This window comes from Tachysurus vachellii, chromosome 13 (assembly GCF_030014155.1).
Source record: "Tachysurus vachellii isolate PV-2020 chromosome 13, HZAU_Pvac_v1, whole genome shotgun sequence".
Lineage (NCBI taxonomy): Eukaryota > Metazoa > Chordata > Actinopteri > Siluriformes > Bagridae > Tachysurus > Tachysurus vachellii.
Window position 1 is genome coordinate 8,073,576 of NC_083472.1, and position 288,358 is coordinate 8,361,933.

Sequence of the window (288,358 nt, forward strand, 5' to 3'; positions counted from 1 at the left end):
GTTTATTTTTGCAATTTTTGTATTTTCTTTTTCTTTTTATTTCTACTGAATTGAAAACATTTCTTTTATCAGAACATGTTTGACAACAACCAAGCACCAGCCTATTATGTGTAAGACTTAAGCAGGTTGTGTGCCTTGAGCGCACACAGTAATGAGTTAGCAACACAAACAGGCTGTATTTTAGTGTGATTAGCTCTTTTACGCCAATATGCCAAAGCAAACAAAAAATGTGTCCTGAGCCTCTCCCTCTGTAGCAGATAATCCATGATATCCTTGTTAATCTGATTATGTTACATTCAGGGCAAATACTGTGCAGCTGCGATGTACAATCAGGATGTTCTAAACGACTGGAGTTGTAGCTTTATCCATTCCATATATTTATACTACAGCTATATATATTATTTATCCATTACCCTAGATTTCTAGAAGGATCTTCTGTTCGTTATTACTTTGTTTAATTCTCATGTAAACAATATAGAAAGTATTGTTAAAGGTTTATGACCAACGTGAGTGTTCACACAATATACAATGTTGTTTTAACATGCTTTTAATTGTTATGACCTTTATTTTACGCAAAATAAACTTGATTAAAGGACACTTGTCTCCAGGATTTCTTGTATTTAGATAGCTCTGTGTTAAATCTGTACAATAAATGTATCTAAATAGTACTGTATGTTGCTACTATAGCAGTCATTGTTGTAATGTAACGGAGTACAAATACTTCGTTACTGTACTTAAGTAGAAATTTCAGGTATCTGTACTTTACTTCGCTTAAATTTGTCAACTTTCACTTTTACTCCACTACATTTCCTAGATAAAATGTATACTTTTACTCCGTTATATTGCCACTAAGCATCTTCGTTACTCGTTACTACAAAATAAAATCAGAAGAAATGTGTGCGACTGCAATAAGGGAGGTTTGGCGAATCACTGCTCCTAGATTGCATTACGCAGCTCCACACGCTCTACGGAGAAGCAAAGGCACGCGCAGTCAGATCTATAACGTTAATCGTAGGAAAGCTGTAAATACAGCAACCAAAAGCAGTGAAATTTTACTGTTCTTATTACCAGAGTTGATACAAACAAAATATTAATGCAAACAATCCATTCAATACTAAATAAAAATAACATTTATTGATTTGGTCTTTGTCTTGTGATTTTTTTTTTTATTAATGACTGCATTCATTGGACACACTGTAGAGAATGCACACATACATGAACTGATTTGATTCAAGACTGGCATCATTACATCATGCGTAAAATTTTGGTGTCCACTTTTGCCATTTAAATAATACCATAACTTTTGGCTTACTATGTAGTCATTCACTCATTCATCTTCTACCGCTTTTCCGAACTACCTCGGGTCACGGGGAGCCTGTGCCTATCTCAGGCGTCATCGGGCATCAAGTCAGGATACACCCTGGACGGAGTGCCAACCCATCGCAGGGCACACACACACTCTCATTCACTCACGCAATCACACACTATGGACAATTTTCCAGAGATGCCAATCAACCTACCATGCATGTCTTTGGACAGGGGGAGGAAACCAGAGTACCCGGAGGAAACCCCCTTTCTATACAACACTGGTCATGGCACGAGTCTGTTACAACACTGCAACACGAGTCTATACAACACTGGTCACTGACGAGTCTGTTCTATATCCCCCGGTCTTCCTTAGTGCAGAAACCCTGGAGTTTCCACTTGAGCAGAGCGCTTTTGCCAAAGCATTAAACACAAAACAATTAAAAGTTAAAATACACTACACTACCTACATTTTGTATCTGTCTTCACATGGGATGAACAAAATACTTTAATGGAAGGTTTATGATGTCCGACGCAAGAAAAATTACGACTTCTTTATTTAAGAATATAATCAAGATTTATCAAACTTTTGTATGCATGTTGTGTGGTTGTGCTTGAACTTAATTTACACGCTTATTACAACTATTTTATTTGTCATGACAGAAACATGTGAAATTGTGCAGATATCAAAATTGGCCAGGCTGAAGTACAAAGCCTGCATTAATTATTCCTATAGCCTATAATTGCTACAGGGGTGTCAAATATTTTGTGGGCCGTGTTATTAGATGTTGTTTTGTATATTTTGATGAAAATGGCCAAGCTATCCTCCGCAACCTAAGAGGATCTTGTTAAACTGGTTAAATCTGGTCAGCCGACATTGCTTGTGTGCTGGATTTGAACTGTCGCACGATCCGGGAGAATTACTGCAAAGCACCGTGAGACTGGTACTGAGCAGAACGGAAAGCAATGGGGCCGACTAAGAAAGACTAGCAAGTGTTTTGAAAGGTCCTGTACTGTATAAGTCGTCCAGTGGTCAGGAACCTCCAATTACATCTTGCACTGCAAGGCGACAGCTACAAGTGGTCACAGGCTCTTCCTCAAGGTCAACACTTCAGTCTGATGGCTTATCTATATTTACATGCACACAGAGACTTATTTCACTAACTATGTTGTGTAGCATGAAAAGGTCACAGCAGATAAACAACCTTGCAACCAATTATACTCTTGTTTATTCGTATTATTGTATGTGTCTGTACGTATTGTATGTTCAAACATGTATTGTTATGTGTCTGTTATTGACTCGACACTAACAGGAGCTGCAGTCCAGAATTGATATGGAGAGCTATACAATGACAATAAAGGCTTTCTAAATCAGCTCAATGCCTTAATGTGCATCACCCTAATCTTACCACCAGAGAGAAGCATTGTCACAGTTAGAAAAATGTTCTCTCGTTGCAACCACGTTTTCTCACTAACTGAACTAATCATACTTGGGGTAATTTTTTGTATGAGAATTGTCAAAATATGCAGCAATTTTATGATCTTGTTGACAGGTAATTCCTTTTGGAAACCCAGATAGAACAAGTGTGTGTCATCTTGATGTTTGGCTGCAGTTGAGCTGCCACGTTAGCTGGGCTTCATAATGCCATTAACTTGTCAGACCAGATTGTCTCCTGTCAAGGAAAAGACAAATGTATTCTGCCTCATTTGCAAGGCTGAGACACTGGATGTGTCCAAAAAGTTCAATGTCTCAATGGCTTTAGCAGGAGTTAGCTGACATAAGCATCCTCCTCTTGTCTCCATCCTTCAGACATTAAATTGGGTATGCAAATAATGCATTCAGTTTTTCTTTAAGAATATCAAGATCTTGCAGAAGAGTGTTCCTGGGTTTAACCTGTAAAACTTAGAAATAGATAGTCAGGGATTAAACTACAGAATATGTTTCTACTTCTTTTGTAACTTTGTGACCATGTTTCCTACCAGTCAAAACTGAAAACACTTGAAAACAGATTAAAACACTTGCAGTGTACTTTCAAGTTCAAATCTCAAACTCTTTTTATTTGCACTCAGGTACCACTTTAAGTCTAAAATAACCAGTCAACCACAGTATAGATTTATTTTACTTTAACACATAATACAACATTTTAAATATTAGATCTTAGTACTAAAATGTTATTGAAACCATAGTGCTTATTTCTATTATTATTATTATTATTATTATTATTATTATTATTATTATTATTATTATTATTGTGGAACTTTCCATATTAGCCTCAAGGTAACATTATTTACTTGATAATAAAGATATTACTGTTACTGAGGTTTAAACCCATTCAATTCAAGTAACCAGTCAAGCAGGCAAATAGAAATATATATGTATATTTAAGTAAGTACTGGATAGCAGATGGGGGCACGGTGACTTAGTGGTTAGCACGTTCGCCTCACACCACCAGGGTTGGGGGTTCGATTCCCGCCTCCGCCTTGTGTGTGTAGAGTTTGCATGTTCTCCCCCGGGTACTCCGGTTTCCTCCCCCGGTCCAAAGACATGCATGGTAGGTTGATTGGCATCTCTGGAAAATTGTGCGTGAGTGAATGGGAGTGTGTGTGTGTGTGCCCTGCGATGGGTTGGCACTCCGTCCAGGGTGTATCCTGCCTTGATGCCTGATGACGCCTGAGATAGGCACAGGCTCCCCGTGACCCGAGGTAGTTCGGATAAGCGGTAGAAAATGAATGAGTGAGTGAGTGAGTGAGTGAGTGGATAGCAGATTTTTGATCTTAGTAATAATTAATAATTAAACCAATATATCCCAATAATCCCACTGGCCCAAACAAAGAAACAGAGGGAACAAACTGTTGGGAATACAGAGGAACCTAAAGAATTAAAAGGTCCAAGGTACTCCATCCATCCATCCATCTATCTGTGTCTGTCTGTTTATCAGTATTTATTTTAACTTTAATTTTTCCTTGGTGAAACATTGTTTTTTTTTTTCCATATAAAACAGAACAAACATGAAAACAGCATGAGTGCAGAGTCAGAAAAAGGCAATTTGCCAGAGTCCTCATCAACCCCCCTTGTTGACTGAAGCTTTTTAATTGTAATTGTATAATTTTATAATTAACTATTTAATGGCTTAACTAATGACCGGTCATCGTTGTTAGCATCCATAAAAACCCACTCTCCGTTGTGAGTGAGAGCACTCATGAGTGTATTCTCTTCTGCAGCACAATTCATTCTTATGTAAACTCCTCATTGCTTCCAATCAGTGTTCTGAAGGAAAGAGGAGACAAGATCCCGTCCATTTTCTGAGTGGCTCTGAGGCACAGTGTGCATGTGGCCTGAAAATAATATGTTGTCTTGCTGTTTTATGCACACTGGCTTTGCTTTTCATTCAGGTCAGGTGTTCTGGTTGCATGTTTATTGCTATGTTTTAGCTTTGTTTTGCTGGTTGTGCTGCAGAAGCAGGCTGTTGAGATAAAGGCTAGTTGTTGGCATCTCAATTTGTCTTCTGCCACAGAGTTACACTGCACCTCATAATCAACACTGTGCCATTGAACTGCATCTCGGCAAAGAAATAAATATGATTCTTCAGTAAAAGGCAAATGTAAAATTTGTTAAAATTTTTTCACTCAAGGTCTTTTTTCCTGGCCAACAACAGAAATAAATTTAGCTGTACAAAACCGTTATGCATTGCTTGATTTCTTATCACTAATTAGCTTTATCTTATTGTTCCTCCACCATCTTCTAGTAACAGCAAATGGCTTCTTAATTCACCTTGTTTGTGCCCTACAAGAGCCCAAAAGGTACATGCAGCCTATCTAGTGTCCGAGGGTGGGTGGGTACAAATGGAGAGTACTTTCTCCCTGTGCTTAACTCATCTCTTTTAAAGCACACACAAACACACACACACACACACACTCACACAAGGATGAAACATGCAAACAGTCGTTGTGTTCAGTGATTTTTGTGGTTGTTTCTTACATAGGAAAGCTCATGCTGGTTCATGTCTTACACTGTAGCTATGAGTACTGTCACATTCATGCCTTTCAGGTCATTTGTTACCTCCATCTGCTTTGCCTGGCTAACACAGAGACATTTCCACTCCCCCTGTAGGATACAGTAGATATGCCATACGTAGTCCCAAATAAGACAGTTACCTTGGCTCCAATGTTACTAGATTTAAAAGCTGTGTTAGAGAAAGAAAACCAATCCAAGACCACCAGAGTACCTTTTCTTTAATGAACCTCCAGTTACTTTGAATGAAAGCAAAATGAAAATCATCGAATTATGAAGAAAATCGAAGAAAATGTTAGTGCATGAGGATATCAAGAAGGTCAATTAGTGTCCTTGGGCCATATAAATTTAAACATTAGTATATAGAAAATTTCAGTTAAGTGACAGAGAACCAAAAGCCAAAAGAAAAGAACAGAACAGAACAGAACAAAAGAAGAAATAGTTTTTGTGTTAAGCAAAACTCACTACATCACACGGTTTTAGTTTTAACCAATAACCAACCAATTTTAACCATTAGTTTTACACATAAAATGGCTTAAGTGTTTTTACTTGTCTCAGTTACCGAAATAACCAAATATACAATATCCAAATTACTTAAAACACAAATGTTACAGGCCTGATTCGGTGCTTGGGGCCGTTGTTTCACTTACACAAGAGCAAAAATAAAAACAGGGTGATACCTTAAACCACGTTTAGGTTATCCAAAGAATTATCCTAATATTATATAAAATATAATATAAAAGCTAATATTATTAGCGATTGGCAATATCCTTCGAAGCAGCCGAACAGCATCAGTCCAACAGAAGGACACAGAGTTACAACTGATCTTACATTTTAAGCATTTATTAATTGTAATTTTTTTAACTCATGAACGTACCATTTTAACTCACAATAGAAAATATATCTTAACCTTGTTCACTTATTGTCTATTTTATTTATTTATTTATTACAACTAACTTATGCATTTTTAATTAGGCTACACCTGCTTTAAGCACACCTGATCCTGCCGACGAGCTAATATGAAATCCATCATATTGTAGTCAGATGTGTTTAGAGAAAGGCAAACTCCTTAATCCTAAAAGGAAAGTAAATACTTACAGAAACAATTTGTAAAATTGGAATTTCGCAAGCAGTAGAACTTCTTTTTTTACCTTGAACTGTATCTGTGTGCTGTATGAACACGTCTCACAGCTAACACCCCACCCCCACCTTCCACCTCTCTCTCTCTCTCTCTCTCTCTCTCTCTCTCTCTCTCTCTCTCTCTCTCTGTGTGTGTCTGTGTGTGTGTGTGTTCAACAGCTCCCACAGGTCTCAAAGGCCCAGTGGTTCCTCCAGATGGCATGTAGACCAGACTGTAACAGCTGTAGAGGAGTGAATGATGGGGATAAACTTTGAAAATTTTAACATGCTTCACTGAAGAGAGACAGAAGGGAATAGAAAAAGTATATGGAAAGGAAGTGCTTTTGTTGCATTTTACCTAAGACATTATAAAATATATAAAATATAAAAAAAAGTCTTGCCTAAGAAAAAATAAAGCTGAGTAAAAGTGAGTGGATTTGAGAGAATGATTTTTCATCCCAGAGTGGAGTTAGAATGACTTTACATTTGAAAAGCAGCAAGAGATTACAAACAAAGAAAAAAGAACTTATTTGAGAAAAGTGTTTTATTTCAGATTCCTCTTATTTCCGATGTTATATGATCTTATAGGATTAAAAAATTCAGTCAACTGTGATGTGATGTCTTTTATCGTGAGCAGATATTTGTGTATTTAAAGTTTCCTCCATTATGATTACTGCTTCTCACACCATTTGTGTTGTATGTAGTAGTGACAGATTTATGATAGTATTGATGATACAGCTGTTAAGCACATCACATATCTTCCAGGAAAATCTAGCCATGCTTGATATGACCAGTGAGTAAGGGGGACTCAATGTTTTAGCCATCCTCAGCTGTGGGAATATGTTATTGCCTCATGCTTCAGAATAAGCAGTTTGTTTTCGCCTTGTCATTGAGCATTTTTCTGGCACTTGTGGAATATAAGGACCACCAATATACTTGTCCTAAAGTACAAAATGTTAAAAGTAAAATGTTTAATAATGTACATTTGAATATACAAAACTAATATAGTTATAAAGGTCAAAAATCGAGAAGTTCCATATAATTTCAGCTCCTTGTTTAATGACAGTTCTGTAAAGATCAGCTGTATTTTTCAATATGAGATGACAACGTACATTATTGGACCTATGGGAAAATCAAAAGGTGAGAGGCATTTAGTGTGTGAGTCACAGATATTAGTCTTCCCGCTCACAAAACCATATATTGCTTAGAATATTGGGTGAGTCACCGCACACTGCTTTTGGCCTCCTGGTATCCAATAGGCTGATGGTGCTGTGGTGCAGAGCAGCGGTATTTAGTCTTATGCAGTGGCTCACTGGTTCATCAATGTCACTTCCTTGGAGATGAATCAGCCACCTCAACAGGTGGTCGGGGCAGTTGGAGTGAAATCAAGGCTTTAAAGGTGCCAAAAAGCAGGCAACCATCTCTGGCTTTGATCCACAAATAACTGTGAAGCATTCTCTCTGCCTTACAGCTTCAAGGGGAAGAGAAAATAATAGGATGACAAATTTCACATTTCATTCCCACCAATAATTGTGTTTTGATCCAGAGAGGTGAAGCGTGATCTATCAAAGTGACCTCAGCACAACACAGTGATTTGTTGTGTACAGTCTATCTGGGTATGCTCATCTTTTTCCTATGAATGACTTTGCCCAGGCATTTTTACAGTGAGGACTGATCGAGAAACCTGCATCAATTAACTGCAAGGTATAAACAATTTCATAGAAGCTCCAAAGCTCTTGCAATTATGCTATAATCAGTTTGCATAGGTATAAATGAATAGTTTATATCAATTCTTTATTATAGTGTGGCAGTAGCTATTCGTATTGTACTAATCAGTTATTCAAAATAATGTAGTTTTTAATGTAGCTACTGTTCTAATGCTAATGTAACGAGCTACTGTTCATTTATGTAAAAAATGACCTTATTGTTTCTAGAGGCCCTGTTTATTTTTACATTTTTATAATTATTAACATTTTATTATTTTAATTATTTGAATCAAACAATCTGCAATGTAGAAACTGTTTTATAACATTTTAATAGTTTCAAGTTCAATATTTCTACAGTGTTTAGTGGTGTCTCTTGCATGAAAGAGCATCTCTCTTTGCTATGAAGCACTGGTAGGCTTCATAGCAAATTATCATCCCGGGCCATATTTATCAATGTGTATAAGCATGAAAGATTAAAAAAAAAATCAAATACACATTTGTTTGACAGAAATTAATATACTGTCCACATGCAAACCTTTAAGCACTGATTACCTAATGTCAGGTGTGCTCACAGTAGTAGTACAATATTTTGTGTTCCTTATCTTCCCTGTCTTCCTGTTATGAAGAAGCATGACATTTTTGTATTTATGCTATTTAACTTGATAACAAGGATCAACTAGAAATCACAAGCATTGTTGACAAACATTATTATTCATACAGCAAGCCCCCAAACACTGTAGTGTCATTAGCTAGCTTGATGTTTCAGGAAACAAACCAAACAAATAGTGGAGTACTGTATCTGTTGTTTTACAGTTCATTTTAATTGTTTTTACTGAGTCGTTTAAAATTGAAGCTGCAGAACAAAATGAAAATATCACAACTGATTTTCCTCAGATTTGCCAAAGTAGCTTCAGTGTGGCTAGCTCGTTTCTCCTAGCAAATTTATAGTGTAGCAGGCTATGTGATAAAAATTCAACATTTTCTGTAGCTAAGCTATTTTAAATCATGCGTAGCTTGTAGATTGACAAGATACAACTGCAAGGTTCATGCCAAACTAATCTTTATATAAGTTGCTAGCTATACTAAAAGCTTTTTTAGTAGCTTGTAGCATATCTAGCTACTTTATTAGCAGGGTAGTGTGGCCGTACCATAGCACTGGCCATATCCTTTGGACAAGGATTTAACTGCATCTCTCTGATGGCCTTTCATATTGTACAGACTTGTATCATATCATGCTGTATCCATTCACACCATAAGGTCTTGCACTGCTACAGATCATAATATAGTCCTCTCTAGGGGGCTTCAGCTAAATTGGTGTTAGACAGAGTCCTTCTCCACAGGACTGAAAAAATTATTTCAAGAGCACTAAAACAAGCTATTACCTGAGCTGCAGCAGGGGGGAAGGAGGTTGTCACGGATGATGTATTGATAAAACTCTTTAGTGAACACTCTATAAAATATAATTGTATATTTTTACGAAGTGTTTTTATTAAACAGGATTTTATGTCAGATGTTTAGGGACAATCCTTAATTCCACTGCTTTTTCTGGCTCTGAGATGTTGATCGAGGTTTCAAGCCCTAGCACCACCAAGCTGCCACTGTTGGGCCCTTGAGCAAGGCCCTTAATGCTCACCATTTAATCCAGTACAAAATGGATATTTCAAAATGTTAGTTAATCGCAAGATCTCAGATCATTACATATTTACCTACTTAATGCTCACAATAAAGATCATCCAAGTTTACTGTGGATTTAAAGCATTTAAAAGCAATTAAAGCATTTTAATACATTGTTAAATATGCTCACAATAAAAACTGATTAAATATACTACAGTAAAACAATCAGGTCTCACTTGGCACCAACTCAGAATATACTAATCCAGCATGCTTTGTTCTGCCTAACTGGTCCAGTGTTAAATGCATTGCATCATTTGAAACTTTTTTGTTTTATTCTTGTAGGTCTGCAATAACAGCAGGATCATTGTTAGTTGGTCTATAAATAAGCTACATGACGCATCTTGAAAAACCACCAGTGCATCCTGATATAGCAAAATCTAATGGCTTTAGTGCATCATAACCATCCACATGCCACAGATAGTTTTGCCCCATGGAGTTATTTATGTTGAACAAATCTACTCTGTGTCTTAAGTTCATGCAGCAACACCTTAATGTCATCACATTATACACACAACTTTTCTGCTGAAGAGCTAACCACATTGGTCCATCTCCTGGTCCATCCAGTTCTGCTCTTATAGCATTCCTTACATATGGGATAGTTTTGTCTTAGAATCATACCTGCATTCCTCAAGTGTGTTTTTAGAGCAAACAAATCTTTATGCCATGATATGCTATCAGCATATCTAATATCACGGCATATGAATGTTCTTCCTTTTAAATAAAGGTAATTGTTATTTTCTTAGATTTAATGTAAATGCAGAACTCCACACATGCACAAGAAATAATATTATACACAATACTTCTTCCTATATAATTTAAGTGACGGATGTATCGTTCACAAACTATACCTACCTTTTCCGGTTTGTCTGAAACATCATTGTGTTTTCTGAATTCTTATTTTGTTTTTGGATTTTTTATTCTGTTGTGTTTTATAATTTGTTGTTTTGTTTTCTGATTTGTTATTTTAATTCCGAATTTGTTATTTTGTTTTGCGTTTCTCGGCCTCCGAACACTGTGTCTACACTGAGTTATTAATTTATATAATACAAAATTATTAACAAAAGCTTTAGTGACTGTAGCACTTACAGAACTCTTTTATGTACAGGATCCCGATATCCAACAGAATTATGCACTGGGGCCTTTGATAAATACTACAGTAAATTTTGAATTATTATTAGTAAAATGACTAAGGTTACGTTATCGTGAATACCTACTTCTAGCAAATATCATGACCTGATTTGTAAATTATTAAGACCATGACATGATTTAACATATATTTTCCATACATGGTTTTAATTATATCTGTTTTATTTTAGTCCAGCCGAGCAACAGTTTTCCTGTGGAAACTACTTTTGTGTGCAGGCTCAATGGTGTGTATATGAGTACAGTAAAAATACATTACTTGTTTCACAATTGTTTTCGCAATCCCTGTCATAGGCCAACCATGACAAAAATGTATCAGAGTGAAATTAAATTGATGCTACTAAACATTTTTTTTTTACTAAAATTTAAGTAATGGTTTTATGGTATTATGGTAACTCCCATGTATTGTTCCTGGATGAGGTTTGTGGATTCTATTGGTACTTCTTGCAGGAACTTCATTTGTGTGGCTTCACTTAACAAAATGACGTAATTTTATAGAATAGGAATAATGGCCTCACCATACTTCATGCTGAGACAACATTTGGCTGGCTTTCACAAACAAAATGGAGTGATTGTGGAGCAGACAGACATTGTGCGAAGGCTTTGCCTGCTGTGATGTGCACGTAGCAGCTAGGCAAATTCCACTGATGAATATGCTAAGTGACAAAGCCTGTATTTCGAGTATTCATAAGTGAGACAAATCTGCAGAAAGTATGTGAGAGTGTAAGCTTGGGAAGGGCTTCTCACAATCATTGCAAACATCATTTACCAGGACACACCAAGGCTGTTTACAGTATGTGTTTTCTTGCACGTTCACAAAATCTGACTGGCTGTGTGGCAGTAAAAGAGAAGTAGCCATGTTGTGTTTAGCCATTCAAGTGCTTGTTTTACAAAAGGGAGGATATCTAATTCACTATAACCATAATCATGTACTGTAAACATGTATACAACCACTAGAAAAACGGCATCTATGTCAGAATAGCATCCTGTCAGTTCAATGACTGATTACCAAATAGATCTAATAACTCCTTCAGCACTGTCAATTTTATTGCATTATTAATTTTTTATTTTTTTTCTTATAATGTATTGTATGTTTCTAAGTTGTATGTGATTTCCATGTAGGCAAACAGCCTGAAAAGAGCAGGTAATGAGCTTAGAAGTCCAGATATTCACGTTAAATTAGAAGCTAACCATGCATGTAGTCTGGCCTTCACTGCAGCTGAAAGTCAAATTAGAAAATAAGTGTGAGAGCTGTAGTAGGAATCATTCAGAAGAAAGAGGGTATGGGAGAGGGTGTTATTACATGTTACATGTTATTACTAGTACATGGATCTGGGCATGGTCTGGAATCATGAGTCTAGCATAAGAATGAGCTTGAATGAGCATGTAATCATATTGCTCTGACGTATTGCTCTTCAAATTTACTGCACAAAAAATAAAGCCTTTGCTCTTATTGGCCATTGTGAAACATTTCCCCCCCCACCAAGCTGTTCTATTCATTTTTATTCCTCGGCTATGTAATAGCATGTTAAAAATGAAATGATAACCATTAGAATTTGTCTCTTGCAGTTTTTCACCAGGACTATTTCTGCTATGAAATAAAACGTCAGGGTTTGTGAAACTGACAAGGGCATTTGATCATGCGGGAGTAAATTGTGTCTGCTAACTAGAGCTGTAATGGAAAAGGGGCAAAAAAACCAACATTTTTTGATCATCTCATGCACTTACTAAAAGCTCTTACCATTTCTTTGCAGACCTTAACTTTTGGCACTCTGTGTAAACTGCCTGCATTTGGCCATTATGTGTCTAGATAAAAGTGAAATGAAAAGTAAGGACTAATTAACTGCCTTCTTTATGCAGACTCATTAGGGCAGGTCAGCAGATACTCAAGGGAGAAATCACTGTCCATTAGTGCTTTCTCTCTTTTCCTCTTCTTCTACTGTTCCATGTAAGTCTCAGCATCATGACCATAGGATATGTTTTGTGAGATGAAATCTACAGTCTACACAACCGTAGATGAAAGACTTAAAAGGATCTATCTACAGTTTGTAGACCTGAGAACTGGTACTGTATCTTTTATGTGGAAAGCTGGACATATTTTTAAGTCCATATATGGAATTGAGAGCAATTCAGTGTGGGCATGTTGGTATGTTTATAAGTAACTACTGCATGTGGAAATCCTCAAGTAGGAATCTTCAAGCAGGATGTCTTTCTAACTCTATGGATTTTCACAGATCTTGTTAGCCATCTAGCCAATCTGAACTGACCTGATCTCGGGTTTTCTAAGAGGAATTTTTGGTTATATCCATAAGTGGTTGTATTCTTCACTGCTAAGTCTGCTGCACTAGCTAACATAAATTAACCTTACAGGAAATCTGACAGAATATCAATCAGAGATTTTAGTCATTTCCGCAGGTAATGTTAACCAGCTAGTTAATCTGAGTCAACTTGACGGGATTTCTGTGGGGACTTTTCCGTAATAGTTGTTATAAATGAAATGTCAAGGATGATTATTATGAGTTATTATTAATAAATATTTAGTCACTGCTACTGTTGGCCAGTAAATTAGTCTCCTAATGGAATACGAGGTGGCTAAAAACTATCCTTTTAGGAACAATTATAAAATCTATACTTACTAAAAAGCTCAGAAGCATCTGTGAAACATGCAGTGTTTGAGTCTCTATTACTGCCATGTTTAGCTTTTATTGCCTGGGTATCTAACAATCAATCTCAGATCCACATGGGAAAGCAACTCTTTCTGAAAGGTTGTTAGATTGGTTGGTCTCTGAAAGTGATCTACGCCAAAGTGCTTTATCCTCTGTAGTCAGCATCTCTGAAAGGCAACAGGGTTCAAAGGGAAATTTATATTTATTCCTTTTGAAATATCGGGATGTCCCTCCTTTGCAAAATTGCAAAAAGGCAATATAAAAACTTAACTGAACGGTTGCAGTATCATCATTAACTTCCTTGCAAACTGGGATATGCAAAGACAAGAATTTCTTTGTCTTTTAAGATACAGTACATGTGACAAATAAAACTTCTTTAGTGATTGTTTAACCTTCTTTTTTACCATCCTCTTGAGCATGAGGAACCTGTTCCTCACTTATAATAAGGACTGAAGAACAGTGAACGGTTGTTTTAACTCTGTCCAATCATAATATGAAGGAACCGCATCAGTGGAATGCTTTTGTAAGCGTGTTGCATTCTAAAGTTGTGACAGCTTTAATTTGACTGAAGGTTGCACACCACCAAGTATTACTGCTTATCAATATGGCATGCCTATAGCCAAATGCAGCTTCTATCCTAGCCTTGAAAATGTTTCTCATATGCAATAATAATGACAGCTTGGCGCTCCTGAGTGGCACGGCTTCGCCTTGAATCTTTGCCCGTGGCAATTTGCTGTGAATGCAGTAAGTAGGTATAACATCATTTTGTTTCTCCTTGTGTGTACTTTCAAACTTGACATCCAAATCCACCTATAATTCCTTAACCATTCATGTCCTCTGCTTGATCTTCACTATTGTCAGCTTCTGCACCATCCTGCACTTTCATTACTTCAAATGGTAACGTCTGTCATTAAAAGATACGTGCTGCTGCTGTCACAGCTCTTTTTTTTATAGTTCATATATAATGTTCTTATATAACTTATAACTCATAAATAAAATGTGTTGAAACAGCTTTTTACAGTGACAGGAGGAGACTGTAACTACTTGTAAAAATGGGAAAGTACTGCACTATTGAGAGTTTTAAAAGTCTTTGATGGACTATAAGGAACTTGAGATTGTGGCTTTACATACTATGTAAGGATACAGAGGTATAAAATATAGATTAATCATTGCATTATACTTAATTTTTTAGCTAACACAGAAAACTTTTTTGTCTTTAATGTGAATACTATGAAAGATATTTTTATTTCAGATGAGACTGTTGCGGTATAAATACTTGATTCTGACTTAGTCTTTGCAGGATGGTTTGGCTCTAAAAGGAGTGAGTCATGTATCATAACACACAGACGATGGCACTTATTCACCAAGTTACATAGAAAAGTGGGATGGCATATTAGGTGGGTGCAAAAAGAAAAACTCATCTTGTAATATATGGCTATATATGGCAAGTAATAGGGTTTAGTATCTTCATCAGCTTATTGCTCTATCTATATTCACACTTTTGGTGAAATGATATCCTCACATGGGACACTCTCTTACCACTGCTATGCTGATGACACTCAACTTATCAGATACCACAGGTTCTGCTGGGTTCTCAGCATGTCTGGCAGACATACAGTATCGTCATGGATCACGGCTTATCAGCTGGAACTTAATCACAGCAAAACTGAATTGCTGTTCATCCCACGTGATTCATCCCCAAGTCAGGATCTCGCAATCTCCCTGAACAACTCTCTGATCTCTCCATTCAGCTACTGCTCGCAACCTTGGGGTTATCATGGACAATCAGCTGTCCTTTTCCTTACACATTGCTACATTAATATGCACATGTCTGCTTGTTCAGTCTCGAGACTGGACTACTGCTTCTCTCTAAGCAGGTCTACCTCTTAGCGTAATACAACCTCTGCATATGATCCAGAATGCAGCTGCATGACTTGTTTTCAACTTCCAAATGTCTCCTACACCACCACATGGCTTCCGGGAGCTGCATGATTTTGGTTTAAAACTATTTAAAACTCAACTATAAACCGTTAAAGGACATTTTTTACCTCTACATTATTTACTGTCCAGTGTCACCCAACTGAGGATGACACCCCACTGAGCCTGGTTCCTCTTAAGGTTTCTTACTCATATCATCTCAGGGAGTTTTTTGCATCAGGCTTGCTCATTGTTAGAGATAAATATTAATTGAATTTCATTTTATTTAAACACTAAAAGACATCAGGGGTAGATTGATTCATTTGTTTGTGTTTAATCAATTTTTTCAATGTTGTGATGTGAAATTTGACTCGTGGAATCGTGACTCACGTCTGTACATAAAATCGCAGCTGCAGTGAAATATGAAACAAGCTTTATCTGACTTCCTCGACTTCTATAATAAATAAAGAACTAGCTATAAAAAGTTCATTTGAATTCCTGGAGGAGAAGATGGAAAAGATTTCAGATTTGTACCTGATTACAGCCTTAAAAGAACAGAGCACGCTGTCTTTATTTGCAGCAACCTTGGCCAAAAGCACCTATAACTTAGTGACTTTTTTCCACATCCATTTACTTCTTTTTTATTATTATTTCCCCCTGTATCTTAATAGCCAGCTGATTGCTTTTCATTTATTTGCTGAGCGCCCAGCTACCCTGCGGAGGAAACTCATTTCGGCCGCCTGTATCCGGGATCTTGTCCTTTCGGTCATGACCCAAAGCTCATGACCATAGGTGAGGGTAGGAACGTAGATCGACTGGTAAATAGAGTTTCTTCACCACAACAAACCGGTACAGTATATTGACCGCATCACTGCAGAAGATACACCGATCCGCCCGTCGATCTCCGGCTCCATCCTTCCCTCACTCGTGAACAAGACCCCAAGATACTTAAACTCATCCACTTGAGGCAGGAGCTCTCCACCAACCTGAAGGGGGCAAGCCACTCTTTTCCGGTTGAGAACCATGGCCTCGGACTTGGAGGTGCTGATTCTCATCCCCGCCGCTTCACACTCGGCTGCAAACCGTCCCAGTGCACGCTGAAGGTCCTGATTTGAGGAAGCCAACAGGATAACATCATCTGCAAAAAGCAGAGGCGAAATCCTGTGGTCCCCAAACCGGACTGCCTCCGGCCCCTGACTGCGCCTAGAAATCCTGTCCATATACTGTAGATAATGAACAGGACCGGTGACAAAGGGCAGCAATGCCGGAGTCCAACAAGCACCGGGAACAAGTTTGACTTACTGCCGGAAATGCGAACCAAACTCCTGCTCCGGTCATATAGGGACCGGACAGCTCTTAGCAGAGGGCCCCGGACCCCATACTCCAAGAGCACCCCCCACAAGTCACCATGAGGGACACAGTCGAATGCCTTCTCCAGATCCACAAAGCACATGTGGACTGGTTGGGCAAACTCCCATGAACCCTCCAGCAACCTGGCGAGGGTATAGAGATGGTCCAGTGTTCCACGACCGGGACGAAACCCGCATTGTTCCGAGGTTCGACTATCGGCGATAATTCTCCTCTCCAGTACCCTGGCATAGACTTTTCTTCTTTTTATATATATATATATTTTTAGAAAGGAAGATAACATAGAGATATAATAATGAATGAGGAACTTGTTAACTGACAAACATGTTATTGAAGATTATTAAATAAATTTACACATTTATGGTATTTGGCAGATTCCCTTATCCAGAGCGACTTATGTAGACGGTTAAGGGCCATGCTCAAGGGCCCAGTAGTGGCAGCTTAGTAGTAATGGGATTTAAGCTCGTAGCTTGTTGAACAGTCGTCCAATGCCCACTCAGCTACCACTTCCCGTCACGGTTGTAAGCTGGACTAGCTTTAAAAGTGACAAATGTCATAAAGATAGTAGTTCTTACTACAGTTTAGTGAATCAGATGCAGCTTTCTTCATATATCATTCCATGCTCTTAGTTGCTGTAGAAATGTAATGAATTAGAAAGCACTTAGAAATCTCATGTTGCAATTACAATAGACATATTCTGTGTTTTTTTTCTTTAAAATTATTAATAGTTTATAAATCCAAAACATTCAATGCATGGATTATATCACCAGTAGGCAGGAATAAGCCAGAACACTAGCTTCGAAAATACTTTCCTTTTTTCCCCAGTTTTTTTAAAATAATAATAATAATAATAATAATAATAATAATAATAATAATAATAATAATAAATACTGAAATTATATTAAAACACTCTGCATAGTGTCCAAGCTAATGGATAGCTAACCATGCTAATTGTTTTTAAAGTGAAAAATAAGACATAAATCATCTCCAAATCATTTGAGAGCACTATTGTAATTTAACATTAAACATTACCCTGATTTGCAAATGCAGTATTAAAGACTAAAATACAATCAAGGAGAAAATGGGTCTAGTATGGACCAAGATCAGGTGACAGGGATCTTGGGATTAAGACTGACTTTGAGAACTAGAACCCAGGCTTACAATGCTATGCATTAAAAACTACGCATGTGTAATTTCCTGCCTCTCATGGTTTTATTTACTGTGTTTATCTAGCCAGGTACTGTATGTATGCTGGTGCACATTTATACTTGAACAGATTTTTTTGTGACACTGACTAGCAACGACTCTCATATTCTGCATTGTGAATTAAATGTGATCCTGCATAGAAATTCATTCTTAAGGGAAAAAAAAGAGCACATCATCAAACCACTGCAATGCTTTTACTTTAACGTCCTCATTTGTAGCAGCCTGAGACTTTATGTGTGCTGGTCTACAATTTACGAGTGCATCACTCTTTGTTTCAAGCGGTTGTGAGCTATCACTTCAATGTGTCACTTTGTCATTGGCGAAGAAGAATTGGCTCTGCGTCATGTCATTTTGGGCAATGATAGGTTGGCATGGTTTCCGTGACAACCAGAACTTCAGACGGTATAAGAGGAACAAAAAAACCTTGCTGGAGAGAGAAGTGGAAGTAAAGAAAGAGCTAAAATCGGTTCACAGGTGCTCAGCAGGAATGATCAAGCATTCTTCTTCCTGATGGCCTTTACCGTATGTGTGGGTATCAAAATATCTCAGCTCTCAATCACAGATCCTTAGCCATGCATAGCTTATGGTATTATCCTGATATGAGTACAGACTATGTACTTCACATGTGGTTTTGGCATTTAATTAGTTTTGGCATTTACTTGGATGAATCACAGGCATGGCTAATAACTGTTGATATTTGGCTCCTCCAGAAATGTGGTACTGCCATGCAATCAGAGCCCTATTGTGGTGTGTGAAGAGCACAGCATTCAAACCAGAAAACATATTAATTCAGTTCAAAAAAGCCCACTGGGTCCCTGGCTCAAGAATACCAAGCGTGCATCCTGACACTCACACACCGATAGAAGGGCTTTATGGCGGCTAAATTTATCAGCGCTCTCTAAATTAATCAGAAGAACCTCAGCAGGTTTGATATTTACCACACAAACAAAATGACAATGTTAACTAAATTTTATACAAAGCCTAAAAAGCAGTAGATCCAGAACAGGATCCTGCATTTTGCAGATTTGAAGTGCTCATGTTTTGGACCATAAATAAATAAATAAATACATTCTAATTAACATTTTAATGAACAATCACCCATAAATCGAATCAACTCCTTTTCAAGGTGACCACTCGGTAACTAGGAACAATAGCATACTCACGTTATCAGTGGCATGTGCTCAGGCATCATGATTATGATGCTGAAATGTAGCTGATTAAGGAAGCAAAAGTGATGGAGAAAACCATGATGCTAAAAAAACAAAGGGGCATTGGTTCTGTTTCGGAAACCCTGTTGGTCTTTCACCCAACATTCAACATGTTTTTTTTATGATCAGCAGAGCAAATCACGACTTTGGGAGAAGAATGAGATTTAGGATGAATGTGTTGTGGAGTAATTTGTATACTGTAATAAGGAAGCTAAAAAAGTCTTTTTTTGTGTTTGTGTATTTGTGTTGTGTCATTCAAAGTACTTTTCTAAGACTCGTGCCTTTTTGTTAGTCAAGCAGTTGTTTTCTGTGCCTCAGTGATGGCCCGCAAATATGCTCCAAGATGTTGAACTGACTTATTCATGAAGTTTGTCTCAACATAAAACTAGGCAACTATCATCAAGTCCTTCACCAGTTCAGGCACATCTAATCCTTGTTTTTAGTTTTTCTCATTTTAAAAAAATGTGCAGACCAGACCAGATTTTACATAATACAGTAGAAAAAGCAGTCCCAAACACTCACATATCACAAGAATAGGAAATAGGCCATTTTCATGCAGTAGAAAAACATCACTGAGCTGCTTTCACATTCAGAGTTTTCCTGTTGCTGAATTTGTCCGAGTCTCTACTTTTGAAATAAGTATACAAATACACCATTACATAATCATCTATCTTGTCCCAGCTTGCTAAATTAAGCTAACTACACTATAGGTCAGTAGAGTGGATTATTGCTGTGAGCCAGATACCTCAAATGTATCAAGACACAGTTGTGACAGGACAAGACACGGTTTCCCTACAGAACAAGAGGTAATAAATGTTATCATCAGGTACAGCTGTCTGCCAGCAAAGATGGGTGACAAGTTAAAGGAAAAAATGCTGTCTCTGTTATGATGTAGAGTGTATGGTTTGGGTCCAAGCATCACTGAAATCAGTGCAAGCTTATCCTGACTGATCATCTTCATCCTGTTATGAAACATCTCTATACTGATGGGAGTTGTTTCCTCCAAGGTGATCCCACCCCTTTGCACAGTGCACAGGGCATGAGGGCTCCCTGAATAGAATAAAGAGTATCAGAATCATGTAAATTATATGTTTATGGCTTAATGTCACCAAATCTCAACCAAATGAACAGCGTTCTCTATCATTCTGATCAAACCACCAGCTGAAGGAGTCTTTTGGAAGAGTAGCGTTCTTCTCCAAGTGCACTTCCAGATACTGGTAGAATTTGTTAAAGCTGTTGTAGTGGCTAAGCACCTTGCTTTTTTTTCTCCATCCATTTAATTTGTCATCCATGTCCTCTAGAAATACTGGATAAGAAAAATGATACATGAACTATAGGATCTATGCGGCTGTTTTTTTTTAGAACCAGAATATAGATAACGTCAATCTTATTGTCAACCTGCCTAGCATGTATTCATATGAACCCCATATTTCATTAGAGACATGTCCTTGGTAAATGTTTCTACCCTGCTGCAAATCAGCACATACTTGCCCTTTTTATTAAAGTTGTGTAAAGCAAGCACAGATTTGAGCATACAGTATGCAGTATGTAACTAATCTGCATCTTATTCATGAAGTTCTACTCATATTACCCTCACATATAGAACATCAAATTTTCATGAAACACACCCTAATTTATGCAGGTGACATGATAAAGCCTGTAAAGGTATAGCATTCATCACAGTCAGTGGAAGATCCAAGGAAAGAAGCAAATAGGGTGAAAAATATATTCCTTTTGTCTGTTTCAAACCATGATCATTTAGAAAACTGAACCACTTTCCATCCTCACCTGCAGTAATGAAAGTCAACCCTATTTGTAGCTTATATATACACGGGTCTTTGAACAGCCCAGGGTATGTGAAGTCCAAGATGCAGGTCAGTGCTTTTTGGTGTCTCTTTTATACAAAATGCTCCTAAAATAATGGACTAATCGGGAGATGAAGCTTCACGCCTGCGCCTCTGATTCATATTTGCAAATGATGTAGTTGACAATAAACTGCATTACGTATATTTGAAGATGTGGTTCCCGGAAAACACAATTCTGATTATTAACATTGTTAGTTACTTTTATTATTACATAAACTACAGGGGCAGTTATGGCTCAAGCGGTTAAGGTTGAACACCAGTGCTGCCAAGCTGTACCACTTTCAAGCTGTTGGGTCCTTGAGCAAGGCCCTTAACCCTCACTGCTCCAGCAGCGCTATATCATGTATGACCCAAAACTCCAAAAGTACGGATATGCAAAGAAATAATTTCACTGTGCTGTAATGTATATGTGACAAAATAAAGGCTTCTATTCTAATATAATTCCGTGGTGGTCAGGCAGCAGGATCCAACACTGTCTCCACCGTGGCCTGGGTTCGGTTCTTGAAAAGGAACCAACCCAGCCTCTGAGAGGTTAACTGTCAGTACCGGTCTCAAGCCCGGATAAAATGGGATGTTGCATCAGGAAGGGCATCTGGTGTAACCTGTGCCAAAACTAAAATATGCGGATCGGCTGATCTGCTGTGGTGACCCTGAACAGTGAGCAGCCGAAGAACAACATAACTTATATATTTAGCATACTTGCTAGAATTCTGCATGAAATTTTATTTGATCATTGTTCATTATACAATCTGCATACTACTTTGTTATCGAGCTTCTTTTTTGTATTGTTGCAGAAATGGACTGAGAATGGTTTCCTAATTAATCTCCTAATCGATACTCAATTTTCGTTGCACTGTTTCATTGCATACGGTTTTCTTACTGTTAGACAATGTCCATTTAATCCTATCACCTACATACGACTGACAACTGGAAATAGACATTAATCTCTTTTGCTCACAACCTATTGATTTAGTCTGGAATCTCTGGAGACTGTGAAAGGAGAAGTCAGAACATTCCCACTGATTGAAAACACACCATAGTTTAAATTTAAACATTCATTCAAATGCTGTGCACTCCATGTTCCCGTATTCTATACTGCCATGGCAGATCGATTTATCTTAATCAAACTAATGATTATGTTGCATAAATCATCCCCCAGAGACACATACCCTTTAACTAACCTTACTAATTACCCATATTAGCAACCGGCTAAAGTATTGATATCCCTCTGAGGCACATATTGGATTTAATTCACTGGTAAAAAAGCCCCAGAGTCACAAGAGCCAGAAATAGAATGATATTACATCGACCTAGTTGTCAATCCCTTGAAGTGAAAAGCATTCGTCTGAGATATTAGGAGGACTGTGCACCATGGCAAACATCCGTTTAATAAAGCTGATGAAAATGTTGTTAGAAATGTTCCTGAAATAAAATGCCCAAGTTATGTTCAGTGAAAGAAAGAAAAAAAGACACAAATTAAACCTATTTTCTTCTTCTTCTTGTTCTATTTTTTTTTGTTGTTGTTCTTCTTCTTCTTGTTCTTCTTCTTCACATTCAGGTTTCCTTAACCCATTAATTAACCATGTGCTTTGACAGCATAGTAACTACAATGAATCTGTTTTCTTAAAGTTGATAAGGAATATTAGCACCTGCGTTAAGCAATGTTCATATCTATATAAACCAAAACTACTATGTTTACTACTGTATGTACTACAGTTTCTATCTATTATGTATAATTCAGAGTTTGAGTTAAGAAATAACTAGTATTATTTCTAACTGGACTTTTAAATAAGGTTAATGATGTAGAAATTAAGGAGAAACAAAGGAGAAATTAAGTCCAATCAATATAATATTGATGATCTGATTGATGACAATATAAATTATGATCATTCAAAAAAAAAACTGAATCATATTAAAAGGAAGCAATTTAACGGCATGGAAATCTTTTTCACAACTACGTGTATGATCAGGTATGTTCATCTCTGTGCAGTGGTACATAAAGCTAAAAGTAAAGCATTTACTTACGTTAAACATCCGCAGTAAATTAAATTTATCTTGTTCAACTTGCCCATTTAGATTAGGTTAATAATACAGTCTAATACAGTTCAATCAGTATTATTGAGAAACATGATACACTCAAAATAAGTACCTCTGTTCCTGAATGTGAATGAATTTTGGTATAGGATTTCCCTACATTTAAATTGCATTCCTTTTGCATTTTCTAATATTGACTGGACTTATGTTCTATTGACAGTATCAGCCTAAATTAAATTGGTGGGTTAAACAAGACTTAATATACTGGGGTCATTATCTTGAGTAAACAGACTTAATGTTAGCTTAATGTAGTAGTACCACTACAGTTTTTTCTTCAGTTTTTTGGTTAATTGTTATTTATTAATATTGACTGGGCTTTATTTATATTGACAGCATTACCCTTATTTGGATAGATGGGCTGAACAATATTTGCTAGTGTTGGTATATTTCATGCATCTTAGCAGAATTTCATTTATTGGGGTTTGTTTAACTTAAGTAAATCGATTTGTGACACTTCATGAACCCACACTTTTCTTAAACTCATTTTTAAAAATGTACAGTGTATTTTAAAAAATCTTTATATATATTAATTAAATTATATATATATATATATATATATATATATATATATATATATATATATATATATATATATATATATATATATAATTTAATTAATATTTTTTAAAGCACTTGATATGAGAAATTGTTTGCCTAGTGTCTTTCTTCAGCATTGCCAGCTGAACAAAATTTGAAGGCTATTCTCAAGCCAAAATGTTTGCTAGTGAGAAATGCTTAAAATACATGTTTAGTGTAGTTCGGTCATATGACTTGGTCTGATGAGGCCTACTTGAGATCACAAAAATAGCAGGGTCAGTATTCTCAATTGTTATATTTTTAAATCACTTTTTTTTTTTTTTTAAATAATTTTAAACTTAAGTCAATGTGAAAATTATTCAAATAAATTTGAACTACAAGGACTGTACAGTATATATATATATATATACACACACACACACTGTGTGCTTGTGTCTATTTAATACACAAGTATTTCAATGAGACAGCTCATCAGTGTGCCACAAGTTTATTCCTTTTTTACTAAAATGTATAGCAGTAATGTTTTTAAAATACAGAGTATCAAACAGATTCAGAAACTTCATTCAAACTGTTGAAGACAAACTGAGAGCTTAAGTCTGTTTGGTGCAGTTCCAAAATAGAATCAGTTTATTTTCTGTTTACAACAATAATGATATACAAATCATTTAACCGCTCATCCTTGAGATATTGTGCCAACAAAAATCAGTTGCATTGACTTTGAAAACATGAATATGAACATAAAAATATAAACAATTTATGGAATCAGTTTAGATTAAATGGTTGATAATATATTTAAAAACACACAAATATAGAATAGTTCTTTTCTGCCATCTTGCAGTGCATCTTTCTATTAACCAGCTTACACTTTTACAATTCATATGTCATGCATGAATAACACAGTGACAGCAAATTCCAGTTTTTCAGATTTCAGAGCTTGTACTTGTCATTGATGATTTCTTTCCATCTAGCAACACCATATTCTCCTGAAGCGCTTTAAAGTAGTGACTTTCACACTGTTCACACTGCAAATGCCACACTATAGAGCACTTTCATCACTTCAGTCTCCTCCAGGATGACTCCAGTGTCCTCTGGGTCATCTGTGGGAAGTGAACCGTCATGATTTTTAACATTCATGGAACTTTTCTGTTTCCTCTGACTAAAGAACAGAGTGTAAATAATATACCTTAATAAAAATATTTATGTGTAAATAATATACCTTAACACCCTTTATCACAGTGCTGAATTTGTTACAAAAGCAAGTAAAACAATGCAAATGTTAAATTATTAACCAGTTCAGAAGAAAAATAAAATGCATTTTAAAAGCTTGTAAGGTGGGAAAGTGATTACATCAAAAAGCTTTAAACAAGGAATGGATTGAGACTGACTGTGAAAAGCTTCAAAGTCACAAAGAAAAAGAGAAAGGAAAGCAGGATGACTGCATAGATGGTTGAATGATTGCATAGAGGGATGTTTATCTGGACAGAGGAAAACAACATATGGAAGGCAGGAAGGAAGGAAGGAAGGAAGGAAGGAAGGAAGGAAGGAAGGAAGGAAGGGAATTAAATAATATTGAAAAGAATAAGACAAAGAAGGGGGCATAGAGAAATATAGGGTGTACAGGAACAGAGAAGGGAAGGGAGGAAAACAAAGTATAGACAGACAGACAGACAGACAGACAGACAGACAGATAGATAGATAGATAGATAGATAGATAGATAGATAGATAGATAGATAGATAGATAGATAGATAGATAGCATAAGATGCATGAAAATGCGCATATTCTTAAATGTGTGTGAAAAAAGCAGTAGGTCTAAGTTCATCCCCATAAGGCTTAATTATACTAGGGACAATTAATCCCTGGCAGAGTGATATGAGAATAATACAACCTGAAGTGATCTTCAATCAACTATAGCATGGGATTCATAGTGGGACTTCAAAAACCGACTCTGAACAAAAGCTTGTGTGACCATAATAATCATTCAGAAAGACATCTGTATATACACTCGTATCTCCTCACCATCAAACCTGTAACTACATCAATAATATGAGAATGGAAATGATGTGATCATGTCAGTTCTTATCCTTGATTTATATCTAGAACAAAGCAGGTTCACGTTGACACCAGAGATGCTAAAGTACATTGCATACTTTACATTACTGCCACGCTGCAATAATGTTATCCTTTATGGAGATATTTGAGGTGTTCATCATTTTCTCTTACAATTCCTTTACTAGTTTGTCTGGATCTCTATGGAAGCTCTTTCTCATGGCATAAATACTAACAAGAGCAAATCGTACAGAATACAGTACAGTATGTATTCGTCTGGTTCTTATTGGTTTGTTTTCCTGTTATATATATGTTATATATATATATATTTGGTTGAAATACTCAGCCCTCATACATGTAATTAACAGTTTCATTACTTGTAAACTGATTGCTAATGTGACTGAAGTAATCCTTCTCTGTAGGCAAGTTGCTGCAAGGGTGCAAATAACAACAGAAGTCTGACAAATCCAGCAGCTTCTGAGAGCTTTGCTGACAGCATGGACTCTACTTAAATGAATATGTAAGGCTTAAAAGTACACGGGCCACTTAGGTACCCACATGGACAGCGCTGATTGTGCCATTAATGATGGTGCTGTAGTGTAGTTTAAAGTGCTTCAGCAGTTCATGCCTACTAGACACTAGTATTTCACACTTATTCCACTTCTACATCTGACATAGACACACAGATACTATTTCAGCCAGCTTATGCTAAACCTTTTGAGACAGATTTTTATACAGCATAAATTCTCTTCTCAATGTTAGTTAAAAAAAAACCCTACTTTACTTGTATAATAATGAAATACTAATAAACATGATGTAACACGATATTTTAGCATATTTTAGCTCTACAAGTGAGGTAACTAGCATTAACAAGCAACTCAGAGCAAAATGAGATTATACTACTGTGCCATTGAATTCTCAAATCTGAATTCGAGAAGAAGGCGTGCATTACTTTCATGTTACAGCAGGGCTTGGACAGTAGTTCTGGATATAACGTGAACGATAGCTAATATTAATGCACTCGCTCAAAAACGTTATTGTTTCTATAGTAACAGCTCAGACACAAGGACTAACACGGACTAATAAACAGATATTTAAAATATTTTGTTTATCAAAGTACAAGGTCTATGTATTGATGTTATGATGTTTTAAGCAGGCATTTACTGTATTGTTAACATTTATGAAAGGCATCTCAGTTGCAAGTGTTTGGGAAGAGTCAGTTTCTCAAACACACAAAAGTTTTCAGGACAGTTAAGTTATGGTTTCTCAGTGCATTGAAAGGCTGCAAATGTATTTATTTATTTATTGAGAGAGGCTAGAGAGGGAGTGACTGTTTTCTGCAGTAATAATGTAGATTAAGAACAGGAACTAACTTCCTTCTCAGATGTTCCACAACATTAAGTTTAACTATAAACCATTAAATGTGTGGCATGTCATTCATTCATAAACATTGGCAATGCACTTCAAACACTTCAGACCGTGCTGTTAATAAGAAAATAATGTAGTCAGGGTTAAATAGCTTAGCTTAGCTCCTATTAGTATGGTAGCTTGCTAAGGAAACATGCAGTATACACACATACTCAATTAAAGCCTAGTACTTTAAAGTACTCTAACGTGTACATTTTAAAATGTTTCTTTTCATCCATTCTCAAATTGTGTTTTCAATTTTACGTGTTAGCGTGACCTAGGTCATAGGAACGGTCTCATTTGTGACCTACAAATAAAGAATTTGAACACCTGAAAAAGTAATATACTCAACTGGGATTTGTGACATTAAGAGGGATTTCATACTGTGACATTTTTAAAACAACTGTCCAGGAAGTGTGACATTTCTCTGACACAATCCAGCCATGTTAATTTTGCATAACTGATTAGCTGATTGGGTGACTGGTATATTTTCATCACAACTTTTGAGTGACTTGTAAAAATGTATGAATTCATTTGTTTTGGACTTGATTTGTTGTTGTTGTTTTTTTTTTTTATCATGCACAAGGGCTAGCACTTCATTTTGTAATGTAATTTTGTATTCATTTAAGTAGGTGTGCTGTGGGTAGTGTTGCTGCCTCTCTGGTGTGATTCTGATTTGTGCGCATGTTGTTCCCAGGTCCGAGATCTACAGTTTACTCTTACACCTCAAAATTATGCTGGTAAGTAGTTTGGGTCTACATGTGAATATGTGTGTGCATGAGGTTTTGTGATGGAATAGGGTTCAATCCAAGGTCTACACCTCATACCTAGTATTCTTGGAATATACTCTGAATTCACTATGACACTGAGCAGAATAAAGAATTTACTGAAGATGAATGAATGAATAATGTATGTAGACTTATTCATAGATTAAATAAACATTAGTCACTGCAGATGCATTTCATTAACATTTAAACAATTTCATTTATTTAAACACACAACCTGTGCTCTAGTTGGTTATCTGATAATTGGTTGGTTATCTGATAAGAGAACCTTAAATTGTTGAAACTTCTTCACTTGCAAGTGACTTCCTGTCATAATTCCAAAGTTATTGTGTGTATAAGGGCAGTCCACAGAGATCGATTACTTGATCTCTGTGTGTCATGTGATGATTTCTGGGAAAGTGTGAGATATCTCTTCCCCTCATAAAAATGATCCCAAAAGGGATGTATACATGGATGGGTTCACTTGATGAATGCAAATTTGGAAAGCGAGCCTATTGTGGAGTGTTGACATCTGTCAACACTTGATATGAGAACTTGTTTGCCTAGTGTCTTTTTTCAGCATTGCCAGCTGAGGAAAATTTGTAGGCTATTCTCAAGCCAAAATGTTTGCTAGTGAAAAATGCTTAAAATACGTGTTTAGTGTAGTTCAGTCATATGACTTTTTTCTGATGAGGCCTACTTGAGTTCACAAAAATAGCAGGGTCAGTATTCTCAAGCATGAATAATGCATTCATCAACCCTACCTATATACCCTCTCAATAGGTAAAAGCATATGATTTCTAAGAGGTCATGGAATCGCTGCATTCTCATTTCATTGCTCTTCCCAGCTGGGTATTGTGTGCCATTACGGAAAACAGAGTGTGAAAGTTTAATCATGCCAAGCAGTACAAAGTAAGATCAGAAAAACTAAGAGTCATAGGCCTCTTAATGGCATGATCCCACAAGCATCAAGGAGTGTAAACTGCATCATGATGTGAGCCTCTGAGGTGTAACTCATAACCCACAGGCATGTCTGTGTGACCTCTGTTTCCTGTGGAGCTTGGAGACCTTTTAATAGGACACTGACCACTGTTAGAGCAGCAGCTGTCATCATGCCCATACTATCTCATGTCTTTATATATATATATATATATATATATATATATATATATATATATATATATATATATATATATATATATATATATAGTCTCAAATTTGTGCTGATATTTTTCAGCCCATTTTACAATCATCATATCACAATCATCAGCAGTGACTAGAAGGCATTTGCACAAATACCGTTGCAGTTACAATGACTGTAATGAGTGTAATTGATTATTTACTAACTAAAAATCCCTTTGGAGAATAAAGTAAAAGGAGATAAAAACATATGGTCCTATAAGAAAAATAGAAATTAAACAAAAGGACTGAGCACAGAACTATAAAAAGGCATGAACTAATTAGGCGTTAAACCTCCCATCTAATATCGCTCCCAGGCATCACTATTGCTTACTCGCCCATCTCCTTGTCCTTGCCATAAACATCTGTACATTATTTTAATTGCACACCTGCAGCACCCTGATGCCTATGAGCCTTTTTTCATTTTTTACCGTGTGTGTTATCTTTCACTGCATCATTTGCATCTCATTATAATGCTCATCTTTGTGCTTCCGTTACTAACTTCTGATTTCCTCCTAGCCCGGTCCAAAAGCCTGCTGCTTAATGTCCAGATACGCAGGAGTAAAACAAAAACTGCTCTTTCAAGCCTTCGCTATGCTATAACTATTTTGCCCCTGATTTGAGCGTTTATGCTGCGTGTTTGCCAACTGCTCATGTCTGACACTTGACCTCACATCATAATTAACTAAACTTACTCTGCTTAAATGAAATGTGATTAGCTGTTCCAAGTATGGCTCTATTAATATCTATTAAAATTAGCTCCCACTCTGTTGTCTCATTAGCTCCATTTACTCTATTAGCAGTAATTATTGGTAACATTTCCAGCATCCTATGGACTCTGAAACTCACTGAATGTGTGCCATTGAAAGCCTTTTTAAAGCCTTTTTGTTTGAGGTTTAGCTTCTTTCAGTTTTTTTTAAATCATCTGCCTTAGGGAGTCTTTCATTGCACAGCAGTAGGAAAGGCACAGGGTTCAAAATCTCCAGTTGTGTGACATTTACTTTAGCTAATAACACCAATTCTGATTTGAAGTTCATAGGCATTGATCAGGTCTCCCATAGTCATAATAGCAATAATACTGAACCAACTACATGTACACTGTAGTTTGAAGCTCACTGGATTGTCTTTATGAAGTCATTACAACCGCGTTTGTTCTGGTGGGGGACTCCGCTCCGCTTACGGTTTCCCGTGAGGGTCACCGCCTCACTTACTGCCTGTGGATGATGTCACAGCCAAGTTTTGTTTTGTTTTTCTTGGTGCCCTGCGGCATCGCCCCACAACTGTCACTCACTTCCTGGTTTCCCGTGGAGGACGCCGCCCCACTTCCTGTCCACGGGGGGTGTTGCATGCCTGTATGTTTTTGCCCTTGGGATATTTTTGTTTATTTTTTGCCTGTGGTGGAGTACTTTTCCCACCCCCCTTCTGGTTTTCTGGACGTGGGTCTGGCCGCGGTGTGTCGGGGGTTGTGCTCGGCCCTTCTGCTCGGCTGTGGACGTCGCTCGGCCCTTTTGCTCCGCTGTGGACATCGCTAGGTCCTCCAGATCGGCTGTGGACATCGCTCGACCCTCCTGCTTGGCTGTGGATGTTGCTCGGCCCTTCAGCTCGGCTGTGGATGTCGCTTGGTCCTACAGATCAGCTGTGGACGTTGTTCGACCCTTCTGCTCGGCTGTGGACATCGCTCGGCCCTTCTGATTGGCTGTGGACGTCGCTCGGCCCTTCTGCTCAGCTGTGGACATTGCTCGGCCCTTCTGCTCGGTTGTGGACGTCGCTTTGCCCTTCTGCTCGTTTGTGGACATTGCTCTGCCCTCTCTGGCTGCACTGCCGTGTGCCTTGCTCCCCCACCTGCCTCGACATGTGCCTTGCTTCCCCCCACCTGCCTCGCCGTGTGCCTTGCTCCCCCCCAACTGCCTCGCCGTGTGCCAAAGCAGCACGGAATCCTTGTCGTTCTATGTCGTCTGGTCATATCATGTTTTGTCGAGTCCTTGTCCCTGTTTCATGTTTTTTACTTAATAAACTAAGTTTATTTTACGCTATCCTGCATTTGGGTCTGTTTTTATCCCCGTGTCATTGACAGTCAATCTCAAAACTTGAGATTTCTCATGTAGTGTCTGTAATTACTGGCTATTCTGCATTGGAAGTAACAAGCTCCTCTTTTTACCCAGATTCTCTGAGCATTGTTTGCTGATCTATCACATTAGGTCATGTACAGCCTGAGAAGAAATGTTAAGCACTGTGAGACATGCAGCTGACAACAACCTACAGACAGGTATGGCTGTCTGAGTGCTTTCTATTTATGTCTTAAACCCTAAAATGCACAACCAAGTATGTTAGGTTATGTAATATACAAGCCATGTAACCTGCCTCTGAAGCCTGCAATGGAGCCTCCAGGAACATGAGGGGAATTTATTCTACTTATAGTTTTACTGTGATAAAACAGATCACTTTGTACAAACTCTGTTCATATTCCGACAATCCTAAAGTAACCTTCTGTGTAAAAAAAAAAAAGAAAGTGTATAGGGAACTGTACAGGATGGTTCTTAGGACTCTGGTCCTTAGGTCTGTCCCATGATGTAATTTCATGTGGGTGGTTCCTGGAAATGAAAGAAACAAGAATAAGAAAGAAATGCTGGGATTCTTGTCCAATTTTCCAGTTCATCGTCCTCCAAAGCTATGATGAATGTCACATCAGTCCAATATGGCTGGTGGTGACTGGTGGATGTAAGACCTAACACATTGCTCACTCTTCCAACAGCTATTGTAGGAGAGTCTCATCATAACCAATCAACAAAAATGAGACTTGCGTAGACTCCTGCCATCAGCAGCCATCAGCAGCTCAGCAATAATAATGCAATCAGAGATAGTCACTAGTATGGCACAGTAGGATGAATTCAAGTGTTGAATGACAGACATTTGCATAGTGACAAGTGACTGTGCAACTTGATTATTTTGCTTTACATACTAGTGCTAGTGGTTTGTATGGAGTCTGGGCAGAAGCTTTACTGTCTTTGCTGGCTGAAGTCACAGTTCTTACATGTTCTCTTCATCTGGTATCGGATTTAGCTCACACAAAACCATGCTTCTTCTCTGTGTTTAAAAGATAACATGAGTGAATGAGCTTGTATTTGCAGCATGGGTAAAAGTCTGTGGGACCTTAAAATTTGGAAATATTCTTGATTGAACTAATCCTTGTATTGAATTTGGAAAAAGTGGCTCATCTAAACGGCTCAGAGAGTTGTAAAAGGTGGTCATATTTGTGGAGGCAGACAAGATACTGTGATATTGTTAAGAAACGGTATAAAGAAATATTGAGGACTGCCAGTAATCCACCAGTTTATGTGGTTATGACAGAGCTTGGCTCAAACAGCTGCGTAAATTCCCAGTGTATAGGACTTGTGAAACAATGCTGGATAGTACGACATCATTAAATGGCATAACAGTAAACCATAAATTAACACCATAAACTTATCCCACAATTCTGTCTAACATTTTCCTGTAGTATGTATCCGTCATACAGAGATTGGGGTTGGAGCAGAGGTGCATCACAAGTTACAAAAAAAATCATATCTAATATACATGGGAAATTTAGTCAGACTTAATGACCTGTGAAGCATGACTGCATTATGTCCCTATGCACCATCTTAACCAGTCCACCAGAGTTTCTCTCCAGCATTCATGCAGTCCCCAATGATGCCTATGTATAACCTTTCCCACTGAGTTGCTTATTTTAATCTTTAAACTTTTTGCTCAAGGTCTGCCTTTTCCTTGCTTTGCTTAAATGAAAAATGTTTGTGTGTAGAAAACACTACCAGGTTAGTTAAATATCGAGTGTAATTCAAAAGAGCTTTGTGATCTACAACACAGTAAAATGTTCGAACAAATAGCTATGTTTGCAAAAATAAACAGAAGGTCAGGATCAAGAAGCTTGCAGTAAGCAGGGCTGGTATTACTGGAAGAACATGATGCATGATGCATGAACTTGTTTGCTTCCTGATTTCCTCAGATTCAAGTCATTAACTTCCAAATATGCAGTGAAGCATCACTAAATGCTCTGAGTGCACCCGAAAATTCTGTTTTCTAGCACAGCAACCACAAAGAGCGACTCGATTTTAAAGCTCACTTGCTGAATATCTATTACACAGCAATGCACTGTGGCAGGAGTTTCAAATCTCAGTCCATACGCATGGAATCTGATTAAATCTTGTGTAATTATTTGAGCATTATATGGTGTAATTATCCTGAACCCCAGTATGTTAAATGAAATGAAATAACTGAATGTATGCTAAACTCAGCAGTATTCCATTTCTCTGTGGACTAAAGTCTAAAACCTCCAACTACAGTGTCCTTTAGCAGGTGTACAAACTCCTCGCTGTAAAAATTATAATGGTACAATAAATCATAGCCTTCCCATCCTGTTCTGAAGTATCCTGTGTTTTCTGATTAATATACTGTCAGGCTTCTACACCATTGCATCCTGATTTACTACTAAAAAATTAAGAAACTATTGTGTACACAATATCTATAACAAGAAAATAGCAAAACAAAGGCATGCTGTAGTTCATGGCCAATCATAAACAATTTATGATGCCTAGATCTAATGTGAGAGCTTGAGGTAATGGAAAGTGAGTTTCTTAGTGCCTCATGCTGCATACAGTGCGAGCTTTATTCACTCAATATATAAAGCTTTTGCCTGGATAATTCAAAAAGTCCCAAAAGCCAGTCCCAAAACTTATGGATAAATGACCTACTTTTTTAGGTGTTTAGTGTTATTATTGTCTATATTATATTAAGCCAACCAGAGTAATAGAGGTCTATTTAGACAAATATTCATACTCTCAGGACAGATGTTGCTTCCCTTGTTAATAAAATGACAGTTGTGGTGTGATCCATCTGCTATTTTTCATCTCATCATCTGTGTGTTTTACAGTTGAATTAGTTACAGCAGTGTTTTCTGATATGTAAGTGATGCTATTAGCACTTTATAAGCTGTAGTAGGGATGAATATAAATATATATTTCGGGTTGAATAGATAATGTGTCTGTAATCTCAAGTCATACAAAGTACGATAGAAATCGATAGTGCACATTTTGTATGGTTTGTTTCTTTGCCAAAGTTTCACAGTATTGAGACTTTGAGACTAGAAATGTGCTGTTAGCTAATTTGGATAATTTGATGCGGGCACGGATAAACACATGGAACAAAGTAAGTGCACATGCATAACCATGTAGCCATGCATTTTCAGGATCTGTAGTACAGTAATTGCCTGGTTATGGTTATGGTGGTTTAAATTAAGCTACCAGTTTGTTTCTATTTGGGGAAATAGAACTAAGTGAATTCATTTATTGCAGGATTTCAACTATTGTAGGATTTTGACAGGACTTTAAAAACATTGATATCTTCCCCTACGGAGAACAATTATGAACTAAAATGATGTAGCTGAGTTTGAGGAAATGCTAGAGACAGAATTTACAGACAATGCTGACAGTGCTAACATTTCTTTCTCTGGATTTTTCTAGTATTTTCAGAGTTTCTAGGGACATCATTAGGATTAGAATAATGAATATATAGTTTAAAATTGACAAATAAATAAATAAATAAATAAATAAATAAATAAATAAATAAATAAATAAATAAATAAGACTTTAGGCCACAGCTGCTCTTTGCTCATTCTATCTTTATGTGAGCTGAGACTCCAAGCTCATCTTCAGTTCTACTACTGAGCTAATTAATCTTCATAACTACACTGTAGCACTAAATTAAAACAGAAAAATCCTTTTCATGTGCACATCCTGCAAGAAAGTCCCCTGAGATTAGATTAATATACTTCAATCTTTACACACCAGTTCAAAATTCAAACACATTCAGTTTTAGATTTGCAGGTATAATATACCTTTCGGACACTTCCTAAACGTAACGTATTTAATGCTAGTATTAAAATGAGTTGATATGATTAATAATAAGATGAAATACGTCCCTATGTGTGTACCTGAGAATTACCCAATAACCCCTGTCTGATGTGCATCTTTTTTCACTTCATTGCCTCTGCCCACTTTTGGTGCTTATAAACCAAAGGAAAATCAAAGACATTTTCTGTGAAGCTGCATTTTATTGCGTTATGCTCTCAAATTACACATGGGAATTCAAGTACATACACATCAATAGTATGAGATGAGATAAAATGTGAATCATTACACATGGGTAAAAATTACATAAAATAAATTAAACCACATGCCCAACATGTGAAACTAAATCACTCATGGGGAAAAGGGAGGGGAATCACATGTCAAAATAAATGAATTGTGTTTAAAATAATCACATCAAAACAAATGAATCTTGTAGAAAGAAATCAAACGTAAAAAAAAAAAAAAAAAAAAAAATCAATCAGGTAAAAATAGCATGTGAAACTAAAACACAAAAATGTTACTGCATTTTTAAATGTTTACTGCATGTGTAAATTTCACATCCTGTGACTATTCATGTGTGAAGATTCATGACATTTTTGTAAGGGAATCAATGCGGTGTGATTGATTGGAAGCAACAAAAGTACTTTCTTTGTAACATCAGGCCCAGGTAAAAGCTGCTTTTTACTAATCACAAGCTTCAAACTGTGTTTTTGTGAGATTATGGAATCCTCATCTGTAGTCCTTTTAGAGGTCACCCATCACCTTGACTCCACTCTGTTGTTGTATTTCTCATCCCATGTCAATTCACATTAATGCAGTCAGTAGCTTTGTAGGCAATTCTGGTTCAGCAGCAAACTTCAAAGAGCTCATTTGCACTGTCAGAGAGACCCAATGATCCCTGTGCTCCTTGCTGGATTTGTTAACTGTTTTGAAGTCTGGTCATAGGATTCCAACAAATCAGTCAAATGATAAAACAGTGAAAAACACACTCTAAAACACAGAGTCACACCAACCATGGTATAATTGAGAAGTTATTCACTTTTTAACCTCATGCAGCAGTTCATTTAGTACTGTTCAGGCCAAATTAACCAGAGCTATTCATTTTACAAAAAATATATGTAAAATATTTTACACACTCTCACAAGTCTCTTTATCTCAATCCCAAACAATATAGATATGTATGATTAAAGTTTGCAATTAATAGATCACATTTAACAATGAAATTGTTTGTCATTTTTGTGATAAAGTTAGAATTTGTATAAAACAATATACTATAATTAAGACATTTGGGCATAAATCTAGAAAAAAGTTTAAATGGAACAAAGTTTCAATTAATCTTTATTATTTTGAACTGATTTATCAAATACAGGTGAAAAACAACAAAAGAAGCAAAAGAACAAAAGAATATTGCAGTCACTGGCTATTAAAAAAAAAAGAAAGCCACAAGCTTTATTATACTTTAGTCAAGATGTGCTGCCCTGATCTTCACCCTAAAACAATCCAGACTACAAAAGTGAATAAATAAACCTCGTCCTGATACGCCTTAGGCATGCCGTTAACATGCCAATATGCTGCACGTGGCTGTGCCAAGTAATTAGTGTGTAACTGTCCCTAACACAGTGTGTGGCAGGCCTAAATTTAGATACCACATCAGCTATTCTGTTCCCATTACACTGCACTAAGTGTTTTTTGAAAAGCAGCCAAAAATCCAGTTGTAACAAGAGGCACATGTTGTCTCATTTACGTTTAAGTTGCACTAGTTTACGTAAAACTCTACTCTACTTCTACCACAAAGATCATCACATGTTTGATATGGGAAACACTGGTAGCATTGCTTCTATAGCCATGCATCTCTGAAAAGATACAGTAATACAGGGTGGTCAGATCTTGTTTATATATAAGGATAGATGAGAGTGTGTGCCAGAGGTAAAAAGTAATGAAATAACAGTACTTGTTTACATGGTTCACTGTAATGTTTTTTGTTTTGTTTTGTTTTTGTTTTTGGGTAATTAAATTATAGCCATTTTTCTTATTTAAAATTACATTTGTGCATATTTTTAATAAGTCTTATTATATCAAATAAAATGCTACATTTATTTGTTAAGTGCACACATTTTATTTTATTTGAATTCCATTTAGTAGGCTTTTTTTTTTTTTCTTTTGCTTTAGCCAAATGCTTCAGTCAGCAGAATTAATGTCTGAGACATTGGAGACAGATAAGGTATCTTCAATAATGATCTGCAAATAATGTGAGCCAAAAACCTATGGAGATATTAACTGCTAACAGCTCAAAATCCAACCCACTCAAATATGGTCAAGTAAGCCATTAGTTGACTGAGTGAGCTAGATTAGTTAGCCAGATTTTTTATTATTACCATTTAGAGTTTGAAAGTTGTGTATTTAACTTGTGTTAAATAAACAAAAGTGCTCCTAATGCTAAGGATGTAGCTGGAAACTTGAATTCATTAGCATGAGCTAGCTAGCTAATGAACATAGCCAACTAGCATTATCCTTTCTTATAATGTTGATTTAAATTTAACGTTCTTAACTTATACAACATTTTTGTGCCAAGTAATTACTTAAGTAGTTTCTCACTCTTGTTTCAGTGAGCAATTCTTTATATTTTACTATTCTTTTTTTTTTTTTTTTTTTTACTAAAGTAAATTATTACTAGAGAGATCAGATAAAATATGACTTGAACGTAGGCCCATCTAGCAATTTCTTCCTCAACTTAAATAATGCACATTGTATATATAGCCAGTCATACTGGGCTGCAGGAGAAGCTTTTAGTTGAGACCCTTGACATTTAGGCTTGGCTAGTAGTACCGGCACAGTATGTAATGGACTGAGGAGAACAGAGCCACCTTTCCACAGAAATCTTTGAAATGTCAGAGGCATAGTGATGGATCTGTGGGTGTCTCTCCTGTGGCTCTTGTGAGTGGCAGAGATCACCTTGGAGTCAAGCAGGTGCACATACCTACTGCTGTGAAGGATTCTCCTATTATCATGTCTTATGTTTGCTCACTTGAGTGTTTCGAGCTGATGGCTCTTAAGATCACTCTGGACTCCTGTAACAGTTTCTTTGAGAGGTTGCATTTGACAAACGCAGTCGAATTTGCTCTTTTCACATTAGTAACAATAAAGGAGCTTGACGTTTTTAGATGCACATAACCCAACATCAGTGACATTTGGCTGAATGTACTAAGAATAGACATTCCTCTTGGGCCTGCATTACATTAGATGGGCACTTTTTTTTGCCTGGAGCTGTAGATGCTTTCTGCTTTTGTCAGGAAATACATTTCTTGTCATACATTTTTAAACTTCTTCCTACCACTACCTGTTCAAAACTTAGATCTTTTAGTTTCTGGCCACATATAAAGAACATCTTTAGATGTGGCACATCTTACTGGAGAATAATTAGTTCATTCATTCATTCATTCATTCATTCATTCAATCAATAATTCATTTATTCATCTTCAGTATGCTCTTTATTCTGGTCAGGACTGGGCTAGAAACACCAAGTACAGGCTAGGGACCTGTTTACACCTACAGTAGGGAAAAGTTAACATAGCCAGTACAATTCCATGCATGTTTCCTAAACTATATCAGAGGAAACCCACAAGAAGAAAATGCAAAGAGTCTCTACACAAACAGTAACCCAAGCTCTGGACCCTGGAGCCACTGTTTTGTTTTTTTTTTAAAGAAAATGTGGAAGAGGCCAAATTTTCCTTGTCAGCCCACTTGAAATAACAACCAAATGGCGAGTAGGAGAGATGGATGAAGAGCAGTGTGAGAAAAGTGTGAAGAATGAATGTATCCACACCTGTGCAGTTGGCATCATTGTTCTGTTTTGCACTTGTTTGGCAAAAATCTGTCAAATTAGAGAGAATTATAACTTATGGCATTTAATTTGTCTGTGTCCACCTACAACAAACAGATGGAATTTCAATGGCAGATAAATGAGAGAGGTCCTGGACTGTAATGATATATAGGGATAATCATTATTCTCCAGGATTTAACAACATCCTGGTTAATCAAGTCCAAAATGAGAATCTGGTGTTTTAATAAATTGTGAAGTTCCAGTGAGGATATCCTGCAATTCCTGCACAATAATTGCCCTTATAATAATATTAGTCCAACAGAAGGAAAAGAATGAGACAAAGTAGAACATATAAGAGAAGCTTTGTAACAGTATGGGGAGTGGTTAAAAAATGTTAGATTTGCACATACCAAAAATATCCACAGGGAGTGAAAGAGAAGGTTTTGTAAATTTGCACTAATGGCTAGTTTGTTTGACCCATTATAAAACATAATTTACATTCCCATCAGTGGTTAACTGTCGACTGCTTCTCCCATTGTGGTTTGGTGCATTAGGGCTAAGTGTTGGTGAGCATAACGCATTAAATGGAAATCACTGATAAAACAGCCGTGGGGTTCCTACCAGAAATCCAGTCCATCATGTGGAATGAATGCCAGTTTACATTACCAGCTGAGACACTGTGCGGTTTACAGACCCCCGACTCACTCACATGCACCCAGATCAATTATTCAATGGTGTTTACATTTTGCCTGACTGGAATTTAATTCCTTTCCTGCCATTTGCACTTGACCAGTTCAAACAAATAAGCTTCAGCGTGTCTTTAGTCATCACTGCAGTTTGCTCCCATTTTCCACATGGCTGCTGTCAGATGACCTGCAGGAGGTCTGAGTTATCAGTGAGCTCTTTGTATCTCCCCTTACAATTTGAGTCAAGGAGGTCTGATCATTCCTGTCAGCCAGTTTATTCAAACAAAGACAAACTCCATTTCCTACTTCTGCTTACAACAGGATCAGTGACCTTCACCAAAGAGATTCTCACAGCCACTTTCAGTGATTGCTAGTTATGATATTATGTGGTAGGGCATTTCTTGTCAGTAGCTTGTTAATGAAACTATTAGGGTTGGGGAATGTGTTGCATCACAAGGTCTTATCGATGATACAATAAGAAAGTAAAGCAAACACACACACACGCACACACACTAAATATTCAAGTATGTAATACTGGATTCATGCCATGTTTCCTCTGATTACCAAACATGTTAACCAGAGAATTTGAAGTACTTTCATTCAAACCAAAAACACTTGGATTTTGTAAATAAAAGGATGAGAGAGTAAATAATCCAGCTTGTACAAGTTCATTACCCTGTGGCTGCATTTTACATGCATCTTCTCAGTCACTGCTGATGACGTTATAAATGTGTCAGTTACATGGACTGCAAAATATCAGACCAAATGGGGATCAAATCTAAAGAACATTTATAGTCAGGAGAGAAATCAGCTTCAGATGAATTCTGTGTATTTTTTCAATGAACATAACACTTTAAAACAGCAAATAATCAAAAACATTACACTCATGTCTTTTCTTTTCTACACCAGATGCCCCATTATATAATCTGCTTAGTGCTCGTAATATTAAATATCTACAATATATGTATATTCAGATTTAGACAAGATGTGAGCTTTGTTTACTCACCTTTAGTGTGTTTTCAGTATAAAGAATAGAAATGAAACTCTGTGTTGCATGCATGGGATTCCAGTCCCAATGTATAACTCTTATCTCAAACAGATGCCCTGTGAACTTTCTAACAAGCTTTTATTGAAGAAAAAACTTCATATTTCTCTCTGTATTTGTATTTCATTTGGAATGCGTTATCTATTCAATAAGAACGTATTTGCATTCATTTAATCTTACTATGTGGAGTGCTTTGGGATGGAGGTACATCAAAGTTAAAGTCTCTTTCTTGCTTTTTCTAGGGAGTAAAATACTCTGTATGAATTTAAATGTGAATTGTAGAGATAAAAATGAAAGAACAAATGAGTATTGCTCTTGCACTTGCTCTTGTCACTGGAATCGGTGCTCGACACCTTAAATCTCCTTTACCAGTGTCTCAGTGACTCTCTGGCAAGCTTCCACAGGAGACAAAGCATACATAAGGATCTGAAACAGGTTCACCAAACTATGTCAGCAGGATGTGTGAGCTAAAGTCACTTTACTGGTTGTACTGGTTGAGTAAATTAAATACCTCAGTGAATATATACAGTATAACGCCAGTGTAAGAAATACACTAAAAATATAACAAATGTGCTAACAGATACTTGAAAATAAGAGTGTAAGACAATGGTGTATTGGCTCAAGTGTTGCTGGATTCATATAAATGACAAAATAATGAATAGAGAATTAAGTGTTATTCAGACGGGAAATGATTTCTGCTATAAATGCAAAACTTTCCATACATGTTGCATACATAATTTTACGTATTGTTTTTTATTGTGGACATGAATGGCTGTACATGTCTGTGCATGTCTGGGTATGTTTGTACAGTAGGCTTTACCTATGCTTACAGGAAGTAAATAATTACATAAAACATCTAGCAGCTTCGATTCTCCGATGAAGCATTTTAAATGTTGTCTATCATTTAATCCACTGGCGGTAAATTCGACTTGATTCTGGTTTGATTTCCAGCACATGACCTACCTTTATACTGTGGAAAGATGTAGTATTTATCAACATGTTAACTTGGATGGTATATACAATATTATATTATATTATATTATATTATATTATATTATATTATATTATATTATATTATATTATATTATATTATATTATATTATATTATATTATATTTTTAGAAACTAAAAATATTACTAGGAATAATGGATTTGAATGGGATTAATTTATGTTGCAATCTTATTATTATTATTATTATTATTATTATCAAATAAAAAGGGGCTAGTGTTATTTTTATTTTTATAATAGTGTTATTTTTTATTTTTATTTATTTATTTATTAACTATGCTTAGATGAGTAGTAGATGTATGTTTTTTCCCTGCTGAAGATTATATTATGGCTTTCAGAGTTTCGTACAGTGGAAACGTAAAGTTTAACTGTTTATCTGCTGTTAAGAAAGAGCAATCATTTCTTTGACACCTATTAAAGTGTTTATTCTTTCCTGTCATGCCAAGCCTATTTTCTCACAACACAACAAAGCGTGGCTGTAATGATAAAATAGACCATTTTATGGTACTTTGCACTGCTGTACTTTGATCGTCTATCATTTGATATGAATCTGCCACCTCTAAATAAGGAGCTGGTTGCTTTCGAAAAATACAATTTTCTGTTCAGCGGTATGCTATATTAGCAAGTGTTTACAAAATGCACAACTTTACCAAAATAATTAAGTCAAATTTGTCAGACTATTTTTACCATCGTGGTGATTTTCTGCTCTGTCACAGGAATCCGTTGTGACCATGAAGTGCTTCCCTGTAAATCTCCTTACCAGACGGTGCTCACTGTTGTTTATCAGTGCTCACTACAGATGAATGGCAATCAATTAACTCAGCAGAGAAAGGCACTTTGTCCCCCAGATCATCTTACAGATAAGCATTTGTGGTGGCTTTTCTGACCAAACCTCTTACATTGACAAGAGCACACTGCTACGTTTCAAGCCCTGGAACCTTAACCAACTTTTGTTCCTTTTAAGTAAGATAATGTCTACAAATGCTATGAGGGATTTTCAGCCTGAAATTCACAGCAGATTAAATAAAGGCCAAGCATTTTATAAGCTCCTACTAGTAGCAGTTTTTATTCATTAAAGTCAATACAAATATTGTATTTGCCATGTTAATTACATAATATCAGATAAAATTAAAAAAAAAAAAATGACAGCCTGAGCCATATAAAATAATATGCACATCCGCATTATCCAAAATGTCTTTGCTAATAAAATTAGTATACTGGAGTACAGTCTTCATGAACAGCTGGTGTTTTTACAGATCCATGTCTTTCCTGTGATTCAAAATGTAATTAAGTTTCAGTGTCAGCGCCAATTAAGCTAGGGAATACAATAATCTTTCTTTTAGACATTTGGCTGACATTGAAAGCATAAAAAACTGTAATGGCAGGTCTTTATGATTGCTGGTGGGAAAATAAAGCTCATTGTGGGAATTTAATGATCTCTCTTTTAGGCATTTAGCTGACATAAACACATAAAAAAATGTAATGGCAGGTCAATGGGATAGCTAAAAAAATTGGTCATTGTTAGATCTTCAAGAAGAACAATGACCTATCAACATTCATTATAACGAGTGCCACTACTAGACAGCTCTTTGTCTCTCACTGAACCACTTTTTTTTCTGGTACAATTTTCTTTTCTTTCAGTTGAGCAGTTTTTTGAGGAATATCAAAGACAAACCAGGAGCAATTCAGCACTGCATGAATTCTCTGAGAAGTCAACTTTATTGGGCTCGGATCACTTTTTATTTTAAAAGTTTACCTCATAATGCACTGTCTTGTTTACACATAACACAGTACACAGCTGCAGGGAGCATGTAAAGTAGTGGGTAATATTTTATGCCTTTTTTTTCCAAATAAAGCCTTACCAGATACAGTCTAACTGAAATAGATCAAGCTGAATCAAACATGTCAACATTTGCTTCAATTGACCAGGAAATTGAACTGCTGATGTTGGGATATGTAAATTAATTCTCCTTGCATATCATACACTATACTGTAGATATGTTCCCTTCATGTATAAACCCTTACAGTCTAGTATTACGTAAAGATAGATTGAAAGCATTCATTCCAGTGCAGGAATATAAAATGTTATTCACATAAAATTGACTTTTAATGAACTTTAATTTAAAAGCTACATCAGCATTTAAGTAGGGATTCATTTAAATAATAATATTATAGAGTAAATATTAAATATTAACTTTTTCTTATCAAGATGTGCTTAAAGATGTTATTAAACTCACCTGCATGTAGTTCCTGCCTCTGAGATTTTTTATTAATAGAGGTGTCTGGGGTGAGTTTTTCCACCTTTAAGGCAAGCTCTTGCCTTTAGATCAGAGAGCAGACCTAATGCAGATCTAATATTGCTCCTTCCTCAAGCCAGTGTCCCTCTAGAGTTTCGGCTTTAGGTAATCTTAAGGTCAATATGGCTTGTAAATGAGACCTGTCTATGTTTTCGGCAGCTGTAGTAACCTCACCACTCAAACTACTTCTGCCCAGCTGTCTGAGTAACATGAAAGCATTTGATTGACATACTAATTATACTGCACTGTATAGTTACAAAAAATAATAATAAACAAGCTATCTAGCAATTCTCCTATCAGTCATAGTGCACTAGCTCATGGTTGTTAAATAGGGGCTATAATGCTTTCCTCTGAATGTGTTCAGCTGCCCTGTGACTTTGCATGTGCAGCAGTTCAAAACCATGTAGCAGCTGGATTTATTGTCTAGTTGCTAGTTCTGAGTGTCCCCACTTCATTATTCTCATAACAACTAGCCATGCAAACAGATGTAAATCATGTAATGTCCATCGCTGCTGAAGAGTCTCACTTCCGGAATGGAGAAATCTTTCATTCAGATTGTACAAATTATTCTCCTATTATGTTAAAGAAAAACAGATTAACACACAGAAGGAAAAAACTTTGTTTTAGGAGCACGAGGCATCAGTTAGTGTCTATTATTTTTGTAACGCTACTGTTAATGTATGCATAATATACTGCAATTATGTGACTTTACATCAATACAATGTGATTTCAGGTATAATTTTTACCTTTTATAAACATCATTAGACTGCAGAGGATTGTGGTATATTATTTATAGACCTTATATATTAATATTAAACATTTTTAAATTCTCATTTTTAGGTTAGAAAAGGTCATGATTATTTTTTTTAAAAGGTCTTTATTTATGAAATCCAATATTTTCCACGCAGTTGCTGTGACTCATCCTGCCTACTTAACAGTCAACTGCAATAAAGAGTTAGAAACAGTTGGTCTGGCAGCTGGCTGGATTCTCTGCGTAACATATTTCGAGAACTGCTTCGACTGGGATCTACCATTAATCCCATCGTCTTTATTTAATTCCACTGGCAAAGATTTGTTTTCCAATATCTGATCCTTACAAACAGTTATCTGTGTACAAATACAGATGAGAAAAGAACTAAAAGGGATTTACTTAAATACCTGATTTTATTTAAGGGTAATAAATACAAGCAATGCTGTTTCCATGGCGTCCATTGAACGAAATGTAGCGTGTCTCTCATTACCCTGATGCAACATTGCTATTCTGGTAGACATTATGTAAATAATGATATCTTTTTTTTAATTACAGATAAACTCCTCTCTTACCAGTGACATGTATGGTATTTCCTCTTCCATATCTGTGCTGAAAAGGACTGTACCGTGCACACCGTGAAATAAATCTTCTACATTTGTCAAATACTGCTCTGTGAGTCTACTGGGAGTCTAACCATCTACTAGGCAAGTGTTGTACAAGCGGAGAAATCAATTAAGATCCAGCAGCTGGAGAAAAAATACTAACTGCATGTGGGTGGGCTTGAAGATGCATGCGTGTTTTGTTTTGTTGACAGACATCAGTTTTCCATGTTTTCCTTTTGATGCCGATCAGCTTGATCGAAAAAGAGGCAGGATTCAGCTGGGCTTTGTGTCAGTAGGGTGCAGCTTAAAGGACAAAATGCTAGACTAAAGCATAGCTATGAAGTTCAGAAAAAAAGAATGATCAAAGCCCAACACTGGCAGACAGCAAACATTCAAGGACACGTGATATCACAGAGTCTTTGAGTGTGACATCTGTGTACAGTGGTGGAAATTGAGCTTTTGCACCTTCTTTAAACAAAAAGCCTTGTGTGTATTTCATATGTACTTTTATGTCGTCTATAAAAGAGAAATCCAGCAGTATTGGTTGATATATTTTTGATCAACTGTCTTAGGAATACTTGGAGTCTGCTTTAAAAACTGTGGCAATTAATTGCAACAAGCTACAGTCATGACACTCACTCTGTACTGTACATGCACGATAGCATCCGCTACCCTGCTACAAAAGAATAATAACTTAGTCAAAGCCCTGCGGCCGGTTGCACCAACCGATCCTAAGCTCTATTGTCACCTTGTGTAAAAGTAAATGAATGTGTATTTTCATAACCTACTAAAGTGGGGCACGGTGGATTAGTGGTTAGCAAGTTTGCCTCACACCTCCAGGGTTGGGGGTTCGATTCCTGCCTCCACCTTGTGTGTGTGGAGTTTGCATGTTCTCCCCGTGCCTCGGGGGTTTCCTCCAGGTACTCCGGTTTCCTCCCCCGGTCCAAAGACATGCCTGGTAGGTTGATTGGCATCTCTGGTAAATTGTCCGTAGTGTGTGATTGCGTGAGTGAATGAGAGTGTGTGTGTGCCCTGCGATGGGTTGGCACTCCGTCCAGGGTGTATCCTGCCTTGATGCCAGATGACTCCTGAGACGCCGAGGTAGTTCGGATAAGCAGTAGAAAATGAATGAATGAATGAATAACCTACTAAAAAATGGAAAAATTGTATCCCAACATTTGCTATGAAAAAAACAAACTTGTTTTTTTTGTATAAAGTGAACAATGCTGCCAAGCACAGAATAAAATTTCAACAATTATGGATGAATGCATGTACTTAAGAATGCATGTATTAAAAACTGCATTACACTAAAGGAAGGCCTTATGTACATTTGAAGCTGATAAAACTGCAGAATAAAGCATGCAGATCTAATTTCTCTGGATCTAGTCTAAGATCCACCACTCAGCATTCTGGCAGCTAAATAGTAAGAGATGTGGATAATAAAGATAGGAAACAGAGTGAAACCTCATCCTACAGCAGCAGCACTTCTCACAGCCTGCTTTTCTGCACTCCAAACTACTCTCCCAATCCTGTGACCTCTCCTTTTCTCCCCAGGGATTCACTAACTCTACTCAGCCCTGATAAATCACAGGTCCCTCTGATTGTATTTATCAAGTGATTTGAGCTCCCTAACATCCCATACAGACCGTGACCGATTTTAGTTTCATGATCCTAGAGCAGGTTCCACTCAGTACTGATGTCTTTAATTCAGAGCTTCAAAAGATAATGTGTTCTGGCGAATTAATATTGTAAAACAAACATAAAGATGTAGATCATTTCATTAAGATGAATGTGTTAGAGGAATGGCTCTGCTCATATGAGGCACAGTAACGGGATGGACATGGGTTCTGAAAATAAACCAATTTAGTCCACTTCTTAAAGCAATATGATACAACGAGATAAAATAAGTTTGTCAATGAAAATGCATTAGGTTTGCCTGAAAGAATATCTAACCTACAGTCCATTTGTCCAGAAGAGCATCTCCATCACATAGCACATTGCATGAGCAAAGCTGTGTTTTTCTCACTGACATTTCCGAGAAGACCTAAAGAGCTCATTAATGACATTAATTAAACACATTGCTTTCCAACATAGAAGCATGCCAAATCATGAAAGATGCATGACTAACCTTATTTGACATCTCACCCACCCACAAGCCATAAGCGCATACACAAGGATGGCTATTTTCCAAAACGAGGCAATATTCTCTGTGGAATGTCAGGAGAGTGTCTCAAGGGTGATCATTTTCAAGTCTGCTGTCATGTCAGTGGGCAGATTGGGAGGGAGATTTTACAGGGACAATGAAGGTGGCCTTACGAATATGAAGCAGGCTACATCAGTTCAGCAGTTCAGACTGTCAATAGACGCAAGGGTAGGCGGGGACTGAGACATTGTTTCAGTGAAGAGCAGCAAACAGGCTAATCAAAAACTTCAGCTAATCAAAAAACTTTATCACTCACAACATCAGCTTAACTGTCAGGCATTCGATGGAGTGTAATGTTCCTGGAAATCCTCCATGTCTCTTGTTTTGCAAGGTTTCCAAGCTGTTGTTGGAGAAAACACCTTCCAGTTTACACATGGCCAGAGACAGGGGAATGGAGCTCATGTTACATTTTGCAAACTGCAACATGACTGCTCATGGACAGTTTTACTATCACCAGCACTGTACTCCACTTCTGGGTATACACAATTCAAGAGCAACTTGTGGTATGAAATGTTAAAAATAGAGGACATTATGAAACATCTTGTTAGATCTCAGAGCAACAGTACATGTACACACTACCCTGTTGTCAGAATTCACAATGTTGTAGTGAAGACAGTGTATCCAATATCATGATGACTAGAAACAGGGTGGCAGAAGCCAGCACCACAGTCATTTCACGTTCTGCAAAGATACCAAGTGATTGGCAATGACTTGCCTGGTAGTTGTCATAGACAGGTTCTAAGTGTCAGAGAGCAGTCAGTGTGCATGAGACAAGAGAAACACATAAAATGATATTCACAAAAGCAGAATGTTAAGTTGCCTTTCGACAGTGCTCAGCTGAAGAGCATACCGTTGTCCTGAGGAAGCAAAATATTTAAGTGAAAGCGCTGATGTTTCAGTGTCTTAATGGACCATTTAGACTATAATTGCTACTACAACATCAGCCATAGAGCATACTTATGCCTTGCTTATTAAAGAATGTGTTTTTCTAACCAATGGAAATAGTCTGGCTGGGCAGTAGGTGCACTCTGGAGCCTAAAGTTCTATTGCTTTGAATATTAAATGTTTACTGCCATAAACCTGGGTGTATAGGATCAAGATTTCAAGAGTAATATCAGTTTTATTTACAGTTACAAGTTACAGTTAGTATATGATCATAAAATGCTTATAGGTAATGTCTTCCTTTCTTTGTCTTCTGTCATGTATGTCATAAGCAAAAGAGAACAAAACATGTTCCATGTTCCATTCAGGTGAAAACTTTAAGCAACAGGAAAGGAAAGTGTTTCACCACTTACAGCAGCTTTCCCACTTCTCTTTTTACTTACACTAGTTACATGCTCAATGTTCACTCTGTTTCCAAGATGAAGTATATTTGTACTGAAAGGCAGGGAACTGTTGAAACTATGAAAAAACACATCATTTACGTAGGTCTATTGTCGAACTGAAGAAGAAAACAGTGGCTGAGCAACAGAAGAAGATGTAATAAGATCTGTGTGTAGTAAAGCTGTAAAATCTCTCAGGATCTAATTTCAAGTTTAGAACAAAACTGTAAGACCAAAAAAGAAGACACGTGAATAAATGTATATATAAATATATATTTGTGGGGATGTGGCAACCTAGTGGTTAAAGTGTTGGACTACTGGTTGGAAGGTCATGAGTTTTAATCCCAGGTTCACCAAGCTGTCACTGTTGGGCCTCTGATCAAGGCCCTTAACCCTCAATTGCTCAGTTGTATAAATTGAAAGAAATTGTGTCACTCTGGATAACTGTGTCTGCTAAATACCTGAAATGTAAATATATATAGATAGATGTATGTCATAAATATTTTCTTTAGATAGATAGATCTTGTGTGTGTGGAGTTTGCATGTTCTCCCCGTGCCTCGGGGGTTTCCTCCGGGTACTCCGGTTTCCTCCCCCGGTCCAAAGACATGCATGGTAGGTTGATTGGCATCTCTGGAAAATTGTCCCTAGTGTGTGATTGCGTGAGTGAATGAGAGTGTGTGTGTGTGTGTCCTGCGATGGGTTGGCACTCCGTCCAGGGTGTATCCTGCCTTGATGCCCGATGACGCCTGAAATAGGCACAGGCTCCCCGTGACCCGAGGTAGTTCGGATAAGCGGTAGAAGATGAATGAATGAATGAATGAATGAATGAATAGATAGATAGATAGATAGATGTATATCATATATATATAGATAGATGTATATCATATATATATATATATATATATATATATATATATATATATATATATATATATATACACATATATATATATAAAGAAATATTTGTGTACAGGAGTATGTTCCATTCTAGTTTTTTTTTTTTTTCAGTTGCTGTTGTTTTGTATTAATGTCCTTCTCCACATCTGACTGCCATTCAGGCAGCAAAACAAACGAAGTTGTAAGTGAAGTGAAAGCGGACGCACATCAAACAGCCAATAGTTTGCTCAGACTGAAAGGCGTGATATAATTTGCCACATGCGTAAAAAAAGAGGATGCGTGTCTGCGGGATATAGTGGCACGACGTGTGGCCAGAGTAGATCACGAAGAGGAGGGGACTCGACAGACCAGTTTACATTCTCACCGTGGAAACGGGCGAGCGCGCGCCTCCAACGTTCAGCCAGTGTGCAACGCGCGGTCTCTCGCGCAAGCCAAGAGCCGCTCACTTCTCTCAGTTTCACTCCCTAAACGCCGTCTCCTGACTGGAAAGCTCTGGAAAGACTGGAAAGCTCTTGGTGGAAAACTATTCTTTTTTTGTTTTTTTTTATTATTATTATTATTTTTTTCTTTTTGTTTGTATGTGAACGTACTCTTGTATTTAACGCGCCTGACACAGCTCGAGTTATCAGCAAAACGAGAACTTGTCCATTTCCGTGTGTACTAACGCACGCAGATGCGAGGATGCGCTTTCCCACTTGAGGGTTTAGAACCGTGCCATGGTTTTGACCCGGGGTTTCCTCATGGAAATGGTAAGTCATTTATTTCACTAATTCGTACATCTTTTTTTTGTGTTAGTTTCCTAAATTGAGAGACAGAATCACTGTATAAACTGCAGCTTTTGGATTCTTTTTTTTTTTTCGGTAATTCCGGTGTCCATTACGCACAGAAATCCCTCCACATCACTACACCGTGATGATTTATTATTATTGTAATTTTTATTACTGCATGTTATGGTATAAAATATCCCAGAACACCATAGCATCAAAACGTGTGATTATTATTTATTTATTTATTTATTTAATTTTGTAATACTATTTGTGGATAGTTGACGTCATTCATGAGCTCAGGAACTAATTCAAGAAGTGGAGAACTTATTATAGATGAGAGATATTGAGTATTGTGACTGACACGCCGCATTGTGCGTGTTTTAATGCCACGTTAAATCTCCTCACTTCTAATCCACAAAGAATATCTGGATACACATCATGATTTTATCTGAATAAGTTGGAAATGATCCCTGAGGCTTCTAAAAAAGGTCAGCAGGCTATTTCTTGACAGATTCCCCCAACACTACCCTTTTTAAAGGTTGGCTCTGGGAGTTAATCATAATATATAAACGGTGTTTTCTTAAAGTTCTTCTTTACAATGTATTTTTTGTGAGTATATATTCATTTTGAACATAGTACTGATGGCATGAGATTGAATGCATTGACACAGCATTATGTAATCTACATTAGTTTTATGGAAAGCACAGTCTATCTCAGGGCAATTGACCTTGCTCAAAGGTTCAAGTGCCACTGAAACTGTCTTAAATAAAATCACCTGCTCAAACATGCACTTCGAGCTTATACACTAGTGAAGAAGAAACAACGGTGGAATGTAAATGAATTTGCTGAATGTTTCCACGTTCAGTATGTTTTAGTCTTTATTTTGTCATGTATAAGGGAACCTTCACACCCAAGGTATTGCAATTGTGCATTTAAAGCCCATGTTTATTTTATGTTTGGATCGCAAGTGCAGAGCCTACAGGGGTTTTCATGCAGAAGCTGTTCTCACAGAGTCGCATGCGTGTGCTGATATAAAAGGGCTCACAGCAGGAGAAGTTTATCACAGACACACAGGACTGCCAGGTCAGTTTGTGCATATGCAATAGAGAACACATTGTTCAATAAAGTGTCAGGCATGGGGCAAAGCATGTTTGCTGATGGATGGCACAGCACAGACTGCCTGTCAGTGGATCAATGTATACCCACTCTCACGTCGCATTAAGGCCTAGAGTCAGTCTCACCTAAAAGACAAAGGTGAAACATGAGAGCCAGCAAAAAAAAGTGTGTGCTTCAGATACATGCAGTAGTGTCTTGACTATTTGCCGTCAGTGTAGTTGTTGTTTAAGTGTGTGGAAGAAGATTCCTGTCCATTTTGCTTGCCGACATTTGACTTATTTATTATATGTTCAATTTACACAACTTTCACACTGATGTCTGACTGATACACCTATACAACATATGGCATTATTAATAGTACATGACAGATGACTTGTCAGTACTTTAAACTTCCTTCTTGGAAATCTGTATCTGTATTCACAGAAAACTTTTTATTAAGTATTAACTTACTGATCACTAGAGTATCGATTTTAACATCCTTCAGTAAAATACTGACGGCCGGTGGGAGGAATCGCTCAGATCCCACTCACTAATGTCTTTTGGATGTGCACATACTTGCAAAACATAATGCTGAAATGTCCCAATGTACCTGCCTCTCAGTATCTTCACACTATCTAGAATTCACTGCGAAAGAAAAGTTGATGGAGCGTGAAGACAAGAGAGATTTGAGACTAGGCAGAACATAAAGGAGCACACAGCCAAGTCTACGAGGATTTGGATGTTGAAATAATTAACGTTCTTTTAGCTGTCTCGTACAGTAAATTGAATCATTTCAGTGTTCGGCTTTAATGTGATCATGTTTACAGTGAATTGTTTTAAAGGTTTAGGAATTACACCACAACAGATAAAGCCCCAAGCCAATCCCCCCCCCCCCCTCTTAAGGGAGCAAACGTAATTGGACAAAGGCAGCTATCTTTTCAGAGGTTGGTTGATCGCCATGGCAACTTAAATTGAAGTTCACCAAACTAAATGCTCATAAAATGCACCTCCTGTCCATTCAGAGCCATAAGAATTATGATTTTCCAAAGGATCCTGTGGAGCTTGCTGTTTTTAAACGTAAAAGTCACAGTCAAGGTTTCAGGAACAGACTGGTAGGGATTTTCACTGTCTATATACATTTATACATTTATACATTTTTATTGATTAGCAGGTTTCTGAATTAACAGAATATTGGCCATTAATCTGCATTAGAGGACAGAATAGCAATGGTTAATTCATTACTCATATTCTCAGAGAGTCTAAACTATATAACTTTGTAAAGCCTGAATGCCGTAATGTAAGATTTTTTTACTCTAAAGTTATTTCTTAAAATATTAATTTCCATTCTGCATTGTAAATTCATTTAATGGGCATCTTGGAGACCAAAGGTACACCTGCAAAAAGTGCCTAATATCCAAAGTCACTGTCTATACCTCAAAGTCCATTTAAGCAACTTGTGTCAGAATAAAAATGACCCGTCAGCTTCAGTTCTTTAAGCCTCTTAAGTGTAGACCTAGCAAAAGCACGAGTTACAACAGCTCTGCAAAGCATAACCACAATAATGAGGAAGAGACCGACTTGGTACTTTCTTTTACCATGAAACAATCAGAGGCCATGGCTGTGAAACAGGTCAAAGAATAACAATTCTTTCTTACAGAATGAATTTATATTACAATTCAAACAGTGGACACAATCTTTATTTGGCAAATTTTTTTTGCTTATTGATTAAAAAACAAGAAAGCCGGTTTTAGCCTAATGAAGTGTTTACCAATGCCGTGATATGAGTCACTAGTCAGCGTGTGAATGTATTATTAAATGAAGAAAGCTATCATTCTGAAGCCACAAGTTTGTTTGTATTTCCTAACTTGCTTTGTGGTACAGTACTGTTGCCTTAAAGTAGAGACTTTTGTTTCCTTCCTTCCTTCCTTCCTTCCTTCCTTCCTTCCTTCCTCTAATTAATTAATCCTGCTTCTACACTCTTGCTTTTATGTAAATAAATAAATTACTTGCAAATGTTTTGTAATGGATTGAGTCAGAACTAAATATAAAGAAATAAGCAATTATATTACCACGATCAAACAGCTACTCAATAGAAATATGTAAGTGATTAAAGCCCAACTTTCTCCAGACTCAGTAAACACAGAGCAGAGCAGGAAGCCACACCTTATACACTCCCATGATATTAATCTGTACTGCAAAACTGCTGTGATGGGGTAGTGGAAAGTTGGCAAAACATTATTAGCTGCTGATGCCGTATCGTTTAACATACTTGCTGAGTTATATTGCAATCCATGGCTAATTCCACAATCATTGTCATACCTTCATATCAAGGGAAATATCTTTTTCAATGCAAACTGTCAGTTTTCCAACACTTAAATCTGATGTGAATTGCTGATAGCATTCATTTTAGGATTATCTGTAATTCCTTCCTAAGGGTGGTGTGGGTTTAGGAGCCGGTTTGAGTTCTAAAATGCATTGGGGATTATTCTGAGACTGGATAATACACCAATTTTCAAGGCTTTATCCTAAACCAGGCAGTTAGGAGCTACTGTATGTATAACCTAGTTCTTATACTGTAAGTATATTACCTGGATTTCATCAGACTTGCTCTTATAAATGACTTCTGCTACAGGCATCTCAAATTAACACTGGGCTTGGTAAGATCGCTCAGAGATATAGCGCACCATCCTCCTGGTATAAATTATACAGTATTGAGTCTGGGAAATTACTGAGAACTAATTAATGATGTAGTAGGTTTTATTTGTTAAAGTCTTTAGTAATGGCAGTTGAATGATGTTTCATTACCTTTTGAAAGAATTAGTGTCTAATCAATTATAAGTCATATACATTTCGATTAAATTTCAATAAACATACATTATACGAATAAACATTCTTAAGGCCATTTGTTTTATTTTATGTTATTTCAGTTCATTTTATTTAAACGAGTCACACATGGCTCAGTTACTAAATTTGTGGTCCCATGTGTACATAAAGATTATCCATGATGTTTCTTTCCATTAAAAAAAAATAGTTGTCTAAACAATGCTGAAGCAATAGGATTAAGGGCTAATGGATTTGACTCAACTTTAAGGATTCAAATGGACCTTTAATGTGTGTGTGTGTGTGTGTGTGTCTGTGTGTGTGTCTGTGTGTGGGTGGCACTTGTTCAGCTTCACTTGTCTAAAAATGGCCACTGAACCCAGACACCAACATCATGATGAATACAGTTTGTACCATCACCTCTGCCTCCTCATTTGAGCTAGGTAAATTGCATTGTAGGAAGGAAGTCAATTTATTGCGTCCAAGCATATGGGCTGATACCATGCAGTACACCATGCTGCTGGCTGTTATTGTAATTACAATAAGGTGGGTATTAAGGTCAGGATACTGCCACATCAAATCATATTATTTTAGCTCATTTCTCCAAGAGCTTTTTAAATCTATGATTTATCTTCTGTCATCACAATAACAGCTCTACATTAAAAAAAAATAAAATAAAATAAAAAATAAAAATTAACTCAGATTTAAGAGAACATATTTTCTTATAGTGTCTTATCAAAACATAATTGCACTTTTTATACTAAACTTAATTTAAACCAGTTTCTAATTTAAATTTTAAATTATGTAGTGTGAGCTTGATCAACATTGTATTAACCTAAATCAATTACATTAATAGAAATCTCATGAGGACATGGGACGTGGGACCTACAACTATAATAACTATAGTATTTAATTAACACAGCTCAAACATATACAGTAGAATAGCACAGTTTTAATGTGGATGTTGCCAAACATCAGCCGCTTGGGTTGAACCCACCACTCAGGTAGGAGCATGGGGTTCGATTTTATTCACGGCTTAACAAATACATGATCAAACCATGTTGGATGTATGCAAAACAAATTGTCTTAATGTAACTCAGTCCAATCACATGGAACAGATGTATGCATTTGAGTTGCGTAAATTTAATGAGCCTTCTTTTTGTGTGGGTTCAATCCTGACACTTTTGCATGTTTAACATGTGTCCATGTCGGTTTCCTAAGGAGTTCCCTGGTTTTCTACCACATCCCAAAACATCCCAGTAGATGGAGTGACTAGCCTAAAGTGCCCCTAGGTGTTATTGGCATCCCACCCTGGGTCTAGCCTGCTTCATGCCCAGTGACCCTGATTAGGATAAAGTGCTCACTGAAGTTGAATTAATGAATATTGTCAACTGTATAACATATTTGTGTAACGTTATTGTGAAGAAAATATTTCTTTTACCTATAGAACTTACACTTACAAAGAATAAGTGGGAATAAGTACAAAGAACAAAGTAAGTTTTTGTAGAACTTACAAAAAAATACACACACACACTTTTTATTTTAGATTAAAAAACAAATAAAAAACACATTTAGTCATTCACTAATGTAACTTGCTACATAAGAGTTGATTCCAAGTATAACTGGAGTCTCTTACCAACTTCAAGTATGTTTAAATGACAAACCTTTCTGAATTTATATGACATTTTTTGGAGATGAGAAACAGCTTTCTAGTAATAAAGCATAAGTCTAGCAGTATGTTGTGCACAGTTAATCATCAGCCAACATAAACAGCGCCGTCCATATTTGAAATATTCTTTTTATTTTGACGGGATGAACTATACTACTATAACAGAGGAATATTAAAAAAGCACTCTAAAAGGTTTTTGGCACATAAACGCATCAGAGAGGGTTACTTTGGAGGTGTGAACCACGGATATCACAGCCTATTCCCCTCTCATTAGTGTCGTCATGGCCCAGCTGTATTATAGTGCATCTGGGAGAAGATCAGAGTGTGTCTGTGGAGCAGAGAAAGTGCTGCTATTAGGCCAGTGCTACTGTTCATTTTAGTCCATCTCAATGAGTCTAGGTGTTCTTGGCAGAAAACATTACACAATATCTGAGCAGTCTGGTTGGCATTTTTTCCTGGATGCAAACAGAACAAACCCAAATGCAAAATTAAGGTATTTTTATTATTGTAAACAATCACCTCACCACAGAAGAGAAATAATTACCTGAAATTGTAAAATTGCCTGCAGATCTTATTGTTATTGTCTACAGAAAGTGTGAGTGTGTGTGAGTGTAAAGAAAGAATACTGCTGCAGAATGAATGAAGCACCGTCATAATGGAAAAAAAGGCACAATTTATTAAGGCTGGCTTCCTCTGTGATGGTATGAAGTTCATTATGGTATGAAGTTCAGTAAGCTCCAAAGTTACTGTGTGTAAAAGAGTAAGGATGTGTGAGAGCGTGTTTGTGTGTGTGTGTGTGTGTTTGTGTGTGTGTGTGTGTGCGTGTGTGTGTGCGAGTGTGTGTGTAAAAGACATCTGTTTAACTAAAAGAACGTATACAACATAAGCCAAGGCATTGCCGTCAGTACTGTAGTACCTCCACTCTTTTAACTATAACTTAGTTCTTTAAAAGAATCTATCGGAGCTTGTCTCCTGAATGTTTTTTAAGCAATATAGTGCACTTGTCTAACATTTTGTATGTCCACCGACAAAAGAATTAACAGTGCTCAATAGGCCGTATTTGAATGGCATATTGTGCTGTATGTAGATGATGGATTCAGAATTCTCAAAACACTTAGATAAACTATTCATTCATTCATTAATTCATTTTCTACCGCTTATCCGAACTACCTCGGGTCACGGGGAGCCTGTGCCTATCTCAGGTGTCATCGGGCATCAAGGCAGGATACACCCTGGACGGAGTGCCAACCCATTGCAGGGCACACACACTCTCATTCAGTCACGCAATCACACACTACAGACAAGGGGGAAACCGGAGTACCCGGAGGAAACCCCAGAGGAGGAAACCCCCAAGGCACGGGGAGAACATGCAAACTCCACACACACAAGGCGGAGGCAGGAATCGAACCCCCAACCCTGGGGGTGTGAGGCGAACGTGCTAACCACTAAGCCACCGTGCACCGTGCCCCCCAACTCATCATTCAGCTCTTATTTAATTGGGATTAAATCATCATTCATTGGGAATAAATCATCATTCAGCTCTTATGGGATGCAGCGTGGTTTTACAGTGTTGTACAGGATTTTCCTGCCTTCAGACTAATACTTATTTTCGAACACATCAGGGTAAAATTGTTAAATTCATTCAGTTAACAGCAAATGTTGGATTAAATCTACACATAATGGAAAATCAATGTAAACAAACATGCTAAATCAATACATTGGGAGTGTGATATTGATTTCACCTTGAGTTGTTTGCTTTAAGTTAAGCGTGAGAAATTGTCTCCAGGTGCTTGGTAAAACACTCTATTATTTCTTCCCTTTGAAAACAAGTGCCTCAGTTTAAAACTGCGCTCTCCAAAAATTCTATTTATTTAGTTTTGCTTATAGCAGAAATCAAAAAACAGTATCGTAAAGTGAGCTGTCCAGTCCTATCGTGTAGCTAGACAACAGGAGCTTGCTGTTCTGCCTCCTGATATGAGTGCCTACAAGATGAAAAAACACACTCCTGGTGCTGTCAGCTTTCCCTGTGGACAGAAAACAAGCCCAGGAACAGAGTATTTGTACTCTCCAGGGCCTGAATAATACTCAAGGGACCTTGCCACTGATTTATACCACTCTCCTCTCCAAATCTTGTCTGGGGAACGATACAGTTTATGCGTCCTGGAATGTTAAAATGTTCTTTAGTTTACAGTCTAGATTGATTGGTGCTGGCCAATGTAAATGTAAATGAGGGAGACACGTTAAATGATTGGGTAAATGGTCTCTTGAGTTTGACTGATACAGAGCAGGGTATCTGGCTTTTGCCCAATAATTCATCTGACTTCTGCCCAATAATTTATAAATACATTCGATAAATAAAGTTAAAAGCATCCTTCATTTCATCAGCTGTGCAAGCAGTGTGTTTTTTTACTCTTGTGCTTTTCAAAACTAATAGTCCGCAATAGATGACAAGTCAAAACAGTTATACCACCGACATTAATACTGACATTTATTCAGAGATCAGCCAGCATAAAAACATTAGATCAGAGATCAGCCAGCCTAAACCCCCCCAATTTGGTCACCTGCAAATTCCCACCCACCAGACAGCTTTCTCCAATCACACTATAGCTACCTACCAGGGAGGGTGAAGGCTACCACATGCTTCCTCTGACATGTTAAGCAAGCCAACCACATCTTTTTCAAATTGCTGCTCATGCTGCATCACATGGCAGTATAACACACTCAGAGGAATGCCCTATCTGCCTTTATTGGCATAAATGAACTCGCGGACCCCATAATTGCCTAATGTTGCTGTGCAGAGAGCACATCCAGTTTTGCTCATGACCTCAAAACCATAGATGGCCATAGACAAAAAGGCAAACATTTGTTGCTACACCTGGGAGTAATTTCAACATTGTTGAACTGATATCTTAACAAGTCTAGCATAATAATATAAGTAGGTACTTCCAGTATGTTTTCAGACCATCAGTAAAACCAAAAACAGTATTTCTGCATTTTAGGCTCCTAAAAAACAATTCATATACTTTTTCTAATACCTACAAGTTACTTTTAAACAGCCCATATATGCTTAATACAGAAATTCTTGCAGAAAGACACACAGTTAATAAGCTAATCTAATACAGGGGATGTGGTAGCTCAGTGATTAAGGTGTTGGACTAATGATTGGAAGGTCATGCATTCAAATCCCAGGGCCACCAAGCTGCCCATCCTGGGCCCCTTGGCAAGGCCCTTAATCCTCAGTTGCTTAGCTGTATAAATGAGATAAATGTAAGTTATGCATAAAGGCGCCTGCTAAATGCCACAAGTGCAATTCAACTGCAGTTGCTGAAAAAGTAAACAGCCACAACAAATCTGTGTATTTATTTTTAAACTCCTTACATAATCCTTTCCAAGGAATGAGCATTTTTTTTCTGATCTACCCCAGGCTAAAAGTCCTCACACCTCACCACTGGCATGTCTATGCCAGGCCTCAAATGCCCATGCCCATAAACCTAATGCTTTAATAACCCAGCCATTTCTTCAATTCCCTTATTTTCTTCCAGATTATTAAACATAGTTGCAGCTACATTAGCAAAGTATTTACTACTAAATAAGTTATGGTATAAATGGCTTCACATTTAAAGCATTTTCCATTATACTCACCAAAAACTGGGTAATGCTTATACAGCCAGAAAAAATAGCAGACCTAGAGGGTAATTAGGAGCCTCCACAACACAGAAACAGCATATTTATTCATGCCAAAAACGCATTACACTCCACAGAGGTTGATATAATTGATCCTTCCTGGGCCAATACGATGAGCATCTAAGGCATGAATCTTCAAATGTTTGGGACTCATTGTGAACTGGATGTCCGGACACTTAACAATTGTCATGGCTATCAGGTTCTTCTCTGCTCAGGGGTCTATAAGAGTGGACAGTAGTACAGGATGTTTGCTGCTTGCATTCAACTTCTGTTTTGCTGCTGAGCTTGTAATTTAACTGTACTTGACCCTAAGCATACAAAAAGTTTTTATATTTCGAAGTCAGCTATTCTTTTATTCATCCTGAAACTCCTGAATATTTTTCATCTGTGTTACCTCAATAGAATGTAATGAGTTGCAACTGAAAATCTCTAGAAAATTATTCAGAAATTGGCCCCAAATCTCATGCTGACAGTGGGAGTCCCTTTCCCATCCTGTGCACCTAATTGAAAAAAATCAGATTAATTAACTTTTATTTGTTTTCAGTTCAGGGGCAGAAGGTAGTGTTGCCACTTTATAGCTCCCAATAGCCATTAAGTGGGTTAGCTAAGATTAATTGCCTGTAGGTGTGAGTGAGTGTATGAATGTGTGTGCTTGGTGGCTTGTGATAAACAGACATCAAGGCTGTAATCTCACCTCATGCCCATGCATGATTTTCTTTGATATTTTAATCCTTCAATACATATTTCTGCATATTTCTGGATCCTATATACACGTATTTAGGTTCCAGTAAATAGACTGTAGAATAGCCTACTGTAGTACTTTTCTGCAATTTGTACTGCACTGGGCAATTTTTTTTTTTCATATTTTATTTCATAAATATTTGATATTTAGACTTCAGCTGGTGAAACAAAAAGGAACAATAGAAACATGACGACAAAAAAGGCAGAAAAATGAAATTAATTTTTTATTTTACTCAGGCCTCAAAATGATCTCTTATTTATGTTTTTCTTTAAATGTGAAGGTTCAAAACTATAAATAAGGTTCTTGTCGTGCGTTTCTCTTTGTTCATGCATGAGGGCACAAATTACAAAAAGCTTAGGGGCACAAATCATAAAAATGTCACTGCTGTGACTATACATAGTGCAATCAATAAAATGTTTCATTGCTTATTTTAATCTCAGTGCTTTCTATTCATTGTAATTACAACCTGTGAAGCACTTTGTAAACTTGTTTTTTATGAAGTGCAAAATAAATGAAATTATTGTAATATTATCAAGTTCCATAGATACTCGTTAATTTCATTTTCTAATTACTAATAACACCAAATCTGATTTGAGACTTAACAGCTGCATACCTACATTTCCTACTGCGAGCACTTGACTGTCCATCCTCACTATTGTTTGCTTCTTCCTACTGTCATTAAACAAAAATGCACCAACTCTGTTACTCTAAGCTTTTGAGCTAGAGCCATCCAAAGAAAAGATTCAACCGCTCTTCCATCTCTTACTCCTTTGATCAGTTCATCCTTTCTCCCATAGAAACCCATAGATTTAATTACCATGTAAGCTACATCCAGCAGGTTTCTTCTATCCACCTTGTGAATAGTTTTACCTGGATCACATGACTGAATTTTGTTGATTGTGCCTTGAAAAATATTATACCTTATTTGTAATGAGTTTTGGATTATCAGGTGTGGGTTTGTTCACAGATACTGGAAAGTTGAAAATTGGGAAAACATCACCTGGGCTTTTTCTAAATACAGTTCCTGTGAGCCTCACTGTAGCCTCAGATTCCAGTTCATTATGCTGTCGTAGTCCATACGCCTCCAGGTTTGACATGCTGATGCTTTTCTGCTCAATACAGTTATAAAGAGTGGTTATTTGAATTACTTTAGCTTTCCTGTCAGCTTGAACCAGTTTGGCCATTCTCCCCTGACCTCTCTCATCAGCAAGGTGTTTCCATCTGCAATGGAGGTTTTTCTCACAATTCTGTGTAAACTTTAGAGACTGTTGAGAATGGAAAGCCCTGAAAATCTGTTGTTTTCAAAACATTGAAACCAACCCATCTGCCACCATCCACCATGCTATGGTCAAAGTCAACAATATGATATTTCTTCACCATTCTGGTGTTTGATGTGAATATTAATTGAAGATAAAAGAGCAGTATGCGATAACCTGGCTGATAGATAAGATTACAACATCTCCCTATTTCCATTCTTTTACTCCAAATACCATATATACTACACCACAGATGAGTTACAGGTACAATGAGCCCTCAGGCTTTAACACCACAAAGGCTAACTGTGCTCCAACAGCAATCCTCGTAAATCACTAAAGACCTCTCCTTTGTGGCAGTCTGAATTCCTCTGCTTTGCAAAATCCAAAAGCTCTCCAACTGACACTTAGTCTAAGACTGCATGAAACCCAGACAGCAAACTGTGAACTATTTACTCTGTGGATAGGCCAGTAAGAAATCACCATAATTTACCCTGGCGTGGTGGTATAAGCATTTTATTGCTCTATTAAATGGCCATTTGTCCTCTTCAGTAGCTCATACCACATCAGGTAAAAAAAAACAAACTGGCATAATTGCACTATGCACACAGATTTCCACAAAATTTTGTTTACCATCCTGACTGATATCTATTTAGTTCAGTAGGACGCTCAATCTATAAAGAAGGAAATGATCTTTAACAGTGATTTAATTTGGCTTATTAACTGTTTAGATTGTGTTAATAGCTTGATCCACATACAAATGCTAATTTAAAACCCATATTTTATCTGCAAAGACAAACTTACTGTTTCTAGTAAAGTAATATTAGTAGTACCTAAATAAATAATAAATAAATAAATAAATAAATGAATAAATAAGTGTACCTTCTAACTAGGGCTGGACAATATAATGATAAAACATGACAAAATACTGAGATATCCTGGGTATTGTGATATATTTTTACTTTCTTATATATTGTATGCTTTTTTATTAACACCAAAATGAATGGAGAATGGAGCTGATTTTATTTTCATTTTACTGCATCTTTAATTTTTTTTATGTTTCTTTGCAGATTTCCCCCCTGTACCCCTTAGTTTTAATAGATGTTAATGAACATAAATATTGGGATTGTTACATGATGGTAGTGAACGGTATAGAATAATGTACTAAGGATGTACTAACTATACAGTATGAATATTAAACTAAGAACAATTACTGTATAGACATATTGTATGTTTTTTTCCACTCATACTGTTATTGACTTAGTTTTTAGGATCAGGACATTTTTATTTCAACAGTTCAGTTTACACAGAGAGACTCTGGGTGACATTAAATGAGGGGAGCAGTGGAAATGTTGGTATCAACTTGTGCTGAGGCAAGCTTTTGAAAATGGACACCAAAACAACCTTAATTGAATAAACCAGGGCTAACTGTGCTGTGAACCTCTGCTCTGGTGTTTTAAATCGAGTTTGTTCTGGAATCAGGGTGCGGGATCAATGCTTTTTCTCACTTCCCACACACTGAACTGCTCAGATATCAAGGGCCCTACTGGTAATGTTCAGTGTTATGGTTAATATATATATATATATATATATATATATATATATATATATATATATATATATATATATATATAAAATTGCATAACAGTATATATTGCTTTGTGTTCAGTGACATTCATCGTACGAGTTTGATGTGAACTAAAATGACAAGTTAATGACTTGATACCCAGTAGTTTTATGCAAAAATCAATGTAGTATTTATCAACTGTGGAAGGAAAAGTAGTATAAGTACTTACACTGACTGAAACTGTTTCCACTGCCCTAAGCATGAGTCTTAAAACCATGTTCAGATATTTTCAATTCATTATGTACTGTCTACCAATTATCTTGGTCAAAGTTGCACAAGATAAAGTTTTATGTACGTAACAGGAAGAAAATCCAGATATAGCGGCGTATAATTCAATACACTGGTAGCTAATAAGCGCGATTCAAACAAATGATTAAAATTTCAAATTTGGAATATTACTCACGTCAAAACACGTTAGGACATGAGGCCAAAAGTGTAGCTTAATGTAACAAGTTCCCCTACATGAGAGTCCTGTTTTCTCTGTAACATGCGCCACCATATACAGCATACTCATACATTATATTGTGACGTGACGTAGTGATGAAGCCACTGCGTGCTGTATAACACAGTCCAGTTAATCAACAAAGAAATTCTTTGCCAACGTTATTTATTATTGAATTTAATCAGTGTTGTCAATGAGGTTTTTTTTTTGCTTAGTAGCCCTGATTGAGTGCCTTATGAAGCTTAATAATTTTCTTGAAGAATTTTGTATTTCTGAATCATAAGCAGTGCAACACAAGGTGCATTATTTTGCATTGGTTTACAACTATATAGTTGTTTTTTTTAATTGCTACAAACAGTTAAAATAATGAATAAATGTATAAATGTTCACAAATAATAAGCCTCTGACTTGAAAAAGATTATTTAACAGGAAATAGATTCCTTTTTAACAGGAAATAGATCTCCAAAGTATAACTATATAACCTTTTATGCATGTCAGTCAGTATGTTCCATCATTATTCATGTCTGACATGATTCTCAGTATTATTGGAGATGTAAATTAGTCTGAAGCTGTTCTTATCTTGATTTGTGTGCCTAGAGAAGGAAATTGTGTTATCTGGAACAATTAATGTGTAAAGAAACAGATTTATTATGGACTAATATAATTTACTTTTTTAATATTCAGACCCTCGAATCCTCAAGGGTACATTTTTCACTTCATTAACAGTAAAACATTTGAATTCCTCAGAAATACAGATAATTTCAATAGTACTTTATGGCATATGTTACACTTTGACACACAGTTAACAACAGAATATAAGTTTAACTGAATAGCAATATAAAATAAAGCTAAAGGTTTGCTGTAAGTGATTCTTGCTTGTCCAAGAGCATGTGTGTCAGCTTTCTGGTGACTGAGCTAATAGAGAGTGCACTGACAAAAAAACAAGTAATATTTTTTTCTATTTCAGGATGCCTCTCGGTAGGCTTCTGACAGCAGGGACAGAGTCCTTTTCATTTACAACACGTTGAAGTGCAGAGCTTTCAAGATAACACACCTTTGTCAAAGATTAATAATTCATCAGGCCAAGAGGGCCCAAGAGAACTCCCTGTTGTGTTGTTTATTTCTCTCCTTGTTGTTATGTGCATATGATTGAGGCTCTGTTCAGTCAGGGAGTCAGTATTTGATTAGTCCGTTGGCTGAAGTGGTGCGAGTGATCAAAAGAGGTTACCCAATGGATAGTAATGCAGGATGAAACACATTTGATTGCGTGAGTCTTTGGACTCTGCTCCAAGCCGTACATACCACAATAGGCTGTAAAATCTATCAGCTGTAAAATAACATTAATGTGAATTATGGCATTTTTATAGCATGAGATACACTAACTGAGTGAGGAAGGGAGTAAACTTTGGCACATGAAAGGGTGTGTACTGTAGAAGACGACTGACCTGGAGAGAATTACAGGTGGACGCTGTTAATTTGTTGAGCCCACTTAGTCTGATGGTTTGTGGTTTACAGTTCACTCCTACGATCACAGGCTGATCAGGAAGCGTGAAAGCTGAGTGCCAGAGCAGCTCAGTGCGAGATACATACCTGTGTCTATAGGGAACAGTTTGCATTTCCTTTTGCATCATGGTGTTAGTTTCTGCCCATGAGAGGCAAACTTATGAGTAATGTTAAAAGATATGTGCAAAATCTTTGTGAAAAAATTCCCATTTTCTGTTTCGGATGTTTTTTGATTTTTTTTTCTTCAATGAACTAAACCAAGGGACAAGCACCGCTATAATTATAATATATCTAACAATATTTTATTTATTTATAATCCTTTTTCACTAAAACAATTCATTTACTTATTCAATGTATGATGTTGTGATTTATATTGCACTATTCTAACAAGTATAAAAGATGGACTGTTGCACTGAAAATTTGGCCATAAACGTACTTCTTTCAGGTGCTCTATAATCAGATGAATCATTATATTTTTTTGTTTTTTTCCTGATAGATGTTTGATGTACTGCAGTGTATTTCAAGTGCTTTTTTATACTTAATGCTATTTTTTTCCCTTGTCCTTTATTTTCTGCCACTGGCAAAGGTCAGTTCTGTATTATATAACCATATGCTGAAGCACCATACTGTATTCTTGGATCCATGTAGCCTTTTATTTTAAATCTGCACAATGCATTATGTTTCAGCACAGTAAGCAAACACTATTTTATTTAGGAGTTATTTGGGTGATGATTAACATTGCTTTGTTGTCTATTGGGTATCTAATATGTGACATTAATTCCATAAGCCAAATCTTTTGCTAATTGAGGATATTAGTTCCTTGTTATGGTTTGTGCCTCAGAACTTGTGAGCTGGCCTATAGCAGTGTAATCCTTGATGCCTTCTTGAGTGAAACATGTTTCATGATCTGCAATATTAATGGAGTGGTAAATTAGTGTGGCACACTCAGCAGCCCTCATCTTCATACCAGATGGAGTGGAGCGAAACACGCCATTCACAAGCACAGGCTCTCTCTAAATATCACCCAGCCAATGGTAAGCAAGCACTAAGATCATTATTAAAGCCAACATTTGCATTTAAATGAAATGTAAAGTGCACTGGGGTGATGGGAAATTTTGTAATGTATGGTATGTGAAAGAATACATTTTATAAAAACAAATGATTTGAGGGTTGAGTTCCACTCAGCTCCCGGAGCACAGCGGAGCATGAAACTCATCCGTGTCTCGTGCACGTTCAACAACTTTACTTTAACAAGCAGTCTGCACTCTTAATTCAATCTGTCTCCTGGATACTACTGACTCAAAAAGTCTTGCTTATTGAAAGGGATTTTTTTGCTCTGATCTCAGGTTTAAGTGCTTGGCTGCTGACCTTTCGCCTTAAGGACCTCAAAGTGAAATATAAGGTGATGGAGGGTTTCAGAAATGAAACAGAATTTCTCTTTCTCTCGTTTTATTCATAAAGTAGATCAGTTACCTGTGTATGAACAAAACATAAAAACAATTGTGCAAACACACACACACGCACACACACACGCACATCTCAGAATGGATGTTTGCAGTCAATAAAATCATGTTGCTGCTTAGTTTGTTCGCTTTTAAGTACATGATAAAAGTGCATGATTTAAGCCTTAAATGCACCCTTTCTTTCTCCAACACCAAGGCAGAAAATGGGCTATGAACCAAACACTAAGTGAAACTTCTGATCTCATAAAAGTCATGGTCCCTCAGAAAGCATAGTAGAAAGAATAGTTGGTGTTATGGTGTGTTGTTTTTTTAATCTTTTAGGATTTCCTGACTCTCATTATGTCATTAAATCGGCAGCAATTATTAGACAAATTGCGAATGTGTTGTTTTGGTTTTTTTTATAATTTTTTATAAACTTACTTTCATACTTCCAGTATTCTTAAAAGGTCATTCCAGATACCTTGCCAATACTAAACAGGGAAGGACTAAATCAGTTTTGCTTAGTTCTGCTCAATCCTTTAGGACTCAGGTACTGACATTTGTGTTTTTGCTGCTCACCTCTTTTCAAGTCCTACCTCACACAAGACTTTCCGATGATTAGTCTCAAATGTCTTTTGAGCAAAGAAAATTTCAAATTCTTACGGTTAGGCTTAACAATTATAACAATTATATCATCCCTACATGATATCACATTGTCACGATATTCAGTGATGTTTATGCAGATTATATTGTTTTACCAGTCAGCCTTAAAGCACTATACTGTACATACTGTAGGGGCTCCTCAGTTTTTCTCCACGATTTGCAGCAGCTCTTGACTGCACACCTAGTAAAATTATTACTCCCTCCTCTAATATCTTTAAACCTGAAATGGTAAAGAAGCTTGTTTATCACTGTCTTCTTGAAATGGAACACCTCTTGCAGGTAGAACTCTTGAATCACACAAGCTTACTCACATTAATTCAAGACCAGGTTTGGGAAGCACTTTTCTACGTCACATAGTGACACTGTGGACGTTGTCGGTAGCTAATGTTATTTTGTCTACATACACTATTAAAAGTGTCTGGCCATCTGGAGAAGTCAACACTGTCTGAAGCTCCCTACTGGTGGGCTCTAGCAGAGATTCTCTCCCCTGACTGAGTAGAGGATGATGAGCATCCCGCTGGGGTAACCATGCAGGAAACGCTCTCTCTCTCTCTCTCTCTCTCTCTCTCTCTCTCTCTCTCTCTCTCTCTCTCTCTCTCACTCACTCTCACTCTCTCTCTCTCTCTCTCTCTCTCTCTCTCTCTCTCTCTCTCTCTCTCTCTCTCTCTCTCTCTCTCTCTCTCTCTCTCTCTCTCTCTCTCTCTCTCTCTCTCTCTCTCTCCTTCTTCCTGTCTGTAATGTGAGGGGGTGGAGGGAGGACAGGAGGCAGGGGGTAATTGAGCTTTTGCTATTTGCTTTTCTCCCCATGTGGATCTCCGTGTTTCAGTGATGACCAGTACATTTATTGCACTTGCAAATCTCCTGGCTGCAAATGTAACAAGAACGCCTTGAGGCACTTGGTATGAGAAGTTGCAGTGTTCTTTTTGCTAATGTGAATCAGGCAGGACCCCTGCTAAGTGCATACCTCTGGGCTTGGGTATGAAACCTGATATGCATTTTAAAAATAGCAGGCTGCCAGTTGATTCCACTCCATTGATTTAAAGGATCAATTTCAACACATTACATAATGGATCTTGGTTGATGGAAGTTCCTTTCCCATTTAGTACAGTTATTAAGCTCATGCATATGTTTTGAATTAGCTTCTGGCATTTTTGTAGCACAGTTTATTCTGAACTTTGTCCTACAGATAATTTCAAACTTTACACCCAATTCTTATCCCCTGCAAAATAATTTACACCTATGTTTTATATAAACACTCTTTTTTATTTATTTACGTCTCTTACGTTGCTGCTTTAATACTAGCCATTAGCCTTTTCCAAGTATTAGTCATTCTCTTTTCTTTTTAATGTGACATTCATTTTTCACAGGCATAAGAAAAATATTATTCTTACATACACCCACAGTTCAGTTCATTTAATCAATGCACCATTTCTAAAATATAATTATTTCCTTATTCAGAGGTGATAATGCATATACAGTAAGCGTTCCTTTATGTGAGTTAATTAGGATTAATTTAACAGCAAATTACAGTCTATAGTTTCTCAGAAGCTGCCTCTTTGTTGCTGTATGTCTGTCGTCTGTATCGGTATTAGATTAACGTCCATGACTCCTTACTTTACAGAGACGCTGTTCTTCTATGGGTACATGAATCTGAGTTCCAGCGGCCAGATGCCTGTGATGGAGGAAGTCGATACGAATGAGAGGTTAGAAACCTATTACTATTACTGTGTGTTTTAATATGTATGCTGTACCTCTGACACATGTAGAAATGATTCTGATTCATACGCTTTAAAGTTAATTTGGTCATGTTCATTATTAATGGTGCATGATTGTGCATTTTTAATGCTGGCCCCTCACCTTGGTGACCTGCTTTGTTAAAGGAGAAAAGAATCGATCCACTTCCTCTGTTATGGATGTAATAGAGTGATTTTGAGCACTGGCTCATTTTCCAGCAGAGGAAACGTGGCCTTCCTCTCCTGGCATCATCTTTCGCACCTGCTCTATCTGATTACTGCTCACCCAAATGAACCATAAGGATACTGTGACAATGTTCATGCTTCATTGAACTTGAAGTTATAAATAGCAGCAAACAGGCACAGAAGTGACCTTTACTGTTTACTAAACTTGAACTAACGTGTAAGCATTTCTATAATGTTAGGCTGCAGCTGGCAGTGTCATTGTGGTCTTGGAACATTGTTGCAGGTGTTCTAGCTAATTTGTGTGAAATAAACCCATGCAATCCAAAAACCGAAGCAAAACAAGGCGTTCATTCAGGTCTCTCAATGTGTGAGTCCCTCCTTGGTTGCACAGTGAGGTTGAATAGTTCAGGCAGCTGTCTGGTTCCGTGTGAATGGTTATTCCAGTGTGTCTAAAAAAGCTGTCAAAATCCCCATTGATAAAACACAGGAAGCCTGGGTTCACATCATGATTATCATCTCAGACTGCTCCTCCGAGTGCTGCGCTCAGTCTTGGATTATGCCTTTTTTCCTTTTCTTTACATTTCCATTTACATTGCTGAGCGTGGCCCATAGCGTCACTGCCTGATATCACACTAAGCCACATTTTCTACCGTTTGTTATACGTTATGCTTATCGGAAGAGATTTGTTTTGTTGTCTCTCAAGAATGAAATTTAAAACAGTATTCATTGAGTTGTAGAAAAAAACAGACAGCTTAGGTGTACTTTGGGACAAATAGCAAACAGCTTATATGCAGTTTGGGGCAATGATGGTTTTAGCAGCATAGTTATAGTCATTTAATTAGATATTCAATTGTGATCCATGTCAAGGGAATACCAGCAGAATATGAATCTCTTCATTCAGATCCTTCTCTTATACATGCTGAAATAAATCATGTAGCCTAGCTTCGTCTTGAGGCTGGTGGTGAAACCAGTGCAGTGGATGAAATCTGAACTGTTGTTGGTCAGTGCAATGTCAATAAAGGGGGAAGTGGTCAAAGCTGTGTTTTTCAGCTGTAATATGTGCTATTACTGACATTTTAGGGCTTAAGGATTGTCGAAACTAGTGATAGACCTTGTTCTTACATTCACTATGTGTCAGTAATAATTTTAATTAAATTAACTGGCTGATTATGTGTTTATATTTTTGTGTCTCAATCAATCGTAGGAATATCTGAATGATTATCTGTCTGGCCCTATTAGTGAAAATGTTTTTAATACAAAAACTGTGACTTTGAATTAAAAATTCTGAAGACTGAAGACAAGGTTAAGGTTAGATTTAGATGTAGCATAGCATTAATTAGATGCATTAATAATCATGTCAGCGGAAGGTCCTCACAAGGATGTTTAGAAAAATGTGTGTGTGTCTGTGTGTGCTGTGAGTGTAAAAATGATGCAAAAACATGAATGTGTTCCAGACAGTACAGCTCACAGTATGTCCTGGCACAGGACATGTTGTAGAAATTGGGTAATTGGGGAATCATCTCAGGTAGCTACATGGGCTTAAAAATCTGTTCTAAAATAACCCTCAGTGTGATGTGCTGAAGACAAAAGACTAGAGACAGTAGGAAAAAAATTACTGACAACTTTGTAATACATTATTTCTGGGTCTGTTCTGTTAATATAGAATTGATAATAAAAAATAAGTATGGACTCATAATTGTATTCATTTACATTACAGCCGGATCGTTTCTCAGTGCCGTTCTGTTGTAGAATTCAAAAGCTGTGGCACAATATGCTTTATCTCTTTCTAGTGATGAAGAAGACATATACAGTAATAATCCTTTGAGATGAGAATTACTTAATAGAAAATACATGTTTGGACTTAACAGCTCATCTGTGGAAAGGTTGGAGAATCAGTATCTAAAGACTATTTTAAGTTCTGTCCTATCTCTTTGTCAAAAGCACATACAGCAGCGTTATCATACCTGAATGATAAGACTTAAAGATAAAGTTTACTCTGTTTTAATAGATTAATGCATTATAATATTGACATGCATTTCCTGTGCTATCACATGCTACTGCTGCTTAGCGCTTAAAATAAACACTATAAGTATAATGTATAGGGAAGATATATGGTATGGAATTGGTGTATGGTAGAGAAGATAAGGGTAATTGAGTGCTATACACACACACACACAAACACAGAGTATCTGTGGATTAATTACATGCCACGTGCCCTTACATATACACACTCCTTTACACTGAATTACTTGAATTTCAAAACAAATGTAAACATTTTTTCATCAAGGCTAAAGTTTTCAGGAAGCCGAGCATAAGTGATGTAAGCAGCATGCTAATGATATACTCGAATCCTGCAAAACAGTCAGCCATTTAGAATCTTTTAAACATGCATTTAAATCCATGCCAGACTTCCATTGAAGCCCTGGCGAGATTTTAGCATTAAAGACCTGTTTATTTCCTGGGATAGAAACGTGCCTGTAAATTCTACACGTGCAGACAACCTGATCATCCCCAGGTGTATGTTATTATCATATTTCCAAATTAATTGCAATCTGTGTACCGGGATCAGGCAAAAGCATGGAGGATAATTGTCAGGAAATGGATTTATGATTGTTCGAGTTGTATGAAGTCAGTTGATGGACATTTTGTTTCCTTGAGGCAGCCGAGTGTTCATATGCAAATGAAACTGGAGATTATGGAGCGCCTCGGATGTGTGGGAACAAGTCAAAGTATTTCCTTGCTTTTCAGAATGTGAACTCCATTTCCTTTCTATTCTTTCTTCTGCCTGACTTATTTTCCTTATTTATTCTCTGAAAATGTGGCATGTACAGCAAATAGCTCACTGCCGTTTGGAAGAAACTAATGTCTTTCCGATATACGCACAGCCTGATTTATACATATAGTTATCAGAGCTAAACACTGCACATGTTGATTGAGTGGAAAGCTATAGAGACAGGTGGCAAATTAAAGGAAAATATAGTGGCTCTGTTATGCTGTGGAGGAAATTTTTCTCTCATGCCTTGGGTCCATGTTTGGTCTTAGAGGGAAGCGTCACTGCAACTCAAAGTTCTTCTGACCTAAAGAACTTTTAGGGTAACCCCATCAAATCTACAGGGCATGATGGCTGCATGCTCTAATAAAAATGGAAATAATATGCTATAATCAGGGCTCTCAAGTTTTGAAGACAGGCAAGCATGACATCTCCAAACAACCATCCACCCCCCATGCCCCCTGCCCCCCAAAACAAATTAAATCAAAAAAAAAAAAAAAAAAAAAATTGATTGATGATGAGGACACTGTCCCGTCCAGAAACAAGCTGTTTCGTGTTGAGGTTTTGTTCAAACCGACTATCGAAAATACCCTCTCTAATGAATATATATTTTTTTTCATTGGTTGTTGCCTGGGGGCACGGTGGCTTAGTGGTTAGCACGTTCGCCTCACACCTCCAGGGTTGGGGGTTCGATTCCTGCCTCCGCCATGTGTGTATGGAGTTTGCATGTTCTCCCTGTGCCTTGGGGGTTTCCTCTGGGTACTCCGGTTTCCTCCCCGGTCCAAGGACATGCCTGGTAGGTTGATTGGCATCTCTGGAAAATTGTTTGTAGTGTGTGATTGCGTGAGTGAATGAGAGTGTGTGTGTGTGTGCCCTGCGATGGGTTGGCACTCCGTCCAGGGTGTATCCTGCCTTGATACCCGATGACGCCTGAGATAGTTATGACAGTTAGATAGGATGACGCCCAAGGTAGTTCAGATAAGCGGTAGAAAATGAGTGAGAGTGGTTGTTGCCTTAAATCTTACCCATATACAATAGTGCTATTTTCTGATTAGTAGTAGCCTCTTTTTTTTGACTGGCTGATAAGTGTCAGTTCGACTAAGAACTCCAGGGGAGACGCGCTTGATTCCTGCCCGGTTCCATAGAGACAGCGGTTCGGACTAATACCTTTTGGGCGCTGTGGCATATTAAATATATGATAAATAGTCAAAATGTTGTGTATACGATGTGTGGCGGGAGAGCGTGACAAAAGACCCAAATGCGTGATTGTCACTCTCAATGCGTGACACTTGACAGCCCTGACTATAATCATATGCTATGCTCCCCAGACCTTAACCAAATTTGAGAGATTTTGGGGCAACATTTAGATGGCAGTCATCACCATCATCAGAACATAAACTGAGGGGAAATTTTTAAGCCAGAGACCTTTCAAATCTGTGCCTAGGCACAGTGAAGTTGGTTTGGAAGGTGGTGATGGCCCAGCAGTTTTTCATTTAATACACCCTATCAACATGATCTTTTATGCCTGAACTGTTCCCCTAAAACACCAAAAATATCAACCTGATTAGGTACAACTGTAATTCACCCTTTTATAATATCAGAACTGTTACAGATTTGAGAGTTAGAGCACTAAATTATATAGAAAACTGTCAACCCAGTGTTGAGTTTTCTTTTAGTATATGTGTCTTCTGTTTAGTAATTTAGTTTCACCTGGGCTTTCAGGTGTGTTTTTACATGAAGTCTCTTACTTTTGCATAATATTTGAATATTTTACACCATGGGTTCTCAAATGTCTTATAGCCATGGTCCACTTTACTGGTGTTATAAATTCCATGGACAGTGCACATGATTTTAAACACGTACAGTAATACCTTACCTCTGACAGAACACAATAGGTCTGAGTTGACATTTAAAGTCCTACATATTTTTAAACTATGCATGTTTTAAGTACTATCATTCAATTCAACTGACAAACATGTTGATATTTATGGGAACTTAAATAATAACCAAAAATGGACTTATTATAATATTTCATCATTCTCTGCACCGTCTGAGCATCTAGCGCTGCTCGGTTGGATCCACCACTTCTCAGAGTTCAAGTCTTTTTGCATCAAGGCTCATATCTATGCAGGCACTCAGGTGATGGAATGAACTTTCCTGGCTGTACAACCAGCTGAATCACTAGTTATCTTGAAGTCTAAACACCATCTCTTCACCCAGCATTTGAATTATTATTTTGAATTAGTGCCGTGTTTTCTTTTCATACTCTTTGGCCCAACAGGCTTTTAAGACTGATGGTATTCTTAGTCCCTGACATAGTGAACTAGCACTGAACAACACATCTCCACATGACCATTTCATTGATGACATGGTTGATCAAAATTATATATGTATAGTTTGTTCTACACTTATCAGCCCACTTGTCAAAAAGGACACATGAATAAACGGGTATAAGGATAAATTATTCATGTCATTTGGAATCGCAAATAAAACCCTTTGCTCCCTAATCAACACATTTGTTCTTCTTGTGTAGGCAGTTAACAGAGAAAAACATGATACATGACCTCATTTTAATGTTGAGATTGCAACCAGGCAGACAATATAATGATTTCTGTGCAATTAAGGTCAAGATTTCTCTCACCTTTCTAAGAGTCTAAGAGTGTATTATTATTCTTATTATTCTTATCTCTAGTTTCTGTATGACAATCTCATACTCAGTTTATTAGGCAGAACTTTTACTACAGTTTTAATTATCTGACATCATGTTACAGGCAAACATGTTACAGGCATTACTCTAAATAAAAGTTTGAATGACAAGCATCAGCAGCTCTGAGACTTGCTTTGGCCAATAACAGAAATCTTACAGCTTCTTAAATTTCATGTAATATGTTTCTTATGTTTTATATGAATATTTAACATGCTGCTCATACTGAGTAACTTTGAACATTAGCGCTCATTGTTCTAATAATATACAACAATAAATATATAATTATATATGAATAAAATATGTAGAAGAAAGGCAAATTCAGTTCTTTAAAATCTTTAGCACATGTATTGTGAATTAGATACACTGAACACTTATCCTTTAAAATCAACACACACTTTTGACAATTATTTATCAATACAAACTCTCGTTCTGTTTAACCTGACCTCTAAATTATTTATATTTTATACATGTTGAAGATTTTTGTTGTTATTTTTAACACTGTTATTCACAAATCACGGAGCTCTCTTTGTGCGGAATATCCTCTGTACACTTTTAGCATCTAGCCTGTTGCTTTTGCAGCGACTCTAATGTGATTGGCATAAAGGCCACTAAATGATTAAAATGAGAAATTTGTTTTCAGCCTACTGCACAGAGCCGAGCTGCTTCGTGCCCCATCAACAATGGATCTGGTGTACTAGCTGACCCGAGGGCAGCTCACTTAAAGCTTTGATTAAGCTGCTGTGTGCCGATAACACCATCAGCTCAAGAAAACACGAGGGGTCAAAGGTTGTAGCTGTCACACCTACATGGCTGTGTCTGCCACGCAATGAGTTTGTTGTTCCCACCACAGAGACAAAAAATTGGAAAGGTCACCAGGTCAGATACAGTAGGCAGCATCACATCACAGACGAACATCAGGCATGAAAAAAGTCCAACTACACAGTGACAGGAGCTGCAACCAATCAGGAGGTGGAAAGAGTTTGTGAACAAATGTGGCCTAATAATTTAGTTAAAAGGAAGATGGATACAGGTGCGGAGTATGTGGTAGCCTAGTGGTTAAAGTGCTGGACTACCAATCAGAAGGTTGTGAGTTCGATTCCCATGTCCACCAGGCTGCCATTGCTGGGCCCCTGAAAACGACCCTTAACCCTCAAATGCTCAGTTGTATAAAATGAGATAAAAATGTAAGTCACTCTGGATAAGGGCGTCTGCTAAATGCTGGTAATGTAAATGAGTAGTTTTATCCTTTTTCTCGCTGAACAGGTTAGGCATTTATTTGTCATCCAATTTGGTGTGAAAGAAAAATGGTAGTCAGCCCGCTTATCTTTGGTTATAACACACAAGAGTGAACTGTCCAGGGTGGTCTCTCTCCCTCTTGAGTATATTCATTGCTTTGCATATTAGCTGCCATGCTATTTTGGCATGTTTGACATGCTGGCCAATAAAAAAAATATAGAATAGATTAAAAATGATCATCTCGATGATATTCACTTCTCATTTGCATAAAGTTGAAAAGCTTTTGCACCATTCACAGGTTACATCCCATACTGCATACCGCCATACTAAATACTTTATCAGTATGATTTGAACATAGTGATTTTAAACATGTTGGTTTGAAATCTCTCTGAAAATCTTGATTCGGCACTTGTAAGAATAATAAATCGCATTTATTCTTTAATAAACAAACATTTTTCTACCGACAGCTTTAATGTTTTAATTGGGCTTTTTAGCTCTAAACTCAGCATAATATGAAAATAGTAATTTACTCTAACAGATTAAATTTATGATGAATTGCTGTATACTTTCTCAAGATTTATCATGGTATATATAAGGAGAGAATGGTGTTGAGTTGAGAGCAGATTTTTCATTATTCGTCAGATGTGTGCCAACATACCTTAAACATATTTAAGGTTTCCATTTGTGGCAAAATTCTCTTATCAGGTCAATTTATCAAATCCAGCCATTTATACGGTTACAAAAATCTGATCAGTGTTTTTGCGGTTTTTATAAGAATAATGCAAAATAGCGGTGTCTTCATTGGACCATTAAATGTCAGTCAGATCATTAAAGCTGTTTCTAATCAGACATTAGTGAGTGCCATGCTATTGATTGCTGTCAAATAAGTCCTTATCATCTCTATGTTACCACAGCAACGGCATGGCGAAGAGAGTTGCTCTCATCAGCTTCCTGTCACTGGTCATGCTTATGAGCGTCCTGGGAAACCTACTGGTCATGGTGGCCGTCTGCAAGGACCGGCAGCTCAGGTCAGAGTCCCTCATCTTATACCTTCTCTTTCTCCATCTTGCTCTTTCTCACTCGTCTATTAACCTTAACAGAAATGCATAATTTTATCTATATACTGTACGTTGTTTTGTTCTACCAGAATCACTGCATATGAATAGAAAGTATTCATTTGAATGGAATTAAATTTGATCTGATTCGGTCCAGAATAAAATGTTTTATTCATGTCAGTGTTTGTATCGGCTAATTACTTCTTCGTGACGATGAGTTTGGATCTGCAACAACTTCCTCCCCCTCAGCAGTCATTAAGTTTTGACTGTACAGATCTAAATATTTTTAAAAACATACATTTACCTTTCCATTATTTAAAAAAAAATGCACTCAAAGAGCTTTTTTGAAAGTATCTCCATCCAAATGAAAACGTCAAAACAATTTGAAAATGCTCACATGAGCATGTCAGCTCAGTGATAGCATGTCATAAACTGTTCTGTCAAACACGACGAGCGTGCATATCGAGTGTTAGACAAGGTGAACTACTGCTTAAGGTTACCCTTGAATACAAAGTCAACAAGATTCTTGCCCAAAATCTTCACTTGCTGAAGGATAATTTGTCCCGTTAGAGCAGTGGATTCAAGAGCAGTACAATGTATATTAAATTCAGTGTTATAACAAAGTAAAAAATAAACTGCAAACATTAGCAAAAAAAGAAATCATAGATCACAAACTAACAAATGGTCAGCAGTCATGATAAACAGACATTCATCGCACATTCATAACAAACACACACACACAGTAAGTATGCAGAGGTTGACTTATATTTTCTCGTCCACACAGAAAACGTTACGATACTGGTTTTAAAGCTTTGTGTTCTATGAAAAGGAGAAAAATGACCTTTTCAGCAACATAAAAAAAAAATCACTGTTCATGTTCACAGTCATAACTTACGGCATCAATTGCTCTAAAGTCTCAAAGCAACTTTACAGAAGTAAAGAAACATAGAATACATTTTTTTAGAGTTCAAAATGAAGTTTCTATTTATCTCTCTTTACATGTATCCCTATTTACTCGAGCTCTGTTTTTTTTTAAAGTCACATGACCAGCAGCTCTTTACTTTATTATTGTTAGACAGATTAAAAATGCTTCTGGGATTCAGGATGCTTCATGGAGTGTCCACTAGACCTAAGAGGGCTTTGTGAGCTTTTACAGTGACAATTCTTTGCTCCTAAGAAAACGTCTGCTTGACTGTACTCATAACAGGGTTAGATTTATTTTGATCACATAATCAACAGCTAAAGCCTTTGCTTTGTGTAAACTCTAGAGACTGTTGTAAATCCCAGGAGATAAGCAGTTTCTGAAATACTCAAATCAGCACATCTGGTACTGACATCAATGCCACATGTAAAAATAACAGATTACACTTTTCTCCATTCTGAAATTTGATTACATGCATTAACTGAATCTCTAGACATGTGACCACATGATTGGCTGATTGCATTATTGTGGATAGTTGGAACTAATGAAATGGAAAACAAACTTCAGAAAATTATAGGTGAAAATCCTACATACTCTTCCTTCCTGGCTCAGGTGTGCTCAGAAATGAAACACAAACACACACAAATGCAAATGATCCATAATGTAGCTGCACGGCTGGCCTACAAAGCCAAAAACAGACCAGCTCCCTCTTACCTCAAAGCCCTCATCACTCCTCACACTGCACCCCACACCCACCGATCTACCAGCACTGCTTGACTGGTTCCACCATCTCTCAGGGTAAGAGGCAAGTATACTACAAGACTCTTCTGTTCTGGCACCAAGGTGGTGGAATGAACTTCCCCTAGGGGTCCGGACAGCTGAGTCATTGGCTAATTTCAAACGGCGGTTCAAGACCTACTTATTCAATAAACACTTCAACTAGCACTTCTTTCCCTATTTTTTGCATTTATAAAAAATATCAATAAATAAATAAATAAATAAAAACAACTTCGAAACTTTTTCATTGTAACTTTGAACAATGTTTTAAACTCATTGTATCTTAAGTATGTAACCTAGTGAACCAGCATTAATATATCCAATGATAGAGATTTAAGCACTTATGTACAGTACGTCGCTCTGGATAAGGGCGTCTGCCAAATGCTGTAAATGTAAATGTATATGTAAATGTAAATGAAACTAAAAGTGACTGGATACGTGTGTAATGAGATGACTTTCTGTGACCAGTGATTGGATATCCACAAGCAAGGTATATACATTACAGTGGATGTAAAACGTTGTACAGACTAATATAAATTAAATTAATATCTTTTCCCATGTTTGATGAATTGATGTTAAAAGAAAATATTTTAAAATAATGTAAGGAACAAATATAATAATAATAATAATAATAATAATAATAATAATAATAATAATATAAACTCAATAAATTTAATATAAGTAATAATAAATAATAAAATTATTTTATAACAGGGAATGTGACTGAGCTCAGAATTAACCAATCAGAATTCCAACTTGTGCAAATGATTAATCCAAAATAGAGATCTCCTGTTTTTGTCATCATGGTTTGCATTTACTTTTACATTTACAGCATTTGGCAGACGCCCTTATCCAGAGTGACGTACATAAGTGCTTAAATCTCTAACATTGAATCATTAATGCTGGCTCACTAGTTTACATACCATATAGTTTAGATACCATGAGTTTAAAACATTTGTTCAAAGTTACAATGAAAAAGTGTCAAAGGTTGAGTTGTTTTTTTTTTTTGTTTTTTTTTGTTAAATGCAAAAGATAAGGAAAGAAGTGCTAGTTGAAGTGTTTCAACTTGGGTTTCAAGTGTTTGCAGGGTTTTACAGGCGTGTGAAGACTTTACATCCTCTGTACTACGCTTGAAGTAGAAAAATGACATAACGTGACAGTGGCCCAAGCAGCAGGTATATCACAGAGAAAGTAGTCAGACTGTTTGATCCAGCTGCATTACTGTTATGATGCCATCTGGTATCATTATGCTTTAACAATGGGCTTTTAATAATAGGGCTCTGTAAACACTGACATATAATCTGATGGTATAATTATCTGATGTCAAATAGACCTCAGATGTGCCATAGTAAATGAAAACTGTCAGTACACTTCATGTCTTCATTCTTGCACAGATGTATATTGTTAGCAGGCAGCTGGTAGTGCATTTTTAATGCCATGCATTTGAACACATGACAGAGTGATTTGAATTTGTTTAGAGGTTCTCAGTAGGCTATATATAGCATAGCTTTTTCTGCAGCTCTCACAGCCCACCCCCTTAGCCCGGAGTTTTTATAGTTATTAATGGAGTGCCACAGGGTCTGGTCTTTCTCAAGCACTACGGAAGAGACTGTGATATTCTATACGAGGAATACCGCACACACACACACACACACTCACACACACCCATTTATATTATGCAGCTCATTATGTACCTCATTTATTTACATAAAAAGTGGCTTGAAGGAGGATATGAATTTCCTTTTTATAAAAGAAGCAGAACGTTTTACTAACTTTTGTCTGTTAACTTTTGTATTACCTAATATAATTGCTGTTTTGATGTTTTACATCCATTATTAGATGTCTTTGTATTGTTACATGAAGAATACTTGCTGATGAATGACTTTAAGTAAGTTTTTTAGTAGTCATGTTTGAAAGGGAAATTAAATACTGAGTAAAATATTCTGCAGGTCCACCTCTCTTCTTTCTTAGATTTTGCATAAGAACACTTGATGTTAGGTGAAGTCAGTGAGTCATTGACAGAGTGGACTGAGTTAGTTGAATTAAGATATCGTGTATAGTATGTCCTATCTAATATTGCATAAGCATGCTCAAGTAATTTTCTCCCCAATTTCTCCCCAATTTGGTTGCCAGTTCCTAACCAGTATCCACCTTTCGGATACAGCTGCCAACTTGTGAGGGTGAAAGCTAACATGCTAACTCTGAGATACATCTTTTCAAACAGCTGCACTTGCAATATCACAGGGAAGTTTAGCATATTGTTATGTTTCTTCTCTTTCCTGTTGAACAATTCCTTTATAAGTTTAAGTAATAAAAGACAAGTAAGAGCCAACAGCCATTTGCAGTCTCATTACATTGATATTATTTTAAAAATATACACAAGAAAAGGGAGGTTTAAATAGAATTTATATTTTACCTATAATTTATACTTCAAAAGATCTAATCTGAAAGGCTAATATTGAGACTCTGTTCATTTTTAGGAAAATTAAGACCAATTACTTCATAGTGTCACTGGCCTTTGCTGACCTTCTGGTATCAGTGCTAGTGATGCCGTTTGGGGCCATCGAGCTAATCCATCAGAACTGGATCTACGGCGAGACGTTCTGCCTGGTGCGCACCTCGCTGGATGTGCTACTCACCACTGCCTCCATACTGCACCTGTGCTGCATATCTCTGGACAGGTAGGACACAATCACACATGCATACATCAGTGTTTCCATGGCCTCTAAACACGCCTTCCTTTTTACCAGGCAAACACAGCGAGACCCATTTAAAGATGCATAATAAGCCTCTCAGGTTCTTCCAACTGTTTCTCCCAGAACATGAGGAGAATTCCATAATAAGCTGTTGTCATGGCAGTCGTGCAGTGTTCAGTCATGAAAGCGTTGGCAAACCAGACTTAAATTTTCTGAAGAGATGCGTAGTTCAGGATGTTGCTGTTTCCATGGTGACTTGAGTGTGACTCAAGCTGACTTTGGTGTATTCAGCTGCTAAATCAGACCCAACACTGTGATTACGACGTCAATTACAGTCCACATGATACTGTTAGGGGAATCCACAGGCATGCCATTATTGCAGCTCTGAATCCCTTTATAATGGAGTAGATTTAAATGCACACTTTATTCTTATTAAAATATTTTTATCTGGAGGCTGTAGATATGTCCTTTTAAAGTGAAGACATGTAAATGGCAGTAATGTGGGGTATTATTAGAGATAAAAGGTGCTATTTTTCTGATAATTGCCCAAAGCTATATTGTATATGATCACAGCATCATATATGTGCATATATATATAGATAGATAGATAGATAGATAGATAGATAGATAGATAGATAGATAGATAGATAGATAGATAGATAGATAGATATTTATTTTTTTATTATAATGTGAGACATCACTCAGCAACTGAAAATAAATAAATAAATAATAAATAAAAAAAATAGTAGTACATAAATATATCATACACTGTATGAGGGCTTACATGTAGCACTACATGGCTAGTACAGAAATTCAAAGGCAAAAATAAAAGGTAGACAAAGGATCAATAATAAACAAGAAAAATAAAAAGACTAAAGAATAAAGAATAAAGAATAACACAGTGAGCCAGACGTGTGTATTAGACACAGAGTGTAGTTATTGTTGCTTGGCATGCCAGGGAGGCTTAACAAGGCTCGGATATACCTACTCTGCTGTGGACGTAGATCATTTAGATTTTATTTTAAATATGATGAACATTTTGCATTTTTTGAAGGTATAGCACTCCTATTGATCACTAGGTACACTCACTGGCCAGTTTATTAAGAACACTATACACCTGCAGATTCATGCAACCAAAACCAGGCAGTTGAAGAATACATTTTTCCAATAGATTTTTATAAGATACATTTTTCCAGTCTTCAGTGACTCAGCCTCCTGGAGCTTTTACTGTACATGTTGTGAGTTCTAAGATACTTATCTGCTCACCACGTTTGTTAGACGTAATTATTCTAGTCACTGTAGACAGCTTGAACCAGCTCAAACCAGTATAGCAATCCTGCTCTGACCTCTGACCTGCCAGCAGAATAAAAAAAAACATCAGATTCCTTTGCATGAAAAAAACTAAGCAATCAGAAAGCATCAAACATCTACCTCAAATATCTAGCACCATGGTTAAAGTCTCTCAAGTCACATTTTCCCCATTCTTATGTTTGATGTAGACATTACCCGAAGCTCTTGCCAGTATCTGCATGATATTATTCATTGTGCTGCTGCCACATGATTGGCTGACTGGATAATCAAACTGAATGATGATACAGCATAAGTTCCTAATACAATGTAAGGATTTTGGCTAATTGCTTTACAAGCAAACAAATGTTTTTTGATGGGTTCAAAGAAGTTTTTTTTTGGTTTTGGTCTCTAGCCTAATTATCAACACTGAAAAAATTGAATTAAATGAATTTCCCTTAATTATTGTATTACCATAATTGCTTTTGGTCAAACATGATTTGTTTGTATATTTTTAAAGCCTTGGTAAAAAAAAATCCCTCCGTAATTCAAACTAGTAAATTAGACACTTAAGTATTTGAAATTAAATTTAGTTTAGGCAGAAAAGCATGCATTGAGGGGAAACAATACTTTTCTGTTAACTCTGTATGTTATGTTAAATTCTGGCCACATATTTCACACATTTTAGTGTATAGTTATCCTTTACTTTCTTTATGCACAGTAAGGGCTCCGGTAATTTATACTGTATACTCAAGTGGGCTGACATAAATTGTTAACATTCACAATCTTGGTTGTAAGAAAGACAAGGATGCATTGGGGTTTTTTATATCATGTTTGGACCAAATTGAGTTTGAAATCCCAATGTATCATCTGATTTTGCAGGCTGATTTTGCAGAAGTTTCCAGCCTGTCGTGTTAGTGCAGGAGTGTTCATTTACGATCATGAATACACAACAGGTACAAAAGTTAGCAATTCACTGGTGCTAACCAGCACATTACATTTGGGCTGGCAGCAGAATTTGAGTGATATACTGTACATGGCTATGCAGTTTATTTGTTATACGGAATGCTCATAAATAAAAAGCATTCTACCTCTTGAGGATAATATAATTTTCCATGTACAGCTCCCAGTAGGAGTGATCTTTACTGTGGATGCTTCTATATGATGACATGATTGGACATCGTGCAGCAGTAGAGTCGTTATATTTCACATCTAGTGTGCTGTTGTGACAAATCAATAAATCATGAACTGTTGCACAAGTTCCTTTTGGTTGGTGCTGATGAAGCACAAGCCTCAAACATGTCCACAAACAGATACACACTTTGCACAAAAAACAAGACACATTGTGTGTTACTTATTAAGTTTAAGAGATTCAGACAAGGGAAGTACAGGAAGTACATCCCTCATGTCAAATTCCTAATGGCTTTGAAAAGCAGCGTACAAGCTAAATAAGTCAAATTTATTTCCTCACTATCTGAAAGACATCATGTCATTTTTCTTATTTCTTGCAAGCAGGTAGACCGTATAATGGACTAGTAAATAATTACAGTAAATGAATAGATGCTGCTTTTAAAGAACTAAATTAACTAGAAAAAGAAAATGAACACCAGCAGGACAGGCGCTATCTTTGTCCAAATGTCTTTAGTGCTTTCCCATAAGAGTGCTTTTTTGTGCTCAAGACCGTTGAACCAATTTGTCCAAGCTTACTGTGTGCACATTCATCTGTTATCCATTATACACTAGAACATTTAATCTTGCAGCCTTTTTTTCTGTAGAAATAAACAGACTGGCACCAATGATAAAGGAGGAAGGATTAAGTATTAATGCACTTCTGGAACGAAAGCTTCTTATCTGACCCAGGTATGCTGTAAAACACCACTCCAGTTCAACAATACTGCTCTTCATTCCAGTTTTACCAGTTACCAGAGAGAGAGAGAGAGAGAGAGAGAGAGAGAGAGAGAGAGAGAGAGAGAGCACTAGGAAGACTTTGCGCGCTGCTCGTCTGGCTTGCATCTTTCATTGCCTGCAGTTACAGAGATCTTTTAAAAATCTGGCTTGTTACTCGGGTCACAAGGACAGAAAAAGAAGAGAAATAGGTTTGATGTTTCCAATATATTAAGCAGCCAACCCTATTTCGTGCTCTCCTTTTCCTTTGTTTCTATTATCTCTCCATTATGTTTTTGTCTCTCTCATCCACACAGAATGTTTGTAAGATGAGTCTAAAGAAGTGTCTTGAATAAAAGTGACAGAGCAGCAAATGGTTTATTATAGTCCTCCAGTAAGAGTGGCAATTTTGGGAGGAAAAACCTGTTCCCTAAATTACCCGTATGTGACAGTCTATGTCCTTTGTCTGTGCCCAACTTTGTTCATTTATATCAGCACACATTCTTGCATTTTTTTGTAATGGGACTTATGTTTGCCAGAAGGCTTGGGTGAATTTCCTGAAAGCTCAGCAGCGGCTGGCTGGTTATCGCTGTCATGAATCTTAAATCAGGCATTTTGGCCATTTTGCAAGTCATTTGGTAAAGTGACAGTAGACACTATAGGATTGGAACAAGTGTGTCTGTTCCTCGCACTGGAAGCATATTATATCAGGCATTTTTAGGCATTTTGCAAATTGTTTGCTAAATTGAGTGTACACACTGAGGGATTAGTACAATATATGCTTTGATTGATTGTCCTTCATGCAATCATTGAACACCAGCTTTCTAGTTAAGCCTATCATTTCATTTTAGTGTGTACGAAGCATGTGTGAAATTCATAGAAGCAGCTTATTCTCTTATTGACCCGTGGAGCTCAGGTTGTTATCTGCCTCCTTTTATGTCTCTCAAAAGACATGAACACAATACAGAATGTGCTTTACAGTTGCTTCTCTTCTGTTCTTCTCTCAATCTACCTGCCTATCCAGTGGCAAAGGTTATTTTTAGATATAGCTAACTAGTGGCACTTGACAGAGAAAGACTAGACTGCAATACTCATTGCTGCAATAATATTCAGTCCTGCACGGCTATCAGATATGGAATCTCCAACACAGCAATAATCATTAATATGCTATGAGTCAAAATCAGAGGTCACAAAAAATGATCAGCGTAAGTAAAAAAGTATCAAACATTCAATAAAGGGGAAAAAAAAGAATAATATAACACCTCCATTGTTCTGTTCTACTCAATGTTATGTACCCTAGCATATGCTTAGACATTTAGTTATTTCCTGTTTTACCCACACAACATTTCCTTATGTCTTGTCACCTTTATGATAATCAGTGACTTATCGGTGAATGGATAAACAGATTGAGATTTAATTTAGTTAGATTTTATTTTAATTGGGTCTACTAGCACATAGCACAAAAAAACAGCAGTTACAGTAGTTAAACATTTTACTTATTCACAGGAGATGTTTTAGATTTACAGACATTAATATACATGGTCTATGACAGGCTTCCCTAATTAACTTTCTTTCTTCTTTTACACTGTTGTTTTGTTTTTCAGTATTGACTAAAGTTTTCTGTCATCCACAGGGTTTAAATTACTATAAATATTTAATAGCAATGCCACACTGAGTCCATTAAAGCTTCATTAGACAGTGTAAACAACTGATGGCCTTGCTATTGATTTTCAGACTTATCACGTGTACACCGGGATCGGATTTCTAGACGAAATTTAGCCTTTTTTTTTCTTTCGTGCAAATTTAGCATAATAAGTATGTGCCTGTAACAGTGGTTGACGAAGAAGACATATTAGTCGATATTTTGTAATTGTTTTTGTTGTGCTACTGAAAAACTTACACTGCTACAGCATATTATCTACATGTTTAATCATCATTTATTTATGTGATCAAAATCAGGAAATGTATTCATGTGTGTATAGTAAAGCTTCCTTTTTGAGATACATGTCTGCCCCCTGGGATTCTGCCATCATCCCTATAGACTTCAGAGAAAGCCAACAATTGATGTACATTTTATTTCTACTTTAGTGAGTTATGGGAGCAACCGTATGTACGTTTGCACTTCTCTCATGCACTTCAAGGATAAAAATCTCACTTGAAATAGCTGCACTTATAACATAAAAATGGCAGCAATCAGTGTCTAATGTAGTGGTCTCCTGATTCTGCTGCTTCACATTGCCCTAAAGGCAGGTGAAAAGGTGAGCAGAGACATTCTTTAAGAGTTTTATTTTTAGCACCATAAAAGAGTTAGACATGCATTAGAGCCTCCACAACTGTACAGCTCTATTGAATAGTCATTATTGCTCATTTCACACCCACAGCACAGACGTATGCTTTTCATTTCACTGCAGGACTTCTCTCCGGACTGAGCTCTTGTTCTGTGCCATGCAGGCTTAGTGCTGATTGTTTCCAGCCTTTCCAACTCATTCACAACAAATGCACAACCAGTTGCTCCTATATGAAAATTAACCAGGGTAGTTTCAAGTAACAATTCATTGCTGCTGTGTTTGTACATAGTCTGATACCTGCTACTTGTATAACTGTATATAATAAAATAAGCCAGGTGGCCCACTGACAGCAGTCTTGCTATCGGCATGAGACGTTCAGCAGGTTCCAAGTAACACAATGCAGCCCGTGGTGCTCTGGTACATGCAGAGAGACTAATGTGTGGGTCGTGTTTCTGATGGCCTGCTGTTAAACACTTGCCCCTTTTGCACTCACTCAAACTGCCAACCACACACATTTGTCACAACAGGATTGTGGTCTTGTTTTTATTTATCTATTTATTTTTTAACATCAGAGTACACTAAAGAACATGAATGTACCCGGTGATTATTGTAAAAACCTGGTTCTAGCTTATGTAAGGTAATTTGTCAAAGAAATACATCTAAAATGGCATTGTTTCTTTCAGGGTGTTAGCAACAGTGGATTTGTCAAGCAAAATGATTCTCTCGGTTGGTTAGAGAACTTAAAAAAGTCAATTATCTGGTCTTACAGAGATTTGAGGGGATAATAAAAGCTTGCTTCACTATGAAGCCCAGTGACACAGAGATGAGATATGATTTACAGTACAGCACAGGCCTCTTTGGCCGTGTTAAATGTGTCGTGATGAGTATGTCAGGAGTAGATAAACAGGAATCACAACACACTCATTTGGACAGTGCTGACAGAACTGGGTCAGAGAAAGCAGGTTAGAGATGATGAATGTTCATGATTTTTTACTGAAGGACCACTGGGAACACTGTCCATCATGACACCAGGCAGTCACTTATTCAGTTCCTCTCCTAATTGTAAGCCATGCTGAGCAGTGATACAGTCTGCACAATCTCACCCAGCTCATCATTCTGTAGCCTCAGAGCAGCTAAGAGCACAACGAAGGTACCTGAGTATCTAGACCGTTCAGCAGTGGACGGATCATCAAATCATTAACTAGTACATGAAGGAAACTCTAATGTGTTACCCGAGCCTGTGCATATATGCTTGCAAATTAACTATGCTGGAAATGGCAAATAATGTAATTTATCTCAAAAATATGCTGAGCAAATTATGTGCATTAATGCTGACTATAGAACTTGATCCCTTGCTAGGACCAAGTTTATGCAGCTACAGTATATATCCTCTCCTGATAACATCTCTGGTGATGAAGCATTTTGTGTGTGCCCTGGGCGAAACAGCAAAACGTCTTTGTCCATGAGCTGTGGTCTCTCATGGCATGTAAAGATGTGTGTTAGTTTCTGCTTGCGGAGAGCTATATGACATTACTGTCCTTTCTTATTTGCTGTTTTGGATTATCTAGTGTCCATGCAAGCTAATTATATGCCTAGTTAAATTTGTTCATATTAACAGCCTGACCATTTCATTGGTTCTTGTACACAGTCCAGCAGGTGGTGAGATAATTAACTATTTAGTTTGGCAGAACTGGAGAAATTTATGCTAATACCCACATACAAATATTTTAAGTCTTCTGTAATCACTGGTCCAGGAGTTTCCCACAATTTGCATTTGTTGTTGTTTTGTTTTGTTTTTTCAAAAAAAGATATGATTGTGACGGTAATAAGAAAAAGATGTCGCCACTTCTTTGTGCCGTACGCCATCTCTGATGCACATCTGAGTTATTTTTACTGTCAGTTTTACAGACAATAAGTAGATAGTAGACGCATCACCGACATCTGTGCTATTATATCAGCAGCATTGCTTCGCTCGTTCCGTCATCTTTCTTTGTTCCTGCAAAATAGGAGTGCTATACATTCATCACAACTTCCTACACACCGGATGTACGTTTCTCACATTCATGTAGATTTTTTTTTTTCAGTTTGTGTTGTAGAAAGAATCACATGAAAACTTGGGTAGACTATCATTATTCTCTCTTGCATCATTCACCCTTTTAAAAAGTTGACATCTTTGAGATCAGGAATTGTGACACACTATTGATATATATTAATATATGGGTTAATCATTTCAATGTTAGATTTTTTAACTGTATTCTCATTAGCACAATGGATTCATGTATTTTTAAATGGTAGCGTTGTGTTAAGGATTAGCAAGTACAGGATGGTAGAGAGCAGAATTGTGCAGTGGTGTGAGAATTCAATGTGTCCAAGATGAAGGAGTTGATGGTGGAATATATTGCAAGCACAATATTCTTTGCCTTTATTATCAGCTCGCAGAGTAGCGTCAGAGTAGGTGATGTAAAGAAGATGATTAAGTTAATCGGGAAAGCTGGCTCTACTCTAGGCTGAAACTGGAGACCCTGGAGGATGTGGTGGTAGAAAGGCAGATGGTGGAAAAAAACAGAGAGTATCTATACTGTAACAACCATTCCCTCCATGACAAACTGGCCAAACAGTGGGGAAGGGTACAAGATATCTGAATCTACAATGGGTCAACAAGGTTGGGGAGCTGTGTGGACACTGGAGATGATAGAATTGCCTACATATTTTGTATCCCCAGCTACAGCACTGCATATTACACAACAAATTATACATACACCACCACTTTATTTATAACTTTACTAACGACTACTGTAGTTTTTTTTACACACGCTATCAAATCTGATCACATCTCATTTTATTCTCTTTTTTTGTGGTAATTTGTGAGTTTATTGCACACTTTTAAAGTCTTGTAAATTAAGTTTTTCTTTTTGTTTACTTTCGTGTTGTGACTCAAATTTCCAGTAAGGGATTAATAAAGAATTCTCTATATCTTCTCTGTGTATCAATATTTAATACATTGTCACTTCTCTTTCACAAGTGTTTGTATGGCAGACACTCCACATAACTCCACATAAGTCTAATACTAAACGGATATCTTTAAAAAAAAAAACATTATTTAAGACAGGCATTATTGTTTATATGGTGAGGTTTTCTGACAGAAGATGTTTATTTAACATTTAGGGATGTTGTCTGTGCTTTGTCATGGTTTGTAAAGTCTTCCAGTCAGAGAAGTTTGTGCGTTCCAGTTTCACAGTCACAGAACAATGCAAGCAGTATGTTTCTTTTACTTTAAGAAGGAGGAAAAAAAGGAGACAGGAGATGGAATGACTGTTTATAGCTGCTGTAATGTAAGTGATAACAGGAAAGTTTCATACCATTAAATGCTTTGAAACCTTATGTTGCAGGTACTATGCCATCTGTTGTCAGCCTCTGGTCTACAGGAACAAAATGACACCTCTGAGAGTTGCTCTTATGATAGGAGGATGCTGGATTATCCCAACTGTCATATCGTTCTTACCAATTATGCAAGGCTGGAACAGTATTGGAATAAATGATTTGGTGAGTCACATCTTTCAGATGTCACAGCTAGTCCAGTGTTTTAAAATGAATTAGGCTGTGGAATGTTTAAAGATATTTTTTTCTTCTTTTGCACTCATCAGGCCTTGCATGTAACAAACTTGCTTCAGTGAAAATGATTAAGCATTCAATAAAATAATCAGCTCAGTACACATGTAAACGAGGCGTTTTTCATTAGAGCATTTCAGTATTTTATATGGTTCTTTATCACTTTTTGTTAGATTTTGTGCCCCACTTTGTATTCTGGATGAATATTATATACAGCAGATGCCTAAAGAAGCTACAGCAAGCTACACCTCCTGTAGTCTAACTATTCAGGAACAACTATGAGAAAGAGCTTAATTAATAACTCCCACTCACAAGTATGCTGTAATAAAAATAAAATGCCACATCACCCTATTAAAGCCTATAATCCATCTGTAAACAAACATTAAATAGCCGTGGATGAAGATTGATTTGCTGTAATGAAAGTCAGTCAAAGGAAATGCTGTTTAATTGGCATCCTGAGTATGTTTTTCCTCACACAATCATGGATTCTGCTTAGAGGACTTTCATAACATGGTGGTTTCATAAACTCTGGCATTATTTATGTCGTGTAAAATTAACCCATTTCATTAAGTGAATACATATCATCCTGCACAATTCTTTGCATTTCACACTTTTAGAAATGATCATAAGCAACATTTCCTGGTAAGAGGAACATGACTGCGTTTGATTTTTTTTTTTTGTGTGTGGCCGCCTCATTTAGTTCACCTCTGAAATATTCTCAATACATGAGCATTATCCTAATGACTGTTTATTTCGGACACTAATTTAGCTGCACACTTTAAAGTCAAAACATCAAAAACACTGTTGATCAGCTGACTATGCTTCTCAAAGGAGCTGATTAGTGTTTGTTGCTCATGTACCACTGAAAGACTGGGTCACATTCCAACTTAGTTGGGATCCAGACCACTTGAAAACACTTCACAGAAAGCTTCATTTGGGCTGCGTCCTATTAAAGTGCATTTCAACTAAGTGAAGTGAAGCAAAAATTATTCTTTAATTTTTTTTCTACCCTGGTGATTTAAAGTGTTCTTCAGCATTAAGTGTTTAATTCATGGAAATCAAGATGTCATAAGGTTGGACCCAGCCTTACAAAGCCTCATATCAAGTAGGAAGAATTGGAGGTGATTTTATTCGTATTTAAGAACAGTCAGGGTCAGTGACTTCCCTATAGGGCTGACTTTGAAAATGACTGTTTTTCAAATTAATGATGTTTGGGTTAAGGTCTCATTGCTTTTAAATTTAAATTATAAGAAATATTTCCTCTACTGACCACTGACAAATTGACAGTTCCCCCAGGCCAAGGACCTAGAGATTGGAATAGCAATGAACAGACAGAAAAAAGAAAGCTCAGCACAGAGTGTAAAATAAAGTGTGACATTTTCTTTTTGTGTGCTGAATGTGCAATTTGTGTGTGCGTAAATATTCCGTCTCCCCCCCCAACAGATAGAAACGCGGAAGTTCAGTGGCAACTCCACGGTGTGTGTGTTCATGGTGAACAAGCCATATGCTCTCACCTGCTCTGTGGTGGCCTTCTACATCCCACTGGGTTTGATGGTGCTCGCCTACCAACGCATCTATGTAACGGCACGTGAACACGCCCGTCAGATCAGCATGCTGCAGAGGGCAGGTGACGCAGTCTCCGGCCCCGAGAGTGCTGAGCACCAGCGGAACCACCGCATGCGCACTGAGACAAAAGCAGCAAAAACTCTGTGCATCATTATGGGCTGCTTTTGCCTGTGCTGGGCTCCATTCTTCATCACCAATGTGGTGGACCCTTTCATAGACTACACAGTGCCCGAACAGCTGTGGGCAGCATGCCTGTGGCTGGGCTACATCAACTCCATGCTTAACCCCATCCTCTATGCCTTCCTCAACAAGTCCTTCCGCCGTGCCTTCCTCATCATCCTTTGTTGCGGCCACCAGCGCTACCGACGGCCCTCCATCCTCGCACCTAGAACACCCTGCACAGCTACACAGATCAACGGCTCCACACATGTGCTCAAGTAAGTGAAATCATTCTAAAGGATTCTCTCTGTCATGCTAAAGCTTGTGCTACATTTGCTTATTAGTGCTTGGGTTAACATTGTTCTGGTCTGTTTTACACTGCGAAATAACTAGGTCTTATTTTCTGGCTCTGTTTAAGAACAGGGGATATACTTCCAAACTGTGTAGTATTAGCTTAATCCCAAAGTAAGAGTGGAATAATTCTAAACGTTATGTGTTATTGTACTGTTTCCATATGCAAACAAAATATCCCATTTTGTGCCTGATGTAGCCATGCACTAGACCCTTTAATTGGAACATCTGCACCCCTACTCTTTTGTGCAATTATCCAAACATCCAATCATGTGCCACCAGCACCAAAGAGTACAAATACACCAACCATCAGAATTGGGAATGTGTGACCTCATTAACTTACCATGGCATATATTTTTTTTAAAACTGTTGATTTTTTAAGATTTTTTACACAAAATTCAATATTAAGAGATTACAGCTGGTGCAAAAAAAGGCATCTAAGTAGAAAATGTCAAAGTTTCACAGCATTCAAATTTGTATGGAGGTGGGCTACAAACCAAGACCAATAACAGCCAAGATAAGGATATTGTTGTTACAGTTGGCACACGCAACAAAACTGGACAATGAAGAGATTGGTGAGATCACAAGCACAGCATTCTGATGTTTGTATCTGTATCTGTGTGATTTTTTGCACTGTGCTACTCCACATGATTGTCTGGTTGGATAATTGCAGTGTATTACAGTGGTGAGTGTATTACATTCATGGTAAGCTTTAATTTATTCTTTTTATTTATTATTTCATTTTACTGTACAGAGGCTATTTGTTTTTGTGGCCCTTACACATTACATTCCATATAACAAGGGTTGTTGAGTTTATGCATTACCCTTTTTATTAACTTACAGTCTGCTTATTTTCACACATTGAAGCAAAACTTGGCTTTAGTAAACAAAAAAAACAGCCCTTATCTCTTACCAATATACAAGTTCTTTGGTTTAAGCTTGCTAACTAATATTATTGTGTGGTTACTGTCGTGATGAGTTTTAGAACACAGCTTAGCATGGACTTTCCCATGAGAATTTGAAAAAACAAGAACATCCCCAAATCGTCAAGTTACTCTCCCACACTTGTCTCTTTGTGTCTTTTTTTTCTCTATTCTTCACACTCTTACAGGACCTCTTTAATTTCTCATAACATTAAAGATGCACTCTTACTTCAGTTCAACAACACCATTGCATCACTGATCGAAATCTACTTTCAAACAATAACTGCTGTAAACTTGTAAAGACATAAACTGTTCTAAACTGCAATAAAGAGGACTGGTGAAGACAGATATACAGTAAGAGGCCCTTTCTGACTCTTTCACTTCATGGTTAGGTCTAAGGTCTAAGCTCTCTTGGGCTTTGACCAAAGTCTAGCATACTTATTTAGATATAACGTTTAGCCAGCTGGTCATTTTGAACTATATTCCCTAGAGAAATCATAAATATATCTATACATTTATCATTACTTCTAGATGAAAACACATGTTGCAATGCATTGCTAAGCTTAAAAAAAATAAACTATATGAGATTTATTATAAAAAAAAATCAATACAATGTTTATGGATTTTTTATTATTTAATGCTGGAAGACCCACATCAGTCAAGCTAGCTGAATGTCAAATCTCTGCTTGGATTGATGAACGCTGACAGATTTATTGTTGGGCTAAAAGATGATGGTGTTTGTTTTTCAATAAAGGTTTATTGATTTTCTTTTGTGACATGCAGTAACTAGCCATGAGATGAAAGAAGATTTTACAGATATAAATACTATAGTGCTATTACCTTGCTGTCACATACTATCTGTTAAATGTCATCTATTTTGCCTGGTGTCTGGATTTAGGCACTGAATTTAGGATACTTAGGATAGTTCATTTACTTTTCTTCTCCTTCCTAATCATTTCTCAGAACACAGAATCAGATGCATCAAAACATCTGAAAACCTTATGTACTCCAGGCTAAAGATTTTCTCTCATTTCTTTTTTAGACATAAAGTTGGAAATTAGAGTTGGTAGTAGAGAAAGAGAGAGAGAGAGAGAGAGAGAGAGAGAGAGAGAGAGAGAGAGAGAGAGAGATCTAAAGTATGTCATATGTTAAAAGGCTTATAAAATCTCAGAGGGCAGCAACAATGAATGTAGTGCATTAGCAACAGTATGGCATTTTTTAAAACATCTCATTTGTAGCTATGGGAACGCAGCATGAGATTAACACTAGGGTTATTGTACTTGGATATTGTATTGCACTATAAGGCTATTTAAGACTGCAGAACAAGTCGTCATAAACTGATTTGTTAGAACATTAATTGGTGTTATAAATGAAGGCTAAATACTTTTGAAATGTCTTTATCCAAAATCAAGAGGGTCTGTATGATAACAATCAGTAATCAAATGTGTTATTCTGACATGCTGTGATTGTGTCATCAGTGCCAGGCTCAGATTCTGCTTTGTGCTTTGTGACTATTTAACTACAAAAAAAGCAACTCAGTGTTCAGTATGCAATGTAGCTTATAGACATAATCATTGGAATTGAAGAAGACCAGAAAGGGGACTGATATTAAAGGATTTAATACACTGACTCACACCTGCCTCTAGCAAAGGTCACCAGAACTTGTTGTAGACCAGGGGCAATGTGCATATTATGTCAAGTTGTCCTGAGCTGTGTAAAGTTAAGTGGTTCCATACTGCACTGGGGAATTGGTCTTTGAAGGTGAGTGTTTGGAGTCTTGAACCTGGCTGGATCAATGATATATGAAACTGGAAGTTTGGCTCTACTGTCCTGGGAACAATTAGGCATTCATGCTACTTGGAGAGTGTGTCATGGTCACGACCCCAGATCCAGTCTGAGCAAGTCTAACCCCTACATCTGTACTTCCACCAAAACACCAACAATAAATAGCACACTGATACCCACACACAGCCTATCAATATGTATCTATACACACACAGCTTATCATCAAATCATTACACATCAAAATCCTACGATACAAATATTTATGAAAGAATGGATATGATTATTGTGTCCAGTACATTTACGTATACATGACTGATTATGTAAGGTTTCTTTTTACTTTTTTGGATAGATATTAAACTCTGCAAATCAGTGGATAAATTAACAGACAATAACTCTTAACTCTTATTATCATATCCAGGGATTGAATGCAGATATGACTGATTATTTAACATCGTTTTTGTTCATTTTATAGATATTACAATGACTCCCTCAAAGTGTGAGTTATCACTTCAGGCTAGTACCAGAAGTCTTTCAAGGCTAATTTTCTACCCCGGAACTTCCAAGACACAGACCGCTATATTTGAATGACAAAGACGCATCTGGGTGTATAAGGGCAGTGGTGCTTGTGAATCATTCTTTTAGCTCATTAAACATACAGTATGCAGACTCATATGCAGCCTTTTCCATTAAATAAGCTTTCAGCTTTCAACAAATTGACTGGTGCTGCTGAAACTGAAACCCGAGCAATCTTTGTAACTCCTTGATTGCCTGAGGTTGTGACTTTTTTAAATTCCATACGGAATATGTAGCCTAGGAAAGTGATGGTGGGCTCGTAAAGTCTGCACTTCACGAACTTGGTGCAGAAATTATCATTATTATTAAATTATCAGAGTACCTGGCTCTGTGGGGTAACATGTTCCACTTCTGATGAGGAATAAATTAAACCTAATTAACAGAAGTAGTGGGGATATTTACAAGACAATAAGGCATCACCAGCTCCTCAAAGAGATTGACTGTGGTGATAAATGCTATTTTTGCTTAGCCTCCTATGTGGATGTGCCTTCCTGCCTCCTTCCTGCTCCACAGTGAAGCTCTAGTTGTATGGTAAATCATTGCCCTACAGCCCTACAGTGACCTGACTTGGTTAAGGGTGAATGGAATCCTTAATGTCATACCATGTTCACACCCTTCCCTGTCAGACCAGGCACACTGAAAACTCGATCCAGGGCCAACATTGACCATTCCCACATGTGATGAAGGTCAAGCATAAAGAAAGACTACGACAGCATAACAACCCTCTGCTGTTCTGCTGTCCAAATTAAACTTACCAGGATGTTTTTCAGTTGTTGGATGTTCCCTCAGGCTAGGAACAAACTTTCTCTCAGAAATTAAAGTGTATTGATTTCCAAAGCATAAAGCACAGTAAAACACTTGGACTGTATAATAGCATGCCGTATCCTTAAGGGTATACCTTAGACAAACTTTTCACCAACTTTTTTTTTTTGTTATTTTTCTGTCTTAGAACCAGGCTGAATTTCTGTCTGGAGATTGACAATAAATTGATCTTTCCTCATATGTATAATTCTGTAAAAATCCCCTGCTGGTTCCTGGCAGTCATGTTCTCTCTAAGGATCTTCTGGGATCCGGTCCCTTAATGTAATGTTGCAGGTGGAGTTATGCGAATTTGTGACCATGTTTCTGTTAATAAGGAAAATATTAAAAATGAAACAAAAAATATGGGTCAGATCATGAGTATGGGTCATAGACAGCGGGTGGTACATATTGTATAAGAATATAGCACCTTCCATGGCAACAGAATAAAATGTGACTTTAGTGACTAAGAACTCTGGCAGTTGCGCTGCTGTTTGAATGAATAGCCATTAAAACAGATAATAGATATTAATAACTGCTGTTTTATGTAACAATAAATGTGCTTGAAAAGTCAGAAGAACAAAGGAAAATATCTAAACCAGTATTCTGACCTTTTACACAAACAATACAAGCACATTTGTTGCAAAAGTGGTTTAGATTAGCCTAAAATAGAATTGTGTAATGAGCCATAAAATTAATAGTGAACAGTGGAGCAAGAATGCCTCAATCCCTGGCTTTGAAGTGCACTAACTGCTTTTACTAAACTACAGATTGTGTCAGTGTTAGTCCTTACTGTGTGTCATGGTGTTAGACTTCTGAGAATAATCAGTTGTGTTAAGACAGAAGGACATTTCTACCCCTTTAAGGTCTCTCTAATCATACTGGCTGTCGATATCAGGCCACCCGGCCTCCTGTGAATGTCCTGCCACTTTTTGTTTTCTGAAGCACTTGGAAATGTGCTGCAGATATAAATCATGGAACTGCTTCCAAATGGCGACGCGGTCAGCATGTAAATCTGGCTGATAAACAGAGATGCGACGTATGCAGGAACCTCTGAACAGCTGCCTTACGAAGTCTTAAATGTAAACCAAAGACAATCAAACATTTTTGGAGAGCTCTAACCTCATTATTGGTGACCCAGACCGTAACATGGACCTGCTGCTGTCCCTCATAGTTATTTAACTTTTTCTAGTGCCTTAACGGCAGCATTTTCCAGGCATTTACCTCTACAGAGAAGATGGAGAAGTCGATTCACCTGTGATAAATGAAAGATGTTTGTTCTAATGTATAGCGTCATGATGCTTCTAAGATCTGCCTTCTTACTATAATAATACCATAGGCTAGGTTATATTAGATTTAATTTAACTGTTTCATGAATTAATGTGCGTTTTCATAGGCATAGTTTCAGACAGTAGCGTAACTAGCAGTTTATAAGTCTTGGCTTACTAGCTTAATGATTTTAAAGTGCTCAAAGCATAAAAAGTTCCATCTGGCTTAGTGCGTTAATTGCTCCTTCAAGAACAACTCTAACTAGTTTTTAAATAGTGATTGCTTTTAATTACCAAATGCAGGTATAATGCATGATGAATGTTCGTCATTATCCACATTGCACCTGCGATTTAATCTGCAGAGCTGCACAACAGTGCATTGTCAAATCCATCTTCATCTTGTGTGTTGTACTGCCTGCAATTTAGTATGAGTACACTTATCAGGAGTCATTCTCCATCTGATACTACCTCTGTTCTTCTCCCCAACAGCTCCTTTATCTCCTGTCTTTCTTAGGGCCATCAATAAGATTGCTTTAAGGCTGTCTGAGTCTAGGAACCTCAGCCCTTATAATTCAATGAACACTCTTAACAGATGTGTCTATAGATGTCTGGATGATCTCATAGCCTCTTACGGTAAATGTCCATTCAGGATTGCTTTTCATTCTTTTCTTTGACATCTGTAATTATACGCTCCTCCACCACAGCATCCGATAATCATCTTATGGCAATATGTGAGATTCTTTTACTTGAGCTGGATGTCTTTTGTTATATGTAAAACAGTGAGTGACAATGAATCATACAATATGTAGGATTAACAGAGTAATTTGTCCATAGCTTGATGAAAACAATAAAAAAAAGACTGACGCATAATCACTAGCATATTATGGAATTTATCATTTTTATAATATTTCATATTTAATAACAGAACGGCTGGCCTATTTAATATTAAGTGTCCTCAGGTACAAACCACATATCAACGTGGTAGCATAATAAAATCAGTTCAGTAGAGCAATTACACATGAACAACTCCTCTTAAATTAGTTTAATTACCAGCATTTATTTAGGAAGAAATATTTAATAAGTCTAAAGGTTGTGATTACATATGCATACCCGTGTTGCTGTCAGTCCTGTAAACCGATTCTTTTGGAAAGAGACATGTTTATTGCTTCAGATTTTAACTTTGCTAATGAATAATTACTTATTTTCTCCCATTTTTCTCAATTTGTTGCCAAATTTTTCTCCGCAATAACAGTCTAGCTTTTTTTAGTAACCTTTTAATTGCAAATGTAAATTCTATTTATGTAAATATAAGTTAAACATATATTTGTATTATACCGTATTTTATACACTTAATATCTAATATCATATCATACGGAGGTACAGGAGTGTAAATTGCAGGACCTCCAGACTAAGGTACTCCTTCTTTCCCTCAGCAATTACACTCTTGAACAGGCTCATTTTGCACATTTGTTAATATTACTGCTATTATATCAAATAGCTGCATCTCACGTACATGTTTTAATGCCATTTCTATCATTATCAACAGTTGCATTCAATTTGCATATTGTTAATCTTTTTGCTGCTGATATTGACATCTACAGTGGTATTCAGTCTATATTTCTATATTTACATAGTCTATCTGCTGCACAGTTTATGTTTTGTTTGTATTTATGTGCATGTTTGATTTTTTTTACTTAATTTGCATTTTACATAGTTTCTTTTTTTTTTGTACTTGTCGGCCATTCACTGTGGACAGCAAAGAAAGAATTTCATTTTACTGGGAGACTTGTTTCTTTACTGTGAATATGACAGTAAACGCTTTAATCTTAAAATCTTAAATCTCATATGACAGTAAAAGCTTTTTATTCTTCTCTAGGTTATATAGATTCAGATATACACAGGATAAGATGTTGCTATGCTTTGTACTAGCACATACAAGATAGTGCCTATTGATCATTCAAGCAATAACTAGATAGTAAGATGACTGAGGAGTTCTGAAGTGGGCTTCCTCCTTCCTTGGCATTTCGTTGATAAGCCCACTACGGCTTCAGAGGGATCAGCGACGAACTCTTGCATCTCAGAATCACCGACACATTCATACAATTTGAGCTAGTAATTAGAAACATATTTGCACATCTGTTCTGTACTTCCTTAATTATACATCATGCAGAATTGCTGTTACAAGTTCTTTTACGTGGAGAGTTAATTATGAAAGCATTATATGTGTAAAAAAATAAAGGTATTTTTAAATGGCTAATATACGTAATTACTGTGGAACAATTTTACATACATATGAATTACACTGTACTGAACCCTCTGATAATGAATTAGATACAAAGAGCTTAAGGACACTTAAACGATATAATGTGGGACCCAGTTGTGTAGCATTGAGCCTCCTGATTTAATTTGTGCACTCTGTTTGATTTATTAAACCTTTCATTTTTCTCCTAAGCATGACACCCATCAGTGCTCTCACAGGATTATTACTAGGCTTCATTTCAGCACATTGTGAGCCCTTAGAATTACATATAGATAACTCTAAGAAAATACATGTTTCTCACAGAGCTTTCTGAAGCCAGACAGAGGGCTCGAGGTAATATCTGCCAACCTGGAAAACAGTGTTTATGTTGGACTCCAGTTTCTATGGCTCTTACATTCAATTCAATTCATTCAATTCAAGTTTATTTGTATAGCGCTTTTTACAATGGACATTGTCACAAAGCAGCTTTACAGAACATAAACATAAAACAAAAGATAAACATAAGGAGAAGTATAAAGAATTAATATAATAAAAATTCAAGATATATACAGTTCACAGTGTGTATGTATGTATGTATGTATGTGTGTATGTGTATTTGTCCCCACATTTTGTTCATTTGTTTTTTCTTACATCACTTCTTAAGTTACAACCATTAAGATTTCTACGTGAAAGTTTTCTTTTTTCTTTAGTGATTTAGAGATTTAATCATTTATGTCAGCCTGAATCTTATGACTTTACGCAAACTCGAGTTCACATGCAGTTAGCACTTTGGGAGATTAAAATCTGTGTGATTACATAAACACTTTAGACATTTATCACAGAATCCCTAGCCCATTTGAAAACAGAAACCCCTGGAGGTATAACACACCGACACTGCACAGGACTTCACTGCTGCACATGATATATTCCACTGACATCTCATACTCATAATTGTCTGGAAGGATAGCAGGGAAATTAGATCCACACACGTGAACTGTAGTGTTCAGATAACATTATCGATTCTCATCCACAGCAGAAAGAGTCTTAAAGACGCTGTCTTGTGGTCATAAGATTCTGACATGTCCTGGCACTAATTATATAAGAAAAACGGAATTTCTGAAAGGCTGATGCATTCTCTCTCTCTCTCTCTCTCTCTCTCTCTCTCTCTATCTCTCTCTCTCTGGATGTGATCATGTAGAAGAGCTATGTGAAGTGTAGGTTAGCTATATAACACCAGGGTGTCCAGTACATTTGCACATTAGACGTTCAGAGATTTATGGCTGCTTGTGTGTGACTGTGTGTGTAACAGATATTGCATGTATTTTATTAGGAAAAAAGTCCACACAACTTTGATCATCTGCTACTGTACATGTTACAAGGGGTCAGAAAAGAGCAGCTTATATAGGGAAAAACACACCAGTGTTTTATAAGCTCTGCAATTTCTGCAATTTAAACTGGCAGCATTAGTTAAAGCGCACATGTAATGTGAAACAGGCGTCAAGAGTCTCATCGCTCCCTTGAACAACCATTGACAGATGTTTGCTTGATGTAGCCCTGGCATGAAAGGATGCACATGTCAGATCTTACCAGTGAAAGGAGCGAAGCTGTGTCCTAGTTGGTTTGATCTTTGATAAACCTTAAACATACGAATCACATTATGCACTTATTTTGGGTAGATTTATGTCAGATGATCAAACACAGCATTATATACATGCAGCGTGCATGTCAGGGATGTGGTTGATGATATCATGACACTAGTCTGTACATTACAAAGGGCTCTCTGGTCATGTGCAGATGTCATGATATGTCACTTCAGCTTTACTGTGAACAAGACAAACCATTTGAGCGGTGCATACAGCATCTATACTGTATGTAATGCATACCGAGCATTGTGGATATTTTGTCTACCAGATGAACTGTAGGCAAAAAGGAAGATGTTTAGGATATAGATGTACAGAAGTCTAAATAAATCCACTCGGCTTTGGGCTCTTTTGGGGCGGGCCTCATGGATATTGCAGTAAATGGCAGACAGTACCTTCTGTCTGGAGAGAAGTGAGTCATTGCTTTGTGTTTGGCACATATTTCTGAACCATTTCTGCACCACCTGACCTTTACAAGCAGTTTGATTGCTGCGCCTATTATATAGTCAACAAATGAGGTGCCTTAAACATAGTGTATTTTAAGTGCCTTTCCTCATTGCCTAGAAAACACCTGTATTTGCTCACCAAATAAAAACAACAGCAATCTGTTAGCATAAAAGGAATCAGCATATCATCAATGATGTAGTGATATCAACAAAGTATTTCCTTTGCAAAATATATTTCCAAAGCAAAGCCGTCATAGATACTGAAGAAAAGCATGAATTTCATTCATTCATTCATCTTCTACCGCTTATCCGAACTACCTCGGGTCACGGGGAGCCTGTGCCTATCTCAGGCGTCATTGGGCATCAAGGCAGGATACACCCTGGACGGAGTGCCAACCCATCACAGGGCAAAGCATGAATTTGTTAGGGTTTGTTAAGAAAAATAGAATACTGAAATTAATTAAATACAAAGCACTGGTTTTGCCTCATGACTGAATAATTTATTGACTGGTTAATTGCTGTAACAATAAAAATGAGAAATAACCAACAGTGTACCAACAATTACAGTTTTAGTTTCTTAGTAAATGACACATCCTGCATTTTATCCATTTATAGTTGTATGTAATGTTATGAAACATCCATGAGTCAAGCAGTTACAGCACAATGATATCCAAGACTCCTTTTATAATTGTTATATAAATGTCTATTAACAGGAGGCTGATTGTTTTTTGTTAAATAGCAACATATTTTCTTAATCAGTTTATTTTTCTATTCGACTTTAGATTCCACTTAATTATGTGATGCATCAGCCATACAAGTTCTACTGAATGAGCAAATAGGAACAATAATATTTTAGATCATGGACATAAATATAAGCCTGATTTGAATTACAGCCAGAACTAATGTTAGAGACATGCTGTTATAGAAATTTAACCCACACCTTCTGAATTTAATACCACTGTGGTATTTGAGATATATCACCGGTAAACCTTTAAACTGTGTAGAATTGGATATTGATGTATTAACTTGCTTTTCCTCATCTCTTTTCTGTTTTCCTCTTCCTTCGTGTCCTGGTTCCTTCTTTCTTCTCCAAATGTGTGCCTCTCTGCTGCCCTCTGTCCCGCCTGCTCTCTACTCCAGCGGCTGCTCCTCTGCTTCTAAACTCCTGCTCTGGTTCTGCAACACTAAGCCTGTTCCTGTCTAGTGCTGTGTGAGGAGCACGCAAGTGAGTCTTTCACTTACAAACAAACACTCATGCACAAGCACACACACACCACGCACACACAGACTTCCTGTTCTTTCACGGAGCTGACCCTGTTGCGTTCAGGGTCAGTAAAGCATCTGATTGTATATCTGTATGCAGTACAATGCTTTACCTTTAAGCTGTGTGTATTTTGTGTGTAGGTGACTTTTTTAATACAGCTGTATTTTCTTTTGCATTTTGGGGATAACCTTTAGCTTTAGATTTAGCTATTACTAAGCTCCAGAAAATGTACATGTTAATAGAAAGCTTTTTGTGTGTTAGTTCATGTCCTAGTGCCAGCACACAAGACTTAGATTTCAATGCTCAGGATGTACCTGGACCTTCTGTTGCTCTTTATAGGCAATTTCACACTCAGATGATCTTGAAAAAAAAAACTAAGGAATACTGGTTGCTTAGTATGGATATGTATGGTGCTTTAATGATAACAAACAAATGAAAACACTACCACACCAGCAGTCATCTGGCAGTCTTTGATAAACCATGAGCACCTCAGTGCTCAATGCTCTTGAGCAACATTGGCACACTTAGCAAATCAAGGTATGAATCCAAATGATTGAGTATCTAACCATGCAGGATCTGTTGGTGAATGACAGGAAGAGGGTCACTATATATGCAAAGAGTGTAATTAAGGGCATCCAACTTGTGCTTTCTAGAGTTTAAGGTCATCGGATGGTGACCACATTTTGGACGGTTATCCGTTCTGCCAATCTGTTGAAACCTAATCTGTAATCAGAACACAGCCAAGCTTCTGGCAGTGCTGGCACATAACACCCCTGCTTGCAGACAGTGAAACCTTTACCCCACCCGTCTGCATCTAAAATTCAAGGTATTATAGAATTCACAAGAAATTGACTAAGTGTGGCTTTAGCAGCGGGTAAGAGATTTAAAGGGGATTATATTTGGTATTATAATACCTGGAAACCAGTGACATTTTGTGTAAGTGGCAGGTTGCAATACCTCAATGCTCTTTAACTCTACCTAATGCTTAAAACACAGCTAGTTTGTTGTTTCAAACAGGGTTGAGTCCATAGTTAGGTTTGAAAAACCTCAAACAGGAAGTGAATTTACTTCCTCTCTTCACACTTTCACAGTAACGCTGAATAAGGCTTCAACTAGTTCTAGAAAACAAAAGACTCAGCTTAATTTTAGTGAAAAGTGTAGACAGGAAATATTTATAGGTATATGTTTAGATGCCATGTATCTGAGGGATGCCAGCTTAGCTTCCAGACAAGTGCTCATGTCAACTATCCTTGGAAACGTAGATTATAAACGTTACAAATATCAGGAGCGTAACATAAACAGAGCTTTATGAAGGACCATGCTACAGTAATCACAGTAAATTTACGGTTTTGTATTACTTCTGTTTGTTTACATCTCAGAAATCACATAGAGTTTATGCTCTTTTCTGAATGATGGACGCAAGCAAAAGCTAAATAAACAAAAACAAATCATTAAAGATTAATGCATGTTATGTTATTTCAGATGGGGTTTATTTGTGAACCGCGAATGTATAAATTAAGTCTACACTAGTGAGAATTCTCAGTGCAGTGCGGCACTTACCCAGTATTAGTATGGGGTTCTGAAAAAATTGGCCAGTGAGTCTGTTTCAGTTTGAAGAGTGAATTGAGTATCATAGTATATGATGCAATGACCTCCTAAGACTAGATAGGAGGATATGGCACATGCTCATGGGTTTGAATGGGTTTGTTGGCTTGGTGAATGGAGATGATGCATAAGTAGTTCTATATACTGAATGAATAACTTTTAATGATGTTCAAAAATCTATGGATTGAGTTACAATTCTAGGGGGCACGGTGGCTTAGTGGTTAGCACGTTCGCCTCACACCTCCAGGGTTGTGGGTTCAATTCCCGCCTCCGCCTTGTGTGTGTGGAGTTTGCATGTTCTCCCTGTGCCTCGGGGGTTTCCTCCGGGTACTCCGGTTTCCTCCCCGGTCCAAAGACATGCATGGTAGGTTGATTGGCATCTCTGGAAAATTGTCCGTAGTGTGTGATTGTGTGAGTGAATGAGAGTGTGTGTGTGTGCCCTGTGATGGGTTGGCACTCCGTCCAGGGTGTATCCTGCCTTGATGCCCGAAGATGCCTGAGATAGGCACAGGCTCCCCGTGACCCGAGGTAGTTCGGATAAGCGGTAGAAAATGAGTGAGAGTGAGTGAGAGTTACAATTCTTATTGTAAGTATGTTTTCTGATGCAATAATGACTCAAAGCAGTGGCCCTATTCTCGCTCCATTTTTGTTATGGATGGATATTAGATTGCCCTTTGAGCCTGAAGGAAATGTCTGACTTGATGCAATTATTATGATATCAGGCAAGGATAAGTGACCTTTCCTAAATGATTATTTCATCAGGTATTTCAAAAAGTAGTTCTACTAGATTTACCAGAAAGGTTGATTTGAGCTGAGGCTGTCAACTCGGCACAAACCAATTAAATGTAGGTTTATTTTAGAACCCCATGAACACCCGCATGTATATTGTACTGTAGATACTTAGCGTTAATAGCGCTGAAAGAAGAAAGCGAGCGTCCGCAAGCTCTTACATCACAGAACAGTAAATTAATACAAAACGATCAGTTTTTTAATAAATGCCCGACAAAAAGAATACAAAATGATTGACAGACTTAATGAGAATAATCTCTTAATGTTTTAATAATCCATTACATATTAACAATGGGGTACATGCAGAGATCATGAGAAAATTAAGTCACGATCATGACAAAACAAGAAAGAAAAAATATAATGATGCATGGCCTCTTAGGACTTCCCTAAATCTGTGCTTAGTCTATTTACTTTTAATTTGTCCTCCAAAGGCACATTTATTACACCTGCACCTGTATTTCACACACACAAATTAATCACTGCTGATCATGTGTTGCTGATGTGTCAGTGGCCTGGAAAACATGAGCTCAAATGGAAATCTTTAAATCTGTAATTACCTGACATGACATGTTACTGATAGGCTGCATGAATTTACTGGCTAAAAAGGAATCCGATCCCACCTGCTTCTTCATACCATACTGTGCATCTTTCTTAAGACTATTAGTAATGACCTTACTTCCACAAATAATCCACTTTAATATGACAATATGACATTTATTGACAGCAGATATTCTGATGTGGATACAACAAAATAAAATACTGTTGTTTTATTTTTGAAAGACAGTTGGACCTAGCCCCTATGCATACAACTGATACCCACAATTGTATATGACTTTATGTATAGATATAGAAATCCAGCCTCTAGTGTCTTCACTAATCTATAAAAACATCTCAAACTGCTTCAGGATGCAAGTTTCTGGTCCTTTGTGTCATTGTATAATCACAGTCAATTTTTACTTTGGCCATGATATGAATAACGAGGAGGCTAAGATTGCCTAAAGCATTCCAGATTGTTGTCTGGGTTAAATTTAGCAGTGCAAATGTCATGATAGAGTCAGTGCTTTTATGGATGCTGATGCTGACGTTACTGAAGACAGATGTTTGGTTTTTTGAGTGGAGCCACATTATCGATTCCAATCAGTTCCACAAATGCAGGAAAGGTCGATGTCATGATCTAAGCTATGATACTGTGACCTGCCTCTCTGAATCTCTTAATTCTTTTTCAAAAACTTTGAAAAGTTTACTGTATTGCTTTTATTTAAAAGGTTCTAGGCTATTCACTCTATCAATTTTTTTTTCTTGACAGTAAAAATGAGTAAAGTATAAAGTTTCTAAGTGAGGCTTATTTTATGACCTAAAAGCTCATGAATGATGCTTCTTTGTAATGTATTGATTCTTGTAGATTTTCTCTGTTGTATGTTTAAGATGAAATTCTGAGACAGCAGCCATGTTTTACTGAAAGAATTTGGGAGGATTATAAAGGTAGTTATGTGTTGTTAACATTCTGACAACTATGAAGTATAAAATATTTTGGAGAATTAATATTGTTTTTCCAAGTTTAAAGTGGAGTCAGATTATTTTGTTTAATATTCAGTATATACTATATGGCTGTATATCCTACAGTATATAGAAGTTTGTGGACACCAGACCATCACAACTGTATGTAGGTCTACCCGAAACTCATACCACAAAGGCAGAGGAACAAAATTAGAATGCTTTTGTATGTTGTGGCATTATTATTTCCCTTCATCAGAATTAAGAGGCCAAACATGTTCCAGCATGACAGTGCCGCTGTGCTTAAAACTAGGTCCATGCAGACATTGTTTGTCAAGGCTGGATTGGAAGACCCTGAGATGAAATGGAGCACACACTCTAGTTTCCTCGACCGAAATCATTGCCTGACCTTACTAATGCTCTCGTGGATGAATGAACACAAATCCCAATATCCTTACTCCAAAGTATATTGGAAAGCTGGAGGTTGTGATTACAGCAGAGGGGGACTATATCTGGAAGTACATATTGATGAGATGGTCAGGGTAAACAAACTTTTGGCCATATATAGTGTGTATTAATTAATTTTTTCACCTTGGTGATTTTTAGCAAATTGAGAAATTGATTTAAAGCAAATTTACCCCTATACCCTTTACCCTTTATAGATTAGGTGTTATTCTTAGTGTACTGGTATTAAGGTATATGACACTGGGACTCTACTTTTGTATGTCAAACTAGTTGATTTGTCATAAAATTTCAGTGAGTCTGTCCTTGCCCATTTAGTATGAAGATGTATAATGTACAATTACTAGAGAAAGACATGATTTCCAATAAGCTCCCTTTTTTCCACAAAAAGAAACTGTGGTTGGTTTTTTCCAATAGATGAAAATGACTTATTTTTTCAGTCATTACCCTTTTTATTCAGTCCGAATTCAAGAACTGTGCTTCTTAAAATGTGCCTGTATCTAACAGGCCTATCTGATTAATAATTTAGTTTAACCCCAATTAGACTCTTACAGTATTTGTTTGTGGTGCTAACAAGATTATCTTATAGCTACAAATGATATTTGCCATAAATAAATACTCAAAAAAGACAAGCGATCCTCATTAGTTGATCAGTTATTTAGCTTCCATGCAATTTCATTCACTGCCATGTGTGATGTGTACAAAAATAAAATATAAATAAAATATAGTGTTGGATTACATTTGAACTCCATAAATTCATAACTATGGTTGGTTCTCTTTATGTCTGATTTTAGCATCTGCAGTATGAACAGCTTTTACAGGTTATTTCCATTTATTATGTTTAAAAAAGAGACTGGTGTTGCATTTATAATGTTTTTTTTTCCTTTGACTGCTCACAGCTTATTGCATGCTTACCAAACAGGAGAACCCAGCAAAGATCCCTGAAGGACTCGATATGTGTGGTGCAGATAGCAGCGCCATTTACAGAGCTATAAGCATCATGGTTGTCATAGCTCTTTGAATGGTACTGCCATATGTACTGAACTACCACCCCCATGATCCTAATGCATGACGTTAATCTCCTTACTTAATATTTTAATGTATGCAGATTGATTTGTTTGTCTTTGCTTCTTGGTTGGATGTACACTGCTCAGCATGCCAAGTAAGTATGGAGGATTTATGGAACAGGATTTTCTGTGCCCCTTGCTAAAGTTTACTTCTGTTCATCGTTGCAAATACATATGGGGTTATGAAAAATGAATCAATAGAAGGAATGTTAGAGTTGGTTGCAGCAAGTGGCCTAGAGAGGCCTGAAGATGTTAAGCGGATGTAAACATTGCAAAAAGACATCAAGCTCAGTGGACTGAAGTGAAATCAGATAGAGAAGCATGGTCTTAAAATTTATTGCAGAGTGAATAATTGTTATTTCTTTTTTACCGCCCTAAAAAGAGACACTTGGAATTGGGTCCATTATTACCTATATGCCAGCATAACCCCAGCATAAGATAATATCCCAAACAGTCCCCAACAGTCTGCTGTGCCCAAAAAAAAAAAAAAAAAAAAAAAATAATAATAATAATAATAATAATAATAATAATAATAATGTTGTCTTTTTTTTCATTTTTCTTTTTTTTTCTTTCTTTCTTTTTTTTCCTACCGAAGTTTTTCAAAGCACTGTCAATTGTGAAAATTGCTAAATGGTTTAACATTTAAACCTTAATAACATATGACATCTGACACAATATGTGGCCTCTGGTTTACGACATAAATCAGAGTAAATCGTCAAAAAAACGAGTAAATTTCTATCTGCAATTTATTATGTGACTCTAGGACTTTTCTCTAGAAAAAAAAAAAAAATTCTCCAGTGTTCCTAGGACAGACACCAGATGCTCTATGACCCTGACCAGGATAAACAGTTACTCAATTGGAATGAATAAATGAATCAATCAATGAATCAGTGAATGAAATTAATTCTTGTATGATTTTTATGTGAGGACAACAAACTGAATCTGTGTGGGCTTCCCAAGGGCATGGTAATTTAATTTGTAGATCTTTGCACGCGTCCCAAATAAGCTTTAGTGCACAGATGTGTTTTATCTAGTTTAAAACTCAATAGTGTTTACATTGAGGGAAGCGTGTGGTCTTGTCAGGTTGTTATGTGTGGTCGTGTGGTTGCTTGGCGGTATGTGTTCTTTCCACACATCTTCTCATTCATGCCATACAGGAAAGCTGCAGCCACTGCTGTGCTAGAGCGAAGTCTGCTATAAGTATATTAAGCAAAAGAATCCAACTACAGTACATCATCATTTCTTATCATTTTTAATGTACTCATTAAACTCACAGCTTCTACTCATACATCCTCCTGCAGCGTTCAAGATACAAACATATAAAAACATGGCTTACATGTTGGCTGAGGTATTTTTGTGCTGATATTTCCTATAGTTTTCTGACAGCTTTATTTCTTTTAGTAAAATTACAGCTTTTAGTTAACCTCCAGTTCTTAGAACCTACATATTTATACACTGTCATAGAGTATACATAATACATAACACTGAAGAATACTAACAAAAGTGGTGTACCTAAACATTCGGATCCTGAAATATATTTCTAATGAATTCTATTTATTGTTTCTTATGAAATATACTGTTTAATGTTTAAAAGTTAGAAGCAGGGTAAATGTTTGACTTGTTCATCACTTTGTTTATACTTCATCACTTTATTTATTAACTATATTTATTATAGTTAATATCTTTAGACATGTGCAGAGTGGTAAAGGGCCTGCTGTACATGTGCTTCATGTGGTTAGCTACTTAAATTAAAAGTGTGTGTGTGTGTTGCCAGTAAATTTATCTGGCTTCAAGGCTAGTGTGTTTGGATGACGCGATGTTTGTTTAAATGGTTATGTGTGGTCTATCATGACAATCAGTTGGATGAACCTCTATGAACGTTTTCAGTTGCAACCTTATGTATTTTTTTTTGTAAAGAAAAAAAAAAAAAAAAAAAGATGAAAATAAATGCCTCAGCCATATGGGAGATTACAGCAGGCTTTAATAGCATGTTTTAAATAAAAAGAAAGTCTGTGACAGATATTACTAACTAACTGTTCCCAGTTGTGCCTTGTAAAAAAAAACAAAAAAAAAACACAGCAATGCAGCATGAAAATGAGCCTGTATCCCAGTGGTCCAAGAAAAGCAGCAGGATGAAGTAAAGAAACAGTGGCACCCTGATGGTTAAGTGTGTGTCTGCCTTTTATGGCAGTAATCTCACACTCTCAAATATGTGGAGTTACTCAAATAAAAATATCTTTATTTTATTTAGACAGAAATTTGTTTTTCTACTACCCAGGGTCTGTGTGCTACATGTATCTTTTGCAGTGACCAAAGCATTTGCCAAAATAATTGCAAAACATCATGCTGCCAGCTTTTGTATTAAGTAAACAACAGCTTGATTGAATTTTTATATAATGGATGTTTGTTGCATTAAAGTTGTTAAAAAATATATTAAACTTACTAAGTACATTTTGAACTCTTTTATTTAGTTATCTACAGTCATGCAGATGCACATCAAGAGCTTAAGTTAATGTTCAATTACACATGAGGATGAAAAGATAATTTAATCTCACTGACCAATCATGGCTTTGTTTGAGTATTTCATTAACCACTACCATTTCCTAGATTTTACTTTTACCACAACACAAAAGATTTTGCACAGAATGGTTGACAGAAATGTTACTGTAACTCAAATAATCTCACTGTACAACCTAGAAAAGGTGTGCAGGTGTTCCTATTAAAGTGGTCAGTGAATGTAGCGTTCCTCTTATAATATGTTTTTATTGCCTAAATAAATTTTTCATGGCCAGGCAGCAGGAAAACTTAACAAACTCGTGTAGTACTCGATATGTGGTGAAATTATGTGCAGATACAGATCTATAAGCAGACTATCTCCTTTCAGGAGGCGAGATTGATTTCCAAAAGTCACATTAAAGTTCGTATTCTGCCTCCTGCAGTATTCATTTATCTGAAAGGATTTTGCTGCTCTGCAAAAGGCAAAAGCTAGAGGTGCTGGCAGCCTTAATCATGTAGCAGTGTCCTCTCTACCTGCTGGAGTTTGTTGTCATGGTAAACTTATCTGCTCATCTGAGCGTATTCTGAGCTTTCTGCTATGTGTTGGGCTAGTTTTGGCATGAAAAGGAAAGAAATTAATGCTCCACACTGCCATCTATGTATAAAGCCCTGGCCTTGACTATTTCACAAGGTATGCTTGTGAACATTTCTTACAATATTAGGCCTGGTTTATGCACTGAATTAAACATGAGTTACACAGACCTCTTGTCCTGCTCTCAGTCTCTCATGCTGTATAAAGAGTCAACCCCTTAGGTAAACGCTAGCACTCTTCTTTCCTCTGTGGGCTCTTATTGTGCTTTTTCACCTCTGTTTTTGTCTCTCCTTCTAAATCTTCTATTTATTTTAGATAAGGAAGACTTTATTTGTGCTGTAACTCACCTCTTAAAGAATCAGTCCTGTTATCATTGTGCGTGTGTTCAATGTTGGTAAAGAATTTGTTGATCACAGATTTCTCACTGCAGAGTTCTTACTGTAAAGAGCAACATGTCAGTTTAGAAGATATTGTTTATTTGCAAACCCAACCAGGCCTTCAGAGAGACAGAGAGCAGAGTGTTAGGCTCACGTCTGGTATATCTCTGCCAGCTGGTGTGATGGATAGAAGTTATATTAGGTACAGGGCAAAGCAGTTTGGTATGAAGCAGTCAGGCTGGGAAATGTGATGTTAGATGTCGATTTATGTGTAGAAATGCCTTTAATGAAAAGGTTAAACTGTAGCAATCAATAGCTATGACACTACACTGGTCCTAGTTGTTAAAAATGCTGCTCCAAAATAACACCAGGATCAAATCAGACTCTAAAAATTCCTTCCAATACTGTCTCATGGGGCAGTGCTAACAGAGTCCAGAGTACAAGATGTTGTATGTAACTGTATGACTGTTTGCTTAGGAAGGTATCTTACTGTTGGAAGGGATGAAATCAGCTTCCTAGATGTCCAATAATTGCAATTTAACAGTGGCACAGTATCTGTGTGATCTGTGTGACTCCTCACAGTGTATACCAAAATAAATCTGTGCTTTAGAATGTAACAAAATTATACATGGTTAATTAAAAATTAGCACTATGGCCAGACTTTCAAGGGGGCGTGTCTTTTGTTAGTTAGTTGTGCTGTCAGTCATGCAGGCATGTGTATTAATTCTGCATACTCCACAATCAAGTTGCAAGTCTGTCGCCATGAACTTCCCAATCACACGCACCTATTTGTGCTGTATTAAATCAGCATGGAAATGCTGCCTGTGTATGTGTGTTGCCTTTTCCTTTCTTCTAATGTTAGAGATTGGTACTAAAGAATGGTATTGGCATCAGTGTACTGTACTCGTATTTGAGGATTTATCACACAGTAGTGTTTCAGTCCATCGCACACCAGCCATCAGTGGCTGACATGCACAAGACGCATTGCTAAGCTATTATGCTAGCTGTTTGCCTGTCGGCATGCTAAGGAGAAGATTATTTTTATTCCTCTGTAGCTTCTACTGATTGTGAATGAAGATGAATGAATATACTTTTTAGGACATGATGTTTGGAAGATGTGGGTTTGATAAGTTTAAATGCCGCACCTTGCAGCTCATGTAAAGTGAGTTGAATTCTAAAACACAAAGGGCTTTATTATGCAGTCTGTGGTATTGTTATATACACAGACATGTTGAATCAAGAGCTGCTTATCAAGTGATTTGATATGATATATGATATGATATGACATATTCTTACTCCTTTAATAAAAATAGTGTAGCCATCTGTAAACAGTGCGGCATGTTTCTTCTTATTACATACAAACACCACATTCCTGATCCAGACTCTGCTGAAATGAGTCTGAATCCCTAATGCCAGCTGCAGCACATCTATCTAGATGAGTTGGAAATAGATTGCCCCTTCCCACTAATAAGCTTGAAATTGCAGATGGTATCATTTTATGGAGTAAGTTTCTATCACAGTAAAAATCTCCGGCTGCCTTGTCTTGCTTAATCCCAGACCCCTCAGACTCCCTCTCTTTCTCCAGTTTAGATTTTTACTTTTTCTGTCTCACTGATATAACACAGCAAGTATCACACACTGCATCACAAGTCAATTTTCTGGGCAGATAAGAAAGGCCACGCAATGCCTTTTGTACTCTCCCACCTTGTTGTTAACATGTTCAGTATCTAACATAAAGCTGGAACTTTAATGATCTTTGCTTCGGGTATAAAAGTGTGCTTGTGTCTGTGGGTTGACACTTTTTTTTTTTTTTTGAAGTGTCAATACACAGAGGAAATAGAGATACCTGCTATCAGTGTATAAGTCTAAAAGCACTAACTGATCATCCTTTAGTGTTTTAATGTCTAGTAGAATTATTTTTATGGTTCTGCTTGTTTTCCTTGCATAAAAGGCAGTGTTATCCGCCTCAGTGCTGATGGTGTTTTCCCTCAAGTACATCCCATTTTAAAATGTTTTCCAATGGACCTGTGATTATTATATAAAATGAGATTACTAACCAGACTAATTTTTTTTTTTTTTTGTGATCCTGGAAAGATTTTTTTAACACTTCTTTCACATCTGAGGACTATTGTGAGGGCTGCAGGTCGTATTTACTGAATAATATTTGAATGTCTGTAAAAATAAGTAAATAATAAGCTGACGTTTTAAACCCTTAGACCCTTTCAGAGGTGGGTAGAGTAGCCAAAAATTGTACTCAAGTAAAAGTACTGTTACTTCAGAATAATATGACTCAAGTAAAAGTAAAAAGTAGACATCCAAATAATTACTTGAATAAGAGTAAAAAAGTACTTGGTGAAAAAACTACTCAAGTACTGAGTAACTGTTGTGTAACGTCTGATTTATTTTTTAACACGACAACAATCAGACTGACAAAAATAAAAAATAATCTTTAGGCAAATTATGGCTCATCCAATCAATACAATAAATTAAAATTAATTAATTACAAAAAAGCTTAAATTAAAATAATTCAGGTAAATTCAAGTACTTAATAAATAAAATAATAATAAATAAAAAATAAATATGCACAAGTAACACAAATTTCCAAACCTACCAGGCAGAACTAGAACGAGGCAGCCCATAAATTCTCATAAACTGTGTGTGTGTGTCTCCAGTGACAGAACAACAGAAGGAAACACACACACACACATTTCATTTCTTTTGTGTTGTGATTGTTGCACATTTGATGTCTTGATGAAAGGGCAATAATAATGAAATACATCTCTACTCCTTTAATTAATCTCAGGAAGCCTCTAGTACTTTCCTTAGTTTCAGGTATGCTAAAGCTTCTGGTTGCAAAGCTGTTTTTGTTTCTCATAATGTCTTCCTTCATGTTCATTAGAACAAAGAAATTTATACAGGTTTGTAACAACATGAGAGTGAGTAAATGATGACAGAATTTTCATTTTGAGTGAACTATCCCTTTAAATATGTGTGTTCGGCGCTGCAAGAAACGACACGTCTGATGTCATCTGTTTGTCGGCTCTTGCGGCGCTGAGTAAAGTTGAGCACATTAAAAAACTCGAAACAGCTGAACTCGACAAAACTGCTCTGTGTACTGTATGCCTGCGCCTCGTCCATTAATTCAGTTGTATATAGCAGAAAAAGTTCTCCCTTACTTCTCAGCGTAAGAAATACAAGGTGTGAAATGACTGAAATGCGTGTCTCACGGTGAAGACTTGAGAGCTCTGTCATATACCTAAAAGACAAACATGCGCCTATCTGCTTTGGCAGACACAGAAGACACCTCATAATCAGGGTTCCCACACGTCCTGGAGAAAACCTGGAAATCCTGGAAAATGAATGACCAATGTTCCAGTCCTGGAAAACACATGGAAAATGAGAGAAAACATAAATTGTTTACATAGACATAAATTGATCATTTAAAGAACAGTTTACAACTGGTCGAAACGATAAACATTAGTAACAGAAAGCGCTCTGCACAGGGACGGTGAGTTTTGACGGGTTTTTTGTTATGCTGTTTAATCTCGCTGTGACGGATGACGCTGTCTTGTGTTGGCGGTTTCAGGTGCTAGGAATGGTTTAAGTGCTCGAATGTTTTCAGCAAATGGTCACGGGTAAGCAGGTTATATTAACCTTGTTAATCTGAATATCATGTGCACTTAAGTGGAATGCACTGCAAACTAAAGCATGCATGACGGCATTGGCCTGAGAAAGGAAAGGGTATTAATATGTGCGGTCTTTTTATTTTATAAATGTTGAATGTCTTTAAAAGTAATCCATCCACACAGTCCCCAAACCTGTTTTATGGGCGATATAAGAAGTCAAAATTAGATATTCTACTGACGCGATGCACAGCGAATCATATACATTGAACAATTATTTGCATGCTCAAAGTGCAGCACAGACTAGTGTTGTAAACATAAGGCGAAGGCCGGTAACATATAATAGGTTTACTTATATAAACTTAAAAACACGTTTGCAAATGTGATATTGTTTTTTTGCAACAGTTCACTAAACAATAAGTTAAGTGACTTCCTTTCTAACCTTCACTAATCATAGTAGTTCCAAACAAAGCCGTAGCAGAACGTGAAAGTGAATAAATACCGTCATAAATACCGTCATTTTCTTTATTCCTAAACGAATACGTATTTTGAATGACTCATTTGAAAGAGCTCTGTGTGTGTGTATCTGGTGTTTTTCTAATTTTATAGTTAAGTAATAGCCATGAAGTGTACGTTGTTTTTAAGACTTCTGGAGAGAAGAACATACTACTTTAGGCTGTGAATCTGTGATCCTTGTCTTTTTTTCCTAAATTTGAAATGTCCTGGAAAAGTCCTGGAAAATGATCTCTGAAAAATAGTGGGAACCCTGATTATGTAGCTGCTCTCTCGCACTTTTACTAAGGTAAACATGCTTTCAATATGAGGCCAGGGATGCGGGTTTTCCTCCTCATTTGTGTCTGCATTGCCGACGGTTGATTCTGACATGTTTGTGTTGCTAACTAACCCGTCCCGCCGCTGAGACTGAGTATGGTAACGTGACGAGACTGCACAACTACGTTTGATTGGTGAAACAGTCACGTGGTAGAGCCTTATCGTCTCTATCTGTCAAAATTAAACATTAAAATTGATGCGTAGAATACCAAAGAGGTAAAAAGAAAAGTAACGAGCTCATTGTAGCCTAATGTAGCGGAGTAAGAGTACAGTTTCTTCTTCACAAATCTACTCAAGTAAAAGTAAAAAGTATAGTGATTTAAAACTACTCCTAGAAGTATATTTTTTTCAAAAACTTACTCAAGTAAATGTAACGGAGTAAATGTAACTCGTTACTACCCACCTCTGGACCCTTTACTTATTATTCATGAATTCATTTTGAAGCACATTATTCAATCTGTAATTTTTTATTAAATAAATAAATAGAGTGGCTAATTAGGAACGTTAAATCGTCTGTAGTGTGTGAACGCGTGTGCTGGTGTGATGGCAAATGAAAATTCAGAAATACAGTAAAAGACATTAAGAATCTTTTCGGATTGATATTTTCCTTGTTATATATTACATATGTTGTTTTATTATTATTTCTTTTCTTCATGTGTTTGTTTGAATTAATACTTAGAATAAACCACCAATATTTCCAGCAACGTGTCTCTGTAGAGCACTGGAATGCTGCTCTCATTGCTCATGACTAAACTCAGATAGGTCACTTGGCACTAAAACACTCTCTGCTATAAGCCAACTGCTCAGCTAACAAGAGTGTTTGAACCTTTGCTTTCATTTAGACCTCTTCATGACCTTCCTCAACTCATTGTATTGCGTATCCACTGAGGCTCTCTAAACGCTGTCAGTCTATTGAGGAAGAGTTTTAGGAGAATGTGGCTGAATGAAATGAATGTGAACTTTTCACACAGACTGAGTGAACAAGAGCAGAGCAAATCCCTAGAAAGCTTTTCTTATTATTCTATATTAAAAGAAGCCCCTTGGAGAGAGATGAATGTTCTTCCCACACATTTGCTCCGTTGCCTACAATGGACTGTTGGAAACCCAACCAGCAGATTTCAAATAATGACAGGGGAACGTTTGAGCTGCAGTCATGCAAACTACCTCAAAAAGGGCTAGCACTTATTTTTCTCCCTTCCTCTATATCTTTTCTTCCTGTCTGTTTTCCTTTCACGCTCATATTATATCAGATGATACACAGAAGCTCACACAATCCACAGAAGGAGCCCGGTCCTTAACCCTGTTTATGTTTGTTTCACTGAAGTCTCTTGATATTCTTTTTTTTTTTCAGTAAGACTAACGTGTTTGATTAAAATTTAAACTGCCAGCAAACCTCAAAAGTTCACAGTGTTGGCCAAGGAGAAAAAAAAACCTAATGTTTAGACTGGATTGTCCATCCTGTTTATTGCAGTTCTGCAATGTATTGGAAAATTTGACATTTCAGGTAACATTCATTCCTAAGCGACTTTAGCACAGTGTTTCCTCTGAATGAATATGTAGAATTGAGCTACTACAAACAGTGCATTCAGTAAGATAGTAGAAATGTGGCAACAATTCTGCTTTGTTCTTGCTCTACTGAAAAGCTCTAGCACATTTCCTTTTGGAATCCTGGAACATTAGCGGCTTCTGAGTGGATGAAGGGTTTCAAGGATTCATGTCCAATTTCCTGTCAGGAATCATCTCCTGTTTGCTCATTTATAAACAAAAGCATTTACAGTGATTTTTGGAATAGAATTGCAGCACCCCGGTTTGAGGAATTTTAGTATATAATAAAATGAACGACTACCTGTATAATCTTTCATACTCTAGCCAAGCAAACACTCACTGCATTCAGGAAAGCATTGAATGCATATGTAAATTATCACCAAAGACTATTTCATTGTTAGTGTGTTACAGCTAATAATAAAGACTTTCTGCCAGAGGTGTTAAAAAAAAAAATAAAAAATAAAAAAGTCTATTATTGTTATTTCTTAATGATTAAAATGTCAAAGGATTAAATCATTGATTTGTAAGATAACTGCATATTTGAGTATATATCTCAGTATATCTCAGCATATAATTTCTATGAAATAAGTACAGTATGCTAGTATATAATATTCAAATTGAGGAAAAAATAACGGAAAAATACCTATGAGACCTCAGACGCTTGTCTGCAGGTCAGATTTATTGAGTTCCCACTATCCTTCATCACTTCCCCAGAATGCACATATTGCTACATGTCTGCTTGCATTAAAGTCATATGCAGTTTTATAAATATGTAATATCCACGGAAGCACTGAGCAAAGGCATGTGTAGCTCATGGAAATGGCCTTCTTAAATTATTGAAGACTTTTAAGACAGCAGTGTTTTAACTACTACTGTCAGAAAGCAGAGTTTTCCTTTAAGGAAGCATTTGGAAAAATTGGATGGCTGTGAATACTGACACACTACATGATCAAGGCTGTAATAGTACCACTTTTCTGCTGTGGGATAAAAAAAAGTGCATTATGCCATTTTAAAGGTGGTTTAGACCAGTACTAATCATAGAATTTCAATCATGCCTTAAAAAAACTCTGATTTGGCCATTTAATGAATTTCTGATTCTGTTTTTTTTCCCCCTGTCTCATACAGACCTGCTCAGCACTGCTGCTTTTCATTAAAAGGAGTTTTTCGAGGCATACAGTACATACGCTGTGTCTGAATCTATACCCTGTATTTACTTCTATCACCTTCTGTTCTGTGATATAATAGTGCTTGCATGTTGTGCTCCCAATCTTCCAGCATTGGAAATAGTGATTACGGTGCCATTTTGAACACAGCGGTAGTGGGTGGATATGGGAGACATGTCAATGTTTTCAATGCACTTGCGATTCACCTCATACATTGCTCCATTACAGTGTCATTACTCTCACTGCAGTGTTCCCTAGTGAAACACTGAAACAGAGCCGCTCACGTGACTGGGAGAGAAGATCTGATCCCAAAAAAGTAACTCTTTTTTTTTTTTTTACTTGCAGGTACTCAGTTTTACACAATGGGAACAACGTCGAACAGGAGAAACTGTCAGTGCAGAATGACACAGAGTCACAGGAATCCTGCTTCTGATCACATTTTATCAGCGCAGAAAGTGGAAGGTGCCATCGCTCACCATCAGCCCCTTCAAATCTGCAGTGCAAACTCACACAGTGGAGTGCAGGAACAAATTACTGAGTGCTGGACTGAGCTGAGTTATATGCCCCAAAATCTTGTGAACAATGTTGCCAAAGGTATTTGATTTATATTTAAGGATTTAATTATTTCTAAGGTTTAGTTCCATTAACGAGTTCCGCTTGTTCCCCCGTGAAGTAACATGCCAAAATATGGTTTCACACACATTTTTTGTGAGGAATATTTAAGCAGAATTTACAATCAGGAGAACATTTCTGTGGCACAGAAGTTGCATAACAAACACACTGTGTTAAATTGTGTTGGTTTTATTTGAGTCTCACATTGCTGATGCAATTATTTCTTTTTTTTGTTTGTTTGTTTTTACAGTAATTACAAAAAATGTTCATTCATAGAAAAATAATGTTCTGCAAATAATTTACAATTCGATGCAGTTTTTGATCGATTCTGACAGACAAGTGACAACAGAAAACGTGCCTTTGGGTGAAATTAAGAGCAGGAAAACGAATTCGTGTTCTCTAAAAATAAATTCCATTATATAGATTTAGTCCTTAGTTCTTATGGATCCAAAACTGAGGTCATTGTTTGGACAGGAATGATGGTACTTGAGTATCTTTGTTAAATTCATGTTGTTGGGTTTGTTTGTTTTTTTTTTTACAAATGATGTAGCCCACTCAGATATGTCAGTTTCTCTCTGATCATGCTTATTGCATTATGAGCATCAAATAAGTTCTCTATGTTCATTTGGACCAAGGTTCTGCTTTGCATACCTCACCTCACCTAACATTTATTTATACAGTCATTGTCATCTAGTGCATTGTCTGGTTTAATCCTGGATGCCTCTGATATGCGTGCATCCAACATATATCATTTCTTATGAATCTGAAGAACAAAACCATATCCGTGTGCTTCAGACATTGTCCGATTGTCTTCCTAAAATTCATGCTAATCACAAATCTGGCAAAACCTTTACTTCTATCCATCCTAAAATAAGCAGCCTATAGACTAGGGGTTTTTTTCAGTCTTCATCTGAGCCTCCAATAAGATCATCATAAACATCATGTCATAAAACTGCAAAATGTTCAGTGTCAGCTATCCTCAGCAGAGACTTTAACTTCCAATGAAAGAATTGTCACAGGATTGACACAGGTTATTTACTTACAGGTTGATCTGTCACTGTTTTCATCCAGATACATAAAAAGTGAATGGAAAACCCTTCGGAATAATTATTTCAATCATGCTTTGTTTTTATTTCTACATAATAATCTCTTCTGCAATTAAAGCACTTATAGCACTTTTAAAAGATATTGACTACAGTTTTCATAAAAGATACAGTATTCTTGTTGCTAATATTTTAACTGAGACCAAATTTTTAAAGGAAGAACAAGGAAAATTCCTTAAATGTGACAGTTTGTTAAAGTGTTAAGTGTGGTGCTGGTGTTGTTTTATCCCAAAAAGAGAGGGAAGCTCGTGAACAAACAGCTCCATGTGCTCTGCGTATGCCCTGTACAGCTAGCTACATGTGCTCAGATGGGGAGGGGCAAACCCTCAGAGTGTGTTTTATCCTTTTGCCAACAAAGCTAAAAGCCATTCACAGGTGGATAGCAAAAGGTATAATTTTTGTGTTTTTTAGCAGGTGGCCTTTATATTCTGAAGGTCAGAGATTGGCACGTAAATCTGCTTTGATTTTGCTGTAAATAGGAATAATTTATGCGAGGAATCTGGTTGTGGTTTGTATGAACCCTTGCTTCAAGTCTAAGGTATTATTCTTGGAGATTATTTTAACAGTTAGAATAAATGCTGGGCTGCACAGTGTATGCAACATCCCACAGAGATATTAAGATATTCAGGATCACTTAGACCTTCACAATCACCTTGTGCCCATACAAGATTTTTTTTTTTTTTTTTTGAAAAACTTCAGAAAATACTGCCAGACAGAATTTCATACTGACTGTGAAGCTTGGAACTTTCATTTAATGAGAATGTAGTAAAGCGTTTAATTCGATTTTTTTTCTCTTCCAGTGCATTTTGGTACGGAATACAAAATTTCCCAAGATGTACATAGGAATCAGCTTAGTTTTAAAGTACGCTCTTCGGTTCATGGTACTCAGGATAAGTAGGTGCAACGTCAACTTCAGAATTACCCAGGCAGGCTTGACAGCTGTGTATTAAAAAGTGATTTTGAAGGATGTTAATTAACAACAAGCAGTCTGGAAAATTATTTTAATGCTCCTGTTCCACTCTGATACTTCGGGCTTTTTAATTATGTAGCACCCGTTGACCATGAGTCACTGAGCACTCAGCAATTTTAGTAGCAGATGCAATCATGAAAGAAAAAAACAAATCACTTGCATAATTTTACTAGTGTCAGTGTGAAGTTTGCTGATGAGCATGCATTTGACTCTCAGCGTGTCAGGCACAGACATGAAGTGACACATACCGAAAGTGTGTAGAAAGCTTTCCCACAATGGCTGCCAAATACCTATTGCAAGTTAGCAATGCAGTTTTACTGAACTGTGCTTTGTAATTCACAGACTCTCTGATCTTGTTATGGGTGACGCATTACAGCGATGTTATAGTGTGACATAAAAGCTCAAGTAGGCATGAGGAATGAACAAGGATACTTCTTTTGTGTATCCTTGCCCTAAAGACCCATTCTCTGTATTGCTATATTGTTCCCACTCTCTCTCTCTCGCTCTCTCTCACACACACACTTACACAAACACCACTGTGTATGAAACCCTGAAGGCAGAAGTTCTAAAACATGAATGTGTTGTAAATCTCTCCATAAGTTGTACAAAAACTTTTGTAAACTCAGTATTTATTTTGGTGGATATAAAGATTGATATTTTTCATGTAAGGCTTCTCTTTCAGGGAGCTATGTGGATTACTTTTTCTGTTGCTATGTGACAGCTCTAATACATGATGATAATTAAAGATGATGGGATATAATGTACAATGTGTGTCGGCTGCTTCATCTTATACGCCCCTTCGTGTTATTTACCCTCATTACACTCAATCGTGTAGCGCTCACCACTCAGCAATGAGAATATATTTTATACACAGATGTATACATGGAAAGTTTGGGTCAGCCGATCACTGCATCACTAATCTTTCACAGAACATTTGTTGTTTTTTTTTTTGTTTAGAAGATGATTGATTTGAAGGATGCAGGATGGCAGAGTGGTGAGTGCAGGAAGAGCTGAAGACTTCCGCATATGGCTTCACTTTGTGTTTGCAGACGCTGACGGACGTGGACACAACTTGCTTCCTAAACATGTGCTCGTCAGACTAAATACAAAGCCACAATCGAGATGGAGTCAAAACAACGTGCAGCTGAAAACCCAGGAAGTTTTATCTTTTTTGTTGTTGTTATTTATCCTTATTATTGAGGTTTTCCTCGTTCGTTCCTCTTCCTGATCAATCTCGTGTCACCGCTCTTTCACTCCTTTCTTCAGTCCTGCTTTAGTCTACGTTGAAGCTGCTAGACCACACAGATGTGTTGAATATAAATTCATTCATTTATACACAACAGCGTCTGTGGAGCTGAAGATAAACGAGCAAATCCGCACTGTCCTCATCATGCGTTTGTGTGTATATGTGTGTGTTTGTGTTCACATATCAGTGGCGCTACTTGTGTTTAATTCAGTCTGTATGGTTTCAGTCATCAACTTTCTGTGCTTTTGGACAGAAACAGACAAGACCAGTGGAGTATGATTGAATTTATTTATAATGGTGACAGCGATTTATTCAGAAATGTTCTTTAGAGTCTCGTGTCATTTTAGAAGGTGTTTGAGAATCTATATAGTGATGAACAGCTAAGGATTGTTTAATATCATATTTAATCAGAAGTTCGAGCATAAAAACATTAAAAGACAGACGGTCTTTACTCGAGAATAAAAGGTCTGACCTAGATAACTGCACACACTGTAAATATGTGATAATTCAATTTAATTTAACAGTTGTCATTGTCTCAAAGCAGCTTTACAGAAGCAAAGAAACAAAATAAAAATTGTATTTATCTTTTTTGTATTGTATTTATAGATTCCTAATGAGCAATCCTATCCTCATTTGGGTAACACTGGACAGTAAATAATATAAATGTAAATAATGTCCTTTCTTCAACAATTTGTAGTTGGGTGAAATTAAGCATCCAAGAGCTCCTGGGGAACTAATGAGTCAGAGTTATTTCTGTGTCCATTACAGACTTAACACTAATTCCTTCCTGCTGAAGTCTTCATATGTTCCCTGATGAAGACCTGAGAACAAGCTTGAGTTGTGAATTACAGAAGTAAAATATAGTATTTAGACGATATTTATATTATGAATTTATGCCAACCCAACATTGAGAATTTAGCTGTGACTTTAAATTTGAATGAATAACCTTCTAACAATTAGAAAAGAACATCAAATTCAGCCACTACTGACCGCTGATGGCTCAAATACAAGCCCTCAGTGTGAAAAACATCAGTATTATTTCTGCTAACTGTATTTGTCAATTCTCAAGTCTTGCCAGTTGATTCCTCGGGGCTTCGATACATCCCAAGTTTCAGTGGTACCTCTGTGTGAATGAGCTGAGAAATGTCTTTCCTCCTGATTGCTATTTGGTGTGCCTTGCTGAGTTAAGTGCCCGCTCATCAGTCTTACTTTGAAAGCCTCTGGCCTTTTTCTTTTTCTGTGAAAAAAGCCCAAAATCTTAATTTCTCACACTGAAATGTCAAGTGTTATTACAGGCTTTGTGTGTAGTGTGATCACTTCTAATTACGACACTGAGCAGACCCTGTTTTTAGTCACAAGACAATTCGTCATTGCAATTATTAGCACTTGTCTAGAACTGCAATTCTCCCTGGTTGCATTTCATCTCTGCAAGTGCCTTTCATTTACTCTAAGGTTCCTTTGTTTGTTTACTGTTTTTTTAATCGATATGACATTCATTCATTCATTCATTCATTCACTCACTCATCTTCTACCGCTTATCCGAACTATCTCTGGTCACGGGGAGCCTGTGTCTATCTCAGGCGTCATCGGGCATCAAGGCAGGATACACCCTAGAAGGAGTGCCAACCCATCGCAGGGCACACTCACACTCTCATTCACTCACGCACTCACACACTATGGACAATTTTCCAGAGATGCCAATCAACCTACCATGCATGTCTTTGGACCGGGGGAGGAAACCGGAGTACTCGGAGGTAACCCCCGAGGCACGGGGAGAACATGCAAACTCCACACACACACAAGGCGGAGGCGGGAATCGAACCCCCAACCCTGGAGGTGTGAGGCGAACGTGCTAACCACTAAGCCACCATGCCCCCCTCGATATGACACAGTTCCCTAAATTAATAGACGTATAAAAAGTATATATATAAATATATATAAAGGTATATACGTATATATATATATACTTATATATACGTATATACCTTTATATATTTATATACATACTTTACCTTTATATATACGTATAAATTATAAATAAACCTTTTAGCAATTTTGCTAGCACAGATGAACTCTCTTATACTGATTAAGGGAGCAAAGAGGGGCGTTCTTTAGTTGTGTGGAGTTGTGGGTTTGTTTCCAGGCTCAAAATGGCCAGAAAGAAAGAACATTCTTTATTTCATGGAAAGAACATATCTTACTATGATGTGAACTATTGCTGCCATAGAACAGTGCAAATCAAAACAGCAAAAGGAGTCAGAGGCTCTGTTGCACTGGAAAACATGTGATCCAAGTGATCCCAAACATTTCAACGGTTATATGCACTTAAGATTGATGGCAGAAAATTGCATACAGGAACAAGTCTTTCAATGGCATTCAAGCCATTCATTTCACATTTCAGGACAGAAAAATCATATCTACATCTCATAATATATTTCCTCTTCCTGGGAATAAGCACCTTGCCTGAATCCTTTGTGGCTTAATCTGCTATATGGGTTTTGTATACCTTCTATCCACGAGTGACCTGTGACTTGTGTTTGGTGTTTGTCATTAATAATGACATACTACCTTAAACCCTTCTGATGAGCTACTGTGAGAGTCAATTCACCTACATACTGGTGCTGGATCCACAGTCCAAAGACATGTGTTGTAGGCTGACTGGCATCTCTAAAAGTCTCTAGCTAGTGTGTGTGTGAGTGTGTAGTTGTGCCTTGCGACAGACAGGTTGACACCCCATCCAAGGTGTCCCCTGCCTTCTGCCCAGAGTCCTCCAGGTTCCCTGTAACCCTGGGTAGAATAAGCAGTAGAGAAAATGGAGGAATTGATGAAAGTGATGTTGTGTTGTTTGGTCCCAAGATAGTATTCTAGTCTACTGCTTAATTTATACTTATTAATTCTTTGTAGGTTAAAGATCATCATGAGGAAAATGGAGAGGTCAGAGCCCTTGTTTTCTCTCTGAAATGTTCAGATGATTAAAGCAACTGTGAATCTGCTTACAAAAGGCTGAACTCTATGTTCAGTCTCTGATGAGCAATTAGAGCGACCCTCATCTTACTTGAAATATCTCTTTTTTTTTTTTTTTTTTAGTTCTTTTCCTATTTTTCTCATTCCTCTCTAATCCGCTCTTCCTACTGCCTGGCCTTATCTCTCCATACCTCTTCTACCTCTGTACCATTACTCATCCGTCACCTTAACCAGCTGCTCTTCTTTTTACATCTTATCTCCTCAACAATTTCCCTTGTTTGTTCAGACATCAGTCCATGACACCCACTGTTAAAATGGGGGGCAGGGTTTTAAGATGTAAAAAATAGAACCAAGATAAATCTTTCTTGTGATATAACAAGTAACAAAACCCAAGTGAAAAACAAATACAAGGGTTGGGGAGGAAGGAGCTGCATAAGCGATTAAACTCTTGTATAATGCTTAGACTGTGATACTCTAATGTTACAAGGCAGGTATCTCTTTGTCAAAAGAGACAAAGATCAGGTGAGAGGTATGTCCTGAAATTTGATGTAACATGGAACACTCTGAAGGCCATCATGGATAATTGGAGAAAATGGCACACCACAGTGAAATTACAAAGACTGACCATGAGGGAAAAAAAGAAGAACGCTAATAAATGAGGATGGCAAGAGACCTACAGCAATATTAATAGGGCTTTCTCATCCAAAGCCTTTCGTTTTTTTCCCCCTTTCTTGTCCAAACCTGCCTAAATTTTGCAAAATAATGTCACAAAATGTGTTAAGTTTTGAAAATACCAATGTTGGAATTCATTCTAAATAACATACAAGGCAGCTTATCACCCAGTGAAACATGGTGGTGGCAGCATGCTATAGAACTGCTTCTCTTCAGCTGGGACTAGGACTCTTCATAATAGAGAGAATCATTTATAGCTCCAAATATCAATCTATTTTAGCACAAACCCTCCAGGCCTCTGTTAGATAGATGAAGATGATTCACAATAACAACAACCCAAAGCACAAATCCAAGCCAACAAAGGAGTGACTTTAGAAGAAGAAGCTCAACATTTTGCCCAGGCCTAAATCCCATCCAAAAACATGTGAAATCATTTGAAAAGGGCTTGTGCACAAGAAACCCCCTTGCATTTGATGGATCTGGAGGAGTTTTACATGAAAGAGTTGAAAAAAATGACTAAATCAAGATGTGATCAGTAGCTAAACTCTTGTCAATATGGAGTAATGGTGCTTAAACAAAATATTGTACACACATGCAACCTGATGCTTTTCTTTTTTTTTTTTTTTAACATTTCTGTTTTTTTCTTGGTTGATATTTCACATTAAAGGTAGAAAAATATTTATCTTGGTTTCTTACAAAAACCTGACATTTTAACAAGTGTGTGTGTATTTTTGTCATTCAAACCTATAAAAAAGGGCACTAAGAATTTTATAACTATGCCAAAGGTTTAGGTGTCTAAACACCAATTATCTATCTATCTATCTATCTATCTATCTATCTATCTATCTATCTATCTATCTATCTATCTATCTACAGTTTGTGTGAAATTGCTGAAAATGTGTATTGAGGTCTGATAGATCAGTTACCATTCTTGACATTGTTATTAAACAGAGAAAAGAGGACGGTAGAGCTAATTGACACCCACACAACTCTCCTCTATCAAAACCAGGCCTTGTGGTAGTTATTTGATGAGTCATTCAGGGGGAAATTATTTTAAAGATGATCAAGGATCATCAAGGTTGTATACTGTGCAATCTGCTGTCATGGCCTACAGGCAACCTAGCCAGAAACCTATTATTTTCAGATCTGAGGTGAAAGCACATTTGTGGAAAGTCTGCGAGCATACAGTATACATGACTGCCTGCTGTTATTTCCACATCTTACTTCCACCATTTTAAAGTCTGCTATTTAATCAATGAAATGCATCATGTTTATAATTCAGATTTTTTTTAACTGTCTGCTACAAGACATATTTTTCCTAGAGAACTGATAAAATATATATACATAAAATCCATAATGAAATAGATATTTTCATGTCTTTTTAATGTGTGGTGTAACCTGTAAATATTTCTAATCCAACCCAGGTGTTATTGAATGGACACCAGGTTTTCACATCAGATTTCAGCAGGTGTTATTTTTAAAGCCTGGACTTTCCACTTGCACTTGTGTTAAGATATTAGATACACAGGATAAAAGCCTGGAGAAACAATAATCTACAGGAGAATCCCTCAGGCCTGAACTTTTAAGGGTTTTGACAACTAAATTGCTTTTTTGTTTTCCTCTTCTGCCAATCATAAACACCTCCACCAGCTAATCCAGACGACCCTCACAGGTCAGCAGGTTGAAGAGGCTCTTCTGAAAGGCTTTTATTTATTTATTTATTTATTTATTTATTTATTTATTTATTTATGTCTGTTTTTTGTAGATTTCTAATTTCTATAAATGTACTTACCATAGTCTTAAATATGTTGTTGAATCTTGTAGTTTTTTAATGCACTTTCGTTATCATCTTCTTCTTCTTCTTCTGCTTCTTCTTCTTCTTCTTCTTCTTCTTTCATTTTTCAAAATCAGCTTCAGGATCATCTTTGATTACATGAAAATAAACAATTCACAATCATAAACAGTGTGTTGAATGATAAAACGACAAGAATTTGAAAATAAATGAATAACAAATTCACAGTGAAAAGAAATGGGAAATGACCAGTGAATTTCACTGGAACACAGCAGCTAGTAAATAACAGCATTTAATAAATCAAATAGAAATAGTAATTATTTAAAAACTCAGTAGATTTCTCACAACTTTTTCAATGTCTTTAAAACACAACACATGGCATGTTTAATGACAGGATCTAAGCCAGTGTAAACTGTCAGGTCTTCAATGTGGATTCAAAAACAATTAAGAAGTTACGTTCTTAAGATCCTTTGGAACAGCATTCCAATATTTTGTTCAGGATCTCCAGCTGAGCTGCAAATAATCCTAGGAATTTATGGTAAAACTGTTTCAGCTAAAGAAAGGGCTCGTGATGGGCTTTTTTCAGGAAATCAGTAAGAAGTACCAGAACTAAACAGTTTAGTGCTTCATAAGTCATTTCATAAGTGCTGCAGTCTTATAGTCTTACAGGCAGGAAGGCTGTGTAAAATGAGAGATTATACTCTTTATTATTATTATTATTATTATTATTATTATTATTATTATTATTATTAGCTGTGTCTAATACTCTGAATTTGATTTTTTTTTACAATTTTTGCAATTGCAATTTCTTTGCAATTAGTCATGCACTATGACTATTACTATTCTACGCAACTGTGTGCTGAATTAAAAGCTCTCGTTTGCCCTCTGCTGTTTCATTCTGTAATTACATCAGAATCAGAATCAGAATCAGATTTATTGGCCAAGTGTGTTGACACACACAAGGAATTTGGTTCCAGCTGTTTGTGACTCTCAAAAGTACAGACATAAATAACACTATACTATACAAGACAAGACAAAACAGACTATACAAGACAATGCAGATGTGATACAATATTCATTCATTCATTCATTCATTCATTCATCTTCTACCGCTTATCCGAACTACCTCGGGTCACGGGGAGTGATACAATATTGACAGTATTAAATATGAATACAGAATATACGACAGATCAGTTATGTACATAAAGTGTGAGAAGTGCATGGTAGTGCAAATAACAGTATTGTACAATATTATGCTTTTTGTGCAATATGCAGCAGTAGTGTGTAACGTATACGGATGATGTGATGACCGACAGTTCTGATAATTCAGTACTTATAGATATGAAGCAGGGAATATAATTATGGTGAGTTGTTAATCAGGGTGATTGTTCTGGGGAAAGAAACTGTTCCGGCAGTTTGTGTCTGGCAGTTTTGATAAACAAAGCTCTGCCATCTTACATCTTTAGAAGTTATAAAAATCGTATAAGTCGTCTGCCAAATGCCTTAAATGGTATCTAATGTAATAGATTCAATTTAGTCCCCACATAATATTGGGTAAGTGAAAATACTAGACATGACTATAAGAGATAATAATTGAATACGGATCCGGTACGCTAGGGGGCGTTATACGTCTCTGATTGGTTCGCAGAGGAGAGCTGTGTGACCGGAAGTGTGTCAATCAGTCAGTCAGGTGATGTTTGTAAGCCCGAACTAAAGCGTTTCTGTTTTGCAGCGATTCGGGATATTAAAACAGTAAGTACGTGTTTTAGCATACGGTTAAGTGTTTAGCGGTACAATTGATAAATAAATAAAAGTATAGCTATGTTTTTGCGTTTGCAGGAAACTTGCCATTTCTCTCCCATTAGCGTTAGCATTAGCATTAGCATGCTAGGTTTGTTTAGCCGGTTAAAAACACTGGCGTTGTTGCAGTGCTACATTGTGTAACGCATAACAAACCGCGCTTCATAATGGATCATTTTTCTCTTAATAATTGTGTAGATAAATTAGCGACATTTATTACTTAGATGTAATTAGTCTGCTAGTTAATGTTATCATTTTGTAGCCGAACTGTGAGATTAGCTTAGCTTAGGCCTTTCTTTAACGTGTTCATGTCCTGCTGATACTATTGATACGTGGGGATTTATACAAACACGTAGCAGCTTTATACATTCAGACATCTCTCCCTGGCTTAAGTGTGGAGTTTCACACTACAAACACACACGAGTTTCTCTTCACATGCTACAGCTTTACAACTGAAACCATCTCACAAAACAACATTAACCTCCTTTGTCTTTTTACTTCGATATCAGACCAGATTTGGTTAATATTCTTAATAACAAAACTCAGTGCTTTTGGCTTTCAGACGGATCTCTCTATGAATTCGCATTAAACCTGATTTGCATGGATTTATAACAGCAGAAAGAGAATTTAATGCAGCTTTAAGTGGCAATCTGTGAAGCATAAAAGTCAATTGTTGTAGTTGATATCATTTGTCTTTTGCTAGTGTAAATGATATGGAAATTTACGTGGAAATTTTAAAATAAATAAATAAAGTAAACCATTGTCTTAAAGCAAGTGTAGCTGGAAACCTCTGTGTTTAGATTGCTTTCCTATCATTTACAGACATATCTTACTAATTCAAGTTAAACTGCTATCCATGTTTTGGGGGCAAAGCTTTATGATATGCATAAAGTGGGCAGGCTCAGTGATTAGGAAAATTTTTTTTTATTTATTTTCATGTCAACATTACTCAACATTACGTTCTTTCAACAAGTGTTGTAAGAAACTGCTGGATGTAACGTTACTGCCAGGTTTCCAGAGTACAATAGTTTAACGTCAAGCTAAATTTTGAACTGCAAAACTCACTCGACGTTCCACTTTTACTGTGATTTTCTTCTCATTCAGGACGAGTGTGCTGACTTGCCTGTTCTTCATTCACCTGTCTGTCTATTTAGAAGTTTCTTCAGTTTTCAGTAGTAGTTATGATGCATTTGACCTGGAATGGTGTCGTTTTTGACCTCGGCATGTTCAAATTCCATGTTTGTTTTTTGTTAGCAACAAGTAAGCCAGTTAACTGGTACATTATCATCCTCCGAAGGTGACCTATATAGTCAATGTTTTAGATTTATCAAGCGACCCCTTTAATTGTAAATCATCAGTATGTATTTTTCTTTTCATTATCATCATTTATTGGTGACCTTGACATTCCTGGATATTCCCCCAATTCAACACTTTAGGTCTGGTTTAAGTATGGTGCTTGATTATGCCAATAAATTAAGTAGTGATTTCCACCACTGTAGCAAAAAAGAAAAGTCTTGGACTTACTGGCTGTTCTTCTATTCTTCTTGCATTTCTGGGTGACATTCGACCCCACTTTGAGAACATGTTGATTTGATGTCGGTCTGTAAACTGGGACAAAACTCATAGTTGAGAAGACTACCCCATTTGACAAGGAATTAGAAGTTGGCACTAGACATTGGCACTATCTTTCTAACCATAGATAGCTTAACCATGTCAAACTCCACCATTAAACCACTATCAGTAACATGTTGTTTGTTAGTTTACATGTTAGTAGTCCTCTTTGGCAGTGGAAAGAAGCCAGAAAAACATTGCTTACATAAAGAAATGAGGAACAGAACTGCTGTTTCACCTCAGAAACAGTTAGGCTTGAACGGTTTTGCCTAAGGTGAAGGAGAAAGATGAATAGAGTACTAGCACATATTTCGTGGATGTACAATAGGTTGTTTGTTTATTGCTGTTACACATTCAGTTTGTCTGATAATCCGTTGCAATTACTTTTAATTCTTTGGAAGCATTTTATCTCACCTGAACTTCACCCAACACCTCTTGTCAGTATTCTGCCGGTGGGGTGAAATGTGCACATAGTGATTAACATGCAGTTTGTCACACATTGAAACATTATGGAAACTGTCACTTCAATTAATGAACATTATCAACTTCATTTCCCAGTGGATGAGATCCAGTTGCTCAGCCAGTTTGCCCAAAGCCATGTCTTCGGTAGTTTTTCTGCAGCTAGACAAAGAAGCTGAATTCTGCGATTTTTGTTCTTGCCATTTTTCCAGTTCAGTTTGTACTAAGATTCTAAATAATTCTAAATAATTCCCCCAATGTGAACATTGTTCCTTTGCTATTAATTTTAAGGAATTTACAAGGTCAATTGCTTTCTCTGGGTGAAGACATCTAATTGGATTTTGGTCTAGTAAAGTAATTTCATTTGCTTCTTTCTCATGCCGTGTCTAAATCATCGATTTAGGGATGATTTAAAATATCACAGACCCTCTTGTTCAACTAAAAGGACACCCCTCCTGGAGTCAAAGCATGTAAAACAAGTTACATTGTTCTGTCATCTTCTGACGCATTTCTACTCAATTGAAGACAGTTGTTTCTACTGCGATTCTAATATTTAAAAACAAAAAAAAAAGCTGGTTCATGCCTTCATGGTTTTCCTGTCCTGGCTGTGATATGCAGTGCTTTCTTTCATTCGTGGTCATTTTAAGGATGTATGTAATTCTGTATCTTAACAGTTCTTTACAATGATCTTTTGTTCAACTCTGTCATAAAATCCATTTAAACTTTTCTGTAAATCTTGATATTTTGGGGCATGTTGCAATGTATTGTATTGTCAGTTGTTACTTCTTTTCACTGTCTAAATTTCACTGACTTGTTAAGCTGTGGCACTGCTAACGAATAGAAAAGAATAGAAATCATTGCTCCGTTGTCTTTCTGCAGACCTGTTTCATTCTGTCCTAGAAGAGGATCTGTCCATTCTCACCGTTGGCTTATCTTTTGACATTTGGAATTTTATCCACGGATCGTCCTACTTTGGGACAAATCAATCACCTACATCGTTCTTTACTTTTATTGCCTGTCTGAGGTTGTGTCACCTCTCCCTGTCATTTTGAAGCCATGTCTCAGAAGTTGACGCCGGAAAGTGCTCAAAAAGGCTTTGCCGTAGGCCGGGGGCTCTTGGCCGCTGCTGAGACTCTGAACTTTAGCATGAATGAGTCTCGGCAAGATCCCTATGGTTCCTCGTCCCAGCAGCATGGAGGGTTGATTGGATTGGGTGGCGTAGAGAGCCAGGATTCCCAACTGGCCACCCGTCGTGTCGGCAACCATCTTGGCAATACCATGAAGCTTTTTGCTAGCCTTGGTCTCTCTCCCAATGACTTGGACGCGCTGGCCCAAGTGCCTGAGGAGAACATCAGTGTAGAAACACTACCACATCTTATCATGCAGCTAAAGAACCGAAAGGCTGAAGCCAGTCGTCATCTGTCCAGTGACCTGCTATCTCAGTCACTCTCCCCAGACCCCTCATACAGAGGAGGTCGAGACAAGTGGGGAGATATGCAAGGAGGACGCCTGGACCGTTCCACAGCTTCTACAAGTCAGGGCCGCACTTCTCAGTCTGATTTTGGCTACAGTTCTACTCAAGATTTATCCTCTCGCAGCTATGATATGCTTGATTACGGGAGCAGTGGCAGCAGTCGGGATCGCCAGTATTCTGAGCTTTCCAGTGACCGCTATCGTGGCTTAGGCACGACCTCATCTTCAGCGTCTGATGATCTCTTTATGCAGCGAAGGATGGGATACCCATCTCAGGGCAAAATTCAGGATTTCTTGGGGGTTATGCCACACATGTTTCCCCATGTGTGCTCCCTTTGTGACTTTGATGTGCATTCTTCCATGGTGAGTAGTTTAAAACAGTTTCTTTCACATATCAACTTTTCCCCCTCCTGAACATATCAGCCATATGGTGGAGAACACCTGTGTCCAAAACCGTTGTGCCCATCAGTGCATTGGTGTTTGTCCAGTGTGTTTAGAGGGTGGTCCCCATTTAGCATCTACAGTAGTCCATATTCACTCCAGATTTTTGCTACAGTGAATAAAGTCAATGTAAATATTAGAATTTTCAAATAAATTATCATTGGGTTAGAAGTTCTTCATAGCTACTTTAATTTAAATCGCTCGTCTTGTTTGGGAGGTCAACATACATCAGGGCACATTTTAAGCATCTCTCATTGTTGAGGTACAGACAATTAAATGTAATCAGCTGGACAGCATTAGAATTTAATTTAAAGGCAACAAAAAGATATATATTTTTGGTATATTTGCAGGAATGGACTCAGCACACAACTGGGATGCGGCACGCAGAAAACCGGAGGGTCCTTCTACAATTGTACGTCCACTACAGTGTCCTTATATTTTCATTTGCCTTCAATTTGTTTTTGTTTTGTTTTTTTAAGTTATGCTTGAGTAATTAAATGAAGTTAAGTGTAGTCTGCTATGAATACCATTATATTAAACTTCCTTTCAAGTCGTGTCAAGTAAGGATTCTACCAGTATCTTGATGTACCCTCTCTTGACTGGGTACAATGAAATTCTGCTGATGCCACATTCAAGAGATTTGATGTTTGTTGATTTGGAAGCCAAAGTGCTTCCCTGGTTTTTTTTTGTTTTGTTTTTTTGTTTTTTAAAGAAAGTCACACACAAATATGCACGCTGTATATGTGTGTCATTTTAAATCCAGCCCTTAGTATGCTGATGATTGTTGTTTCCATTGTCCCATTATTTTGTCAACAAATTACACAATGTTTATAAGTAAAGATTTTCAGCTTGAATATTTCATTCATTGAGATCCAGCAGACAATTTTAATGTTTTTTATTTTTTGAGCAGTGTATTGTGTGCTGCCTTTTACAGAACGCAACTCTGTTTTTTCCCCGTTTGTAGGTATCCAGATTGGGATCCTCAGATGCCCTCTGGCCGAATGTATGTAATTCCTACTTTGAGTGTGTGTGGGTTAGATTAGTGACAAATTAAAGGAAAATGTGGTGCTGTTATACTGCTATGGTTTAGATCCATATTTAAGTGTCACATCCAAACAATATAAGGTTCTTCTTAGTGAAAACCTTTATGTGATTAAAATAACCCGAAGGGCACAAGCTCTTTCAGACTGGCCCAATTCCCCACCCACAGTGCATAAGAACTCGCTGATCATCTATGGGAGATTGTTCACGTGTTCTACACACTCTACACACGTCTTTTTTGGAGAGCGATAGTCATCTTTACACCACACTCTCAGAGATGTCTAATTTGTGCCTGGATGAACTGAAGCTATACTTTATGGACCAACATCTTACTAAAACAGTTCATTGAGTTTTTCCTTTAACATGTCGCCAGTCTGTTTATGTAGTAGCATACATATTTTCAGTACAGATCAAATTCTTCCAACATTCAGAGTATTTACATTGCCTGTCTCTCAGGTCAGACACTCTCTCTTTGAGCTCAAAGAACCGATCAGATGGACTACTTGGTGTCGCTCCATCTTCTATGAGGCAACGGTCAAGCATGGGTTCAAACTGGGGTAATTAGAATGTATAAAGCTTTGGTTTTGTTGTTCATTGCTGTTTTTTTTTTAATTAAATTATATGTACTTCAAGTAATCATGTTATGAACCTATAAGACTATACAATAATACATTTTTCATAAAATTTAAAGAAAATAAATCTTAGTAGTACCAACTTTAACAGTATTTCCATATTTTGGGTGGAAAGGATTACAATGATTTGTCAGAGAGCATTATGGCATTATTCATCCAGAAATTAATTGTATGTGTAGACAAGATGTGTATGACTCCTGACTGATGTTTTGTGGTTTGTAAGTATTAGTTAAACTCTAAGCGTTAACTAATGATTTTTCTGTTTTTTAAAGGATCTCCTTCTAGCATGAGTTTGTCAAACAAATCATCATATTCTTCGACACCAAAGGTACTAATGCTGTACAAATCACTGTTGAGAAAAAAACATCAAACTCCATTGAAAATTATTACAAATTTTGAATAAATTCAAAATAATTACTATTTAATGCTACTTGTTTAAAAATGACTTCATATTTTATTTTTTTTGTTTTTGTATTTCAGATCCGAAGCAGGGTAGTGGTGGTAAAATATGATGAGAAGCCAAAGTTATCTGCCCTGTTTGCGTTAGCCAGTCGTTTTGGTGCCATTCGTGAACACCTCGTACTCAAGAATAAGGTAATTCACTTTGAGTAACTTTGAACTTTGGGCTTATCTTCGTTATGTTATTTGATTCAAATACCTCTCTGATACTATAGAAGATTATATACTGTATGTGTGCGTGTGTCTGTTCAGTTGAATCGAATGTTTCCTGGATGTTCAAGATCTTTAATAGGTATTCAGGAATAATTCTATGTTTTGAATATTTTTCTCTTGGTGAACATTTTGCAAGTTCTTGTGCAAGTATTTTGCTTATATGTTTGCTCCAACTTTGTTTCTGCTTTTTCTCTGGTAGGCCTTTCTGGAGCTGGCAACACATGAGGAAGCACTTGCAATGACTAATCACTATCAGAATAAGCCTGCAACTTTGCATGGGAGAGACGTGAAGATTTACTTGTCCAAGGATCTGCTGGTGATTGAGGTAAGTCCACAATTTAAACTACTGGTAGTTAAAATGCATTTCTTTTACATTTGAGTGAGCGCACACATTGTATTTTAGTAGTTACAGCTATACAATCTATTACATGTTCAATTAGTATTTAAGTTTGAACGTATTTAAGTTTGTTTAATAGCCTTTAAAGACGTAACAGGTCTAAAATTATAATAAACTGTTCTTATACAGTCCCTCTACACACACACACACACACACACCCCACCCCAAATGTGAAGACTACATGATGTATTCTTTTCAAATGTTGACTGTAAATGCAAAACGAAATATGTTTCACTCTAGAAAAATGACAGACCAGATAGAGACAACAGAAACCGCGATAGCGGCCCAGTGGTGTTCTTTTCCAATTTGCCAAGAGAGACTGAGAAGAAAGCGGAGCTGCTTACGGTAGCCCGCAGATTTGGCACCGTTGTGAACCATCTTTTTTTGAATGATCAGGTAAAATCTACCATGGGTCCTGTCTTCTGATGGTCGGTCCTTTAGGCTTCAGTGAGATGGTTTTTGTTGTCAGACTTTTGCCAATGGACCCAAAACCGTTTGCTTTTCTTGTCACAGGCATTTGTGCAAATGGGCAACTCTGAGGATGCAGAGATGTTAGTGAAGTATTACACGATCCATCCACTGACCATTAGTCGTAGGACCATCCATATGAACATCTGTACCAAGTACAAGACTTTAACGTGAGTAAAATCTCTGTTTAATGTAGCTGCATCTATAACTAATTAACTGGGAAAAGAACAAACCCTAATATATTTGGAATGTGTTTTAGGGTTGTACCTGGAAAAGGAGAACAGTTAAAAGAGGAGCTGGAAGAACCTGGTCAGAAGAACAGCAGCAGCAGTAGAACAAGTTCAAAAAGCTCCTCCAAACCTCAGAGAAGCTCAAATTCCCGACCAAAAGAGAGCTCATCCGAGAAAGCACAAGAATCAAAGTCTAAGGAGGGGGAAGTGGAGGTCCCATCTGATGCAGGCTCTGGTGATGAAGTCCAAGGTGTTGTGGAAGCCCATGATGAAGAGGAAAAGGCCCTTGATGAAGATCTGGTGACGGAGGACTCTGTGGCCGCACAGGCAGATCAGGAAGCTGCCATGGAGTTTGAGGATTCAGCTATGGAACCAGAAGTAGAAGAGGAGGAGGAGGAGGAAAATGCACATGATGGTGAGGACACAGAGACTCCAGAAGAGGAAGCATTTGAACAGAAGCATCAAACCGAGCAACCAGTTGAGCATGCGGAAGATCAGGAGCAGGAGGACAATGCAGAACCTAAAGAAACAGACGGACAGGATGATGTAGAGCAGGACGAGGGCGCTGCAGACGATTCTCTGGAGCAGGTGAAGTCTAAATTAAACTTCATCAGAATGTTTCAGGATCCTTAACAGCAGAATATCAGGATGCACCTCATGACTAGTCGATGCTAATTTGTGTTTTCATGTGCAAATGAATGTCTCTCTGCATGAAGCGTCTACCCTTTATCTATCCGGCTCTCTGAATCATTTAGCATTACCGTAGAAGTGTAAACCAGGCCATAGACACACAGTGCGCAGCCATCTCAGTTCACACAACACATTGTTCAGTCTTTCTGTTTGTCCTTAAATGATACAGAATTAACTGTCATAATGTTGTCCCTGTTTCTGTGGTAATAGGAGGTACTTGAAGAATCTGATTTCCCTGAAGACTTCGATGAATTTGTCACACTTGATGAGCTGGCAGAGGAGGACGAGTCTGAACTTCATGACTCGAGATCTAGAGAAAGACCTTCTGCAGGTTCTGATTTTAGATGTTTTGTTTGCACAGCAGATATCGGTTGCAGAAATGTTTAGGTTTCCAACAGGAAATGTGTGATTTTTAATGTCAAATTTTCAATCATTATTTTATTAGCAGTCTGTATAAATAATAGTAATGTATAAAACATTGGAATATTGATAAGAGCTTCTTCCAAATTGAAACACTTTTTTTTTATCTGCTTTTAGGTAGATCCAGGGACAGTGGAGTAAGTATTTATATTTTAACTTCATATGTTAGCTTATTTGGGGGAAGTCGTTGCCTAATGGTTAGAGAGTCTGTCTCCTAACCCTAAGGTTGTGGGTTCGAGTCTCGGGCCAGCCGCGTGCGTGCGTGCGTGCGTGCGTGCGTGCGTGCGTGCGTGCGTGCGTGCGTGCACTTTGGATGGGTTAAACGCAGAGAACAAATTCTGAGTATGGGTCACCATACTTAGCTGTATGTCACGTCACTTTCATTTGCCTCACTTAAACATTTGTCAAGAGAAGCACAATAATCTGTGTTTCGCATTTGAATGTTGAAAACGGTTTGATCAACAAACATTAGGGTTTAGGGTTGTTTTTATCTCTTATCTGAAATTTATCAGATCAGCAAAATCATGTCTGCTCTTTTATAATAGTAATATAAAGATGTTACATCTTTAATAAAATTATCAGAAAATATCAAAGTTATGGCAGTCTGTGTGCTCAGAATTATTCCAGCTTCCTAATTATTGCTGTGACTGACTTTTACATCTTTATAGCTGGATACTGTATTTCACACTGCCTTAAACTATACTCAGAAGTCAAGTTAAGACTAATTAACATCTTGTTAGTTTTAGACCAAAATGTTTAATCTTGCCTTGCTAAGGTAAAATTTACCTTGTAACAGCCTTTTAAAACACCAAACATCTCTGGAGAGACCGACTGGATTTAGGTTAGGGGGAATTGTATAGAAATGTAACTTTCTGGAAAGATTCTAGACAGCCATCCAGTTCTGAATTTTACGTAATGATGGTTGTAAATGTTATTAGGGTTTTGTGGAGGTTAAAGTGGACTGGCTTTTATACTTGTGTGTGAATTTCTTGACTTTTCTTGAGGAAACTGCTATAATGTCATTTACAGGGCTTGAGAGTTGTCAATGTGGTTGGATTTAAACGTGGCTATGGTTATCTGGATGAGATTCTGTCTCTGGCAAAGCCTTTTGGGAAAGTGGTACGGCACTTGGTTCTACATTCCAGGCCTGAGGTGAATTTTATTTTATTTTTTTAATAACTTTTTTTGTTGTTCATACTGTTTACTAATGTCTTCAATTCATTATGTTCCTGCCCAGGTGATGCATATGTATACATTTAAGACATTATTGTGTGTGCATATATACGTGTGTGCGTATGTATAAATGTGTGTCTATTTGTATACATGTGTGTGTACGTATGTAATATACACTTCCAAATCCCAAACCATTTTATGTACAATTCCCCGTATATGGGTCAAAGATGGTTGGTGCTCAGCCATTTATATTGTCCCACTCGATGTATATAATAATGTGTGTACATGCGTATAGAATAAAATCAGAATAAATGTCTATATTACTTTTCTGCTTCAATGACTTGTCAAGCATTATTTCCCAGAATATTTACAGGTTTTCTTATACAATTTGTATCATATTTTGTTGTTAAGGCATTCCTGGAATTTAGCAGTGAACAAGAAGCCAGGTCAATGGTCCGTTTTTACAACGGAAATGTCATTCCATCCGTGTGTGGTAAAACAGTTAAAATTTACCATTCGATGACCTACGCTACCATCCAGGTGAGCAACATTATACTACTGTGCAATGAAACAGTGCTAATCTAATTGAGAGAAATGTCTAATTAGACATTTCCAAAATGTAAAACATGTTTTTCCCTAAACACTACAGAGTGGCAAAGTCGTCTACATTGGTCACATCCCCCCGTTTAAATCATCAGACGCTTCATTTCTGAAAATTGCAGAGCCGTTTGGAAAAGTCAGACGTTATTATCTAAATCGGTCACGCTGTGAGGTAACTGCCTAATTGCTATAGTATTATTAACATGTTTCTTTAACTGAAACTCTGGCATAATGTTTTGGCTTCATGTGTTCTCTTGCAGTGTTTCATTGAAATGGAGAGGGGTGAGGATGCAGAGAGATTTGTGGAGTCTGCTCGGCTAAACCCACTCAAATTCGAAGGCAAACGCTTGCTCGTCTACATCAGCAGAAAGTACAAACAACTCAAACATGGGTTAGTGCTTTCTTTGTTGTTTTACTGAATCAGTAACCTTTTACAAAAACTAACACAAATTTTAGCCACCAGCTTCACCACGTCTCATATTTAATCTGTTGTACATAAATATTGTACATACATAGCTACTTTTTGCTGATTGACACTTTCACATGGTAGACACAGACCCCCAACCTCAGAAGACAAACGGCCAGCAAAGAGGGAGCACTCTGAAGAGAGAGAGGAAATCCAGAGCAGCTCTACAGCAAAAACCACCACTGTGATAGAAGAGGAACCCCCATCAAAAAAAGCTAAAGAGGAGACGCCTAGCGAGGACAAAGATCTGAATGTACCACAGGAGGAGGAGAAAGAGGAGGAGAAGGAGGTGGAGGTCAAAGAGTCTTGTGAGAACATAGAGGAAGTCAACAACGAGCACACAGAAGAGCACAACACAGATGCAACAGAATCTCAGAATGAGGAGCTCCAAACAGTGGTCAGTGTTGAGTCTTTTTTTAAATTCCTGTTTTCATAGTTTGGAAATTGTTCATGTTAAAATAAGTTTTGCTTTTACCTTTATCTCTCTGCATTGAGCAGAAGGATGAGAGTGACATTGATGGTCCTCCTACTGAGTTTTCATCTGTTGATATATCTGAGAAGAGCCAAGAGCCGACTGAAACCTCCACACCTGAAACTGAGTCGGTCAAAAAGCCTGAAACCACTACAGACACTCTTGGTCCATATGAGCCAAATGTCCCCGTGGGTAAGTCATCGTTTCTGAGTTCAAAGTGAAATCTAAATAAGGGCCTGATCCTGATTATGGATTAATTACAGTACTTTGATTAAGTATTTACCCCTTGAACTTGAAACACGGTCCCTGTTATAATGAAGCATAGACAAGTTCAATGGAATGAATTCTTATGAATATGCTTGTACATAGGTATCGGTGTCTGTATTTAAATGTTCAGAACACCTACATTTTTAACACCTAGATTATTTTCATCATTTTCAGTGCAAAATGTTATTCTAAATGTGTGCAGGCTACAATTTAATTAAACCAAACAGAACACAAACGGTTATGGTTTTACTCTGATTTAGAATGTGGAGTCATATTAGATGAACATGTGTCTGAAATACAGATTTTGCCTCTTTTTATACATTAAATAAAAGTGGTGCTGATTAATGACTGACAACATTGTATTTTTGTTTTTTTAGGTGTGGAGTTTGTGAGAATGGGCTACTACTGTAGACTGTGCTTCCTTTTTTACTCCAATGAAGACACTGCCAAAAAGGTTCACTGCGGTAGCCAGGCACACTACGAGAAACTCAAGGTAATTTCATATATGATAAATGTGTTTTAATGTGTGATAAATCTGTATTAAAGACAGAAATATTATACAAATGCAGGCTGTATTTATTCAAATGTAACTTTTTTTTCTACTTTCTAGAAACACCTGGAAAAGAAGAAGAATAAAGCACAGAATAATCGTGAGAAAAACTGAATATGGAGGAGTGTCGTTTGTCCTGTACAGTATATGGGTGTGCATGAGCATTAGTTTGATAAGTCTCTCCTTTTGGATTGATTTTAGAATCATGTTTAGGTTCATTCTTTAATTTACTCATTTACTATTTTTCTTATCCGTGTATCAGAAAAGTTGCCCTATTAGTAGAACAGAGCCCTTTTTTTTTTTGCTTGTTGTGATTTTTTTTTTTTTTTTTTGGGAGGGGTTGTGTTCAACTTCTGTTAACATTAAAAACATTCCTCACACTGTTTCCTGTTTGTGATTAATTTGTCATTGTTTATTTTAATTACTAATATATAATGTTTTTTTTCTCCAGACATCTAATTCAGAGTAGATGATGGGTAAATTCTTAAGTGATAACGTGAAAAATATGTGAAAGGTTTTCTGGTCTTACAAATATACATTTTCCTTCGAAATACTGGTTGTATATGATTGCAGTATAAAAACATTATCCCTCTGATGAATTAGTAAATAGCTTTGTGTGCTACATCTGCCCTTACTCCAGCATAGGATTACTGTAATTTATCCTGATGAACATTTATTCACTCAATGGTGCCATTTTCTCCTTTATTCAATATCACTACACATAATTAACCATTAACATTTTGGGTGGGGAAAAATATTTTGTACGGTACTGTTTTAGTTGTATTATCATGTTTGTGCATGGGTAATGCATTGTTAGAATAGTCTAAAATAGTAAGTTCTTCCTACGATTCAGTGTATATCAAGTTTGGGACACCACATCTGTCAAAATGTTTTCAACATCTAGGTGTATCTTTGTAAATTATGTGCAGAAAAATATATATCACGTGGTTTTGTGTCAAACCACTTTTGGGTTTCTCGGTTTGTTCACAGGTTGGGGTAGTCTTAATACAAATGTAATTGCAGAATATTGCAAATATATTGTTACCCATCTGCAGTGAAGAAGGTTTATATTATTCCTGTGGTATTTTTGTCAAAATACACATTTGTTCCCTTGCTCTGTATTAAGTTCAGCTGGTCCTAGTGTCTTAGTCTCCATAGATCAACAGTGCGTGGAGCTGGGAACAGATCTTTAGGTGTCAAACATTTAATAATTTTAGGAAAAACATGAGGAAGCCCAAGAAATCCCATTGATGCTTTAGTGTTTCTGAATATTATATAATTAAATATCTGCTTTCACCAATTTGACAAAAATGACTTTGGCCATTATATAATATATATAACGTTACATAATAAGGTTAATTTATCTAGCCTTGAATGTTTACTGGCTTTTTATCCTGAGGTAAGTTTGTATATCAGGTTAAGGAGACAGTTTCACAAATGCAGTGATGAAAACAGTACATAAAGATGAGGCTCAAATCATTTAAGGGGTTGAAAGGATATTTTAGTATACAAAATCTGAAGGATAAACCAAATGGGAATTGGGCAAACAAAATCAAATAATCTCAGAACTTTACTGTTAGTTGGGTTTTCAGATAGGCTCCGGATAAATAAAGTGTTATTAAAAATAAATGTAAACAAACAAAATAATAATATGAGAGAAAATTATTTTGGATAATTTGAGTGTATTATGTATTTTATGTAATAATATTTTTTAGAGACTTTTACTTTGCCTCATGTTCCATTTTCTTCTGCGGGCAGAAATTTTATTAGTCCTCCTGCTAAGCTGAATTTACTAAATTCAACAAAAGGTATGTTATATTGTTTGTTTCTTTTGTTTTGTTTATATTTTGTTTGTCAGTGCCACCAGTTCAGTTTTTGTACGTGGCTGCAGACGAAAAAAAAACACTGCTTTTAATCAAAAGTGTAAAACTGATCTAGCTAGCTAGCCAAGTGGTACGTTATAAAGGGGTGTGCTAAGCTAATGCATAAGGCTGGTCTGATATTATTGAAAATGTCGATATTTATCTGGTTCACGAATAGTTTCCACGTGTATGTATATTTATAGGAAAACAACATAGATTAAACATCCCTAAATCACTTGAGGCCATTATTATTTGCCTTCATTGCTGTTGAGGGCCTTCAGTAAGATTACGTGGATAACAAACTGCAGCGTTACAATTTCAACTGCAAGAGACACTTAAGACCATTTAGTACACTGATACTGGACCAAACCCACTCACACTCACACTCACTCTCACACACACACACACACACCTACAATATAGGTAATTTCTATAGGCATATAATTACTGACAAGTGCCCACCTGTTACACAGCTGTGTCATCACCCTGTTTGTTTACCAGTGATTATTATTGCTCCCAGAACAGCAGTGTATGTGTTACAATGGAGTCTAGTAATAGTAGAGATAGTTAACACCACAGTGCTGTAAAATATATAAATCTGGGTGTAAGTCACAGGTTTATAATTGATATGAAGAAGGAGGCTATTCATGTTCACATTCATGGAAAGCGTCAGGTCTCACAGCTTTATAATAATGGTAAGTTTTACATTTACAGCATTTAGAAGATACCCTTATCCAGAGTGACTTACATTTTATCTCATTTTTTTAATGAGGGTTAAGGGCCTCGCTCAGTTGCCCAACAGTGGCAGCTTGGTGGATGTGGGAATTGAACTCACAACCTCCCGATTGGCACCTTAACCACTAGAATAACACATCCCACGTTTTCCATTATAGGAGAGACGTCAATACTGAAGAGTTCGTGTTTTATGGTTTCTCTGTAAAATTACAAACTGCATATTGGCTAAATAACTTAAGTAAATAAAAATAAAATTAAAAACAAAAACAGTTCTGTGGTCGCAACTGTTTATAACTTGTAACTTAAATCTGACAAAGTGCTGTGGTCTAAGTTGAAAAACATTTCAGAATGTTTAAGAGAATAATGAGCTTTTATTACATACCACCACATTATTGATTATTTGCTCAAACAGTGCATGTTTTATTTTTAATAGAGTAGGCATAATCACTGCAGTGCCAATAAAGTATTTGTTCAGTCTCAGTAGTAGGGTTGGGAACCGAGAACCGGTTCTTTTTCAGAACCGCTTCTGTTTTTTTTCTGAACCGCGCGGAATTTTTTAGTTTCGGTTCCAACCGCGGTTCCGATGCGATGACGGGCAAAGCGCCGTGAGCGGTCACTTTAAATAGCCACGTCTTACCTCATGAATATTAATTGTGTTACAGTCACGCAACCAAATTAACGCAGCTTACCACAGAAATCAGTCACTCGCGCTGCGGTGCTGAGGTACGCTTTGTGTTAAACATGTCTAAAAAAAAAAGTCTAAAGTGTGGATTAATTTCCAAAGCTACAACAATGAAGCAAATCTACCCCATCATAAAAAACAAAAACACATTTTCCAAAAATAAATGTAGTACAACACTCAGGACATCAGTGATGTGTGATCTGAGTTTGGTGACAGTAAAGTGTATTACAGTAAAGTTATTGATTTTTTAATATGAAAAATCATAAAAAAATAAACAAAAACACATTTATCCCAAATAAGTGTTGTAGTACAACACAGTACATCAGTGATGTGTGGTCTGAGTTTGGTGACAGTACAGTGTATTACAGTAAAGTTATTGACTGTTTTTTGTTTTCGCTTTTCGGGTTTTGCACTTTGCTGACGGTCTCTTGGAATCTGTCTCTTAGGTGTTCGCACATAGAGACTTATGTATTTTGTCCAACGTGGAGGAAAGCTGATATTGAGGAAACTTAGGTTGTAGCTGCGTTGTAGCTGCCTCTCTACATTACTACAATAAAAAAGAGGCGTTATTTGTGTAATAAGAGTGTTCAGGTCAGGAGCTATTGACTCAGGAAATTCGAATCTGTGAATATGGAGCCAACTTTACTTAAGTCCCTCTGAGAGGGTTTTCTCCACAGCTGGAGATACAATAAGCCAGGAAAGGTCTTGTCTTCTCCCAGAGAAAGCAGACGTTAATTTTTCTTCAGAAAAATTGCTAACTGTTTTGCTAAGTTGTAATTCTGGATGTTAAATTTGATGTTGGATTTATTTAAATTTAAATTGATATGAATTGAAATGCTCTGTTTAAAATATTTAAAGAGTGATTAATAAACACAAATGGAATTGTTTAAGTATTGTGCATTATTTTTCACATTTCTTTTATTATGGAATCGGAATCAGAACCGGGAATCGTAAGGCAGAACTGGAACCGGAATCAGAAAATTCCTTTTGATACCCAACCCTACTCAGTAGTGATGTTAGGATCCACCTGACATGTAGATCAGTCGAGTTAATTAGCCAGCCAGCTTTAGAGCCTCAGATGTTCTGATGGCTTTGCATGTAAAATGATAGCCTCTGTTGTTATTGTAGATGCTATTTGTTTGGAGAATTTGTTCTAGTTTGGTGGACTTGTTTGTTTGACAGCTGAAATCTAGTCTGCAGCATTGCTTTTGATTATGACAGACCAATGAAGAGAAGACCTTGGATTGCAGATCTTTACTAAATGCATGCCTGCCTTGAGAATTTCTTCCACAACAGGAAAAAGCATCTAGCTAGGCTCACAATTATCAACATACCTATTTCAGAATCCCCGTGTGAATTACGTCAGACATGATTGAATAATGCACCATTTGAATGAATGTGTCTCACTGATGCTTGGAGGTAAGTCTGAGTTTGTTGACTTGTTACTTGGCTACGAGAAGGACCATTAGTGCATGATTTTCCTCTTATTTACAACCTTTATCAACAGGTAAATGATTCAAATTGACCAACATCTACTCCTCTTCCTTGAAAAACGCTCTTGCTGATCAGCTGCTTTCTCTATATTTTTGTCATTTGGAAATCTCAAACCCTGCAACATGTCTCAGAAATACCCCTACACAAACAGGGGGGATGACTTTCTGTCACATCAAGACATGTATGCAAACTCGTACCGGAGACAATCCAACACACACCGCCCAAGCGTTAGATCCTCGTCTCAGGAGCAAACACGCTCTACAACGTCTTCCATCAGAACTGTAGACTCTCCTGTTCACGTACCTGGGAAGGCTTTGTCATTTCTTCACAGCTGTGGCCTGGACTCTAGTGACATTGCCCACCTTGCAGAGATTCCTGAGCATCTCTTCACAGTTGAGACCCTTTCCAGCCTGCTTTTACAGATCAAAGAACGGAAATTGTCCAGCACGTCATCATCTAGGCCCAGCACAAGTCTGACTTTTGACAATAGCTCGACTAATGCCTGGGAGGGTGGCAGCCACAACACAACTGTTGAGTATCCAATTGATCGACCTGCACTTCCAGTGTACCCTCTTCCTCCAGAGCAAGTTCAACCCTGGCAAGACCGCTGGGGGAATCCCAGACAAAAGGCCAGCAGTAAAAGCAGTAGTGGTCCAGATTACAGTGTCTCCAAGGACACCAACAGATATCACAATACCATACAATCACCAGAGGCCTCATCACGCTCTTTTGTTGATTCCAGACCAAGACCTTTGCTTTCTTTGAAATTAGAGCCTCCTGTTGTCGGGCCTTCTAGAAAGGAGGCCTCAGACTTTGATTGCAAAATTCCCCCAGCTTTTCCTCATGTGTGTCGTCTCTGTGACATTTCTGTCCGTTCTACAAAGGTAAGTACGGTATTGAGTTTTCATTCAGCTATCATTACCACCTTGTAACCAAACCAACTAATGATGAAAATTAATATCAGCTTTGGACAATTTGGTAAGTTTATTGGGAAACCTGTTGCTATATAATATCTCTACTGCAGCCTATGAGTGTCTTTAATATATGTTTCCACTGGCAATTCCAATTAGTTTTATGTTTTAGTCTGGATTTATTCATTTCCTGTAGTGCAATAGTTGTAGTTATATATACAACCAGGCCTCAAGCTTCTTTTCCAGTAAACAAATGTTTTGGTATCCAGTTGGTATGGCAATAAAGATATATTTTTGTGTTTTCTTAAGTGTAGAGACGATCAAGCTTTTTCAGTAAATGGGCCACAGTTTTGGAATTATTTGCCCATAGAGTTAAGATTAGCACCCTCTCTGTCCATTTTTAAGTCCCTTTTAAAAATATTTCTGTTTTCCTTGGCATATCCATAGTTTTCCCTTTCATTTTAATTCTTCTTATTGTTCTTTATTTGCTCTTATTATTGCTTGTTTTAGTGTTTTAGCACGTATTATTATATTGTTTAATTCTATTTTGCTTGCATTATCTCTTGGCTTAGTATAATTTTTTCTGTGTATTTTTACTAACACTCTTTTATTGTACAGCACTTTGGTCAGTCCTATGGTTGTTTTAAATGTGCTATATAAATAAAGTGAACTTGAACTTCCCTACCTGCTTTTTGTAGGACTGGTTTTCTCATGTTCGAGGTAATCAGCATGTTAGAAGTCAGCTTGAACTTCTGAAAAAGTATGTAGTAAGTTTGTACCTAAGCTGTGTGGCGTACATTATATTATATTATATTATATTATATTATATTATATTATATTATATTATATTATATTATATTATATTATATTATATTATATTATATTATATTATATTATATTATATTATATTGTATTGTAAAGCATAGTTATTAATTTTGACATTTTATCATAAATTCTTTCTGTAGGTACCCAAAGTGGGCACAGACGGTTGATTTTGAAAAAAGGTAAACAAATTACTTTAATTCACTTGTTTTCTCGGATTTGAACAAAATACTTCTTATTCCCCATTTAATAAAATTACTAATAAATGATTTAAAACAATGTGCATTGGACAAAACCTGGGATCAGTATTGTGAATTAATCACAGACATCTGCTTTATTGGCCCATTTATTTTTATTACTCTTATGTTGTTTTAATTGTAAGCATTAACAATGTCCTTTCCTTTTCCTTTGCCACTACGTGTTTCTCTTTTTTTGTGTCCTCCTATTCTATACTTGTATACAAAATAATACTGTTTAAAAGTTGTTATATGTTATATTCTTGTAATTTCAGGACTGAAAGCTCTGAAGGTAAATGTCTTCATCTCTTTTGGAACTTGTTGAAACGTAATGTAATTTCCTGTTGTGGTGGTGCTGTATCACTCAGCCTGGGGTTGTCCTGGCTTTTCACTATGTGCACACAAGATGGCTCCGCATACCTTCATTCAGTGTGTCAACAGTGCTTGTGTAAAAGTATTAACAGTGCTAATGTGATTGGTGTAATACTGTCTTAAAAAGAAGGGCCTGCAAAGATGATAGAACAGAATGTTCCTGCAAAATAGTTTTAGAAAGTGCATTATTGTGCCAATCACTATGTTTTTTTTTTTATGTATTCATTTATTTCAATGTCTTGGAAGTTTACAAAGTGCCAACTAGGACAGAGGCCTCAGACTTCAATGGCGTCGTTCCCCCAGTTTTTCCTTACTTGTGTGTTCTCTGCAACATCACTGTCTTTTCTGAAAAGGTAAGTGGTCGTCATAGAGACAGCATTATTTCCCAACATTATTTTTTCATATTTATATACCTAAATTGCCAACTAAGGTGCACAAATACTGTGATATCTGATGCACGAAATATTTTTTTCTATCTTTTTTTGTAGGACTGGTCTGCACATGTTACAGGTGGTCAGCATGCTCAGAGCCAGCTTGACCTTATGGCAAAGTAAGTCAATCATTCAATCATTTCAGCACATATTACTGATAGTAAATATATTTTTCCTCTGCTTTAAACATTTTACACTAGAATAAAATACTTCAGTTGGGAGCTGTAAAAATGACATGTATTATGCACTGTAGGTTCATGTTTGGTGTCAGTGTTTGTGTTTAGAGATGACCAGACTCCACAGGCTCAACTTCCTGGCTGTACCTGTACCTTTTACCTGATTAAGGACTAGGTTACAGAGAATTCAGCACCAAACTGTACTCAACTGAGATTTAGCTGTGAAATTTAGAGAAACAAGATCAGTAGTCTGTGGCAGTGTATTTATTAAAATACTTCATATATGCAAGTAAAAGTGATTACATTTTTGTAGGTACCCAGAGTGGGACGGGACTGTTAAATCTTCTAGAAGGTAAACAAATCTGGTCCAGAATTGGATATGCTGTTATTACACAAAGTTATAAAATACACTTAATTTGTAAACTTTTAATTGTAATTACTTTTTTTATTTTTTTTTATTTTATCAGACCTGATGGCTACAACCCTACTGGTATTAGTGGTAAAAGCCCTTATCTTTTCCTGAGCATGTAAAAAATAACATTCTTATAATATCTTGTAGTAATTCTGCCGTATTCTTGTACTAGGTGGGACCTCAAAAGAAAATACTTCAGACATGAAGATGCCAGAGGAGAAAAATGAAGTGGGTTGAGTGTTGCCATTTTTGCACTTCTATCTATCTATCCATCCATCCATCCATCCATCCATCCATACTTCATTCTGCAATTGACAAGTTTTATTATCCCACTTGTGTGTTTTTTTTTTTCTTTCTAAGCTGTGTTCTCGAGTTTTGAGCTTCACACCATTACCTGTTGGAGATGGCATCACTGCAGAGTTGACAGCCATTGCTAAACGTTTTGGATCTGTCAAAAAATCCTTGTTTCTACCAAACCGGGTAATGATTTCATTGCATATGTGGATGTTAAATATCCATTAGTATATCTGATCTAAACCCTAAAAAAGGAAACAGCAAAACGGGACTTAATTCCTCAATACTTTAGCATGGAAGCAAATAAATGTCAGGTGTTCCTTTTCCGGGGGCACGGTGGCTTAGTGGTTAGCACGTTTGCCTCACACCTCCAGGGTTGGGGGTTTGATTCCCGCCTCCGCCTTGTGTGTGTGGAGTTTACATGTTCTCCCCGTGCCTCAGGGGTTTCCTCCGTGTACTCCGGTTTCCTCCCCCGGTCCAAAGACATGCATGGTAGGTTGATTGGCATCTCTGGAAAAATTGTCCGTAGTGTGTGTGTGCCCTGCGATGGGTTGGCACTCCATCCAGGGTGTATCCTGCCTTGATGCCCAATGATGCCTGAGATAGGCACAGGCTCCCCATGACCCGAGGTAGTTCGGATAAGCGGTAGAAAATGAGAGTGAGTGAGAGAATGTTCCTTTTCCCCCCCAAACTCACCTGTGTTATTAATACTTAATGTCATCTCTTTCACAGGGTTATGTAGAAATGACTTGTTTAGCAGAAGCCAAGAAAGTGGTTGAGCACTACTCAGCCAATCAACTGAAATTGAAAGGAAAATTAATTCAGGTCGCCTACTCTTATGAATATAATTCACTAAGGCAAGTAGTTTTCATGCATTTATATAAATATAGGTGGTCTTCATGCATTTTGTAGCCTTTGTAGCTTTTCAATTGTCTTCAGTTTTTACATTTTTTCTTTCTTTCTTTGTTTATGGTCCAGAGAGGCAGAGGTTAATGACAAACCACAATCCAGGCGCTCTCACACCCAAAAGACATTTAGCCCAGACAACATTCAACAGGACTCTCCTAGTCCTAGGAGAAGACGTTCGTCAGAGAAGACCCACTGTAGCCCTAAAAGAAGACACTCGTCAGATAGAACTCGCTGTAGCCCCAAACGACAACACTCATCAGAGACGACTCATTCTAGCCCTAAGAGAAGACGCTCATCAGAGAAGACCCACTCTTCTAGGAGTCACCAAGTAAAAGACGGAGAAGATTCTCAAAAATCCAAGGAGAACACTAGAACATCCTCAAACCCTACTGTTAAAGCTGAAACTGACCGTGACCTTGAAGGGTTTGAAGTAATAGCAGGTGAAGGTGAAGAACTGGTGCATGCTATTGATGATTATGAGCCTACAACAAGTAACCCGGACAATTTACCATCAGAACCAATGGATGTTACAGACATTCATACAAAGGAAGAATTAAACACTGGAGAAAATTCTCCACATTCTGATACATCAGAGACATCAAACTGTCTGAAGGAGGGCCAAAAGTTACACCAACATAAAGAACAGGAAATAAAGGAGGTACTTTAAATGAAAGTATGGTTTATTATATACACTGGCCATGTTATTAATACACCTGCTGATTTATGTATCTAATCAGACAATCCTGTGGCATTTTATATTACATGACCATTTATAGTGTTTGGCAGACACCCTTATCCAGAGCGACTCACAGAAGTGCTAAATTACACCCTGATATTGGTTCACTCGGTTAGGAGAACATCAGTTTAAAAATTGTTGGGAAGGTCATATAGTAAAGTGTTAATTTAAGTACTTAAGGAAGAGTTAGGTGACTGTTGTGTGTAAAAAGAAAAAATCCTAGATCAGTGGTTTCTGAAAAAACCAACAACCATATCATAGTTAAATACAATAAGATAACATTTTTCTCCATTCTGATTTTTGATAAACAATATTTGAATCCCTTGACCTGTATCTGCATGATTTCATGCACTGCACTGCTGTAATTGCATGAATGATCAGGTGTAAAGTGTTACTAATAAAGAGGCCTGAATGTATGTAAATGTATATACATTTCCATAGGAATTTTATTACAAGTTCAATCCTGTCTTTAGTCTATTTTCTTTGCTTTTTTTAACAGGAGGACCATGACTTCCCTAAAATTCTTGAAAACTGTGTGACCTTAGATGAATTAATGGAAGAAGATTCTTCAGATTGTCAAGGTCTTTTTTTCACATCTGTCAGAACATGGATTTTTCTTGTTTCTTTAGCTCTTGTTATGCAGGTGTATAGACTTATAAATAAACTGTACTTTTATGAATTTCAGAATCAAATGAAGGAAAGGCCTTAATACCCAAAACGGTTAGTCTTTTTTCAGATTTTGGATTACCAGAAGGGGGTAAGGGCAGATTTGGTCTTGGCCCTAAAGACTAGTCTGTGGATAATTTATCATTATTATTATTATTAAACTTGTTATTATTAGTAGTAGTCTAAGTAACATAAACCGAGTACATGTATGAGAGGAGCAGGACAGTGGTGAGGTGTGCTGTAGGTCAGACAGAGGAGTTCACAGTGGAGGTGGGACTCAATCAGGGATCGGCTCTGAGCCCCTTCCTGTTTGCTATAGTGATGGACCAGTTGTCAGAGGAGGTCAGACAGGAGTCTCCTTGGACGATGATGTTTGCAGATGACATTGTGATCTGTAGTGAGAGCAGGGAGCAGGTGGAGGAAAACCTGGAGAGGTGGAGGTTTGCGCTGGAGAGAAGAGGAATGAAAGTCAGTCGTAGTAAGACTGAGTACATGTGTGTGAATGAAAGGGAGGGAAGTGGAATAGTAAGGTTACAGGGTGAAGAGGTGAAGAAGGTACAGGAGTTTAAGTACTTGGGGTCAACAGTCCAGAGTAATGGAGAGAGTGGGAAAGAAGTAAAGAAGCGAGTGCAGGCAGGTTGGAGTGGGTGGAGAAAGCTGTCAGGAGTTCTGTGTGATAGGAAAATATCAGCAAGAATCAAGGGGAAGGTGTACAGGACAGTGGTGAGACCGGCCGTGCTGTATGGTTTAGAGACAGTGACACTGAAGAAGAGACAGGAGTCAGAGCTTGAGGTAGCCGAACTGAAGATGTTGAGGTTCTCTTTGGGTGTGACAAGATTGGACAGGATTAGGAACGAGTACATCAGAGGGACAGCCCATGTTGGACGTTTGGGGGACAAAGTTAGGGAGGCGAGATTAAGATGGTTTGGACATGTTCAGAGGAGGGAGAGTGAGTATATTGGTAGGAGAATGTTGGACATGGAGCTGCCAGGCAGGAGGCAAAGAGGAAGGCCAAAGAGGAGGTATATGGATGTAATTAATGAGGATTTGAAGCTAGTGGGTGCAAGTGTTGAGGATGCAGAAGATAGGGTTAGGTGGAGAGAGATGATTCGCTGTGGCGACCCCTGAAGGGAAAAGCCGAAAGAAGAAGAAGAAGAAGATTATTAGTAGTAGTAACAGTAGTAGTAATATTATAATGAATAAATTCAGTAATATAATAATTATTTTAATTAAGTAGAATAACATTATAAGTAGATTTAAGTAGAATAACATTATTCTTTAAAATATTTTAGGAAACCTTCAGCAATGTCCTTGAGGTTAGAAATCTACCAAGTGCTAAAGACTATATAGAAGAGGAACCCCAAACCATAAACATTACCAAGGAGAAGCCTACTGAGGAAAAAGCTTTGAGTCTCCCACAGAAGGAGGGGGTGAAGGTTAAAGCTGAGTTTTGTGAGAACACGGATGAATTCAACAAAGAGCACACAAAGAGAAACAACACAGATACAAAAGAATCTCAAAATGCGGAGCTCAAAACAGTGGTCAGTGTTGAGTCTTTTTTAAATTCCCATTTTCATAGTTTGGAAATTGTTCATGTTTCAGTTAGTTTTGCTTTTACCTTTATCTCTGCATTGAGCAGAAGGTTGAGAGTAACATCAATGGTCCTCCTACTGCGTCTTCATCTGTTGCATCCTCTGCTGATGTGTCTGAGAAGAGACAAGAGCCGACTAAAGCCTCCACACCGCCAACTGGGTCGGTCAGAAAGCTTGAAACCACTACAGATGTTCTTGGTCCATACGAGCCAAATGTCCCAGTGGGTAAGTCATCGTTTCTAAATCAAAAGAAATATCTAAATGAGGGCCTGATTATGGATTACTACAGTGCCTTGCATAAGTATTCACCCGCTTGAACTTCTCGAAGTTCTAGTTTTTAAACCTAGAATTTAAATAGATTTAATAAATATATACAAAATTAGAAAATTGCTAAATATTTCAAATGCAAAATAAGAAGACCATATCAGTTTTACTCTGGTTTAGAATGTGGAAACATATTAGCTGAAGATGTGCCTGAATTCATTAGTTTTTTCCTCATTTTGGGCATAACAAAGTGGTGCTCATTAATGACTGACAACATTGCACTAATTTTTATTAGGTGTGGAGTTTCTGAAAATGGGCTACTACTGTAGAGTCTGCTTCCTTTTTTACTCCAATGAAGACAATGCCAAAAAGGTTCACTGCAGTAGCCAGGCACACTACGAGAAACTCAAGGTAATTTCATATATGATAAATGTGTCTTAATATGTTATAAATCTGTGTTAAAGACAGAAATATTATACAAATGCAGGCTGTATTCATTCAAATGTTACTTGTTTTTTCTACTTTCTAGAGACAATTGGAAAAGGAGAAGACCAAAGCACAGAGTAATCGTAAGAAAAACTGAATACGAAGGAGTGTGATTGGTCCTGTACAGTATATGGGTGTGCATTGTTTGATAAGCCTCTCCTTTCAGAGGATTGATTTTGGTGTCATTTTAGGTTCATTCTGTCATTTACTCATTTATTGATTCTCTTACCTGCTTATTAGAAATGTTCTCTATTCTCAGTATAAGATCAGAACCTTTTTAGGACTGATTGCTTGGTGTGATTTTTTGTTGTGTTCAGCATTAAAACATTCCTCACACTGACTTTTTCCTGGTGTTTTCCTCATTGTAAAGATTTCATGTCTCCTATCATGAGTTTTTAAATTCAAGTTGTCCTTTAATATCATTATACATAATTAACATCACTATACATAATTATAATTTTTAAAGATATATACTATTTTAGTTTTATTCATCGTTTCAGGGATACTGCCTAGGTCTGTGACACTGAAACGATCAATAAAACTAAAAAAAAAATAATGTGTAAATGTCCGCACTCAGAAACAAGGGAGTGCACTAACCAGCAGAGATGGGGGACTCGAGTCATATGACTTGACTCGAGTCGGACTTAAGTCGCACAGTTGAGACTTGCTTGACAAATATTAAAAAAAGACTCGACTTGACTTTGACTTGACATTCATGACTTGAGACTTGACTCGGACTTGAGTTAAATGACTCGAAATGACTTTGTTTTTCGTTTTTGTTTTATCTTTTTTGTCTATTTTCTTTTTAAATCTGTTTTTAAACGCACGCAAGAGCGTAATCTAACCACGTGACGCAGCAGACAAGCAGAGGGAGCGCGCGCACTAACTAATAAACCTTAACAGTCATGACGAAACATGGAAGGCGCTACACCAAAAATAATTAAGTTCAGGTACCGGGATTTTGTGCAAGATGAGAAGAGAAGACCAGCAGGATGCGACCACATCGCTCACAATGGAGTGACAAAGTTCTATCAAATTAAAATTTTTTGCAAGCGCAATGTAGTGTAAATGGTTGTTCACTGTTTATGTGGAAATGTCAGCTTTTTTGCAATAGCACTTATAATTGGTCTTCAGTGTTAGGCTTTGAGTGAAAAGTGTATGGATCGTTTATATATATAAAAACATAATATATTATATATTATAATATACATATATATTATATATAAAACATAAATATAAAAATATAAATAAAAAACTTCGGATTTGCAAGCAGAGCCGTGTGCATGTGAGAGATAAATTTCTTTGTTTTGATGAACATACATGTAGAATCAAAACAAAGAAATTTATACAGGTTTGTAACATCATGAGGGTGAGAAAAAGATGACAGAATTTTCATTTTTAGGTGAACTATCCCTTTAATTAATAAATTACACTCACTCCAATCATCTCTCTCTCTCTCTCTCTCTCTCTCTCTCTCTCTCTCTCTCTCTCTCCCCAATAGTTAATTCACTTCAAGGTTTGTGGGATTCAATAATTTACATTTTTTGATGTATTTTCTAATTTCTAATTTCTAATTTAAGGCTGTGTTGATGTCCCATTAAAAGGGAATGCCTGTTCAAAAAATGCCATTTGGTTGCATAGAAGCCATTGTACTTTATATATATATACTTTTCCATGGTCTTCTGCCATGTTTGAGGCATATTGAAACTTTTCATGCTTTTATGTTGGCCTTATTTCAGTTACATTTACATCTTATTCTTTGTAGTTTTGATTTTTATTAATTTTTAGATTTTTATTGTATTTACAACAATGGACACTTTTTAAAAATAAATGCATATAATCATTTTTTTGTTGCAAATAAAACTCATAGTCCAGAAATACTGTAGATTTAACTTTGTTTAATATATACTCACCCTCTCACTCATTTTCTACCGCTTATCTGAACTACCTCGGGTCACGGGGAGCCTGTGCCTATCTCAGGCATCATCGGGCATCAAGGCAGGATACACCCTGGACGGAGTGCCAACCCATCGCAGGGCACACACACACTCATTCACTCACGCACGCACTACGGACAATTTTTCCAGAGATGCCAGTCAACCTACCATGCATGTCTTTGGACCGGGGGAGGAAACCGGAGTACCCGGAGGAAACCCCCGAGGCATGTGGAGAACATGCAAACTCCACACACACAAGGCAGAGGCGGGAATCGAACCCCCATGCCCCGTTTAATATATACATTTAGTTAAATCATCAAACATCTGTATGACTTGCCAGTGACTTGCTTGACTCAAGCTACGACTTGACTTGACTTGCTTGACATAAAGCAGTGACTAGACTTGACTTGACTTGACTTGACTTGACTCTCACAAAAAATGACTCGGACTTGCTTGAGACTTGGAGGTTAAGACTTGAGACTTACTTGTGACTTGCACATGTGTGACTTACTCCCACCTCTGCTAACCAGTATAACAACAGTCACTCATTTGGGTCTTTTGTCACGCTCTCCCGCCACACATTGTATTTGTGACGCAGAAAAACGTACTATTTATCATATATTTACTATGCCGCAGTTTGCCTGTGGACGGGACATTATCCTCAATCAAGACCCTAAAAATGACTGGGCTTGAGCCGAACTGTTGTAAATGGGAGCAACATTACAAATGATAAAGGAGTCCAAAAAGGCAACAAACACTTACAATAAACAACACCAGTCAGTCAGTCATTCTCTCTCTCTCTCTCTCTCTTTCTCACTCACTCACACACACACACACACACGCGCGAAAAAGTAAGTAATCTGAGAACATACTTGTTACCTGGGGTTTTAGAAATTACTGAAGAAGAATAAATGAAATCAAAACGCCATATTAACATTGTTACTTGTTTTAGTTTTAGTTTTGTGTTTACATAATATGTGGGGAAAAATACCTGCTCTAATTTTATAATCTTCCATATAGTGAATGTTTTATGGAATAAAATGTGCAAAAAAAAAAAAATCTAAAATCACAGCTTTCTTGTAGTGAATTGCAAACTTTCGGGAATAATTATAGTGTTATTTATTTTTAATTCATGTCATGCAGAGGCTTTTATTTTGCCACATGTTCCGTTTTCTGCGGGAGGAATTTCCATTAGTTGGGCTGCTACGCTACATTCACTAAATTCAGAAAAAGGTGTGTTATATTTGTCTGAATTTGTTCTGTTTGAATTTAGGTTGTTTCTATCGACAGTTCAGTTTTGGTTGTTTAATCGAAAGGTACATAACAGCAGATGAAAATCCAATGTGCTTCAGTCAAAAGTGTAAAAATTAGCTAGCTAGTTAGCTAGCTAGCTAGCTAGGTGGTACATTAAAGGGATGAAACTGTCAATAATTTTCTTGACAATGTGTATATTTATCCCTATTAACCCAAACTGTTTATTAAAAGTTTCTACATATATGTTTATTTGTAAGAAATATGAGTATAAACCTTTATTATCATAAGGTAAATATTGTCACCACAAAGCAAATGTAAACATGTCAATAATATCAACACCAACAGGCTCATATACCTACAATATAGGTCACTTTATAGGTATATTAATTACTATGTTACCCAGCTGTGTCATTCCCCTGACGTTGTTCATCAGTGAATGAGTACTAATAAAGAAGTACTACTGAACTGACTGGGGACCTTCCCAGAACAGTGTATGGATTACACTCCAATAATAGTAAAGATAGTAACACCACAGTTCTGTTAAATACCCAGATCTACTTCTGGGTGTATTTCACATCACAGGTTTATAATAATGTACAATCTTACCATATACAATCACCATCAACTTCAGTAAGGAACACCAGCTCATACACCTGCTCATTTACGTAGTTATTCAATCAACTAATCCTATGGCAGCAGCGGCACAGTGCTGAAAATCTTGCAGATACTTGTCAAGAGCTTCAGTAAATTTACATCAATCATCGGAATGGGGGGAAATGTGATATATGCAGCATTGTTGTTGATACTAGATGAGTTGGTTTGAGTACTTTTGAAACTACTTATCTTCTGGGATTTTCACACAAACGTTGTGTGACGTTCAAACGGGGCGTTGGACTACTAATTGTAAGGTTGTGAGTTTGAATCCCAGGTCCACGTAGCTGCCACTTCTTGGCCCCTGTTATAGCTTCATGTTCTTGATCATGGCTTATTGAAGTGGAACCTGATGAGGTTTTCTGCTGTTGTAGCCCATTGAAAGATTTTAGGTGTTGTCTGTTGTGTGTAAAGTTCCTGAGGATGTCGGCATTTTTTAAAATACCAGCCCTTCTAGTACCAACATCCAAGCCACAATCAAAGTCACAGAGATCACTCTTGAACCCTGTCCGCATGATTTTGTGCATTGCGCTGCTGCCACATAATTAAATAACTGCATGAATGTTCATGTATACAGATGTTCCTAATAAAGTGGATGGTGAATGTACCCGTCATTGATATGATTGGTGAAAGTTGTTTTGAAGCAGATGCTTATTTCTCATTTGTGTACTGACTGTTCAGTGCCAGCATTTTATAATGATGGTAATGTTTCACGAGTAGTTCACGCTTTGTGGCTTCTCTGTAAAATTACAAGGTGAATGTGAACGTAAAATGGGTGCTGAGAGAGCAACTGTTTATAGCTGTTGTAACTTAAGTGATAACAGGAACTTGTGCAAGTTCCATAACAGTAAATGTAATTACATGTAATGACCTGTTGTTCATTACTGTAGTATAAGAGAATATTTGCTGGAGCAGAACATTTCTCATATTTTACTTCTCATACAGTAATTAGTGCAGAGCCATTAAGGAATTTCAGCTGTCCAGGCAGTGATGTGACTTGATACAGACTTATCACTGTGTTTAGGAACCTGACATGTAGATAAATTAAGTGATGCAACCAGCCAGCTAGAGAGCCCTAAATGTTGGAATGTACTTGCATGCAGAACAGAAGCCTCTGTTTATATTTTAGCTGCTGTTTCTTTATTACAATAGAAAATGTGTTCCAATTTGTTGGAGTTGTTTGGAGCTGGAGTCTAGTCTGCAACATACCTTTTTATTAAGAGAAGCACGTTAATCCTTAAACAGACCAGTGAAAAGAAGATACATGTCTGCCTTGAAAATTTCTTCAAGAACAGGAAACGGCATCTAGCTAGACTTGCAATTATCAGCACACCTATTTCAGAATCCCTGTGTGATGGTGTGTAAGACATGATTGCCTAATGCACCAGCATCTGAATTATTTTTTTCTCAATGATGCTTGGAGGTAAGTCCGAGTTTGTTGAGTCGTAACTTTGCTACGAGAAGGACCATGAGTGCATGATTTTCTTCTTATCTACATTTACATTTACCGCATTTGGCAGACTTCCCTTATCCAGAGCGACTTATACTTACTTATCTACAACCTTTATCGACAGGTGAACGATAGTCTGCAACTCAACCAGCATTAACTCCTCTTCCTTGAAAACTGCTCTTGCTGATCAGCTGCTTCCTCTACAGATTTGTCATCTGGAAAACTCCAACCCTGCAACATGTCTCAGAAATACCACTACACAAACGCAGGTGACGACTTTCTGTCACATCAAGACATGTATGCAGACTCATACCAGAGACAGTCTAATACATACAAGCCAAGCAGTAGATCCTCATCTCAGGAGCAAACACGCTCTACAACATCTTCCAACAGAACTGTAGACTCTTCTGTTCACCTACCTGGGAAGGCTTTGTCATTTCTTCACAGCTGTGGCCTGGACCCGAGTGACCTTGCCCTCCTTGCAGAACTTCCAGAGCATCTCATCACAGTTGAGACACTTCCCAAACTACTTTTACAGGTCAAAGAACGTAAATTGTCCAGCACGTCATCATCTCGGCCCAGCACCAGTCAGCCTCTTGACGATACCTCAGCATCTGCCTTTGAGGGTAGCAGCAACCCCACCCCTGTTGAGTATCCAATCGCGCGACCTGTGCATCCAGTGTACCCTCTTCCTCCAGAGCAAGTTCAAAACTGGCAGGATCGCTGGGGAAATCCTCGACGAACGAGTACTTTAACCACCAGTATCAGCTGTTCCAGCGGTAAAAGCAGCAGTGTTCCAGACTACAGCCTCTCCACAGACTCTGACCCATATCACAATACCATAGAATCACCAGAGCCCTCATCACAATCTTTCGTTGATTCCGGACCGAGGCCTTTACTTTCTCTGAGATTAGAGCCTCCTGTTATCACACCTACTAAGAAGGAGGCCTCAGACTTCAATTGCAAAGTTCCCCCAGCTTTTCCTCATGTGTGTCGTCTCTGTGACATTTCTATCCATTCTACAAGGGTAAGTAGCATATTGAGTTTTAATACCGCTATCATTACCACCTCGTCACCAAACCAACTAAAGATGTAAACTAATATCAGCTTTGGACTCTTCGGTAAGTTCATTTCGAAACACTGTTGCTGTAATTTTTGTACTTCAGCCCATGAGTGCGATATATTTTTATTTTTATTTGATGTATGTTTCCATTGGCAGTTTAATCTTATTTTTCTAATAGGTTCATTCAGTTCTTGTAGTATCTTGTAGATATTTCTTATTCATTTTATCTATATTTTAGTTGTGTTTTAGTTATGTTTTTAGTTCAGTAGACAGAGATTTGCATGAGTGGGGCCCAAAAATTGCTGGAATTTGAATGTGCTAAATGTGGCTTGGTCTCAGTGTAGCAGGTTTTGCTGTTTGGTATAGTAGTTTAGAGGCATCATAACTTGTGGTAAATATTTTATTTTAATTTCAAAATAAACTGTTAATTTTATTGCCAAATTCACAAGCAAGTCCTTAGAGGCAAACAACACAAATTCCACACAGACTGAAAGCATGTAATACCTTTTGGCATAGACTATACTGAATGCTTATGAATACATTAGAATTCCAGGTATTGTTTGCCCCCTCTATATAGAGATTTTAAAAAAAAAATACATAATTTATTTGCCATTATTAATAAAAAAAAAAAAATCTTAACAATAACTCTATTCTGGCAGAATGAAGTAGTCTGATAATGATTGGAAATAAAAAATAGTGTTGCCTACATTGTGTTTTATCTTGTTTATTTTTATTTTAGTTTAGGTTTATTGTCAATTTCAATTAATTTTTGCTAATTTTAATTTATACAATGGTTTACCATTTTTAAGGGAAAATAACCTTGGTGTATGACACAAGGTTAAAAAAAAAAAAAAAAAAAAGAAAAAAATCCTGTTAGTGGTGAGGCAAATTACCTGGCTAATCATGATGCAAGACATATTTACTGTATTGTATTTGCTGGAGCTACATCTAATTCTATGCAACATGGATGTATTTTTGTTTGTTTGTTTTTTCGTATTTTGTAGGACTGGTTTTTTCATGTTCGAGGTAGTGAGCATGCTAAAAGTCAGCTTGAACTTGTGAAAAAGTAAGTGTATGCCTTAGCCATGAAACTTACGTGGTTTATATTATATTTCATATTATAGTGACAATTTTTTGGTTTGCTTTTGAAATGAGTTGATGGGAGGCAGGTTTGAGACAAATCAAACACGGTCTTTATTTGTTTTTTTCTTACTACACACAACACACACCACACACATCTCTCTTGGCTCTTTAAAGTGAACTGCACCTGACCAAATGAGCAGTTTCTCAGTGACGAGCATTGGGTATGCATCAAATTTAGAGACCATGTTGACTTTTCTATAGTCCACACAGATCTGGACCGAACAATCTACCTTGGGAACCAGGACCACTGGACACTGCTCCCAGTCATTCTAGGACTCCTGTGTTACCCTTATATTGAGCTTCGCCTTGAGCTACTCCTGTACCACATGTTTTCTCTGTTTGTGCAAATGGGGCAGTTGCATACCACTACTGCTGGGGGATACAATATGAGTGTGGCCAGGTAGAGACGAAAACAGTTTTGAATATTCCACCTGCAACTTGGATTCACATCAGGTCTTGGCTCCTCTCTCTGGAATAGCCACTTCTAAAGCCAAGATGACCATCTGTCTCCATGGTTTAAGGACACTGAGGTGGTATGTCTGCTGCGCCATGCCGCTATTCATTTTGTGTTACCTTTATAGTCAGTATTCCCCAGTGCACTGTGACCTCAAAGGGCGTTGCCTCTTGACAAGCAAATTGGAGATCACTGTGGGATACAAGCACCTGTGAAAATACCTCTAGCAAAGAGACCCTTTTATACAGCTGAAAATTCTATTGTGTTGATTGCACTAATGTGAGGAGTTTTCACGCTCTGTTTTCTTTTCAAGGAGCTGACGTCAATGGCCCATTCACTTCCCTAGCCAATACTGTGCACAGCACCTGAAATGCCAGCCAATCTGTTCCCAAAATTAGTGGATGGGTCAGGCAGGAACTAAAATGCCTGTTTTCCTCCCCAGAACTAAATCTTTCTGGTCAGCAGGGGATATTTGTGCACATCCTCCTGCACACACTTTCACCTTCAGCCACTGTGCTATACCCAGTGTCTCAACCAGGCATTAGTGAATTGAGGTCTGGTTACAGTCTGAGTCCGACAATGCATGTTGTTTACCCCTGTGAATGCTTTTAGCTCATTAGGGAATACACTGTTGTTATTCATTAGGGAATACACTGACCTTCTAAATCACTTGCAGAACAAAAATGACATCTTGGTTAAAATATTGGGTGGGAGGGGTCATCTGCCCCTTAATGGTCCTCTGTGAGTTGTACTGCCTGTGCCAGTGACATTGGACCATTCTGCAGCCTCCTCCGGTATCCAGCGCCACTGGGTTCATTTTTGAGGCCACGTTCATCTACCAGCAGCCACTTTCAAAATCTCAGAGCTCTTGGGCAAATCCAAACAGACTGCTGCTTTAGGTTTGGGTACTCCGGCAGATTCACTACCAAACACTCTTGGGCTGTATGCCGAGTTTCCTCTGACAGTAATGGCAGCAAACGGACCACCCACTATTAATCTGTCCAGCCCCAAATGTCAGCAGGACCAGACTCTGTTGCTTCTACCTCTGCCGCTTCTACCTCTGTCTGAGCTTGAAGAAGCTCTGGGTGCAGCACAAGGATGACCCACTTTTGTGTCTGGTGTCTGGCAAGGGTCTCGGCGATCTCCTCAAGGGGAGAGGACTCCATGATTGTGTGTTTTTTTTTTTTTAATTACCTGGGTTTCAGCACCAGTGTGATGCACTCACAGTTTGGGCCAGAAATGAGGAGACGTGAGGCAGGCTACCTTGCTTTTTAGCAATTTTTATCTTACACACACACACACACTCTGCTCTGTTCTGCACAGCTCTCTCTCCCATGGCTCTCATCAATCAGCTTTGTTTCTGCTCACTGAAAGACAGAACACTTGTTGGAGAAATTCTTTAAAGATGTAAATCCTTACCACTCACGTTTCGTGGCTCCAATCTCCATTCAGAAACCAGTGCTTGACCGTACCATCACCTCCCCAATTATAATAACTTTTTATTACATTTTATTATTTTATTAAATTTAATTAAATGCATTATTGTTAAAATATGTTGTATAATGGTTGTTTTATAGAGTTTGCATTGTTAGATGATATATTAAATTAAATTCTTTCTGTAGGTACCCAAAGTGGGATCAGACTGTTGAATCTGCAAGGTAAATTAATATTGTATAAAAAACTTTAATCACAGTCCAGTTGTATTTTACTGATTTGAACAGAACAGATTCAGAACAGGTTTCAGTATATAGAGTAAAACCACACTGTTTTGAAACAATGTGTATTCGACAAAACTTGGGACCATAATTATAAATTTATACCGATATCTGCTTCAATGGCCCATTCATATTTATTTGTATTATACTGTTAAACATGAACAAATGAATTATATTTAGCACTAATTTTATATCTTATAGTGTTTTTAATAGTGTTTTTTATCTGTTGAATTGTTATACTGTTTCAGAAGTAGAAACTTTTTATATTCTTGTAATTTCAGGAATGAAAGCTGCGAAGGTAAGAGTCTATGTCTCTTCTGGAACTTGTTAAACCATCATATAATCTCATGTATAATGGTGCTGCACCTTTTAAACTGGGGTAGTAATGTCTACATGCACACAGGATGGCTCTGCATAGCTTCTGCATTCATACAATGTGGCATGTTCCAAATATTAAATTATTAAATAAAACAAATGATGTGAAATACTGTGTTTGTTATTAAGACCATGTTTTCTGAACCATTTATGCAGGAACGTAGATAATACCAAGGCCTCACAAACGTTTACCGTGACAGTTGTTGCTGTCTGTTGAAAGAATTGTGTGTCTTAATGTATTAATTTATTTTAATATCCTGAAAGTTTACAAAGTACCAACCAGAAAGGAGGCCTCAGACTTCAATGGCGTCGTTCCTCCAGTTTTTCCTTACTTGTGTGTTCTCTGCAACATCACTGTCTTTTCTGAAAAGGTAAGTAGGCAGCATGATTAAATGAACACCGAATAAACCAAGAATATTGCGGATGAGCTAAAATAAACTAAAAAAAAAATCATGTTGTTGTCTGTGGTCCAGGACTGAACATTTCAATCCTAGATTTATAACTAGATCATGTTGCTAGGTACATAAACACACACATACATTGCATTATGTTTTCATTTAAGCTTCATGTGATTGATATGATGGACACTGCTGTGATACTGCATACATCAGATAGCACAGAATCTTTTTTTATTTTGTAGGACTGGTCTGCACATGTTACAGGTGGTCAGCATGCACAGAGCCAGCTTGACATTATGGCAAAGTAAGTCAATCATTTCAGCACCTATTACTGATTGTTGTACTGATTCTGTGTTTAGCTCTGAAATAGTTTTAAAATTGTATTTTATTGAGTAGTTTTAGCTGTAAACATGGTGCATAATATGCATTGTAGGCTGCAATTATTCCTCTTACTACTAAGATATATTTAGAGATGTCTGAACTCAACATACTTGAGGACAACTAGCTTTAAACCTTTACCTTTATCCTTTACCTTTATCCTTTACCCATAAAGAATTCAGCATTCATGACATATCTCCTTCACCTACAGCTGTTAAATGTAGAGAAACAAGAACAACAAATTTTGATATCTAAAGTGTACATTAGATTGCTTATGAATTTTACACTGATTATATTCTTTTAGGTACCCGGTGTGGGATGGGACTGTTCGATCTTCTAGAAGGTAATCTGATTAAAAATTGGAAATGCATGTATTAAAGTTTAAATACAATTACTTTGTAGAATAATTCTTGTCATTTTATTAGAAATGATGGTAACACCTCAACTGACATGCGAGGTAAAAGAACTCTTCCTTTCCTGAGTATGTTAAAAATATTAAATAATAAAAATGAAATAATATCATGTAGTAATTGTTGTTATATTTTATATTTTGTACAAGATGGAACCTCAAAAGGAAACACCTCAGACATGATGTCGCAAGCGAAAGATGAAGTAGGTTGTTTGTTGCCATTCATTACTATATATTTTTAAATTCTGTAGTTTAATTCAGGTTGATTCTTTTTAGCCGGGTTCTCGAGTTGTGAGCTTCTCACCATTACCTGTTGGAGATGGCATCACTGCAGAGTTGACAGCCATTGCTAAACGTTTTGGATCTGTCAAAAAATCCTTGTTTCTGCCAAACCAGGTACCAAGTTCATTGCATATGTGGATGATGTGCAAAGATTGTAAGACAAAGGATCCTGCTCATTTGAATGTATGATGTAATTTAAAAATTGCATATGATAAAAAAAGAAAATAAAAATCATCTAAACCCAAAAAAAACAAATATCAGAATGTGATTTTTTGGGGCAGTTAATGCTAAACTATAGTTCCCAAGCAAACTGTCAGGTGTAGGTGAACTGTCACCTGTGCTTTATTAATACTTAATGTCATCTCTTTCACAGGGTTATGTAGAAATGACTTGTTTAGCAGGAGCCAAGAAAGTGGTTGAGCACTACTCAGCCAATCAACTGAAATTGAAAGGAAAATTAATTCAGGTCGCCTACTCTTATGAATATAATTCACTAAGGCAAGTAGTTTTCATGCATTTATATGAATATAGGTCTTCATGCATTTTGTGGCCTTTGCTGATTTTCTTATCAGTTGTATGCAGTTTTCATAATTGTAATTTCTTTATCATTTCTAATGGCCCAGAGAGACAGAAGTTAATGACATAAAGCAATCCAGGCGCTCTCACACGCAAAGGAGGTCTAGCCCAGGCATTCGCAGCATTCAGAGAGACTCTTCTAGTCCTAGGAGAATACGCTCATCTGAAAAGACCCCCTCTAGCCCTAAGAGAAGACACTCGTCAGATAGGACTCGCTCTAGCCCCAACAGAAGACACTCATCAGAGAGGACTCATTCTAGCACCAAGAGAAAACGTTCAGCGGAGAGGACTCATTCTAGCACCAAGAGAAAACGTTCAGCGGAGAGGACATATCCTAGCACACAGAGAAAACGTTCAACGGAGAGGACTCATTCTAGCCCCAAAAGAAGACACTCATCAGAAAGGACCCATACTAGCCCAAAAAGAAGGTATTCACCAGAGAAGACCCACTCTACAAGGAGTCGCCATGTAAAAGAGGGAGAAGATTACCTAAAATTCAAGGAGAGCACTAGTTCCTCATCAAATTCATGCCATTCTTCAAGCCCTGTTGTTAAAGCTGAAACTTCAAAATCAAATGCAGATACAGAAGATAAGAAAAGTGTAAGCAACAACAATGTTGGAAGCATGGATTCAGACAGTGACCTTGAAGGGTTAGAAGTAATAGCAGATGATGGTGAAGAATTGGCGCATGACATTGATGATTACGAGCCTACAAGAAGTAACCAGGAGAATTTACCGTCAGAACCAATGGATGTTACAGACATTCATACAAAGGAAGAATTAAACACTGGAGAAAATTCTCCACATTCTGATACATCAGTGACATCAAACTGTGTAAAGGAGGGCCAAAAGTTACACCAACATAAAGAACAGGAAATAAATGAGGTACTTTACTGACACTGTGACATAAACCATGCATATATTGACTGGTCATGTTATTAAGAACAAACACTTATTCATTCATGCAGTTATCTAAGACATAGCATCAGTGCAAAGCATAAATTCAACCAGATACACTTCAATAGTTTCAATCAATGTTGACATCTAACATCAGAATGGGGTTCTCTACAAAATGTGGTCTGAGTGACTTGCGCAAGGTTGTTGATGGTAGATGAGCTGATTTGAGTTTTTCAAAAATGCTGATCTGCTGTTTTCAAACAGTGTAGTTGACATAGAATGGTGTGAAAAATAAAAACGTCCAGTGACCTGCAGTTTTGTGGACAGAATCACCTTGTTGCTGAGAGAGGTTAAAGGTGAATGGCCCAGGCTAGACTATTGTAGTTCTGCCTTAAGGTGCACTGTATTTTATGTTCTGAAATGCTTTTCTGCTCAACACACTAGTAAAGAGAGTTTATTTCTTTTTAAATCACCATAACTTTCCTGTCACCTTACAGTGACTTTACATTAGCAAGGCATTTTTCACCTGCAGATCTGCTGCTCAACAGATGTTTTGTTTATTTTTTGCACCATTTCATGTGAACTTTATAGATTTATTAAAAGCGTGTGCGCTGTCCATAAAAATCCTAGTAGTCCAGCAGCTTCTGAACTCCAGTACCAGCAACCATGCCACAGTTAAAGGCAATGAGATCACATTTATCTCCGTTGTGATGTTTGATGTGAAGATGCATTCAGTCTCTTAATCTGTATCGGCATCTGTATGAGATTGCACGCATTGTACTGCCGTCAATCGAATGGATAATTGCATGAATGAGCAGGTGTTCCTAATAAAGTGGTGAGTGAATGTAAATACATTTCTAAATGTACTTTAATACAAATTTAATCTTGTTTCTTTAATTGATTTGCTTTTCACAGGAGGACCATGACTTCCCCAAGATACTTGAAAATTGTGTGACCTTGGATGAATTAACAGAAGAAGATTTTTCAGATTGTCAAGGTCTTCTTTTCACATCTGTCAGAACATGGAACATTAGTTAAGCTCTTATAAAGTAGGTGTATAGATTTGTAAATATCTGTCCTTATTTGAATTTCAGAATCAGATGAAGCAAAACCCTCAGTCCTTCAAACTCAGGTTAGTGACGGAAGTTTAGTTCTTGACATATATATATATATATATATATATATATATATATATATATATATATATATATATATATATATATATATATATATATATTACACACACACACACACTATATATATATATATATATATATATATATATTTTTTTTTTTTTTTTTACTATTTAAGGAATCATCAGAAGTTGTAACCACATCCACAAATCCTGTCTCCTATACAAAGCAAAGTGAACCTGAATCGCTCACAGCAGAACCTGAATCGCTCACAGCAGAACCTGAATCGCTCACAGCAGAACCTGAATCGCTCACAGCAGAACCTGAATCGCCCACAGCGGAACCTGAATCGCCCACAGGGGAACATGAATCGCCCACAGCGGAACCTGAATCGCCCACAGGGGAACCTGAATCGCCCACAGGGGAACCTGAATCGCCCACAGCGGAACATGAATCGCCCACAGGGGAACATGAATCGCCCACAGCGGAACCTGAATCGCCCACAGCGGAACCTGAATCACCCACAGCGGAACCTGAATCGCCCACAGCAGAACCTAAATCGCCCACAGCAGAAACTGAATCGCCCACAGCAGAACCTAAATCGCCCACAGCAGAACCTGAATCGCCCACAGCAGAACCTGAATCGCCCACAGAAGAACCTGAGTTACCTACAGAAGGTACCAGCAAAACAACTGCAGAACCCCACACCTCAGAGATCCTAGAAGATGCTGCTTTTCAGCTTAAAGCGGAACATGAAACGGAGGTATTGACAGATGAAGACAAGGTAAACAAACCTGTTCCACTCTCATTTTTATGTATGTAATTCCATTAAGAATTCAGAATATGATTTCTTCATTCATTATTATTACATCTAGAAATAATTTTCTCTGTAATATTTCAGGAAAACTTTGGCAAAGTTCTTGAGGTCAGAAATCTACCAAGTGCAGAAGACTATACAGACTTGGATTTTCTGAACATCATAAAGCGATATGGAGACGTCATCCACCATGTGCTCTTTCGAAGTTGCAAAAAAGTAAAAAAAAAAAAAAAAAGTCTGCTCCCCATTCTAGATATTTAGATATTAGACCTTTTTTTATTTATAATTAAGAATTGATGGCACTTAAGATGGTGCCAGTGTTGTCGGATGCCATCACAACTGCTCCGAATACCTCTGTTCTGAGCCGTGCTAGGGGTGAGAGAAATGGGAAGCTAGCACTGGGTCTACATGTTTGATTACACTACCTCTGTTTCTGATTATATTTTATGGATTTGGAGCTGTTATAAATAAATGAAATAACAATAAATGTATTTATAACAGCTATAGAATTTTTAACTGAGCGAAAAGGTTAATGTTTAGGGATAATAAACAAAAGGAATAAAAATAATTTGCTTTGTTGAAAAGGGCTGTCTTTTTATTTTCAGTATTTTCAACTTTTTTTTATAGGGGTTTGTGAAGATGGCGCTCACATCTGATGCTGAGAGAGTCGCAGCTGATTCTAAAAATCAAGATATTGCTCTACGTGGTAAAGTCTTGAAGATTAAAGTATCTGAGAAATACTGCCATCTGCCAGAAGATGGGTAATCCTTTTAAAGTATTTCTATCTTTTAACTGTAAGCAGTATTCATGAGATGTTTTACACTGTTAAGTTTAATGTAGTGTTAACTTGGTTATAGAGGATTTGACCCTTGTTATTAAATGACGTTCAACCTTACAGTGCATTTAAAAAAAAAAAAATTCAATGGCCACGTCTTAGCACATCTTACCTTATCTACTTATAAGAAATTTGTCTTGCTTGTTCTTTTCTTTCTCTAGGTGTAATGATGGTTCTGATTCTGATGATGAAGACATTAAAAAAGAAGACATATCTAAGGTGAGTACAGATCCTTGTTGAAGACACATTATGTAGAAAAATAAGTAACCTATGTTGAATTTTGAGGATTCAGGCCCTTAACTGTGTTTATAGATTTCATTTAAAATGAAATCAGTAGCTTTTTTCGTGTTTGTTTGTCCGGAACAGTTGATTTGGTTTTAGGTCTGACATGTTCCAAGTCTAAAGACCTCAAAGAACAAGGGTATAAAATTATTTCTAAAGGATGTGAATACTTTTTAAACCCACTGGATATGAGGAAGGCAGCAATCATCCTATCCAAGCTGGAAAATGAGGGAAAAAGAATTGAACAAGCATTATTTCAACATTTTCACTGCCACATTGCAGAGTTGCTACAGGCTGGATTTTCTTTGTTTAGTCATGACCATATGCACTTAGACTACAAATGTTTCTTAGAAATTAAAAACACTTCAGATCAGTGGGCTTGGTAAATGTATGAATAAGTGAAACAATAAGTTTCACTAATGATTTAGTTGTTGAAACTCTTTAATTCCTTTTTCGCTACCAAAAATCTTTAATTCCCAATAAATGTATTACTACAAATATAGAAATATTAATTCATTTTATGTTCTTGTCCAATAATAAGCAGCAAAGTGATGAGCTAAATGGTAACATAGATTCTTCAAACGAATCTCTCAAAACAGATGAGCCAGTAGGTAAGTGGTACAGAATGGTTTTATGCTATTACATATTTTACTGTATAATTGTTGGAAAATGGTGTGTGCTACTTCTTAGGAACAAATTCTGGTGTTTTGTCCACAGGAACTGAGTTTGTCCGGCCTGTAGTGGGCTACTTCTGTAACCTGTGCAATGTCATCTATGCCACTGAAGAGGAAGCAAAAGACGAACACTGCAAAAGTCCATCACATCGTGAGAAAGTGAAGGTAAATGTTTTGGTGTTTGTTTCATTCATAGTTTTCCTTTGATTTTTCTTAGCAAAGATTTTTACTTGTTTATACTGGTTCATTATATCTTTTCTTGTTCTGTCTTAGGAGCACAAGGAAAAAAGTGGCTCTGTGAAAAACAGAAAGTGATGTGTACTTTATAATAAGGCTGTGAGAGGACGCTTTCAAGGAGGTTGATTCGACAGAAGAAAATTGTCCTAGGTGTGGGCTTACTATCTGTCAGGGGCCTGAAGGGAAAGGCTTATCAGTTATCCCTATGAGCACAGAAAAATATAGACTGGTGTCAGCCTTACCTTTTTGTCATCATCATATACTGACTTGTACTATAATTGTGTTTAATGTGTTTGTCTGTTTTATTAATTGTATGCCAAGGGTGGTTGGTGAAATGCTTAAACAATGTCCAACTTAATACAATGTCATATTGTTAAAATATTTTACAGATGAAATCGATTTTTTTAAATTATTAAACTATGTCTGACTATTTAACTATGTACACATTTCATTCTGTTTTGTGAAAAATGTTAAATGTTATTTAGAATGCTATATGGAGGGTGTGGTGATTTAAATTTATCCAGAGCGATGTAAAACTGCACTTTTAAGTCTCTATCAATGAATACATTAATACTGGTTCACTAGGTTACAGATTTAGGATACCATCAACCTAAAAAAATGTTTTTTTGTTGTTTGTTATTTTGTTTTTGTTTTTATAAATATGCACACACAAAACACACGGAAAATTACTAGGTCATGTATTTCAGGAAGAGGTAGTTCTTCACATGTCGTTTGAAGATGTTGAAGCCTGGAACTCTGCTGTTCAGACATCTAGGAGAAATTCATTCCACCACCTTGGTGCCAGAACAGAAAAGAGTCTTGCTTTATACCTACCTCTTACCCTGAGAGATGGTGGGACCATTCGAGCAGTGCTAGTAATTTTGAGGTAGCGAGGTGCACTGGAGGAGCTTTTCACAGCATGGCAGTCACAAAGCTCCAGGGTTTGATCCTGAGCTTTAATTACTATATCTCTTCTCTTGGTGTATGTAATGAAAGAAGGAACGAATGAGTGAGCTGTCATGAAAGGTTACCAGATGATCTCACACACACACACACACGCACGCACGCACGCACACACACACACGCACACACACACACACACACAGATAGATAATATATCCATGTAGAAAACATTGTGGCTTTCATTCTCAAATGCCAAATGGGCTGTATATATAATAAACATTTAAAGGTAACATTGTACTTTACATTTTACATTAAAAAAGACTGTATATTGCCATATATGTGGAATATCTATAAGTATGAATAAGTTAATAATAAGTTCACGGATTCATACATTAGTGCACAGAATTAATGTTAAAAATGTAATAAATGTGTTGATCGTTTCACCTGAAAGTTTAAGTAACGATACAAGGTGTACGAGAGGTCATGAACTAATGAGAGAAGCTCTATCTATACTCCTTTAACCAGGCTTATATAAACATTGTAATGCGCATGCCCATAACCTGACGTATGATTCGCCTGATGTCACGTGCATATTTGACAAATTTTCATTGGAGGAGAAGCAACGGTTGCCCTCGCAATACAACGCCGTCGCCATGGCATTCCAATATGGCGGCCCACGGTAAGACGCTTTCAAAGAATTGCATCTTTAACTTACTTGGTGTTATGTTTGGCTAACAAAATTAGACAAAGGCTATTGTCTGAACATACTTTTATAATGGATATTGAGTGAAAAATAGGTTTAGTTTTTTATTTATTTATTTATTTATTTTTTAGAAATGAGCATATACGCAGTTATCATCCAACTTACTTTTGCTAATGTAATTATAATTATTGTTTTTTTTTTCTTCTGTTTATGAAGCGAAATACTTAAAACAAACAGTTATTTTATGTGGGGATTATGAAACTATTCTAACTGTTCAAACTAACGATCAGTGTAACCTCTGTAGTTTATTCATTATTTCAGTATATAAACCACCAGTTAATGTGACAAATAATATGAGTTATAACCATTTCTTTCTTTTTTTTTTTTTCTCCTAGGACGGCACCCCATTGTATCCTTTCAATATTATCTCCTGTTTCTCTTTCTGTACTCTTCAATCAACGTCTAGAGTGTTTCAGATGAAACCTAGTTTGATATTAGCCTTCTTAACAATATATCAGTTGTCCTCCATGCCCCTGCAGGTCCTGTTTTATTTGAACAGCTGGTATTTTGCTGCCTTCTTTATAGCTGAAATTCTGATGTTTATCTATAAAGGTAAATGGTCAAGATTTCTCCTCTTGCACATTTCTTATTTCTGAAGTTAAAAGTAAATTTAGCTAGACACTTAGTTTGGTGGTTTTTAGCTATACTTACCTTGTGTGTTCACTCATTAGCCCTTACCCCATCCATGGAGGGGTAGAACATAAGGCTACTGCTGCCCCTTTATGAGGGCTGAGGATAATTCTCAGCGGTGAGCATGACACAGTAGTGACGTGGAATGAGTGCATCAGAAGCAACAGTAAGGGACACTAGAGGACACAACCCAAATTTACATGGAAAAAAGGCTACAGTTTTGAACTGTACATTTACATGGTTGATCTGTATAAGAAAGTAGGACGTGAGAGTACACAGTGTTTAGAAACCCCTGCAACACTTCTGTGTTTAGTGCAACAAACACTACAATGCCACTCACTACAAATTGTGCAGGGTGACAGATGGACTACTGTTATACTGTAAGATATACAGTTGAGGCCAAAATTATTAGCCCCCTTATGAAATTAGACAAAACTCTTGATTTCTCCATGGAAATGACCATTAACAACAAGTGTTTTATAGTGTGTTTGTTTCCAAAATAACAAAGACAAAATCTCCACTAAGTTTGATTAGGATATTTAATTGAAATAGTGAGTTGAAACAAGAAAGGGCAAAAATGAAACGTCCAAAATTATTAGCCCCCGGTCATTAATAGTCAATAGTGAACCCTTTCTGAGCCACAACTGACAACAACCTCTTAGAGTAGTTCTTTACTAGGTTGGCACAGGTTTCCTGAGGGATTTTAGCCCATTCTTCCATTGCAAATTGCTCCAGCTGGTCCAAATTACGTGGTTTCCGAGCATGGACATTCACTTTGAGCACTCGCCACAGATTCTCAATAGGATTGAGGTCTGGGCTCTGTGCGGGCCACTCCAGGACCTTTGTTTTGGTATCCTTCAGGAACTGTTGGACCAATTTCGATGTATGCTTTGGGTCATTGTCTTGTTGGAAGACCCAGCGACGACCTAAGGCTAGACTACGAGCAGATTTCTGCATATTATCCCTCAAAATGTCAACATAAATTTCTTTTTTCATGATGCCATGCACCCGAACAAGGCTCCCTGTGCCTGAAGCTGCAAAACAGCCCCACAGCATGATGCTCCCACCACCATGTTTAACTGTGGGAACTGTGTTCTTAGGGTTGAAGGCCTCACCCTTTCTTTGCCAAACATAAGCAACATCCATGTGCCCAAACAGTTCCAGTTTAGTCTCATCAGACCAAAGCACAGACTCCCAAAACTCATCTTTACCTTTCAAATGTTCACGGGCAAACCTCAGTCTAGCTGTGATGTGCCGCTGTTTGAGTAAAGGGGTTCTTCTGGGACGATGGCCCTGAAGCCCACCACGATGAAGAGCCCTCACAACTGTGTTCCTTGAAACATCAACTCCAGAAGAGGCCAGGTCAGCAACAATCATCTTGGCAGATGTCTGGGGCATCTTGCTGATATCTCTGACTATTTTCCTCTCCAGGGTTCTTGAAATCTTGCGCTTACGACCACGCCCAGGTTTGTTTCTTACAGAATTTGTCTCCTTGTACTTGGCAATGATGCAACGTACGGCGGTTCTAGACACTGTGAAAAGCTTGGAAATGGCAGTATAGCCTTCCCCCTTATCATGAGCCTCCACTATCTTCTTTCTGAGCTCAAGACTGATTTCCTTTGTCTTTGGCATGGTGAGTAAAAGTAGTCTCTCCCAATAATGTGTTCAAGTGCCCTGTTCCTTGGAGTCCTTTAATGCTGATTGAATGCCCAGGTGTTGTTAGGAAGCCAATTGACTGCACAGGTGTGGTTTGAAAGCTGATTGATTAATTAGGTGTGTTTTGAAAGCTGATTAATTAATTGGGTGTGTTTTGAAAGCAAATATTCACAAGGGGCTAATATTTTTGACCACCCCATTTTCACTATATTTGATTATAAAGCAAGCCTAAAAATGTATTTTATATTCCAAAATGTACCAAAAGCTACTAAATAGCACTGGCGAATGTTTGATTATATCAAGTTTTATCAATGCTGCAAACATTGGAAAGATCTTTAGGAAAATGTTCCAAAATTCCTGGGGGGCTAATAATTTTGGCCTCAACTGTAAATTTCATATATGTAACAGATAAAATGGCCAGTGGGCATATCTACAAGATAGGAATTTTTAATAAACTGGAAATTTTATTGCATGCATAGAATCAGTTTTCTGTAAATTTGAACAATTAAAATTTAAATAATGATTAATATTAATTATAATTATGATTAATCACCTCTTCAGGAATATTGCTGCCATACCCTCAGGCTAATCTTATCCTGGATATTGTTCTGTTGCTTCTATACCTTGGTCTTGAAGCCCTGCGACTATTTTATGGTCAGTGTATATCATTTTACATTTTAGCATTTTACGTTTTGTAGCAAGTCTGAATATAGTCGATAACATTTTGACTGAAATCCTTTTTTTTTCAGGCTCGAAGGGAAACCTGTGTGAGCGCTCCCTAATGATCATTGTTAGTGTCGGTGTCTTGGTGCCCTGCACAGTACTAAGTGTCTACTATCTGCTCCTTCAAACCTTTATACTGCGTCTTGAATTTATCCTTAATGCTATCTTACTCTGCTTCTATGCTCTGGAGCTAGTTCTGGCTCTAATAACCATTGCAGTTTTTTCCAGGTAAATTTTATAATGTTTGTGTATTTGGCATCTATTATATTTGACAGACAAAAGCATGTTTGCACATATTGAACCTTGACTAGCTGGATTACTATGTAATTTAAATAATTCATTCATTTGTAGGAGTGTTAGGTTAGTATGTATGCAATATCTGGTTAGTATTTATGCAACAATGTTTATGTTAATATTGGTTTTACATTTTAATCTTTGTTGTTTGAAAGTCTGATTCTCTTCCTTTTTCATTCTTTCAGGGCCAGTGTTTATTAAGGATGTTTATGAAGACTAATTTATAAAGAATATTTGTTAGAATGAAAACATCCTTATTCTTTTGAGGTATCCAGTTTTCAACATACAAATATTTTATCAACATGTGGATCTACTACATTTTCATTATTTTTTAACAACTGAGATTAATATCAGACGTGTTCATGTTCACCCTAAAATTCAAGTGGAAGAAGTACTTTAATATTGCATCACTTTCATTATTGCCACAAACCTTTTTTATTGCTATTGTTTCCTGCATTGTCTTTGTTTACTATTTTGTATTTGATTAGAGTTATTATTATTATTATTTTGTATTTTGATAGTACCACATGTATTTTTAAATAAATGGAAGATATTTTTAACCAAACATAATTTCCTTCTACATTGCTTATATTGTGTCAGTTTTTTTTTGTTCAAGTTCATTTCTTTAGTCAAAAACGAATTGCTAAATATGCCGTAAGGTTTAAAGCAAATTTTTTTACACATCAGGATTTTTTTTTTATAATTGACTGTTTGGAAAGAGAGTTAGCATGTCATAAGTGATCAAGTTATTTAAGCTTTTTTTAAGCCATACTTGATGTACTAAAACTTAGATTTCATATTGTTACGTAATTACTAATTTCTGATTATGAAGCTAGACCCTACAAATAACAGGATTTTTTTAAACAATAGAAATCAATATTCATTTTTTATATCGGAATCTCTAAATTTGACATTCATGGCTCGTTTTAGGTTGTTTTAACGTCCCTTAAACAAAGTAAAGTCTAATTCTGTGGTTTGTATTGATAACAAAAAGCTGCCTATGATTGAAAATGCATTCTGTGGGCGGAGCCTCGTCTGGCTAAGCTCGGTCACGTGCTCGTCTAACTTTAGGAGATTTAATTCATTAAATTTTACCACGATAACGGTAAAGTCTGATTTATTTTTTTTCCGTACACTTAATTGGTCAGGCGGCGTTGAATACATTATCCTGTAATTTGCATATTTTAGGGGCGGAGCGATCTATAAGCGTTATGTGTGAACTGGCATCATTGCGCGGCGCGCGTGCTCTGGTCTCGATGCTGGCTGCGCGCGCACGCACTGGAGAGTCTCTCATCCTGCCGGGTGGAACCGCAGACCGTCTGCTGAAGGGTTATGGATGCGAGGCGCTTGTCTGGTGATGGTAATATCATTATAACACGCTTCATATCTTTTCATTGAACAGTTTTTAATCGGGTACCGAGTTTTTAAATGATGTGGAACAGACCCAGTGTCCGTTTGTAACGGGTTATTGTGCGCGCGCTCCTTGTTACCTTTCATTCTATCATTTCAGAAACGATGGAGGCCGGTGGAGGAGACGAGCAGGGAGAGGCTCACAGAGCCAAGACCGAGGTAAAGGATGCTCTGGTTGTAAAACTAAATAAAGTGCATTAGGAATAAGCTGTGATTATAAGACGTGCATGGAGCGTAATATGGAGTTTCTTTAGGTTAAGACACATACACGGCATTGTGATTTATTCAGGCCACAGTGGCACACACCCAGTTGCAGCTGAATTGTTTGTGCATCATTTAATTTCATGCACAGATGGTTACATTTCACTGAACACAATAGCAGGGTGATTATACTATATACTACATATATATATATATACTGTGTGTGTATGTGTATATATATATATATATATATATATATATATATATATATATATATATATATATATATATATATATACACTCAAAAAATGTTTAGGTGCATAATTGGACCTTAAGGACCCAAAGGTACTCGAGAAGCTAAAACCTTGTGCACTTTGCCAGGTAAAATATACACATTAAAGGTACAATAGTGTAGAACCACATGGATGCTCTAAAGATTGTATCTCACACAAACACTTTGTCCCACACATGTCTCTTTAGTGGATGATCTCACCTGGATACAGTAGCCTTACCTAAGTATATAAGAAGCGATGCTATATATATAGAACATACAAACACACTTAAAACAATACATACTGGACAAACTAGCTAAAGAATATCTGGTGCATTGCCCCTTTAGCAGAGCATGCAAATTAATATTTTTATAGAAAGACATATTATATTATATTATATTATATTATATTATATTATATTATATTATATTATATTATATTATATTATATTATATTATATTATATTATATTATATTATATTATATATGGGCACACGGTAGCCTAGTGGTGTTGGGCTATGAAGCGGAAGGTTATGAGTTTGAATCCCAGGTCCAGAAAGCTGCCACTGTTGGGCCCCTGAGCAATAACCCTCAATTGCTTAGTTGTATAATTTGATATAAAGATGTAAGTCACTCTGAATAAGGGTCTGCTAAATGCTGGAAATGTAAATGGAAGTGTAAATATTAAATATTAAAATAAAACCCATCTTGCACAAAGTAATAGAGTGTCACAGTAAGTGATTGTCATCCCCTTTTATAAATTCTTCAGTGCCTGAGACTGACTGAAGAGAGAGATGCAGCCGAAAGACAGCTTAAGCACATAAAGAGAGGTAAGTTCACCTGAAAGCTGTTTGAAAGTGCTATAATGCTAGTAGTCTTTTAATAACTGGATTACATTAATTGTTAAATCAGCTGTAAAAATGCTCGGTGATATGATAAATAAAGGAGAAAAATACAGAAATATATTTATTTGGCTGACACTTTTATCAAAATCAGTACTGATCCAGAATCCAATCCAGGCGTAGAGTTGAGTAATTAGGGGTTAAAAGTTTCCTCCGGGTACTCTGGTTTCCTCCCCCGGTCTAAAGACATGCATGGTAGGTTGATTGGCATCTCTGGAAAATTGTCCGTAGTGTGTGATTGCGTGAGTGAATGAGAGTGAGTGTACCCTGCGATGGGTTGGCACTCCGTCCAGGGTGTATCCTGCCTTGATGCCCGATGACGCCTGAGATACGCACAGGCTCCCCGTGACCCGAGGTAGTTCGGCTAAGTGGTAGAAAATGAGTGAGTGAGTGAGTGAGTGAGCTTTTCTCAATGAATAGTAACTCCTGAGATATGAACAACCTCCCTAAACATGAATCAGTTGAATCAAATACCTTCAAAAGACAAGGGTTTAATAATCTGATATTCTTACATAGAAAATTTTAAAGATTCAGGTTTATATTTTATATGTAGAACACCAGAACAGATGGGTTCCCTTCGATCCAAAGAACCTATGAGGAACCCTATTTTTTCTAGCATATTCTTTACCTTCCTAATTTCTTGGGTTTTTCAAGCTGTGTGTTTTTCTTAAATGGGTCAGGGAAACTGTGTATAGCACTTGTAGATGTTATTCATCATCAGCATGCAGGCTTAGCCAGCTTCATTTGAAGGATGCTGAGTGAGACTTGTATTGTGCAGAGTCAGCATCATCCACTTGCTCTCGTTTACATTTAAACAGTATATGTTTCCTGGGATGGGAAAATCCTTCATATGGTGAAATTTTGACATTACTTATGATTTGTTATCATTTACCAATGCAGTTGCATCCAGAAGTGAAACAGAAGCAAACTATATTTTAAGATTTCATTATATTGGCAGAGTAGGTGGACATTTTGACAGCTGGTGTCTAATTACAATCTGAAGCCTAATTAGGCTTATGTCGTTTTCACCCCTGCTATGCAACAACTTGAACAAACAGTGATTACAGCCAAATGCTGAATGCTGTAAATGTAAATGTAAATGTAAATGATATTCACTTACTGTGTGTGATAATAACACTCATTAGGTTTTAGGCATCATTAGGTAGACTGACTTATTTTACCTTCATGTAGCTCTGGGTGATATGGATCATTTCTTATGGATAATTTCATATCTTAAAAAAGATCTTGCAACATCTGGTGTGTTCTCTCTGACCACTGCATGTATTTAGATGCTGTAGGTCATGTATTAAACCACACGATACTCCATCAGCTTTCCCATGAGGGTTCTGTAGGAGTCACTCACTTCATTATTCCCTTAATCTGACACTTGGTGTATTGACTGTATGTTTGATGTCACCTTCTCTCTAACCCATCTCATTATCACACTGCTTCCAAGCTGTCTTCTGAATGAGCCACAGTAAAGTGCTGATCTTAGTTGCAATTAATGCCACGTAAGGATACATAATCACCTTTAGGTTTTGTTGATTGTACACTATCTTTTGGATCATAGACTCAGGTGAGCAGGTTGCTATATTTCTCTTCCTAACTTTTTATGTGTTCCCTGTTGTTACTTTTGCTCTTTTCTAGGGTTATATTAATTTCTAGGGTTTCTATTAATGCAGTTTATGATTTTACCATCAGTTGTGATGGTACATGTGTTTGTAGGTATCCTTTTACAATAATCATTATTTGATTATTATAATGTGATATTTAGCATGTTCTCTATAAGTATTGAGTATATGTGCATGTGTGTTTCATTAAAAAGAGCATTAATTAACAGCCTTTTTGAGTTTCTAAATATAGTGATAGTACATTAGACGTCTAGATATCTTAGTTTTATCATGCACAGTGAGCTGCAAAAGTTGACATGACTTATGTTACTGCTTGAGGCAGGAATCCGACGGTTTGAAGTGTTGGATTGTATTGGACATATTTTCCAGGTACTATGCTATAAATGCATTTTATGCTATAAATGCATGTCATCTTGTCTGGTCATTTTAGCTAAAAATCTTTAATATTGTTTTTATATTAAAAAGGAAAAATGGGAATGGCAAGTTCATGCATTACCCTGCTTTTAAGTTTAATAGAAACTCTTATTTGTTTCTTTATATCATGTATATAGTACATGGTTCATCAAGACATGTTGCATGGATCAATAGAGCTCAGTCAGATGAAGCTCCAGACTCTTTCTAAAACAATCAAAGCTTTCTCCTGGAGCTACCATCATCCCCAGTGGAGGGTTAAATAGACTCTGACAAGTACTGTACTCATCCTTTGAATCATTTAAAACTACAACTATGAATTATTGAATAATTGAAAGTGCCTCTGTTGTCACAAGATTTTTTTCTGATTGCACTTTCTTGCAGCTTATGTTGAAAATAAAGTGTAATTGTTTTTCATGTACAAATGTACAAAATTGATTATGTATATGACATACTATCTTGAAGCCAGTGCACAGTATACACTGACACTAACATTTAGCATAGTTTTCTGCAGTACCTAACATGAATGTCAGTATAATTTGGCCTAGTTGTTGACATGCGGAGGGTTTGTGCTGACTGCTTGTGATTGGTCCAAATGCTATATAAACATTGTCTGTGCTTGAGAAACCACTGAAGTATATAAAAGGCAGAATATGGCAAAATAACTGCTTCCAATCTCTATTTTGAAGATGCTTCAGTGAGTATTAATTAATGTTCCCTCACCATCTACCGAGTAAAAGGGAGTCACTATATACAATATTATTTTTATATAAGTCATTAATTGTACACCTAGAGTGCATTTAATATGACAATTGTTCCAGATGAATACAAATCATTTCTAATAAGATGTTCCTGGGCAGCTGTTAGCTGCTTGCAATCTTTTTTTTTTATTTTTATAATAATAAATTCAGTTAGCATTTTATTAGTAGTGTTGGCTCAGAAACCTTTATTTATTTATTTTATTTTATTTTATTTTATTTTTTTAAAATACACACATACAACAAACAGAAGTATGTCTCCAGTAGGTCTTCAACTGAAGGTCTTCAACCTTTGTGTGCAATTAAGACTTAAGTTACATACACAATTGCACACTTATTAACAAGAGACTGTTCAGATTTATCAGTAGAGCTTAATCACTGTAATCAAAAGGGGTGCTCAGTGTTCATTCCGACTAATATTAGCTTAACACCAGCAGACTGTGTCAGTACATGAATCATGAGCCATATTGTTCTCACACAGCACAACACAGTTGCTGACCTAGAATCTGAATGGCCGAGCTCAGTTAGTCATTAGGAAGCTAAAAGAGTAGAGCTAATGTCCAGAGGGCTTTGTAGGACAGAGAGCCTTGACCTTTTTAGAGAGTGAAACCACAGGCCAGCTGAATGTTCATTACCACCAGCCTGTACATCCTATCACACTCTGATGAATAAATTAGAAGGTATGAATGAACTGTGCTCAGGGCAAACTTTGTGCACAATATTGAATCACATTGTATCATATTACAACTCTCTAAATCATACCGTATTAAATTAGTTACTGCATTAAATGTTACTTTTGATAAAAACTAATTGTTGGTAACATATTGAGACGAGTCTTCATTCCTGAAAATATATAAACAGATTTAGTAATGGGTTTCTGAAAGGTTCTGCTTTATATGCCAAGCACAATTTATCACAGAAGTTTTGCAGAGGTGATATCCAAACAGGAAAAAGTGCAAAATATTAAACGCTGCCAAGATGAGCTTGAGGCGATGTGTCTTTCTCAGACAAAACTTCCTTAGTGAAATCTGCAATACAGTTCTGCAATAATGTTTTGCACAATTGCATCTAGCTGCCTAATACCTGCGTCAGCATCTTTACTTATTTATATCACTCTCCACCTTACATGTGAACTCACCATCAACTTTAATATGAACACATGTGCTCCTGCTTATATGCATAAAATCATGCAGATTTATTTCAAGAGTTTCAGTTAATGTTCATATCACGTTAGGGGGAAAAGTGTGATCTCTGTGTCTTGGTTGTTAGTGCCAGATTGGATGGACTGAGTGTTTCAGAAACTGCTGATCTTTTGAGATTTTCACACACAAATAACATCCTGTGAGTGAAGGGTCTGCAGGTCAAAACAGCTAGTTTTTGGGGCAGATCAGAGAAACATGACAAGACTAGTCTGAGCTGAATGGCACTTGAAATAAAAAAAAATGACCGGTGGTATTATTGCTCTGTGACCTAGTCAACCAGTAACGTATTTATCGATAGAGACTACAAAACACTTTTGCAAGTAATTGCCAAATACCATAAATATGAATGTCTAAATATAGGAAATCTATTCACTCTTTACTAATGTGGTGAACAAAAAACAATACATCAAACCTTGTGGTGGATGAGCTACAATAGTAGTAGACCACATCACATCAGGTTCCACTTCTGTTATCCAAGAGCAAGTATCTGAGGATCAAATGGAAACATGATGCATCACAATCTCATGGTGTGCTCAGTTGACTTCAGTGTGAAAAATGTTTGTTGAAAGATAAAGGTATTCAGCAGCCCTAACGCAGGCTGATGATATATTCTAGTCTGACTGCATGCTCAGAAGAGCATTCTTCATGCATTATTCATTTGCTGCTTTCTAAAAGAATTGATTCCTCATTCGGCCGCATAAAAACCCAAGTGAATCATATGTAGAATTTGGTTGATTGATTTCCATGTTTGTCTGTTTTTTGCAAAATAATGCCCATGCATTGCTATATTTTCTTCTTTTTCTAATGCACTGTGATGAAGAAGAAACAATTAAATTCCTTGCACAAACAGTGGTACCGTACTGAACAAGCGTTTGGATGTGAACTTGCTTGACTTTGCTATAATGCTATGACACCTGATCTGCCATTGTAAGGCTTCCACATGGTGTATTGTTACTCTAGTAAGGTTCTGTGACAGGGTATTTGTGTTGTCAAAACTGTTGAGAGGCTCTTCATTGTGAACATGTAACAGATAAGCATTTTGGTGGTTCCTCTTACATGCTAGAAAAAATAAAGGCATGTTTCTGGTTGTTATTTTACTTACAATCGAATGTTAAATAATGTCTGTTTAATTCTGAGTGTAAGATTACCAATTTATGCTGTTTTAAAATTGTTGTTTTGTTTAGTTTCCCAAATGGTAATTGAGGAGGTGAATGTGCTGCAGACTCAGCTTGAAATTGAGAAGTCCTGTCGGGAAAATGCTGAAGCACTGGCCACCAAGGTAAGCATCCACCTTTACATACCACACTTTTCACATTCCTATCACTCAAATTATACGATTATTCTGTTTAGGTTGTGCCACTAAGCTGAATTCCCATGTAATGTGCAATTGTGGTTTCTCTGTAATAATACTTTGACAGCTGAACTGTGAGAACAAGAAGCTTAAGTATTTAAGCCTGTCATCTCGACCGTGTCTGGATGAGCTCCTGCCCAGCATATCAGACTGCATCTCTCTAGAGGAGGAAAGCGAACCCCAGGAGCACAGCCCGGACCCCTACACCCAGTACCAGCAGCAGGTCAAAGGTATACAGTAGGAAAACCTCTTAAATTAGGATATATTTAAAGAGAACCACTTTATTTTCAAGCACTACTTTTTTCTGTAGATCTTCAGGAAACAGTCAGCACTTTACTTGAGGAAAAAAAGCAGTTAGCCTGTCAGTTACAGGAGCGGCAAAGACAAATCGAGGAGCTGACAGCGCTTGTAAGTACCTACTGGTTTTGTCATAAGAGAACGAGTTAACTCGTGCTTAACAGAGCTGTGTGGGGGACTTGGGGATCCTGACCTACCTGAACCTTTTTGAATAATAAATTAATTAGTAACGAAGCCTCATAGTATCCTTCAGGATCTGTCAACAAGTGTTATGGGAGACATAAATAATTATTTCAATGAATTTTGGTACTTTATATTTTCTGAATATATTTTTTATTTTAATATTGTTTTATGTGACCTGAATGGTATGTGTTTTAAACACTTTTTATCATTTACTAGACTGAAAAAGAGCAAGCAGAGATGAAGGAGCTTTATAAGACCACTGAACAGCAAAGCAAGACCATCAAGAGATTCAACAGAGGTGAGCTTTACTCTTGTACCCATAATTTTTTACTATTAGGATATTACTAATGCTGTTCTATTTCCATATGATGAGGTACTGTCAGTTATGTGGCATTTTCTTTCATTCTGTGGAGCCATGCATTCAATTTTCTATGCATGACATCACCATGCTTGAGTTGCTTTGCATTCGGTTTTTTCCCATCTTAGCCTGCTCAGTCCTGTTCCCATTAAACAGCATGATTGAATTAAAGAGGATGAGGTCCAGCACTGGAAAGCCCTTTGGCTTTGACTAGGGAAATGTAATTGAACCAGATATCTTCTGAACTCCCTCTGTGTTTGTATTCACTTTGATTACGAAAACCATTAGCTACAGTAAAGCAGTACAGCACTTAAAACAAAACTGTGTTACCATTCACATAATGTTTCTCTTCTCAGTGTCCATGATGGCTGCTAACGAATATGAAGGACTGAAGGAACAGTTGGATCTGGAACAGAGCCTGAGGCAGAAGGCAGAGACCTATGCACATGAAGTATGCTAGAAGATGTCATATTCTGACATTTAGTACATTCAGCATTAGTATTACTGCTGTTATTTACTATTATAGAACAAATTCTCTAAATAAGAAATTAAGACATGTCATAGGCTCTGTCATGTCATGGGTTCTGTCATCATGGATTCTGTCATTATTTGTTGTAACTGATCTGATGTTTTAAGAACAGATGTCTCTATATAAATGCAATTGTTTTATGGATTTCGGTTAGAGCTGAAATGTTCAGAGAAGAAAACAAATGGTCTTGTTTTTCTCCTTTAGATGTTGGTGAAGCAAAAAGAAGCTAACAGGCAGAGTATGATTCTCCTGGAGCAGGCAGACCCCAGTGTTCAGCTGCTCAAAGCACTAGAGGATGTAGCAAATATAACCAAAACCCTGGAGCAGGAACGACTGCAACACCAAGAAAAGGTAGACCATTATTACTGGGTTTTCTGCCTGTACTTTTCAGCATTCAATCTTTTGACCAACAACAACAAAAAAAAACTTTCAAATTTCACACATGCACACAAGCTCAGTAGGACACAATTGGGAGAATTTGTGTGTCAGTGCAAAACCAGCTTGGCATGTAGTGCCTTACTGCAAGACAGTGTATAAATAGAGCATGGAGTATGCTCATTCATGAAATTGCCTACTCCTCCCAGACTGCCCTCCATTCACAAGTGGCACTAGACCATGACTCCACTCCCACAAAGATATGTATTTTTAATATATAGGGTTAGCAAATATCAGAGTCTCATTTAAAAAGCTCCCTGTTATCTAAAAAGTATACTACTTAAAGTAAAAGGAAAGACTGTGCAACTGAAACAAAAATGGAAACAGTTATTTGGTTTTATTTAGTTACTCACTACATAACATGGCAACAGAGATGGACAGTGTTGCAAAAGTACTGATGATGATACCCACAGTTCGTTCAAGAAGCACACTGTGATGTCATATCTTGTGATTGTAATATTGTATTGCCATGTTGACCAGCGCAACCATGAGTGAATCTTAAATAAGGGGTACATATATATAAACTTTATAATTTCCATGTGCTATCTTATGGTAAATTAGAAGAGTAAAAAGCTACAGTTTAACAAAGGACTGAACAAAATGAATTAAGAGTCAGTGTCCCAGTTGCGCACTAAGCCTTCTAGATCTGTTTTGAGAGTATTTTGCTTCAGGAAAACCTCAGTTGCATTGTGTTTGCAGGGTCAGCAGATTGATCATGTCCTTGAGGTGCAATAACAAATAAGAGGATGCAAGTGAGACGTTTGACTTCCCTTCACATCTCCACTGCATTAAATACAGCTCCAGCAGATCAGATGTCCGGCATCCCTCCAGTAATATACAGAAAAGCATACAGAAAGTGCTTAAATCCACTGCCAATGTCACAGATGGAGCTCATAACCTGCTCACATGTTTAAAGCGTTGTAGGCCAGGTGACATGCATTTATGAGAAAAAAATTAATTTGCTGTTCCCAATTTAATGATGGACTGCAGCATTGCTGACAGAACTGCGGTTACAGCCAGACAGGTGCAGGATGAAGTACAGCTAGTGGGACATCAATAAATCCGCAGCAGCCCAGGGCTTGCATGCAAATTTTGGGCAAGGTTAAATCAATATTCTGCAATAATGACAGCCTCTACAATGTTAAACCACAGAACTGCAGTTTTGAAAAAGGTTAAGCTTTGGAAAGGGTGTTATCTAAATAATTCAGAATAAAAAGAATTTGCTGTATAGTAAATGTACAATTAACAAAGTTAATAGTTGTTGGTTTGATGTGTTCACTATAAGTTACTTTACTGTATAATCTGATTCTGAATGTGCTGATAGATTGTTGTTAGTTACATCTTCCAAAGGTTGACATGTTGGAGCTGGAATAATCTTTGATTCCCTGCAAAATGTCTTTGTAGCTCTTACATTGTTACATTCTCATCTTTCTATGTAGGTGAAGGCTTTGGAGGTTGAACTGGACAAGAGTGCCTTGCGAAAGCAGCTAGAAGAGCTGCAGAAGCAGCTAGAGTTACTGGATGAGGAGAAAAAGGACACAGAAGAACGTCTCCAGCAGGAGGTGAAAAAGTGTGCTGACTTGGAGAGAAGAGGTAAGCTCACATACTGTAAATTTGGGAAAATAGTCTCTAGTTTCAATTGGGCCTTTATCAAATGTTAGATTACAACATTTATATCTATAGAACATAGCCGCCTCTTCATCAGAGACATGCTAGAGATAACTGAAGAGACCAGACTTACTAGCTCGAGGTTGTTTATGAAGATGAGATCAAAATCGGTAAATGTTGTTTTGCTGCCAGATAACATATTACTATTGTCAGTTTTAGTTTATTCTTGACTCATGTAGGTTGCATTACTGTAGTTTTTATCCAGAGGTGTAAATAAGTATAGACTTATTATAGGCGCTAGTATTTTAAGACTGCACAGTGACATATGACAGACAGGAGGATCTTTGGTTGGATCTGGGATGATATAATTTTACACACAATATTCTTGGTTTTTATATACAGCTGTTGCTCCAGGTATGAGCAGTATTTTCTAAAATTAAGACTAGTTCAGTAGATTACAGACTAAGGATACCTATGTTTGTTTGTTTGTTTAGATTTAAAAACAGACAGGGAAAGTAAGTGCTAGTTTACGTGTTTCAGGATGAAGCAGGTCGTTTAAAGATAGTAACTCGGTTATTTAGACACTTAGGGGAGGTTCGTTCCATCACTTCGGTGCCAGAACAGAACAGAGTCTTGTATACCTACAAGAGAAGCATGAACCATTATTTTTAACACTGTCCAAATATGTTCCAAAAAAGCTGCTGCAGTAACGCCTTTCTGTTTTCCGCAGTGAAAGAGCTGCAGGAGTCTCAGAGGAAAACTGAATCAGCTCCAGCTCCATCTCCTGGGACTGCACCTCCCCCTGCTCCTCCTCCTCAGCCCCCTCCACCTCCACCTCCCCCTCCTCCCCCTCCTCCTCCACCACCTCCCTCCCGCTGCAACCCCCTCAGGTAATGTTTTGGCTGAGCCATACTAAGACTGTAGTCTTCATCTCTGTTAGTCCACAAACACGCTTAAATTACACTACTCTCACCATCCAGTTTATTAAGAAACGCCATTGTATCTTATTAGCCAATCATGTGGCAGCAGCTTAGTGCATAAGGTCGAGCAAGACATAGGTCAAGAGCTTTGTGTAATGTTCAGAACAAACATTAGAATGAAGAAAAAAATCAATTTGATCATGGCATTGATATTGGTAGTAGATGGACTGGTTTGAGTATTTTAGAAATGGATGATCTGGTAATTTAACACACATCTCTAGAGTTTATAAAGAAATACTATATTTCTGTATGAAATATCCAAAAACCAAAAACATGGATAATGGCATAAATGAGCAGGTGTACTGATAAAGTGGACGGTGAGTGGATATTCATTTCTATTCTTTCAGTGTTAGTAATAAACATACATTTCAGTGGTGGTGTGATGACACAAATCTAAACTCTTTGCTTTACAGCTCCCTCATTGCAATCATGAGGAAATCGTCTAAGTCTGGAAAAGGCTCTCCAAAATTAGAGCAGGCTCCAGGTGACTTTATCTTTGACTCCAGCAGTCCAAAGAGCACAAGATTCTTTGTAGCCCTCACTTGTCTTGTTCTGACTTGACCTGACAAATGCTCTCTTCTTTCTGTGCAGTGCCAGAAGCTGCAGATGATGTCAAAGTAAAGGCTGTGAATGAAATGATGGAACGGATCAAACATGGGGTGGTTCTCAGACCTGTTAAAGGACAGGATACAAAGGTGATGCTTGGTGTTAGTTAAGTGGATTGTTGTTCAGTGCTTTGTTTGTTACTGTATGTTCTGATCCATGATTCACAATCTTATATTTGTTCTGCATATGTCCTGCTGAATCGATTGGCACATCTGCAGAGATTTGTTGCAAAGGTAAGTGGTAAGACTGATGAATGAAGCTCATATGAAAAATGAGTATCTGATTATGCTCACAGAGGAATAATCAATTACGCTTATGTTGTGGGTGGACATCTCATATGGAGAGAGTAAACTGACTGTGTTCGCCATTGATTGACCGAGACTCCATGACAACACTCTTTCTCACTAAGGGTTGTAGGGGTTACTATCAGTAGGTTGGACCCATGGTCTGGATTTTAATATATACAATCTGTTCAGTGTTTCAGTGCCAAAGACTTCATGTGTTGTTCTTATATATCAGTAATTTATAAAATATAGAAAACTTTGTTAGGGAATATTTGTTGTTTTATAATCGAACAGTGATCTGTGTCACCAAATCAAGTGCTATACAGTACTCCATGTACTTTCTGTTTAACAGCCAAGTCCAGCTAGTGAAGAGAAACACCAGGAGAGTGCTATGGAGGAACTAAAAGGCATCCTGGTATTTTCTCCATATACTCTGTATGACTTTGATACAATTCTGTATGACCATGGACATGCATGAAGGTTTGTTTGATTTCACAGGATGCAGTGAAAAAGAGTCCAAGTCGTGGCTTACAGGAAACATCACCTCTTAAGAAGGACAGTGAACTGGAAGTGATTCTCAGGAGGAGACGCAAACAGGCCTGTGAACCATCTTCATCTGGTTAGTCTGATGTTAATTTTTTTTGATTTTTCATTGCTCTTTAAACTCTTAAATGTGCTTCCTTTTATTATTTTTTTATAAACCTTAAGCTGAATTTAACTTTTCTCGTACCTTTACAGATGATGTAGAAGGTCAGATCAGCAAAGTGTCTTCGTTTGATAGTCTGAATGGCCGGCACAGTTCAGACTCAGGAAAAGACACAGACAGGCCAAGCAGCAGCTCTCTCTCAGGGAGTGATTCCAGCCCCAGGAGCAGTTCCGATTTGGGCACTGTACCAAATCTTAGCAAGCAAACTGCTGCTGTTCGTACATCTCTCTCAGAGAATGAGCCCTCTGAACTGGTCATCGGTGGCTCTTCTGCACGGTAAAGTGACTTCTTCAGTCATCGCTATATTGAGAAAATTTAGCTCCAAGATGCTGTCTTTGTTTTCAGTAATTTGGAGGAAAATGGTGATATATTTTCAAACACATACACACTATATAGGTGTATGTGCCGTTAGGTCATTATAGAAATTGCAGTAGAGTACTGTATGCCACTTCTTTTGAATACAATACAATGATTTGGTGGCACAGATCTCTGTTATCAAACAACAAATATCAACTATCAAAATCGTCTGTATTTTGTAAGTGAAATAATGTCTCGGCACAGATAGAGGGCAACAGGACAGAGCCATCTTACCGATTCTTAAGGATAGCCTTTAGTGCAGCACTTTGTTGCACCTTTGTAGAGGGTTGTGGTACGTCAGGCCTTTGCCAGAAGTACAGAGTTAGCTGTAAAAGGAAAATAAACTACTAAAAATGAAAAAGAATTAGAAAGCAATCTGTAATGATAAAACAAAGTTACTAATGGAAATGAAGTGAGACAAAGTCATGACAGCTGAAACAATGAGGGAACTAACAGATAAAAAGTATTTTTGAAAAAATAAAAGTGTCTAGTGATCCCGGAAAATGTCTTAGCTGTGGCAGCAATTATTTTTTAACCATTTTTCCATTTTGATGTTTTATATGTCCCTATTCATAACTGGATTTTTTTTTTTTTTTTGTCAACACCATTTTGGTGTCTTTTTTGTTTTTCCTGCCTTTTTGACGGTGGTACAGCTCACACCTCTGAGTGCAGAGATTTTCAGTATGAGTCCTGGTCATGGGTTCAAGTGCACCAAACACCCCTAAAACCCTTTCCTAAACCGACATCTTACTTGTATATAAGCCCTGTGTGCCCAGTTATTAATAAGTAATCAGGGGGTTTCACTCTGCAGTTAGATCTACACTTAACCTTTCCATGACCTTTCATGTGTTTCAGAGAGCTTAAGGATGAAGAGCAGGAGAAAAGTAAACAGCACAGTGGCCTTAGCCACCCAGCGCAGCATGAGGACCCACAGGTGACCATCAGCTCCTCAGCAGACAATACCAACGCAGCAAACAGCAGCATGGATGCTGAGTGTTAACAGCACTGAACGGCACTAGCAGGAGCAACATTTGCACAGAATCTTGTTTTGTTTTGTTTTTTTTTCCCCAGGTTTTTTATTCCAAAGTCCAGATATGTTCTTCAGTTCTAGTTAATTTCTGTCCACTTATGGAATGCATCAATATTTACCCTTTCATTACAATTGTATTTTGAGACATAACCAGGAATAGGCTTATTTCCTGTTCTGACAATTTCATTTGATATTATTGTAATTATATTTGCAACCTAGGAACAGCCACAATGAGTACAATGAACAATTTTTTTTAAAAAACAACATATGAAATGCATTCCTAAGCAATTTCATTTCATAGGGAACATTAATTTTCCTGAATTGTTGTTCCATCTACATCAGTAGAGTGTTTGGGGACATTTAAGTGATTTTAATGCTTTATTATGAGTTGAAATTGATCTTATTTTTGGTTACACAACAAAATCCTCTTCATTCCCCAAAACCAGTTTAATTAGTGCTGCACAATATAAAATAATCCCAAAATAATATTGTGATTTTGACTGTAATGATATTTGTCCTGATAAACACTACACAGTGAAAAAAAACATAAAACCATCTGTGACCATAACTGGTTTCTCAGGCTTTCACAGGCTTTATCATGAACAACAACAGTGCTATATTTAAAAAGTGAACAGGAAAGATCATTGTTTACAATGCACTAAATTCTGAACCAGTCTGAGAACAATACTGCACATCAAGACACTTTTGTTTTCCTTTCTGAGGTTCTCTCTGTGAACTACCCTCTTGAGATGCAAACATAAGCCATTTAAGAGCTCACTCTGATGTGGTTAAGCATGAAGGAGAAAAGTGAAGGTCTATTCACTCTACCTCCTATAGGACAAACTCACCTCCTAGCTATCTTTAATTGTACAGCTTCTCTACATCACAAAACGCAAACACCCTCAAGGACCGAAGTGGTTTCCTCTTATGTCTTCCACCTGTGCCATCCAACTTTTTGCACTGTAATGGACGTACTGTTAAAAGGGTACTGTATTTGAATAGTTATGCTTTAATACAGTTTAAAGGTAGAGCTAGGTGTGCTGAGGTTTGTAGCCTCCACAGACAATGCAGTAACATCTGCAAATTGTATTGGTGTGCACTGGACCTAATGCACCTTGAGTCACTTTTTTCCATCAGAGGCACTGTGGTTTAGTCTGTGACCCATCCTCAAGATATTAATCCTTGAAAATTGTTACTGTATCATGTGTAAAATAATTTGCCTGTGGGACTTTTGTCTTTGTTTCTACACCCTTTGAAAACTAACCTTAATATATATTGCAGAGTAAAACATTGCTCTCAAACAATTTTAGGTTACATTCTTCTGGATAAATGAACTGACCTATTAATTAGTCAGTACCTTTGGAATGTTTATTGGCCTTATTGTGAACGCCATTTGTTCCTCTTCAGCCTTATTGGTTTAACTTTGTAGGATACAAGGAATTTAGATTATCTGACTGTTGTGATTATATAACGTGTGTGTGCGTGTGTGTATTTTTAAAGCGAGTGCACCTTTTCATCTGAAACTGTCATTCTGCACTGTAACATTTAAACAAGACTGAATAAAAATGAAGATACACTGAGAAGGCTTTTTGATGTGAAATGACTTGACTCAGATCATGATAAATGTGCCAGCACATTTTTTAGTTAAAGAAATCAATTAAGCTTAATAAAATGATAATAGTTTGATATAGACCTATAGACCATTTGTGAATTGAAATGTTTCTATTCTAGCTTTAAACAAGATTTGATGTGTAATAGAAAAAGTTACTACAGGCTTTTTCTGATTACAGGCTCTCCACCTATCAGTATACCTTTTCTGGGATGAGTCAAATTAAAAATACTACATAAAAGTTTATTCTAGCCTGAACACACCAAATATGAAAACTAAAACACTGCAAAGTGTTTAAAGCTGTAATGTGTAGCTTGTAGTGGCTGTAGATTCACAGTAACGCAGGATGATGTTATGGTGTGTAGACAGTTGATTGCGGAAAGCAATAAATAGGCAAGTGCTTTGCCCAAAAACGGAATTATTTCTGTACAGTGGTGGCTCAAGTGGTTAAGACTCTGTGTTGTTGGTCAGATGATCAGTGTTCAAGCCCCAGCACTGCCAAGCTGCCACTTTGGGCCCTTAAGAAAGGTCCTTAACAATCCCTACTCCAGGGGTGCTGTATCATAGCTGCCCCTGCACGCCGACCCCAACCTCCTCAGTTGGGATATGTGAAGAAAAGAATTCCACTGTAATGTATACGTGGCATTAATAAAGGCTTCTATGCCATTCTACATGCAAATTGCGGAAAAAAAAAAAACGTCAAATCTCGAACACTTTTATTTGTTTAAAAGTTCAACCCTACAATAGCATATTCCCTGTTAGCAGGAAGAACTTGTTTATGAAGTTATTTAGTGAACCCCAAAGAAACTCTTCTGAGAGCATTTCAGTAAACAGCTATGACCGAAAGGTTTCATCCTACCACCATTCCCACTACTCAGTATAAGTATCCAATTTATTAAAGATAAATAAAATATGACAGTGTACTTGTTTTCTTTCTTTTGTCATTTTCATCATTTAATGGCTACAACTAAAAACAAGGTCAGAAAAAATGGTCCTGTCTTGTAAAAAAGGACGAACAATGATGTATGTTCGACACTGAAATAATTATCTGGATTTTTACAGATTTATGCTTTGTTCAAATTAGAATTAGATGAGATACACAAACAAAATAGCATTGTTGTTGTTATGAAGCATCAGTTTAGTATGCGTGGTACTAGATTCTTTCTTTCTTTCTTTTTTTTTTTTTTTTTTTTTTTTAGAAATTTCATGTTTGAAATGTTTGACATATTTTATTGTCAGATCATTTTTGTTTAATTCGTGTGTGAATTACTAGGAGCCTGATTCCTGAAGGTCCTTGTTTTCAGAGCAGGTAAGGGTGCTCAGGTAAACCTGCTCTCTGCCCACGTGCATGGAGGCTTTACACGGTCCTCCCAGACACCAGGTGGCGTCTTTGTTTCGTTACGTTTATATTTAAACCTTCTGAACACTGACAACAGACTAGCGGGTGGCGGTATGGCGTCCTCTTATTATCATGAAATGCACGAGAATTTCAAAAACAACAGCAAAAGTCGTGAGTTTCCGGCACACAGTGCGAAAGTTCACTCTGTCGCTTGGAGCTGCGATGGAAAAAGACTGGCTTCGGGTTCATTCGACAAAACAGCTAGTGTTTTTGTCCTGGAAAAAGACCGCCTGGTAGGTCCGAGTGTTATTAGCTGTCCTTTCCATACACATTCTGAACACTGTGTGGGATTTTTACACATTATCCTGTAGGTAAACAGTAGTAGGGGAGTTTTATTTATAAGCTTCATCATCTCCTCATTAGAGAAAGAGAAATAAGTGACAGAATGCTAATCACGTTAGCTAATGGTGGCTTGTCATTTCCAGCCACGTTATCAGACTGAACTAAGATTTGTTGTCATGCATAAGCCTATAGGTTACTAATTTATATAGTATAGTTTCTTTTTTCTTAAATCTTACTGATCAGAAGGTCATGAGTTCGAATCCCAGCTCCACCAATCTGCCACTGTTGCCAACTGTTTATACAACTGAGCAATTGAGGGTTAAGGAAGACTGTTGGGTCCCTGAGCAAGGCCCTTAACCCTCAATTGCTCAGTTGTATAAATTGTAAGTCACTCTGGATAAGGGTGTCGGCTAAATACCTGAAATGTAAATGTAAATATGACTTTTGGGTTATTAGTTCTAACCATAGTTTTGGGACTTTTATCGGTTCTTCCGCTCAACACAGGTGAAGGAGAATAACTACAGAGGACATGGAGACAGTGTTGATCAGTTGTGTTGGCACCCAACCAATCCAGATCTGTTTGTTACTGCGTCAGGAGACAAAACCATCCGGATCTGGGACGTCCGGACTACTAAGTGCATGGCTACGGTCAGCACGAAAGGTAAAACTCAAGACACTTTTTGTTGTTTTGAATAAAGTAAGGAATAAAACACATCACAGCATGCTGCTGTAGGAAAACTGTTTATGACTAGTTGGTGTAATGCGCTAACACACAAAGTTGATCATCGTGGACTAGCAACTTGATCTGTTTGTTTCATTGTGTTCCTCTCATAGCAGTTTGCCAACATTGACCATGTGTGACTTATGTGACATACACAAGTTTGTATGTTTGTATTGCACTATAGTCAGAGCTGTGTAGAGAAGAATCAAAACCAGTCTAAATTGATAGATTGCTTTCATACCCATGATGTCTGTCATTTTCAGGAGAGAACATCAACATATGTTGGAGTCCTGACGGTCAGACCATTGCGGTTGGGAATAAGGATGATGTGGTGACTTTCATTGATGCAAAGACTCACCGTCCACGTGCTGAAGAGCAATTCAAGTTTGAGGTCAATGAGATATCCTGGAACAATGACAATGATATGTTCTTTTTGACAAACGGCAATGGCTGCATCAATATTTTAAGGTAATATGATATGTTCTGTGGTAAATGATGGAACACATTTGGCATTTGGTCAGTTTGAATTGTTTTTTTTTTTAAGTCTTGGATGCAGGTATAAATTTGTTAGTTAATGTTGAATCTAAAGTACCTGTTCTGGGACTGTTTATTTATAGTGAGAACATGAATATCTTGGAGAAAGTGAATCAGTCTTGCAGTGTATTATGGAAATTGTTCTCTCTCTCTTTTTGTGATTTTTGCATCTGCTTTTGTGATTAATTCCTGTTTTAGCTATCCTGACCTGAAGCTGATCCAGTCAATTAATGCCCATCCATCCAACTGTATATGCATCAAATTTGATCCCACTGGCAAATATTTTGCTACCGGAAGTGCAGATGCTCTGGTTAGTCTGTGGAATGTTGAGGAGCTGGTGTGTGTTCGGTGTTTTTCCAGGTAAAGAGATTTTAAGGCAGTAATTTCATTTGTTAATATGATTATACTTTTATTGTGTAAGAAAGAATGCAAGTAAGGATATTGATGTAGAGCAACTTTTCCTTTGGATGTCCTACAGGTTAGACTGGCCAGTGAGAACCCTTAGTTTTAGTCATGATGGCAAAATGCTGGCATCCGCCTCTGAAGATCATTTTATTGACATTGCAGAAGTAGAGACAGGTAAGCATTTTTCTGTACACCATAGTTGGTTTTACAAATCAGCTGTACGTTTAAATAGTTTTCTACTCTTCCCTCTTCATATTGCTGTTTGTTTTGAACACACATCATTCAGCTTATTCAAACTATATCTGACTATTTGATCCGTCTGTGATGTATATGTCTGTGCAGGAGAGAAGCTTTGGGAAGTGCAGTGCGAGTCTCCAACCTTCACTGTAGCCTGGCACCCGAAAAGGCCGCTCCTGGCATACGCCTGTGATGATAAAGAGGGCAAATATGACAGCAATCGGGAGGCAGGGACTGTGAAACTCTTCGGCCTTCCTAATGACTCTTAAAGAGTGAAATTAAAGCACAGACATGACTTTGTACCTCTTAAAACATCTACTGTTACCTTGCTTGTCTTTACATGCAATTACTCTAGCAAGAGGAGGAGCCAATCCTTGTTCCTTAACAGGAACTATTTTTAAAATATCGTATTTTGGTAATCACAAGTGCTTTTACTTGTAGTGCTTGACAGAAGCTGTAATATGTCTGACAGCTTCTTTGAAAGTCTGTAAATATGAAATCTTCTGGTTTATGCACAAACTGATATTGTCAGTAGTGTAATTTATTTTTAAGCCTGTTTGAGTATTTTGTCATATTTTCACCAATATTTGTGAAATGTCTTACAGATTATAGTTTACTGCTCGTCATTTTGGAAAGTAGACACTAGATGGCACCACAGCCATTTCCACTGTAGAGCACACTTGCTGTACTTTGTCTCTCTGCAGGCATTCCACTGTTTTTTTGTATTGTGCTTTATTAAATCTTTATAATTTTTTTCACTTATCATGTAGGAAACACTGCATTCAGATGTGTTTTGGTTGCTAAATCGTGGTAACTCTCAATCTGTTACCAGCACGGGGAAGGCAGGCTAGCAAATGCTCTCTCTTTCACGTTTGCTTTTGAAATTTTTAGTAAATTGTAAATAGTCATTTTAGAGAAGGGTTTTGTACAGGAAATTCAGGTGTAATATAGAGAATACAAAAAGCTAAGCATCAGTACTCTGTGTGAGGTACTCCATTTGTGGAAAAAGATTAAAAAAACAAGTGCCTTATAGGCTTTCTTTAGCTTTGCCCTATGGAATAGCACTCACATATATTCCTGCAGAAATCGTTTACCATTTCATCAGTGCTACCTGGTAGAAGCCCTTACTTATAACTGTTGACCCTGAATTGAAGACCCTGAATAGTCATGTATGCTCTTAGATGGATCCTGTTCTTTGAATTATGTACACTCCGTAGGTTGTGCCTCCATATACAGTATGCTTTATAGGTGTCTGTAAAAACGAGTGGGAGAAGCACATGCTCTGGTTATAAGCTTGTCTTGTACTGTAGGTGTTAGTGGTTAGATAATTCCAGAGCGTCATTGTGGCTGAACCTATGAGTTCTGCCCAATGTCAAATCACCCAAATTGGTAAAATAATTTAATTAACCTTTAAGAGTTTCATGAAGGCAACCCTGGAATGTCTGTCTTGTTCCTAGTATTATTTAAACCAGATAGTGAGCATATGATCTTTAAACCAACTGTACATCAGTCACAGACAGAAGACTTGTCTAAGCAGAGCGTGGACCACTGGTGGTGGATGTTATTGTGATATATATATGCTGATTGGTCACCTAGGACCTTGCCAAAACTCTAAGAGAACATATTAATTTATAAGCATTACTCAGATAAGTGATGGGTCTACCTGGTCTTCAGCTTGCACCTGCTCCTGATTCTACAGGGTTAACATAACTTCAGGTGGCATGAGTATCTCTGAACGCTTTTCCAGTTAGTCCTATGTAGGTTTCTCGTGACATTGTGGCATGTAGGTTATTCTCACTGCTCCAAGCATTTAGAAGAAGCAACACAGAACACTAAATGCACATGTGTCTGAATGAGCAAATCCCCACAGCTAAGTATACTTAAAAATCTAGTGGAAAGCCTTCCCAGAAGAGTAGAGGATATTAAAACAGCAAAAGTGGTCTGAATCTGGGATTGTATTTTAATAAAAAAGCATAGATGTGTATGATAGTTAGTGTCCACAAACCTTTAGCCATGTAGTAGATCTGCATCAAGAACCATGATGCCCAAAATAAAAAAATGCAACTTGTTCACCGACACGGACTCTTTTTGGGGCCCATTCATGCACTTAATATTACTGCTATTTCACATGATTTAAGATCAGTGTTGATTTGTTGAGTCTCTCTGGCTGTTTAAAAGCACATAAGGTTCACTCAGTTTCATATATTACAAAAAACATTTTTAATGTATTATTATTTCAGCTGGACTTGGGAGTGTGAATGGAAGGTTTTGACCTGCTGGCAAAGCAAAAGACATTTGGCAGCTGTGCCACTTATCTGGTACTAGGAAACTGCTGTTCCTGCAATGTGGCTTCTCCACTCATTGCCTCTTATTACATGCTGAGGTCAACAGTCGCTGTGCTCAAGTTGTGCCATGCATTAAATAAGAGTGCAGTAGAGTGCTACCACTGATTAAGTAAACACCGGTTGCCTGCAGACTTAGAGCCTCTGGTCACTGGGGAATGAGGCGCAAAGTGAGATTAGACACAGGCATGAAGTTAATCTTCTTCAGCGGTGACAGACTTTCCCAGCACGAACGCTGTGTGTCCACACAAGCTGGTGGCAGCTGTCCTCACCCCATTCTCCAGTGACTCAGCCCTGCAGGCTCCAGGATGTCTCACTTCTTCACTTCCTACACATTACAGGGAGCTACCAGCACCTTCTGAATACACCTTAATTACACTTAATTTCTCTTGTCTTAGTCCAGGTGAGCGTAGGAGGGTTGAAAAATATCTACATGTTTTGTACTTTCTGCCTGGTTAATTGAATATTTCGTATGGTTTATAATGTAGGGATGACATAATAAATATATCTTATTTGAATGATGTGCTGAGAGAGATTTCTAAAGAGATAACAGTAGAAATGTATAGTACATTTGGAGTACAGTATTTAATGATTCTATTGTACTGAAAGCACTAGAGACCAGAGCTTGCCAGTGTGCATGTACAATATAGTGGAATAAGAAAATGAGAGGGAAATGTCTCTTAGAGAAATGGATGTAAATATAGACCAGTGCTTAATGCTTGTCAGTGTGCAAGTGTGGTGGAAACAGAAGAAAATGTCTTAGAGATATTCAAGGGCATTTGAGTGTAACCATAGACTGGGGCTTAATAGAAAATGTTCTCCATTTGACATGTTTTCCTATCTGTCAGCTCAAGACTGATGTTGCATTTATGCTTTAGAGACTGCCATGCTTTGTAAGTGATATCATATCACAGGCTATTTTATTATTTTTCCATACAATCTGTAAGTATCTCAGTGTGATTCCATATCTGATGTAAATGTTTCTGTCAGGGTCATCAGGAGTGGCAGCCTGTCCAGATGGTTTGTTGTGTGAGCGTGAATAATATGTGTGCTCTGTGTCTTATAGACCCAACAAAATCACTAAATGGCAAAAGTCTTTAGGATTGACTTAGTTTCATTTCACTACCTTTGCAAATGGATGTATGGAAATGGATACAAAATTGAACAGCACCAAATAATGAGGTAAATATTTACATAGTGATGTACTGTATATGAAGCTATTTAACTCACTTTTTAATAAACAAAACAAGCCTTCCTTTAAAGTGAGGAAATCTGATCACTGGTAAGGTCTGGTCTGGTCTCATATACGAATACAATGAGATTAGAGCAGTCTGGATACCCTATAACAGAATTCACAAAGGTTTGATGTTGCTAATCTAAATGGAATCTTTGGAGAGACTCCACGCATTGTGGATTGTTTTAAATCATGTTTCTTTCCAGGCACCAGTCAGCTACAGTATGAGCATTAAATCTACTTACAGCCAGGCAGTTAATGATAACAGAACAGAAGGCAAATTTGTTATGTATATACGTATATATATTTATATATACTTAGAATATATAACAATGTTTCTACTTCTTGGGGTTATTGTACATATAGAAGAATTCTATAAAAATGTACAACTGGTTTTACAGTCTTTTAACAAAAACAATAAAAACAATTCCTTTAATAAATGTATTATTTCTAATAAAGAAATTGTCCTCTACTTCATTATCTTTTCTTTGTTGCCTCCAAACAGCCTGTCAGTTCCTGCTTAGCTTTAATGAGTTACTTTCACTCTCAAATTTGCCTTTTTTCTTAACTCATGCTGGGTTTGAAATAAATCACTTTTGACATGTAATTTCTGATCACATTCTCTGTCTAGAAAGCTCTAGATTACATATCTACATATGTCTTCACTAGGAAAAAAAACCTGTTGCTGTTCACTTTTAGCCTTTTTGAACAAATTTTATAAATAATAATAAAATAACATCAACAACAACAATCATCATCATCTTACAAATTGTAGCTACTGGCTTCTGTTCCACAAATTTATTTATTTATTTTTTTATTCTATAGATTTTAACTAAAGTAAACAAAGACTAAAGTATAAATTATTCATAGACAGGTTTAACAAATATTCGACACAGAAATGTTTTTAAAAATCAATTTTATTTGTGTATGATCTTTCCAAAAAGGCTAAAGTTAACTTGTAAATTTTCTTAATGAGAAATTTACAGTGAATTGGTTTGACAGACTTTTACTGTGACATGCAATCAAATAAATATTCCATCTGAGCTCACACTATACATTTCATATGCACACACACACACACACACATACACAGATGCACACACACCCTGTATCAAACGTTTTTTTCAATCTTTAATTTGTAAATTAATACCTTTCAACTTTATCATTATCTTGAACCATAAAAATAATATACAGTAGCACACCAAGGGGTGATTTAACATAAAAGAAGGAACATTGACATTGTTATAGTTATTAGTCTTTTTGGTAGATAATTGTGTTTACAAAGAAGTCCAGTTATATATTTGTCTGATTGTTAATTATCTTATGAGGAATACTCCTTCATACTGTTGTCTAACAGTGACCTATTTTAGCTGTTGGATGTAATAATTGTAATTTTTACAATGTTAGTATCCCCACATTGGAAAGGTTTAAGGTGGCAGTGTTAATGCAGATTAAAAAACAAAACAAAACCAAGAAAGTTTCAACATGCAAGAAAGAATTTTGTCCTACATGAGAAATTTTTTAATTTTTTAAATAAATGCAAACATTTTAAGAGTACGGTAGACTAAAATATTTTATTGGACATGATAAAGTTGAAAGTTAAACTATATAATATAGAATAATTGATCAGATTACTAACCCCAGCAGTAATACCCCTTAAGTGCAAGACTAAATCATCAAGCAGTAAACATTAATACATGTAATCTATTCACACATCACATGTTCAGTTACATTTTGTATAATTGCTTTTTCCAGAAAGAACATTCCAAGCTTTAAATACAGTCTATGTGAAAAATGTTGTACTCTTTATAAGAAATACAGTATGTAGCAACAGATTTTGAGAAATAATATTATTCCCCTGATTGAAGTTTTTTAGGTCCCTGGCAACAGAAACTGATTAAATTAATCATCATCTGAATTCATATTTACTCCTTAACTGAGAAATACCATGAGAAACCATTAGAAACCACAAATAAAGAAGTAAGAAGCTTATGTTATGCAGTCAAGAATATATATATATATATATATATATATATATATATATATATATATATATATATATATATATATATTTGATTAATCTCAAATAAAGTAATTCAAATAACATTCATTCAAAGTTTATTTTTATTTTCATTTTCTACTTCATGCACAAGAAAATGCATTAATGTACTAAATAAAATGTTGAGAATTCAGAGCGAGGGAACTGAGACGAATGTTTTAATACTCGTGTAAATGCAGCCTAATTTTCCTCTTTAAATAAATCTGTCTGCTAACATGGCAACAAAATATGACAGAGTGGGTATAAGTGTGGTATTGATAGCCCTTAGCACAGGTAGTTTCTATGAAATTTGCCTTAAGACAGAAATTAACACTCACAAACATTATTTCCATGTATCACATTGAGTAAGCCTGGCAAAGCTCAAATTTTAAGTGAAAGCACATATGATGTTGAGTTGGTCTACCGTGGATATGAAATAATGAGGCAAAACAAAACCAAACAAAGAAAAAAGCTCTCATGACCAGATATTAAACACTTTTTAACAGAGGAACATCATATTGGATCCAGGATATCTAAATGTAGAAGCACAATTTGTATATCCAGCCCTTTTACCCAGTTGATTAGAATGTGATGTCTTCTATAGAAAAAATGCCACTTGCAATTATATATTACAAACACGATAGATATGTTTGACCTAGGGTAAGCGAAACAATCAGACTAATTAAAAAAATAAATTCATCATACACTCTTAGAAAAAGAAAAAAAGAATATTAAACTGTACACTTGCTGAGGTAATACACTCCAGGGTACACTTTTTGTACTATTAGTGCATACCTTTTACCCAAAAAGCTGTGAATAATTTACCCTAAAAACTTTTCTATAAAAATTAATTATGCTCCCTGTAAATGAAATCATTATTAAAGGTCCAATGCAGCCACATTTCCAGGTGAAAGGTGCATAACGGTACAGAAGATGTTCTGGTACTACCCCAGCAAAAACAATAGGTACAGTTTTACAGGTACAGTACTATTTCTCAGAAGGTATAGTATTCATTTTTCTAAGAGTGTACAGTTTACAAAGTAGGACAGGTAGAACCATGTACAGAGCTAAACGACCAATCACTGTAAATTTCAAACATTCGGCTTTAAACAAGATTCCAAGAGAAGAACTAGATTACGTTTCAATCTAATGAGCAGCTTCTGTTGCAGGGACATTTGTACATAAACAGCACTGAACCTAGAGTTTTGGTATCAGACAGCATGCAAGTCATACATTGTGCTGTCTCTGAGACAATGAGACTTTCACATTCAGTTATGAAAACAGCCACAGCATCAACAGTACATGAGCTAACAACATGTCAAACGTTACAGACGAGCACGGACACATATACACATTCACATAGAAATCTTGTAGTTCACACTGTAGACATTAACAATGGCTTTTAGTATGTTATCGTTTCAGGAATTGTAGCATATATACCTAGGTATATACACAGTTTCACATACATGATGTCAGAGATTACACATAAGATAGGTGGATACACGAAGCATCCACAAACGTCTACATTTTACAGGAAATGAATGCATGACTGAAAATTGTTGACCTACATATTATTTTCATTAATTATTGCAGTCTACACAATATGGCTTTAACTAGTGAAAAAACATTCAGCACTAGAAAAAAAGTTCACTCTATCTTTCTATCTATTCAAAATAGAAAACTCACCTGTTCGATTGGATCTAAAACTGCTTTCAATATTTACTTCTAATAGGTTTTGAAGCAAATCCGTCAATTTAATGAGTGGCTCAGGGAGTTTTGTAAATTGGGTTTAAATACTCTCAGTAAATCTACAACTGCTAATTACACCTACAGTCCTTGCCTGACTAACAACAGTTAAAGGTTTTAGTATGTTATCCTTTATGCATTGCTCTGTCCAGGTTTTGACCTGACGGGTATTTATTTATTTAATTTTTTCAATATTAGATGAGTACACGTGTATATACACCCCTTCAAAATCTCTCCCTATAAAAGTCGATGTTTAAAGTGTGAAGAAATCAAAGACTTTTTGCCAACTTCATAATGGCATTATATTTTATGTTAGAAATGACACAGTGGTTCAAATGTTTACAAAATTATCTCCTACCGTAGATGGCTATAGCTATAACTAGAGCTATGGATACACAGATCGATAGCTATTTATCTACGGATATGGAAATCAAGATTACGTAGCATAAGATCTTGGCAGTATTAGACAGTAAATGGAGCTAGAGTGTGAATTTATATTGTATTTCCACTGATTCTTCCATTTGTTTTATTTGGAGGCCAGAAATAAAAACCAGATCTGTCTAGATTTGTTTACAGAAATTTCTATCTTTGGTTTATTGTTTTTTGAATGCAAATTTTGAGTCTGGTCTAGGCTTCAGTGGAGAAACATTTCTGTTTCCAAATGGCTGCACATTAACTAGCAGGCTTATTTCACGTTACATATTCAAAGTTTTGATATTGATACCATATAACTGCACTATAATGGTTGTATCTGATTGTCCTTAGGGGCAAAATTGTTACCTCCAAATGAATCAATTGCTCATTTTCTTCCGGAAAATCAAGCTCCAATCAGTGCAGTACTTTTTCAGCCTGGATTACAAATACAAGTATAATAAGTTTATGCGTTATTTTATATTATGCAAGTTTTTATTCATAGAAAAAATTTTGGTCACTGAAGTAATTTGTGGCAATGTGGCAGTGTTTTTCTTTACATTTTTCCCCCAGTGCAAACCTAAACATGCTTTCCTTTCCTATACTCATGCTGGCAGGAGTAATGTGCATATTACTTCTCTTTCAAACTTTAAACAATGACTATTACGACTCTCACCGATTAAAAGACTATTTTAAAAAAAGGAAGGAGAGTGTCCAAGAAATGACAACTAGACAATGAGCATTCAGGATGTCTAGAATGGCACACAATCATGTTCGCTCTTAGGTCTAAGCATGACAACACCAAACCTAAACAATTGCCCACTTATAACATGTTGTCCATAATCATTCAAGACCTAAAGTTTCTTTACAAAAACCAAAAAAGTTAAAAAAAATTCAAATTTGTAGAAAGTCATTGGAAGGCATCATGCTTAAATTGCTGTTATTTAAATTGCCCTCTTAGCTTTAACTGAAAATGTTGAGACTGGGAACAAGCTAGCTAAACACACACACACACACACACACACACACACACACACACCTCATTCCAGTGCCAGAGTTCTCGAATTCATGGAATGTATTCCTGTTGTATCCTTTATAATGAAACCCGATGGCTCACAGTTTGCAGAGTATGAGGCCATGGTTGTGCATATAAATTAACCAATAGAAAAATCTTTCACATATAAACAATTTGAACCTGAATGGCAGTGACAAGACTTTGTAGGGGAATGGATTGTTTTTATCAGTAGAAATAACAACTAAGACTTTGTTGAGGCAGTGAAAAGCCTTCCACAGTTTGGCAAGATTCCCACTATCCCCAGTCTCAAACTACATCTTCCTCCAAAAGAAACCCTCCCAGCAGCCACCAAATACAGTCTCATGTCCATTACTTTTTAAACATGTCCTGAAGAGGTCCAGGCAAGAATTTCAGGACTGTATCTAAAATGCTCTCCTCTTCTTCGTCGTCGTCGTCCCCGCACCCTGCAGGAATAGCCTTTTTTGGGCGAGTTAGTGAGCCTTCACAGGCTTGCTCCATGGCTGCTTTCTCCTCAGCCTCCTTCTCCTCCTTCTTCTTCAGTCCATACTATATAATCATAAAAGGAATCAGACCACAAACAAGATAAAGTATTCAAGAAATAATACATGCTTAAGTTTGTACAAATGCTTTTTGAATGTCTTTGTAACATGTATTAGAGAATAGTGGGTTTTTACTAAATTCTCAATGGTTTTCACAAAAAAAAAATCTCAATGTGCAAAAATGTTAAATGTTCAATAAAAATCATGTTGAATGCCTGCACTTGAATAGAAAAAAGATAATAACAGGTGCTTTGTCACTTTTCAAATCATAGTCATTCCCAGCGTGCCACAGCAGAAGCCTTGAAGAAGCCCCTTAATCCTCCACTGTTCAATTAAATGTGTGGATTTTATTCTGCCCCACTCATAAGCTGCTTTGGATAATAAGGTCTACTGTCTACCAAATGCCAGGAACTGTGCATCCTCTCAAGAGGCTGGTACTCAACTAATTCTAATCTAAATGACTAATTATATAGCGTTTCAGCGTCAGTTCAGGCAGGCCACATAGTCAAGCTGGGCTATCAGCTGATGTCAATTTTCTAACCCCGCCCATCAGCTGATCTGATTCCTAAGCGCGCTATTGGTCCCTTTCAAACAGGGCGCCCTGTTTAAATGCTTTTTCAGTCTGTCTGCTTGTCTGTTTCCTCTGCATTGCTGCAACCCACCTCCTCCCCTAGCTCCTCCTTGAAACTTTGTGTTTAACTTAATCAGTGTCATTCTGTTGTCACTGATGCAGGCTCTGTTCTAAATGGGGGAGTTTGTCTTGCTGCTTTCCCATTTAAATGGGAGATTGTCCCCCCACGAAGCTGCTGCTGTTCCCTGACTAGCTTTCATGGAGCTCATGAAAAGGATGGGGAATTCAGAACAGAGCCATACCGCCAAATGTAATTCTTTAAGCTTGCAAATAAAAAATTTGAAATATACATCAAAGAATTGTCTGTATTTTGACTCAAGTGGTCCTGACTAAACAATATTACATGTGCAACCTGTTCAGTCAGATCCCAATTTTTTAAAAATGTAATATGATAACATATTTACTTCTGATTGATAAAAGAGAAAAAAAAACAACACACTATTGATTCATTACTCATGTCTTTTCAGGTAGTTTTTCCTTTCTGCCGTTTCCCCAGCTTGCACATTAGAGAGCTCAATATAAATCTACATCAAGATTTCTGTAAAGCTGCTTTGCGACAGGGACTGTTGTTAAAAGGTCTATGCAAATACAATTTACTGTGTGTCAGCATTGAATATACTGAATAATTCCTTTAAAGACATGCATATGTGGCACCAGTCAAACGTGGGGTTTTTTTGTCACTTAAGAGCTGTAGACATAATGGGTTAAAAACACATATTGAAACATAGCATGACTCACTCAGTGTTAAAATTACATGAGTAATACTGTTAATGAATACTGAATCTGTAGTGTTGGCTCAGTTTCACAGGTATATGGAGAAAAACAGGAAGCTCACCTTATCTCTGATGTTCTGTCTGACCTTTTCTCTCTCTGCCTCCATGCGAGCATGCTTAGCCTTCCTTTCCTCCTCTTGTTGCCGCAGTGCCTCCTGCCTCTCCTCCTCTTTCTTCTGGGCATCTGGGTCTTTTTCTTCTTCTCCACCTAACATTTTCCCCATGTCTTTGGTGGCCCCTGTAGAGGGCAGCCAGAATCTGTGTTATTATTGGTTTTCTTTATTTTTTAACTTGATTTTTATTTATTTTTTTTGTAATTATTCAACGTTATACATGATAAATCAGTGAATTGTTACACCACCCATGCAGATTGTTTTTGTTAACCCTTTACACATGCCATATTATTCAATGATTAATCTAAACACATATGATTCAATAACTATTATCGATTATTCAGTGACTGTAAGGTAGGTGTTTGAAATATTATGTACTAACTGTCTTCTTAAAATATAAATACTGTACACGTAGACATAGATGGTCAAAACCACACAGTAGTATAGTGTCCTCTTGATTATTTTTTACATTTTAAATGAACAAGATAAGTGAACAAATACACAAACAAGCAAATAAATAAATAAATAATCGCAGAGGACAGAAAGAGAAATTCTCAGCATAACTGAAGAAGGCATAACTGTAAGCTTTAAGGTACTTATTTTAGGTTTGCTCACACTGTTTAAAGTGTCCTCTGTTTGCTTGTGAAAAGACTGTTTCACTGTGCGTGATGCTGTGGTGTTCTCAGTGTGACACGCTATCTAAATGGATGTTCCTAAGCCAAAATAAAGAAGCCAAACAGGGCCACTGGGGAGATACATGTTTCTCCTCCCTCACTGCCATCTGTTTCACTTGTCTAAGTCTGCATTTGAGAGATAGCCCTTTTAGAGCCAACTACAGTGTATTTCCTCTCCCCCCCCCACTATTAAAGATATTGGTCAGGACTGTGCTTTATTAACTCATCTATTCATTAAGCATCACCTCACTGAATTATCTGCTGATTGGAAAAAAGATTTCATAAATGATTTTATGACTTTATCTGATATTGACATCAAGCAATATATTTGCTGTTATTGCAATAAAATGATTTAAAATACAAGAAAATAAACTCATGCGTATTAGCCTACAGACGCGTTGAATGTTTTCTATTCTTCAACTTTAGCCCCAGTATATTTGACGAGTGCTCCATGATTTAATATCACATGCAATAAAAGTGTAACCTACTGTAATACTTTCTACAGCACACGACTTTTGCTTTAATTATTAATGTGGCTAATGACCCTGTCTGTCACTGTGTGAGGGATTTGTCTGAAAAACTGCAGCACAGCCATTAAGAACATCTGAGTGATGTTAACTGTATTAGTTGGTGTATTATTCAGCTGTGATACATTAAATTATATATATTAGATTAACATTTTCCTGAGTTTCATGGATATGATGGAGGAAAAGTGTTCTGGTCTCCTACTGTTACAAGATAAAGCACAAATCTATTCTATATAAACCTACATGAGTCAATGCTACAGTATATATAAGGCACAAAAGGAACCTAAATATCTGTTTTGCGTGAATCCATGTGAACCTAATCAGCAAAAGTAGAGTGTGAGAGAATCTAATTAAGTACTTCTTGTGGTCATTGACTTCATCTGTTAAATCAATGCATAGCTCATATTTCCATAAGCAGCTGGAATGACTTTTAAAATCTGAATACTCGCTCCTATGCTATGTGCAAAAACCCATTTCAAATCATTTCTAAATTATAATGCACATTATAATGTCTCTTGCCATTAATTATGTCCACAGGCTTCACAGGGTATTTACAGGCAAAAGGGCTAGTAGTTGAGGATTTAATTGGCAAATGTGTGTGTGATTAGGACACCTTGGGCTGACAGATTAGTGTTCAGCTATGGTCTAGCTGTGTGTACAGTCTCTAGAGTGTAGACAGTAAAAGGTCGCTTTTAATTTCAGGACTGGACTGCCAACTCCCGTTCCCCACCCCCTCCACACACACACGCACACACACATACACACACAAACACACACACAAACACGCACACACACACGCACACACACATACACACAAACACACACAAACATGCACACACACACACAAACACACACACACACACACACACACACACACACACACTCAGCTTCCTAAAAGATAATTGACTTGCCCCCCGAGTTGTCACCTTTTGGCTAACTGAATTTGAATGCATGAGTGTTTTGACATTCCTCTTGTATTCAAGGTCATTGCTGTTATATTCACTACTAAATGGTGCAACAAAATGAAATACACAAGTCTGACATAGGTCTGAAGAACACAAGTCTACAGACAAGCTTTAGTATTGAATTGATTTTTTATTTATTTTTGCAGCAATGGCTCAATAGCAACACAGCCATTTTAGCTAAAAGCTTTGCCACTTTTCATATTATTCCTATAAGAAATTTCTGCTACCAAATTAGCATTCAGGAAATTTGTAGGCAATGTAATGTAGTCCTGCTACATAGTGTCCTTACCATTCCAAAAGACAAGAGCTCCTTTATATTAGATTCTGCATGGCTTTACATCAAAGCACTGAATGAATGAAAGACTATAAGCATGAAGGATGGAAGATGGAGGATGGGTGGGCAACCGATTCTGATGATTTATCACACAGTGTTGGTAGATAGAGACAGATAGAGAGAAAAGCTCTTGTTCTTGAGAAAATAAAAATGATCATATAAACATAGTAATTAGGCTATTTTTCTTTCAAAGTAAGAAACAAAATAATACACCAGACCACTTACAACCTCCATCTGTGTCCACATATCTATAAAAAAATCCTTGTATTTTAAAATATTAAAGATTTGTATTTCTTGTAAGGAATCTACTGTGATGCAGATTTGATCTGTCATTGTGTTCTGGATGATTTTTATCTGTCATTAAACTGGGTGTTTATTTCTGAATAGCACTGATGTTTTACATACTCTCACCAGAGCCTTCTAAGTAAGAACCTCAAGTGCTATATCCTCCTGAATAATTTGTACAGGATGTGGAAGTTTGATGCGTAGATGTGTCCTGAATAATAGATGACCTTCATGGATAAATCATGTCCTTCTACTATTACTACAAAACTGTACACAGATTTTATTTGTGTAACCAAATGTTAGAAGTTGTGAGATTTGTCTGGAAGTAATGAAATTATGTTATAAATGCTTTATATGCATATTTGGACATAAAAATTTACATTTTAATGACATTGTAAAACATAAACACACACGCACACACACACACACACACACACACACACACACACACACACACACACACACACACACAAATGTACTACATAAATAACACCATTTCCAATGAAGAACATAATTTTGTAGACATTTCTGTCTTTATCAATCACTATAGACAGAGCGAAGCCCTGCATTTGAGATAGAGGTTTAAATCTTACCACAATTATGTTCCAATTCCAACAATAAAAGCAACAGCAAAGACCCGAGCTTTGATCTGAATCTAACTGCAATGAGTTGAAAGCAACAGTCCTGCAGCTGTCATGCTGCAGTTAGTCAGAACACATTTAAAGGAACAATTGCTATTTGTGATGCTAAAACATTAGCAGATAAAAGAACCATTAAAGCCAGTAATTCAAGCTTAGTGTTTTTGCCTCTGAGACACAATACGAAAGGTCATCGTCCGCTCACAATGGCTCTGAAGTGCCTGACACATCTGGACCCATCTGAGGCAATTGAGAAATACATTATCTATAGTCATTTAGCTGATAAAACTGATGCAAGGAATTGATTTGAGGAGTTGACCTTTAAACAAAACCGGTCCTCTTAAATAGGAAAATCTATATCTCATATCAACAAATGCCTGAAATCACAACGTATTTAGATCATAGCCTTGTGTAGAATGATGAAATAAATAAACTGTTGTTTTACTAACACTTATGGTATTACTCTTAAGTATCTGATAAATATTTTGTTGCCTGAATGCAGAAACACATAAACACATAACTGTCTTCTCTTCTATTATTGTAAAAAGCATGTTGTAAAAATAATAATAATGCCGAATTTTAGTCCAAACTGTCCAAGATAGAGACTATATTAGTGGTCAATTATTTACCTCCCAGTGCTTGCTTCATTACAAAATCCATGATGCACTTTGATTTCAGTTCTTGACAAAGCTACAAAGAATGACGCATGTAATCTGCAGTCCCAGTTGTGTTAGGCCGCTACAGCATGTGTTCTCTTGTGCTTGATGACGATGCGTTCACTTCTGTTGGGAAAAGAAAACATGAGAAAATATACTGGTAAATGGTCTATTTACAAAGAGATGGAGAAAATTAAAACATTCTATTCACAATCAGTAATGCATACAATGTATTAATCAATATTACAATTAAGAATGTAGATTAACAAATAAATTATGCACATATATTAGGATATAACAGATTGGTTTTGTGTGTTTCTGTCTCCATGTCTGTCTCTAGCAACAGAAATCTGACCCGTGGAGTGAAAACGATCCCTTTCATAACTCAATCAAGTTCCAAGTCAGGGAAAAGTAACAGAATTGATTATTAACACTCTCTCGCAAATGATGTGGGATTCATATAAAAACTGCCAACTGAGAAACTACTATTTCTAAGATTTAAGGGTGTAAGAATTATTTGTTCCCACTCCGACTTGTGTAAACAACAACAACAACAAAAAGGGGTGAGACAGCTGCAATGGAAAGCAAGAATTCACTGGATTTTGTCTAATATGTGCCACAAGGAGCTGCCTTTAGGTAAATTAAGCATGGCATTTTGTTAGATCATGTTAATGGACCGAAATGCAAACAGATGGCTGATATATAGCATGTTAGTGGGAATCAAATCCATTAGTTTTTTTTTTGTGGTATGCTTAGCACAGCATTATAAATACAGTAAGTTTATGAAACAAACCAACAAATGGTCTGTATTACTCATGTCCTTGTGCCTGGCAGCACAAGAGAAAAATGTATTTAAAATAACTGCAACAAGAAAGTATCTCTCCAAATAAAAATGGCAGAACATTTACATGCATGTCATGTGTTAATTTTTTAAATAATATAGTTTATAAACATGATAACCTAATAAACATGAACAGACAAGAACTGTCCATTTTACAACTGGCCATTGTAATGGGGATCATGGTAACACTGAACAATGTAAAACAAACTGAAAATGACACCAGTCTACCTCACATGGAAATAAGCAATGGGCTGGATTTATTGTATAATAGGTTTCTAATATATGAAATTGCCCACATTATCTCTTCAACTGCAAGCTTGCATCAGCTATGTCAAATAAAAGATTCAGTCTTCTTTATATTATTTAGCATATTTAAGACCAAATTATTTCACTGAAATACTTATAAGATATGAGAGAAAACTTCTAGAAGCCTCCTTTCCAACACAGCAAAGATGTCCTGCTTGAATATATATAACTTTAACTATTTATAACTATAACTATCACAGCTGTCACAATCTATTCCTATTGGGACACAGCACTGTATAGATTGGAACATTACTTTATTTTAGACACATCATGGGCTGAATCAGAGATTTAGTTGATTTAACTTGGGAATGGTTGTTCCATGGTCCTCTACAGCTTGATCCTGACACCACCTGACTTATATTAATAGGGTGGACCAGGAGCCAAACAGTAGTCGTATAGAGAGTGTATAGCATGGCTGGAAATACATCATAAATCTAATTTTAGTTTCCAGCCCTGAGCACTTTCACTATAGCATTACAGTATACTCATGTCATCCATCTTGCTAGACTAACAGGTAATTGAAAAAAGATTTATTAGATTGAATCGCATGAAATCACTGAGGAGAAATATGTTAATACCTGTGGAATATTATGATAAAACCATAACATATATATTCAGAGATGAACATATTTCTGATGTGATGTTGAATTGAACACATAGAATCATGTGCAAAAGGACACGGTAAAGAAATGTTATATACCATTAAGGCATAAGTGTCTTTTTATTAATTAATTAATTAATTAATTAATTAATGCACAGATGTAAATGAAGTCTGAATTTTCACTCCACCAATAATAGACTATTAATAAACAACAACATTACTTATGGCAAATTCTATAATTATTAATGCGTTTAAAACATATGTCATATTTCACACACACACACACACACACACACACACACACACACACACACACACACACACACACAGTATATATAATTTCCTTCTCTGTGCCCAAAGTAATTAAAGTTCAGTCATGATGATAACTAGAGCATATAAATAATTAAGTAATAATAAAGTATAAAGTAAGGCAGAGGAAAGGCTAAGCATAATAATGAAATAGATTAGCAAACCTTATAATGGCTTGGCCAGGTCTATACAACAATGTATGTATCCACTACTCTTTTTATATATTTTGTGTTGTATATACTGTATATTATATTATGACCCTATTCTTTTTATATATTTTTGCTGCTGTAACAGAGAAATTTCCCCATTGTGGGACGAATAAAGGTATATCTTATCTTTTCTTATCTTATCTTATCTTATCTTATCTTATCTTATCTTATCTTATCTTATCTTATCTTATCTTATGTGCTACAAGATTGCATACCTCTTCTTTGTTAGGTTTACAGCATCTACTGATTTGATACATTAGACTTTTATAAGACTATTTTAAATCAAATAAGCTAATACTTCACACAGACAAGAATATCGCTTGAAAATAGACAGGTCTAGATATGTTCTGTCATATTATATATAAAGAAAGAAAAAAGAAATAAATTAGGAAAGAAAGAATATGGAAATACACCCATTCATTCATTTTTATTAATCACTAAATACTATATCCCAGGTTCAAGGTAGATCTAGAGATATTTATTACAGCACGACATCCATAGACATTCATATACTCATTTACAGCTGAGAAAATTAGTGTAGCCAATCTCTCAAAAGCATGCTGTCCTAAAACAAGCTAGTAAGTGTGCTAGCTTGCTTTCAGACAGCAGGCTTTAAAAAGGGAGGATGGGGCAGGAGGAATCTCACATGGACTTGACTTGAGCTCAGGGTCAAACTGAGGACCCTGGATGTACAAGTATAGTACAGTGATATTTCTTTCTGCAAATTACCCATGCTTGTTAAGAAGGTAGGGTTATAGTGAGCGCTGAGCTAGCCATGATATGATGTCTCTGAAGCAGAGAACATTGAGGTGTTTTTGGCAGGTTGGCAGTGCTGGGATTTGAGCTCATGACCTTCTTAGCTTAGACTGTAATAACGGAATGAACTACTAAGCTACCACTGCCAAAAATGATTGAGGAATGATTCTAATAAACTGCACAATATGCATTTATATATATATATATATATATATATATATATATATATATATATATATATATATATATATATATATATATGCATATTGTGCAGTTTATTAGAATCGTGTGTGTGTGTGTGTGTGTGTGTGTGTGTGTGTGTGTGTGTGTGTGTGTGTGTGTGTTGCATGTATCTCTGGGTGGTGATGTAAAAGTTTTGTTCATTATTTCAAGTGCAGAATTCGTTAGGAGCAGATACATATAATATCTATACATGCAAGGCCACTGGCTACATGCCATAATCCTGTTGCAACCAACCATAGCGTTTCCAACAAAAACTTAATGACCTTGGCGAGTGGGTCCAGGCGATAGGAAAATCAATGAATCAGGTTGCCTTAGAGCTGTCAGAGATACACGTGAACAGAAATTGCTGTTTGGCTAGGCTGCTGATTATATAGAAAGAATCTATGAAGAGATATGCTGGAGGAATAAAACAGCAAAAGAAAGAAAACCCTGACACAAGATCTAGTTCTATAGTGATTCTGGCAAACATGTTATATCAATTAAAAAATACAAAAATACAACATTTTAGACAATAAATACCTTCCTTTATAATGCTTTCTTCACCTATACCTGTAAATTCATAGACTGAAATCATTTATTCCTGTGGCTGAATGCTCATAAATTGTAGCAGCAGTCTGTGCTAAAAGGAAATGTGGTCTGGCTTCATACATTTTTTACTACAATATCATACACCAACCCCATCATATTAGAGGTCTGTAACAAATTAGTGGAACTCAACTCATTTTTACCCCTTAGCCTAAGAATAGATTCTAAAAAAAGCCATCTCATTTTTCCATTGCTTGAAGGACAAAGTCATTACAATATAGATATCTCAGTATAAATGAGCCTTTGTCACAGAAGGACACTGGGGGATTTTTTTCTCTATGAAATGGAATTGAGAATCACTGGATTCATTTGTAATGCCAGATTTTTAAGACCATCCATCCGTCCATCTAACCATCCATCCATCCATCCATCCATCCATCCATCCTTCTTCTGTATCGCATATCCTACATAGGGTCACCCATTTTCAATGCACATTTTAAGACTATTTGCTTTAAACAACCATTTTTCCATTTTTAATTCTAACATTTAATTGTATTAATGTAATTATAATTGATAAGAGACAGTTTTAATCTAGCAATTATCATCCATTTGGACATCTTCTTTACTCATTATATTCCACATCTATTTACTTATCAATTAGTGAATGGTGCACATGTTTACATGTTTAGCATGAAGTTCTACTTCTACAACACCTAAATAAACAGATGACATTTACAAAGAGTGGTTTTAAATGTGCAGTAATAAAAATGTCCTTTCACTTATAGCACATCTGAAAAATTATTTGTACCATACTGGAAATGTCACATAATGTCGAACATAATGTCAACAACATTCTGAACGTCTCCTTGCTTTGAGCGCTACAATATTCCATTGGTAGAGGAGATTAACAGTTTTTAGTTTTTTAGTTTCTAAAAAATAAAAATATCACCTACACCAGGCATTTGAGGTGCCAGATTTCCTCATGTGAATCACTTGAATGCTTTGAATTTTAATTTGTTAATTTGTTATTAATGTATAATCAACTACAGGTTTTGTTACAATGATCCCCAAACCCCAAATTAAAATCATCCCAATCAGCCACTTTGCAGTTTTCACTCCTGTAATTATGTAAAAACTTAATAATACATTAATTAATCAACAACTACTGACAGCAATAAATTAATAAATTAATTAATAAAGTAATAAATAAATAAATAAATTAATTAATTAATTTATTTATTTAATGCTGTCAGAAGTTGTTATTCATAATGTTATTTTGCCTACCTTTTGGCTACCTTCACTTATTACCACTCCTGTTACCATATGCAAATATGATGTTTTTTTGGAATACATTTGTGCAAAGAGGAATTAATCTATATTTTCCAAATTATCCATAGCACCTTTCATCCTTAAAAACACTGTACATAACAAACATGTTGGTTGGCTAACATTGTGCACTTTATTAGCATCACCTGTACACCTACCCATTCATACACTTATCCAACCAGCCAATCGTGTGGAGGCAAGGGGATGCATACAATCTTGCTGATTCAGACCAGCAACTTGTGTAATGTTCACATCGACAACCAGAATAGGAAAAAATATGATCTCAGTGATTTTGAACATGGCATAAGTGTTGCCTCTAGACTAGCTGTTTTTTAAAAAAGTGTTCGTTCACAGAAACCGTGTGCTCTGTGAATATATATGTGTGTTGTCCATGGTTAAACGTTAGACTGAGTAACAAATAACCAATTACTTTTTAGTCTAGTTCCTTCTTTGTTAATCTTACCTTCCACAAGTAAAAAGCAACCCTGTACTGTGTACAATGACTGCTAATGTAATTTAAACCTTAACCTCTCCTAATTTTCATATTATTGTTCAAATACCCTAATCACATAATTAGTTATTTGTGATGACGATATGTCAAAATGTCAAAGAAGAATGTCAAAATAACAAATCTGTACTGAAATACAACTGAATTGGAATCAATTTCGAGCTGATATCAAACATTTAAAAATGTAGTATATACTACAGTCTGAATCATTATTTCTCACACAAATCTTTATTAGCATAGTTTTATGTTAAGAACCACAAAGTGGTCTGAGCTACACATGAAAAAAATCCGAGTCAGTAAACATGAACACATGGGGGTCATATGGCAGCATACTGGAAGTCAGGGTATGGAGCATAATTAAATTAAACTGCATGTTTCCCAACCCTGGTATACAAAATGATTCTGACAGCAAAGCACCATATACGGTAAGATTAAATGTAGGGCATAGAGCCAAGAGAAGATGCTGTGCAGATCCATCACTCCATAAGACATTAAGGCTTTAATTTCTTTACTGTACATGAGCCTGTTTCAAACATGTTGAAGATCTGCTGATTACATGCGATAATGTTAATGAAAATATTACATTAATGTGTGAAAATAAAAATAAATGTTCTATGAAAAAGAATAAACATATACCCAATATGACCCAATTCTGTTTCTGTAAAATTAAAAACGTCAATAAATTGTTAAGTAACTGAAGGTTAGTCTTTGCTTTTGGGAAATTAAAGTCTTAGTAAGTCTCTTGAGGAAGTCTTTGTTCTTATCAAAACCATTATATATCTGTGTAATGTTTGAATTTATGGGATTCTTCACCCATTCGTGCTGTGTCTTTAATTAACTTTGGCCTCTGCTTTGCCTACTTCATGCATGCTTGACTGAACAATAATTTGTGGTTTTAATGATGAGTGACAGTGTTGTAAGTGCTGCTGAGGAGGTGAGTGTAGAGTTTGCCAAGGAATTATCTTTGCATTTCACACATGGTACCATTGTATTTGTATACCAGGGGTTCACAATCTTTGGCCAGTGACGTCAACACCACACCAATAATTCCTGTCTAATTAGTAAAAATATAAAACAAGTGCTGTTTAGAGTAGAGCATGAATATTGTAAAGAGTCTGTTTTTTTATGTTACTCTATGAATATAACAAAATGACAGAAAAAGTAATATTGTCCATAATTTTGTATAGGCATAGATTAACATTATAAATAATATAAATAATAAAAATGTCCTTTCACTTAACGAATATAGCACATCTGAAAAATTATTTGTACCATACTGGAAATGTCACATACAGTAATGTCGAACATAATGTCAACAACATTCTGAACGTCTCCTTGCTTTAAGCGCTACAATATTCCATTGGTAGAGGAGATTAACAGTTTTTAGTTTTTTAGTTTCTAAAAAATAAAAATATCACCTACACCAGGCATTTGAGGTGCCAGATTTCCTCATGTGAATCGCTTGAATGCTTTGAATTAATGTACGTGATCTTCTGGATTTGTTATCAATGTATAATCAACTACAGGTTTTGTTACAATGATCCCCAAACTTAAACTCAAAATTAAAATCATCCCAATCAGCTACTTTGCAGTTTTCACTCCTGTAATTATGTAAAAACTTAATAATACATTAATTAATTAACAACTACTGACAGCAATAAATTAATTAATAAAGTAATAAAGTAATAAATAAATAAATAAATAAATAAATAAATAAATGTAATTTATTTAATGCTGTCAGAAGTTGTTATTCATAATGTTATTTTGCCTACCTTTTGGATACCTTGACTTATTACCACTCCTGTTACCATATGCAAATATGATGTTTTTTTGGAATACATTTGTGCAAAGAGGAATTAATCTATATTTTCCAAATAATTTTGTATAGGCACAGATTAACATTATAAATAATGGTCTTCAAGTTTGAAACCAGATTGTATATGTTCTGTATTGTATTGTAACCTATATTGTTTAGGTCATTTGTATATAGGACAAGAAGTAGAGATGCTGCTTGTCTGAAACTTTCCAGTAGTGAATATAATGAAAATTAGATTTGCAAAGCTAATACTCAATAGGAATAAAAGGGATTTGGATATCCACCCAAAGATCACATTTAAATAACCTCTTAGGTCCCACCTGAGTGTTTCGCACAAATTGGCAGGGGCAAATGAAGTGGCTTTTAAGAATCAGGTGTGAAGTGTTGTTACCAGGGCAACAGCTTTCCATGTAAAACATAGGGTGCCATGAGGAGATCATGAGGCCTAGTGGAGAACAGGAGACTCCAGGACATCAACTCTTCATTACCCATCACTCTTTCCACACACTGTACGCTTCAGCACACAGCAAGTTGTACCTGGGACTTACAGAATAAAGCTTGTATTGGCTGGAAGAAACTTTGGCTAATTTTTGCCAAGGTTTTGCATCATCTCTCTCAGGTACAGTACCTGTACTTGCCTGTCAAGGCTTTTAATAACTGACCAATAGGGAATGTCTACATTCAAAATGTTTAAATTTAAGATTTTTTTTGCTACTTATAAAGGCTAAGCTCCCAGATAATTAATGAAACACCTACAAGTTATGTCAGTCACCTTACTTTCTACTACTACATCTGCACATTTTCTCTGAATATTTTCTGCAAGTCTTCAATGGTTGTACAATATATTGCCCTTTTATCATATTATATGATTATATGCCCATTTATCATACTTAGAATAAAAATCATCCAGTTGAAAATATACATCAATAAAAACTTTTTTGAATTGGGATTAAATATTTAAATGTTGTACTAATTTGCATATTGAAAAAATTTTATGATCATCATTTAATGATTTTGCGCAGAATTTATTTTGTTTCTTTGTTTAACTGTGTCACTCAATGGTCAGATTGTGGTGCAAACCAGTGACATAAAGTATATTGGCTTATGTAATCTGTATTTGTTTAGCAGGTAGATATTCAAATTTGAATAGTGGACATGACCTAAACTGGAGGCTTTCATTTTATTTTATTTTATTTCAAAACACTGAAAAAATAGACATATCAGTAGAAATGGCAAGACTGTCAAATATAAAATATGGCTCTGACTGTACCTGAATCTGAGCTACATCACTTAAAATCATAACTGTTCCCAACTAGAGTTATATACAGGACTATGTTTCCATCCCTATCACATAGTTTTTAGATCTGTTTGTATGATATATTCTACCTATATAACCGGCATGACCCTTAGCAGGTTGTTACTAATCATGCTGTAAATACAATGTGCAGTGCTAGGTTTTGTTTCATAACTGGCCACTCGCTCATACCTGCATAAAAGTAAAATCCCTCCAACTATTGTGACATTTTTTGTTGTGTCCTTTGGGATCCCCATTCTGATCCACGTCTCTAGTCTCAACAACAGATGCCCTGTGAATCTTTCTTGCAAATTTGCTAAAAAAAAAATCTGATATCTTCATATGTAGAACACATTATCTGTTCATTCTAAATAATATATTCATATTTGGTTCTCTGGAACAGAATTTTACATAAAATTATTTAACACCATTCAATATCTTATGTATAATAAATATAATGAGAGGCTATGACTCCTGTATGCTACTGTGGAGTCAGACTTCTTTTGTGAATAAAGATGTAGTTTGATGATGTTTAATATATCAAAGCTGACATGTGACCTGATCCTTCTGACACTGCGATGACTGGGAATTATTCATTATCACAGCAGTGCAGGAGTACCATATTATATAGTATTATTTTGTTCCTTGAATTTTTGGTCATTTTAACTAAAGAAATCACACACACTGTAGAAATATTATGTTTGAGTATTATGTCAATGTTCAAATATTAAACATTAAATATTATTTCTTTCACTCCTTTTTATTTTTTTCAGTATTGATGCATATGGGCCACTCACTCACTCACTCATTTTCTACCGCTTATCCGAACTACCTCGGGTCACGGGGAGCCTGATGCACATGGGCCAACATAAGAATATTTACACTACAGAAAATATGAATATTTATTACAAGAGCAGTTGCTTTAAACGAAGGTTTTTTTGCCCTCACTTTCACTAACCACCTGCTAAGTAGGTGTCAAAGTATATCAGAGTGTGCTAATAGCATGGGAAATCACAGAAAATCCTTTCTCATATGGGGCCAATTAGCCCCTGTCACAACACTGTATGTCTGCCACACATCTACTGACTTCAGTAGTTACAGCAGAATTCATATGTAGATGTGCAGAATTCATGCAAAGGTACCGCCACTTTTATGGATAAGTTTACTCTTGGGTTTCCAAAAGGTAGGTCTCTATATCTCCTTCAAATTTTTATTATTACTTTATTATTAAATGTTACAAGCTTGTTGTGCATGTATATAGGTATTAAAACCTTTAAAATGATTACAAAACCCATAAGATTATACTCTTATAATAGACTATAGGTCTAAAAGAGAAGACGGCGCTACAATATACTACTAGATATCATTACAAATTTTCAATCGTTGATTAACTTTATACAAATTTGTGATTTGCGAGTTTTAATTAAGATCTGAATGTCATTTATTAATAATAAATTAAAATAATATAATAACTAATAATAAACATACAGAGAATAACTGATAGACACATTTAAATACATAGTAAATAGACAAAACACATCTAAAAAGCTTTTACATAAATCATCACTTTATGATCATGGCCGCCTCAGTCACCCCAGGCTTGCTCATTGGGGATAAAAACAAACTCATTTAAATGTATCTAATATTAATCTTGAATTTTTGTATTATATTAATCTTTATATGAACATTTTCTTTCATGTTTATGTTCTGTGAAGCTGCTTCAAGTCCATTGTTAAAAGCACTATACAAATAAATTTGAATTCGAATTTGGAGAACAACTTTTTTTTGTTAACTACTGATGTTTTATTAGTCCCATATTTTGTTTACCAATAAATCTTGTCATGTTTTTTTTTTTAATCTTGTCCTGCTCAATTCATTAACAAATAATTTGCTAAGCGTGCTACTTTGGCTCTCAGACCTGTAGAAAGGCTAATTACTTTCTGCTGTTTTATCATTATCTGGGTATAAACAGCAGGTAGTTAACACAGAGCTTATAAAGTAAACAATCTAAAAATCCCGGCTTGCAACATCTGTCTAGTAAGACTTTCATATAAAAGCATGATTAAGTTTTCATCCACCACATGTAGTTTTTTAAGATTTGCAAACAATATTAGCAGTAATACTCCTGTGGAACATATATTAGTCCATCTGTGGCACAGGAACAGGCCTGCTGTGCTTTATGATGTATGGTAGAGCTTTTTATTTTTGCAACTGCATTTAAAATGAGTAAAAAACAATATTGTAAAAACAACATTATTATCTTATTTTATATTATATTAAATTATATTTTCTATACAATGAATCATACAAAAGAAATTGTATTAAAAGTGCTATCAGTTCAAACAAATATGAAATATAATAGATTATTCAGTTAAATAAATCATAAACAATCAAACAAAAAAAAAAAAACAACTTAATGTTTGGGTACCTTATGTATCTGTTGTGAGTTGGAGGATTGCTAAGTGTCTGCCCAATAGTGTGCCATTTAGAAGTAAGAAGAAAGATAAGCTCTTATTTAAAATGATGCTGTGAGCAGGCATCCAAAAGATAATCATCTCCAGCTATTTAACTTCATTAAAGATATTTCCAAATGTCTAACTGCGTGTCGCAAGGGTTTTGTTCAACACTTTTGTTCTGTTTGGGGTCAAAATGCTCCGATCACGCCGAAACGTTTCAAAATTCTTAAATCATGTTTGTATTACAAAAATTATGTTTATGCCATTTTAATCTTGGATTAACAAGGTACCTTTGAACAATAAACATTGCATGTAAATCTAAAATAAAATGTTGACGTTAATGTGATTGTCCCTTCCTCTATGTCTATCATTTACACTCCCACCTGTGCACACACACCTGCCATCATGAGGATCTCCAAGCACTGGAAGAGGTTTTGTGTGCATTTCAATTAATATTGTTTATTGTTTAGACTGTCAATAACTGAGAAGAAGATAAGACATATTTTCATGTGTATTTCTAATCTCTGTAGTAGAGAGGCGTCCAATATCATGCTCATTTATTCATAGTCATAAAAAAAACTCTGCTACTGTGTGCTACTAGTCTAGTGTGTATTCTCGCAATAATGACTAATCACTAAACAGACGACACAAAATGTCAGAGATCTGGACATATTTCATGATTAATGATGACTATCACATATCAAAGTGATACAAAATGCCAGTATCTTCCTACAATACAAGTAACCCAATAAAATATCTTAAATATAAAATGCTAGAAGCACACATCAGCAACTAATTTAACCAATTAAAATGCAAGTAGGTAAAGTAATAAAGAATAGATCTATTAACTCACAGAAATGGACATTTGTATTGTTGTGCCACTATGTTAACCTGGAAAACTTCTCATTTCTGTATTAGTGTTGGTATTAGTATTGTCCAGAAAGAAAATTTTTTTACACGTGTTCATGTGCTCTGTACTCAGGAAGGTGTTTTATGTTTTCTACTAGATTTTTTTTGCCCCCTGGCTGTTTCATGTTTAAGGATTTCCTATGGGGAAAATGCCATTATAACCTAGCAAGATGAATGTGAATATCAGAAAGCTCAGACTACATCCTGCATGGGCTATTTCTTTGGTGCAGATATGAATTATTTAGAACTTGATTTCTTTCTCTGCTGCTGGGCCTTTGCTGATGAGTTTTTGAAAAAACAAATAAAAAAAATAAACAAGGAAAAGCTTCAGAATATGCCATTCTTCCCCTGTCACATACAACATATTAATATGATGTCACGCACACACACTTCTTTCACTTTGGTTAGTTTTATATTCGGTTAAGGTGTGTATGTGTGTCATAACATTGTTTTTTTCTTTCAAAGCCAAAGATTTCCAGTAAGGTTATCAGGATTATTTAAATTAAGTTTTTCAGACTCCAGTGTAGCAAACCCAGCATCCAGGATCATTTAATTTCTTTTGCAACTCAGTGTCACATGACTGAACTCTTCACATCATTGTCATGTTTAGTATTTTACTAACATAACAAGCATGTCATAGCAGGAAAATCACAAAGGTGTCCTGGATTTTGACCTTTTAATAGTGGACAAATAGATTACAACAATCTATCAACATTTAAGCAGTGGATAAGTAAAAAGGCTGCTTGTTATCTCATAACACAATAGAAGTAGGCTTTAGACACACTGTTATATAATTTTTTTTTGTTATTTAATGTTAGCCTTTTTCCCATACTGTAGATGTGTCTGAAATGGTTATTTTGAAATTCCACAGCATTTATCTAATTATGGGATGTACATGATTTTATTTCTACAATTTCCTTGTGTTTTTTTTTATTTGCCCTCCCTGTCAGATTATTATATTATCAAATAATTGTATAGTTTTTCATTGTTTAATTATGTCCTTTTATTCTTGGATTATTGCAATCTTTTAACCTTCATACACTGAACAGCAAACATGAGTGCAGTACAGCAGCTTTAGTGTGACTGTTAAGTAATGACAGCATCCTTGTGTTGTGAAAGCACATGAATGTTCAGAGGCTACGCATTATTCTACTTATACCTCAGTATCAGTATCCAGTGGTGAAAAACATAAATGTGCATTCAAGGCATCTGGTGTGCAGACTTTTACTGACAGCTAGAGTCTCTGTAGTACAGAGAAGCATCACCATGCTTTATGTTTTTCTGCAAAGGTTTCGTGTAGTGTTTATTGTAAGCTATTGTCGTCGATCTGCCCATCAGTACTAATTGACTCATTTTTACACATCTCTGTCCCAAGCTAATTGAGAGACTTTTGAGTGCAGTTTACACATCATCCCACCTTCGTGTTTGATGTACTTCGAACTGCCAAAAAAAGACATATCCTACAGTATGCATGGGATAAGACTTATTACTTAATAAGCGTTACAGAGCGCGCGCGCGCAGACACGCACACACCAAACAAACAAACAAACAAACAAACACAGCCGATCGTGATCGTGAGACATCAGGGAAGATCAATTCAGCATCAAATCAATTATTTAAGCTGTGTATGCATGTGAAAACCTGCTATAAACAAAGCGCATCTGTTCAGGCCCATGCATGTTACTGGTGGAACTATAACGGAAAGGAACCTTATGAGAAGAAGCAATGTGTATGTAATTTCGGGGTGAGGACACCAGCGTTACACCGGCAGCCTCCACAACGAAACCAACAGCAGCAACATCTTCCGCCGCCTCCACCATCTCTCTCTCTGTATCCTGCGCATCCTTCCATCCTCCTTCCGCATAAAAGCAGTCACAAATGCGCACGTTCATGCACATGGAAACTGGTGTATATACTCATGGTGTGTGGGTGCGTGTTTGAGTGAATGTCTTATGTTTTTTAATTTATTTTTAATTGATTTAATTTTGCTCTACACTCCCCGTGCAACATGAGGCTTAAGCGGCGCATCCCGTTTTACTCCGCGCGCCCTGCGCCTTACACGATACCCCGTGACCGCGTGCCTATGAAGATGAGCTATAAAAGCAGACATGCAATGATCATAAGGCATACAGACCTGCGTGAACAGGAGGGAGAGAGGGCTGCAGCCTTCGGGTTAGTCCGCCTTATCTGTTTGAAGAGGACAGCGTCTGCTAGCCTGCGCTGTTTCGAGACTCCCTCTTACCCTCCGTCCCTCCCTTCTTCCGCAGAGCTGCACTCCTCCTACCTTCACTCTGTACCTCCCTCCTCTCTCTGTCCCCTCACTTTAGTCTTCAGAAACCTGCTATAAATAACAGCAGTCCTACGCGTCTTTTCCTTGCAAACAATGCAGTAATACTTCCTACGACAACAACAACATTATCAAGATAATATTCCATTTAAAATGGCGTTTTCAATATGCTATCATCACTGTTGCTTTAACATGTACAGAGTTTCACTGGATGCAAAGCTGTTGATCTGGACACATTCTTACTGTGGCATAAACACTTGTTTTACATCCAAAGTGCGGAATTATACCTGAAAAGACAGACTAAACACTTAAACTGTTGTACAAATGCATTTAGTCATTAATCTTTTAGAGCCACACACACAGAGGTAGCTGCAAGAAATAAACAAAACAGTTTAAATACTGACATGTTGTTTGGAGGTAGGAGGATGTAAAATTCACACGGACATGAGGACAACATCTGATATACTGTATGTCAAAGACATTAACCCAGGGACCAGACCTCTGGATCTCTGATATGATCAAACTACCTCTTGCACCATCATGCAGCCACTGTCTATTTTTTTTTTAATGCAATGTTAATGTGACATTGTGTTAAACTAAGCCTTTTGTAAAATTTTGTTTTCTTCTCCATTCTCTATTTATGCTAATATCAATAAACTCCAAATTCCAACCAACCATGGTTGAGGTGGTGTCTCTTCTTGGCCAGCACTAATGCTGTCTTTTCTTGTAATGACATTTTCTGCCTATTCAAATGTTTTTTTTTCTTTTTTGAGGTGATCACTGAAGGAAGAGTCTAAAGTTTTACGTTTCCGTTTATATTTATAGAATTTAGTAGACGCCCTTTTCCAGACTTACAGAAGTGCTTTGAAGTCTTTAACAATGAATACATCCTGATACTGGCCTACTAGGCCACAGACAAAGAACACCATCAGACTAAAAGGGTTCTTTTCTTTTCAGTGTTAATTTATTTAAGTACTTTAGAAAGAGTTTCTCATGATCCTTTATGCCAGGTTGTGTATAAGAATGCACAGAGGATCAGAGATTATCAACTACCTGAACCCTGTACTGCTCTCTCTGTTGCTATCAGGCAGGCGGTATTGGGATAGCTTCTCCTCACAGGCAATCAGACTGTTGAAGTCTAACCAGTATCACCAAATGCTTACATCTACAATGATGGTTGTCGCATACTGATATCAGACTCTGAATGTTTTTGTTCTGTGTTTTTAATGAACTTTTCATATGATGTTAATAATTTATAGTATTGAATATGTGCAATATCTGCCACTATGTCACTTCATGACTGTATACATTGTTTGCAGTTCTATTTTAAGTATTATTATGCACTATGTCTGGGTAGGAGTGTAAAGTAGCATAAGAATTTCATTGCTGAAAGCACTCTTTATGCACATGAGAATAAACATGAAACCTGAGGTAGATCTTTAGATCATTTATTTCAAGACTAAGCTGTTTGGGCATCTAGAGGTAGTTCATTTCACCACCTTGGTGCCAGAACAGAGAATAGTCTTGAAATGGGTTCAGAGGGATGTGAGAGTATAGTGGTTAAGGCATTGGACTTCTTTCTGAAAGGTTATGGGTTTGAATCCCAGGTCAACCAAACCTCCACTGCTGGGCCCCTGAGCAAGTTTACAAGCCCTTAATTACCCTTAAATTGAAATAAAATGTAAGACACTCTGGATAAAGGTGTCTGTGAAATGACAGAAATGTATAATGTAATGAATGTGTTTCTGGTGTGAGGATCAGATGGAGTGTGGCACAGCACACAGTGTGACAAGTGTTTTGAGGTAAGTGGGTTGAAGGTCTGTTTTTGGCTTTGTTGGCAAGCATTAGTGTTTTAAATCTGTTGATGGCAGCTATAGAAAGCCGGTGGGGAGAGTGTATAAATTTGGTAGTGTGGCAGAACTTCAGAAAGTTGCAAACAATCCGTGCAGCTACATTGTGGATCAGTTGCGGAGTTTGCATGATGCTCAGAGGCAGGAGTGAGTTGCTGTAGTCCAGTCTCGAAATAACAAGGGATTGAACAAGCACCTGATTGACCTGTGTGGACAGTTAATGTTTCAAAACAGCTAGATTCTGCTTTCTATACAGCTGTTTCATTAATACGGTATAGTGTACATTCATGCAATAAACACAAACATACACAGTAAGATTAAAACAACATACTTGGTGGGAATAAGGGGTTCTGAGCTTCTACAGGGGTGTACCGTATCTAAAAACGGATAACATTTTGAGGAGATTCTAAATACTATTACTTTTCACTAACAATGGCTGCCATGTCATATATTCACACCTGTGCTGAAGCACACATCAGCACCGAATTACTGTTCTTTGCTACTGGCACCATCAATCAACAGCTTAGCATTACATGTGTTCAGTAACTTTAGTTTGTTTATAAGAGGGGTTTTACAGGTTTTAGGTGATGCTGTGAAGGTGCAGTACTCATCTTTCATTATCTCTCCTATTCATCAGAGCCAAACAAACACTGCTGACAGCTGTTCAGTCTGTGCTGTGGGCATAGGCAGGGTAGAATATTATGGAGCTTAGAAGTTGACAGAAATTTTTGAATATACAGTATTTGGATTAAATAAATCACATAAAACTAAATTCTTTTTATATATTAAAAATGACAGTTAGTTTTAAACTGGCTAGGGGGAAAAATATCCTTTAAAAATATATATAAATACAATATCAATCTCAAACATTAAAATAGCCATTATTTTCAATTCTGATATTTTATTTTGAAATGTGGTCCAAAAATGTACATTTATAAATTACACCACATAAAAAGAATATCAATCAATCAATCAATCAAATTTTATTTATAGAGCACCTTACAACAGACAAAAGGAGCACAAGGTGCTTTCCAGTGAAACAATAAAAACTAAAATCAATAAGAACACAAGGAACATAAATATAGTGAATATATGCAAATATGCAGTGTAAGCTCTTTTATTTATAGTTTTTTAGTGTTATAGCATTATCACTAATATTATTATACCATATATTATATAAAATGTGTTCCTAATGTTGGTCCACTGTATATCTAATTTTCTTTGTGATTCTTTAAAAAAAAAAAAAAAAAAAAAAAAAAAAAATATATATATATATATATATATATATATATATATATATATATATATATATATATATATATATATATATATATATATATATATAGTAACTTTTTTATGCTCAGGTTTTAGTTTAATTTACTATTTGTAATTCGTTAAATGCTATCAGTTATGGATTATAATCTTTAATCACAGATAACCTTTTAAACAAACAATACCTTATAGTTTTAATAGAATGTATAAACTTTGTATATTGATAATGTTTTATGATGCTGTAACAATAGAGCACTGAGGATTGAGATTATAATATTATGATTATATACTGTAATTAGAGCCACAATGAGCTCTAGGTCATGAAAAGATATTATAGTAGTCATTAAGCAACTGTGAATTTTAAATAAGTTTGGATATTCTGAGACCTTTTATGTTAGAATGGCATTAAAGAACCATAAAACCAAAATGGCATTTATTAAGTGAAAAAAAAAAATTGTAATACAAAAAATATCTATTGGAAAGTCAAAACTGTCCTGAACTACCATATTGCAAATGTCAGCTTTTTGTTATGTTAAAAGACATCGTCAAAACATTTTCACAATCAGTGTGAAATTACAATGTGAAAAGCAATCAGAAACATTTTAATGAAAAATAGGACAAATAAAAAAGTTACAAGAATCTGAATGCATAAGTGTGCACATACTTTTATAACTGGTCATGTGACTGTGTTCAGGATGAACAAATCACATTGAGTGTCATGTTCAAAACCTCCAACATTTAAACTGAATCCGGAATCCCGAAGCAGTGAGGTGATCTGGAGCAGGCCGTACACAGAAGACACTTTGATGGATCTTCAAGGTTTTTTGCAAGAAAGAGTGGAAAAATATTATAATATCAAGATGGAGAAATCAGGTTCTGATGTGATTGATCTTGGTTTCATCGTCATTGCTTGTATATCCATTTTACAGCTTGCACATTTGATATACTACAGTACTTATGAATATCAAGAAGCCTGATCACTTGCTACTAGCATTCCACAGTTTTCTGTAATAAATCCTGCTGCCCAGTAGACTAAATCTATCTGAAAGCATTATACATCGGAGTGATCTATTGACTGTAACATATGGACAGCTTTTTTATGACTTTGCAGCTCACTGAACGATAGATTCAATAGTTCAGTTATCTAATTGCAATCTTTTATTCATTATGGTCTCTGATTTTTACAATCCTGCCTAGAAACAGATTTTAAACAATTTATACTTTATATAAAATAGATTTCCCTGTGATGGGTTGGCACTCCATCCAAGGTGTATCCTGCCTTGATGCCCAATGACACCAGAGATAGGCACAGGCTCCGCGTGACCCGAGAATAGTTCGGATAAGCGGTAGAAAATGAATGAATGATAAAATACATTTTTTTTATGTTTAATATCATATGTGAAATACAGTGAGGAGACATGGTGTGCTGCTCTACCTGAACCCACAACTCAATGCAATTGAGTTATACTAAGAAAAGCTTAGTGGTCCAAAGGGAAAACACATTGCATCTGACAGTGAAGAAAAAACATCTGTCCTGTGTTTCATCTCAAAGGCTATTGGCATAGCCCTTTTTTATCCAGGATTCAAAAAGCATCACAGCATTATAATTATAGAAAATATAGCAATTCAAAATTATAGCATGCTGCAATGAACTTTGTGTTACTTTTAGGAATCTCATACTATTACAATAAGCAGAGAGATGTGCATGTAGAAGGGGCCAATATACCATAAATACCATAGTTTCATTTTGTTGCCACACCTCAATTTTCAGGATTTATGACAACTAAATTCCACACGTTATTTAAACTAATTTCTTTTAATTTTTAGTGTTTGATTTGTCAGGTCATTAATGTCACTGCTACAAAATAATGTCCAGGCAATCTGTTCTACATTCTGTAAAGTCAGTTTAGTAAAGAGGAATCCCCAGGTAATGCAGCGGCTGGTTATTATGTTTCTCTTGTCTCATGTTTGCTTTTTGTAGGTAGGTGCACTCAGAGGATTTATATACCAGCCAGGAGCAGCAGCTGGCATACGAACCTTCCCTGTCCCTACAATAAAAGAGCAATAAAACCTTATTCATGACATCCACGGACACGCTGAGGTAACCCAATCACATTGTCTCTGCAGAGAAACAGTCACTTATGCACAATGAATTAGAGCATGTGGACTGCAAGTGCTGTTACTCAAGCATTAATGTCATTAAAAATGCAATTGCAACCAAATTTAGTTTAATGTATTGTTTCAGTAATGAAACATGAATGTTTGGATCAGAAAAAGTCAATATAATTAAGATTATATAAGAATATATATCTAATAAATGATTTTTTTTTTTGCAATGCGTTTTGCACTACAGGCCAACTACATGAAGGTTTTTTTTTGCTTTATTCTTTTATATTTTAAGCTACAGTAGTTACAGCATAACCGTCTGGTTGATGTCTTTTCCTCTTTAAAGGAACCGAGCCAAGCATTGCCTGGCTGACAGAGTTGAGGAGGGCAATAATCCATCTTTGTTAGGAATGAGGATGCATTTATGTGGCTCAGGAGGTTTCAAGCCCCTAGATTTCACTTTAATCCTGTGAAAGAAATCAATGTCCAAAGACCCTTTTCTCATTTTCTTACTGTAGGCTTTTATTAGATATTTAACTGTACATAATAATAAATACTTCTTAACAAAAATAATTACATTTCACCAGTTCTAAAGCATTTCAGAGGATTCAAATACATACATGTACTTTGTGCTCCTACTAAATATTGTGATTTTATAAAGTAGTTTCAATCCTTTTCCATATGATTATTGATCGTATGCTATTTATCTTGCTGTCATATAAAGATTATTTGGATTCATTTTGCTCAGAATCAACAGTGATGAGTAATTGAATCAAGATCTCTTATACACTGGTTGTAAACAGGGTTATCTAGAAGATATTTTATGACCTGCCAGCAATACCTTCATCTATAAAAACACTGCAATCTGTTGCCACATAACCACTTTTCAGAATATTCAGGTTTTAGATCACTAGCAATTGTAGGTTTTAATGCATTCTATTCATTGATATAAACAAAAGAAAACATTAAAAGTGCACAGTAAATGCCACCAAACACACTTTACACAAGTAACAAGCATTTTGTATGTTACCTGTAATTACTAGCCTGATCGTCTCTTCTTACGGAGATACTTCGTCAATCCTGATGTTCTACCCCTGGGTGGAGTCTCGTGGTCACCCTGCCAGGGATTGATCTGCATGGTCAGCCAGTGACTCATGCCTTCTTTGAACCAATGTTGTGTCAGTCAGCTGTATTGTCTGGTCTTTATCAGCAATCATTTGAAGACTTTGACAGGAAGAAATTAGTGTTGGGTCTGTGGTGAACTCGGAGTTTGCACTGACCCACCAGTTTCTCAGGAGCTCTCGGTTGCACTTTTATAAACTGTTGTAAAAATGACATTATTTACATTTACATTATTTACTGTCCAGTGTCATCCAAATGAGGATGGGTTCCCTTCTGAGTCTGGTTTCTCTCAAGGTTTCTTCCTCATAAAGATAAAGATAATTTATATTTAAATTTTAAATTAATATTTTAAAGTACATTTTAAACTTTAATTGTATGTATGTATGCATGTATTTATTTTTATTCTTATTTTTTCATCTTCTTATATATATTTATTTTTTTTTCTCTCTCTCTTTTGTTTCTATACTTCTGTAAAGCTGCTTCAAGACAATGGGAATTGTTAAAAGCACTATACAAATAATTTTAATTTTAATTTTAATAATATCTAGGACAAGTCAGTAACTTAGTTTTGGTACACTATACAGCTGACTTCATAAAAATGATCCACTATCATCCAATATGTTCTACTTAATGTCCTAAATATGCATGTAAAGCTACCAGAAGATCTTAAGGAAAGATATTACTGACATTTTGTGTGTATGTTGAGTGTTTGTTAGTCAATAATAAAAACATTTATAAAATAACACAAGTTCTTTTAAAAATTTCATTACATTAAATCTTTGTTCTATAAAAAAAGGAAACTGTTGTCGTTCTTGATATTTTATATTAAAAGCCACAACAGTGAGAACAGGTTGTCTAACAATACCTTAAGCTTAATATAGAAAAATGGGTTATACAATGTAATTAATTAAAAAAAGCAAGTGAACGGTGACTGTTATTAAAAACAACACACAACTCGCAGCACAGATTATTAAACTGTTATACAATACCTCCACCTGGTGGAAACATCACATCAGTTTTATATTCATTCTCTCCAGTAGTTTACATTACTATAATAATTATAATAAAATAAAAATACTTTAACATTGCTTTTGAATTATGCACAGTATCTTTTACTCCACATACATTTTTTGAGCAATTAGTACTGAGGATCATCTGGTCTCTTGCACACAGTGATTCAGCATTTCTAGCAAAGAGTGAACCTGAAAGAACCTAGTATAATCTAAGACTTATATAATATATATATATATATATATTCGAAGACAATAATATATTACTATATATTATTGGTTCAAAATATAAAAAAGGCAAAGAAGTGAACAATTTCTGAAATATGTTGCTGAGAAAAGAATTTCAACTCCTCAGTTTAAGTGACATTTGCGTAAATGACCAAGTCAAGAAAAAAACACAGGCATGTTGTGGGATGCAGGATGAACACAAACTTCAGGGAAAATACCTCAGGTATCTTCTAACATAATTATTTAAATAAGCTCAGTGCCCATGGGGTTAGACCCCTTTTAACATATGTATTATATATGTCATATACAGTATTCCATTTAAACATATAACTAATATAAGTAATGTGTATCCATCTAGCTAACTAAAGTAGCTAACAAAAAGTGCTGACTTGATTAGGTCTGTAGGTTTTTAGAGGGTTGTTTAAGCTACATTTTAGTGCAGCTGTTTCTGTTGAAGAGTTAAGCCACTAACCCACAGTCAAATGTTGCTGGATCTTGATAAACATATACTTAGATCAATGCCACTGATTCAACTGTATATTTTATAGAATCATGTTTGTTAAATTTGCATTATAACCTCATTTTGATGATATGGTAAAATGAAAATAAAATAATCATGCAAATATAGCATTTTAAAACACTAAATTACTGCCCAACATATTATATTTAGAGAAAGCATGCCAATAAAAGAAAAATGACTAAATATACATATATTAAAATGCTTTTATAAAAGGTTTGAGATTTTTAAAATCATATGCAATTCATAGCCTTAGGTCCTCTTAATATAAGAAGTAAAAACACAATTGACCCTTAAAAACCATTAAACTTTAAACATGTTCCATGTTAAAAATGTTGATGTTAGGTGGAACTTTAGACACTTATCACAGGCTTCGGAAAAACTTGAGAGATAATTCATAACCCAGAAACATTGTCGCACTCATTGGAAATCCTCTGACGGCACTTACAGATACACCACGGAAGAAGACCTAAGTTGAAGGTTAAAAGGAGGAGTATTACAGACATGACCATGAATACATTTGTCCTAGATGATACAGTACAATCTACAATAGAGTATATAACAACTGGAATACGATAATTCTACTCCAGCAATAAAACTAAAGCGGACATTCAATATTCCATCAAAATTTACAAGTTGGCCAGAGTTAAAGCATATTATTATGGTAAAATCAATCATGTTTGAAAGGAGTTAGTACAAGTTACTACAGCAACAATAACAGACTAGTCAGCAACAATAACACACTACATTTTTTGTAATTGCAATGCTTGAATTTTCAGTCATTGTTCATTTCACTACCTATGTGCCTCTACTGGTAAAAATCTTGATGCATATGTTAAAAATAACCTGAGCACCTACTACTTGCTTGTACCTGGTGGGCTGAATCAAGCATCAAGCTAGAAGCTCAAAAGGAACTATAATAATTTTTAAAATAAGTAATGCTTTGAACTATGATTTTTACTTGAGTAACTTCTATGGGCAGTTAGAGTCATGTGGTGATGTCAATCAACATCTATTATTTCCTTTCATTTTCTTTGCACAAAATGTGCCCAGGCTCAAGTGTGGTTGGCACAATCCACCCTGCCAGACCCATATAAATCAACCCTGAGAAACCTTCTATAAGTGCCAAGGATTAATTTCACACTGCCCAAAAGCCCTTGAGAAACGATCACAGATCTCAGAAACAACATAATTAAACAGCCCACTGTCCTTAAATCACCACAGTTTGGTTCTTTGTCTAGGTAACTACACAAGTTAGCCTCAAACAGACAGTGTCATACACTCAATCTCTTCACTAAATCATGTCAACTTTGTTTCTACCTTTAACATGATATAGCATCCAATAATTATATTCAAGTGAAAAACACAATGTATATGTATCTGTAGTATATGTGTGTACACCATTTTACCAGTGCTTTGTTAAAGCACTTTTGCTTGCAATAGAGCAGTCAAGAACAGAGCCTACCAAGTACCAACTAAGCAATCTCAATTTGGTAACTTCATTTCATGTCTTTACCATAACTTTATTCTTCTTGGTCAAAATACTCCAGAGCTATCGAACTGTAGGAGAATTTCCAGTGTACAGCCCTCTATTAGTTATTCCACAGCTTTTGGATATGATTTAGCTCTGGATGGGCCATTCCAAAATGTTGAAATTTTTCTTCTTCTAAAGCCATTTGTTGAACTGAATTTTGTTCTAAGGATTAAGGTGCTAAGGATGTTGGCCTACTAGTCATAAGGTTGTGAGTTTAAATCCCAGGACCACAAAGCTGCCACTGCTAAGCCCTGAGGCAGGGCCCTTAAATTTCACCTGTTCAGAAGAATGAACAAAGTTTTACATTTCGCTATCTAGAATTCTGTGGTTTCATTAGACAATAACCAGTAGGCGAGCTGAAATGTTTTTGGTCTTCTGCCTAGTCACGCAAAGAATGTGAAGAATACAAGAGACAAAATAGCAAGTTGTCACGGGTAAGGAGTGAATAATAATCCCGATACATTCTGACAATGAGATCCCATATACACGTTACGCTGTGCAGAACATGACTTCAAAAGTCTGATAAAACCAAGAAGGTGTCAAGAAAATTCTACAGACACAGCTGATCATAATTTTCTTTTAATCAAAAACACTTTGCAAGTGATGCGATAATTATATTGTGTGATAACTTTTGCAAATGAGTTTAAAGTGATTGATCAATTACTGACCTTAATTACTTCTGAGGAGGAGAACTGTATGCCTTGGCTATAACTGTACCTTGCTTTGCTTGAATTCCAAATCATCCACTTAACCAGATTACCAATGTATTGATCTCACAGCATGATCGTTCCATGATAGGAACCTGCTGACTGTTCCTTTACAGTGTGTAACTTGCAACACTCTTTTGACTGGAGGAACCCCTTTCTAAACAGAGACTGACCATCAGGGTGATACATGTCATCAGTATAGCCTACACACATAGGCAGGATGTAACTTGCTATGCATGCTACAGGAGCATCTCCTTCTCATGGACAGTACTTACTTATGGCATAGTCAGATATCAACCAATTATGTCATTTAATAGGGATGAAACAAACTATAGGTATATGTATCTAACTATAGGATTACCTTCAGGGTTGCCTGTCGTTTAAATCTAGTGGATGTATGATGACAGTATTTGTAACAAATTCTGTGTAATACAGTCACTTTTTACATTAAAATTGACATAAATAAAAAATAAGGTATAAAATAAAAGGTGGCATTCCAGTGAACCACTAAACCACAGTACAATATGTAACAAGAATGTAATATACTCACATGTAGTCCCTCGGTCTTGTAACTTTGTATGATGCAGTGAACAATTCCTTTATATTTCCTGTGATGCATTGTGTCAGCTTGCAGTCGACTCTTAACTACATCAGCTGGTGTTGCTGTGACCCAGGAGATAGATCCTGTGGAACAATAGACATGAAAGATGTGAGACCTACTGTATGCTTGATTGAGAAGCAGCTAAAAGTCCTTTTTTTTGTTGACCCATACTGTAATTTCCCATACCACTGGCTGTTTCTATGATTGCTTACTCGGTTCATGAAGTTGTCAGAGTATGTCTACAATGACACCATGGTGTTATTTACCTGCTAACCCACCAGCAAGCCATATGGAGCAGGGATGAGGGGAGCTGTTACTGTTAGGGTTCATCCAGCCACATAAGAGTGTGTATGGGATAAAGTAAAGGGCATAACCGGGCACATCACGGAGTATCATGGCCCCTGCACCTCTGTAGAGCCCTTGGATTCCCTCAGTCTGCAGGATGCTGCTGATGCAGTGAAGAGGCCCTCTATATACTGTACACTCTGTACGCTGATTCTGGAGCCCCACTGATCGAAGAGGGACACTGCCATTGCCAGCAAGTGTGAAGTTTTCTGTTAACATATTTCAGTTTGACCCTTGAGACATGTTGTCTAAGCACAAAAATAGGTCATGTCTCCATTCTGCTAACTTTGCAGTCCTAAACGGTGATTACAATGTAAGCAAATCTTATTGCACTGCATACAATTTTAACAACTACATTTGCATGGTACATGCACAATATTTTATTGACTTGGAAATGACCAACACTAGAAAGAGCATAGCATCACTCTTTCTTGTTTCAATTTCAGACTTACGTGCAAGGATCGGTTGAGTTTGCATTTGTAGTCTGATTTTGACCAGGTCCACTGGGGCCCCAAGGCTCACTGATACAAGGCCTGTAATCATACTGGCCACAGTAAGGTCAATCATATCGCACGGGTGCCTTCTGTCACCATACCGAAGATCACTGATAAATCTTTGAGCATTGCTGAAGAAGCCAAACACCACTGAGTTATACACTGTGACGCTTGCTAGTGGGAAGGACAAGCCTTTGAAAAAGCCAGTAAGCTGCAAGTAAAACATAAGGTCACTAGTTTTCATTTTAGACCTGTTAAGAAAAATATATCCTTCTGGAACTTTAGATATAAATAACTTATTTTGAGACAAACAAGGAGAAAACATAAATTGTATTTTGTCAATTTTCTTAGCAGATATCCATATAAATGAGGAAAGTTTTACATCACTTACAGTTTCTTTTTTGTAGATGGTTACAATACAGTGGAAGGCATTATTGTAGCCTTTTCCAGCTTGTAATCGTGTCTGTTAAATGAAGATTGTAAGAATACATTTTAACAACGTATAGTGAGTTTTATAAAAAGTTTCCAAAAAAATGTGATCACAAGGGTGGGGAGAGAGCTTCAAATCACAGTTATTGTCTTTTAAAGCTACTGTTTTAAACATATAGCTACTCTTTTTTCATTTTGATATACCTTCACAGTGTCAAGTGGATGTCCTACAATCACACTGGAGGCACCTGGGGAAAAATAAAAATGTTTCATTAGCCTATTTTAAAAGGGAGCAAACAGGCTGCTAGAGAGGATGAGCTATTCAGCTTTGTAGGTTCTTGTCCAGCCTGAGCGCTGTTGAATGAATAACACTTTGTCCTCCCTGTTGAATACCATACATTGTGTACTTCAGGCATAATATGTCAGCCTCATGCGATAGATTGTCGTAAAGTAAACATGCAAGTTGGCACTTTGTAAAAGGATGGATTTAGGGTACAGCTGATTCAAAACAACTTGCAGTGCTAGTTGCATTAAGCATCCACTTTGCATTTTAAATAGGTCTTATTAAACAACAGTTAAGATGCAACTTCTGCCCACTTTTCTTGGGAGAAAATCAAAGTTCACAAGCTAACTAAAGTGGGGCATGTTGTAACAGACATTATTTAGTAGTTTTCACCTACACTGGTATGTAATAAGTAATACGAATACTTCCTGTATTTAATGGTTGCTATACCAATACTGTGTGTAAAGCAATCACACTTAAATTCAAACATCTTTGGAAGGCATTAAAGGAAGATTATTTAACCACAGCAAAACTAAGGTTTCACACAGACTTTAATTTTCATTTTTCATTTTGAAACATTAGAATCATTTTAATCAATAATGTCTAAGCTATAATTCTACATAGCCTGCAGGGTTGAGTAGTCAGGTCAAAATCTCAGTTGTCCACCGGTGTTAGAACATTCTCTGGTATTAAAATAAACTATGCTAATCCGTGCAGTTAGCCATGCAAATATTTCTCTTTGTAATGATTTTATTTACTGTAGCATGAGTAATGGGTCAAGAAAAACAGACAGCGGTGTACCTGCTGCTGTCAACAAAATAAGTCAATAAGATAACTGTAGCATGTGACACATAGCTGTCATGTGATACTCTATAGATTTAGCAGACTGAAGGAAAGAAATAAGTGCTTAGGAGTAAGGGGTTATAAATAAGGGGTTAACAGAACCCTTAGTTAGGTACTGTACTCCCATCCTCAAGAAGTTTTCAGAGAACATCAGGAGGTAGTTAGCCAGTACTTTTAAACAGCATCTGCCATGTACTATGTGTCCAAAGGAGGTGGGTAAAACAGTGAAAGGATCATGCATACACAAACTAATCCATAGACAGCCTTCACTCGCAGATAATTAAGCAATATGCAAGCAAGTAAGTAAATAAATAGAAAAAAAAAACAAACCACTGTTGTTTTGTGTTTTGATAAGTTATTTATTTTTAAACAATTTATTCATTTTAAAGTTAAGAAATATATTTACTGACATGATATCTTTAGCTTATTTTGTATGTTTTTAATGAAATCAGATTATATTGTTAGAGGGGGGGGGTTTTAGATGTTATATGAACAGGTTACACCGTTCCCCACCTGTGGGCACATTTCCACATTTACACTTGATTACGGGTAAATAATGAAAAAAAAAAGTATATGTTTTAATCATAAAAAAACAACAACAACAACATATCTTTCTACCAGGCATATTTAACAACCAACTAATGTAAAAGAAAGAAAAATGCTTTTAACCCTAAATAATTTAAAAAGTAGTATTATTATTATTACTATTCTTCTTCCTATTATTATTATTACTATTAATAATAATAATAATAATAATAATAATAATAATAATAATAATAATAATAATAATAATAATAATAGTAGTAGTAGTAGTAGTAGTAGTAGAAGTTCCAGACACTTTAATGCATTCGAGGCGATGTTGTGTTTTATTTTAGAATTAAACATCAGTGACATTGTGAGTTTCAGTAAACTGCTTCAGTGCACAGATTCCCAGCGTGTTATCGACTCTTCTTAAGATGTTTATTTGACTTTAAACCTCACTCCTAGAGTTACTTTTCCCAATATGTTACCACACTTCTCAAAGCAAACAGGTCTGCTTAATATTTATTTACTAAAGCAGCTACCAGACATCCATCTGAACTTTTCATTCCGACTGAATAACCACTTACCTCCTATCCATCCTGCTAAAAAATCATCCAGCTGAAACAAACTCATCCTGCTCGTTTATTTTTTCAGACACTAAAAAAGGATCTTTTTTTCTAAGAGTCTCCTCCGAACTGCAGGCAGCATTTTAGATCACCGGCTTTTTATTGAGCAACGCGAATGCACAACAGAACTTAAAGCAAAAACAAATTTTCATTCGATCTGTGCGTTTCAGGGGGCGCGGCTTTTTTTTGGAAGCACTGCTCACTGCACCAATAGTGCACTGCCTGGACAAAAAAAAGTGTCCCACACTCTAATATGTCTTTAGACTGCATTTTATTTATACTTATAACTATTTATTTCCGTCCAGAGATGCATTTATTCCTTTTCCAGAAAATTCCAGAAGATTCTCGAACCACTTCCAGAATGGATCCTGTTATTGTCATCTTAAAATATTCCAGTTGATAGAATAACCTGCTCATTGAGTATATTCAGGTAGTCAGATTATTTCATTTTGCACATTATGTTGCTTAATCTAACCATAATCAACTGCAGCAAACACATTGCCACCACATTCTTGTACAGTAGGCACTAGGCATGATGGGTGTTACACTATCTGCCATCTCTTCTTACCCTGATGTGCCCATCACTCTGGAACAGTTTAAATCTGGACTCATTAGACCACATGACCCTCCACCCCCATTGCTACAGAGTATAATCATTATGCTGCCTAGCAAATTGAAATTATTTTTTTTTTCACTGATTTTAGCCCTACTGATAAGAGGTTTTCTTAGAACTACACAGCATTTTGGTCCCAATCCATTGAGGTTTCTTTGCTTTGTGCATGTGGAAATGCTTTTACTTTCACTATTATACTGTACATAGCCTTGAGTTCTACTTTTTTTTATTTCACCAAGCATTTAAGTGAGCTCAGATCAAAATCAGACAAGATTTTATTCTGACCACATTGAAGATGATGGTTGTTGAAGATGATTCGTTTTTTAACCAATACCCTTCCAGGTTTTAATAATGTTTTTGAACATACTTTTAGTAGTTTCAACAACCTTATTAATTGTTTTCTTTGCTTGATGCTGAACAACTACAAACAAAACAAAATCCTATTGGGCTTATGTTGGAAGTTTTGAATATATGCTTAATTCTGCCTATGAATTAGTGTTCTTGTTGTCAGTATGAATGTAATAGGTTTATTGAGATTTACTGGAGCACAGCTATTCATGACCTTAACTTGACTGGTACTGTAGATACTGTTACTGGAAGAGTGGCAGCTGTTACAGTAATTAGGTAAGGCTCTAGATGTGTACAGTACATATTTACTACAGCAGTACTGACACTGAGACCTGACACACTGAGACCTGACACACTGAGACCTGACACACTGAGACCTGACACACTGAAACAGTTACTGAGAGTTGATAATGTGTCATATATCCAGATCATAGACTATGATCAAATGACCTACATACAGTATACTGTCACTACGATGATAAACTTTCTTTTTTAGTCTCATAAAATGTTAAACTATTTGAGTTATACATTAATCAAACAACACCCTTTTATTGATAATGACAGGCAATATGGTCCCTTTCACATTCCTTCATGGTATTTGATGACTGTAACTGACTTCACTAAATATACTTTTACTTGTGCTTTTTGGCAATCTTAATCCTTTCTGAAAGTTTCTGAAAGAGGAAAAAAAGACATCAAAGAGGAAGAAGAAGAAGAAGAAGAAGAAGAAGAAGAAGAAGAATTACTAATGTGATATGTCCTAGGAGCATCCATGTAATATCAAATGCAAACTGACTAACCCATGATAACATTGGTTAAAGATTGACTTGCCTTTTTAAAATCATATTATTTATATCGTTTAGACTATATGAACTCTAAGATTTATGAACACAGCTAAGGAAATACCCATCTTGTTAATGTAAGAGCGGTCAGAAATGACTGAGGACTTCTGTCCAGCATTTAGAAAACCACTTAATTAGTTTTGCACCTTAAACTCATTAAGGCTTATTGGACTGACTGAAACATAAATTCTACAATAATACTTTTAATTTGTTTATCAGATATCCTCTTTTACTAAATGAAAAACTTTGGGGAAATTATCGACCATTGATTGTGTCTTGGGTCTTTTTTAATCACAATGTTAATCGTTGAGTAAGACAAGGTTATTATATATTTGATTAAAAAAACAAAACATATTATAGGCACAATGCAACTCAGCCAGGAGGATACTCATTAGATTCCTATTAGCCAAATGATCAGTAAATCAATTCTTTTATATAATATTTAACAAACCCTGCAGGAAGGATGATGGATAACTTGTTATGTCCATAAAAGCTCTTTCAACATTTCAACAGTAACTCTTGGCTATTTTGTCTTATGATTAACTCAACAACTACATATGACCTCATGGGTTGTCCTTTAATAACCTTATCTAGGCCATTCTACTGTAGGTAACAGAAAGCAGATACAACCTGCAATCTGACAACAATATAGTCATAACACTTTAGAAAACTGCTGATTTAAGTGTCATTATCGATGAATTACCTTTGCAAGTCACTTTTCAAATGAATGGCTGGACAATTAAATGTATATAATGAAGAGGAAAGGTCATTTAAAATTATTATTGCCTGTACCCCTCCCCAATCACACACACACACACACACACACACACACACACACACACACACACAACTTTACATTATGGCTGCTTATGCTTTATTAAATAAAACACCAAAGTCCAGGATTTCAGTGAATAAACAGAATTCCTTGCAAAAATTCTAAAACTCAACTCTCATTCGTGATTAACTTGCTTAACAAGCTAAATTGACAAAATCATACACAGCCTTGCATTTCAGACATTATTCTTTAGCTCTTAGGTTGAGCCTGAGGGTTCACATACTCACACACACATACTAGTTCTGTACCCTGTGTTTGTGCTTTTGATCTATAGATATCTGGTAATATTTTTCAATGGCAAAAACTTTCTTCTAAAACCTGATTGTTAGGACATTTTTTCCCCATCACAAATGTGCATGTACAGAAGAAGTACGAACAGATATTCAGACTGCAAAGTTCAAACTGTGATGCGTGTGGCCGGTTAATTGCACAAGACAGCAGATGCTCCATGGGACATGAACACAGCATCTGTGGTGGAGATTAAACTAACATTAACATGGGAGCATGAGGACTAAATGGAAACGGGGATATCATGACAAATAGCATTGTTTAAGATTTTGGTGAGAGATATCAGAAGAATGAGAACTACATTTGTGAATTATATAAATGTGAAATATGACAACTACAATTATTGTTTATGGAAAAATACGATGAGAACCTTCACTGCCCTCTGTTGGTCCCCATTTGCCTTCTTAGTTATCATCTACATCTACACAGACACTGATCATAAAAAAAAACAACCAATAGGACATGTATATAAATGACACAATAATATATTGTATGAGATGACATTCCTAGGATTAGAAAGATGGCTGTGTGATGGGAGAACAATTCAGTTCAGCTGGGAGTTTGTAGATGCTGAGACTGCAAAGTTCCATTGCAACATAAAAAAATTTATTGATTTCTTGGAAGCTTTTAACTTGCATTATTTGAGACTTCTTTCGTTAAAAACTAATTGTTCTTGTAAGTGTGATTGTAATGTTTTTTAAAGATTTCCCATCAATAATTAAGGCAGTATTTTTTCATCAAAATTATTTCTCACAAATGTAACAGTAATTATTGTTATATTCAGAACAAGAAATAGTCGATTGAGCACACTCTTCAGCTCTCACCATTTTATTCTTGCCCATGCTGTTAATGATTCCTCAAAATTTCCATTTTTCCACTTATCTTGGAAGGAGAAAGTGCTAAAGTGAACTTGGAATCACATCATTTCCTAACTCATTTTTTATCTAATTTTACCTGCATTTGAGTTGCAACTTGGGGAGACAATGAACCTATCCATGTTTATCTTTTCTTGTGATGTACAGCTATGCCACAGATTTAATAAGTTAATATGGTTTATTAGTGGTGGCTTGTGATTATTAAAATTGTGGAAGCGCAACTATTACAGCTAATTCATAAAGGCATCTGTGAAATGGCTTCAGACATTCAGACTTAGAGAAAAACCATCAGATGGTGAGTTGCTTTTGGTTAGTCTAACCCTGTGTAAATATCTGATTCACACCAACATTTTCTTACACAAACTGTCTCACAGCCTTCATGACTTTCCAGGAAATCAGTTCAGAGGGATATTGTTTTATTTGATAAGAGGAATACAGTTCAAGGCTAATGACGTCTGATGGTTTTGGCTGAACAAGGCTGAGCTGGGGTTGGATTGTTCAGTGTGTACAAATCCTATACAAAGATCAAAACAGGTCAACAAACCTCTGACTGGGTAAATAGAAGTCTATTTGCATATTTACTATTCTTACTAAGAAGAAAAAAAATTAATTGTCTTAAATACATTTGATATATGCTTATGAAAAAATTAATGAAATAGAGTCCATAGGTATAAATGTATTATTGCGTCACATAATATCTGAATAGGCAGTTATTTACTTAAAGAAGCAGGTTATATTTCTATGGTTTTAATTTATTTACCCACACAAGCATTTCACATTTAGAACTTTTAGAGAGAATCAGTGAGGATCTTAGAGATTTTTTTTGGAGATTTTAAGAAAGTTTCCCTTCATGAAGCCAGCTGTGAAGATGTACAAAACATGTACAAAGCATTATTAGGAATACTGTTAAGAATTTACACAGAATTACATAAATATTTGCTTCCCACTATTTTGATCACTGCACAATTCAGTGTGTGTTATTTTATAATGTCATGTTATGATTCTCGCTAAGAAGAAAACAGTAATAATATATGTTGAAAATCTGTGTGTGTTGTCTTTTCACTGATTTCTGTGCAGATGATCATAGTCCAGAAAAGTAAATTCTGTATAAATGATGCTTATGATTAAATTCAAAACTAATTTAATAAATAACAGCACTGATAATAAGCCATATGGTGCCTGACTTGGCCTAGTGTGGTCAAGAACATTATTAACACTGAACAAAAATAACAGTGTCAGAACCCTTGTTAGAGATTGGGAAACATTAACATAAATGGGAAATATATTATTGACTACTTAATTTCTATTGTTGTAGATATTTTTCTCTTATGATCTCAAAATATACATATAATTCTATGTATAAAGTGCTTCAGTTATCAAAATCAAAGTGAAAACAAACAGAAAATGCTTTAGTGGACAAAATTCTAGCCTTCAATAACCTTTTGGCTTAAGTGTGGCACAACTGTTATAACTCAAATAACCTCTTCTTGGTAATACAACATTCAATTCCTTTTTTCCCTTCAGCTGAAGAGAAGTAGCCTCCTAGCATGATGCTGCCACCACCATGCTTCACTGTGGGTCTTCTTTAGGTCATGTCATGTTAATGCATTTAAGTGATTTAAATTTTTCATCCATTCATCTTCTACCGCTTATCCGAACTACCTCGGGTCACGGGGAGCCTGTGCCTATCTCAGGCGTCATCGGGCATCAAGGCAGGATACACCCTGGACGGAGTGCCAACCCATTGCAGGGCATACACACACACATTCACGCACGCAATCACACACTAGGGACAATTTTCCAGAGATGCCAATCAACCTACCATGCATGTCTTTGGACCGGTGGAGGAAACCGGAGTACCCGGAGGAAACCCCTGAGGCATGGGGGAGAACATGCAAACTCCACACACACAAGGTGGAGGCGGGAATCAAACCCCGACCCTGGAGGTGTGAGGCGAACGTGCTAACCAATAAGCCACCGTGCCCCCCCGTGATTTAAATGTGATTATTTTTTATTTATTTATTTATTTTTTGTTTTAATCATGGGCTTCCACCTACCCCATAGCCCAGACAAGTGAAGAATAAAGGAGATTACTGTCACATTCAGGGATTGAGCAGATATTCCTGCAACTCATTTAATAGTGCCATTGGTCTCTTGGCAGCCTCATTAATAAGTTTTATTCTTGTCCTTTAATCAAACTTGGAGCGACATCCAGTTTTTGGTAATCTACATCACACAACAACTGCAATTTTAATGAGGGTGTGGAATTTTTAAAAAAAATATGTTTATATATTATGTTTGATATTTTTATATTCACTGCATCTGTGCTTTGACCTGGTTCTACAAGGACTTTAAACCTGTTCAACGTTTGCAAATAACCAACAGATAAAAAAATATGCCACTGACATTCTTCATATCAGTGTGTGACCCAATGCATCAGTGCACCACCTAACCTCCATTGCTCAATGTGTCTAAAGATCAAAGTTGTTTTAAACCTGACCGTAAGAAGTGTTAAATAAATGCAAGACAAATTTGTCATAAACTGGCAAAAAATTTAATAGACAATGCCAAATACTTTCACAACTGAAAGTACATTCAATGAAATAAAGATAAAGTCAACTTTTAGTGTGCTTTAGAAGGATTCTGACTTGTACTTCTCCTAAAGTGGAACTTGTTGAAGAGAGATATTAGATAAGAAAATAAGAAAGATATTATTCAATACCACAGAAGAAAAATACACACAAACCTATAACAAAAAATATTTCCTAAATGGCATTTTTTTTCATATTAAATGTAACTGAATAAGGAATATTTGTTAACAGACTGTATTTATTATTGCATTTAACTGGCTTTTTTTTTAGCATGTCCTGCAGGTGGCAGAAAAGCCCAATTTTTTTAAACGTCCTGTTTTAGAGTATTTTTGATGATCCCTGGTTAAAAGTAACCTTTCCATAGATTAAATTATCACTGACCTTTCCACTACTGCAATAGACTTCTACTGCAAAAGCTTAAGAGTCTGGAAGAATTCCTTCACATCCGTTGAGCTGTGGAGGTCTTCCATAATTCCTCCTCTCTGTCCTCATTGCACCTTCCTTTACTAATCTTAGCTGTCCTGATGATTTAATCTGTAATGTGGTCCAGCCTAATTTTGTGGAATTTTCCATCACTTTAGATTGAGACATTGTGCAGTGACATTCATAGGGTATTCTTTTAAAGAATAAAAAAATTAACAAATACTTATTCATTTGGACTTCCCTCTCTTTCACTCTTCTGTTCACTGAAATAAGCTGTTTAAAATGCAGACATGTCTGGTTGGGGATTCTGGGTAATTAACTAAAAATGTACAATCACTGGTTTTGCTTAGTCACTCCTATGTTAGTCCATAACAGCATTTTATCACATGAGTTACAAGGTTGCGCTCACCTCAATATACCTGGGAATTTACTACATCCTTTCAGAAAAATATGCACCATTACCATCAAGGTAGATTTTGTCACCATCCATATTGCACAAGTTATTCCATCTGGCTATAACAAAGAATTTGAATGCCCAATAACAATATGGTCAGAAGAAACACTCACTACTCTATTTATGACACTGAACCAATGCAATATGATTTATAATTACACCATCTGATGTCACATGGAGAAGGATGGGTTCCCTTTTGAAGTTTCTTCCTAATATATATGTGTGTATGTGTATATGTGTATATATATATATATATATATATATATATATATATATATATATATATATATATATATATATATATATATATATATATATATATACATATTACTCCTGTATAGCTGTCCATTGTTAAAACCACTATGCAAATAAAAATCGAATGATCTTAGTAAATTTGTACCTTCATGTTAGCCGCAAATGAGTAAAGATTAGTTCCATGTGGGTTTTGTTTTATTAGCTAGGGCACAGACCTCATTTGTAAACCTAGTATTTACAGTGATCTTGTATGCATACTGACTATAACCACATGGCAATGCTCAGTGCAATGGCTTGAGAGCAGATGTACAGAGCTAATTTGCATTCGAGGAACTGTTCCTTTTAAAAGTCAAGGACAACAGAGAGCATGAAAGGATGAATACCAATTTGCCAAGCTACCAAGATTAGAGCTGTTAGGACAAACACAATGCAAATGTAACAACAAAAACAAACATCTAAATGACAACTGATTGGTTGTCTACTCTAAAAAGTGGATATAAACTAAGAGTTAACTTGTCATTTATATCAGTTAATGTCTTTGCATTTCCTTAAGAGGAAACTTTCTTTCTTGTTAGAGAGATGGTTAAGGCTTTTATTGAGTCACTGAGAGGGAATTTATATGCCTGAGTTACAGGAGTGGTTTGCACAAGAATGAAGTGCTTATGTAAAAGCTGCTCTTTACCCTACAGTGATAAATTGAGGGGAGACACTGAGTAATGCTGAGTGATGTTCTTAAAACTCAAATTGGTGGTAAAACAGCGTTAGATCAGTTTAAATATCTGCAATAGCAAACTACATCATGTAATCACAGAAGTAGAGCATTTCACAGTGCATTCACATATAACCTCCAACCCCTCTGTCTGATCACAGCTTGATTATATTAGCATGTTTAATAAAAAGCAACTAAACTACACATATAGATACATAATTTTAATCACTGAAACTGTATTTTAAAATTTCATCATGAAGAAATCACTATGCCACAGTGCAAAGACGTAATCTTTAGAAGAGCTTTTGGTAGGCTGCCTTACTTCACAAAGGCCCTAGTCACAAGCTTTAGCAAGCATGACAACTCTTGAGCTGCTTGGCCTGGAATACCTATTTGTTTTGCTGGAGGCACCATCAGACAAAGCATGAGGTCCAGATGTACAGATATATCTCATTTGTGGCATACATTTGCAATTCATTACCTATTTTATTGCTTTTATTAGAGGAATTACAGGTTTCAATACCTCTGTAGCCAAACTTGTAACGACCTCATGCCTAGCAGTGTGACAACTGGTCCAGGAGTTTGTGTTGTTGGTACAGTCAAAATTTCGTTTTGATCCTGCTGTCAAAGAATCCATGGATAGAAGTGTGCCGATAGCAGCACAACCAATTGCAGCACAGTGAAATTCCTTTTTGAATATCCCAGCTTGTTAGGAAGCTGGTGTCAGAATTCAGAGCCAGACCTGATATGGCACTCCTGGAGCAGAGAGGGTTTAGGGCCCAACAGAAATCCCCAACAGTGACAACTTGGGGATTGAATCACTGACCTTCTGATCAGTATCCTAGAGCCACCAGCCTTCGATCTATGATCCACTGCCCTACACGGCTAACTGGTTCATACGAATCCCAGAGAGTTGATGAAGCATTTATATATTTTAAATTAGTCATGGACAAATAAAAATTTTGGTATTTCTCTGAACCTGTCACTAGGACCTTATAGGCTAGAATGAGATGAGGGACAACTCTGGCCCTATACAAACAGTACCATAAACCATGCTGTATTCTTCCACAAAGGTGCACAAAGGTGGGTCAAAGCTATACCAGCCCATCAAGTAGCAGAACACAGAACTAATGTTTCAGAATTATAATGAAGAAACAGGTATTAAAGTAATATTTGATGACTTGTGTGATCATGTTAACATAATATCATAATGCTGTGCACTTTGTAACAGGTTTAGTCATTTAACTAATAAATAAACAAGCTACGTTTCAGAGCAGCACCTTCTTGACATCTTTTGTGCTTAGTCACTCCTGGCATTTCTTCACACTGCTTACAGACTGGGCCTCTGATGAGGTGATAAGGGGCACACTGTCCAATTGCATATTTTTGAGCTTGTCAAGTATTCAGTTGATCAAAATATACTGACAGAGAGCTTTGTTATTATAATCATCAACGTGGTAATCTGCAGCATAATGCTTGTCTGTCAAGTAATTTTCAGTGTGTCATTCATTCATTCATTCATTCATTCATTCATTTTCTACCGCTTATCCGAACTACCTCGGGTCACGGGGAGCCTGACGCCTATCTCAGGCATCATCGGGCATCAAGGCAGGATACACCCTGGACGGGGTGCCAACCCATCGCAGGGCACACACACACTCTCATGCACTCACACACTACGGACAACTTTCCAGAGATGCCAATCAACCTACCATGCATGTCTTTGGACCGGGGGAGGAAACTGGAGTACCCGGAGGAAACCCCCGCGGCACGGGGAGAACATGCAAACTCCACACACAAGGCGGAGGCGGGATTCAAACCCCCAACCCTGGAGGTGTGAGGCGAACGTGCTAACCACTAAGCCACCGTGCCCCCCTTCAGTGTGTCATCTCAACACTAAATAAAGTCCAACAGGGGATCATATGAAAAGCCTTATATTTAGTTCAGAAGAGCTTTTATAGTGCTGGTCATTTACTGCATGGGAAATTAAAAGGTCACTATGGTAATATTAGAATGCAACATTGAAATATTTAGAAAAATTCAAATTCTAATTGAATCCAAAAATGATCCCAATCACTTCTCTTGGCTTTGATGAACAGGTCTAATTCTCTGCTGACAGCATACATTCATATAAAATTCTTCCAGTCCAACTAGAAAATGCAGTCCGAAGAGCTTTAACCAAATTATTCAGAACATAATTTATAAAGTCAGAATTTGTTGCGTGTATAAGACATTTTGACAATCAGAAAGTGTTGCTTACAATAGATGACCCAAATATCTATACTTTTGTGCCATCACATGTGCCTACTAATGGAAATGATTGCATGATACCTAGAGTATTATACTCTTTTAGGAAATTTCATAAAATTAAACCACTGGGGCAAGACCAACTTTTATTTCAATCCTTCTTCTAGTTTGAAACAAAGCCCAAATGAGAATATTGTGAGAAAAGAAAACACTATTTTCTTTGGTTTCTTCTCAGGGGACAAGGAAAAAATGGTATATGATACTGCACAATATAATTGTACCCCTTTGTAGAGGTACTTGGGCATCCGAGTTGCTTGATTCCCTCCTCTGGGATATCTGTTACTATTTTATGCACATATTTAGTTTTGCACCATTTCATAGAACCAAGGTAGACAAAAGGTAATTTGCAATCAGTCCAGCCTTTTAAAGGTTTCAAAGCCAGTGCCTGATCTGTGTGTATGGTAAATCATCCATGAAAGGTCTTGTTATTCTTTGCTAGGGACAAAGTCAATGCGGTCCTTTCTGACCCTGAGGCCTGTGTGATTGCCATACAGTAAGTAGGGATGAATGTTCATAATGTTTTTTTTTGTTTGTTTGTTTTCCCACAGAAGCAATGTTCTTAAGAGTTCTTTTATGAGTCCTGTGCATTCCCAGATGCTGTACACTATAAATAACACCAGAATCCTATACAGTAGCTTGATATTTATTGGATATAATGGCCTGAGGCAAAACCTTAAAAGCTAATTATGGAATATGAGATACAGACAAAATCTTACATATCCTTTAAGTACACATCTTTTATGATTTCCTCCCAGTTATTCTATGATAACAGTCACTTGTATACTTTGCACAAGTTAATACACTTTAGGCTTTACACCAACACAAGGAAATTCAGAACATTTTAAGGTTTTTTTGTTTGTCCCTATGGAGTAAACCTTTTATGAGGTTAAGATTTTAAGAGGCCTTACTTATCCAGTGAAGACTTAAGGAACCCTTGAAGTGTTCTTTGTAGAGAATGCATACAGTACAGCAACTCAGTCTACAAAGCACCAAACCTCTTTAACTATTTCTTAAATGAATTTAGTTCATGGTAGGTTTTTACCATTTATTACAACAAGGTTTTTACAAAATTTTTCCTTCTGTTTTTTTTTTTAAGGACTCATTTTATTTATGGGAATTGCATGGATTCATAGCATGGTCCTGTTCCCTACCAGAATCTTTAAGGGTCCTAAAATATTTTAAGGGCATACTTCAAACATCTAACAGACATTTATAATTTAGCATACTATTTCTTTTCATTTAAGATGGTTGTTTCATGAAGTGTTTGAGATGATACTGGTGACATATATTGTTTATTTCACTATGTACATTTTTCTTCAAAAAATATTTTTTGATTTCCAAGTAAAATCCATTAGTGTTCATTTCATACCCAGGCGAATGTAGTTCATCTAATCTCAGAACATGTTTTTAATTAATATTAGGCAATTAATCATTTTACCATGGAATTGGTTGGCTAATTGGATTGTCTTGTAAGGAATGGTCCATAGTTTATCATTTTATTTTTAAAAATGTTATATAACATTTGAAATGCAGCACTGAGCTAAAAGGAGTTTTTAATGTCATTTTTTACATAAATCAACATTGACTCACTCTTTCATGTGACTAATTTATTGTTTAAAATTGCCATATTATGCTGTCAGCATTTGCAGAATTTGTAGTCATTGAAAAATAATTAAAAAGCTTATCAGGACAAGAATTTTTCTGAGCAATTTTTTTTTTATAATTCTGGCTACATCCAAACAGACCACAGTGTCCTGTTTGCTCTGTGTGAAGCAGTTGGTGTAAACAGATTTAAGAAATGAATGATGTACTTTCTCTAGACAAACATTCATAGGGTTTTACAAAAAACAGATCGCAATTACATGATAAAAGTTCAGAGATTGTTGTCTTTATGGATTTCAGTGTTGTTTTTTTACTGTTGTGTGCTTTACGTGGAAAAAAACACTGGTTTGTTGGAAGGAAGTAATAATAAAAAACCCTCATATCTTTGAGTGAGAGAGCAACGGTATTTTTCGAAGGCTTGAGTATAAATAAATAAAGGGATATCGTAGCTGACTCTGAAATATACAATGAACCTGCTTATTTGGTTATTCTAGCAGTGAACAATATTAGAACAAGAAGTTGGGTTTTTTCTTAAAAGTAAATGAGTTGTGGAGGCCTTTATTTAAATGCAATGAAATGACCAGTAGCCAATAAAAAGGCAGATTTGACAAATGTATATGATTGCACACTACATTAGTTCTTAGGAAATTATACTTTTGCTCAGATACTCAAACTGACTGAAATTAATGTGTGTCTGATGTGTGGTGTGTTTCTGTAGAAATCTTTAGCCATTATTTCCCCTGTTTTGCTTATTAGAGTGCAAAATATATATGTGGATTTCTGTAAAGCTGCTTTGTGATGATGACTGTTGAAATGGAATTGAATATAATTGATGACATTTTTTGTTGTTGTTGTTGTTGCACTTCAGAGTTTTCTCCATCATGAACTCTTTCACAGCTGCCACAGATTATATTAATGTTATTGTACCGATTCCCTGTATAGTTTTTTTGCTACAATAATAAAATGGCACAAATTTAATTTCAGATATGATTAAATGATGGTGTAGGAGTTGATTCAAGGCTGATCAATGGCATCATCACTTCAATGTCAACTCATAATGCCCTCCTCCCTCTAAACTCATGCTGAGAGACAAATGATGGGTGAGCTCCCTCAAGAGAAAGTCAGTTTGCCGATGACAAAGCACTCGTCAGCAGTGACACTTTAGAAATGGGGAAAATTTGCCCTTCTGCTCTCGAATGAAAAACCAAGAGAGAATGTTAAAGGTGGAAAAGAATATTTGTTTTATTAAAAACAAATCTAATGCTCCATAGCACTGATGTGATGTAGTGTGTGAGCTGTGGAGTGGGGTCAATGCCACTGCACCACTCACCTTCACAACTTCTCTCTCTTAGCCATTAGATCAGGTACAATCCCTCAAACACATAGCTGATCCCTGAAATAAATCTCTGTCTCCATTATAGGTCTGCCAATAGCATGGCCATGCTGGCTGCACACACTCTTTATTGTGGGGTTTGATGTATATTTCACTGTGGCGGGGGTGTGACAGAATGGGGTTGGGAAATGAGCAAGCAGCTTCATTATGGCACTGCGGGACTGCTGAGTGTAGCCGCCCAAAACAGCATGTAATGAGGGAAGGGGCGGGAAGTGAGGGACGAGTGTTTGAAAAAATAAAATAGAGATTGCACTTTGCAACCAGCCCACTTGCATTTGTTTGGAGCATATTGTCATGAATGCAGAGCTCTAGCTTCAGCTCCGTATCGACAGCACTGCAGTAGCCACAACGCATTCATTAATGCGTATTTACTGAGACTGCAGCTTTAAGACACCTCCATTATGGCTGCTCACTTTATGTTCTCTTCTCTTGAGACAAATATTTCTGCTATCCACTAACTCCTAATGAGGCCCATTTCCATCGTATATATAACAATTTAGAGGATTTATTAGGCCATAATTGTATAATAAGTAGAGAAACATGGAATGACCATGAAATAGATGCATATTAAAAAATATTTGCGAGGAGAATTTCCACCTTTAATGTATTCTACTTACATTGTTCTGTATATTATATTTACTTCTTACTTACATAACCAAAATGTATTACTTTCAGGAGACTTTCAAGATATTCTACAGACAAAAGTTTGGGAGCAACACTAATAAAGAGAACACAGTGTAATGTGTTTACAAACATTCAGTTTCTTTTCTTTTTTAATAATTTAGTATTACTGAAACCAATATGTGCCTGAGCCCCACATTAAAAGCTCCTGATGGTTTATTTAACTGCATAAGAATAAATTAAATTAGTTAAATTAGGATTCTGTGTATAATTGAGCTAGGATTTCATTGTGTGGGTTCAGAGATTTGAGTATAGTGTTAGAAACTAAAATATATATAATAACACTTTGTGTCAGGAAAGAATACACTATATAACAAACAAGAGAAAGATTGCTAATAAAGCTGGCTAGTCATTATTATTCTTGTTTTAACTTGAAATGCCTGGATGTATGCCATGGTAGATGACACAAGCTGAGAACATTTGTACATTATGTTATCTATTAAACCTGGACACTTGTGATTATTTGGTATAGTTTTTGTTCTGCCTCTTTCATTACATTGCTGCTCATATAATTTAATTCTTATTGAAGGTTTTGGTCATTGATCAAAGCCTCTTTTTTTTTTACTCCAAAAAAGCATTAACCATTAGATTACCTTGGGCCCTTTTCTAATATCTATCGTAAGCTTGCTAGAATAATTGCATCGTAGCTCACAGAGGAGGGCGAACTCATGCCATAAATAAAGTCAGTGTGTGAGAGGAGAAGAGCAACTCCAGATGGAAGAAAATAATTTATATCCTCTGATGGCTCTACACCTCATCTGGACTGTACACGAGAGACAGTGCTGACGTCACCCTGAAAAAGAAAAGGCCTTTAAACAAATCCATTATCAAAATGCAACTGACATGCAATATTCCCCCCTTTAATGTTAACAGTGCACTATAGTGAATTGAATTTTGTTGGGCTCAGATCCACTGCCCCTAGAAACCTTCTTTTATATCAGTATACCTCACTTTCACTCACTCATTTTCTACCGCTTATCCGAACTATCTCGGGTCACGGGGAGCCTGTGCCTATCTCAGGCGTCATCGGGCATCAAGGCAGGATACACCCTGGACGGACTGCCAACCCATCGCCACACACACACTCTCATTCACTCGCACAATCACACACTACAGACAATTTTCCAGAGATGCCAATCAACCTACCATGCATGTCTTTGGACCGGGGGAGGAAACCGGAGTACCCGGAGGAAACCCCGGGTACATGCAAACTCCACACACAAGGCGGAGGCGGGAATCGAACCCTCAACCCTGGAGGTGTGAGGCGAACGTGCTAACCACTAAGACACCATGCCCCCATCAGTATACCTGTTTATCTGAAATATTAATCTGTAGGCTTTAAGGGATAAATCTATACAACAATTCTTAGTTGTTGTTTCTAGCATTACATTACAGACAGAAATCATGAATCTGTTTACATTGTTTCTGATTGGTTTCAGATTCTCTTCATTTTACTGTATGAGAAACTGCACCAATTTAATACATTTCTTATCAGTGTAGATCAGCATTTGCATGTTTTGGAGAACTGAGAGGAAACTGGAGAACATGGAAAAACTCCACACTGAGCTCTGGATCGAACCATGAACGCTACACCTTTACAAATATTTTTACAAAGATACCTGTTCCTGTTGTCATGTTTTCCACTAGAATGTTTAAGTGAAGTGAAGTGATTTCATACAAAATGACATTATTGAAAGGTTTAGTAGTTAAAAAAACTGGATGATTATTATTGGAAAAGAACAGTTGGCATTGTGTTATATCTCTTCTCAATTGATCCTGTGAGTCTTCTTTTCTGTAGGGCTTAAAAGTAACCGACATTCTAACCTTAAAAAGAATAAAAAAAACATAAATTTCTGAATTTTTCTCCTATAAATGAGTCATACAGTTTTTAATTCCTCAAATTATTGCAAAGTCGTTTGCATCCTATCTAGGGATCAAGTCAACTGTAACTTCATTTTACAATTAAAACATTTTAACAAGGGATGTTTTTCGTGAATGTTTAGAGAGGGTAGATTTCAAAGCTACCATTTCTACCAACAAAGATAGTATTACAACTTACAAGTGTGTGTGTGTGGATAATGAGAATCTAAATAGAGCTGAGCTCCAGTGTCTTCCTTACACTTTGAAATCAATATAAGACCAGCTTTGTAATTTATAGCCAGTGTCGGCCTGAATGTTGATAGGTCAGGAACCCCTGGCAAAAAAACCTGCTTAGAGCAGCATTTCACTGGGCAGTAAAATATTTTTTTCTTCTTCATATAATATGCAGTATTGCATCAAATGTAAGAACCCATTCTGATTAACCTTCTCCCACATTTTACTTTTGTGTCTTAGTGGGGGATTTGCTGATAAATTGGAGGTGGTTGTGTATGTAAGCAATAAAACATGCTAGTATGTGGATTGCCTACTGAAAACGATCGAAATTACCCCTAGCTGTTATTGTGTTAGAGCATGATGCCATATGACGGACTGCTGTCCCATCTAGTGTGTATTTCTGCCTTACACTCAGTGTTCACACAGACTCCAGATAATGTAATAAAGTACATAAAATTAAAAATAATAATACATGTAATTCTAGTACATCATGTATTCATAATAATATCTTTAATACAACAAAGAACAGAAATATAAATATCAGATTATAGTAACTGAATTAGCTGGTTAATTCAATTTAATTAGCATTCAATTTGTCCTTTTTTTATTCTACAATATCTGATCCAGCTTTTCTGCTGCTTTCAGCCTGATGCCAATACTTGATATTGAATGAGTGCCATCTTTGCTCCAGAACAGTCTGCAGCCATAGTCTAAGCAGTAAATAGTAATTCGTATTACTATAATTTTTAATTAAAGATTTAAAGTAATTAACCTGAAATATTTGGTCACTTTATACACTTGGGAATATATGATGCCCTGATAAAGAGACAAAAAAAGATATGTATTTTATGGTACAACAGGTTCAATTTCAATTCAACTTCTTCACTGAAAGTATTTTTTATTAAACCTAAATATCTCAGAAAGTATTTGTAAAAAGTCCCAAAGAACATTTAGAACTACGTACTGTTTAAATATAATAAATCTATAAGCAAAATAAATCTTATATTGATTTAGGGTGATCTCCCAACAGGCCTGAAAATCAAGATTAATGCACTAAAAACAAGCAAAACTCTTACAATGATTGTTGTCTTTAAAATTTAATTTAAATGAAGGATAGGTTCAAAATAACCCTGTCCTCTCATTTAGGACATGCTCTTGTGGAATGTAGTATGTTGCCATATTTTTAAAGGGTTTTTTTGTAAAGATTCGACAATAGTATTTAAGTCAGATCAGCTCAGGTTAGTGTATGTGCATTATTGCACATTTTCTGTCTGTGACCACTTGTGGTTCCTCTCCAAGTTTCCCAGTTTCCTTTTACCTCCTGAAAAAAATGCCTGTCAGTATATCAGCTACACTCGATTGCCTCTAGGTGCGAGTGTGTGTGCATGGTGCCCTGGACCATATGATGAACTATAGATAGCTAGCTATAAATATATTTTATTGCCATTTAGAAATGTTTACAAAAAAAGTGCCTATTCAGAAGCATCTGACTGCTCATGAAGCTGCTAACATCTAACCTATTGAAACTTTCTTTAATACTTGGTTTGCTTTTATCACTGCATAACACATATATTTATATATTTTTAATAAAATTCCACTTTATGACTGTGTACAATTCGATGTCTAATAGACTCTGTGGTCAACAGTGTTCATATAAATGGTCCTTTAAAGCACTTTGGAAACTGACCTCGAATAGTGCTTCTTTACCAATTTTATTGTGTTCTTGGCCATAAAGTGCCTGCTCATGTTTCAGAAGGAGACTCCATGTGTGTCATGAGCCATTTGCCTGCATCTGGTTGACAGACTGATTTCTAACTACTGAGACAACGATGTTACCCATGACACAAGACTCAGCATCCACAGGTTGTACAGACAGATCAGCTTGAGTACAATAGGTGAAAGAGATTTTACATAATTAAATTTTACCTTACATCTTGCTATTCGGTGCACATTCTACAAAACGGGCAAGCTATAAACTAGCATAATAAAATAAATAAATGAAAAACACAAGATGTAATGAATGTAAAATTGCAGATACATGTTCTGAAATGGAATACAGCAATATAGCCAATAACTTTCAAACATACTACAGCTGAGATGACTTTTTTTATTATGACTTAAAAAATCGTTTGAAATTATGGCTTATAAATAATGAAAATGCATCTCACCGGATGGATGGATCTATAACATTGACTTTTAGTTAATTTATTCAGATCACATGAGGGATCTGTCTATCTTCAGTATCTGCGACCAGGACAGTCTTAGTATCTTAATGCTGAAAAGATTGAATGCAATGTACATTTGTATGCTGGAGTGAGAGAGTCTTTCATTTTTCATGTTTGTTGGATTTTCTAAGGATTCCTTCGTGTATTAAAAAGATGCAACAGAAAATCAAAGATATTTTTTATGGGACACCTTCTCTGTGATTTCATTACAATTCAGGTTTAAAAAATGAGCAGATATGACAAAGAGCTGCTGTGATTTAAGCCTGTACACAAACACAGGCATCTCACCTGGGATGCCTGAGACGTCTCACATTTAAAGGCTACCTTTATGGCTCCCTGGAACAGGACAGCCCTGACAGCTAAGAAATCAATTCTAAAAACCTTGACCTTTCATGTTAATCAGGCCAAAACAGTAGAGGGCCCATAGGAGCTTTTGTGGCAGCAAAGGCATGCAAAACCACTTAGACTGTGACATTCACCATGATAGTCACAGACTGAAAAAAAAGGAAGTTAAAAGAAGTTTGGTTTTATTTGTATTTTAGCTCAGGGCATCAAATTGAGCCCTGAATTCTGGGAACAATTCATACTTCATCAAAGACAGCTGACACACGTACATTTCTGACACTCGTCTGTGTAAATGCAAATAATTTTAGCATCTGCCTTCATGAGACTTTTTAAAATATGTGAAACCACCAGTTTCTGACTCTGAGTCATTCCTTAGTCATTAATCAAATCCAGAGCTCTGCTGAGACAGGCTGCTTTCTCAAGTGAGGCGAGCTGTAGAGAAGAAAAGAGAAAGAGAAGTTCCCTGCCTCTTTATGGAAGCAGTTGTGGCTTATACATTACAAAATCTTACCATTATAACTAATCAGGTTAGGCCTGTGTTTCTCATTTTCAAGTCAGTTATAATTCTGGAGTCTATCATTTGAGTATTGCACATTTGAGGTTAGACTTCATGCTAAGAAAGGAGAAAAATGCTAAAAATGTAAAACTGAAATTATTTTTCACTCATTCATTCATCTTCTACCGCTTATCCGAACTACCTCGGGTCACGGGGAGCCTGTGCCTATATCAGGCGTCATTGGGCATCAAGGCAGGATACACCCTGGACGGAGTGCCAACCCATCGCAGGGCACACACACACACTCATTCACTCACGCAATCACACACTAGGGACAATTTTCCAGAGATGCCAATCAACCTACCATGCATGTCTTTGGACTGGGGGAGGAAACCGGAGTACCCGGAGGAAACCCCCGAGGCACGGGGAGAACATGCAAACTCCACACACACAAGGTGGAGGCGGGAATCGAACCCCGACCCTGGAGGTGTGAGGCGAACGTGCTAACCACTAAGCCACCGTGCCCCCAACTGAAATTGTTTTCTACTGATAAACTATATCAATATGCTGTTGTACCAAAATTATACCAAAGATCTATTTGCAAATTAGAAAATAATCAGTAATTTATAATACACTGTACACATACAATGTATTATAAAAAGGTTAAAAATAGGACTCATGCTATCCTAACATTACTAGGCTACAATTTTTTTAGGCTAAAAGTTTTGGAATTAAACTGCAAAGCACTGTCAACAAATTCATTGTCAGTTAATTGTTGTAGGAAATAAATTACTCATCGTCACTCATCACTCATTCATCCTGGTCATGGTCACCAGGAAGTCTGGGTTCAAGGACGAATTCCACCGTGCATATGATGCACATATGAGTCAATTAGAGTTGCTTGTCCCCCTATAGGCATGTTGTTGGACAGCCAGGAACACCAGAGAAACTGGAGTAAAGCCAAGCAAAACACTACACAGACATTGATAACCCCGAGATACTTTTATTTGCCACTCATTGGAGAACTCCACAGATACCTCATGTCTTATTGTTATTCCAGAAATCATTCAGAGTGTGATCTCTATTCCAACAGTGATGGTGCACGTTGCATTATACAAGACAAAAGCTCTGGGAATATTCTTCCGAAATATATGCTAATATTCTGACACTGATTTAAGCTTTTTTTTTCCTTGGATGTTGTAGGGAATTGATTGGCAGGGCTATTCATGTCTTGAAAAAGGAGAGTTTGCTTGGCTTTTATAGCTGTGGCAGCTTATATTACAGTATCATAGATCCTGGCACAGGTTTGTGTCTCTTTCTGAAATTTGTGTAATAGTTCGCTTTTGAGTTGCATATTTAATAACTGTACTCTGTTCTGATATTCATCAATGAAATTTAAAATGATGAGTGGAACTGTCATGACGTTACTCAAGGTGCAAGATAATGTCCATAAAATCCTATTTATTTGTTTTGTATAAGTATAGATTGAAAGGCAGAAGAAATAAAGTAATTTAATCTGAGTTTAGCCAACAGTGTTTCTTTTCTGATAATTCAGTTAATTTCCTGAAAAGACAAGCACCACAGACTGTAAGGGTTTTATCACAAGGTGTCATCTATGAAACTCATATGTTTCATTCTACTGCATTGCATAATAGAGTTTTGAGACTGTTTTTTATTTTATTTTATCTTCTATCACTGTTGCAAACCAAAAAATGCTTGATATGGCTGCAGCTATTTTTTTAAATTTTGTAATGAAATGTATGGACTTTTTTATTCTTTTATTCTTTTTTTGTTCTGTTCACATGCACATGTGATTAATCATTGCTATTACACTCTCAATCAAGCCCAGATTAGCGGATTCACTCCGAAATAATAAATAATCTGAAATAACTATACATAACTAACTAATATTAACACAATTTTAACATTCTATTGGACATTTATTAACTAATGAATTAGCAGTTTTTTTCTAACCTGGCAACACAATGAAATCTGTATTTTTAACCTTATCTTATGAAATTTTAATGTTAATGATGTGTCATGGCCCAAATTAGCAGAAAGCCTGCAGTAGTTTTTAAAATTTGCAAGCTCCTCTGAAAATTGCAGAGTTTGCTTAATTTTGCAATTATTTCTGCAATCACAAGCTCACCAAATCCTGGAGGGACTGTTTAATACATTTAAGTGTCTTGCTGAGAGCAATTAAACATGGATATGGTGACACTTTTGGGTAAATTATTCATAGGTTATTCCATAAAGAGCAAAAAGGTGAGGTTTGTGCTTGAACCCAACTAGTAGATAGGGGTCTTCTTAAAATATTATTTTCAAATCACAGTGGCAAAACTTTAGAACAGGTTATCTCTTGCTGAGATACTATAAAGTCGCCATGCAGAAATGATTACAGTGAAAAATAGAGGCTTAAGATATTTATCATCAATTTGGGGTATTACAGAAACATAAATAAGTGATGTTGTCTTCTAATGATATCATTCATCCTGAATGTTGTGTCTTTGTGCAGTGTCTCAGTCTCAGAGAAGACATCATTCCACATCACCAGGAAACAAATATCTGTCTCAGCTGGAGATTAAGAGGAAGAAGAAACAATACATCATTTCAACAGCATTCAGTCAGGATTATGCATCACACATTTTATTTTCTAGTTTCCTCCACATGCCCATGTGGGATTTATACAAGATTGGCTTGTGAATGACATGTTTAGTATGAATACGGTTTCCACAGTCTATGGATATCACAGATAATAGATACATGGGTATTACCAATAAGGTGCTATGGAAGTATGGACATTTATGGAAAAAAGGATTTTATAATTGATATATTGATTACTTAACCACCCTGCACAAGGTCTCTGTGTTTGTGTAGAACAGCGGTTTCCAATCTTATCCACAAAGGGTTGGTGTGGCTGCAGGTTTTCATTCCAACCAAGCAGAAGCCACAATGAAAACCTGCACCAACACTGGCCCTTTCCGGATAAGATTGGACACCGCTGGTGTAGAATATGAAACACCACTGAAACCTATACGACAAACAGCACCACTGCTTCATTTCTATGTGTGGGACTTCATTCATTTATTCCCATTCACTGTGAATTCATTCGTTCATTCATTAAACTTTAGCAACAGCCTTAAGTTAAATTAACAGCAGTAGGGTTATCAGGGGCTGTTCACTGATTCAAGCAAACATTACAGATTTGGTGTTAACAAACATCCTCAAAAGTAAGATCAAGATTTGCACTGGTTAAATGGAAAAACCCCATTGTGAATGTTGAAATAGTTGTGTTACAAGGCTCAGTTTGTGTAGACTATTGATTATGAATATTATCGATCAGTCGAATCTATATAATATGTGTGTCAAAAGTAATACGAAAACATTTCCAAATTTTAGATGTCATTCAATTTTAACAGCACAATGAAAATATCTTACAGTATGTTGAAAAGCTAACAAACTGTAATATTATCAACTGCAACAAAATAATTGAATTCTACTTTTATAACATTAACTCCCATTAATTTGCAGATTTGGTTCAAACAATATATCATTCATTTACAACAAAAAAATAAATTAGTTTATCGTGATTCTTAGTACAAAGAATTAATGCTTCAACTCCTATATACAGTATACGAAATGAACAAAGGTGGAAGGTAATATCTAGTCTGCTGTGTATTGATGAGACTGAGCTTTATCTTCTTGTTATCTTAAAATATTAAAAACTTAATAATAATTACATAACTTAATAGAGAAGATAGATAGATAGATAGATAGATAGATAGATAGATAGATAGATAGAAGTAGTGTTAATTTCGTCACCAATTTTTAATTTAGTCTTAGTCTTGTGCCAAATGTCCTTGTTAGTTTTAGTCATATTTAGTCATTCACATATCTTTTTTTGTTAGTCAAGTTTTAGTTGACTAAAAGTCTCGTCATTTTAGTCTAGTTTTAGTCAAAAGAAAACTCAAGGTATCTTAGTCAAGTTTTAGTTGACTAAAAGTCTCGTCATTTTAGTCTAGTTTTAGTCAAAAGAAAACTCAAGGTATCTTAGTCAAGTTTTAGTCGACTAAAAGTCTTTTAATTTTAGTCTAGTTTTAGTCAAAAAATTGTAGCTTGACCACATCTGGAATCTATTGTAAGAATAAATCTCTAAATAAATAAAGTCAGAGTCTCGTCTGACGAAATTAACACTAGATAGAAGGGGGGCATAGAAGCCTTTATTATCGTCACATATACATTACAACACAGTGGAACTCTTTTCTTCACATACCCCAACTGACGAGGTTGGTGGTCAGAGTGCAGGGGCAGCTATGAAACAGCGCCCCTGGAGCAGGGAGGGTTGAGGGCCTTGCTCAAGGGCCCAGCAGTAGCAGCTTGGTTGTGCTGGGCCTTGAACCCCGATCCTCCGATAAACAACCCAGAGCCTTAACCAGGTGAGCCACCACTGCCCTGCACTGGTTCCAAGTGGTGGTGCCTTAGGTACAGGTACAGTGACCATTAAAAGACATAATGTAATTATACTGAGGGACAAATCAAAATTTATCCACAGAGAGAAAGAGTCATTTTAATAAACCATGAATTTTACACACTGCCAAACTTACGCATGACTTATAGATCAAAAATAAACCAAAAAGCATGAATCTTATAAAAGTCTCTTCAAGGGAATATTTAACACAAAGCCTGAGCAATTCAATTAGCATGAGCACACTGTGAAACGGTTGAAAGAGAACTTTGGTATTTATTGGACCTGAGAGTGCTGTGGGATTTTTAGAATAATTAGTACATTGATTCAGTGTAACAATGACCTCAATCATTTCAGTTTGATGGTTCATTAGGAAAATAAAGAAATCCTTCATTGTTAAGGTTTTGATTGATTCCTGAAAGCAAATTATTGTCTTCAAGAATGAATGAATTCTTATATTTTTTGCCTGGCTAACATTGAGGATTAAGTCTACCCTCCGTCATGCTAATTATTACTTGTAATTCAGATAATGGTCTTTAGAGGAAAAAAGTGTGTACTGTCTTGTTTGTAGTCTGCTACTCTGAGCATCTGATAAAATCAAAATCAGACTACCTTTGTAAATCATCCAGTCTGGTAAGTACACACAGGGATGGAAATTGCTTTGTACAGCATATTTCATAGTCTGTCTGATTATACTCTGCTGACTGGAAAATGGACACCTAATTTAATTTTATAGCCTCAGCGTGCAAAGTTTGTATGAAAAGCAGAGTGTCTCAGATTGCTTATCTCTTCTTATCCTAGACAACAGCCTTGATTCACGCGACAGGCTGCTAACACTAGTGTCTGGGGAAATGTGGCGTATTAAGGTAGGCTATGCAGGAGGCACGCTGAAAGCAGCTTAATTGCCTGTGAGCGATGCTCCTGCCTTGAAATGTTCCTTCCGCTGCACAAACCCCACCGTGCTAGCCATGGCTGAGGTCGTCCCCTTCACAGCTACCGTAATAACATCGGGCATACTGTAACAACTCATCCCTGCAATGCATAAGTCATGACTCTTAACTTTAAACGATTGAAGCTAGTAATGACTTTAAATAAATAAAAGCAGTCAATGTATTCAAGAGATTATAGTAAAGCATTTCAGCTACGTGAAGCAGTGTGTGTTTGAGGAAGGAGAGATATAATGATTTGTGACACACTGCGAGGTCATCTTTGGGGAGTAGATCATTAGGCCGTTCTCCCACTGCCTTGCTTGTTGAGGGAATGGCTGTTCGGCTGAGTGCAGTATCGCTTAATGTTCCATGTGCCTCTTATTTCCACACACTGCTGAATGGGGGAGCATGGTGATGGAAATTTCCAGGAGCAGTATTATGAGAATAAACCTGTACACGATGAAAGTAAATTGAACTGGAAAAGCATAGCTCTGCTTTTGAATTAAGCTGTCATCAGCTTGCAGCAGCAGCAATACGAGTTCCCCAAAAGAGAATGAGGAAAATAATTTTGTAAGACAAAATTTCCATTTAGCTCAGACTTTTCACTGTTTTTCAACATTTTTTTAAACTGTAGAGGAAAATGTTTTTCTTTTTTTTTTCATTTTTTTCTTCAGTATTCGCTTTTTAAAATTATTTTATTATCTAGTTTAAATCAAAACAAATTTACTATCAATAATATCTGAAAGGAAGTGCAGTTATCATTTTCATGAAACTCATGCAGGTCTAATGATACAGTGAAATCTGTATTATTTTATTTTATTACATTTATTAGAGGAATAAAAGTCTTGCAAAAGCTTTAAGCAAATGTACAATGCCTTTAGCTCAGAGGTTGAATGGAAATAAAGACAAAACTAGGATAATGTTGCATAGTTACCTTACCATGGCTGCTGATTAAGAAGATGATATGTAATTGAAGATATCTAGACTGGGGCACATTAAAAAGCACTACAATGAGTCAGAACGCTCAAAAGATGTTTGGAAACAACAGCAAAACACAAAAGAGAACGGGTCCTTAGTGAACAAAGGCGTTTTGCTGATTAGACAATGCAGTTCTCAAATAGCATCTTTTTTGAGTACAGTATGTTATCTAGTGAAAATGATTTAAAATGAAGTTTGTTGATTTAAAGTTTTATTATTGTTGTGTTTAAGCTGAAATCTGTTTATGACATGAAAACAGAATATCTACAGTACCAAATTGACAGTAAATACAGGTACTACATAAATACAGTACAAAACAACACAGTGCAAACCTGGAAAGCAAGCACAAGTTGCAAAGTTACATAAAAAGAGAAGTTACTAGTGTACTAATGAGAAGTGAAGACTCATACAGCAGATCAAACTTAGCAGGAGATTCATTTAGGCTCATCTTCACTTTTACAATAAACATAACTCACAGCTCTACATTTTATGTTATGTCTGAGATTGATGCATGCTGTAGCCAATCAGCAACTAGCTTCTGATATTCAGTAAGGACACACACTTTCCATTCCAATGAGGTAATGTTGATGGTTTCTGATTTTGCTGTTGCTTCTCACATTGTCACATTTGTTACATTCGTATTTTTAGTTCTGGTTTAATTTTGGACTTTTGTTTTGTTTTAATTTGTATCACAGCTTATAATTGACCTATAATCTATTTTACAAATCCTTAATAAAGTAGAAATGTGCTTCCTTTAAACATGTTCTGTAATGCATAACCCAAACAAACTGTCATGCCACCAACAGCTTATTTGTTGATGTCACAACAACACAGCAGGAAATCAAATGATGAAAGATTATGCTGACATAAACAGAGCACCTATCACTGCCGTATTTCATATCCAGAGTGAATATCTGATTACTACATAATCATCATCAGTCTCAGGAGGAGGCAGCTGATACTGAGCAACCTTGATTTGTCAGAGATACCAGCACTGGAACAACCTGAAGTTTTTTTTCCTGAAGAACTTCAGGAGTGATTGATGCTGGCTAAGAACTCATACCCTTGTATATGCTTGGAGATTGCTCCTCTGAGAGGTGAAATTAATCATGGTGTGATTCCTGGTACTCTTCGAGCTACAGCATTGCAAGCTAGGAAAGAAGAAGAAGAAAAAGAAGAAGAAGAAGAAGAAGAAGAAGAAGAAGAAATGGGAGAAATTAATGTGTGGAAAGCAGCTGCCACTGTCATCTTTACACACATCCTGGAAGCTGCTTCGGATTCTCCTCAGTTACAGAGCTGTGTGGGCCCAGTATTCACAAACACATCACTTTCCATCGCCTCAGCCTGATACTTGTGACAGCTCTGCCCTCGCCTACTGCAGCCACACAGCATCTTATTACCTCCCGTCACTTCTGTTCAGCAAAAAAACACAGGAACATCCTATCAGTGAGACCCTCAGGAAAAGGGAACCTAAATCTAATGGAGGAGTAATGCTATGTGCTTTACAGTTCTCTACAGAAATGACATGAATAATTAATTCAACAAATTTATGTGAGCGGCTTAATCGTTCGACACCTAATTGTTGATGGCACAAAAATAATGAGATACGTGATTTGGCATTTATGTAGACAAAACAGAGCAGATAGGGAAAATACTACTTTAGAAAAATATGTCATTAGTGATTAACATCTTGAATGATTAAGAATGTAATATATTTGTATATATAATGTATATTTGTAACATTAATGCTTTTGAACAAGCAAAAATATTTTAGTTTTTTGACCTTGTGCAGAGACCATTCAAAGATAATTAGTGTGAGTGTGCATTTTGTTAAAGGAAAACAAGCTGGGTTGTTAGCTTAGCCCAATTTTGGTGACTCAAAGGCCAAGAAAGAAGCGGTGAATAACACAAACATACATCACTGTCACTGCTCCAGGGTTTCGTGATTGATTGCTCCAAGCACCAGAGAACTTGCGGCTTACTAATGTTCTGATTATGCCCGCTAGGCCTTGTTGATGAACTCTGGTTTACTTTAGATTATTCAGATATCACCAAACAGACATTCCTTTGTCAAATATATTTTTAAAAAACATTAAATGATGAAAAAGGATCTGTTAGGAGAGAATAGCTTTGACATTTCCTTTGTTTTAGAAAAAAAAAAATACATTGCAAATATTTCACCAATTTATTCTTTTATGATTGGTAATTTTAAAAAAAAGTGACCAAGATTTGTTTTTGTTGTGATTTGTCATGTATTTGTTGAGCATTCAAAAAAAATGCACACAAATATCTGTAATATTTGTTTAACAAATTTTTTAAAGATCTTCTGGAACGATTTTTTAAAGATCTTCTGGAAAAATTTCTGGAACGAGAATTTACAGTACATTACAGTAATTTGGTGAATGTTAGTTGAAGAAGAAGAAAGGACAAGAAAGAAAGAAAGAAAGAAAGAAAGAAAGAAAGAAAGAAAGAAAGAAAGAAAGAAAGATGAAATCAGTCTTATGCTCTTGAACGCTTCAACATAGGTATCAGTGGCAGTACAAAGAGTCATTAGTTCATGCAAATGAGTAATGACTTTGTTTAGATTGTTTAACAACAGCATGGATGAAATACTGTAAAAAAAAAAACTGTCCAAAAAGTTAATTACATTTCTATTTTATGAGTTAACTCTGTACATATGTCTCACCATAAATTACCATAATTTAGCGATTTTTTATCAGCAGACCCGGCTGCAAACCCTTCTGACCATTATTTTTTACATGATTTTTAAAAAAGTGTGCTTAAAATTTGAGCAATTTCCATTTTGAGTAATTATGCAGACCATATGCTGTCACCACAAGCCAAACATTATCAAAAGTATTAGCGTCTGTCTAAAGGGTTCGGATTCCTCTGAAAGGATCACAGCTGTCTCACTAGGTTGCAAACAGTTGCTTTTATATCTATAACATGAGCATAGCTTATGAGCTGCCTTTTATAGAAATTTGTACGAAAACATACTGCTCTGAAACTGATGACATAGAACAATTAAGATGCCTCTTTTTTTATAGACATCTCATCTCAGAAGATCTCATTTACTTCATTAAGCTGGGCAAAAAAATTCAGGTAGATAAATATATACTGTAATTACACGCATAATTATGATGATAAGAATAATGATAATAATTTCAGCACACTGATGAATTAAAGGACAAGGAACTGAGGGCTTGGGTACCATTTTTTATCTTAATCATTAATTCCTTATTATTATGAGAAGACTCATCAGCCCCCGACATGGAGGAGGATTTACAATTATGATTAATGAGCACTCAAAGATGCTGCGCAAATGACAGAGTTGGCAGGACACTGAGATAGATAGAGAGAGAGGATGGAGGAGAAGGCAAGAGAATGTAATGATGAGCTCTTACTCATAAGTCAAACGACTGACCGCCATAGTGATGTAGACAGCTCTGTATCTAGTAGTTAGTGAACATCGTGTTTAAACACTGTGTGTGTGTGTTTCCCACCTGATTTCTTACACTGAATAGGTTGGTATTACTACAGTATGCAACATAAACATTCACACATTATTTTTAAAACACATTCATTTTGGCTCCTGGGATTCGTGCCATCATTCAACTGAAGCAGCGTGTGTAATTAAAGATGTTCCCAGGTTTGTTCTTCCATATGTATTTAGCGAAACAGATATAAAACAAAGATGTACGGTATGTCCAATTGCCAGAGGATGAGTTATTAATTCAAGTGATGAATATCTATATGACCCCTAGATAACACATTTACTTGTTAATGACATCCACTGTTTAGATCCACTGAAAGACTGACTTTATAGACTTTAAATTAGATATGTTTACATACCAGAATGCTCAACATTCAGTTCACATGCTGGATTCCATTACATGGTATAAACACTCATTAAATTCAGTGAGCTGTAACTACAGTCCTGTTGCTTTCAAATAAATTATTTTCTCCTTCTGCTTAAACATGTTTGCCCTTGACTCGTCAGCTGCACTGAAAATAAATGGAATATGGAACTCGATGATAACTTACACCTGGAGCAAGACTGGTTGCCCAAGCATGGAAATATCCTTCAACAATTTTACAAAATATAAAATGCTATTTGAAAATCCTGCCTGTGCCTGTCTATTAACTATAAACTCTGGATATATACACATATCAGCCATTACATTAAATGCACCAGCCTAACATTATGTAGGTCCAATTGTTCTGCCAAAACAGCTCTGACCCATCAAAGCATGAACTCCACAACACCTCTGAAGGTGTACTGAGGTATCTGGTGCCAAGATATTTAAGTCAATCAGATACTTTAAGTCCTGTAAGTTGTGCAATGGGTGCTTCATGGATCAGACTTGCTTATCACATCTCACAGATGCTTGAACTCTTTGTCGTGTATCTCAAACCATTACATTTATTCATCTACAGGACACTTTTATTCAAATGAACAGAATGTATTCTAGTGGTGTTGGGGTATAAAAAAAAAACATTTATCACAAAAATTCTACTGCCCTTTTTGCACCAGCAGTACTTTTTCTTTAGGGACATGATCTGTGCATTATTGCCTTGAAACCACCAAAGGTATCAAATTTCCAAAGGAATAATAATACTCAAAGACAGTGGAACCAAAAGAAAAGAGGACTCTTGGGTCAGATACAAATGAATCACTGAAACAAAGGAAGTTGTCTATAAATATTAACACTTACCCAAGCTGTAGTAGTATGACCAAGACCCTTTCCAGATAACCTAAAGCCTTAAGTTGAAGTGCTGTGATTTTTAACTGGGTGTTAAAATTTTTTTTATTGATTTTGGCTACAATCAAGAGGAGCACACATAATAAATGAATAAACACAGAGTCTGTTTGGGCTTAAACCAGGCATAAATTCAATTACAAATATTTAGTTGAACATTGTACTGTTTATCCTGATGCCTTACAGATGCCCTTCATTTAAGCTGTATATTGTTCTAATATGTTAGGGTGAGAAGGTGTTGAAATAGTAATGAGACTATAGTGAAGTGACATACCATTTAGTTTAGGATGCAGCCCAACACAATTCACTAACACTATAGCTTTTTACAGTGTCATGAGGTCAGCATGAAAACCAAACCTTCACCACATAACTCTTTATCTCTTCAGTCAAGAACACTCTCTTCACTGTTGCTGTTTTTAAATTAAACACTGACTTCATGTCAGAAGTGAATGGAATTCCTGGTTGCATTGGATTTCACTTTGAACAGTGTGTTGTATTAGTGCTGCACTGAAAAATCACTGTCCACTCTGAGCCTTAAGCTATACTCAAGATTGTGGATATAGTCACAGAAGAGAAGAAGGGACATTAATTACTATTACAGTACTGTCACTTCGACTCAGCTGCTTTAGGAACATCATATCAGAGAATTTTTTTTTTCGTTCCCTAACTTGGTAATGTTAATGTACAAGTTTAAACAAAATCCAGTACATAAGCTTTAATTATACTGAAGGAGGTGGAATTATAATTTAATACTTCATAAACTCAATCTTACCGGAAATGTTTTGTTTGTTGTTATATTTAAATTAATGGGAAAATGAAATCTGCAAGTCAGTGAACTGCAAACAGAAAGGCATTTGGCAATGTCAAGAGAGACAGAGGGCAACCACATACTGACACAGTCTGTACAACTCATCTCTTACTTGTGGGCAAACACCAGCAACACAGGGGCAAAACAATGGTGCATGATGTCGTAGAGGGCTGAAATGTCTATCATGTGAGAAAAAAAACACCATGAATTAAAAATGAATGGGGATTTGCAGAGCTTCTCTTCAAACAGCAGTCACTGTACACTGTACACATCTATGTGTGAGAGTAACTGAGAAAGAAAAACAACAGATATAAATTATTTCACCTGTGCTGGTGGCAGGATAAATGAATAAGGGATAGCATATGTCTTATTAGACAGCATCTTATTACATATTTTCCACATCCAAATGGACTACATTTATAAATGGTTTCATTGTCTCATTTATCTTGTGCTGCAGGCTCGTGCTGTATAAAGGTTTAGGAGCATACTGTATTGTTGTTTTTTTTGTTTTGCTTTTTTTTTTCTTTTTTTTAAGGGGGTTTGGGGGGCAAATCAAATTCAATTAAACATCTTTACAGTTTCCTCTACTGCTGGGAGAGAAGATTAGATATTTTAGTGAAGCAAGTGCACGTGCGGGGGCAAGCAGAATAGAACAGATGGTGACGGATGAATGCTTAACACCAGTGGACTGAAAAAAAATGAAGAAATTGCAAACGTTATCTGCCCCTCACGTCATTGAAATTCCAGGTCACCTTAATTAGTATTTCCCTCTCTATCTTTCTGTTTTTGCTTGGCTGCTTCTCAGAGCCACGAAGCATATACCCAGGGTATTGTGCGTTTAAGCATGAAAAGGCAAAAGTTTCACACTTGGGTAAACTGATCAATGCAGTCTATTATCAGTAAATACAAGAAGACACTGCCATCTCCTTTGGTCCCTCGGGTTATGGCCAACAGATCAAGCTTGGTTCAATGTCAAGTGGCAGCTTTTAATAGATTTGGGATTTTTAATGCAGCTCTGATCTAAGAAAGGCCTGGGAAATGGGACACAGATGATATTTTACTGACAATACCTGCCATGTTTTGACCAACTAAGCACCAGTGTCACAAACCTTAGAAACAATCACTCTGTCTTCCTGAGGACTCCATGGGCCTCTAAGCTAAGGAAGCTCAGAACTGAACCAAGTGTGGGCAAGGGGATGTAGATCTAAAATAGAGGATTAATAATTATAATAATAATAATATACAGAATATTCCTTAAGTTTTACATTGCACACTGATGGATGGTGAAGCTAATACATTACCCTCTACATTATGCTCTTTGACCTCCGTGTTTGACATTAAATGTCATGTTTGCCTGTTTCAGATGATACACATGTAACAGAAAGGGAATCTTGCCCTTTCGAGTTGTATGGCTATCTCGGAAAAGTTGTCAGATGACAGGAATTTGACAGCAACACTCTTGTTTTACTATGCCTCAGCAATCCTCAGCTACCAATCGCAACCCATTTGACACACTGGGGGTTATGCTACACAGCACAGATCATCTGTGATCCTAAAAGACACTGCAGAGCTATGTATCTTAAAACATTGTACAGTTTAGGCTTCAGCAGTACACAGGAGGTGTCCATGCTACTGTGTTTAAGAGGCTAAGCTTAGCTTTAATCATCTGTAATATATAAACCTGCAGTTTTTTAATTCACAAAACAGAAATGTGGTTTACAGACATCTAATGAATCTTTTAAAACCATCAGTCCACTTTAGTGGAATTATTAGTGGAGTGACCAAACACATTGATGAAAGCATCATACGCTTTCTCAGCAGCTACATGAGCCTCCTGGGATGTATCACCAATAGTGTTCCATATACTGTGCTGTATGCTGAATGTTTGAAATGTGCTTGTGGGTATTGAAAACTTATTAGAAGCTTAAGTTCTTGGAAAACCCCTGTTTTCTTGTTTTTAATGTAGCTTATCGTCTTGTTCTTGTTTTTCTTCTCCATGGGTCTTTAATTTTAACAGCTGCAAAAGCCCTTTCTGGATCAGCTTCAGAGCCCTGTTATTCTCTTTCTTCTCCTCCTTTTTTATATGCTTATATAATGAAATCATGAAGACCAAATCGTACGTGATCAAGAAGTAATAATTCCTGTCATATAGGAAGTGAGCCCGTTTTAGGAGAATTTTTGGCGTTCTTAAACAATTTTGAGAATTTTATGCAGTATGGCCATCACATGCCAATCACCTGATGTAGAACAGAGTTCTAAGTTCTATGTTGCAATCATATCTATAACACATTGCTGATTGATTGGATTCACATGAAACTTATAGGTATATTCGGAACAAGATACTGAGGTGTGTGGGGTGTGTGTGTGTCTGGGGGTGTCAGATGCGGCCAAATATTTAAAATGTTATTGAATATGGTTGATGAGATTTTAATAATAATTGATATTGACTGATCAAACTGAAAGTTTTCAAAGGTGTCTCGATATGTTCAATCGTCATCCCTGAAAGGTCAGAACAGTTTTTCAGAAGCTTAAAAGGTTAAAAATCTCACCATTGTGCTTATATACAGTATGCTCTTTTAGCCTTAAAACCAGTGCAATTTCAAAACACAGGAGGTTGCAATTTTTCAAAGGTCCACAAGTGGCCAAACAACTTATAGGCACTTAAATGGAGCTGTGCTTGTTGCTAAGGAGAAGACTGCTTCCTGGGTCTAAATCGGGAACTAGGGCCAATCTGTGCAATACCAGTGGAAATACTTAGTATTCAGCCTAGAAAAGAGAATACAGAATTGCCTGGTACCTGGAATTAAAAAAATCTATACTTTGAAAATAAAACTGGACCAAAAAGAACAGAAACAATGCTCAATGCCATGTTTTTCTATTAGAAAAAAAATTATTAATGTGACATTTTAACTAGTTTATGGCGGTCTATTTTTAGTGCAGTGCATATTTGTATAGTATCTATGAAATAAAAAAGAAAGTCTTTTGTAGAATACGAGTGCCATGGAGAACTACAATTCCCATCAGCCTCTGAATCTCTCCTGATCACATATCATATACCAGATCATATCATATGAGTGTTTGCCTCCAAGACAACCACTGCCTTGCTAAAGAAGCTGAGGGTAAAGGTAATGAACTGGCCAAGCATGTCTCCAGACCTAAACCCTGTTGAGCATCTGTGGGGCATCCTCAAACGGAAGGTGGAAGAGCACAAGGTCTATAACCTCCGTGATGTCGTCATGGAGGAGTGGAAGAGTACTCCAGTGGCAACCTTTGACCCTCTGGTGAACTGCATGCAGTGCTGAAAAATGATGGAGTTTGGGCAAAATATTGAAACTTTGGGCCCAATTTGGACATTTTCTCTTAGGGGTGTACTCACTTTTGTGGCCAGCGGTTTAGACATTAATGGCTGTGTGTGTTGAGTTATTTTGAGGGGACAGCAAATTTACACTGTTATACAAGCTGTACACTCACTACTTCAGTGTTGTCACATGAAAGATATAATAAAATATTTAAAAAAATGTGAGGGGTGTATTCACTTCCGTGAGATACTGTATGTGTACAAGGATAAAACAGTTTTAGTATGTTTACAGCAAAAGAACAAATAAATGGCCACCATACATTTTAAATTCTTCAGTGTTTTCTCCCTGAGCTGGGGACAGTGAGAAAAGATGCAGGGAACTGCAGCCAAGTGTGACCATGGTGCTCGTATTTCTCTAGAAGCCTCTGCAGACTCCTGCTCGATGGCTGAGTTGAATACTGAACACCACTGCACCACACTGCTGCTCCGACCCCTCCAGGATGATAAAAATCAACCTCTACACTCAGGACAAAGTGATGGCTGCCACCATTAACACTACACCAAATTAATAACTCTCTTTTCATGCCAACAAGGTGCTGGTCTCAGTCATATGCCCCACTCCCCTTCTGCATTCATGTAATACTGTACTTATAGTCTTAATGTGCAGCTACCATGAAGAATTATTTGTAAACAGGGTGACCTTTTCTTAAATTCAGCCCTTCACATTGATGCGTGATAAGTGAGTTTTTATCAACTGTAACTGTAATGTGCACCTTTATTCTACCTAAACATACATTGTGATGTGCTCATAACCAGAGCAAGCCTAAATACAGTGAGGTAACTCTGAGGATATGGCACATTGAATTTAGTTTGACATGTTTGAACACCAATTCATCAAAGTGCTGGAGCGTTTAGAGGGATATAGTTATACCGCTTAGTATTTTCTGCCTTCCCAAAACAAGCACAACACTATTTTTGTCTACCAAGAAGTTGTTTTTGCTGTTCATGGAAATTTGTTAAATTGTATATAGGTTTGTGAAATTACATTGGTAGAGAGGCTAAAAAGTATACACAAGAAAAGAGCATTTTTTGTTTATGACTTTCATGCAGGTGGAATTTTCAGTGAAAAAGTCAGACATTTGTTTTCCTGTTTTGTGTTTGTTCCTGCTTTCTAAACCAATAAACAGGATGGTGTAATGACTGATCCATTGAATAGCTAAAAACAAATATACATAAATTAAAGTGCACTTGATAGGAAATGAAACTTATTTTAAAATAAATACTTGCTGTAATATTGTTTTCATGGTGGTGACTTTAGGTGAAATGTATAAGAAGGACTTGGCATCAACATAAATCCAGATATTTTTTATTTGCTTAATTTCTGATGTTATATCTGTAAGTGTGAACACATAATGTATGTTATTCACTATTCTGGCATTAATAAATAAAAATCCTTCTTGCAAACAAGTTTCTCTCCCAGCTTGGTGATATCTAACCGGCCTACGTAATTAATTGGCGAGCTTTTGCCATAATAAAATAGCTGGAGGTTTACCGCAGTCAGGACACATGCCATTAAAATGCAAATCACACTTCGAGACATAAAACTGAGATCTATGTCGCAGTAGAGTCTAGGAGATTAACACCAAATCACATAACGTCTTGTATCCAAGCCCAGTGTTCTGTGGATATTCAGCACTGATAGTGCTTTAGCAAGAAATCTTGTAGGGCCAGGACCTAGACCCAGGAGATAACCAACGATCTAATTTCAAGGTCGTGTTGATATGCTGTAACTCTGGAGCCGGGGAGTGGAGGGTCTACACCTTCAAATCAGCCAGCGGGTGAAATGAATAAAGTGCTGAGCTAATAAGATTAATCATTTTGTACAGAAGCATTGATTTTGTGTTTGGAATGGCTATCAGTTCATATAAAGCTTGGAGGGCAGCCACAGGAAAGGAAGGAAGATTTTACAGAACCACTGATGATGATAAGCTGTGTGTTGAAATTAAAGTGACAAGCTTTGTTTATAGTAGATGTTTAGTCCAGGGTTATACGCAACAAATTCTAGTAGTATGACATAAGGGCAATTGGTTATCAGACATTTATACTACAGTACTGTTGAACGCTCAAATTTGATTTGGCCAGAAGGTGTTAATTAATTTTCTCTAACAGCACAATATTCTGAAAGTAGTTCTGGCTGGTTTATGTTTTCATTCTAACATATTGTTTATATGGTAACAACTTCACACATAAATGTATATAGCAGATGCTGAACATAAATAGATAAAAAATGTGCAGTTGTTGATATTGTTAAGTCATTTTTAAAGAGACATTACTTAGCATGTTTCCATGGAGTCGCCAGAGTCAGGGCTTCATAACGGTCAGGAGTAATGTTGTTATTTTAGGTCTTCAGAACAGGGGGTTCTGCAGTTTCTCTTTAACTATTACTAGATGCATTTTTGTGGTATCGACTTTCTTAGAGAGACATTAAAAAAGAGAAGCTGGTGAGGGAATTTATGTTTATAGATGTTATAATGTAGGAAATACGATTTCAAGAATTGATTGAAAAAAAAAAAACACTTCCTGTGGTATAAATAATAAATACTTTGTATTTACCCACATCACATCACATCACATCACATCACATCACATCACATCACCCAGTGCCTGATTATTTCCCCAACAGAATTTCTAACTTATTGTTACCTTGCAAGGAATTAAATGTAGAAACAATTACATATAATTTACTTCTTCAATTTGCTAAAAATTAATTTTTATTTGAATTTACCACACTGCTGTGAACGGTGAGGATCATTATGGACTGCATTATCAACAGTTCTTGTTCATGGTTTAAGGTGTTTTCTTGTTTTTAATGTTGTTTTACTTCCTGTTCTTGTGATCTTCTTAATCACCAAAGTCATTACATGACAAAGTTTAAAATTAAGAGACTAAAAATGAATACCACAGGATGTGCAATGTTTTCAGAGATTAAAAAATAGTTTATTAGACCTTACACACGTTTTATGATCTAGTGCCCAATACCAAAACTTTTTACATTGTTTGGAGTCTAGAATGTCAATGAATGGTGGAATGTGGAAAATAGATGAAAAACATAACATTTATTGTTGTCTGTAAATATACATTGGGGCACGGTGGCTTAGTGGTTAGCACGTTCGCCTCACACCTCCAGGGTCGGGGTTTGATTCCCGCCTCCACCTTGTGTGTGTGGAGTTTGCATGTTCTCCCCGCCTCGGGGGTTTCCTCCGGGTACTCCGGTTTCCTCCCCCGGTCCAAAGACATGCATGGTAGGTTGATTGGCGTCTCTGGAAAATTGCCCGTAGTGTGTGATTGCGTGAGTGAACGAGAGTGTGTGTGTGCCCTGTGATGGGTTGGCACTCCGTCCAGGGTGAATCCTGCCTTGATGCCCGATGACGCCTGAGATAGGCACAGGCTCCCCGTGACCCGAGGTAGTTCGGATAAGTGGTATAAGATGAATGAATGTAAATATACATGTATAATTATAAAATTATTTATACATTCAATAAGATTATATATATTGAACATTCAATTTATTAATTTTGACTGCTTGTAGGTAAAGAAAAAAACAACAACATTTCAAGACAGAAAAAAAAAATAAAATAAAATATATAATATATATATAAAATATATATATATATTAGAATTCTGTTTAAGCATACACGTCTATATATGTGAAACATCTCAGCAAATGTGCATACGTTTAAATCAGGGAAGACAGATGGAGATCGAAATATAGAACATGGTAAATTTACTGACAAGTAGCTTTTACATGCACATGAAATACACTCCTAGCTGCACACATGTACAAGTAAACCCAAATTAAAAGACACAGACTATTGCTGAATTGATGACATCCTCAAAGTACAAGTGAAGTTTAATATCCTAAACTTATATCAGACATATCAGAACATTAGTTGATGCTCGATTATCCAGTAATACTCACATGCAGCTGCTCTGTGCCCATCTCTGTTGCCGGACTGAGTCTCTATAATGCATTTTATGTCAAAAGTCAATAATATGGAACAATTAGGGCTCTCCCTTAAGGCTCTGAAATGAAATAAAACTCTCCCTGATATGTTGAAGTTATGCAAAGTGAGGGCAGACCTCTTTGAAATAAGTCTTCCAAAAATGTGCTGAATGCATTTTTAATGATCTCTTTTCTCATTATCACATTTTTTTTTGCCTGAAACCTGATCATTTTGCCAAGTAAATTATTCAAAATATGTAATGATATATAATTCCACAGGAAATGTGTGTGTTATTGGAAGGCTACAAAATATCAGAATTTCTGTTATGCTCATGTCTGCTCATTTCAAATCCCATGTAACATTGGTTTAATCTGTATGGATAAGAATTTGACATTTGACACTATTTTACTATTTGATACGTATAATATATTGATATGTACACTTCACATATTTGAATGTGCGGTATGTATGCAGTACACGTCTGTTACAGAGAAGAAACAATCCCAATCCATCACTCCAATGTAAGCTCAAGCAGATTTAACCCAATGATATGTAGTTGATAGCCAATAACATAATCCAGAAAACAGCCTAGTAGCATATTTTGAACAGTTTTATTTCGGCTGAGTATGATACAGCAGGTGTTTTTGCAAATATAAGTTTCAGCAACATTCCAGTCCAAACTGCATCTCAAAAAGCCTTCTCTGAGCTTGGAGCAGTGTGATTCCTTCCCCAGTGGCCAAATAGTAGTGCAGTTTTACCACATGGAAAACTAATAACTTTATGGAGCTGATAGAATACGAAGCCTTTATTTGTCTCATATACAATACAGCATTGTGAAATTCTTTTCTTTACATATGTCAGCTTGGTAGTAAGCTGAGGTCAGAACACAGGGTTAACCAGGATATGGCAATCCTAGAGCAAACAGGGCCCAACACTGGCAGCTTTGCAGTACTGCAGCTTGAACTCACAACCTTCTCATCAGTTAACCATAGCCTTAACCAATTAGCCATCAGTTCCTGAATAAGGCAGTGGGCACACTTCCCCATGACTGAGCAACATCTAGGAAGGCAGGCAAATTGATGAACCATCATCTTATATCTGTATATTTTAAAACCCACTGGCCACTCAAAAGAAGTAATTAGTAATTCAGCAGAATTTAAAGTATATGGAGTTGTTAATGAGACATTCTGAAGATTAACATTTGTTGAATGGCTGACATATGCTGGAGCAGAGCCATTAAAACAAGACACCACTGTAAGAAAGTCCATTTTATGGTCGATTTTACATTCTCTTAATGGTTGTGATGTTAGTGTCATTAAAAAATTGAAATACATAAACTTGTAGCAAAAACATTGCTTCACAACAGCTCAGGAGATGTGAAATACATAAAAAAAAATAAACAGCTAAACACTGTGCTGTTCCTGCATATCAGGAAACAGCTGTATCTTTGCATAACCATCCAATCGATGTAGACATCAGAAAGGAGAGGTTTAAATGTATTTTTACAGACACCTCAGAGGATTTCAGTCTGAGCTTTACAGTTTGTTCAGCACATTTCAGAATGGACTATTTTTTAAATAAGGAACTAAATAGTTTATCCATTTCCAAAATGCTAACTGCTAAATAAATGGTTTAAATCCAACTACTGTATACAGTAGCTTACAGCAAACCAGCAAATTTAAAATATACATTTTTCTACAATGATTTTTTTTGTAAACTTTTCAGTGAGATGTTTCATGCAAACATACAAACATATGCTGTTTGTCTTTATTTATCTTTAAGTGTATTGAATATAATTCTGCACATACTGCACGTTGGTTAGTATTTGAATTTTAATGTCATCAGCTGTGAACCAGAGGTGCTGTACTTCACATGATGTGAAGAACAAGTGATGCACTTTGTCTGCATAAAAACATTATGTCATTAACATTTTATTTATTGCTGAGCTTCCACTGTTGGGCCTTTGAGCAAGGCCCTTAACCTCCAAAGTTGGGATATGTGAAGAAAGAATTTCACTGTACTGTAATGTATATGTGATCAAATATACAGTAGGCTGATTATTCTTTTTCTAATAATTATTATCAGAATGTAAGTGTAAGGAGGAGTCGTACGGCTGGTGTTCCATGTGCAGCGTGAATTTATTAACAGATCGTACACAGACAGGCAGGGTCAAAATACGGCAAAGCGATATCGGAGGGCAGGCACAAAATCATAAACGAAAAGGCAGGCAGAAGGTCAGGGCAGGCAGCAAACAATCGGAGAATCAGAATATCAGAACAGAGTCAAAACCAGAAAACAGGATAGCAACAAGGAAACGCTCAGAATGACAGCAAATGCTAGTCGAGACTTCGCACTGGGGGGAAGTTCAAGTTCAGTCTTTATAGCGTGGGAAATGGGAAACAGCTGGTGGCGTAATTAGGCCGGCGCGGGGCTTTGTGGGATTAGTAGTCCAGAAGTGCCTAATATTCCGGCAATGCTTCTCTGTGTTGCCGGCTGGGAGGCGGGGCAGGTGCGTCGACCGTGACAGTAAGTTAGCTAGCTAAGTGAATAGTGGAGGAATGAAGTGTTGGAATGGAGGCTTCTACTCATTTAGCTAAATTTAATGCTTTCATAAATTAGCACACCCATTTGAACCACTAATATTTTTTATACAAATTACATTGTTTAAATACCTTTCATTGATTTCACACAAATTATACTCCTTGTTTACCAAACTCAACAAATCCATTTGTCGATGGCTTTAAGAAAATCAAGACAAAAAACAACCACCTAAATCCCTTAATATTGACATCAAAAACATCTTTCATATTTTTCCACATAAATTATAAAAATGTGTGCCATTTTTATAAGTGCAAGAAATAAACCGGGAGATAAAATTCAGGTTTCATTTTATTTCATTTGAGATATCTGCTCAATATATATATATATATATATATATATATATATATATATATATATATATATATATATATATATATATATATATATATATATATATATATATGCTACAATATAGCATAGCAGGTTTTTTCCCCTGAACAAATAAACAACATTGTCATCACCTGGAACTGTGGTAGTTTGCATAAGTGGTTTGAAATCCATCCATGTTTCCTAATGATGTTTTTGTTACATCATAAAACTCCCTTCTGAATATTATTGAATTTTTGTCCTCCAAAGACAGAACCTAAGAGAGGGTAAGACCACTATAGAGGTACAGAGGAAACTTGAGCAGACACTGAGAGAAAAGCCTAGTTTTGACATGGACTCACTCTGTTTTTTTGCCTTTTGTCTTTTGCTAGAAAAAAAACATATTGTATGATGTGGATAAAATTCTCTGCCTCTGGCTTCAGAAAAATGAACAGCTTGGTGAATGAACTCAAAGCCAAACTAAAGTACTATTTAAGCATTGCTTGTCTTTCTTTTTGTACCATTGAGGTGTGTGTGGAAGAAGCTAACAGGGAGACGGAGAAAACAGGAAACATGGAGGCGTGTGAGAAATGAGGCTTCGCATTACAGTGCATCCTTAAGTATTTTCACACTAAAAAGACAGAACATGTAGGTCTCTACTGTACCTAAATGTCTCTCAGCCGATTTGGAGGAAAGCAGGAATGTGCAACAGAGGTTTTGGTTTTTCAAGTTATTATATGTGATTAAATAGGATTTTGCTGTTTAAGATGAGATTCACATAATATAATTCTTTAATTTATACAATAATTGTGCTAGGTGTGTATCAGGTAAAAAATGCTACATTAAATCAAAAAGAATGTTCTAAATAAAGATAGATAGATAGATAGATAGATAGATAGATAGATAGATAGATAGATAGATAGATAGATCGATAACAGAGTTAACAGAGATGTGTAGACTTTTTCACATCTACTGTAATTACTGTCAGACTAATTTCACAGCAGTGTTTGCTTGTTTGAGTTACAGTTTCTGGAGACCAAACAGCCGATACACTATTCTATATATTTTTTTAAATGAATTATGTGACTAAATAAAAATCATTTCAAAATGCTGTTAAATCAACTGAATTATGTAAATGACCTCCCTTTTAACTACAAAATTAGACTTATAATCTAGAAAAGAAACTTGAAACAAAATGTAACAAAGCATTAGTTATGTGATAATAAACTCTTTCTTGGTACAGACATTGAATTGAGAATTATCCATTTACACATAAAAAGTTATAAAAAGCGGTTAATAAGTATTTAAATTCAGGTTCCTTACTTGCATGCTTGGTAATTTTTGATTGACTTTTACTTAAATTTAATTTAACTTAAGATCTGCTTTGGTTGACTCATAAACTCCTGTCACTAAACTTAAAAGGTCATGTGAGCTATGAGCGCTATAAATCATACAAAGTATTGTTTCTCCTGAAAACAGTTATTTCCTGTGGGCATGTACTATAAGTCACAAGCAGAGTGGATAAATCAAAACAGTTTCACCCCCCAAGCTATACAGCAAAATACCAGTATACTTATTATCCATTTAATGTTTATGACAGTGTTCGTATAAATTACTGGATTCATAGAATAAACCAAATGGGCCTAATTACACTAGTCAAGCATACTAATGTAATTGTATAATGAAAGAGCTGTTATCAATTATTCATTTTTTACCAAAGTGCTGGTGAATTCTTGAATCTATCTATCTATCTATCTATCTATCTATCTATCTATCTATCTATCTATCTATCTATCTATCTATCTATCTATCTATCTATCTGTCTGTCTGTTTGTCTGTCTGTCTATCTATCTATACTATGCAAAGTTCTTAGGCACATTCAAAGATGTCTTCAAAAATAATTACATTTTATTATCTCTACATTTATATTTTTTTATAAAGAACAAACAGTAATAAATGAAACTAAGTACTAGCACATTATTTGCTTTAAAAAAGTGCCTTTGGTACAATTTGTGCCACCACAATCACAATTGCTCTTTATTTATGCAAGCAAAACCCTGCCTGAAAAGTAGTCTCTTACATTATATGATGCTTTATTTACTGACATAGAAACATATTTTCTGCTAGATTGAACATTTTAGCCAGAAAACTAATGTTTGGAAATCTAAATTGTGTTTTTATGGATTCAGTAATGTAGAAGTACATTTATGGAAGGATATTTGGAAGGACAATTGTTTATAGCTCCTATAAAATTTGTAATTAGAGGAACTTGTTTTGTGGGCATTCCACTACATTAAATACTGTATCATTATAAGTGATTACCTTTTATTTCGGGGTATTTCTCATTAATAGATATTTTTAAAGAGTTAAGAAATGGTGTAAGGAATAAAACACAAATATTCTAAATATTCTAAGTAGTTGTTTATTCCTTACTAAACCATGCCCATATTTGGTTCACCAAGTTTGAAGAGACAAATACCTAATTCAGAAACAAATGATAAATAGAAGGTGGAATGTATTAGATGACAAAGAAGAGGGAAATCTGCATATATGTATTTTATCCAAGCATTAGTCATATTCATATAGACTTTTTCGTAAGAGTTTAGGTTGCTGGAGGTCTGCTGCAGTGTACAAAGGTAGTATCCAAGCGTTTATGTCTTTGTAAAGCACCACTGTTAGCTGTAACAGGTGCATCGTTTCCATTCAGAACACATTTCAGTGCACACCAGTCTAACGTCAAGGGTAGTGAGGTCAGCAGTTTTCTCAGCTGGTTAGACCCTTCACATTTCATTACCAGATATTTCAACCATTTCTGTCTAATTACTGGACAGCTGTCAAAGATCCGAGGACAAAGTGACCAGTGGGCCAACAAATGTTGAAATAGTAAAAAGGATCAGTGCTCGGCATTACAAGTGATGCTTTATTTTATCCTCTCTGTACTTGTATAACTGTCAGCTGGAGTGCTTATACTGTGCATGTGGTTTAATCCATGTGGAAGAAAATCTATATAACTGTAGAAATAACTGTAAAACAAAGTCATTTCAGTAGAGTAGGTGTTAGCTGTTAGCTGTTCTTAATTTAGAAGCAATTTAGTAAATTAGAAAAAACACCTTGTCATGATGGTCCTTAAAATTATTAAGCATGACTGATGCATGCAAAGTCAAATGATATTTACCTGAAATTACAGACTAACCTAAATTTAATCATCTTGAAATTTAACAGGCTCTGCCATATGCTTTACTTATCAAATACATTAACCACAGTGTTAAAAATTGAGAGGTTAATTACAATTACAAAATCCTTGATGAACTATATGGATAAATATTTCGCGACATTTTGCTTAACACCAATACAAATGTCGTCCCTAAACCTTTGCCAAAATTTTGGAAGCACACACTTCTCTACAATGTCTTTATATGCTGTAACATTTATATTTCCCTTTACTCCATTTAGGAAGCGTAAATGACAATGTGTTTGTGTGAGGTTCTTTAAGGCACGACTTGCTATGGTTGTTTTGGAAGAACTTGAGCATCCGGGATAGAGGCCTGACTTCAATCCCACTGAAAACCTTTGGGGTGATTTGGAACATCAGCCTCACTCAAGACTTTCATGTTGGACATCACAAGACGCTCTCTTGTGCTCTTGTGGCTAAACACAAATCCCTGCATTCAAATCCCTGGTCCAAATATTAATGGACAGTCTTCACAGAAGAGTGGAGAGTTATATAATAGCTAACATGCCACCAAATCAATTAAAATGCCCATAGTTTTGGAATCAATATTTTTTTTGGATTCAATATAAATTAGGTGTTTACATCCTTTTTGTCATAAACTATATTGGCACTGACCAAAATAGTTCAAAAATAAAATTTTAATATCACAATAAGAGGCATTGTTCTTCTGATCACTGTATTTTTTTATTTTTACGATGGATACAAAAAATCATACAAATTTTATTTAATCAAAAGTGGACAAAACAAAAATTATATTTTATAAAAAAGGTTAAAGAACCTAGCTTCTTTGTTTCACTTACTGAGTTATTTTTTGCTGAAGCCTCACTTTATTGATTCTTTAAAAAAAAGTTAATTTGTATTACCGTCTTGGCCTCATGCCAGTGTGTGCAGAGAGCTTAGTTATGCATGCATGAGGGACATGTACTCTATATATTTACAAGCATGATATAAAAGAGTGACTCTCTGCCAGACTCTGTTTTAACCTTATTTGAAAATAGATCTATTCATGTCTATTTTTGTTAGTGAATTCACCTTGAGGACTACGCACAAAGTTCTGTCTAGAAGCACTGGAACATTCCTGATCTGCCTCCTGACTACTATCGTCAAATTTCACAGCACAACAAAACAACCAGCTCTTTATTCCTTATGTATATTTACAAGAGTAGACAAAACACAAATTCATTTATAAGCCTA

The 288,358-nt window shown here is 36.5% G+C and overlaps 10 protein-coding genes across 13 annotated transcripts in view; 8 read left to right on the top strand and 2 right to left on the bottom strand.

The window, feature by feature from the left end:
• Positions 1-597, top strand: part of slc26a2 (solute carrier family 26 member 2) — a 9,780-nt gene extending 9,183 nt beyond the window's left edge. The window contains exon 4 of the mRNA XM_060885378.1: positions 1-597. This exon is cut by the window's left edge and continues 1,249 nt beyond it. The gene's annotated coding sequence lies outside the window, so the exon portion shown is untranslated.
• Positions 598-50,078: 49,481 nt separating this feature from the next.
• htr4 (5-hydroxytryptamine receptor 4) lies at positions 50,079-123,115 on the top strand. 2 transcript variants are annotated; one of them, XM_060886028.1, is made up of 8 exons: positions 50,079-50,499; positions 51,491-51,600; positions 69,079-69,160; positions 77,004-77,117; positions 81,324-81,524; positions 90,388-90,541; positions 92,051-92,610; positions 120,009-123,115. In XM_060886028.1, exons 3-8 carry the CDS (start codon positions 69,102-69,104, stop codon positions 120,094-120,096), a joined length of 1,176 nt encoding a protein of 391 aa, XP_060742011.1. In that variant the 5' UTR covers positions 50,079-50,499; positions 51,491-51,600; positions 69,079-69,101; the 3' UTR covers positions 120,097-123,115. The 2 variants fall into 2 exon arrangements, with proteins under 2 accessions (XP_060742011.1, XP_060742010.1); XM_060886027.1 differs by lacking the exon at positions 51,491-51,600.
• Positions 123,116-130,667: 7,552 nt separating this feature from the next.
• Positions 130,668-143,197, top strand: matr3l1.2 (matrin 3-like 1.2). 2 transcript variants are annotated; one of them, XM_060885589.1, is made up of 21 exons: positions 130,668-130,774; positions 133,772-134,728; positions 135,157-135,218; positions 135,771-135,809; positions 136,304-136,404; positions 136,752-136,807; positions 136,960-137,073; positions 137,351-137,476; positions 137,789-137,944; positions 138,062-138,186; positions 138,276-138,834; positions 139,147-139,267; positions 139,474-139,493; positions 140,386-140,508; positions 140,941-141,069; positions 141,179-141,301; positions 141,390-141,520; positions 141,680-141,992; positions 142,094-142,259; positions 142,712-142,827; positions 142,945-143,197. In XM_060885589.1, exons 2-21 carry the CDS (start codon positions 133,949-133,951, stop codon positions 142,996-142,998), a joined length of 3,414 nt encoding a protein of 1,137 aa, XP_060741572.1. In that variant the 5' UTR covers positions 130,668-130,774; positions 133,772-133,948; the 3' UTR covers positions 142,999-143,197. The 2 variants fall into 2 exon arrangements, with proteins under 2 accessions (XP_060741572.1, XP_060741573.1); XM_060885590.1 differs by having other exon boundaries at positions 130,722-130,778.
• A 1,419-nt stretch (positions 143,198-144,616) lies between these two features.
• LOC132856144 (matrin-3-like) lies at positions 144,617-156,304 on the top strand. The gene is made up of 20 exons (XM_060885591.1): positions 144,617-144,692; positions 147,507-147,582; positions 147,671-148,541; positions 149,267-149,328; positions 149,534-149,572; positions 149,902-149,918; positions 150,245-150,351; positions 150,487-150,548; positions 150,919-150,957; positions 151,073-151,104; positions 151,190-151,245; positions 151,378-151,497; positions 152,044-152,172; positions 152,294-152,878; positions 153,456-153,537; positions 153,642-153,676; positions 154,915-155,163; positions 155,262-155,439; positions 155,774-155,889; positions 156,008-156,304. The coding sequence occupies exons 3-20, from the start codon at positions 147,780-147,782 to the stop codon at positions 156,059-156,061; spliced, it is 2,724 nt and encodes a 907-aa protein (XP_060741574.1). The 5' UTR covers positions 144,617-144,692; positions 147,507-147,582; positions 147,671-147,779; the 3' UTR covers positions 156,062-156,304.
• A 2,773-nt stretch (positions 156,305-159,077) lies between these two features.
• LOC132855763 (matrin-3-like) lies at positions 159,078-173,359 on the top strand. The gene is made up of 23 exons (XM_060884956.1): positions 159,078-159,134; positions 160,959-161,229; positions 161,381-162,283; positions 163,324-163,385; positions 165,539-165,574; positions 165,913-165,929; positions 166,271-166,377; positions 166,647-166,708; positions 167,087-167,125; positions 167,208-167,239; positions 167,342-167,394; positions 167,468-167,587; positions 167,847-167,975; positions 168,101-168,934; positions 169,862-169,943; positions 170,041-170,078; positions 170,258-170,863; positions 170,981-171,112; positions 171,524-171,657; positions 171,893-171,954; positions 172,517-172,624; positions 172,731-172,852; positions 172,961-173,359. Exons 3-23 carry the CDS (start codon positions 161,495-161,497, stop codon positions 173,000-173,002), a joined length of 3,606 nt encoding a protein of 1,201 aa, XP_060740939.1. The 5' UTR covers positions 159,078-159,134; positions 160,959-161,229; positions 161,381-161,494; the 3' UTR covers positions 173,003-173,359.
• Positions 173,360-174,452: 1,093 nt separating this feature from the next.
• tmem216 (transmembrane protein 216) lies at positions 174,453-178,429 on the top strand. The gene is made up of 6 exons (XM_060885117.1): positions 174,453-174,506; positions 174,926-174,939; positions 175,049-175,142; positions 177,438-177,530; positions 177,626-177,827; positions 178,079-178,429. The coding sequence occupies exons 1-6, from the start codon at positions 174,494-174,496 to the stop codon at positions 178,092-178,094; spliced, it is 432 nt and encodes a 143-aa protein (XP_060741100.1). The 5' UTR covers positions 174,453-174,493; the 3' UTR covers positions 178,095-178,429.
• A 391-nt stretch (positions 178,430-178,820) lies between these two features.
• On the top strand, positions 178,821-194,969 carry shtn3 (shootin 3). 2 transcript variants are annotated; one of them, XM_060885147.1, is made up of 18 exons: positions 178,821-179,253; positions 179,404-179,462; positions 180,545-180,605; positions 185,864-185,958; positions 186,098-186,260; positions 186,341-186,438; positions 186,727-186,808; positions 187,225-187,319; positions 187,602-187,748; positions 189,272-189,425; positions 190,171-190,330; positions 190,834-190,904; positions 191,012-191,115; positions 191,245-191,259; positions 191,663-191,725; positions 191,809-191,929; positions 192,049-192,292; positions 193,229-194,969. In XM_060885147.1, exons 1-18 carry the CDS (start codon positions 179,226-179,228, stop codon positions 193,371-193,373), a joined length of 1,905 nt encoding a protein of 634 aa, XP_060741130.1. In that variant the 5' UTR covers positions 178,821-179,225; the 3' UTR covers positions 193,374-194,969. The 2 variants fall into 2 exon arrangements, with proteins under 2 accessions (XP_060741130.1, XP_060741131.1); XM_060885148.1 differs by lacking the exon at positions 191,245-191,259.
• A 1,447-nt stretch (positions 194,970-196,416) lies between these two features.
• thoc3 (THO complex 3) lies at positions 196,417-199,633 on the top strand. The gene is made up of 6 exons (XM_060885859.1): positions 196,417-196,644; positions 197,198-197,354; positions 197,678-197,882; positions 198,147-198,308; positions 198,427-198,527; positions 198,696-199,633. Exons 1-6 carry the CDS (start codon positions 196,465-196,467, stop codon positions 198,857-198,859), a joined length of 969 nt encoding a protein of 322 aa, XP_060741842.1. The 5' UTR covers positions 196,417-196,464; the 3' UTR covers positions 198,860-199,633.
• Positions 199,634-204,341: 4,708 nt separating this feature from the next.
• On the bottom strand, positions 204,342-227,881 carry cplx2b (complexin 2b). Its single transcript, XM_060885976.1, has 4 exons — positions 227,766-227,881; positions 213,506-213,658; positions 209,403-209,578; positions 204,342-207,943 (listed from the first exon to the last, which is right to left on the bottom strand). Exons 2-4 carry the CDS (start codon positions 213,534-213,536, stop codon positions 207,746-207,748), a joined length of 405 nt encoding a protein of 134 aa, XP_060741959.1. The 5' UTR covers positions 213,537-213,658; positions 227,766-227,881; the 3' UTR covers positions 204,342-207,745.
• A 6,838-nt stretch (positions 227,882-234,719) lies between these two features.
• On the bottom strand, positions 234,720-242,544 carry slc25a48 (solute carrier family 25 member 48). The gene is made up of 7 exons (XM_060885918.1): positions 242,369-242,544; positions 240,338-240,381; positions 240,096-240,167; positions 239,663-239,915; positions 239,132-239,419; positions 238,815-238,948; positions 234,720-236,492 (listed from the first exon to the last, which is right to left on the bottom strand). Exons 1-7 carry the CDS (start codon positions 242,412-242,414, stop codon positions 236,388-236,390), a joined length of 942 nt encoding a protein of 313 aa, XP_060741901.1. The 5' UTR covers positions 242,415-242,544; the 3' UTR covers positions 234,720-236,387.
• Between the last annotated feature and the right edge of the window lie 45,814 nt (positions 242,545-288,358).

What these genes read in the sequence shown, in the direction of transcription:
- matr3l1.2 (XM_060885589.1), top strand. Translation starts at nt 133,949, where the DNA reads ATGTCTCAGAAGTTGACGCCGGAAAGTGCTCAAAAAGGCTTTGCCGTA. An exon ending in TTCTACATTCCAGGCCTGAG is followed by an intron (nt 140,509 to 140,940) that starts GTGAATTTTATT and finishes TTTGTTGTTAAG; the next exon opens with GCATTCCTGGAATTTAGCAG. An exon ending in TACAAACAACTCAAACATGG is followed by an intron (nt 141,521 to 141,679) that starts GTTAGTGCTTTC and finishes TTCACATGGTAG; the next exon opens with ACACAGACCCCCAACCTCAG.
- slc25a48 (XM_060885918.1), bottom strand. Translation starts at nt 242,414, where the DNA reads ATGAGTTTGTTTCAGCTGGATGATTTTTTAGCAGGATGGATAGGAG. An exon ending in CCATCTACAAAAAAGAAACT is followed by an intron (nt 239,916 to 240,095) that starts GTAAGTGATGTA and finishes TTTTACTTGCAG; the next exon opens with CTTACTGGCTTTTTCAAAGG. An exon ending in AACTCAACCGATCCTTGCAC is followed by an intron (nt 239,420 to 239,662) that starts GTAAGTCTGAAA and finishes ATATGTTAACAG; the next exon opens with AAAACTTCACACTTGCTGGC.
- cplx2b (XM_060885976.1), bottom strand. Translation starts at nt 213,536, where the DNA reads ATGGATTTTGTAATGAAGCAAGCACTGGGAG. An exon ending in AATGAAGCAAGCACTGGGAG is followed by an intron (nt 209,579 to 213,505) that starts GTAAATAATTGA and finishes TGCCCTCTACAG; the next exon opens with GGGCCACCAAAGACATGGGG. An exon ending in GACAGAACATCAGAGATAAG is followed by an intron (nt 207,944 to 209,402) that starts GTGAGCTTCCTG and finishes ATGATTATATAG; the next exon opens with TATGGACTGAAGAAGAAGGA.
- LOC132855763 (XM_060884956.1), top strand. Translation starts at nt 161,495, where the DNA reads ATGTCTCAGAAATACCACTACACAAACGCAGGTGACGACTTTCTGTCA. An exon ending in CAGCTTGACATTATGGCAAA is followed by an intron (nt 166,709 to 167,086) that starts GTAAGTCAATCA and finishes ATATTCTTTTAG; the next exon opens with GTACCCGGTGTGGGATGGGA. An exon ending in TGTCGCAAGCGAAAGATGAA is followed by an intron (nt 167,395 to 167,467) that starts GTAGGTTGTTTG and finishes GATTCTTTTTAG; the next exon opens with CCGGGTTCTCGAGTTGTGAG.
- htr4 (XM_060886027.1), top strand. Translation starts at nt 50,424, where the DNA reads ATGCGAGGATGCGCTTTCCCACTTGAGGGTTTAGAACCGTGCCATGGT. An exon ending in TGCTGCATATCTCTGGACAG is followed by an intron (nt 81,525 to 90,387) that starts GTAGGACACAAT and finishes CTTATGTTGCAG; the next exon opens with GTACTATGCCATCTGTTGTC. An exon ending in GTATTGGAATAAATGATTTG is followed by an intron (nt 90,542 to 92,050) that starts GTGAGTCACATC and finishes CCCCCCCAACAG; the next exon opens with ATAGAAACGCGGAAGTTCAG.
- thoc3 (XM_060885859.1), top strand. Translation starts at nt 196,465, where the DNA reads ATGGCGTCCTCTTATTATCATGAAATGCACGAGAATTTCAAAAACAAC. An exon ending in TGTGTTCGGTGTTTTTCCAG is followed by an intron (nt 198,309 to 198,426) that starts GTAAAGAGATTT and finishes GATGTCCTACAG; the next exon opens with GTTAGACTGGCCAGTGAGAA. An exon ending in CATTGCAGAAGTAGAGACAG is followed by an intron (nt 198,528 to 198,695) that starts GTAAGCATTTTT and finishes ATGTCTGTGCAG; the next exon opens with GAGAGAAGCTTTGGGAAGTG.
- tmem216 (XM_060885117.1), top strand. An exon ending in TCTGATGTTTATCTATAAAG is followed by an intron (nt 175,143 to 177,437) that starts GTAAATGGTCAA and finishes TCACCTCTTCAG; the next exon opens with GAATATTGCTGCCATACCCT. An exon ending in AGCCCTGCGACTATTTTATG is followed by an intron (nt 177,531 to 177,625) that starts GTCAGTGTATAT and finishes TTTTTTTTTCAG; the next exon opens with GCTCGAAGGGAAACCTGTGT.
- LOC132856144 (XM_060885591.1), top strand. Translation starts at nt 147,780, where the DNA reads ATGTCTCAGAAATACCCCTACACAAACAGGGGGGATGACTTTCTGTCA. An exon ending in CAGCTTGAACTTCTGAAAAA is followed by an intron (nt 149,329 to 149,533) that starts GTATGTAGTAAG and finishes TTCTTTCTGTAG; the next exon opens with GTACCCAAAGTGGGCACAGA. An exon ending in ACTGTTAAATCTTCTAGAAG is followed by an intron (nt 150,958 to 151,072) that starts GTAAACAAATCT and finishes TTATTTTATCAG; the next exon opens with ACCTGATGGCTACAACCCTA.
- shtn3 (XM_060885147.1), top strand. Translation starts at nt 179,226, where the DNA reads ATGGATGCGAGGCGCTTGTCTGGTGATG. An exon ending in GTACCAGCAGCAGGTCAAAG is followed by an intron (nt 186,261 to 186,340) that starts GTATACAGTAGG and finishes TTTTTTCTGTAG; the next exon opens with ATCTTCAGGAAACAGTCAGC. An exon ending in CAGAGACCTATGCACATGAA is followed by an intron (nt 187,320 to 187,601) that starts GTATGCTAGAAG and finishes TTTCTCCTTTAG; the next exon opens with ATGTTGGTGAAGCAAAAAGA.